This window comes from Bos mutus, chromosome 5 (genome assembly GCF_027580195.1).
Source record: "Bos mutus isolate GX-2022 chromosome 5, NWIPB_WYAK_1.1, whole genome shotgun sequence".
Classification (NCBI taxonomy): domain Eukaryota; kingdom Metazoa; phylum Chordata; class Mammalia; order Artiodactyla; family Bovidae; genus Bos; species Bos mutus.
In genome coordinates, this window is record NC_091621.1 from 41,922,557 (window position 1) to 42,159,014 (window position 236,458).

At 42.2% G+C, this 236,458-nt stretch overlaps 5 protein-coding genes and 2 non-coding genes across 9 annotated transcripts; 5 read left to right on the forward strand and 2 right to left on the reverse strand.

Annotated features, from left to right (window-relative positions):
- Positions 1-3,494: 3,494 nt before the first annotated feature.
- On the forward strand, positions 3,495-7,106 carry PRPH (peripherin). The gene is made up of 9 exons (XM_005896395.2): positions 3,495-4,107; positions 4,476-4,536; positions 4,697-4,792; positions 5,146-5,313; positions 5,435-5,560; positions 5,652-5,872; positions 5,987-6,036; positions 6,321-6,400; positions 6,652-7,106. The coding sequence occupies exons 1-9, from the start codon at positions 3,566-3,568 to the stop codon at positions 6,715-6,717; spliced, it is 1,410 nt and encodes a 469-aa protein (XP_005896457.1). The 5' UTR covers positions 3,495-3,565; the 3' UTR covers positions 6,718-7,106.
- Positions 7,107-30,348: 23,242 nt separating this feature from the next.
- TROAP (trophinin associated protein) lies at positions 30,349-37,088 on the forward strand. The gene is given in 16 exon segments (XM_070370713.1): positions 30,349-30,424; positions 30,667-30,821; positions 30,915-31,101; positions 31,755-31,912; positions 32,002-32,139; positions 32,329-32,411; positions 32,909-32,961; positions 33,419-33,540; positions 34,665-34,781; positions 34,888-34,971; positions 35,073-35,132; positions 35,396-35,530; positions 35,676-36,087; positions 36,090-36,308; positions 36,587-36,780; positions 36,927-37,088. Coding segments are annotated over 15 exon segments (2,154 nt in total). The 5' UTR covers positions 30,349-30,424; positions 30,667-30,677; the 3' UTR covers positions 36,975-37,088.
- Positions 37,089-37,758: 670 nt separating this feature from the next.
- C1QL4 (complement C1q like 4) lies at positions 37,759-41,790 on the reverse strand. The gene is made up of 2 exons (XM_005896397.3): positions 40,583-41,790; positions 37,759-38,555 (listed from the first exon to the last, which is right to left on the reverse strand). The coding sequence occupies exons 1-2, from the start codon at positions 41,117-41,119 to the stop codon at positions 38,376-38,378; spliced, it is 717 nt and encodes a 238-aa protein (XP_005896459.1). The 5' UTR covers positions 41,120-41,790; the 3' UTR covers positions 37,759-38,375.
- A 9,693-nt stretch (positions 41,791-51,483) lies between these two features.
- On the forward strand, positions 51,484-59,611 carry DNAJC22 (DnaJ heat shock protein family (Hsp40) member C22). Of its 2 annotated transcripts, none has more exons than XM_005896398.3 (4): positions 51,484-52,262; positions 52,922-53,879; positions 54,909-55,090; positions 58,046-59,611. In XM_005896398.3, the coding sequence occupies exons 2-4, from the start codon at positions 53,040-53,042 to the stop codon at positions 58,107-58,109; spliced, it is 1,086 nt and encodes a 361-aa protein (XP_005896460.2). In that variant the 5' UTR covers positions 51,484-52,262; positions 52,922-53,039; the 3' UTR covers positions 58,110-59,611. The 2 variants fall into 2 exon arrangements, 1 of the variants encoding a protein (XP_005896460.2); XR_011464113.1 differs by having other exon boundaries at positions 51,486-52,262; positions 54,909-55,366.
- A 133-nt stretch (positions 59,612-59,744) lies between these two features.
- TRNAG-CCC (transfer RNA glycine (anticodon CCC)) lies at positions 59,745-59,818 on the reverse strand. The gene has a single exon. It is a non-coding gene; the product is annotated as a tRNA-Gly (tRNA).
- A 9,400-nt stretch (positions 59,819-69,218) lies between these two features.
- Positions 69,219-227,297, forward strand: SPATS2 (spermatogenesis associated serine rich 2). Of its 2 annotated transcripts, none has more exons than XM_070370715.1 (13): positions 69,219-69,473; positions 147,879-148,135; positions 185,150-185,229; positions 193,216-193,324; positions 194,430-194,479; positions 201,990-202,251; positions 203,452-203,631; positions 206,057-206,192; positions 216,079-216,137; positions 219,254-219,363; positions 222,273-222,375; positions 223,581-223,795; positions 224,859-227,297. In XM_070370715.1, the coding sequence occupies exons 2-13, from the start codon at positions 148,111-148,113 to the stop codon at positions 225,168-225,170; spliced, it is 1,641 nt and encodes a 546-aa protein (XP_070226816.1). In that variant the 5' UTR covers positions 69,219-69,473; positions 147,879-148,110; the 3' UTR covers positions 225,171-227,297. The 2 variants fall into 2 exon arrangements, with proteins under 2 accessions (XP_070226816.1, XP_070226817.1); XM_070370716.1 differs by lacking the exon at positions 69,219-69,473 and adding an exon at positions 130,347-130,470.
- TRNAG-CCC (transfer RNA glycine (anticodon CCC)) lies at positions 73,705-73,777 on the forward strand. Its single transcript has one exon. It is a non-coding gene; the product is annotated as a tRNA-Gly (tRNA).
- Positions 227,298-236,458: the final 9,161 nt, after the last annotated feature.

Below are 236,458 nucleotides of genomic sequence, written 5' to 3' on the forward strand. Positions count from 1 at the left end.
CAATACCTCAATTAGATCTCATGACACCTCTGCGAGAAAGGTATCATCATTCCTGTTTTACAGATGAAAAAAAACGGAAGCTCAGAGAGGACATGTAACTTGCCCAGGGTCACACAGCTAGTAAGTGCCCGGTCTGGTGACCCGATCTCTTCTTCCATAACCTTTCCCTCCATTCCACCTTAGCCTTAGCTGCCCACTCCCTTAGAAACACCCTGAGAATCTTATCCATAAACGTCCCAGCTCCAGAATCTCGAATTCACACATCCTCCTCTCTGAAAACAGCATCCTACCCTCTCAGTGTCTCTTTTGACCCTTTTATATTGTGACTGTTCTTTGATCTCGCCTGAAAGTCCAGCTGTGGACCTCTTTACTCTCCCAATACCCTGCCTTCTCTTGCCTACACGCCCTTCCTTATCCAGCTTTGAGACCATGGCCAGTCATTTAGCAGCTATCTTGCCAGTAACCTAAATTTCATTGCATACCTGCCTTGCAAACCTCTGAATACATCTAATTGTCTGTTCTGAGTCTTCACCAGAGCAGCCAGGGACAGCAGAAGGAGGAGGGGTATTAATAACACTGGCTAATTCTTATACAGCATGTATTACGTGCCAAGCACTAAGTGCTTCACATACTGGAATCCATTTACTTTTCCAACACTGGGGGGTTAAGGTACCATTATTATCATCCCCACTGATGGATAAAGAAAATGGGGTGAACAGAGGTTAAATCACTCAAGCAAACTCAAAGCATACAGCTAATTAGGTTGAGGAGCCACGACCAAACCCATGCAGCCAGTCTGTCCAGTGTCCGTGTCTTAATCAGTGGGTATTTGCCCAGGGCACTGAGGTTACCCTTTCCTCCTTCCATCAGCCAGGAAGTACTGGGCTCCTGCCACCCTTGTCCCCACGCCACTGCTCTTAGTGGAGACAATCCAAAGGAGGTCCAGATCCTTCCTCACTGTATTTGGGGGCTGAGAATATCCCTCTAGAGATTTGTAATAGTAGTACTGGTAGTAGTAAAATTTAGCTTAAAATTTCAGCCTTTATTATATGTGTCCTAAGTATTTTACATGTATTTATGTAACCCTCCTGACAACACTGAGGTGGAAGCCACAATTATCCCCTTTTGGCTGGAGCTCATGAGAGGACATTACAATAATGAGCCTGTATTTGTACAGCAGAGTGTTGGAATCAGACGGGAAGCGTGGCGGCTGGACTAGGGCCCTTGTTCTTAGCTGTGACACTTTCCTTTCTTCTGGCCCCAGACCTCCCAGGCCCCACTCTTTCTGAGTGTGGAAGAGTAGTCTTCTCCGAGGTGCCAGCAGGCCTGGTTCCCAAACCCAGGTCAGACCCTGGCCTAACAGCTCCCAGGCCCTGCCAAGGTGGCTCTGCTTCCCTCTACTCTGAGGCTTCTGGGTGATGAGCTGGGAGCTGAAGCAGGGGAGGAGATGGGAACCTCACCGGTAACTCCTCAGGCCAGCCCCCGGAGTCTGCCAGCAGTTCCCTACAGAGGTAAAGCCTGAGCTGGTCCTCCCCAGGACTTACCCCTCTGCAAGAAGCACCAGCTCAGACTCCCAGTCCCCTCCGAGGACAGCAGACAGGGGCGGGGTGGGGCCTAGGATGGAGTGCACGGGGCTCCAATGGCAGCTGAGGGTCAGGGCTCAGGGCTGCAGCAGAAAGCACCACAGCTTCCCGTCCCCTCCTCATTCTTATCAGGCCCCCCAGCCCTAGCCCAAGCAGGACCCTCCTCCTCCCCACTTTCAAGACCAGCCCTGGTTTATCCATCCCATCCCCTCTCTCCCATCCTCCCTCTTCCCATTCCCCTGGCAACCAAACCAGACTCATCAAGGAGAAGGACCTGGCAGCTGTGCAGGGAGAGACTAATAGCCCGGAAGGAAGGAGGGGCCTGGGGAGGAGCGGAGGCGGCAGGGATGTGAGCGGGAGGGCGTTGGCCCATCTCGGAGGCCATACAAAGGCAGGAGGCTCCTCTGCCCTGCAGTGCAGAGGAGGTGGCCAGCCAGGCAGCCGCCCTTCTTGTCCAGAGATCCAGCCCGGAGTACCAGACCTGATTCCCCAGACGCCCAGCTCTTGTCCTCTGGGCCAGTCTTACGCAGACCTGTCCTTACTGGAGAGCCCTGGAGTCCCGGCGGCAGCAGCCCCATAGCTCCTGGCAAGCCCAACAGGCCTCAGCACCCGGCTCCTGCAGACCACCCACGCTGCCTCTGTCCACTCCTGAGCAGCCTGTGCCTGCGTTCTGGAAGCCATTTGACATGGAAAGGCCAGACATCAGCCTCCCCACTAACTGTGCAGTGGGGAAGGGTATGAAGGGACGCGTGGTTGTGTGTGTCTAACGTGTGCACATAAATATACAGTGCTATTTTGCTTCTGCATCTGTTTGTGTGCACAGGCGTGCAGCTTGTTCTGGGCCTTTTCCCCCTCATCCCTGAACCGGTGGGGATGGGCACCTTCTCTTTTCTCTTCTCTACCCATCCAGCCCCACCCATTGCTGGGTACCTGCAGCTCCTCAGTACTGGACATGGTCCACCTCGCAGGCTTGGCAGCAGCTGCTGCCCCTCAGCCCCCTCCCCTTCCTACCTCAGGAATGGCCCTGGTTCCCGTAAGGCCGTGACTGAGCAGCGGTTGGTTGGGGGGAGGGAGAAGCCAGTAAAGTCAGACAGCACACACTGGCTCACTGAGCTCAGCCTCCTGTGGGACACAGACGTCTGGAGTGGGACCCAGAGCTGGGGACCCTCCGCCTCCTCTGATGTGCCCACCTTGTTAGGGCCTGAGATGGATTTGGGATCTGTGTCTTTAAGGGTGAGACATCAGCAGGCAACCCCCTGGCCAAATGTCCAGGGGAGGGGGAGGGGAAGAAGCCAGTCCATTAGCAGCAGAGCTGGCGCCAGGCAGCAACCCTGCCCAGAGCCCTGGGGATTATGGAGAGACCAGCCCTCCCTCACCCACCTCGGCTGCCTCTGAGCTCCTGTCCCCCAGATCTCCCTGGGTGTGGTGACAGAGGGGTAAGCTGACAGCAGTTGAAAGTGAAGCCTGGCCTTCAGGGGACATGTGGAGTCACAGACTCTGGGGCCTAAGCCAGGCCGATTCTCCATCACCTGGGCCACCTCCTCCCTACTCATGTGAAGCCTGCCCTTTAACCTCCAGTCCTTCTATCTCCCTACCTGGCCAGGTCTTTCAGCCAGGGACCCCCAGTTCAAGTCGGGCCCTCCCATCCTAGGCTCCAGCTCTGGATGCTTGCTAGAAGTCACTGGCCCTCACCCCCCTGCCTGTCTGTGGCCTGTGGTCGCCATTCCTGCTTCCTTCCCCGCCAGCAACAGGGGGAATCAAGTGGGCCAGGCGCCAGCACCAGAGAGGGTGCGGCACTCCCGCTGCTCCGCAGGGGTGGGGCGTCCCCCTCCCCACATAGCCCCACCGTCAGGCCAGTGGGAGGAGCAGCCCAGGCCCCCCCCCGAACCCGCAGGCCTATAAATCCGCCTCGCAGCGGTCTGCGGCTCCTTCCCCGCGCCCTGACCAGCTCTGCCGGCGGTGACTGCCCATCCTCGGCCGCCATGAGCCACCCGTCGGGCCTCCGGTCCAGCGTCAGTTCCACCTCATACCGCCGCACCTTCGGGCCACCGCCCTCACTGTCCCCGGGGGCCTTCTCCTATTCGTCCAGCTCCCGCTTCTCGAGCAGCCGCCTGCTGGGCTCGGCGTCCCCCGGCTCCTCCGTGCGCCTGGGCAGCTTCCGCGGTCCCCGGGCGGGCACGGGCGCCCTCCTGCGCCTGCCCTCGGAGCGCCTCGACTTCTCTATGGCCGAGGCGCTCAACCAGGAGTTCCTGGCCACGCGCAGCAACGAGAAGCAGGAGCTGCAGGAGCTCAACGACCGCTTCGCCAACTTCATCGAGAAGGTGCGCTTCCTGGAGCAGCAGAACGCGGCCCTGCGCGGGGAGCTGAACCAGGCCCGGGGCCAGGAGCCGGCGCGCGCCGACCAGCTGTGCCAGCAGGAGCTCCGTGAGCTGCGGAGGGAGCTGGAGCTGCTGGGCCGGGAGCGCGACCGGGTGCAGGTGGAGCGCGACGGGCTGGCGGAGGACCTGGCAGCGCTCAAGCAGAGGTCAGAGGGCAGGGCCAGGGCTGGGCGGCGACCGTCGAGGCTGCCGCCGGGAGGGAGGAGCCGCCCCTCGCCTGTCCAGCTGTGCGTGTGCAGGCAGCACCCTCGCCGGCGGGCACTCCCCTATCACCACCACTTTGCTGAGTCTCAGGGGAGGTGAGGGAGGGGGAGTTACTGTGTCTCCCCTGTGTACAAAGGGGCCCCACCCCACCTTCCAGCAGTTTACAGAGAAAACGGGGCAAGTCCATCAGGCTGCCTGAAGACCCCTCCCTAGAGGCTGCAGTAGCAGCTCTGACCCAGATCCTGGGGGTCGCGGTCTGCAGGCTGGGCGGTGACCCCGGAGCTCAGTTTCTGCACACTCTTCTCACCAGGTTGGAGGAAGAGACTCGCAAGAGGGAGGATGCGGAGCACAATCTCGTGCTTTTCCGTAAGGTGAGCTCGGTCTTCCCATCCCCACCCCTACCCACCACCTGCATATCCAGGGTGGCATCTGTGGGCAAAGGGAGGTGACCAGAAGCCCCCAGAGACAGACAGGGAGGGCCAGGCTCTCCCTCGACCTAAGCAACCCCTCCCTGCTCTCGAACCCCTGTAGGACGTGGACGACGCCACCCTGTCCCGCCTGGAGCTAGAGCGCAAGATTGAATCTCTGATGGATGAGATTGAGTTCCTCAAGAAGCTGCACGAGGAGGTGGGTGGACCCAGGTGTTAGGTGCGACTTCAGAGGTTGAGGGTGGTCTCTGGAGCTGGGGGAGCGTTGGAAGAGAAACGAGATTCACTGAGTAGACGTGGGCCCTCCCTCCACCCCCTCTACAGGTGGTTAGACTCACACCCCTGCGCCACCTGGTGGCAAGCAGCGGAGATGCACGCCTGAAACCTCGCCGATGACAGTACCCGCGGGGCTCGGGCTGTGCAGGCTAAGCGCGCTGCGCTCCCTGGCGCCCCCTTCTGTTCATTCAAGTGTTTCTTCTCTTTTCTGCGCTCCAACTGTGTGGCCCGCGTGGAATCTGCGCGGTGAACTCGGCATCTTGCCCTGGGCGACAGGAGCTGAGAGACCTGCAGCTGAGCGTGGAGAGCCAGCAAGTGCAGCACGTCGAGGTGGAGGCGACCGTGAAGCCCGAGCTGACAGCGGCGCTGAGGGACATCCGAGCCCAGTACGAGAGCATCGCGGCGAAGAATCTGCAGGAGGCAGAAGAGTGGTACAAGTCCAAGGTGCGAGGGTACGGTGGGGGGGCGCGGGGGTGGGAGGGTTTGGGAGGGCCTGGAAGGGTGGGGCGCTGGGGGGAAGGGCCCATCTGGCCCGCTCACGCCCGAGTTGCCACCCTCGCCGCAGTACGCGGACCTGTCCGACGCCGCCAACCGGAACCACGAGGCCCTGCGCCAGGCCAAGCAGGAGATGAATGAGTCCCGACGCCAGATCCAGAGCCTGACGTGCGAGGTGGACGGGCTTCGCGGCACGGTGAGGACCAGGCTGCGCGCCCCGGCCCCGGGGGTGGAGGACGAAGGCTGGGCTCCCCCTATTGACCCCCCCTCTTCACCCACCTCCCCAGAACGAGGCGCTGCTCAGACAGCTGCGGGAGCTGGAGGAGCAGTTTGCCCTGGAGGCCGGCGGGTACCAGGCGGGCGCCGCGCGGCTTGAGGAGGAGCTACGGCAGCTCAAAGAGGAGATGGCGCGACACCTGCGAGAGTACCAGGAGCTTCTTAACGTCAAGATGGCCCTGGACATCGAGATCGCCACCTACCGGAAGCTGCTGGAGGGCGAGGAGAGCCGGTGAGGGGAGGGTGGGGCGTGGTCGGGATGGGTGGGGGTGGAGGAGAGGCGGGTGGAAGGCCAAGGTCCCCCCCAACCCCACTCCGAGTAGCTGACTACAGGTTTTGTCCCCAGGATTTCCGTGCCAGTCCATTCCTTTGCATCCTTGAGTATAAAGACGACTGGTGAGTCTTCCGCGTTTGAGTTCCAACCTGTCTATCCCCTTGTCCATTTCTACCCTGACTGGACTCTTGCTATGGCTCTGCTCAGGGATTGATTCTTGCCTGAGTCCTAGTCTGTCCTCGCCCCTGATCCTCAGGCCCTACCCCTCCCCACTCCTCTCCTCCCAAAGAGATACTCAGTTCAGTTCAGTCGCTCAGTCGTCTTCAACTGTTTGCACCCCAAAAAGATATAGGGGCTTGGATATCCCAAGACTCCTCCCCTCAACCTCTCATCCTGCCCTTTTCAGTACCTGAGGTGGAACCTCCCCAGGAAACCCACAGCCGGAAGATGGTTCTGATCAGGACCATTGAGACCCGGGATGGGGAGGTGAGATGGGCCACTTGAGCCCAGAACCCCATCACTTCCCATAGTATTTCTGAGCCCCAGCCTGGTGTAAGTAATCTTCGGGTGTTTGTGGGTGAGTGATTCTTGGGGTGAGAGTGAGACAGGGAGATGGAGGTGGATGTTCAGACGGGAGCCTCAACTGGTTGAGAGGGAGGGGGTACACCTTGCCACAAAGGAGCTAGAGGGAGGGTGGTGCTGAGTGGGTTGTGCCCTTCACATGCCTCACCCCCCAGCAGGTGGTGACAGAGTCTCAGAAGGAGCAGCACAGTGAGCTGGACAAGTCTCCTCAGAGCTACTGAACTGATCAGAGCTCCCTGCCCTGCCCCAGGCCTCTAAGGCCAAATCCTAACACCAGTCCGAAATTAGTCTCCTCCCTTCTGCATGTGTCCAGGGGATGGCGCCAGTCACCCCTTACCTGGCCGGTGGCCAAGCCCTACCCAGCACTGTAGCTGGGCCTCTCCCTGCCTGTCCATGCCCACATAGGCATGATCCATATGTTCCCCACTCTAGTCCTGCTAAGAGTCTCTATGGTCCCCATTTCTTGTCCTGATAAAAGTCTGTATGTTCCCCCATTTCTCATTCTGGTAAGAAGCTGACCAACCCCAGGACGAGTCTATTCCTGCCACAGCCCCAAGGTTAGTGGGTGGGTCAGGGTCTGAGTTTCACTTTTAAATCAAATAAAACTGTTATCAAGGGAACCCTCTTCAGTGGTGCTTATTTTGTAATGTATAAATATATGGAATCACTGTGTTATATACCTGAATGTAATATAATACTGTAAGTTAGTTATATTTAGGGTTTTTTTTAATCATGGAATTGTAAAGAGAGAGAGAACTCCCCAGTGCACTTGTGTTTGTGGTATGGGAGCGTCCATGCAAAGGAGGCTCAGCACTATTTTCCCCTTGCCTCAAGTCATTTCTTGTCTGACTCTCACTATCTCGCATCTGTGACTCCTGTCTACCCTCCTGATTTTTCTCCTACCTCTCTGTCCATTCCTTCTCAAGCTCCATCCCCATCTGCAACCCTGAATGACCAAAGCAGAACCCGTCACCTTGCTCTCCACTGTCTGCAGTCATGCTCTTCCTTACGGATTCTCCATCATAGGTGAAGATACCACCAGGGCTTCCATTGCTCAAATTACAGCTCACCTCATTTTATGCCCTTTCTTTTCTTCACATGCTCCAATTCTGTTAATTCTGCTTCATAGCTGTTTCAAGCTTGTCTGGCTCTCCCCGTGCCCACTGCCACCCCACTGGTCCAGGCCACTCTCAGCTCTTGCCTGGGTTACATTTTCTGCCTCAGTAGCCCTTTCCCCTGGTATGGCCCTGCCACCCACACGAACCTGTTCACTGCACTTAAGCAAGCAGATCAGATTCTGCTGCCATCACTCCTCCCCATGCTTGGAAGTATCTGTTTCCATGCTGTCCTCCACTCCATTCCAACCTACCCTTGTCTTGAAGTCAAAATCACTTCTGAATTTAGAATGATTTTCCTCACTCAATTATAGTGCGAGGTACAGAGAGTAAGCCAGAACTCACAGTCTGGGTGGGGGACATAGGCAAATAAGCACACAATTCAACCCTGTGATAAGTGATGTGACTGGGATAAGGAGATAGTGTTGGGGGAACATGAAGAAGAGCACATAATCCAGTCTTGGGGTAGGGATGGCTTCCTAAAGGAGGCACCATCACAATGAGCATGGGAGAAGTAGGAGTTATTCAGGTGAAGCAGGAAGAGGAGGGGGACTTTCTAGGCAGATACATAAGCCATAAGATGAGAGAGAGGGAGTTTGGAAAGTAAAAGTAGTTTTATGTTGCTGAAATGAAGGCTAGAAAGGAAGGAATGGTGTTGGGGTTGGAAGGACAATGAGGGCCAAGTCATTGAGGACCTTATATGACATATTAAGGCACTCAGAATTTATTCTAAGGAAAAAGGAAAGAAAAGGATTTAATGGGTGAAGTATTTAGACCTGTATTTTAGAAAGATCACTCTGGCTGTGGGGTGCAGAAAGAGTTAGAAGGAGATGGAAGACCAGCTCAGATGCTGTTGCAGTGAAACATGCAAGAGATGATTTTGGGCAAAGAGGTGGATAGATTTGAGACCCGTCACCCTAAGGGGTGATTTTCAGTGTAGAGAAAAGGAAATAGCAAAGGTGATCCAAGGTTTTAAAGGGAACAAGCAGACAGATGGTGGGACCTTTCATAGAAACAGGAAAGATTGGTGTAGGGCAATGAGGAGGCCCTAGACAGCAAAAGTAGTTTCGACTCATTCAGGGTGAGATGCTATGAAACCACCAAGGGGAAGGGCTGGCGGGCAGTTGAGTCCACAGGTTTGAAGTTCAAGGGTGATGGAATATTTTGAGATACTGAATCTATCAGGATGCTCTCGGCTACAAGTGACAATAACCTCATTCTTTAAGAAAAAGAAATTAAACATGTATCTCATGTGACCAGAAGCCAGAGGTAGGTGGGCTCTGAGGTTGGTTCAGTAGCTTACTACAGTTAAGTCCCCTACGTATGAACTTTCAAAGATGTGAACGGGCCAGCTGTTGTACTGTACTCTGTACTTTTCCAGGTACTGTACCGTAAGATCTAATGTTTTCTTTATTTGTGTTTTCATGTATTATTTGTGTGAAAAATATTAGAAACCTGTTATACTACAGTACACTACAGCTGATTGTTTTAGTTGGGTGCCTAGGCTAATTTTGTTGGATTTACGAACAAATCAGACTTGGGAATGCATTCTCTGAATGGGACTCCTTGGTATGTATGTAGGAGACTTACTATAAAGTCAAGGACCCAGGCTCTGTCCATGGTTCTGCTCAGCCTTCCTTGGAGGGCACTTTCATCCTTGGGATGGTTCTCTTCATGGTCCAAAGCAGAGTGCCAGCAGCTACTGGGTGATGCTTCTGTTTTCACATCCAGTGAAGGAAAAAGAAAACCTTCCTCCCAGGTATGAGATTTAAGTCCTTTCCTTCAGGCTGTCTGGCAAGGATCATGGGTATGTCTGTTCCTAGAGCAGTAACATTCACCAGGGAAAGCCACTTACTGACTTGGGCTAATCGTCTAATATGGAATGGATGCTGGGGATTAACCACAATATCTACTGCAAATATTGCAACTTCCCACCACTGTCACCCTTCACACACATTCCATATACCCCTTGCCTTCTTTCCTTTTCATTCAGTGGTATTTATAACATCAGAGGAGAAATATCACTGCAGAAAAGCAGACAAAAACTTTAGAGTTTCAAATGTTTAGGTTTTCAAGTGAGCAAAAATTCCAATTTGGAAACATTCACATCAAAGTCTGTGGCCTGGGTTTGTACTGGATAGAAGGAAGGGTTTGTGCTGAGGAGAAGGGCCTCTCAGGTGTTCCATATGAGAGAAAAATGAAACCACTCAAGAACAGTGTATTGGGACTTCCTTGGTGGTCCAGTGGTTAAGAATCCTCCTGCCTATGCAGGGGACCTGGGTTCTATCCCTGGTCCGGGAAAATCCCATGTGCTGTGGGGCAACATGCCCTAGAACCTGTGCTCAGCAACAAGAGAAGATACCACAGTGAGAAACCCAGGCACTGCAAGGAAGAGTAGCCCCCTCTTGTTGCAATTAGAGAAAGCCTGTGCAAAGCAACAAAGACCCAGCACAGCTGAAAATAAAATCTTAAAGAAAAGAATGGTGTATTAAGTGAGAAAAGAGAAGGGCCTTGGAAAGATGCATAGAGGAGCAGAGAAAGTGACTCTTAAGTACTAACTGGCAGAAATGGTAGAAGGCCTTAGGAAGCCAGAGCAAGAGAGAACTTTCACGAGGGAATGGCTAGTCATGTGGGAGGATGCTGGGGACACAGGTTAGCTAATAGCTGGGAAATTCGGGCTTTATCATCAAGGAAGATATTAGACCTCCTGAGGGCAGCTTCAGGCCAGGGTACCATCAGAGACAAAACATTGTCAACTGAAGAGTGAATGAGAGCTGAGGAAGTGAAGAGCAGACCACTCTCTCCCGAGATGTTTGACTGCTAAAAGATGAGAAACAGCTGCAGCCAAGAAAGATCTGTGTTTGAGAAGTGAAATTTTGAAGAAAGGAGAAACTACACCAATAATTCTCAAACTGCAGGTCATGAAATATTATAATAAATATTTTTAGGTCAAGTCAAACATTTTAATAAAGAGAATAGAAAACTTTAGGGTATTGTGAACGTTTTATTTTCAATGTATTTATATATGTATGTTCTAGATTTTCATGCAAAATACATTTTTTATCTTGGATTTTGGGTGAAAAACTGAAAAAGACAAGATTTGAATGTGTTTCAGTGGTGGGGAGAATTAGAAAGAATCAATTTTTCACAGGTGGATCCAGCCACATATTGAAATGGTACAACCTCAGACTTGGCTGTGACTGAAGAATTTGAGGAAAACTCAAAATCCAATTCTAATCAAGGGATCTGATGTTAACCTCAAGAAGACAGGGCTGGGATTTGATTGTAATTAAGAAAGATCATACAGCATTGATTTTATTGTACTCTGCTTGTTGGAGAAGGGAGGTGGTTTTCATGTCAGCTTGTAAGAAGGTCACCTCAAAAGTGAGGATGTGGCCACAGTTACTCAGCAGTTCCTAGAGGGAACTGGTTGTGGCAGGTGTCCTGGAGCCCAGGTAGGTGCCCGTGGTGGTGGTGGAATAATTCCTCAGGGGCCACCTGCTGGGGGTAGGAAAGGGGGCTCAGTTATCTGATTTGGGAAGAATAGAGACTAACCCAAAATCTCAAGTAAAGGGGAGCTCATTGTGATGTTACACATGGGAATAAGGGGGACAAGAATTGCAGCTGCCTGGGGTGGAGTGGGAGTCGCTTCACGGGACCCGAGAAACGTGAGACATGCGCTCTGCAGCCCCATCGGGCCTCACTGAGCATGACAGGTGACCGGAAGCCACCTTGGCGGCAGGAGCACAAGGCTCCCTGACCCGCGGTCCTACTGCTTCTGTTGCTGTTGTCACAAGGAGCCGCACCATCTGCCCTGGCTCTTGCAGACTCAGTCTCTTCTTACTCAGGGCTTCAATTGTCCTACAGCTTCCATGGCCTGACAGCAATGGTGCGCTGACTTCCAGAGCTTTCTCTGGTTCTGTTCTTACCTCCTATCACAGAAGATGTTCACTTCACCAGCCTTGATAGGTTCATTGACGCTCTCCTTGTCCTCTACAAGACACACTGAGAGATACCCAAAAGCCTACGGGCTTCCCTCCTCCTGTGCACTTTCGTTCCCATGGGTAACAAATGTTCAATGCAAAGCAAATGTCAGTTGTATTTGTTCCTAAATCTTTGACAATTATACTTGTCATAGAATCTCAGAGTTTAAGCAGATTTATTTATTTTGTTAAAAAAATTTTTGGTGTGGAATTTTAAAAAGTTGTTGAGCTTCCCAGATGGCTCAGTGGTAAAAGAATCTGCCTGCCAATACAGGAGAGGTTGGTTTGATCCCTGGGTGGGGAAAGATCCCCTGGTGGAGGAAATGGAAACCCACCCCAGTATTCTTGTTTGGAAAATCCGATAGACAGAGGAGCCTAATGGGCTACAGACAGTCCATGGGATTGCAAAGAGTTGGACAGACTGAGCAACTGAACACACACACATTTTAGAAGTCTTTATTGAATTTGTTACAATTTTGTTTCTGTTTTATGTTTTTTTGGCCGAGAGACATGTAGAATCTTAGCTCCCTGACCGGGTATTGAACCTGCACGCACTACAGTGGAAGGTGAAGTCTTAGCCACTGGATCACTAGGGAAGTCCCCAAACAAATATTTTTTAAGCTAATGAAAGAGTGTGAACAGAGCAATTTTTACTTACCAGATGGTACAGTGGCTAAGAATCTGCATTTAAATCTTGTGTCTTCTTACCAGTTCACCTTGGGGAAGATATCTGTTTGCCTCCATTTCCTCATCTGTAAAATGGAGACAACAATCATTTCCTAGGCTTGTCATGAACATTAAACAAGATGATTTGTGCAGAACTGAGTGACCTTGGCCACAGCGTAGGCAGGAGAATGAGGGGACGTGGTTCAGAATATGGCCTCCTGAAACTGCTCGCCCCAGGAGGGACCCGTCATAAATTATAAACCAGGGACCACAGTTCTAGTGATCCTTCAACAGTGTAAATGTCAAACATTTGTTTTTGTTTTCTGTTTCAAGGGGACAGCTTGAGCATGTGTTGCACACTTTTTCATACTGGATTAATTCTTATTACTACTGTAACAAATTACCACAAACTTAGTGACTCAAAACAATAAATTCAGTATCTCACAGTGCTGTAGGTCAGAAGCCTAAAATGGGACGGATCTGTGTTCCTGATAGAAGCTCTAGAGAAGCCTTTTCCAGCTTATAAAGATTGACTGTCCTGTGGCTGTCTTCCATCTTCAAAGCTAGGACTCACACCTCAGTTAGCATATCTTCTCTGATCCTGATCTTCTTATAAAGATCCTTGTTATTACATTGATGTACCCAGACAATCTAGAACCACTCTCCCATCTCAAAATCTTTAACTTGCATCATCAAAGTTCCTTTTGCCATGCCAATATTAAGGCTGGTGCAAAAGTAGTTGCGGTTTTGCATTGTTGCACTTTGCTGTTTGACATTGGAATACATTCTTAAATAAATGCAGTTACATACAGAATTTTAATGCGCATTTCTTGCTTTATGTTTTTTGCCAGTGACACTACTTGTTGTTTATTTTATATTTATTTTAGACTATAGAAATGACGTTGGACAAAAAGCAAATTGGAGCAATTTTTTAATTCGAGTTCAAAATGGATCTTAAAGCAGCAGAGACAATTCGCAACATCAACAATGCATTTAGTCCAGGAATTGCTAATGAACGTACAATGCAGTGGTGGTTCAAGAAGTTCTGCAAAGGAGATGAGAGCCTTGAAGATGAGGAATGCAGTGGCCGGCCATAGGAAGTTGACAACAATCAGTTGAGAGAGGATCATTGAAACTGATTGCTTGGCATTTGAAGCAAATTGAAAAGGTAAAAAAGCTCAATAAGTGGGTGCCTGACCACAATTCAAAAAAAAAAATCATTGTTTTGAAGTGGTGTTTTCTCTTAATCTACGCAACAACAACAAGAAGCCATTTCTCAATTGGATTGTGATGTTCAACGAAAGTTTTCATATGTTTCAAAGTTTTCATATGTTTCAAAGTTTCATATGTTTCAAAGTTTCATATTTTATATGAAAACCAGCGATGACCAGCTCAGTGGTTGGACTGAGAAGAAGCTCCAACGTATTTCCCAAAGCGAGACCTGCACCAAAAAAAAGGTCATGGTCACTGTTTGGTGGTCTGGGGCTTTTCTGATCCACTACAGCTTTCTGAATTCGGTGAAACCACCACATTTGAGAAGTATGCTCAGCAAATGAATGAGATGCACTGAAAACTGCAACATCCGCAGCCAGCACTGGGCAACAGAACGGGCCCAGTTCTTCTCCATGACAACGTCCGACTGCACATCCTACAACCAGTGCTTCAAAAGTTGAATGAGTTGGGCTACGAAGTTTTGCCTTTTCCACCTTATTCACCTGACCTCTTGCCAACCGACTACCACTTCTTCAGGCATCTCGACAACTTTTTGCTGGGAAAACACTTCCGTAACCAGCAGGAGGCAGAAAATGCTTTCCCAGAGTTCATTGAATCCCAAAGCACGGATTTTTATGCTACAGGAATAAACAAACTTATTTCTTGTTGGCAAAATCTGTTGATTGTAATAGTGCCTCTTCTGATGAATAAAGATGTGTTTGAGCCTAGTTATAGTGATTTAAAATTCATGGTCCAAAACCTGCTATGTTTATACCAACCTAATGGCACCCCACTCCAGTACTCTTGCCTGGAAAATCCCATGGACTGAGAAGCCTGGTAGGCTACAGTCCATGGGGTCGCAAAGAATCAGATACAACTGAGCGACTTCACTTCACTTCAATAAAACTGTCACAGGTTCTGGGGATTAGGGTTGGACACCTTTTGAGGAGGGCATTATGCTTAGCATAGTCTGCCCTGAGGCCTCCAAAGATCCATGCTTATCTCACATACAACATATATTTATCCTATTTCAAGATTTTTATCAGTTACAGCAGCAACCAAAGAGCCAAATCCCCTCTAGGTCTTGCTCAGAAGTCCCAAATCTCATCATTTAAATCATCTAAATTAGGTATGGGTGAGGCTCCAGGTATAATCTGTCCTGGGAAGAAATTCCTCTTCATCTGTGGACTTGTGAAACTAGAAAACAAGGCATTTACTCTTAAAATACAATGGTGAGACAGAAATAGGATAACAGTTACAGACATTCTCACTCAAGAAGGGAGAAAATAGGTGGGGGTAGAATTTTCTGAAGCAATTTTGAAATCCAGCCGGGAAAACAGTATTAGGTTTTAAGGCCTGGGAATAATTCTCTGTGGTCCCTGGCTCCACCTTCTGGCCGCACAGCCCTGCCTTTGGAGTCATCTCTCCTTTTCCATGTGTTTTCATCTTCTTGTTTCTTGGTTGTACAGTTTTGGGAGTCTGACAGCTTCCTTCTGTTTTGCCCTCTTTCTGTCCCTTCTATTACAAGCTGTCAGTGACTCTGCTTGTGTGGCATCCTTAAGAACCGTGTGGGTTTCCTGTGTATGTCTCTGGGATTTACCCTATTAGAAAAAGAACGTTCACAAATCTTTTTGGATAATCCCATTTCTATGCTTGGTTTTTGCTCAGATGGCTAAAGAGTTCCATGAGTCACATGGCTAATCTCTCCAAATGGTCCTTTGTGTGACTGAATACCTTGACTTTTGATGCTTCCTAGTTGGTAAAGAATCCATCTGCAATGCAGGAGACCCTGGTGTGATTCCTGGGGTGGGAAGATCCTCTGGAGAAGGGCTAGGCTACCCTAGCTCTTGGGCTTCCCTGGTGGCTCAGCTGGTAAAGGATCCGCCTGCAATGTGGGAGGCCTGGGTTCAATCCCTGGGTTGGGAAGATCCCCTGGAGAAGGGAAAGGCTCCCCACTCCGGTATCCTGGCCTGGAGAATCCCATGGACTGTGCAGTCCATGGGGTCGCAGAGTCGGACACCACTGAGTGACTTTCACTTTCACTTTCAGGCACTAACAAAAGATTGTTCCGTTACATTCTTATATTTCTCCTCAGGGCACACTTTCCAGACAGTAAATGACCTAATTTTACCATCTTTTGCAATATGGGTAGGCCAAGAATTTCCCAAATACCACATTCTGATTCTTTTCTTGCTTAACATTTCTTCCTTCAATTTATCTCTTCTCTTTCAGATTTTGCTGTGAGCAGCAAGAAACCAGGTGCCACCTTCAACACTTAGCAACAAAGCTAAATACCCAAGTTCATTGTTACAAATTCTGCTTTTCACATAAATGTAAGACTCAATTCTGCTAAGTGTTCTCTGCTAAATAAAAAATAGTTCTTCTCTTCTGTTTTCCAGTAACGTGTTCCTCATATACTTCTGAGTCCTCAATGCCAGCAGGACCTTTAATGTTCATATTTCCACCAACAGTCTCTTGGTGATGATTTATACATTTTCTAAAGTAATACAAATATTTTCTACAATGCTCCTTGCTTCTTTCTGAGCCCTCACTAGGAGAGTTAATATTCATATTTCTACTAACAGTCTGTTCAAAGCAAGCTAGGGCTTTTCCCCCTATTTTTAATAAATAGTTTATTTATCTAACAGTTTCAACCTGGTATTGAAGCCTGTTGCAGAGTTTCTCTTATGCTCCTCAAAGTTATTCCAGACTTTCTGCTGCTGCTGCTGCTAAGTCGCTTCAGTCGTGTCCGACTCTGTGCGACCCCACAGATGGCAGCCCACCAGGCTCCGCCGTCCCTGGGATTCTCCAGGCAAGAACACTGGAGTGGGTTCCAGACTTTCTACATCACCAAATTTCAAAGTCACTTTCACAAAATTTTAGGTATTTACATTTAGGTATTGGCTACAGCATCCATTCTGTGGTACCAAAATCTGCATCAGTCAGGGTGCATCCAGAGAGGCATAAACAGTGGGAGGTATATATTGAGAGACTTACTGCAAATAATTAGATTATACAATTACAGGGGCTTGCTAGGCAAGTTCATAATTCACAGGGCAGCTTCCTGGGCTGGCAGCTGGTTTCCTCTCAAGGGTGAGTTTTTCCAAGAGAGAGCACCCAAGACAGAACAACAGTCTTTTTATCCCTCAGCCTTGGAGGTAACATCACATCACTCTGTCATATTCTACATCTAAGTCGCCCTCAAGGCGGGGGGATGACACAAGGGCACGTCCACCAGGTGGCAGGGATAACTGGCCTATCTCAGAGGCTTTCTGCCACAGGCAATGGGAGCTGGAAAAGTATACAGTGCAGAACTCTCAACAGAAGAGCTTTCCTGTGGAGATGAGTAGCACAAGGGATGTTCCATCCCCAAAATGCTAGAAGAAGCAGACCAGGAGGAATAAACAAGATGATTACATTGAAGTATCAAAGGAGCAACAACCATTGCCCTGATCCCTGCAGCAGTGATGGAAGGCATGCCCTACTCCTTCCCTGTCTTCACTGAAAATAGCCCAACAGTGAAATTAGCCTGTGAAGCGACACCCTCCTCACTCTATGTGGGCTCTTTAAAAGAAAAGCAAGACTGGCAGTTCCCTGGTGGTGCAGTGGTTAGGATTCTGAACTTCTACTGCACTGGCATGGGTTCGACCATTCGTGGTTAGGGAATTAAGATCCAGAAAACTGCATAGTATGGCAAAGAGAGAGGAAGAGAGAAACGAAGAGAGTCTAACCAGTAATAACAGTTACAAAAGTGAGCACATAAGTAAGAATCACTAAATATTTCAAGAAAGCCAACTCTGTGAAAGAGAGAAAATAAATTTGACTTTAAAAGTAAAAAGAGGATTTTTTTCAGAAATGGAAAAGCTGATCCTCCAATTTGCATGGAATTGCGAAGGGCCTGAATAGACAAAACAATCTTGAAAAAAAGAAGAACAAGGTTGGAGGACTCACACTTCTAGACTTCAAAACTTATTACAGCTAAAGTAATCAAAATAGTATGATATTGTCATAGGATAGACACACACGCCAATGCAATAGAACTGAGAATCCAGAAATAAACCCATATCTCTATGGTCAATTAATTTTTGACAAAGATGCCAAATCCATTCAAAATATTATGACTGGGTGGCTTAAAACAACAGAAATGAATTTTCTTACAGTTCCGGAGGTGACAAGTCCAAGATTAAGGTACCAGCATGGTCAGCTTCTGGTGAGGGCTCTGTTTCTGGCTGGTAGACAGCTGTCTTCTCACTGTGCCTTCATTTGGGTGGGGGAAAGGAAGAGCAAGTTCTCTGATGTCTTATCTTACAAGGGCACTAATCTCATCATGCGAAATCCACCCTTATGACCCCACATAAACCTAGCTAATCTCCCATGGGCTCCATCTCCAAATACCATCACATGGGGGATTAGGTCTTCAACATATGAATTTGGGGGGATGCAGTTCATTCCTTAGCACTCCCTTTCCCCACAATACAACCTCCACAACTATAACGTATTATAGTATTTTTTTAAGTGAAAGATAAATAAATTTCTCTCTCATTTAAGCTACTGTTACATGGAACTTATCTTTATAATAAACCATTTTACAATCTTTCTTTTTCTGAAGGAGAAATGGACTGATAAAGTATCACTATTGTTACTGGATCAAGGTCTGTCTAGCCCAAGAGATAATTTATACATTTTACAATACAGCCAAATTCTTTTATCTCTTTGCCCAGACTCATACATTTACTACCTTTAAAAGTTTATGTTAGAGAATAGAAAATGCTTGGGTTTTTTTTCTTTCTTTTCCATTGTGGTTTATTACAGGATATTGAATATAGTTCCCTGTGCTATACAGTAAGACTTTTGCAGTTATCTATATTTTGCTAAGTCACTTCAGTTGTGTCCAACTCTGTGTTACCCTGTAGATGGCAGCCCACCAGGCTCCCCCGTCCCTGGGATCCTCCAGGCAAGAACACTGGAGTAGGTTGCCATTTCCTTCTCCAATGCATGTGAAAAGTGAAAAGTGAAAGTGAAGTCACTCAGTCATGTCCGACTCCTAGCGACCCCATGGACTGCAGCCTGCCAGGCTCCTCTGTCCGTGGGATTTTCCAGGCAAGAGTACTGGAGTGGGGTGCCATCGCCTTCTCCTAGTTATCTATATAGCAGTGTGTATATGTTAATCTCACACTCGTAATTTATCCCTCCCCCACCTCCTTTCCCTTTTGACAACCAGAAGTTTGTTTTCTATGTCTGTGAGTCTGTTTCTCTTTTGTAAATAATTCATTTGTATCATATTTTAGATTCCACATATAAGTGATACCATATTTTTCTTTCTCTGACTTACTTAGTATGATAATCTTTAGTTGCACCCTTGCTGTCATAAGTGGCATTATAATGGCTAAGTAGTATCCATTGTATATATGTACCACATCTTTATCCATTCATCTGTTGAAAGACATGTAGGCTCTTTCTATGTCTTGACCGTTGTAAATAGTGCTGCTATGAACACTGGGGTGCATATGTCTTTACAAATTAGAGTTTTTCCAGATATATGTCCAGGGGTGGGATAGCTAGATCCTATGGTATCTCTTTTTATTTATTTATTTTTTAAGGAATCTCCATACTGTTTTCCATAGTGACTGTACCAAGTTACATTGTCACCAACAGTGTACGAGGATTCCTTTTTCTCCACACCCTGTCCAACATTTGTCATTTATAGACTTTAGGAAAATATTTATGTGCCTATTTTTGGTTGCACTGGGCCTTCATTGCCTGTGCACAGGTTTTCTCTAGTTGCAGCGAGCGGGGCTCCTCTCTGGCTGTGGTGTGAGCCTCTCACTGTGGTGGTCTCTGAGGATGTGGAGCCTGGGCTCTAGGCACAGGGGCTTCAGTGGCTGCAGCTCACTGGCTTAGCTGCCAGTGGCATGTGGAATCTTCTCAGACAAAGGACTGAACCAGTGTCCCTGGAATTGCAAGGTGGATTCTTAGCCACTGTACTACCAGGGAAGTCCTGTTATTTGTAGACTTTTTAATGATGGCCATTCTGACTGGTGTGAGGTAGCACCTCATTATAGCTTTGATTTAGAAAATGCTTGCTTCTTAATATCTAAAATGAGGAAAGAAAAGTTGCAAATGATCATCACCACTGTCAGTCAATTCTGTGCTAGTCAAGATTTTAAAGGAGGAATACTAGCACCTTTCTTGTAGGAATGAGCTACCAGGTCAGGCCCATAGAGCTCGACTGTAAGTGAACCTCTTTGCTACCCCTTGTAAGACAAAAAGGAGTCTCAAGTATTTGAAATGAAAGAATAAACCTCTCCAGCAGAGGGCTAAGAAACCACAGTAGGTTATGTCTGTTGGGTATATTATTTTAAAAAATAAATTTAGTTAGTTTTGGCTGTGCTGGGTCTTCATTGCTATGCTGGCTTCTTGTCTAGTTGAGGCGAGCGGGGGCTGCTCTCTAGTTGGGGTGCGTGGTCTTTTCATTGCAGCAGCCTCTCTTGTAGCAGAGCATGGGCTCCAGGGCACGTGGGCTTCAGCAGTTGTGGCACATGGACTCAGTAGTTGTGGCTCCCGGTCTCTAGGGCATGGGCTCAATAGTTGGCACACTGGCTTAGTGGCTCTGCTGAATATGGGATCCTCCCAGATTAGGAATTGAACCCGAGTCTCCTGCATTGGCAGGTGGATTCTTTACCACTGAGCCACCAGGGAAGCCCTTGGGTATATGAATCTTCAAATGAAGCAACTATAGAAAAATCCCTTTTTGGCTGATTTCTTTTTATTGTGAAATTTAAAATCTCAATTCATTAACTGGACTCTGGCAAAGAGAAGAGAGCCTACCTTATTTTGGTAAGTTCCTCAGATATTTGGTAAGGACAGTAAAAACCTTTGAAGTATTTTAGAGCAGGTGAATGACACGGTTTATTAAAGCAAAATGCCAGTCTTGAACTCATGGTTTTCAATACATTTAGATATAGAAATACAGGTGTAAATGTACTGAATTTGTGCATGTGTGTGTGTGTGTATGTGTGTGTGTGTCTGTATAGAATATATGCCTCAGCTCTGTCCACTGAGAGGGCCTGGGGGTTAGAAATACCCTAATAGCTATGAGCACAGCTAGTGTCCAGCTCTTGGTTTTTAAATAACATTCTCCTCTAAAGGAACCAGAGCTCCTTGGAGAAATGGCTGATTCCAGAGCTGATGCAGGGAAAGTATAAATTGAGCCTGAAACATGTTTCTGTGCCAGAAAGGAAAAAAAAAAAAGAGCTAAAAAATGATGAACGCTAAAGAATACAAACACGCTGAAAGGATACAGTGGAAAACTTGAAAGGGCTCCTGCTGACCGAATTAGAAATGACTTGGGGAACAGGATAAGTAATATTAGTAATGGAATAACAGTCCACTGAATATCATAGGAATGTATGATTACATGGTGATATAGTTAAGTAGATAAAGTGAAAGTTTTTATGAGGAATGGAATATTTACATAGTATTAAAGTTGTTGTTGAGTCGCTAAGTCGTGTCTGATTCTTTTTTTGACCCCGTGGACTGTAGCCCGCCAGGTTCTTCTGTCCATGGGATTTCCCAGGCAAGAATATTGAGAGGGTTGCCATTCCCTTCTCTAGGGGATCTTCCCAAGTCCAGGGATCAAACCTAAGTCTCCTGCATTGGCAGGCAGATTCTCTACCACTGAGCCACCTAGGAAGGTGGCTCAAATTCAATATTGAAATACTTCACCCTAAATATTAATTACAAAGGATGAAGAGTGATTTATAGTGAAGAAACCTGGCAGATACCACTTCAATCAAATAATCAGAGTTCCGGGAAAAATGGACACAGGCACCACCTGATAGAATGAAGTAGAAGGAAAACAGCATCATTTCTGTGACAGTCCTGTCAGAGATGCATACCCTGAGTCTAATTACGAGGAAACATCAGGACAAACCCAAATTTAAGGACATTCTGCAAATAACTGGCGTGTCATTCTCAAAAGTGTCAGGTCATGAAAGTAGAGGATGAAGAACTGGGAACTTCCCTGGTAGTGCAGTGGCTAAGACTGAACTCTCAGTGCGGGGGATTGGGCTTTGATCCCCGCTCTGGGAACTAGATCCCACATGCTGGAGCTAAGAGCTTGCATGCCACAACTAAAGATTCTGCATGCTGCAACTAAGACCTGGTGCAGCCCAATAAATAAACTTTTTTTTTAATGAAGAACTGTTCCAGATTGAAGGAGACTAAAGAGACATGACAACTAAATGCAACACGTGACTCTGGACCAAATTCTTTTGCTATAGAGGACATCACTCAGAAAGCTGGCAGAACTTGAATGGGGTCTGAAGGTTAGATGATAGGAATTGTATAGGTGTTCTTTCCCTGATTTTGATGGCTGCACTGCGGTCATGCAGGAGAATGTCCTTGATAGCAGGAAATATGCCCTAAAGTACTGGGGGGAGATAAGGCAACATATTGGCAACTTACTCTGAAATGGCTGAGAAAAAATTTTGTGTGTACTACTCATGCAATTTTTCATAAGTTTCAGATTGTCTCACAAAAAAAGGCCATTCTTTGGAGAAACTTTAGATGGATTCTCACAAGTCAAGGTCAAGGCACTGTTACTGTTTAATATAATGTTGGAAGTTCACTACAGTGATGTAAGAAATAAACCAGTAAAGTCAAATAAAACAAAACAAAAAAATCTCAACAAAGAGTAAGACTGAAAGGGAATTTATAAAACTGTTTTGATTTGCAGAAGACATAATTATGTCTATAGAAAACCCAACAGAATCAATTGACAAACTAGGAAAACCAAGAAGTTCATTAAGGTTACAAGATAGAAAATCAATTATATTTCACTACAGACCTAAAGGAAATATTTGCAATGTCTAAAGTGGACACGGGATTAATATGCAGAATACACAGTGGCATCTTGTAAATCACCAGGAATACAGACAGGAAAACCAATAGGAAAAAATGCACAAAGGAAACAAGGAGGCATTTCACAGAAGGAGAGCTCTGTGGGCTAATAAGAATGTGAAGTAACAGTCAAACTTACTGGTAATTAGAGAAATACAATGTAAAATAACATTGTTCACTTAATGTCCATTGAATTGTAAACATTAGACATTTGTACAATATCAAATGTTGGAAAGGACAGAGGTAATAACTTTCAAGTAACATTGAAAGCATCTATCAACTTTCAATGTGTAACACACTCTTATACATCAAGAGTGTAAACAGCTTCAGACTTTCTGAATAAATGGTCTGGAAGTACTTAGTGAAACTAAGTTTTCATAAATTTCATGATTCAGAAATTCCATTCCTGTATACATGTCCCAGAAAAATTCATGGACAGGTTTGCATGGGGCGACATATGATGATTTTCTAGCACTGTTAGTAGAAGTAGGGAATAAATAAGCAAAGCATGATGGATGCTTAGCATGGAATCCTATGCAGTTGTCAAAAGCAATGAATTAGATTATATACAGCACTAAGGATTGAGCCTAGAAACAGAGTTGACAAACAAAAAAAAAGAGTAAAAATCAAATCATATGGGACTTCCCTGGTGGTCCAGTGGTTAAGACTATGCTTTCAGGCTTCCCTGGTAGCTCAGTGGGAAAAAAAATCCAGCTGCCAATTCAGGAGGCGCAAGTTCAATCCCTGATCCAGAAAGATCCCACGTGCCACAAAGTAACTCAGCTCCTGCACCACAACTATTGAGCGACTGCTCTGGAGCCCAGAAACACAACTACGGAGCCCTCGTGCCACAGCTACTGAAGCCCACTCACCCTGGAGTCCATGCTCTGCAACAAGAGAAGCCATCGCAATGACAAGCCTGCACACCCCAACTAGAGGGTAGCCCCTGCTCGCCGCAACTAGAGAAAAGCCCACACAGCAACAAAGATCCACTGCAGCCATAAATAAATTAAAAAAAATTTTTTTTTTTAAAGACTGTGCTTTCACTGCAAGGGGCACAGGTTTGATCCCTGGTCAGAGGAAGTTCTGCATGCTGCACAGCATGGCAGGAAAAAAAAAAACATAGTTTGCACATACTCAGTCATGTTCTCGGAGAAGGCAATGGCACCCCACTCCAGTACTCTTGCCTGGAAAATCCCATGGACGGAGGAGCCTGGTGGGCTGCAGTCCATGGGGTCGCGAAGAGTCAGACACGACTGAGCGACGTCACTTTCACTTTTCACTTTCATGCATTGGAGAAGGAAATGGCAACCTACTCCAGTGTTCTTGCCTGGAGAATCCCAGGGACAGGGGAGCCTGGTGGGCTGCTGTCTATGGGGTCACACAGAGTCGGACACGACTGAAGCGACTTAGCAGCAGCAGCAGCAGTCATGTTCTACTCTTTTCAACTCTATGGACTGTAGCATGCCCGGCTCCTCTGTCCATGGAATTTTCCAGGCAAGAAATATTGAAGTGGGTTGCCATTTCCTTTTCCACACACACACACACACACACACACACACACACGGCAATGTTGTTTGTGCAAATTAAAAATACATACACTCATTAACCTGTAGTACTTTGAGTAATGAATCCCCAAAGATGTCCACATCTTAATCCTCTGAATCTCTAAGTTATTAACATCATATATGGCAAAAGGGACTTTACAGATGTAGTTAAGGATCTTAATATGGGGAGATTATCCTAGATTATATGGGTCAGATCAATATAATCACAAAGTCTTCATAAGAGGGAGGCAGGAGATCACAGTGTGAAGTAAATGTGACAACAGAACCAAGAAGTTAGAATTGATGGAAGAAGGGGCAACAAGCTAAGAAGTGCTGGCAACCTCTAGCAGCTTAAAAGGGCAAGCAAACAGATTCTCCTCTGAAGCCCCCAGAAGGAATGAATCCAGGCCAAACCTTGATATTAGACTTCTGAACCCCAGGGAATAAATTTGCATTATTTTAAGTTACTAAATTTGTGGTAATTTGTTACGGTAGCAATAGGAAACAAATATACAACCCTACATATTTTATAAATGTATATGCTAAGTCGCTTCAGTCGTGTCCAGCTCTTTGCAACCCTATGGACTGTAGCCCACCAGGCTCATCTGTCCATGGGGATTCTCCAGACAAGAGTACTGGAGTGGGTTGCCATGCCCTCTTCCAGATCTTCCCAATCCAGAGATCGACTGTGTCTCTATGTCTCCTGCACTGACAGGAGGGTTCTTTACCACTAGCTCCACCTGGGAAACCCCATTTTATTCACATGCTTAATTAAAAACATATCAGTCATATTATAGTTCCGTCTATGGGGGAAAACAGGGAGTAAAGGGGGGGTAATAGAATAAAACAAGAGAAGTGGCTTCAGTTCAGTTCAGTCGCTTAGTCGTGTCCGACTCTTTGTAACCCCATGAATTGCAGCACGCCAGGCCTCCCTGTCCATCACCAACTCCTGGAGTTCACTCAAACTCATGTCCATCAAGTTGGTGATGCCATCCAGCCATCTCATTCTCTGTCGTCCCCTTCTCCTCCTGCCCCAATCCCTCCCAGCATCAGAGTCTTTTCCAGTGAGTCAACTCTTCGCATGAGGTGGCCAAAGTACTGGAGTTTCAGCTTTAGCATCATTCCTTCCAAAGAATACCCAGGACTGATCTCCTTTAGGATGGACTGGTTGGATCTCCTTGCGGGCCAAGGGACTCTCAAGAGTCTTCTCCAACACCACAGTTCAAAAGCATCAATTCTTCGGCGCTCAGCTTTCTTCACAGTCCAACTCTCACATCCATACATGACTACTGGAAAACCATAGCCTTGACTAGACGGACCTTTGTTGGCAAAGTAATGTCTCTGCTTTTGAATATGCTATCTAGGTTGGTCATAACTTTCCTTCCAAGGAGTAAGCGTCTTTTAATTTCATGGCTGCAGTCACCATCTGCAGTGATTTTGGAGCCCCCCAAAATAAAGTCTGACACTATTTCCCCAACTCCCCATATTCGAGGTCCAGCAAAGACAAACAGAAGCAGGTCACAGACTGCTCTATAGAAAATAGGTTAGATGCTATTATAAGTGTGGCAGATACTCTGATTATCAGCTCTTTTAAAGGCTTTTATGGTATAAAATCAGTCTCCCTTTTATGTTGATTCTGTGAAGGTAGTGCCCTGAGAAGCAAACATAAATATTTTGGTACCAGAAGGTATGTTGCTCATGGTAAATCACTGAATTTCTCTTACAAATTTGATTAGTGTGACCCCAAGACCGATTCTGGGTAGCCTGACAAACTCAAGTCTCCCGGCGTGTGGACTTGGACCGGCACTGTGCCGACTACCTTAAAATCGTAGAAAGCCCCTGAGCAGCCAGCCTCCAGCTTGGTGTTTCTCTACCCTTCGGACTTCAGCCTTACTCCTCTCTGTGTACTGAACGTCTGGCAAAGGGCTTTACACACAGTAGGCGCACAGTATTTTTCGGCAGCCATCCCTGCTGATCTACTAGTTGGGATCTGGTACATTTGCTGTACCTGTTAGTGGAATGCGGTGACCCCCACCTTCCCTCCAGTCAGACCATCTTTCTAGTTTTATTACCTACTGTCCCATGTTCCATCTACCCCTGAGGACTTACTCTTCTCTGGACACTCTGGAGAAGTGTTCCTAGCCTTTGCAAGGACTGTGCTGAGTGACTAGAGGAGCCTTCCCTGTTGTAAAAAGGAAGCTCAAATATTCTCGGAGGTCTTTGCTATCTCTCCATGTATTCATTTGATCAATTATTCATTCATCTCTTGACTCATTCAACAAATATTGAACACCTCTACTGCCAGGAACAATGCAAGGCACTGAAAACATAATGTAAGCCAAAAATAAAAAGGTCACCACCTTCATGGAGGTCTAGCAGGAGAGCTCAGGTTTATAAATATGACATATTATGTTCACATTGGTGAATATACAATTACCAACTGAGATACAAGCTCTGAGGAAACACAGTTCTTTGAGTGCACATAACTAAGGAAACTTTTATTTTTTAGATTAGGGAGTGTTGTGACTAGAGGGGTTCAAGGAAGACTTCTATAAGAAAGTAATAGTGAACATCAATTTGGAGGCGTGAATTGGCATGCTGGGAAGTGTTCCAGACAGAGAGACTAGAAGAACACGACAAATGTCAAGGATTGGGAGTGGCAATGGAGTTGGAAAGCAGAGAAGAAGGGGAAAGTGATATAAGACGGGGAGTTGGAGTGGGGAAGTCAAGGCACAGTGGCAATATGATCAGATTCGCCTTTTGGAAAGCTTATTCTAGCTGCTAGAATTATTATGGATTATTGTGGACAGCAAGAGAGAACAGGTGGTGGGAGGCTTTTGCAATCCTCTAGGGGAGATTAGGTTGAAGGTAACAAGGAGGAAGCAAGAAAATGAGTTCCAAAGATAATGAAAAGGTGTGAAGAAGAAACTGGAAGGGGAGGGAAAGAGGAATTCAAGAATAACTCCAGGGTCGTGCGATAGGAAACACTGGCATCAGGGAGAGAATGTATGTGTCCTGCACATTTGAAGCCATGGCCCATTCCCCACTAGAGGGTAACCCCTCCCATCCTAACCAGGGTGTTCTAGGTTCTCTCGTTTTCACCCCTCTGCCTGCCAACAGGCAGATGCCACACCTCTCCCCAGTCCTCCAGGCTTGCTGTGCTGAGTTCCAATGATACTGGCCTTTTCTCTTTTTTGGCACTGAACTGTTTTATTTCAACCTTCAAACAATATGAAGAGGTAACAACCTCTGACGCCGAATCATGCAAAGTAACAATAAAGGGACCAAAAAATATCAGCAACAAAAAGACAATCATTTATAGGTGTTTCACAGCAGTGCTTTGGCAGTACTGGCAAGTATTTCTGTCCAACGGTCTTCAACAAGAGGGGTCAGAATGAATCCCTTGACCTCAGCCGAAGAACCCCCACATTTCCCCCCGGATAGTTTACACATTCTGAGTCACCACCACACACCACACCCCTACACTTGCCAGACTTTTGTAGTTCACATATCAGAACAAGTAACTATGCATTGTGTGTAATCACAACAAAACATAAAAATAAAAGTGCGGTAGAAAAGTAAAAGAACTCCCATGTTTCCAGTAAGGCATCAGGGAACTGCTGCTGGCTGGGCCCTTCATTTCACCAGATTCAAAAGAAGTTTGACTTACATATCTCAGCAAACCCAATATTCAGAAGCTTAACCATCAGGCTCAAGTTGAAAGTTTAAAAAACAGTCTTCCTTGTGTGTGTGTGTGTGTGTGTGTGTGTGTGTAAATGTTTCATAGAAAACATGAAATCGAGTTCTACTTTATTTTAAAAACTGAGTATTTTTAATAGTAAAAAAAAAAAAAAATATATATATATATATAAAGGGTTTTACTAGGTGGTAAAGAACCCACTTGCCAATGCAGCAGACATTAGAGACACCAGTTTGATCCCTGGGTCGGGAAGATCCCCTGGAGAAGAAAATAGCAATCCACTCCAGTATTCTTGCCTGGAGAATCCCATGGACAGAGGAGCCTTGTGGGCTACAGTCCATGGGGATTGCAAAGAGTCCAATGGGACTGAAGAGCCTTAGCACATATACATTTATCTCTCTCTTTTTAAAAAAACATGTAATAACAGTGCTTCAGAAGACTGAACTTAACCCTCAACCCCTCACCCTCTCAAGTTGTCCAGCAGGCACAGACGCATTAAGGCAAAGGTTCAGAGAGACGTGGCCGCCTCCGAGGTGGGCTGGGAACACGAGAGAAACACACTACACTCCTGCAAGGCCAGTTCAGAACAGCTTCTCCCTCCTGTTCACCAAGCTGTTCTACATCCCGAAGTAGGGTCTCTCCAATATGTTGATGAACAGGCCCATGTCCAGCATGCCTGGGATCATTTTGATAGCTGTGTTCACTTTACTCCATTTGTCCAGGATAAAGTTCCCATTATCCCTCACCACACAACCTGCCTTGTTGACAGCCAGTGGAAGTTAAATCGCACCCCCAAACTTCTGGGTCCCGGTTCAGCTCACTGCGACATAGGCCATCGGATGACCTCGATGGGAATCCCCTTGTGCCACTGATCCCCGAGGTTCTTTGAATCTTTCCTAAAATCAGAGATCACAATGAAACGGATGGCTTTGCCAGCCACAATTTTCTGGGTGAGGTGGCCTCCACCGCCCTTGTGAGGTTGAGGTCTGCATCTACTTCATCAGCACCATCGATGGTGTGGCGGATCTCTGGTTCACTGAGAGGTAAGTCATACTGTAGGATAAGCTGATGGGCCTGGAAGGAAGTGGGAATACAAACGTGGTTCCGATTCCCTCGTTTCACTCTTTTAGGTATTCCTTGCACTGCGTGGACAATTGTAGAGTCACTACCAGTTCCCAGCACTTGGTTATTCCTCACCTCCTTCTCTGCCGCGGCGCAGCCTGCCAGCTTCTTGGCCTCCTCCCCTTTGACATCGTGGAAGGGCCCAGGCAGAGGTTGTTAACCTCCTTGCCCTGGGTACTTGTGCTGCCAGGGCCGAGCTGCACACCTCTTCACGACTGCCCCAATGATTCTCATTTGAGTCTTTCTTTTCTATGAAATGAAGACCATACCTCACCATTCATACAGCTTGAGTGAAAAAAAGAATTTTCTGACGTTGCCAAAAACCTTGGCTTTTTCTGTCCACTGAAGCTGGAAAGAAAAAATATGGAGGGAATTTGGAGGAAATAGAAAGGTGGCTTTAAATCTCGGCCAGCCTGGAGGGGAGAACATGCCTCAAGAACTGTGGCCCCTTCCCGCCCCCGCCAAAGAATCTGGGGGATCATATAGATGAGGGCTCACAGTCAGGGGTCAGTGATGTAGAACAAATGTGTAAGGATCTTGTATTTTTTTTTCCTCTTGCATTGTTTCAAAAACAGTAACAGACTGGAGTCAGGCTGTTGTTGTCTAGTCACTAAGTCCGATGCGACTCTTAGCAACCCAAAGGACTGTAGCCCACCAGGCTCCTCTGTCCATGGAATTATCCAGGCAGGAATATTGGAGTGGGTTGCCATTTCCTTCTCCACGGTGTAAGGTAACCCAGCAGTTGGGTCCATTGTCTTTCATGAATTGTACTGTGGCCTCCTTTCTGTAGTATAAGAAAAAAAAAGAGAGAGAGAACTACAAGGGGTGCTCTGCAAAGACTGCTGTAAAGGTGAGCACCAAACACAGGATGTGATTAGCATTGAGTTAGAATGTAACTAACAGAAGCTACAGGTGCACAATGTAGCTCACGCAGAGTTTAAAGGAGATACATATGTAGCTTACATATCAAGTTAGCCTTGATTGCCGACTACAGATCCGGAAGTTAAAGTGGAAAAAAAAAAAAAGAGCTCAGAAAAGGGCAAGAGAAAAAGGAAAACTTTTTTTCTTTTTCACTGTAACCTTTCATTTTTGTTATTGTTAGTTCAATTTTCTCCAGACCTCTCCGCTCGTTTGGAGGCAGTTCCTCGACCCAGGCAGACTTTTCCCACAAAGTGTCTGGACAGGGTCCCCAAAGCTTGACGGCCTAACTCTGATCAGAGCTGAGTCAGTGGCTGGGGCCAGCCTCCAACACTGTCAGCTTGCAGGACGCAAGCCCTTCCACAGTGCCGAGACTGGACCTTCCCGCACCAGTCCCGAGACCTCGCGAGAGTTCGCCAGCGCCCGTTGTTGCCCAGACTCAGAGCCGACGCCTTCCTGGACCTCAGAACGGTCTCCTCTTTCCTCTTCCACCCCGCGCTCCACTCTCGGATTGGCTGATTGAGTCGGGTCATTTTTTTTCCTGGCCAGAAAGCGGCTCGGCAACTAGTCCTTCTTTTGGCCCCGCCTCCGAGGCCTGTAGATTGGATAGCTGAATCTTGCGTCACGCGCTCCGCGGGAGCACAGACGAGCCAATCAGGAGCTTGGCGTATTTTACAAACTGGGGAAGTACCTGGAGCAGAGGCCCAGAGAGTCGGGGGAAAAAGCAAAGAAAGTGGGGGAGACCCTGAGGGGTTCAGGGGGAGGTGCGGCACGGAGATCTTGGAGGGAATGAGGGCTGCCGGCGCTCGTAGGGAAGAGAGGCAGTTCGGGGTCCTGGGACGAAAGAGTAGGCTCGGAGTGTCAGGAGATGACCGAAAAGCGCCCTTGCAGGCGCCGGGTCTTCTGGGCGCGTGGATTTGGGCGGAGGTAGGAGTATCTGGAATGTCAGGACCAAAGCCTCGAACTGGCTGACCTTTGATCCCTGATCCTTTTTTCTCCTTTTTAGTTGTAGTCGTCATGACCACCCTCCAAGCCCCGAAGGATCCTCTCCTCCGGGGTGTATCTCCCACTCCTAGCAAGATTCCCGTTCGCTCTCAGAGACGCCCACCTCTCCCCACAGTCAAACCCAGCGCCCTGGACCAGGAGAACCAAGATCCAAAGGTAAGAGGAGCCTGGGGGAACGAAGACAGTAGCTACAAGGAAGCAGCAATGCACCTCAACGCTGAGCTCAGCTTTTTTTCTCCCCTCCCCTAGAGATTGGGGCAGAAGCTCAGTATTCAGCGTCCCCTCGCAGACTCAGCAGGCCCCAGGTTGAAAGCCACACGTCAGACAGAGCAATCTGAGAAATTGGTGGGGAGCACTCAGCTCCGGAACCCCTTGGAGGAGCTCAGGCCTAGCCATGGGGGTCAAAATGTGGGCCCTAGGCCACCTCCCCGGACAGGTATCTGTTGGAGGCTGTAGAACTGGGTGGGAGAATGGGTTGGTGCAGTGGGGTTTGGGGCTTTGTAGTCCTGCCTCTCCTGCTTACTATAATTCCTAGTCTCTGCTCCTAGAAAGCTCTTTGCTCTTAGAGGCCCTTTCTTTTCTTCAACAATGTGTCATCACTTCTAAAGCCTTTTCCGGCTCCTCTAGTCACTATCAATTGCTCTTTGTTCTAATGATTTGCTGCACTTTACTTGTTTGTTTATTCATTCATTTATCCATTCACTCATTCATTCTTTTATTAGATGCAACTTATGGGATCTAGACCTGGGCCAAGGCAGTGAAAGCACCGAGTTCTAACCAGTGTACCGCCCGGGAATTCCCTGCACTTCTCTTATAATATGTCCACACTTTGACTTGAATCTGTTACCTCTCTATAGTTTGATGTTACCTTCCTGAGGATGGGGGCTTTGTCGTATTCTTCTCTGGGTGGCAGTGTCTAGAATAGTGTCTTATGCAGATTAAAGTCCTATGAATGTTTGTTGAGCTGAGTTCAGCTATATGAGTCTCTTTGGCTCATGCACCTCAAGGTGACAATGCTAGGCTCCCCAGCCCCTCAGCCTCCCCTCCTTCCTATCCCTCCTCGCCTTTCCTTCTCTTTTTCCCTTGCAGAGGCTCCAGGGACCATAGAGTTTGTGGCTGACCCTGCAGCCCTGGCCACCATCCTGTCAGGTGAGGGGGTGAAGAGCTGTCGCCTGGGGCGCCAGCCCAGTCTGGCTCAGAGAGTACTGGTTCGAGGGAGCCAGGGAGGCACCATCCGGAGGGGTCAGGTAATGAGCCGGGATAGGAGGAGATCAGGCTGGGGTAGGCTGAGGAGGGAATCCTGAGCCTGTACTGAGAGTCTCTTTTGGGGTCCTAGGATGCCCGGGCGTCTGCATATTTGGCCCCCAGAACCCCTACCCATCGACTGGACCCTGTCAGGGCTTCCTGCTTCTCAAGGCTGGAGGGACCAGGGCCTAGAGGTCGGACCTTGTGTCCCCAGAGGTTGGAGGCTCTGGTGAGTGTTCTTAAGGGGCTGATACTAAGTGTTCCTGGGAACTCCTAAGGACACAGCTGGGCCTTGGGATGGAAGGTAGCTCCTGGTAAGCAGAAGGGTTGTATGGAGGCCGATGGGGTTGGTGGTGAAACCTGAAGGTTTGGAGCCTGCTTCTGACTCTCCTTTTTCTTTTGCTCCTGTGTGGCTCAGATTCCACCTTCAGGATCTTCCTCTCACCCCTCTGCTCTTCCCTGTTTCCAGGAACTAAGAAGAGAGACCAGTGGCAGCAGCAAGTAAGGAGGGGGTCATTTGGAAAAGAATGATTCAGTATCTGATACAGAGTCCCTCAGGGCTGGGCCCTCTGGTAGCTCTAGGACTTCCCACCAGCCTGGAGGCGGGGCGGAGGGGAAAATCTGTGAATTCCCAGGGTGAACCCTTGCAGTGAAGTTCAGGCCTTCATAGTCCGGCCTCAATATGGCATCAGTTTCTTCAGGTTGTGAGGGGCGGAAGGGGAAAGAAATGAGAGGTGCCATCCCTTGTGTAGTGGCTAGAGCACAGACTGTGGGAACAAATGGGGTTTGGGTTTGATTCCTGACTCTCAGCACTTACAAGTTGTTCAAGCTTGCCTTACCTGCCAAGCTTCAGTTTCTTTAATCTGTCAAATGAGGACAATGTTTGTATCATCATTTGAAGTTGTGAGAATTAGATGATGTTTGTAAAGCACTTTGCACAGTGCCCAGCTCATATCTGGTACTCAGTGACTGCTTGCCACTGTCCTTGTTGTCCTCAGGACTTCAGTGAGCCAGGCCTCAGGATCCCTTCCGGAGACGTCTGTGCAGCCTGGTGAGTGTGTCTGGCCATGGGGAGAGAACATCAGCTGGGAGCCTGCTTGTAGGGAGCAAACCGAGAGAAAGCTCAGGAGGGCTGTGGCGGGAAGGCCAGATCAGGAGGAGACAGAGAGGAAGAGATCTTCTTCATAGGCCACAGGTTTGCCCGGTTACACTTGTGTCAGAGGAGGTGGTCCTCATTTGTATCCTCTCTCTGCCACTTCCTGCAAGATTTACCTTCGACTCACTGTCCTACGTCAGCCGCTTAGAGCCATCACCACACCCCTAGCCCACTCAGGGTATTCAGATTAATGAGTGACTTCTGAGTTCAAAGGGGTACTGGATGGGTCCCCAGGCTTGATGGTGCAGTGGTGGCTGTCAAACTGGCATACCCTTTCCGGAGGTTGCAAAACCATGTGCCAGACTTTGATGTGTGTTTCAGACACTACAGCAAATTTCCTGTCTCCTCCTAGCTTCCTCTCTCCCTGAAGGGGAACATGAAGTTGTCACTCAGTCAGATGAAGGAGGAGGTGGCCCCCTCGGCCTGGCCCAGCGGGTACCATTAAAAGAAACCCGAGATAAAACCCACACCAGGGTGAGATGGGACCCTCCTGGGATTGGGGAAGGGGCAGAGGATGTACACGAGGGAGTCCCCAGCAGCACTGAGGATTGTGGGTAGAGCCAAACAGTCCCTGCTTGGATCTCAGCATGTTCATTGGGTCCTTGTTTGTCCCAGATGGACCCAAGCCCTCTCCAGAGTGGCACTGGCCCCTGGAGGTCTCCAGAGGTCACAGTCTGATACGTATTTAGGTCACTGTCAGGTCAGTGCTGAGAGTGAGACAGATCTGACAGCTCGTTCATTTCCTCCACACACAGGGGTTTATTGACCAGCTACTGTGTGCCAAGCACTGTTCTAGGTTCTGGCTATACAATACGAAATAAGTTCACATTCTAGAAGGGGAGATAGAAAATAAATACTCATGTAAAATATATAGTATGTCAGATGGTTATAAGTTATCTGTTAAAAACAAAAGGTACTAAATTGTTAGTTGCTTCAGTCATGTCCACCTGTTTGCAATTCCATGGACTACAACCCGCCAGGGTACTCTGTCCATTGAATTTTCCAGGCAAGAATACTGGAGTAGGTAGCCATGCCCTCCTCCAGGGGATCTTCCCAACCCAGGGATCGAACCTGGGTCTCCTGCATTGCAGGCAGATTTTTTACTGTCTCAGCTACCAGGGAAGCCCCCAAGGTACTATAAGGGAAGGAGAACTGGAGGGAGTGGGTGGTATTGCAGTTGCAGGGGTCAAGGGAGTATCACTGAGGTGTGGCTATGTGAAGAGCAGAAAGAGTTGAGGGAGTGAGCCCCGCAGATATCTGAGGGAAGAACGTTCCAGGACATGAGAACTTCAGATGTACACAGGGGGTCTACCTGGTGTGCTTAAGAATCAGCAAAAAAGCAAGGCTAAAGCAGAATAAGAAGGAGAGGAAGTAAGAAGTTAGAGCAATGACAGAATCGGGCTGGGTAAGGATTTATAAACAAGCATAAGACCTTGGCTATGACTTGGAATGAGTGGAAAGCCAAGGAGAGGGGAATGACCAAGGGAGGGATATGATTTGATTAGCTCTTAAAGAATCACACTGGCTGCTGAAGTGAGAACAAGACAGAGCAGTGCCGAGTGGGAGGGATCACTCTTCCACCTGGTTCTTCTCCACAGGACGGCTGTGACTCCTGCCTGATGCCCTCCCCTGGCCAAGCAGTGCCACCTGCCATCACCCGGCCATCACCCTTTGGACGGGCTCAGCGTGTACCATCCCCTGGCCCCTCAGCTCCAGTTTGTATCTGTAGCTACTGGGGGCTGGGCAAGGGCAGAACAGTCTGGCTGGGATCCCTGCTGGGTCTCGATCTGTCCCTGCTCAGCCACCCCCGTCTCTCCCCAGATCTCATATTCAGTGTTGCGGCGTCTTGCCACCCGCCCCAAAACCCAGTTCACACCGCTCCCATCAGCCTCCAGAGTTCAGCAGGTAAGAGAGGGCAGGGGAGGTCACAGGCCTAGGCCAGGACTGGGGGAGGAAGAGGATGATGGATGGGTACAGGGAGTCATGGCATCTCACTTCTGACCCAGGCCCGAGGGTTGAGTGGCCTCTCCCCTCAACCTTGCCCTGAAGAGCCTGCCCTGCCCTGGGTAAGTATCTGAACTTCCCCATCCTGAGATACCTGATTCTGTCCTGTTGATCTCAGGCCCAGCGTTTTTGAGGCAGGTGGGCTCTTAAGAAAAAGCTGCCTAACCCTCCAACTCTCCCTGCTTCTCTGTTGCCCCTTCTAATCCAAGTCTGGGGACACTCAGTTAAGGACCTGATCCCTTCCTCATGAGGGTTGGACTCAAAGTAGTCCTCTTCTTACCCCAGCCTGGCTTCCTCATGTGACCCCTCTCCTCCCATGTGGCAGGAGCAGATTGCAGTCCGGTTATTTGACCAGGAGAGTGGTATAAGGTTGCAGGAGGGGCCTGGGAAGCCACCCGTGTCGACTTCTTATGGACCCCACCCCAGTCGAACCCCCAACCTCCAGGAGCTGAAGATGCAGGTGGGCTGGTGTGGGTAACAGCTTCAATGGCTGATGGACACTGACAGGGCTGGGACTGAGAAATAGGAGTGGGGAAGGTGGGCATGGGAATAGGACAGAGTGGGTACAGACATGCTGTTGACATCACGCTCTCTCCTGCCTACAGCGCATCAGTATCCTGCAGCAGCTTTTGCGGCAGGAAGTGGAGGGGCTGGCAGAGGGCAAGTGTGCCCCCCTTAATGGAAGCTCCTCTCTGGATATGGTGGAACTTCAGCCCCCGCTGGCTGAGATTTCTAGAACTCTGAATGCCCCTGAAAAAATACCGGGGGCTTTTCACCTTTCTGGACTGTTACAGCACCCTGAGCTGCCAAAACCCTACTTTCCAGAGGAGTGTGGGAAGCCAGAGCCCTGCCCTAGAGCGGAGCCTGAGATTGCCCCGCCCTGCCCTCCAGCTGAGCAAGGCCCCCCAGAGTCCTGCCATGGGAGGGGGCCTGAGAAACCAGAGCCCTCCACCCAGGAGCAGCCTGAGGCATCAGGGCCCAGCCCTCCAGCAGAACCTGGACCCCTTCAGGCCTGCCCCAGGGGCAGATAGGACTCCCAGAGCCCTCCACTAGGGTAGATCCAGGGGTATCAGAAGCCTGCTCCCTGGAACTCAGAAATCCAGAGTCAAGTCCACGGCCCCGCACCAGTCAGTGGACTCCAGCGACCACCAGCCTGACCTTCTCCTCCCAGCGCCCACTTTGTGCCAGTCCCCCTATCCACTCACTGCAGTCTCTGAAGCCCTCACCGGGCCCGGCAGGTAAGGAGTTGCTTGGGTGGGGTTGTGAACAAAGGAGGTTATCATCTCTTGCTGGGAGCAGGGCCTGCCCTGCACCAGATGATCCCATGCTTTCTTTCCCCTGCCTGCCTTGCCCCAGCCTAGCTCTCCCATTGGGGTGGGCGGGGGGGTGGTATGGCACCTTCAGCCCTGTACTCCTAATTGGCTTGGCCCTGGTGGGGGGTGGGAAAGGGCGGTATGTGGTGGGAGTCTTGGACTTCAGAGTCCACCCTGAACTCTCCATGGCCCCTGGCCCTCAGGTGCCAGCCATCCGGCCCCTCGGACCATGGCCCTGAGGCAGCGCCTCAAAGCATGTCTGACTGCCATCCACGGCTTCCACGAGGCCTGCCTGGACGATGAGTGTGCCTTCTACACCAGCCGAGCCCCTCCCTCAGGCCTCACCAGGGTCTGCACCAACCCAGTGGCCATGTTGCTGGAATGGCAGGACGCCCTGGTGAGCCTGCCGTCCACAGCCAGCTGTACCTGCACAGAGGCCTGTGGGAAGTGGGGGCAGGGGGCGGCCTCGGCTTCTTTACAGTGGGAAGAGCTGGGTACAGTTCAAGAATGGCTGGGCTGTGACAAAGTCTTTTTTCTCCTTAGTGTTTTATTCCAGTTGGTGATGCTGCCCCACAGGATTCTCCGTCATGAGGCATCTGCGTCCACTCACCCCTGTCCTGTCTTTCTCCTTCCTTTTAACCTTATTTATTTTCCACACCGTGGATTGGAACTGACACCCTTTTGTCCTTCAATAAAGTTTCTAAAGTGTCCAAGTGTCTTTTCCTGTGGTCCTGCCTAGGCCAGCTACTGCTGTGTTGTTCTTGTCCACATGGTGGCAGTGTTCTCCAACTTAGAGGTCAGCCCTGGGTTCTCCCCCTCCCCCAGACTCCCTCACCTAGGAACTGACCAGGTCACCCCACCTCTGTCCACCCTACCCTACACTCATAGCAGGCTCTATGAGTGAATCTGTTGGGGGTGGAGGTGAATGTAGGACTTTGGGGACCTGCTTTTCTCCTTCCTCCTTGAAATCTTGGCCACTCCCAGGAGCCATCAGCAACTCACTCATCACATAGAGCTCCCTAGAACTCTTCCCCCCTGCATCATCAGCAAAAAGCAGAAGCACCAGACCCATATCTCTGAGATCATCCCTTGTTAGTGTCACTCTGGTTGGTGTCCCCTCTAGTAGAAGGCCTCAAAGCTCTCCTGAAGCTGACACCCTTGCCATATCAGAGTAGAAACCCTGGGCCACTCCCCTCTGCTCCCAGAGGCAGACCTTGCCAGGGATAATTAAACCTTCGCCTCTGACAGAGTGTAATAGGGTAGGGGTCCTTGAGAGGAGTGAGGAAGGGTTCAGCCACTTTCCCCTATTCTGCACCAAGTTAAGAGGCACCCACATTCTCCAACTTTACTTTATTGGAAGAGGCAGCAGCAGCTGTAGCCCCAGGGCCTAACCCAGATGGGGGTGATATGGAGACTGTACAGGATGAGTTTTAAGTGCTAAGAAAGAACCAACTGGTTCCCCCAGTTCACAGGAAGACTGCCAAAGCTAGAGCCTGAAGCCTGAAAATGGAGATGAGGGAAGAAGAGATGGCAGAGAAGTCATGACAGGACCAGCGCCCACCCCGTCTCCTCTCCCCCCACCCAGATGCGTTCTCCCTTCCCCAAAGCCAGCGTTTCCCTTCTGTTTTCTGCTTTCCATGCCTCTGTGCTACAGCCAGTGAAACTTCCCTAGCTCCCGGCTTAAGAGAGGGCCATGACCTGTGACCCGCGCCGCTCTGCTGCCCCGGCTTTCACAGGCATGTGCACGGATGCTGGTGGTCCCTTCCCGAGTTGCTCTGCTCCTCCCACCGGCTTGCTCAGCTCCCCAGCCACGTAGTTACACCCCGGAGCACTAAGAGTCCGCCCATTAAGGCCACCTCCCGTATCCGGAGGGTCCGTCCACCGCCAGGCTCTCAAAGGATGGGGCGGCGCCTTGGGTGGAGCAAGCTGAAGGTGGTAGGGAGGGGAGCAGAGGCGAAGGGCGAGCGAGGGCGTCCGGGAACGGAGCCCGGCTCAGTCTGGGTAGATGATGAAGCCAGAGAAGGTGCTGTACTTGTTGGTGTTACCGCCGTGCACCTTCCCGCCGTCCAGCTTGATGAAGACTTCATCGCCCACATCCAGGTGCAGGATCACGCTGTTGCTGGCGTAGTCGTAGTTCTGGTCGGCATCCTGGGCGATGGCGCTGGCCCGGACCTAGTAGGGAGAACAGGACAACCCACTCACGCTTTCTACGGAGCTAGGGTGAGGAGGGTTCAGTCAGGGAGGTGGAACTGGACCTGTGAAAGCGATACGTTGGTAACAGACTGCAGGGGTCCGGAAAGACAAGGTGCCTCGCAGGCACCGCCATTCATTCGCTCACTGCCGGGAAGTGGGCAAGTTTCACGCTTTCTGTGGTCCTCCATTTGAGCTATAAGGTGGGAGGTAATAATAGAACCTACCTCATCAGGTTGTTTGGATTAAATGAGTTACTACATATGAAGTGTGTTAAAACACTGCTTGGCACAAAGGAAACGCTATATAGATTTTCTATTAGTATTATCATTTAAAAAATAAGAGTTCGATTGTAGAATAATTTCTAAGATTCTGAACCCGCTTTGACCTCCTAAACTCGTGTTCCCATCCCCCGGTGACAAGGCACAGGCATGCCTGTACGTGTGCAAGCAAGGGTGCGGGCTGTGGGAAGGTGCCAGTCTATATATTTGCCCCTTCTAGCCCCCGAGGGTGCCCCGACGTGGGGGTCGCTTTCCGCCCCAACAGGTAGCCCCTCCCCTTTCTGGTCTTGTTGCTGCAGGTCGCCTCGAGCCGCCAGCCCCCTCCCAGCCCCCCTCTTCCTGTCCCGCGGGGGCTGGTTATTAACTCATTAATTATTCATCATTATTCTAATCACTATTTACCGTCCCCAGGGCCGCAGCGCCCGCACCACAGAATACAGAGTGGGAGCCGCGGGGCCCTCCCCCCTCGGGAACTGACACACTCTAGATACACACACCCACCCCCACGGCCCCTCACAGACACCCCACATAGACCAGGCACACCTACTCAGTGCCACAGGCAGGTAGACATCGCTCCACTCTCACCCCGCACCTACACACTTCATCATGCACATACACTCTACAGTCTAATACACACACACTCTCACTCCCTTTCCCTGCGTTCCTGGGGTGGCTCTGCTGGGAGGAGACCCCAGAATAGTGCCTGCAGGTCTTGGAGGCGAAAGGTGCTGCAGCTGTAGCAAGACCTGGGGTTTGGACAGCTGAGAGAAGCTGGCCAGATGCGCCTGGTCAAATGACCCCATGGGACAGCAGGGTGAGGAGGTCACAGCTCAGCCCTAATCTTACACCCCTGGCTTCCAGCAGCCCAGGCACAGTTCCCCACCCCTACCCCAAGGCCTCTCTCCCTCCCTGCTGCGTGTCTGGGGGCGGAGGCCAGACCCTGAGCTGAGTCTTTGGGGCTTTTCTCCCAAGCTAAGGCAGCAGTGACTCCGACTCTGACCACAGGACCCGGCTGGGGTCCGCGGCTTCTGTCCTTTGCCTCCTTCCTTCTCCCAAATTCATTCCTGCAGGCCACCTGGCTGGCTCTTGAGCTGCCACATCTTCTACCTCTGCCTACTGACTCCGTATTAGCTGAGGGTAAAGGCCACTCTAAAACCAGGGACCCCAGGCCTTGGGACTAGCAATAGAGTTGCCTGGGAAATGAGCAAGTGTTTTCTTTCTTTTTTACTTTATCCTAAAAAATCCAAGCTGAATGCCCCCACATGGGAGCAGCTACCAACTGCCCACCACCTGAAACTCAGATTCCATGCTAATTTGAAAGAGCCAGACTCTGGGAACTAGCCCATGGAGCGACTGTGTAACCTGAAGGCCCGCAGAGCTGCAAGAGACAGAATGAGAAAAGAGGCTAGTTGGCAGGGTGAGATACCAGAGAGGTTTGGTGTAAGTTGCCTACAGATGGACTGTGAGGTAGCAGCTGCTTATACAATAAGATTTGCCTTTTAATTCTGACACCATTCCTAACGTCCCTGTGAGACCCTGGGCAGGTCATTTCCTTTCTCTGGCCCCCAATTCCTTTTCGGCTAAGTGAAGCGATTTCTAAGTTCTTGGCAAGCTGTCCTTCTTGGATTTAGTGGCGCTGTTTGGGGAAGAGATTCGGGTTGTGTACTGAAAGCAGGGGGATTTAGAAAGCTTCCCTGTCTTGGGCTGGGTGGGAGAGGGGCATCTCACCTGTCCATTCTTCATCAAGTCGGCCCACATGCTGGTGCCATCACCGCCGCGCATCAGCACATGGTAAGCGAAGAAGTAGACACCCGGCATGGGGCAAGTGAACTTGCCACTGGCCGCCTCATAGGCGTTGCCTACGTTGGTCACCACGTCGTCGAAGCGCAGCACCTCGTAACCCTCATGTGGCCGCCGCAGGCCAGCATAGAAGGCAATTCGAGGCACGTAGCCGGCAGGGGGCGCCACTCCGCCGGGGCCTGGGCCGGGAGGGCCCGGAGGACCCGGCCTGCCCGGCTCTCCTGGAGGCCCTCTAGGACCTGGTGGTCCCGGGGGCCCTCGCAGACCTGCCTTCCCGCGCCGGCCCGCCTCTCCCTTGGCGCCGGGAGGAAAGGGGGGCACGGAGGCGGGTGCGCCGTCGGGTCCTGGGCCTCGCGGCCCGTGCGGGTCGCACACCATGCGGCAGCGACCCAGCATTTCGTAGTGCGCCGGCCCCTGGGAGCTGTGCACTAGCAGCGGAATGGCCACCAGCAGCAGCAGCACCATGGCCACCCCGACGGCCGCGCCCGCCACCCGCTTGCGGCGGCTCAGCCGCGACGCGGCCAGGGCTAGCAGGTCCTCCTCACTCTTGGGCGCAATGGTGCCGGAGGCCTGGGGCTTCCTGCGGGCCCCGGAGGCGGTGGCCGGGCTCGGGCTTGGGTCGGGACCCCCCCGACGGCTGCGCCCGGCACCCCCACCCCTTCGGGCTTCCGCCTCAGCGGTGCCGTTCCCCAAACCTTCCGTCAAGGCGGAGGTTCCCCCGTGGACCAGAGGCAGCTCCAGACGGTTCAGAGTCCGTGGTCCTCTATTACCCTCTCGTTCAATCTAACGTTCCAGGGCGCCTGAAATCGGCGGCTTCTCGGACGGCTGGTTTCTTAACGGATCTAGGATGCCTGCTCTCCGGACAGCTGCTTTCTCGAGGATGGCGGCGCCTAGGTCCCCGGCTACCCAGACGGATCGTTCCAGCTGGAGCTGGGACTGCTCTCCGCGCTCTGGACGTCCCGGGCTCTGCGCTGCGGGTGATGCCCACCGGACGCGACCTCCTCTGCAGGTTTGCGCTCTGGCTCTCGGCGAGCCCTGACCCACCTTTCTACCCTAGCCGCGGCCCCAGCCCCCTGCTGGAGCCCTGGCCCCACGTCTCCCTCCTGCTAGCGCTCTCCCTCTCTGCGTCCCTAACCTTCCTCCCCTCCCTCCCTGGGCGGCAGTGCGGGTGGTGTGAGCCGGCGCGCGGCGGGAGCCGCTATAAGCGGCCGGGGGAGGGGGGGTGCCGAGCGACCCCTGGCGCCCAGAGAGGGAAGCGTGGAGGCGGGGCAGGCCTCGGCCCCAGTCCCGCGTCCCCCCAGCCTCTCGGTTCCTGACCCGCTCTAAGCCAGTTCTGCAGGGATTCACCGCCCCCACCCTATCCTTACTTTCACCCTCTACCCTGAGTTTGGTATTCCCGGAGCTTGAAGGAGGCCACAAATAGCGATGGGATAAAAAGCGGTCGAGATACACATAAGAAGATAGAGGTAGATTCCTGAGCAAAAATGAGCCCTCCCCGGCTCCCCCCACCCCCACCAAAAAAAAAAAAAAAAAGCCCGCAACCAAACAAAAAGGACTAGGAAAGAATCGAAATTTGCCACTCAGTGCCCATGACCAAATAATATATGGTCAAGGGTTCAACGGGTACGTGTTGGCCCGAACTGGAAAAGGCAAATCTGCAGGCACCTCTACTACCCTCGACCCCCAGTGTTGAGGGGCGCAGAGCAAACGAGCGAGCGAGGGAACAGAGTGAGAAAACAGACCAGCCCGGGAAAGCAAGCAGGAAACCTACAGGGAAGCAGAGAAGGAGCTACAGAGAAATCAAAGGGACGGAAAGCCAAATAGAGACGCAGAGACAGAGACAAAGCTTGGAAAAGAGACTCACTGACAGCCCCAGAGGGGGAGAGGGAGAGACAGAGACGGAGAGAGAGAGACGGGAGCCAAGACAGGTTGACAGATCGAGAGAGAAATGTAAATGGCGCGCTGCAGAGAGACACCCAGGTCCGTGTTCGGACTCCAATGTGACATATCAACTGTGGGGAAGACGCGGAGGCGGGGCGCTTCTTGGAGCAGTGTGGTAGGCTCTGGGCCTGTGCATTGTGACAGTGTGCTGGCAAGTGTGGACGTGTCCATGGGACCCTGGCCTTGTGTGTCCCTGGGTGAGTGGGATTGTGGATCGTGTGTTGTCTTTGTGTGTATATATGTGAGGGCTGTTGGAAGGGAGGTTTTATATTTGTCTGTTTCCTAGTCCCTAAATGTGGTACCCCACAAATGTCATCTCTCCTGTCTCAGGACTGAAGTGTTGAGTTTACTGGGGAGAAAGAGTCAGAAGGCCCTGCAGGCCCAGCCCAGCCCCACCACTGCCCTTGTCCTAGACCTTGGCCAGCACCAGGATCTCTGCCCCTTCCCCCTCCCTCAAAGGGCTGTGGTCAGATGGAAACTCAGAGAAGTTGGACCTCACATAACAAATGCTTGGCGGAGGGATTTGAAATTGGTTATGCAAAGTAATAGAGCAAATAATGCAGATTCAGTGCTAGGCATCCTCCTGTGAGAGGTGAGTGGTCATTCCGGTGGCCAAGAGGAAACATCCTTCCTCAGGATCTGGCCCCTCGAGGGGAAATTTCCTACTCACAGGGTCTCCGGGGGCCAGAAGCTTGAAGAAGGAGTCCCAGGACTGGCAAACTGGGATATTTGGAGGCCCTGGAGGTAGACAACTGCAAAGGATCTCTTAGAGACTAGGATAAGCCACTACTGTAATGTATAAAAGTACAATACATAAAATGAGAGTCCAGGATACATCAGGGCATGATTATTGGGTGGAAAGTGATTCCTTCATCTCTTGTTTCCTGTTCCCCTTCTCTGCACCTTCCAGCCCATTATGGTGCAGGAAGAAAGAGGTTGCTGAGGCTTGGCCTGTTGGAGGGAGGCCCCCTACGTGCTTGAAAGGGTTGGGAGAGAAAGGATTGGCAGTCAGTGGGGGAGGGGCCTCCTCCAACCATAAATACAAATTTTATTCAAGGTCTTTGTCGCCATTTGTCTTCCTCGGGGGGCTAAGGGCCATGTCGCCCCGTGCATGTCTAATTCCAAATCTGCTCCCCCAGGCTGGATGATGGATGGATCAGAAAGGAGAGAGCAGGCCAGGGCTCACACTGGCCTCCCTGGCCGATCCTCAAGCCCCATCGACCCCAGGTCCTTCCACCTCTCCCTCCTCCTCCCCCTTCTCCCACCACCCACTCACTAAAGGCCCTCTCTGCTCAGCCCTGCTCCGCACCCCTCTCTCCGACTTACCAAGGCCCTCTTTTTGAGCTCCTCCACCTCAGCCCTTTTCAGGTCCTAGCCCTCTTCTCTCTGGAGCTTGCCTTCTCCTCCTGTCCCCAGCCCAGACTGTGAGCTTCGGTGACCAGCAGGGCTGCAAGGCGGCAGCGGGTGTGTGTGGTGGGGGAAGCAGGCTTGGCTCACAGGAGCCGAGGGGCAGCTCCATGAATTTATTCATGTTCTGTTGCTCTTTCCCCACACTCTGGAATGAAGCTGCCAGCTCACCAGGTCCTTATTGCTTCCCCTGCAGCTGTCACATTCGGCTGAGGAGGGACCTGGGTAGGGTCAAGGCCAGCTAGTACTCCTGGGGCCAGAAGCCAAGTGTCTGGGCTCAAGAGGAACTGCTGGGGCCCAGGCTGGGTCTGGAACAATTTATTCAGAGCTCCTTGGGCAAACTGAACTGGGAGACCCAGGGAGGTGATGTGGTTGGGAATGGGAAATAGGTAGAGAGATGTGCTTCAGGGCACAGAATGGGCAGTGAAGGAGGGGAGAGGGGAGGAAGGCTTTGAGTCCCCTAGGTGCCCCTTATTGAAAAGCACAGCCAAATCTGAATTCTGCCTTACCCTCTGTCCTTGACTCTGCACTAACCCTGACCCTAATCCCAAAGTATCCACTTGACACTTCTCCAATCGTAAAATAAACCCTAACTCCATAACCTGATACAAAATGGAACTCATCCTCACTGTTCTGTCCTGGAACCCAGGGGTCTCCCAAGAATTTTCCCCAGGGCTTACAACCAGGTGTGTGTCAGAGTTCTGAGGACTAGACTTTAGATTAGCATGTGATTAGCATATGATTTGCATGTGCTATATCCCTTCTACTCTGAGGAAGTTTTCTTGTTAAAATTTTATGAAGTCTAGCTGAAAGGTCCTGGCTCCTTGAAGTTTTTCTCTTTTTATTCCTTCTCCCACACTCCTTGTCACAGACCCCTTCAAGGGAAGAAAGAGAGTGAGGAAATGAGCAATAGAAAACTCGTGCTAGGAAAGATCCTGGCAGTGTGATTGCTTCCTGTCACTTGAAGGATAACCTCCACAAGCCTGTTTCCTCACCTTTAAGAGCAGAGGAACCAGCTGGTTGATGTTACATTAAGATAAAAGGAAATGCCTCTCTCCCCCATGCACCCTCTCCTTCCCCACCTTTCGGGGCCATTATACTGTGGTTCCTCTCCACTTTCCTCCATCCCACCCCACATACACACACTCTGGCTTTCAGTCCCTACATGCTAACATCACACAGTTCTGGAAGCAATCTGAGTTGCATGGTACCAGACTCCTGGTATGAAGAGAAAGGAAAATTGCCCACCTGAGAGGACAGGGAATAACACAGATAGGGAAATAGTATGATCGAGTGCTTACAGTATTTTAGAGCTGTTACAAGTAAGGTCTCTCATTGCATCCTCGATGCATCCCTGAGGGGTGGATATATTGTCTCCATTTTACAGATGAGGAAACTGAAGCCCAGAAAGGAGAAATGCTTGCCCTGTATCACCCTGTAAGTGGCAGCCCTAGAACTCGAGTTCTGATCTCCTGGCTTCCTTTTCACTGCCCTGAAAAGGAAAGATGACACCCAAGGCGGTGGAAGGGCAAAAAAGGCAAGACAGGATTGGGGAGAGAGATGTGAATGGGTTTCAGGGAAGACCTATGCGTTTGAGGTCAACGCGGCAGGGCTTTGGCTCAGCGTGTCCCCCATCCTCCACTCCCAGCGCTGACACCCAACTGGTGCTCAGTAGTTAGCTAACGGAGGTTGGCCCAAGTCAGCTGCGGAGATGAGCTAAGTCCGAAGGGAAGAGGGAAGAGAAAAAGGAGGGAGAAGGAAACAAAGACAACCGCAGAAAAATGTGCCCCCGAGGCGGAAGGCAGGAAAGCCGACCGGAGTTGCTGAGGACCGCTCTCCTCGCCGCACCGGTGGGAACACAGTTGCGGCCCAAGACTCTTCGCACACTTTGCCCTCCCGCGCGGAGGGTCGACAGGCCTCAGTGAAGGGCAGGAGGGCAGGTACGCCGCCGGACCTAGGCCCTCCATTCAGCCGCCGCGCAGCTCGGTGCAGCCTTAGGTTTAAAGGGTCCCCGCCAGAGCTCTTGGGGCTGAGAACAGGCTCATGGCTCCACAGGGAGGGGGTAGAGTTGGCTCCCCATCTATATGTCAGGCCAGATCACACTGACTTCCTTCCGCAGCCCTTGACCCCTTTCCAGGTGCGGCTCCTCGCCCTAGCCTCTCTCTCTACCCGCTTCTGCTCCAGTCTCCTCGCCTCTGTCCATCAGCTCCAGCCTCCAGTTAATGAAATCTGGCGAGCGGCCGCACAGACGGCGGTCGGAACCTTTATTTCTCCGCCTGGATAGTGGATCCCGCGGTGGGAGACCGACGGGTGAGCAGAGGATTGGTGGTGCGGTGAACCGAAGGCCAGTCTCCGACTGGTGAGAGCCCGAAGCGCCGGAGGCAGAGCCAAGCTGCAATCTTCGAAGGCTCGGCGAAACGAGGTCGGCCCCTAGGATGCCCTCTGCCCGGGGTCCTTAGTTCTTTCCTATTGTCCAACAAGCAGGAGACTTCGCAAACCCCATACCCATCGCGCCCTGACCCGTGTCAACCTGGGACTCCTGGTTCCGCACTCTAGGCGGATCTGGCTCCCTTGTGCGAAGCGCTTGGCGGCTCTGAGCCGGCGGCCGCGGCCCGGTGCTTCCTCCCACCTCCTTCCATCTCTTCCTTCTTTCTCCCCCTCCTTCCCGCGCTCCCTCCCCGGCGGCCGCGGCCTTTATTAGGGATTCCGCGGCTGTCGGTCCCGCCATCCATCCTGTCCGCCGGCAATTAGGCGGCCAGACAAAGAGCAGCTTCGGATGGATGAGGGTCCCGGCGGATCGGAAATGTGAAGGGTCAGCGCTGCCGCCCGCGGCGCACCCCGCTCCCCCTCCGCATAATCACCGGCCGCCCGTCACTCAGCCGGCCGCCAGGGGAGCTCCAGGGCCGGGGCTGGGGGAGGGCGGGGGTGGGACTGCAGCCTAGGCGCCTAGGGCAGGGCGAAGGCGGACCGACCTGCGACAGGGGCGCCTCCTGCGGGAGAATGGAGGACTGCAGGGGGCCCGAGGCACCTGGAGGAGACAGAAGGCAGGGCATGGTGCCCCGCGATTTCTGAAGGCGGAAGAGAGGACTGCTGCCTGGGGGCATCCTGTACGGAAGCTAGGACTTTGGCTCCGGGGGAGAGGAGAATGGGGGCCTACGCGCCCCCTGCTGGGAGGCTGGGGGACGAAGCCCTAGGGCCTTGGGTCTGCAAAAGTGGAACCGAGCCCAGGACGAATCCCCTTAGGGTCTGTAGCCTGGTGCGCCTCCTATTGGATTAAAGCGATACTGCGCTTCTGTTGCCGGATCTCTTAAGTGAAATCTAACCCAAGCACATCAAATCCAGAAAAGCTCCAAGGCTGGGCGAACCCAAATGGAGCCAGAGGAAGTTCAAGGAGTCCGGGTTTTACTGCGGATTCTTTGGCGCTAGCTCCCAGCTGACAAATCAACATCTCAATCTGACAATTAGTAGTGGAGGTGGGGGGAGAGGGGCTCTCGCCGCCTGGGCCGCTTAGCCCTCCCGGCGGGCGGCAGAGAGGTGGGCGGTGCTGGCAGTGATGAACGACTCCGGGGGGGCCCCGGGCCCCGAGCGCGCATTCATTACTCGACTGACAGGCGGGCGGCAGGCCGGGCGGGCAGCGAGTGGACGTGCCAAGAAAGAGGCAGAGGCAGGAGCGAGAATAAGAGAGGTGTATAGCAGCCCACTGCCGGGTCAGCTCCCGGCTCTTCACCTCGACCCTGGTACTTGACTTCCTTGAGCTCAGCGTTTTTGTTGGAGCTGGCCTTGGTCGCAGAATTTGGGTAGCGGGGACAGAGGTTTAAGCCTTCTGCTTAGGTTAGGCGAATGAAGGTCTAAGATGTCAAGAAAGTGTGTAGACAGGCTTTAAGACTAGGCGCTCCCGCCTGACCTCGGAGGAATTGTGCGTGTCTGCGCACACAGGGGTGGTGTGTTGTGACAGGGATTGATGGGTGTGGGTCGCATGTGGGGGTCGGCGATTGTGTGTGTCAGTGTTAGGGATGCGTCGGCTTGATTTTGTCAGTGGAGGTGTAAGTGCTGCGTGTGTCTGAGCTGCCACCTCTCCCTGCGTGTCTGAGCGCTGCCCCCCCGTCAGCTCGCTGTCTCCACTTCTGTAGGAAACAGCAGTGTGCACAGTGACAGCTGAGGTGTGCTGCTGGGGGTAGGGGCATAATGTTAACTGTGAGGATGCTGGTTCAACAACTGCTTCCTTCCACCATCTCTACCCCAGACATCATCCCTCTCCCCAGCTTCCTGAAAGTACTGGATGCTTTTTCCAAAGTCTGGGGACCCAGTTGCTAAGTTCTGGGGAAGGAAGTGGTGACTACCAGAGTTTTCTACCCTCCACATGCATGTATACATATAGGCAGTCTCCATCTCATATATAGTCGCTAATATAAGATGTGATCCACAACCCTTCTGGCTTCCCCAGGCTGCTGGTGGATAGAGAGGAGGAGGTGGATCTCAGGAAGGGAAAGGTCACACCATCAGACTTCTAAGAGAGCCCACATCTTTGGGGCCTAGGCTAGTCTTCCAGGATCCTTACCTTTTGGGTTTCAGGTCCAATTACTAGTTGACACCTTAGGAGAATGTGCTAATTATATTCTAATTCCTTTCCCTAATAACCCTCTTTTTTCACTTGACTTTGTCTTCACTCTCCTTCCCCCCTCTCAAACACACCAAAAGGTTGACCTTCCCATTCCTGAATCTTCCAGGTCTACAGGGCAGAGAGTTGACCTGATTCTGGGTCTCTGGTCCTCTGTTTTGGTCAATGTGTCTTTGAGCCACTTTCCCTTCTCTTGCTCTTCTTTAAACACAGGTTGTCCCTGGGAACCCTCTATATTTTTGTCTCTGCACCCCTCCTTGTGTCTCCAGGTTTAGGAATCTCTTCCAATTTTTTCCCCCTACATTTAGGGGTCTCTCTTTGTTTTTCTGAGGCTTCACCTCTGGGCATACCCAACGCAACAGTGAGACACATGGGGATGGGAAAGGGAGTAGAACTTCCTTCCTGCCCCCATCCAGAGGCGCCTGCAACCTAAGGATGGGTAGGTAATGCAGGGCCCGGCTATGGCCGGGTCGCTTCTCATTCAGGGCACAGGCACCTGGTCGATGCCCGGCTGTCCGCCCCTCTCCCCACCCCCAAGCCGCCCTCCTCCAAGCTCCCGCCCCCTCCGCCCGCCCGGAAAAGGCAAATTTGACATTTTTAAATCCCGAGCCTTGGAGGGATCGATGCGGCCCAGGGGCCCCGCCCGGGGTCGATATTCCTGATTGGGAAGCGGCCGCTGAGCCGAGCGCGTGTAAATCACCCGGACGGGGGGAGAGAGGGCGGGAGCCGACAGCTTCCCAGACGCTGGGAGCCACCAGAGGTTCCGGCCCGACCCCACCCCAGGGCAATGGAATGAGGAGACAGATAGGCCTCAGACCCGGAGACAAGCCCTCTCTTGGACTCCCGCCTCCCCCGCCCATCTCTAACTCTGTGGGCCGGCTCCGGTCTCGCTTCAGCGGCCGCCACCCTCCGTTGCCCCTGGAGCCGCCGGGGAGGCCGGTGTCGGAGCCAGCCATGCGGCGGCTTCTCTCTGGCCGCTCCCGCGGGGCCTGGGCTTCGGCGGCGGCTGTCACGAAGCCGACAGGCCGGGCCGGCCGGGAAGGGGAGGGTGGCGGGGGAGAGGTGGGGTGACGGCTGGCGCGGATATGGCTCACAGTGGGCGCGCAACAGATGTTTGCGGGATTGAGGGACAGCAAGGCGGCGTGGGCACCGCGCGGCGCTGAGCCGGGGCTGAAGGCGCGGGTGGGGGTTGGGGGCAGCCCAGACCTGTTGGGGGTGAGAATCTGGCCTTCTAGCGGGGGTGAGCAGGCACCCCTGGCGCTCAGGGGAGGCTGAGTTGGATAGACCACCCTCAACCCCGCCACCGGTCAGTGAACCAGGGTAGCAGAGAACAAAAGAGAATGGGGTTGAGAAGGCAAGTTCGGACCCCCCTACAGCCGCCTCCGCAGCTCCTACCCTCCAAGCCTCTCATCTCGCGGTTGGAGAAACCGAGGCAGCGGAGGCTGAGAAGGGTTAGGATGGTTAAAAGTGATGTCAGCCACGAGGCTGGGGGAAGCAACCAGAATTCCCGCGTGGGTCTCTGGATTCACCTACCCGCCCCGGGTCCTCTTGCGGCTAAATACACCGCCACGTTCCCCGTATCCCCACCCCCCGCCACCGCAGCTCAGACCCTTCCCTCCTGCTTCAGCTTGTCAGATCACCCACCCTCCCCGGCGCCAATCCCCACCTCGCGCCAGTTTATAGAACAACAATTTGGGAAAAACAATCCAGGCCGAGTGACGGCCCCGTAATTGTGACAAAGTGAGTGCGGGCGGCTGGAGAGCGCGCTCGGGCGGGAGCGCGGCGGGGCGAGGCGGAGGTAGGGGCGCCTCCAGTTTGCCCCCCACCCTCTCGTTCTCATTCAGGTCATCTCCCATCCCTCTCCTTGACTCTTCTCCAATTTTTCTTCTCTCGGCTCCTCGCGCCTCCCCTCCCTTGTTCCTCCATCGCTCTTTCCCTTTCCTCTCGGTAACTGCTCTTCTCCAGCCTCCCCCCCCCGCCCCGCCCCGCCCCGCCCCGCCGCAGCCCCTCCCCCGGTGCGCTTTTCCCGCTCTCTCGCTTCTCGCTCTCTCCTCCGCCCTCCACTAGTTTCTTCATCTTTTCCTCGTGCCAGTCCCTCTTGGGACCCTGGCCCCAGCCTACAAATCCACTTCTCTCCCTCCCCAGTCCCGGCTTCCTGAGGTCGAGCCCTGAGCTTCCCTCCTGGGTCCCCACCTTCTGGGAGGCCTGCGCAGCCGGGCACACAGGGGGTTCCTCCCGCCCCAAAGCGACGGCCCCCAGGCCCAGGCGGCCTGCCTATCCCCTCCTACTCCCGTCGCTGCCTCTCCCACCCCTGTATCTGCGCCCGGAGCCAGTTTGTTTGTCCAGCGGCGGCCTCCGCCGCTCGAGCTGTTTGCGGAGCTTAGCGCGCCGCCGCGCAGTGCCGGCCCAATTAAGTCTCATTCATTATTCAGCGCCCCAGTGCTCCTGCGCCCAGCAGCTGGCGGCTCCAGCGTCACTTTGATGCCCCTCCCAGCCCTGGCCCCGCCGTGAGTCCTAGGGAGCAGACAGAGAGAGCTGCTTTCCCTCCTCGGACCGGGAAGAGGACTGAAGGGGCTGGGAATGTAGGAGGGAACAGAATCTGTCGACTGTGGGGAGGCAACAGGGGCAAGCCCTCCAGGCCCACCCCACCCCCAAGTCAAAGATGGGGAAACTTGAAGATCCATGCTTTTTCTTTACAGAGGAGGAAACAGGCGCCCCCCTCACCACCCCCCCTGCCCGCCAAAGCCAAGGTCACGTAGCAGGGTTGGAGCCCACGACATTGAAATGAGGGGATCTTGCATCCCACTTCCATCCCAGCATTGAGGCGGGAGGACACCGCAGACTATTCTCCTGGTGGGAAGGCCCTCACCCCCATCTTTTTTTTGCTCCTGGTTCTCTCTCGCGCCAAAGTCAGCGAGATACAGCTGACTTGGGGTTCCTGAGGGATTCTCAGGTCTCCGGCTTGGATCTAGATGTATTGCCCCTGACTGGTTGGCCTGGAGGCGGGGCAGTGAGGCAAACTTGAGGGGAGAGCCTCTCTCTGCAGCCTGTACCCTGGTGTCTCTGCCTTAGGCAAATTGGAAATGAAGCCATCCAAGGCAGTCTTGAACGGCAATGGAGTAGGGAGAGAGGACTGCAGCCTGAGGTAAGGGAGGAGCCACCCTCCCATTTGTGGGGGTGCAAAGCGGTGACCGAGGGCTTCTTTTTGCTTTTATAGGCCCCCCAACCCGCCCCGCCTCGCCCTAGGCTGCTTTGCCCCAGCATCTAGACAAGGTGAATCTGGGGATCCGCCCGACACCTCCCGTCCGCAAGCGGCAGCGCCACCTGGTGGTCGTCCTGTAGTAATGTAGGCGCTCTTGGCCTGGGGTGGGCGCTGCGCCAGCCGGGTTGAGCCTGGGGAGGCGGAATACGCCAGAAAAACCTAAAATGAAGTTTACCGGAGAGGGCAGGCGAGCGAAGCCCCAGCCTGAAAGGTGATCCCTAGGGGCGAGGGAGGGCCTTGAGGAGGAGGGGCCTGGCCAGGACGGCCCAACTTCCGTTGACACAGCAAACGCTGAAAGACAAAGTCCACTTGGATGAATGAGAGGGGCCATTTTGACTGTGGTCAAAGGAAATGTCTGATCTGGGAGCCGAGGTACCCAGGTACAGCTGCTCACCGTGGGACTAGCGGGTACTGGCTGGTGGGCCTGAGCCCCACAATATGGAGGGACTTTACAAGTTTTTCCTGGAAGGCGGTGGTTGAAATGTGAGGTGCCTGGGTCCAGGTCAAAATGTAGCTTTCTAGAGCTGGAGGGAACTCAGGACCTCTTTCAAGTTTGTCTTTTGTCAAGATTTCTTGGTCTGGAGAGATGGGAGGCTGGAGAAGGGCTAAAATCTCCGCCAGGGGTCTGTGGGCAGCCACAGTCCGAGTTGAGGTGGGGAGGGGTTGTATGGTAGGGGACTTTAAAAGTTGTATAGGAACTTTCCAGGGATAGTGTATTCATTTTTATTCACTCACCCCCACCCGCAAACCATGAGTCCTCCAGGAGGTAGGTGGCCTGAGGGGAGGTCTGCCATTTAAGCATACCCTTTTTTTTCCCCTGTGCTGAGTTCTCATTTACTCTACCGAAAGCACTTAAAACTTCTCCTCTAAATTTGGAGTCATTGTGGTTGTAAAGAACAGAGATGAGATTCTAGACCTAAGGATATGGGAGAGCTACCCAGGGACACTCAGGAAGAGCTGGACTTGACTAATACTGGAAGAAGTGTTACTGTGTTGGGGCCTGGACATAATCTTATGACTGCTTTTTCCCATGTCTTAGGGTCTAAGGATAAATCTGGGGCCATGACTGCCATGATTCTCACAGACGACTCCAGATTTCTGCATTCTAGGCAACGGCAGGTGCCACTGGACTTACTGTGAGACCCTTTTCCTAGAGGATGGCCAAGGGCCTCCTAATGACTTACACCCTCTGGGCTGTAGGGGGCCCTGCTGGTCTCCACCACCTATACCTGGGACGAGACAGCCATGCACTGCTCTGGATGCTTACCCTGGGGGGGGGTGGTCTAGGCTGGCTCTGGGAATTCTGGATGCTCCCAAGCTTTGTTGCTCAGGCCAACAGGGCCCAGGAGCAGAGGCAGGGCTCAGGAAGGGGGACACCCCCTCTAAGTCTCATTCGCTTTGTTGCCCAGATGATAGTGGGCATGTATTTTGGCCTTGTGGCTCTCATTAGCCTTTCCTTCATGGCCAGCTTCTATATTGTGGGCCTCCCACTGGCAGTTGGCTTAGGGGTCTTGCTGGTGGCTGCCATTGGCAACCAGACATCAGACCTAAAGAACACTCTAGGGGCAGCATTTCTTACTTCACCTATCTTCTATGGCCGCCCCATAGCCATCCTGCCCATCAGCTTGGCTGCCAGCATCACAGCCCAGAAGCATCGCCGCTACAAACCCTCAGTTGGGTCAGAGACGCTCAGCGTGCGGCTCTACCGCCTGGGCTTGGCTTACCTTGCTTTCACAGGCCCGTTAGTGCACAGTGTCCTCTGCCACACAGCTGTCACCCTCAGCTATGTGGCAGATACTCTTGGCTCCTTCTTGAGTTGGTTCAGCTTCTTCCCCCTCCTTGGGCGCCTTTTGGAGTCTGTCCTCCTTCTGCCTTTCCGAGCCTGGAAGCTGCTGGTAGGAGATCATGGCATCAGCAGCAGCTACTTCCAAGAGTGGGAGAAGCTCTATGAGTTTGTTCACAGTTTTCAGGATGAGAAGCGTCAGCTGGCTCTCCAGGTAAGGTTTCTTCCCTCTCATTGCTGTCTAAGATGGCTCCAGAAGTTAGACTAAGTCTCACTGGAGCTGGTGTGGAGGTACTGTTTTCATGTCTGCTGGGTCAGACCCCAGAAGGGTATCTTGGCTTCTTTGGGCTAATAAGGAGTGGGAAAAGATATATGTATATTATTTTCTTTTTACTGAGGTATAATATGTATATAAAGTACACTAATTTTGTGTAGATACCTATGTAACCACCACTCAGATGAAGGTATGGAATATTTCCACGATTAAGAAGGTTCCTTTGGGACTTCCCTTCCAGTCCAGTCATTAAGACTCTGAGCTCCCTTTGCAGGGGTCATGGGTTTGACCCCTGGTCAGGGAACTAAGATCCTGTATGCTGCACAGTGCAGCCAAAAAAAACAAAACAAAAAAGATTCCTTCATGCCCCTTCCCAATCTATACTCCTTTCCTGGGAAAGAATCTGTATTCAGACATCTATTACCATAGATTAATTTTGCCCATTCTTGGGCTTCATATAAATGGGATCATCCAGGGTGTACTCTTTTGTGTCTGAGTTCTTTCATTCGACATTATGTTTGTGAAATATACTCATACACGGGATTATAAATTGTTTTCATAGTTGTTTGATGTCCCATTGTGTGAATATACCACAATTTATCTATCCATTCTATTGTCAGTGAACATTTGGATTGTTTTCAGTTTGGGGCTATTCAGAATAAAGCTGCTGCAAACCCTCTTGTACATGATATGCTTATTTTGCATATATGTAAGAAGGAGACCTTGTCAAGGATGCCAAGTTCCAGGTTGGAAAATGGGCATCTGTGATTAATAGCAAATCCTGGTTCTTGCCATGAGATCTAGAACTTGTCCATGTTTCAGAAGGTTGGAATTCTAATCTGAGGCTCTCTGCCTTTCCTGCCAGCAAGTGGAAGCCAATTCTAGCCTGGTTTAGGAAGGTAGCAAGGAGAGGCCCAGGAGCCCTGACAACTTATGAGGTTCTAATTTGTTAGCTTCTGTTTCCCTAAGGTTTTTGGTCTCTCAGAGGGGGCAACAAATGAAGAAATACATGGCAGATACCGGGAGCTAGTGAAGACCTGGCACCCTGACCACAATCGGTACCAGATGGAGGAAGCTCAGAGGCGCTTCCTGGAGATCCAGGCTGCGTATGAAGTCCTGAGGCAGCCCAGGAAGCCCAGGGAATCCTGGAGGTGGGAAGAAACTTCCTTCTGAGGCTGGACTAGCAGAGTTGGATCGCTTGTCCCAGCACACTTTGGCCCAGTGAGGCAGCCCATCCCCATCAGTGTAAAAGAAACTGTCATTTGCAGTGTGTGCTCCTCTGTCAGTCATGTCTGATGCTTTGTGACCCTATGGACTGTAGCCCGCCAGGCTTCTCTGTCCATGGGATTTCACAGGCAGGATTATTGGAGTGGGTTGCCATTTCCTTCTCCAATCACTTGCAGTAGAGATGAGAAAACCTTAAAGAGGTGAGAAAACTATTGTGATTTTGAATTTCTGAATTATTGGCTATTGTAGTCCTGACTTTTTTCTTAATCCACATAGTGAAATGAAAGACATTATAAAACCAATAAAATATCTTTTAGAGACTAGACCACTTGATTTCACCTCTGGTATATTGATAGATCATGGAGGAGGTTTACTTAACTTTCTTTTTTTTATGTGCAAACCACCAAGTGAGGTGATTGAAGGAAAATATAAGGGTTCTAATACTTCACAAGATGTCCTGTGGCAAAAGGGATTTGATCTATTCTGTGGACTACCAAGGTGTAAGACTGGGGTTAAGTTTGAAAAGGCTGGAATTCTAATCTTTTCAGGAAAATATTTTAATTCCCCTTATAGGAGAACTTTTTAGAAGCTGTACTTTTTCAAAGAAGGAACAAGCTGCTGTGAGGTAGGGGCTAATCCCCCATCACAGACCCTTCTACTTGGAATATTGTGGTGAACCTTCAAACTTAACACAAGTGGTTGGACTGGCTGAATTGTCAGGTCTGCTTGGAACTTGGGATTTGATTTTGAGCTATACACCCTGCTCCCTAGTCATTTACAGTCTGGTGGGGGATAATAACACAGGTACACCTATCAAAGTCCACCTTATTCTATCTTTTGAACTGTGTCCTAAGAGGTGTAAATAGAATGTGTTAGAAAATTGCAGAAGGGATAGATGATACTGTTTTATGGGGACTCATGGGAAAATTCATGATTTTGTATTTCATATGGAAATGGCACCCCACTCCAGTACTCTTGCCTGGAAAATCCCATGGACCGAGGAGCCTGGTAGGCTACAGTCCATGGGGTCGCAAAGAGTTGGACACGACTGAGCGACTTCACTTTCACGCCTTTGTGGGGACTTTGGGGAAACCCTAGGGAACCAACAGCTTGAACATCTCAAGGGGGCCTTAACTCATTCCCAGTTGTAGAAGGAACAGCCCAGGATGCCTCAGTTTGAAGAGGAAGACTGGAGATCAGGAACATGATAGTAAAATCGTGTACTTTTTCTCCAGCTTTCTTTATTTGTGTGTACCATCCTCACACTTTCCTTTATCTGAAAGTTAACTCTGAGGAGTATATGTGCTTTTAAAAAGCAGAATTACTTTGGCTTGTATTCCCTACTGATTAAAAAAATGGCCCAATCAATTGAGAGGAATGAAATTTATAGATGTTTCTTTTTTCATCCATATATATAAAATACTAGCCAGTGAATTTATGTACTACAATTTTAAGACCAAATTTAACTTTCACACATTTTTCTTTTACTTTTTTGTTTGTTTTTTGAGGTCGGAATTGCTTTTTTTGGGGTGAGTTCGGCAGGCCTACCGTGGTCAGGTTAGTGTTCTTCCCTCGGAGGCAGCCAAAGCTTGCTGCCTCCTCCTGCCACCTACCTGAGTTAGTGGAACATGCAAAGCTCAGAGGAGCCGCCAGGGCCTGGGGCCGATGGAACAAGAGCGGGTGGCACCAGCTGGGCTGCCTCAGTCAGCACGGACCGCCCAGGCGGCATCCTGAGCCCACATGGGGGCTGAGGCTCCCTGGGAGAGGCAGGCAGTCAGGCAGGCAGCACCCCAGAGTTGGGGGCCCACAGGCCTTAGGGGGCGCCGGGCTCACAGTAAGCAGAGGTCTGCAGGATCCCAGCCATACCTGGCCAGCACGCCAGAGAGCTGGGCAGAGCCTTTCACCAGAAGGGTCTGTCTCCTACCCTAGGTCTGGGTCCTTGGGGCCTGAGGGACACAGAAGGCACTTACTAGGTGAGGCTGGAAGGCTGAAGCCAGAGGCCTGGGGTCTTGGGGGCCTGGATGGGGGCCTTCATCTTCCCTGAGGAAGGCGCTTCCTGAGCAGCCTAGGAGATTTGCAGCACGGCCTGCAAATCAGCAGGTTGGTCCTGGAGACCTGAGAGTAGCTAGTCCAGAAGGGCGGGCCGGGCGGGAAGAACCTTTCCCAGAGGGATCCTTGGGTAGATGCGAGGGCTAAATTGTTTAATTTACTCAAATGTTTCATCATATCAAGTTATTTTTCTTTTTTTTGTCATTATTTTTTATTGAAGTGTAGTTAATTTACAATGTCACACTTTTTAAAATTAATTAATTATTTCTTTTTGGCTACACTGTCTTCATTGCCGTGAGAGGGCTTTGTCTAGCTGCGGTGCCTGGGCTTCTCATTGCGGTGGCTTCTCTTGTTGCAGGGCACTGGCTGTAGGCATGTGGGCTCTAGAATTTGGGCTCAGTAGTTGTGACTCACAGGGCTAAGTTGCCCTGAGGCATGTGGAACCTTCACAGACCAAGTATTGAACCCATGTCCTTAACCACTGGACCCCCAGGGAAGTCCTGTCACACCTTTTTAAAGTGGCCAAAAAATTAATGTATGTATTTTCTTTGAAAAACACAATTTCTCAAATTATCACGTGGAATTTTAATAAGCCATTTTCATAAGCTATTGGTAATTTATTAACATGATATGTAGTACTACATCTGTAAAATGTAAATATATTAAAAATAGTCTATAAGGAAAAAGAGACAAAAGAGTGATTGGGGCTTTACTTGATTTGGAAAATTATTTTACTATTCTCAAATTTTCTTATGAGTTTTTGTTACAAAAATATATTTCAGTTTATTTAAATGAGAGCTATTTATGAGCAGTTTGTATTTTTTCCACAGGAGCAATGCTACAATAAATACCTTTAAACGTGTACTGGGACTTCCCTGGTGGTCCAGTGGTTGAGAATCTGCCTGCCAGTGCAGGGCACACGGGTTTGATCCTTGGTCCAGGAAGATCCCACATACCTCAGGGCACCTAAGCCTGTTTGCCACGACTACTGAGTCCATACTTCCTATAGAAGAGAGAAGCCTGTGCACCACAACTAGAGAAGAGTTCCTGCTGGCCACAACTAGAGAAAGCCCAAGCACAGCAAGGAAGACCCAGCTCAGCCAGAATAAATAAATAAACATGTGTGCTGCTGCTTTTTGCTTTTCTGAGGCTAGATTCCAATAAGTGATAAAGTGGGATCAAGCAGAATATATGTTTTAATACCTTGATTGCTATTATATCAGGTTACTTTTGGAAAAGACTAACAATCTACACTTTTACCCGCAGTACAAGTAGTCCTTTCTTTGTTACTGGTATGTACTGTTACCTCTTTGCAATTTTTTGCCAAGATGATGGGTGAGAGATAGTATCTGATGACTTCAATTTGCCTTTCTGTGATTTCTAGTGAAGGTCAGTATCTTCACACATTTTAAACAATTTGTTTTGTTTTGTTTGTTTGTTTTAATTTTGGCTGTGCTGCCACTGCAATGAGCAGCCCTTGCACTGCAACAGAGTAGCCCCTGCCGGCTGCGACTATTAATAGTAGAAAGCCCACCTGCAGCCAAAAATAAATAAGAAGAATCTTTCCCTTTTAGTGGGAAGCACTGTTTGGTTAAACCATCTTTGGATTTCATCTTCGCTCTTGTCCTAGCCTGTGAGCTGGTACTGAAATTGAGTGCTTGCCAGAACCAGGCTACCTACCTACCCCCAGTGGACATTTAGATATTCATGTATCTAATGGTGTAGCCCAGCCATTTTTTGAAAATAAAGAAATGGCACAAGTCACATGAATTTGGAACCTCTGGAAGAAAATTCTGCTTTGCCACCAACCTGGAATTAGAGACCAATTAGTCTCAGCACTAAGACTTTTCTGAGAATGTACTTCCTAAAGACCCTGACATAGTGAAAATCAGCTGAAAATAGAAATTCACTATGAAATAATTATTTTTAAAAAACCAACTAAGATATTAGCAGGTGAGAGATCTTTTTTTCTCTACCTGAGTTGATGTAAATGAAATCCAATGATGTTGTATTCTCCCACTCCTACAAATAAAAGTGTACAGAACCTTTAAAAAGTTGGAAGCAAACTGAGAAAGCCTCTCCCCCAAGTACTCATCTAGTGCAGTGCAAGGTCTAGAGATGACCCAGAGATGACCATCTTCCCAGAGATGACCATTCTGGCTTCTGAATTAATTGGAAATCCCATATGTGTCCCACCTTTTGGGCATCCTTAATTGCTGTTCTTTTTTAAACATTTTATTTATTTTTTAATTGAAGGATAATTGCTTTACAGAATTGTGTTGTTTTCTGCCAAACATCAACATGAATCAGCCATAGGTATTTTGTTGTTCTTTTATTGCACTGAAATTTGCTTCCCTGAAATTTCTTTCTAGATTTCCCAATTCTTGTTACAAAGAATAAAAGCCTTTAAGAAACCTTAAAAAAAAAAAAATATATATATATATATATTTATTTATTTATTCACTTATTTGGCTGTACCAGGTCTTAGTTGCACCATGCAAACACTTAGTTGCAGCATATGGGATCTAGTTCCCCAACCAGGGATCAAACCTGGGGCCCCCTGCATTGGGAGTGAGGAGTCTTAACCACTAGACCACCAGGGAAGTTCCAGAAACTCTTTCTTGATAAGAACTTGCCCTTCCCTTCATGTCCCTCTAAATTTTCCCTTTTCTAGATTAAACATTGTCTTGTTTAAGGATGCACTGTAGTTTGATAGAAAGAGATGGATGAAATGAGAAGATGGGGTTTTCCTTCTGCCTCTTGCATGACCAGCCTGCTGACTTAGAATGAGCCACTTTACCATTATGGGCCTCAGTTTTTTCTCTGTTAGGTGAGGAAGTTGAATTTAGATAACCTTTAAGATTGCTTTCAACACTGGATTCTGGGTTTCCAACTGTTTGGATGAGGCTTGTGTTAAATAGTTTGGTTTCACATCTCTCTGCCCTCTTGTGGACACTGTCGTGGAAAAAAAATAAAATATTTACTTGCTCAAAGAACAATATCATGGCCACCCCCCAATCAAAAATTCACCTGTATCAAACTCTGTTTTCATTTATTCATGTTCTCTTTTAGTCCTCATCCATAAATGTACATATCGTATCAGGGATATAGTCTTATAGTCTTTCCCTTCCCTAAATCATAGGCATTGATATATATTACTAGGAAGATGTCATATGTATGTAAATATTTTTTTACTGAGCTATAATTCACATACCATAAAATTTACCCTTTTAAAGTATACAATTTAGTGATTTTTAGTATATTTATAAGGTTGTAAAGTCATCAACACTGACTCCAGACCATTTTAAACCACCTTAAAACAAAATCCCATACCTATTACAATTCTCTCCTCTCACCAGACCCTGGCAACTACTAATCTACTTTCTGTCTCTATAGGTTTGCCTATTCTGGACCTTTTAAGCAAATAGAATCATACAATGTTTCCTTTTGTGTCTGGCTTATTTCACTTAGTATACTATTTTCAGGATTCATCCATGTTGCAGCATGCATTATTATTATTCTATATTTTTACTTTTTTTTCAAACAGCATAATTATACTTTAATGCTATGTAATATTCCCTTCTTGGGAGACATTTAATATATATATATATATATATATTTATTTGATACATATTTGTTGTTATAAAGAATGCTGCATCAATATTTTCATGTTTCTAATTCATCTATTCTTTTGAATTATTTCAGAATAAATTCCCATGGGTGGGATTACTGGGTCAAAGGGTATGAACATTTTTATGACTGTTGTCAATATTGCTCTTAAATTGTGGTGCCCAGAACTAAATGCAATTCTCAGATGTGTTCAGACAGAACAAGGTACTGTGGAGCTATTAAGTTCTCAAGGTCTGGACAATATATCATCCTTTATATCAAGCAGTCTAAGAATTTATTAGCTTTTTTGGAGGGGGGTGGTTTCTCATGGAGCTTATAGCCAGCTAAGGCCCTTAGGACTTTTCCTAGGCACTGTGTCTTCAAGCTGAGTTTTCATCTACTCTGGGACTTAGGAGGCTTTTGAGGACTCCCTGGCTGGAATTTAGTATTTCTTTGTTTTCTTTTTTTCTCTAACAGTGAGTGTGTGGCCCTAACAAGCCAGCAGGTCTGGGTTTATTGCAGTATTCGATGAGAACTGCAGATGGCGCCTTAAGGCTGTCACAGGGTAAATTATGTCCCTTCACTTTTTTTTTTTTTTTAAGAATCTAGTGGTGGTACCTCCTTCAGTTCAGTTCAGTTCAGTTGCTCAGTTTTGTCCAACTCTTTGCGACTCCATGGACTGAAGCACACCAGGCTTCCCTGTCCTTTACCAACTCCCGGAACTTACTCAAATTCACGTCCATCAAGTCAGTGATGCCATCCAACCATCTCATCCTCTGTCGTCCCCTTCTCCTCCTGCCTTCAGTCTTTCCCAGCATCAGGGTCTTTTCCAATGAGGTGGCCAAAGTATTGGAGTTTCAGCTTCAGCATCAGTCCTTCCAATGAATATTCAGGACTGATTTCCTTTAGGATGGACTGGTTGGATCTCCTTGCAGTCCAAGGGACTCGCAAGAGTCTTCTCCAACACCACAGTTCAAAAGCATCAATTCTTCAGCCTTCAGCTTTCTTTGTAGTCCAACTCTCACATCCATACAGGACTACTGGAAAAACCATAGCTTTGACTAGATGGACCTTTGTTGGCAAAGTAATGTCTCTACTTTTTAATATGTTGTCTAGGTTGGTTATAGCTTTTCTTCCAAGGAGCAAGTGTCTTTTAATTTCATGGCTGCAGTCACCATCTGCAACTAAGTACCTCCTTAGTCGGTTCATTACCGGAGTTCAGTCCCCTCCCTTTGTTGGGAAGGTTAGAGAAACTGAACTTCAAATTAAATGTTTTGTAGATGTCATTTGATCTTTTGAGAAACTCTGGGGGTAATCTCAGAGCTTTGCTTGAACACAAATTTCATGCCCCTGCTTTGGTTTTTGAAGTTCATATCCCAAGAAGCTGATTTTTTGGCTTCTCTTCATATTCCTTGCCATCTCTTCCTCTTAGTGGCAAGGGATTGAAACTCGTTCAGTTAACAGGTTTTGTTTGTTTAGCTCAGGTGGGTTCTAACAACAAATGCAGAAAAATTACCTAGGGTTCCCGCTAAATGAGGTTATATTTCAATAATTTATTGCTTTCTTCATTTTCCTTTCTTCCCAATTCTCTTTTTCTCCACCTTTCCTCCATCTGCTACTTGCAAACTATTATATTAATAATTTTCAGCAAGACCTTGGATTTCCTGGATTTAAACTTCACTGATAAGTTTCAACAGAATAGAGCAGTGCCCTTTGTGGGAAGAGTTGGAAGGGAATGATTTTAAAACCCATTCTGTGCCAGACCTTAATTCCATTTTGGGATAAGAAGGGTTGCAGGGAACATCCTCTGCTGGGCAGTGACTAACTTAGCATGAGAGCCTGGCTTTGCAAGCATCACTTAAAGGGACATTTTTCTGACCATCAATAGGTCAGGCGCCTTTCAAATGAATTACTGTCAGGAAAGGAATGGGAAGCGTATAGAGGAAATCTAGGTGTCGTCTATTCATGTATTTCCCAGTCACAGATCTGAGGGCCACTGAGGCTCATGTTACTCCCCCGCTTCTCCTTCCTACCTATAATTACCAGTTTGAACTTGGCTTCTCTTTTTAAAAAAAAGATTAAATTTTATTTATTTATTTATTTTCGGCCGTGCTTGGTCTGTGTTGCTACACACAGGCTTTCTGAAGTTGCGGATGGTGGGGGTGGGGCTACTTTCTGGTTGGGGTGTGAGGGCTTCTCACTGCAGTTGCTTCTCTTGCGGAGCACAGGCTCTAGAGTGCAGGCTCAGTAGTTGTGGTGCACAGGCTTAATTGCCTTGCAGCATGTGAAATCTTCCTGGACCAGGGACAAGCCTGTGTCCCTGGCAGGTGGGTTCTTAACCAGTGGACTACCAGAGAAGTCCATTGGCTTCTCTTGCTATCTTCCCTTTCATTCCTGGGGTCCACAATAAAGAGTGTATTTACTGCTTTTCTATGTAATTTGAGTTGAAAGCACTTGCTCATTTTATATTGTGTGACTGGGAACTCTTAGCAGTCGACTTTTTTTGTACAGCCAAGAGACTGATCACTTCAGACCCATCTCCCTTCAAACTCTAATTCTCTGCCATCAGTGTGTTTCTTGTTCTCATGTTCATGTCTTTGCTGATGTCAGTCTTCTGTAATTCTTTTTCTCCTCTGCTAATCCAAATCTTTATACTTCTTTTATGATCCAGCTTAAGGTCTATCTCTAAATGATGCCTTCACTGATTAGGTCCATCTCCAGTAATCTTTCCTCTTTGAATTCCTTCAGAATTCGTGTCCACTTTGTACTGTTCTATCAAGCATTTTCTTACATGTTGCCATATAATCATTCTGTATCTCATGTTTTTGAGTCTGGTCTCTTTGACTGTACTGAAGGACTGTTGTTCAGTTGCTAGGTCGTGCCCAACTCTTTGTGACCCCATGGACTGCAGCATGCCAGACTCCCCTGTCCTTTACTGTCTCCTGAAGTTTGCTCAGATACATGTCCATTGAGTTGCTGATGCTATCTAACCATCTCATCCTCTGCCAACCCCTTCTCCTTTTACCTTCAATCTTTCCTAGCATCAGGGTCTTTTCCAATGAATCAGCTGTTCGCATTGGGTGGCCAAAGTATTGGAGCATTAGCATCAGTCCTTCCAATGAATATTCAGGGTTGATTTCCTTTAAGATTGACTGGTTTGATCTCCTTGCTGTCCAGGGGACTTTCAAGCGACTTGTCCAGCACTACAATTTGAAAGCATCTATTCTTCGGCACTCCTCCTTCTTTATGGTCCAACTCTCACATCCGTACATAATTACTCGAAAAATCATAGCTTTGACTATATGGGACTTTGTTGGCAAAGTGATGTCTCTGCTTTTTAATATACTGTCTAGGTTTGTCATAGCATTCCTTCCAAGGAGCAAGCATCTTGTAATTTCATGGCTGTTGTCACCATCTGCAGTCACTATCTGCAGTGATTTTGGAACCCAAGAAATTAAAATCAGTCACTGCTTTCACTTTTTGCCCATCTATTTGCCATGAGGTGATGGGACTGGATGTCATGATCTTAGTTTTTTGAAAGTTGAGTTTTAAGTCAGCTTAAAACTGGCTTCACTCTCCTCATTCACACCCATCAAAAGGCTCTTTAGTTTCTCTTCATTTTCTGCCATTAGAGTGGTATCATATGCATATCTGAGGTTGTTGATATTTCTCTTGGAAATCTTGATTCCAGCTTGTGATTTATTCAGCCTAGCATTTTGCATGATGTACTCTGTATATAAGTTAAATAAGTAGGGTGACAATATACAGTCTTGTTGTACTCCTTTCCCCAAAATTTTCAACCAGTCCATTGTTCCATGTCCAATTCTGTTGCTTCTAGACCCTCATACAGGTTTCTCAGGAGACAGTTAACATGGTCTGGTATTCTTATCTCTTTAAGAATTTTCCACAGTTGGTTGTGATCCACATAGTCAAAGGCTTTAGTGTAATCAATGTAGATGTAGATGTTTTTCTGGAATTCCCTTGTGTTCTCTCTGATCCAGCAAATGTTGGCAATTTGATGTCTGATTCCTCTGCCTCTTCTAAACACAGCCTGTACATCTGGAAGTCCTTGGTTCACACACTGCAGAAGCCTAGCTTGAAGGACAGAAGGACTATCTTCCCTCAATGCAAGTAACAGGACCTTTACTAAATATGCTAAATTTCTGTTTAAGGGAGTTTGGGTTTTTTTGAGCATGAGCCACCCATTCGTTTTGCTTGGCGCTGCAATAGACCTTCCTCTCCTACAAACAAACCCCTGCTATTTAACAATTGAGGCTTGATGTCCTTGTTTGTTAAATGAGGACAGTGATGCTTGCCTCACAGGGATGTTGAGACATTCGGATAAGATGTGTTGAGGGCACTTTATAAACTCTAAAACATTTTACAGAGGGTGGCATTATCACTTTTTAAAAAATGGTGACAGACTGTATAGATGAAAGAACATGCTAAAATTCCATGAATGAACTTACAGTAAAGCAGTATTAGTTATATTTTTCTTACATAGAAACAAATTCACTAGAGATCAATTTCAAATTTTTAATGAACCTGCAACTGTTTCAAATCTGAGTTTTGGTTCTGACATTGTCACTAATTTTGTGATATAAGGATTCAACCTTTGATAATTTAAGGCTCTAAACATCTGATACACAATTGAATTTTGGTATGTTACCCATGTCTTTGAACCTCAGTTTTGTTATATATAAAACAGGAAATTCCAACCTAATCAAATCCTTCTAGTAGAATCTTATAGAGTGGATGTTCAAAGAAACATTAATCCTACACAGAAGTCTCCTGGGTAAAAAAAGTTTCCTTGGGGGAAAGCTGCATACTATATACTGCATTCCCTTCAATATTAAAAAAACACATTACCATATTAAATGCTCCTGGAAGGAAACTAATTTATTTTGAATTTTTCAAAATTAATTTTTATTGGAGTATAGTTGCTTTACAATAAACCAATTTATTTTGATTTTACCAAGCCTTTCCCAAACTCATTTGGACCTGGAATAGTTTTTTTAGATAACATCTATTCAGCATGCACAAAACTACGTTTCTAAGACACACAGTGTGGGCTACCAACATGAATATTCTTAGGGATCAGAGGTAGTCCAAGCAAAGGGAAAAGTACACCCTGATGAGATATTCTCTGCTGGTCTTCATGCTTGTTGTGGTTTGTGGCATCAGCTTTAGTCATCAGAGACTTTAACCTCTTTTTCCCCCCTAATAAAAACATGGAATCTGACAATCAGTCACTTCGGATATAGAATATCGACTCAAAGAAAAACATGCTAAAATTTCTAATCACAAGGGTCTATTGGAAAATATATTAAATTAGGTCATGTTAATTTTTGCAGCATATATCTGCCAAGGTGACGATTGCATCGTGGTTTATCTTTAGTTCTAATTTGCCTCAGTCATTAGGTAACCTGGGATAAATCATTTCCCTTAAGGCTGAACTAAGATATATGGATGTTTTTTCTAAATAGTCTTCTGTTGTAATCCTTAGCAGTTATTCTAATCATTTTAAAAATTTGGTTGTTTTTGTGGTTTCTTCAGAGTAGGTCACAGTATTATATATTGAATTTATTACAGGATTTCCTTTCTTCCAATATAATTAGTAGATTTTAAACAATTTGCCACTGTTTTAAAGCAGGCAATGATCACTTAATTGTGTACCATATAAAGTGAAAACTGTATATGTAGTATAAAGAACAATGATAAAATTAATCTTTATAGCCCAGGTAAAAGGTATTTTTGAAGCATTTGTTCAGTATCCTTTGAGAGAGGTTGAGTGCTGCATGGAAAAAGATGGGCCATGAGTTTCAGTACCCCTCTTGCAAATTCCACTCAGTAAAACAATGCTCTACGTGACCCACACGTCTGGGAGAGCCGTTAGTTTTTGAGTTAAATCCTTGTGAAGAGCCTACACCTCCTGTCACCCCAGGGACTTGGCAAACTATTCCTTTCAAACACACTCAGCACTCTCGCTTAGAGGAGATATGATTCCATCTCATTCAGTGTCCAGTGATGTTTTGACAGCTCTCATAGATCTGGCCTAGGCATGCTCCTCTATCCACCCCCCTTCTAAGTGGGATATCCACATATAAAAACTCTCTTGCATTAGACCACAGGTTCTTTTAGGAAAGGCATCATGTCTCTCCTAACAGACTATGGTTTCCAAGTGATGATTTAATTTTTCTCCCAAGGAAGAAATTATATTTTGCAGCAGCATCAGGCCCTGTAACAAAGGTGTTACCCAAATGACTTTTGGTTGGTGAAATCAGTCATAGAATAAGATCTTGGATCCTATTGGTTTAGGTCTCATTCTTTAGTATGAAGTTTCCTATTAACCAGGGTTATATGAAGAGTTGACTCATTGGAAAAGTCTCTGATGCTGGGAGGGATTGGGGGCAGGAGGAGAAGGGGATGACAGAGGATGAGATGGCTGGATGGCATCACTGAATCGATGGACGTGAGTCTCAGTGAACTCTGGGAGTTGGTGATGGACAGGGAGGCCTGGTGTGCTGCGATTCATGGGGCTGCAAAGACTCGGACACGACTGAGCGACTGAGCTGAACTGAACTGATATCATCCCATTCCTACACTGTATGGGAAGGCAGAATTGTGGAAGAATTACTCACACATTCCTCTTTGTTCCTACTTTGCACTTTTCTGTTTTAGCACTTACCATCAGGTTATAGTTATTTAATAGCTTTCATCCTCCATTACAACTGGATACTCTACTTGAGGATAGTGATCTAGTTTTATTCTGTGTAAGTGGCCCACCCCTAGAACAATGTCTCCTACTCATTGGGTGGTCAGTGAAAAGAGAGCAGATATTTGGATGGTCTGCTTCTATTTGAATCTTTGAAAGTAGATGCAGTAGTAAGCAACACGTTGTGTAGTGCCCTAACTAGTTGGATGACCTAATCTGTTTCTCTAGATCTGTAAATGATGTGGTTGGATTAGCTTAGACACTATTAATCAAGGGTCAGTGGGCTCTAGAGGATTTTTGGCCCTTCCACTCCATCCAAAATTAAAAACCAAAGGACCAGATAGATGACTTTGTAGAGATCTACCTGTACTGCCACTCCAACAACAAACCTGTGGGGACCAAAATTACATTATGCCTGTGGTGTCTATACACTCCCATATACACTCTCTGGCTTGTGGTTGGTGCCTGGCTAGAGCCCCTTATACTTGGCCCTCAAAAGAGAACATGGGGACAGACTCTGATTAACCTTTTCAATGCTGATTCAATGCTCACCCTCTAGCTACTCCTGACCAGTTGGCAGTGGGGTGAGTGCTTCATTCATGGAGGAAACTGGCTAGAAAGGTGCACAAATATTAAGAGATGGTTCTGGCCCTGGGGTGCTTGGGAATCTAACCTCGAATAAGAGTGTTTAACAGATTCGACGGGCAATGTGACTGACCACAGCCGTGTAGAGGGATGCAGACAACCGAGTAGACCAGAAAACCGACACAGAAATGGACTTGGTGTATCTGGTGAACGTGGCAGCGAACCCTCAACTTGCTCCCAAAGCTATCTTGCACCAGGCCAGGGACACGCATCCTCCCGCCACCACCCCACAGCAGCCTCTACGGATTCCCAGGAGGCTGAGCGGCAAAGAAGTCCGGACGTCCGGGCGTTTCCCACAGCTGGTGGTTCTGAAATAGCCTTCTGGAATAAAACTCGGGACGGGAAGGAGGTGAAATGGAAAGTGGTGTTAAGTCGTCGGGGAGAAGTCGTAGCGCCAAAAGGACAGCCGTCTGGGAGACAAGAGTCCCGGCCGGGATCCAGAGAAAAGCCCCTCAAGCGGAGCCCCTTGAGGCGGCCGCCTTCGGCAACCTCCGGGGGAGTTTCGGCTCTTTCCGGCAGTTCCAGCTCGGGCCCTCTACTCCCAGCGCGCGCTGTCCCCCCCACCCAACGCTGCCCGGCTCTTTCTGGGACTCGCCATTCTGCACGCGGCTGCGAGCTCGTGTCCCACACCCGTCCCGACTCCCATCTAGTTTGTTCTCCAACCCACTCTTCCAATCCCTTCCCTGCATCGTTCTTCCCGATTCTCGGCGACGCCCGAGCTTCCTCAACTCGGGCGCGCGATCCACAGGGCGGTGTGAGGCGCGAGGGACCCGGTAGCGGGAGGAGCTGTAACCCGACGGACAGGAGGCCACCCCTCGTCCCGCGCCTTTCCGCGCGCGGGTCTTCGGCTCGCGGGGCCGCCTCGCGCCCGGGCCTCACTCGCGGGCCGGTTGGCTGCAACGGCCTCGAGCTCGGCGCGCCGGGTTCGCGCTGGCGCGAGCACGCGCCCTGTGCGCTGGCTAGCCGGCGCGCACGCGCCCGAGCGGACTGCGGGGCGGGGCGAAGAGCTCGAGCCCCGGCGAGGTCGGTGTGGGTCGGCTGGCACTCAGGCCCCCAGCCGCGGCTGCGATTCCCAGCCCGCCGCCCGGCCGAGGAGGGAAGCAGAGAAAGGGGCGGTGGGGGCGGGGCGGCGTCCGGCTCCGGGAGAGCTGGGGGAGGAGCGCGACGGCTGCAGCTCTAGAAGAGGAGGAGGAGGCGGCAGAGGAGCTCCTTTCGTCTTCTCAGACCCCAGAGCGTCCGGGACGCAGAGCCGGAACTGGGAACGCGGCGACTGCGGGGGCCCGGGATAGGTGAGGCTCTGGGTGCTGGTGGAGGAGTGGAGGAGGGATGAAGCGGGGCACGGAGGTGCAGAGAGCGGGCTTGAGGGAAGGCACACGGGGAGGGAGCAGTTGTTGGGGGTGGGAGTACCGAGAGTAGGGGACGTGAACCCTTTGAGACCTAGAGTGCCCAGATGGTGAAAGGTTTCTGGGGTCAGTGAGGCGGTCCGAAGCACACGGTTCCGAGTTGAGGGGTTTCCAGAGGCATAGGCCGGGGAAACAATGGAGTGAGGGGGGGACTCTGATGTGAGCGTGTGTGGGGTACTGGGTTTTAAGAAACAACGAGAGGTCGAAAGAAATGAAAGAATCGATCATTTGGTGTGAGAAGTACAATGAACTGGAAATTCATCGCAAATGCGTAAGGTCATCTACGTGGGTCTCCGAGGTCCTTAGGATTTGGGGGGCAAAGTGGGATTTGAAAATGAGAGAGAGGAGGGCATTCTTGGAATTGGGGTGGGGTGGGGAGCGGGAAACGGGACGGAAAATATAGCCAAGAGGGGCAGACACATAAAATAGATGTGGTTTGGGTTTGAATTAAAGCAGAAGAATAAGTCCAGTTAGAGAGTATAGGTTAGGTGGACTGGAGTGGCATTTTTCTCCTAATTCATCCAGGATGACTGGGTTCTTTTAGAAGGTGGATTTTTCTCTAGCATGTCCCTCTGCTAAGGAGTACAGGCTGCTCTTTTAATAATTTGGTTATCATTTATAGTTCATTTCATTGATAAAACATGCCTGTAATGTTTATTTCCCTTCCCTAAATTACAGGTATGTAATTTACCTGCGGTTTATGAAGCAGGAGAGGACAGGTCACTAGAAACAGGCATCTTGCTTTGAGTTTGGTTATTGATAATGCAGAGTTTAGGGTGTTTGGAGGAGAACCAAGAATTTGTTCATCGAAAGATGAACAGCCTTGATAAAATCTGAGTTATCTGTACTTTGTTAGAATTACAGTTTCTCACTGAGAAATGATCATGTACCGTCTGCTAGTGGTTTTATGATTATGGGAGAGAGTTTGGTTTTGTCACCAGAAATTCCTGATGCTGATTTCGAATTATCAGGCTATTTTGTACCTTCCAGTTTGAATTCAGGTGATTTGAAAATATTGTGGGGAAGTATTTCGGCAGTTATGTATGATCTTTGCATTTCCTTGATACTTGGATTTCCAGACCAAATTTTGGATGATGCTAGATACAAGATTGCTGATTTTGAAATTGTAATTACCATTATGTGCTCATAAATAAACATATTCATGACATATTAATATGGACATATTAAGCCTTTTATTTTGAGGCATTAAGTTTTGCTGACTCATCTAAGATTTCTGGAAATTTTTCAGTTTATATTTCTCAGCTTGGCCTCAGATAGTAGCATTAGGCTATTTTATAAAGGTCCAAAAAGAATGATCTAAACTGTGACTTTTCTTCTGTTATAAAAACTGAACAAAGCAAGAAATGAGTGCAGTTTCCTTATTAGTGATAATGAAGTGCTAAGATTGCTTTCCACGTATCATCTCATTTAATCCTCATAATCATATCCTGTTTTATAAATTCAGAGATTAAGTAACTATTTAATAAGGTCACAAAACTAGTAGTAAACTGAATTCATACCCATTCTGTTTGGACACTCCTTTAAGTGTTCCATGTTGTTCTACCTGCTTTTTCCTCCTGATCTTGGTTGTAGTATGAACAGCATGAATTGGTTGAAACCTGGTCTGGTACAGTGATCTAGACAAAGATTGGGTTGATGGGCTACATCTGCAGAGTTTATTGAAGGTTTATTGCCCCTGTGATTTAACAGATCTTCTGGGGTCCAGATAATGGGCAAAAACATCCTCTTGCTAAGGATTTGTCCTGTGAGCACACTTAATTTTCCGTTTAGTCTAGTGTACTGCTGAAGTACTCTGCATACGTGGCACTCTTCCTTGTGGAAGTCAAGACAGCCAGTTGTGGAGCCAAAACCAATTAACTCTGGAAAACAATCAAAAACTTCTGAATGCTCAAGTGCCCTCCAAGCACCTGTTGAGTCCACAGTTGGTACTGGCATTATCTCTAAATACAGACAGGATCCTCTTAGAAACCAGGAGTAAAACTTCTAGAACCGAGAGACACAGCTGGGGCCTGAGGGAGGAGCCAGAGGTTAATGGCCGAAACATCAGCATAGCCTGTGGCGGCTGATCCAGGAGCAGGAAAGGCTACAGATACTAGTGAATTGCAGGAGGTGAGGGAATTTTTATTTGTTGAGCAGTTAGGTATTCTAGGGACTGACTGAACTCAGTGTGTTTTATATATGTTACTTTATTAGGTCTTCAAATAATCCTATAAGGTAAGCATCCTCATCTTTCAGATGAGGCTTGGAAAAGGTTAAGTAACTTTGTAATGGTGGTGAAAGAAGTTTATATTTTTATTGTTATATTGCTACTTGCAGTTTCCATTGTAGAGACACCATATTAAGACTGGAAAATTAAAGTCACTCTTTAGGATCCACTATGCTGCTTTGTTAGAAGTAAAACTGATTGTCTTGCTGCTTACATTGGAGACTGGAAGGTAAAGCTTATATTTTTCTGATTTAAATATTGGAAAGGGGAGCCCATTCATTATTTAGCAAATGTCCTCCTATAGAATATAGTTCACCTTCTAATATATCTTTCTATCATATGCCAGTGATATGATACTGATATATAAATCTGTAGTATATGAAAATGCCATGTCCATCCTTCCTGTTCTGAGGTCTTGACTTTCAGGCAGGTTATCTAGGCTCGGAGGATGACAGTGAAGCATGCCTGTTGCAGACTCTTAGCACTTTTTCTTGATGTTTTTGCCTCAAAATTTGATCATCATTCTTGCTTGGTTACTTAAAAAAATTGTAATAAGATATACGTAACATCATTTAAACCACTTTTTCAAGTGTACAGTTCAGTGGCATTAAATCCATTCATACTGCTGTGAAACCATCACCACCATTCAACTCCAGAACATTCTTATCGTCCCAAACCAAAATTCCTGTTAAAGAATGACTCTTCATTCTTCTTTTTCCCCAGCTTCTGGCAATCACTATTGCACTTTTCTGTCTCTAGGAATATGATTATTCTAGGTACCTCACATAAGTGGAATTATATAGTATTTGTCCATTTGTGTCTGGCTTATTTCACTTAGCACATTGTCTTCAAGGTTCATCAGTGTTTTAACCTTGTCAGAAATTCATTCCTTTTTAGAGCTGAGTAATATTCCATCGTATGCATATACCACATTCCCTTTATCCATTCATCTATAAATGGACACAGGTTGTTTCCACTTTTTGGCCATTGTGAGTAACGCTGCTGTGAACATTAGTGTACAAATACCTGTTCAATATCTGTTCATATGATAATCCTATGTTTAAGTTTTTGTGGCAGTTTGGTTACTTTTTTATATATAATTTTACTTATTTATTTTTTGGTGGTACAGGGTCTTCGTTGCTGCATGGGCTTTTCTCTAGTTGCAAGGATCAGGGGCTACACTCTAGCTGCAGTGCTCGGGCTTCTCATTGCAGTGGCTTTTGTTGCAGAACACGGGCTCTAGACATGTGAACTTCAGTTGATGTAGCACCTGGGCTCAGTATTTGTGGCTCCTGAGCTTAAGATCACAGGCTCAGTAGTTGTGGCCGTCGGGCTTTGTTTTCCCTGAGGCATGTGGGATTGTCCCTGACTAGGGGTAGAACCGTACTTCCTGCATTGGCAGGTGGATTTTTTACCTTCCCTGAGCAACCTGGGAAGCCCAAGTTTGTTTACTTTTATTTATTTATTTATTTTGTTTACTTTTAAATGGTGATTTTATTGTGTGTTCACCTGAAGGTAGTACTTGACCTTATGTTTGAGGGCTGCTGTTTCCTCTACTGACTTTTTCTGTCCAATTTGCAGGACACTTGCACAGGAAATGATTTGTCTAGTTTTTATGGCTCTCTCTTAGCTTCTGTCTAATTATATTTCTGTATCAAGACATCTAGCAAGCACCTTAAAATAGAGTTCAAGTTAGCAGTAAAAGTACTTTTGAAAATCTTGTAGGAGCTTTAGTTGATGAAGAAAATAGGAGTTTCTGTTTTAAAGTATGAAACGTATCCAGTGTGGAAGGGACCATTTGTTATACACAAGGTTTTTTAGTCATACCTATAACTGTGGATGATCATCTTAAGAATGTTATTTGTATATATATTTGAAAAATCAGGTACTTCCCTGGTGGTCCAGTGGCTAAGACTCCACACTCCCAATGCTGGGGACCCAGGTTCAACCCCTGGTCAGGGAACTAGATCCTACATGCTGCAGCTAAGAGCTCACATGCCATAACTAAAGATCCCGTGTGCTGCAAGTAAGACCTGGTGCAGCCAAAACATAAATAAATATTAAAAAAGAAAAATGTGTCAGTAGTGTAGATCATCTTCAGTTCACTTTGCTGCCTTTGGTTGAAAATTTTAGGGTACTTTTTTCATTTCAGAATATTTTATATATATGTTGTTGTTGTTCAGTCACTCAGTCGTGTCCAGCTCTTTGTGACCCCATGGACTGCAGCACGCCAGGTTTCCCTGTCCTTCACCATCTCCCGGAGTTTGCTCAAACTCGTGTCCATTGAGTCAGTGATGCCATCTCATCCTCTGTCCCCCGCTTCTCCTCCTGCCCTCAGTCTTTCCCAGCATCAGAATCTTTTCCAGTAAGTTGGCTCTTCGCATCAGGTGGCCAGAGTATAGGAGCTTCATCATCAGTCCTTCCAATGAACATTCAGAATTGATTTCCTTTAGGATTGACTAGTTTGATCTTGCTGTCCAAGGGACATGTATGAGCTGCTAGTTATTGCTTACCTTCTATAGCCTTTATTAATTGAAAAGAGTTTGAGTGCTACTATATGCTTTAAATATTTCAGGAAGGTAACTGTAATACAGGAAATACTGTTTGAGTCGATTTTTTCTCCCTCCCTTCATGTATTTGAGAGAGACAGAGTTGTCACATAGTACCAAATATAGTAGATTGAAATAGCTGCAGGCTGACAATGAACTGTCTCTTAGGATGGGTCTAACCTCCAATTTCATTTTTTCTAATTGTCACAAGGAGGTTAATTATGCCTGCATCTTGCTTCTTGAGATTATTGGGTTACAAAGGGACTTCAGGCTCACATACCATTTTCTGGGAGCCTCTTTCGGAATCTTAGTGAGTTTACACTTACCGTGGATGTGGTGTGTTGGTTCTGAAATATCTCCAAAAGATTTAAAGTTTTGGACATTAACTTTAAATATCCAAACGTTTTAGGTTGCTGGATATAAGGATTGGCCAGAGGCCAGCATTTACTCTTCATGTTCAGATTTACCATGGTGGCTGATTGTGTTGGATTCCTGAAATATACATGCATCTTCTGCACTGACTCTGCAGCAGCCCCAGGCCTTAAAATATTCTGTAGGATCTGAGAACATAGCCACCAGCTTAAGGCCTCTGCAGTCATTGTCCTATGACTAATTTGTGGTTAGGAGTTACACAGCGAGTCTTACTAGTGCAAACCCTAAATGACAACCTTAGATTGTTGGTTAGGATTTTTTTATATTACTTAATTAGCAAAATGACACGATTACTGGTTGTGGAGTATGTGTTTGTGTCTATGTGTTCTTTAGAGTTGGTTAAAGGGTGTTGGGATTGAGGAGAAGGAGGTTTGTGATGAAGCCATTATAGGATTATAGATGGGTCACGTTAGATAAGTGAAGATATCTTTTGTACTTGAAGATGCTGCTAATGATGTTACTTCTTATTGACCTGTATAGAACTGGAAAGGCCTATTTGTAAAACCAACAGTCTTTGCTCTCTTGAGTACTGTGATCTGTCCAGTAGCAAATGATTTGCTTCTGTTTTAAGGTTACCATCAGTAGAGCAATGCATGTGTGCTCAGTCACTGAGTTGTGTCCAACTGTTTGCAACTCCATGTACTGCAGCCCACCAGCCCTCTTTCCATGGGATTTTCCAGGCAAGAACACTGGAGTGGGTTGCCATTTCCTCCTCCAGGGGATCTTCCTGACCCAGGGATTGAAGCCCCGTCTTCTGCATCAGCAGGCAAATTCTTTACCACTGAGCCACCTGGAAAGCCCAGTAGAGCAGTACTTTAAATTATCTACTTAGTCTCTGATTACAACATGCAGTGTGATCAGCCCACTGCTGGCTTTTCTTGGTATTTTCTACTGTTACATTGATTAAAAATGTGCACTAGTGTGTAGTGGAAGTGACTCTTAGCCGACTTTGGTTAATAACCTCTTATATCTTTATATAAAGTAAATTGTCATCATAGCCTACCTGCATGTCCTGCACAAACCTTCAGGATAAGGATCTCATCATTAGAGGCTCCCTCACATTTGATGGGAACAGTGAAGCTTATTTATAACTATGATGGAATGACAGGAAATTAAGGCATTATAGGACCTGAATGGTCCTATAAGGTGGTACTGTGGTACAGAACCACCAAAGACTGAGTCAGCCATTTAGCTCAGATGCAAACTTGATGTTTTGTTACATCTTACCAGTCAGTACACACTTGGTTTCTTGAGAAGACTATCTAATTCTTTGTTAAGTTGACAGTACTTTAAACAAAGCTTTGTTGGGTAATCATTTTCACTTCTTTCACTATTCAAAGCTTGTATTTTATGGAGGTCTTTTTTTGTTTTTAATTTTTTGGCCATGCCACATGGCTTTCAGGATCATAGTTCCCTGACCAGGGCAGTGGTCCTGAACTGACCATAGTTCTCCAGCCCTAGCAGTGAAAGCGCTGAGTCCTGTCTACTGAACTGCCAAGGAATTCCTTGAAGATCTTTTAAAAGTTGTTTGACATTTGTCATTTGTCTGCCAGCCCGTAATGTTATGATGATGCAGTAAGTTAGACTACGCAGTATTGTTATGTGATGTTATTCTCCAGTTGCAGTGAGTGGAGCTTACTCCCTCATTGTGATGCATGTGCTTCTTGTTGCAGTGGCTTCTCCTGTTGTGGAGCACAGGCCCTAAGGCATGTGAACTTCAGTGGTTGTGGTGCACGGGCTTAGTTGCCCCGTGGTGTGTGGAAGCTTCCCAGATCAGAGATCCAACCCATGTCCCCTGCGTTGGCAGGCAGATTCTTAACCACTGGACCACCAGGAAAGTCTCTGGAATAAAATTTTAATTGTTGGGAAGAAGGGCTATAAAGGTCCTACTTGCTATCAACATTAAGAAAAAAAGAGCAAAAATCTGGCTCTGAATCTCTGCTGTTCTGTCTAGTACTCCCTCTGTGAATTTGGTCAAGTAATTTCTCTGAGCCTGTCTGTGTTTCTGAATCTGCACAGAATTGTCAGGACTATTGGATTTTTTTTTTTTCTTCCTGAAATGAAGTCCACAATGCATAAAATTAACTGTTTTAAAGTATACAGTTCAGTGGTATTTAATAAATTCATTGTGTTGTACAATCATCACTCTATATAGTTCCAGAACTGTTACATCAACCCCAGAGGAGGCCGTATACCCATTATGCAGTCTCTCCTCACTCTTCCCTCCAATCCCCTGCACCATCTCTGTTAACCACCAATCTCTGCTAATTTACTTGTTCTGGATATTTCAAGTAAAAGGAATCATGTAATATGTGATTTTTTGTGTGTGGCTTCTTTGATGTAACAGTGTTTTTGAGGTTCATCCATATTGTACCATGTGTCAGTATTTCATTCATTTTTGTAGCTGAATACTATCCCACTATATGGATATATCATATTTTGTTTATCCATTTTTTCTGTTGATTGGCAGTTGTTTCATTTCTGCCTTTTGGCTGTTTTGAGTAATGCTGCTTTGAATATTCATGTACCATTTTTTGTTTGAATACCTGTTTTCAATTCTTTTGGGTTTATTCCTGAGGGTGGAATTGCTGAATCACGTAGATTGCTTTTTGGGGAACTGCCATACTGTTTTCCACAGAGGCTATACTAGTTTACATTCTCACCAGTAGTGCGTGAGGGTTCCAGTTTCTCCACATCTTTGCCAATACTTGTTATTTTCCTTTTTTTCTTTGATTATAGCCATCTTTGTAGGTATGAAATGGTATTGTGGATTTTATTTGCATTTCCTTACTAATGACTGGTGATGTTTAATATCTTTTCTTGTGCTTATTGATCTTTTGTGTATCTTCTTTGGAGAAATGTCTATTTAAGTCCTTTGCCTGGTTTTAAATTAGATTGTCTTTTTGTTGAGTTATGACTGTTGATTTATAATAGTTATGTAACACTTAGATCAGTGAGTGCAGATAGTAGGCACTTAATATTATAATTATTTTTGGTACATGTGACCTGAGTTGGAGGGAAATGTTGCATAGCTTTTCCAAATAGGAGTGGCAGGCAAAAAAAAAAAAAAACTATCATTTGCTGTCAATAAAAGTTAGACTGTGGTAGTATTGATAATTTACTTTGGATCGATGCCCCCAAATCAAGAAATTAGGAAGACATATGCATAAAATCAGTTTATCTTTGGCCGAAATCAGTGTTTCTTTAATGTTTAGTTTATTCGTAAGAACTTCATAAACAACAAAAGAGTCCTAAATGCAGTACTTGGATGCAATCTCAGAAATGACAAAGTGATCTCGGTTCATTTCCAAGGCAAACCATTCAGCCTCACAGTAATCCAAATCTGTGCCCCAACCACTGATGCTGAAGAAGCTGAAGTTAAATGGTTCTATGATGACCTACCAGACCAAAAAATTATGTTGTTTTCATCATTAGGGATTGGAATGCAAAAGTAGGAAGTCAGGAGATACTTAGAGTAACAGGGAAGTTTGGCCTTGGAATACAAAATGAAGCAGGGAAAAGGCTTATAGTTTTGTCAAGAGAATACATTGGTCATAGCAAACACACTCTTCCAACAACACTAGAGATGACTCTATGCATGGCATCACCAGATGGTCAGTACTGAAATCAGATTGATATATCCTTTGCAGCCAAAGATGGAGAAGCTCTATGTAGTCAGCAAAAACAAGCGCTGAAGCTGATTGTGGCTCAGATCATCAACTCCTTTTGCAAAATTCAGGCTTAAATTGAAGAAAGTAGGGAAAACCACTAGACCGTTCAGGTATTGTTGTTGTTGTTCACTCACTCAGTTGTGTCCAACTCTGCTACTCCTGGACTGCAGACCATTCAGGTATGAACTAAATCAAATCCCTTATGATTATACAGTGGAGGTGATGAATTGACTCAAGGGATTAGATCTGGTAGACAGAGTGCCTGAAGAACTATGGATGGGAGTTTGTAACATTGTACAGGAAGTGTTGACCAAAACTATCCTCAAGAGAAAGAAATACAAGAAAGCAAAGTGGTTGTCTGAGAGGGGCTTACAAATAGCTGAGAAAAGAAGAGAAGCTAAAGGCAAAGGAGAAAGGGAAAGATATACCCACCTGAGTACAGAGTTCCAGAGAATAGCAAAGAGAGAGAAGAAAGCCTTCTTAAGGGAACCATGCATGTAAATAGAGGAAAACAATAGAATGGGAAAGACTAGAGATCTCTTCAAGAAAATTGGAGATACCAAGGGAACATTTCATGCAAAGATGAGCAAAATAAATAACAAGGACCTGGCAGAAGCAGGAAAGGTTAAGAAGACATGGCAAGAATATACAGAAGAATATGCAAAAAAGATCTTAATGGTCTGGATAACCATGATGATGTGGTCACTCACCCAGAGCCAGACATCCTGGAGTGTGAAGTCAAGTGAGCCTTAGGAATCATCACTGTGAGCAAAGCTAGTATAGGTGATGGGATTCCAGTTGAGCTATTTCAAATCCTAAAAGATGACGCTGTTAAAGTGCTGCACTCAATATACCAGCAAATATGAAAGCTCAGCAGTGGCCACAGTACTGGGAAAGGTCAGTTTTCATTCCAGTCCCAAAGAAAGGCAATGCCAGAGAATGTTCAAACTACCATACAGTTGTTCTCATTGCACATGATCCTTCAAGGTAGGCTTCAATAATATGTGAACCAAGAACTTCCAGATGTTCAAGCTGGATTTAGAAAAGGCAGAGGAACCAGAGATCAAATTGCCAACATCCACTGGATCATAGAAAAGGCAAGGGAATTCCAAAGAAAAAATCTGCTTCTGATTACACTAAAGGTTTTGACTGTGTAGATCATAACAAACTGTGAAAAATTCTTAAAAGAGATGGGAATACCAGAGCACCTTACTTGTGTCCTCAGAAACCTGTATGTAGAACAAGAAGCAACAATTAGAACCAAACATGGAACAATGGACTGTTCAAAATTGAGAAAGGAGTACCTCAAGGCAGTATATTGTTGCCCTATTTAATTTATATGCAGAACATGCATGTGTGCTAAGTCACTTCAGTTGTGTCCAACTCTTTGCAACCTATGGACTGTAGCTCACCAGGCTCCCTTGTCCATGGGATTCTGTAGGCAAGAATACTGGGATGGGTTGCCATGCCCTCCTCCAGGGGATCTTCCCGACCCAGGTGTTGAACCCGTCTTTCTTCCATCGCTTGCATTGTCAAGCGGGTTCTTTACCACTAGTGCCACCTGGGAAGCCCATATGCAGAGTATAACCTGCAAAATGCCAGGCTAAAAGACTCATAAGCTGGAATGAAGATTACCAGGAGAAATGTCAATAATCTCAGATATGCAGATGACACCACTCTTATGGCAGAAAGCAAAGAGGAACTCAAGAGCCTCCTGATGAAGAAGAAAGAGTGAAAAGCTGGCTTAAAACTCAACATTTAAAACACTAAGATCATGGCATCTAGTCCCATCATTTCATGGTAAATAGCTGGGGTAAAAATAGAAACAGTGACAGATTTTATTATTGGGGGCTCCAAAATCACTGCGGACGGTGACTGCAGCCACGAAATCAAAAGATGCTTGCTCCTTGGAAGAAAAGCTATGACAAACCTAGCCAGCATATTAAAAAGCAGAAACATCACTTTGAGGACAAAGGTTTGTGTAGTCAAAGCTATGTTTTCTCCAGTAGTCATGTAGGGATGTGAGAGTTAGACCATAAAGAAGTATTGGACCAGTGCCGAATTGATGCTTTTGAATTGTGGTGCTGTGGAAGACTCTTGCGAGTCCCTCAAACAGCAAGGAACTCAAACCAGTCAATCCTAAAAGAAATCAATCCTGAATATTCCTTAGAAAGACTGATGCTGAAGCTCCAGTACTTCGGCCAACTGATGCGAAGAGTTGACTCATTGGAAAAGACCCTGATGCTGAAAAGGTTAAGGGCAAGAGGAAAAGAACGACAGAGGATGAGACGGTTGGATGGCATCACTGACTCAATGGACATGAGTTTGAGCAAACTCTGGGAGATAGTGAAGGACCAGGAAGCCTGGTGTGCCACAGGCCATGGGGTTGCAGAGTCAGGTAAGACTTGGTGACTGAACAACAACAATTAATATAAAGCATTGGGCTTCCCAGGTCAATCAGTGGTAAAGAACCTGCCTGCCAATGCAGGAGATTCAAGAGACATGGGTTTGATCTCTGAGCTGGGAAGATCCCCTGTAGTAGGAACAGGCAACCCGCTCCAGTACTCATGCCTGAAAAATTCCATGGACAGAGTAGTCTGGTGGGCTACAGTCCATGGGGCCACAAAGAGTTGGATACGACTGAGTGACTAAACACACACACACAGACATAAAGCATAAATGTCATCTAGTTACAGTGCGTTAGTTGTTCAGTCCTGTCCGATTCTTTGCAACCCCATGGACTGTATGTAGCCCACCAGCCTCTTCTGTCCCTCTGTCCATGGAATTCTCCAAGCAAGAATACTGAAGCGGGTAGCCATTCCTTTTTTCAGGGGATCTTACCAACCCCAGCATCCAACCCTTGTCTCTTGAGTCTCCTGCATTGGCAGGAGGATTTTTTATTGCTGAGCTACCAGGAAAGTTATAGCTGAAATTTAGATCATCTTTCTTCATTCTGCCCTGTGTGAGACATTTGTTGTAAGTGCTGTAAACTGGATCAGGGTATCCTACCTTTTATACTGAATGGTACGCAGTTGGTGTATCATTGTTTTTATGCATATTGCAGCTTGGCTTTATGGGGTGGTCAAAAGAAGAAGATAGAATAGGAGATCAATATAATTTTTAATTTAGAATCTTACCCTATGGTCAGGATTATCCATCTAGAACCGATGAATATATTTGCCAGGTTTGTGGATAGACGTATTCATTTCATTATATCATGATGTGGAGTAGGGGTAGTTGCTTTAGGCAGAACATACTGTGTATAAGTCAAAACTTGATTATTTTCTTGAAAAAGGCAAAAAGAGTGTACACTTTCAGGAAGTGGTGATTATTCAAATCCGTCCTATAGTCCCAAGCTTTATTATTTAGGCCTCATCTCTGAAGCCTCCTATTTTTTGTGATACCTCTGTGTCTTGGCCCGTTACCTGAATTCTGCCTGGAATGCATTGTAGTAAGTCTGTTGGGAGGAAGTCTTGACTTTCTGAAGTCTCTTAGGCAAATCAAACACTTTTCTTTTGGGCTTTTACATCTGTAACATACTTTCAGAATAGCACTTTTATCATGTGTGCTGTGCATAGTCAGTGGTGTCCGACTCTTTGTGACCCCATGGACTGGAGCCTGCTAGGCTCCTCTGTCCATAGGGATTCTCCAGGCAAGAATACTGGAATGGGTTGCCATGCCCTCCTTGAGAGGATCTTCTTGACCCAGAGATCGAACCCAGGTCTCCCACATTGCAGGCAGATTCTTTACCGTCCGGGCCATTAGAGAAGCCCTGTACTTAAAAAATGTACATTAAATTTTTAAAAATCAGTGCATCCACATGGTAAAATCAGTGTATGCACAAAATTAAAGAGTTCAGAAGTAAATGGCAAAAATAGTTTTTCCAGTTTTTTTCCCTGAAGAAAGCTGCGGGTAGTACTTCCTGGAAGTTTGTCCTTCCAGGGTTATTCTTTGCTGATATAAGAATTTTTATAGTGTATGAAAGGCTCATTTTTTCCTTATTTTTTACTGCAAAGTAATTTATAAATATTGAAAACATTCACACACTATAGAAATATGTAGAGTGAAAGATTTCCTTTACCTTGATCCTTAATCCTTGTCCTTCCCAGTAATAACTCACCTCCCCATTTACATTCCTCTCTCCAGAGGTAATCCTGTTATAACCCTATTGTGAATCCTTTCAGATTATTCTGCTTACGTTTACATAGGTATATAAAATATTTTTTGTATGGTTATTTTATGATATTTTATATACTATTCTATAGCTTCCTCTTAACATGTTTTGGAGATTTTTTTTCACATCAATATGTACAGATCCAGTAATCTAGGTTGCTAGATCACTTCTAGCAACCTAGAAAAACACTCATATATGTCCCACAAGCCTATAAAAAAAGTACTTGCTGTGACTTCTCTGGTGGTCCAGTATTAAGAATCTGCCTTCCAGTGCAAGGGACATGTGTTCAATCCCTGGTCAGGGACCTAAGATCCCACATGCCATGGGGCAGCTAAGCCTGTATGCCACAGCTACTGAGTCCACTCGCTCTGGAGACTGTGCCACAGCTAGAGAGAAGCCCCAGCACCACAATGAAAGATCCCTGTGTGCTGTAACCAGGACCTGATGCAGTCAAATACATAAATTTGTTTTTAAAGTATTCACTAAAGCACTGTTAGAAACTACAACAGATAGATGTATACAGGTATCTATATACCTCCATATATAGCTATAGGTATACATATATTTCCATCAAGTGGGAAATGGTTAAAAAAACAGGATGGGGAACATGTGTATACCTGTGGCAGATTCATGTTGATATATGGCAAAACCAGTACAATATTGTAAAGTTAAAAAATAAAATTAAAAAATAAAATTTCAGATATATATGCAAATGAAGACCAAAATATAAATCGGAAAAAACAAAACAAAACAGTAAATCGGAAAAAAAAAAACAGTATATGTATATTATGGAATGAATATCATGCAGAGGTTAAAAGAATAAAAGAAAAGCCTGGCATTTCTCATGATGTACTCTTAAGTAGAGAAATGCTGGGCTGGATGAAGCACAAGCTGAAATCAAGGTTGCCAGAAGAAATATCAGTAACCTCAGATATGCAGATGACACCACCCTTATGGCAGAAAGCAAAGAGGAACTAAAGAGCCTCTTGATGGAAGTGAAAGAGGAGACTGAAAAAGCTGTCTTAAAACTCACCAGTCAAAAAACTAAGATTATGGCATCTGGTCCCATCACTTCATGGCAAATAGCTGGGGAAACAACAGAAACAGTGACAAACTTTATTTTCTTAGGCTCCAAAATCACTGCAGATGTTGACTGCAGCCACAAAATTAAAAGACACTTGCTCCTTGGAAGAAAAGCTATGACCAACCTAGACAGTGTATTAAAAAGCAGAGACATTACTTTGCCAACAAAGGTCCGTCTAGTCAAAGCTATGGTTTTTTCCAGTAATCCTGTATGGATGTGGGAATTGGACTATAAAGAAAGCTGAGTGCCGAAGAATTGATTCTTTTGAACTGTGGTGTTGGAGAAGACTCTTGAGAGTCCCTTGCACTGCAAGGAGATCCAGCCTGTCAATTCTAAAGGAAATCGATCCTGAATATTCATTGGGAGGACTGATGCTGAAGCTGAAACTCCAATACTTTGGCCACCTGATATGAAGAACTGACTCATTGGAAAAGACCCTGATGTTGGGAAAGATTGAAGGGAGGAGATGGGGAGGACAGAGGATGATATGGTTGGATGGCTTCACTGACTCAATGGACATGAGTTTAAGCAAGCTCTGGGAGTTGGTTATGGACAGGGAAGCCTGGCATGCTGCAGTCCATGGGGTCATAAAGAGTCAGACATGACTGAACTACTGAACTGAACTGAACTCTGCATATAAGTTAAATAAGCAGGGTGACAGTATACAGCCTTGACATACTCCTTTCCCAATTTGGAACCAGTCTGTTGTTCCATGTCTGGTTCTAACGGTTGCTTTTTGACCTGCATACAGGTTTCTCAGGAGGCAGGTAAAGTGGTCTGGTGTTCCCATCTGTTTAAGAATTTTCCACAGTTTGTTGTGATACACACAGTCAAATGCTTTAGCATAGTCAATGAATCAGAAGTAGATGTTTTTCTGGAATTCCCTTGGTTTTTCTATGATCCAGTGGATGTTGGCAATTTGATCTCTGGTTCCTCTGCCTTTTCTAAAGCCAGCTTGAACATCAGGAAGTTCTCGTTTCATGTACTGTTGAAGCCTGGCTTGGAAAAGTTTGAGCATTACTTTGATAGCATGTGAAATGAGTGCAGTTGTGCAATAGTTTGAACATTCTTTGGCATTGCCTTTCTTTGGGATTGGAATGAAATCTGACCTTTTCCAGTCCTGTGGCCACTGCTGAGTTTTCCAAATTTGCTGGCATACTGAGTGCAGCACTTTAACAGCATCATCTTTTAGGATTTGAAATAACTCAGCTGGAGTTCCATCACTTACACTAGCTTTGTTTGTAGTAATGTTTCCTAAGGCCCACTTGACTTCATATTCCAGGATGTCTGACTCTAGGTGAGTGATCACACCATCATGGTTATCTGGGTAATTAAGGTCTTTTTTGTATAGTTCTGTGTATTCTTGCCACCTTAATATCTTCTGCTTCTGTTAGGTCCATACCATTTCTGTCCTTTATTGTGCCCATCTTTGCATGAAATGTTCCCTTGGTATCTCTGATTTTCTTGATGATATCTCTAGTCTTTCCCATTCTATTGTTTTCCTCTAATTCTTCGCATTGTTCACTTAGGAAGGCTTTCTTTTCTCTCCTTGCTATTCTTGGAAATCTGCTTTCAGATGGGTATATTTTTCCTTTTCTCCTTTGCCTTTAGCTTCTCTCCTTTTCTCAGCTATTTGTAAGGCCTCCTCAGACAGCCATTTTTCCTTTACTTTTTCTTGGAGATGGTCGTGATCATCTCCTCCTGTACCATGTCATGAACCTCCATCCATAGTTCTTCAGGCACTCTATCAGATCTAATCCTTGAATCTATTTGTCACTTACACTGTATAATCATAAGGGATTTGATTTCGGTCATACCTTAATGGCCTAAAGGTTTTCCCTACTTTCTTCAATTTAAGTCTGAATTTTGGAATAAGGAGTTAATGATCTGAGCCACAGTTAGCTCTCAGTCTTGTTTTTGCTGACTGTATAGAGCTTCTCCATCTTTGGCTGCCAAGATTATAATTAATCTGATTTCTGTATTGACCATCTGGTGATTTCCACGTGTACAGTCATCTCTTGTGTTGTTGGAAGAGGGTGTTTGCTATGACCAGTGTGTTCTCTTGGCAGAACTCTGTTAGCCTTTGCCCTGCTTCATTTTTTATTCCAAGGCCAAATTTACCTGTTACTCCAGGTATCTCTTGACTTCCTACTTTTGCATTCCAGTCCCCCATGAGGAACAGGACGTCTTTTTTGGGTGTTAGTTCTAGAAGGTCGTGTAGGTCTTCATTGAACCGTTCAGCTTCAACTTCTCCAGCATTACTGGTTGGGGCATAGACTTGGATTACTGTGATATTGAATGGCTTGCCTTGGAAATGAACAGAGATCATTTTGTCATTTCTGAGATTGCACCCAAGTACTGCACTTCGGACTCTTTTATTGACTATGAGGGCTACTCCATTTCTTCTAAGGAATTTTTGCCCACGTTGTTAGATATAATGGTCATTTGAATTAAATTCGCCCATTCTGGTCCATTTTAGTTCACTGATTCCTAAAATGTCGACGTTCACTGTTGCCATCTCCTGTTTGACCACTTCTAATTTACCTTGATTTATGGACCTAACATTCCAGGTTCCTATGCAATATTGCTCTTTACAGCATTGGACTTTACTTTCACCACCAGACACATCCACAACTGGGTGTCGTTTCTGCTTTGACTGACCCTCTTCATTACTTCTAGAGCTGTTTCTCTGCTCCTCTCCAGTTGCATGTTGGGCACCTGCCAACCTGGGGGGTTTATCTTTCAGTGTCATGTCTTTTTGCCTTTTCATACTGTTCTTTAGTTTCTCAAGACAAGAATACTGAAGTGCTTTCCCATTCCCTTCTCCAGTGGACCACGTATTGTCAGAACTCTCCACCATGACCCATCCATGTTGATGGCCCTACATGGCATGGCTCATAGTTTCATTGAGTTAGACAAGATTGTGGTCCATGTGAAAAATTTTGGTGAGTCTTGCCAACTTGCTTTTTTTTAGAAAACATTTTTTTTTATTTTGAAATAATTTTATATTTACAGAAGAATAAAGATAGTAGATAGAGTTCTCATAAACCTTTTCTCTAGTTTCTCCTACTGTTAACATCTTCCATAACCATAGTGTATTTATGAAAACTGAGAAATTAACATTAGTATAATAGTATTAAACTGTAGACTTTATTTGGACTCAGTTTTTCTATTTATATTAAAAAGTCCTTGCGTCCAGTCCAGGATCCCACATTGCAATTAGCCATCATTTCTCTAGTGTCCTCCCATCTGTGACAGTACTGTATTGGATACTGGACATTTGCTAATGATTTCAGGCACTCGCATCACCAAAAAAATGGTAGCTATGTGAGAAAATATATTAATTAGCTTTATTATAGTGATCACTTCACCATAATATACCATATATATGCATATCAAAATATCTTGTTGTACAAAACTAATTAAAAATTTAAAAGAATTCCCCTCCCCAGGATCAGGACTCCTTGCCCTACCCTCCCTCCCAACAGCCACACCCTCACCTCCTGGATCTATCTGTCTGCTGTCTACTAGGCCTAACTTCACAGTCCAACTCTCACATCCATACATGACCACTGGAAAAACCATAGCCTTGACTAGACGGACCTTTGTTGGCAAAGTAATGTCTCTGTTTTTCAATATGCTGTCTAGGTTGGTCATAACTTTCCTTCCAAGGAGTAAGCATCTTTTAATTTCATGACTGCAGTCACCATCTGCAGTGATTTTGGAGCCCCCCCCAAAAAATCTGTCAATAGTTGGGTTTAAAAAAGTCAGTCTGACAACACTGTAAATCAACTATCTCCTCCCACTGCAATTTTTTGAAAAGCATATATAAAAAAATCAGTCTGGTAATCTGTCTTTTGATAAGTTTAGTGTTTTCATTTTTAATATGATTACTGATAGTTTGGGCTTCCCTGGTGGCTCAGAAAAGAATCTGCCTGTAATGCGGGAGTCCCAGGTTTGATCCCTGGGTTGGAAAGATCCCTGGAGAAGGAAATGGCAACCCACCCCAGTGTTCTTGCCTGGAGAATTCCATGGACAGAGGAGCCTGGCAGGCTACAGTCCGTGGGGTTACAAAGAGTCAGACACGATTGTGTAACTACACTTTTCACTGATAGTTTAAGATTTATTTATGCCGTTTTAGTTTATACCTTTTTTTAAAGCCATGTTTCTTATTCTCATGTGTGTTCTTTTTTTTCTTCTACTGATTTTTCAAGTTGAACACTTTATGTATTTTTCTTTTTAGGAATTAACCCTTAAATTTTTAACATGCACGTATATTGAACTCTAAAATTAGTTTCTTTGCCTTCCTGAGCAATACAAGAATCTTAGGATGATTTAAATCCCATTCCTTCTCTATACTCCAGTCTTTATTTTATTGTTTGATAGTTTTACCTTAAGTCTTGCATACTGTGAAATATTTCAGATACACAGATAAAAATAGAGAATAATATGACACTTGTGTACTTAGCCACAGTGCTTTGTCTCATCGTAATTATGCCATTTGCTTCATATCTTTTTTTAATTGACTTTTTTTATCGTGGAAATTTTCAACATTCCACACGTGTGGAAAGAATATCATGAATTCCTATGTACCCTGATCTAACTTTAGCAATTACCGACCTTTTTTCAATTCTTAGTTTCATCTGTTTATCTGACTCCTCTTTTGATCAGTGGGTTTGGGTACGGTAAACACAAGCCATCCTTTTCTAAAAAAAAGTTCTCCATGAGCCTTTCATCTAATGGTTTTAACAGTCATTGATGATTGTTGCTTAGATCTGTTCTTTTCTTAAGGCTTGCAAAACCGTGGTTTTTAAATGCTATTATTATTCTGTATTAATTAGCTGGAATCCTTCTATAAAGAATTTTCCTTCTTTAACTCTTTGATTACTGTGAAGCATATGGTTTATGCAGGAGAGGCAGAATAAATGTTTTGGTTTTTTCTCTTCATCAATATTTAGCATAGTCAAATGAATTAGTGCCCTACTAAAGTTCAGTAGTGTGACCAGTGAGGTTTTTTTGTTGGATTATGGAATTAATGGATTTTAATGTATTTAATATGTTTCAGGCACTGTAGACATTATTTGTGTGTTGTAGTTCATATTGTCCTATCTTAGTCTAAGTGGGAACTCACTTAAGTTGACTCCTTATAGTAAGACCCCAATAGTGTTTGATAGCTTTCTTGCTTTTAGGCATAAGAAATATCCTAGGCTCATCTGTTTATTTCCTTCCATTAACATGGCATCAGCCATTTCTCTAAGAAGCCCTGATTTCTCTTATTGTAAATGGTGTTAACAGACCACACTTTAGGCATCAGATTTTTTTTTTTAAGCATGACAATTAGGTCATTCTCCTTTCTTCTCCAGAAGTAGCCAAAATAACATATGCAGTGATATTAGTCCCCTGCATGCTTTAAAAATTTGCACTGTGAATATATACTCAAGCTAGAGAGAAGAGTATTCTGTTGGTTACAGGATGCATATCCCTCTCATTTGATCTCTGAATTTGTGATGTGTTGCTGTGCTGTGCTGTGCTTAGTCGCGTCCGACTCTTTGAGACCCCATGGACTGTAGCCCACCAGGCTCCTCTGTCCATGGGGATTCTCCAGGCAAGAATACTGGAGTGGGTTGCCATGCCCTTCTCCAGGGGATCTTTTGAACCCAGGTCTCCTGCACTGCAGGCAGATTATTTAAATCTGAGCCACCTGGGAAGCCTGAGAATACTGGAGTGGATATTCTGTTCCTTCTCCAGGGGAACTTCCCAAACCAGGAATTGAACTAGGGTCTCCTGCGTTGCAGGTGGATTCTTTACCAGCTGGGCTAGCCAGGAAGCCTGTTTTACAGTTGATTAGAGTTTAATTGGCAAAGTTTTTTCTTAATGGTTTGTAAGATAATGATGTGTCTTAATTGTCACTTCTTAGATTGAAGAAAAACAATATTTTATTTAAGCTTTGTAAAAATAGCAATTTGCCTTTCTTGCTTAGCATGGTTTTTGAGATTTGTCTTTTTTTTTTTACTTTTGCCTGTAATTAGTTATTATTAATTATGCACTAAGCACCTGCAAACTCACCACCCAAAAGAAGTGTGAGGATCTTGACAATATCCTACAACTAACTATATGATCTTTTTTCCTGTATCTCTTGACTCTGTTCCCAAGGTAGCATCACCCTGAAACTGCTTTGATCATTCCATTGTTTACCTTTTGTTTTTTTAACGTTAACCTTTGGTCTTGAGATAATTCTAGATTCACACACAGTTGTAAGAAATAACACACAACGATCCTATCTGTGTCCCTTCTTTAAATGTAACTCTAAGTTTTCTGCAAGTGTTTAGTTTTGTGGCTATACATTTTAAAATTCATTTGCCTGTTAATAAGAAGAAAGTAGGGAAAACCACTAGACCATTCAGGTATGACCTAAATCAAATCCCTTATGATTATACAGTGGAAGTGAGAAATAGATTTAAGGGACTAGATCTGATAGAGTGCCTGATGAACTATGGACTGAGGTTCACGACATTGTACAGGAGACAGGGATCAAGACCATCCCCACGGAAAAGAAATGCAGAAAAGCAAAATGGCTGTTTGAGGAGGCCTTACAAATAGCTGTGAAAAGAAGAGAAGCGAAAAGCAAAGGAGAAAAGGAAAGACATAAGCTTCTGAATGCAGATCCAAAGAATAGTAAGGAGAGATAAGAAAGCCTTCCTCAGCAATCAGTGCAAAGAAATAGAGGAAAACAATAGAATGGGAAAGACTAGAGATCTCTTCAAGAAAATTAGAGATACCTAGGGAACATTTCATGCAAAGATGGGCTCGATAAAGGACAGAAATGGTATGGACCTAACAGAAGCAGAAGATATTAAGAAGAGGTGGCAAGAACACACAGAAGAACTGTACAAAAAAGATCTTCACGACCCAGATAATCACGATGGTGTGATCACTCACCTAGAGCCCGACATCATAGAATGTGAAGTCAAGTGGGCCTTAGAAAGCATCACTACAAACAAAGCTAGTGGAGGTGATGGAATCCCAGTTGAGCTATTTCAAATCCTGAAAGATGATGCTGTGAAAGTGCTGCACTCAATATGCCAGCAAATTTGGAAAACTCAGCAGTGGCCACAGGACTGGACAAGGTCAGTTTTCATTCCAATCCCAAAGAAAGGCAATGCCAAAGAATGCTCAAACTACCGCACAATTGCACTCATCTCACATGCTAGTGAAGTAGTGCTCAAAATTCTCCAAGCCAGGCTTCAGCAATACATGAACTATACACTTCCAGATGTTCAATCTGGTTTTAGAAAAGGCAAAGGATCCAGAGATCAAATTGCCAACATCTGCTGGATCATCGAAAAAGCAAGAGAGTTCCAGAAAAACATCTATTTCTGCTTTCTTGACTATGCCAAAGCCTTTGACTGTGTGGATCACAATAAACTGTAGAAAATTCTGAATGAGATGGGAATACCAGACCACCTGACCTGCCTCTTGAGAAACCTATATGCAGGTCAGGAAGCAACAGTTAGAACTGGACATGGAACAACAGACTGGTTCCAAATAGGAAAAGGAGTACATCAAGGCTGTATATTGTCACCCTGCTTATTTAACTTCTATGCAGAGTACATCATGAGAAACGCTGGGCTGGAAGAAGCACAAGCTGGAATCAAGATTGCCGGAGAAATCTCAATAACCTCAGATATGCAGATGACACCACCCTTATGGCAGAAAGTGAAGAGAAACTAAAAAGCCTCTTGATGAAAGTGAAAGAGGAGAGTGAAAAAGTTGGCTTAAAGCTCAACATTCAGAAAACTAAGATCATGGCATCTGGTCCCATCACTTCATGGGAAATAGATGGGGAAACAGTGTCAGACGTTATTTTTTTGGGCTCCAAAATCACTGCAGATGGTGACTGCAGCCATGAAATTAAAAGATGCTTACTCCTTGGAAGGAAAGTTATGACCAACCTAGACAGCATATTCAAAAGCAGAGACATTACTTTGCCAACAAAGGGCTGTCTAGTCAAGGCTATGGTTTTTCCAGTGGTCATGTATGGATGTGAGAGTTGGATACTGTGAAGAAAGCTGAGCGCTGAAGAATTGATGATTTTGAACTGTGGTGTTGGAGAAGACTCTTGAGAGTCCCTTGGACTGCAAGGAGATCCAGCCAGTCCATTCTAAAGGAGATCAGCCCTGGGTGGTCATTGGAAGGACTGATGCTAAAGCTGAAACTCCAATACTTTGGCCACCTCATGCGAAGGGTTGACTCATTGGAAATGACCCTGATGCTGGGAGAGATTGAGGGCAGGAGGAAAAGGGGATGACAGAGGATGAGATGGCTGGATGGCATCACCGACTCAATGGACGTGAATTTGAGTGAACTCCGGGAGTTGGTGATGGACAGGGAGGCCTGGTGTGCTGTGATTCATGGGGTCGAAAAGAGTTGGACACAACTGAGCGACTGAACTGAACTGGACTGATTGTTAAGCAATTGTTAACATTGCTTGTTGTTAGCAGTGTTTAACTATTACAAACAGTGTTGTAGTGAGTAGAGTTTATGGGTCTCAGGATTGTGCATGTAAGGTAGCATCAAATTTTGCTTTCCAAAGAGGTTGTTCTAATGTATGTACCCTTTACTAGCGTATAAGAATTCCTTCCTCATGCCAATCTATAATTTTATTGGTTTTTTACAACTTTTGCTGATGTTGTGTGTGTCGTACTATTTTATATTTAAAATTGTAGTCTCTCAATTGTTAGTGAGTTTGAGAATATTTTTTAAATATTTATTTATTAATTTGGCTGTGTGTGCTTGATCTTAGTTGTGACATGCAAGATCTTACATTGTCATTGCAGCATGTGGGATCTTTAGTTGCAGCTTGCACATTCTTCGTTGGGGCGTGTGGGATCTAGTTCCCACACCATGTATTGAACCCAGGCCACCTGCATTGCGAGCAGGGAGTCTTAACCAGTAGACCACCAGGGAAGTCCAGAGTTTGTGCATATTTTAATTTGTTTATTGTCATTTAATTTTTCCTCTGTTGTGAATTGTTTGTTCATTACCATGTCTTACTTTTCTATTCAGTTGTTTAGTTTTGTTTTAGATTGAGTTATAGGTTTTCTTAATTGGGACAGATCCTTTGTCAGTATACATTGCAAGTATTCTCCTAATCTGTGGCTCTCCCCACCTTGTTTTTTATTGTTTATTTATTTATTTTGCTTTCCAAAGAGGTTGTTCCAATGCGTGTACCCTTTAATAGTGTATAAGAATTCCTTCCTCAACCAATCCTTAATTTTATTGTGCTTCCCTGGTGGCTCAGTTGGTAAAGAATCCACCTGCAATGCCGGAGACCTGGGTTTGATCCCTAGGTTGGGAAGATCCCTTGGAGAAGGGAACAGCTACCTTCTCCAGTAGTCTGGCCTGGAGGATCCCATGGACTGTAGTCCATGAGGTTGCAAAGAGTCGGACACAACTGAGCAACGACTTCCTCTTCCACTATTTATTTTTGGCTGTGCTGGGTCTTCGTTGCTGTGTTCGAGCTTTCTCTAGTTGTATCGAGCTGGGGCTACTCTTCATTGTGGTGTGAGGGCTTCTCGTTGCGGTGGGTTCTCGTTGCGGTGGGTTCTCGTTGTGGAGCACAGGCTCTAGGGTGTGAGGGCTTCAGTAGTTGCATCACACAGGCTTAGTTGCTGCTCTGATATGCCTCAGACCAGGGGTTGAACTGTGCAGGCAGACATAGAATAAACTATATGTGTTTAAAATGGGCAGCTTGATAAGTGTGACATATAAACTGTCCATTAGTCCCCAAAATTTCCTTGTTTATTTTGTCATGCCCTTCCTCCTCTACTTCCTTCCCTCTACCCCAGGCAACCATTAATCTACTTTCTATCACTAAATTGGTTTGTATTTTCTATTTTATATAAGTGGAATCATACTGTGCATACTAATTTTTTGTGTTGGGCATCTGGCTTTTTTCACTCAGTGTAATTATTTTGAGATTAACCCATGTTTATGGATGGATAGTATGTATTAAATTTTTTTATGCGTTCACTAATGGCCAACAAAGGTCTGTCTAGTCAAAGCTATGGTTTTTCCAGTAGTCATGTATGGATGTGAAAGTTGGACTATAAAGCTTGAGCACCAGAGAATTGATGCTTTTGAACTGTGGAGTTGGAGAAGACTCTTGAGAGTTCCTTGGACAGCAAGAAGATCCAACCGGTCAATACTAAAGGAAATCAGCCCTGAATATTCATTGGAAGGACTGATGCTGAAGCTGAAACTCCAATACTTTGGCCACCGGATGCGAAGAACTGACTCACTGGAAAAGACCCTGATGCTGAGAAGGATTGAAGGCGGGAGGAGAAGGGGACGACAGAGGATGAGATGTTTGGATGGCATCACCGACTCAATGGACGTGAATTTGAGTAAACTCCAGGAGTTGGCGATGGACAGGGAGGCCTGGCGTGCTGCAGTCGATGGGGTCACAGAGAGTCGGACACGACTGAGCAACTGAACTGAACTGAATGGACTTTTGAATTGTTAGCAGTTTTTCACCACTGCATATAAAACTGCTGATTTGTGTGCGTGTCTTTGTATGGACATGTATTTTATTTTCTCTTGGATAAATACCTAGGAGTAGAATGACTAGGTCGAATGCTTTAATTACTTTCACTTTTAAAGAAACTGCCAAACTGCTTTCCAAAGTGGTTGTGCCATGTTTACACCTCTTGAGTTCTAGTTGCTTTACATTGTAGGCAAGACTTGATGTGGTCTTTTAATTGTTAAAAACTTCAGCCTTTCTAGTGGTTCTATAGTGATAAGTGAGGTTTTAATGTGCCTTTCCGTAGTGACTGAGAAAGTTGAACAACTTTTCATGCTCGTCTTTGGTGAAATGTTTTAGAATCATATTCCTGTTTGAAAAATTGAGTTGTTCATTTGCTAATTGTTATGTTGAGAGTTCTTTATTTTGGATACAAGTCTTTCATTAGATATATGATTTGCAAATATTTTCTCTTAATTTGTGCCTTGTCTTTTCAAAGAACAAAAGTTTCATGCTTTTGGAGATATGTCTGAGAAATCTTTGCCTAACCCAAAGTTACAAAGTTTTTTTACTTCTGATTTCTTCTAAAAAATTTAACAGTTTTTAGGTTTTACATTTATACCTGCAATCTCTTTTGAATTAACTGTTGTATATAATACCAAACTATGGTTGAAAGTTCATTTTTTGCTTATGGATATCCAGTTTTTCAGTACTGTTGTTGGAAGACCAAACTGCTTTTTATCTTTGTCAAAAATTAGTTGTCTCTATATGTGTGATGTTTCTGGACCCTCTCTTCTGTTCCATTAATCTATGTGGGAGGACCACGTTGTCTTGATTAGTATAACCTTATAACACATCTTGAAATCAGGTAGTGTTCACCCTCTGACTTCTTTTTCAAAGTTGTTTTGGCCATTTTAGGACCTCAGTATCTTCATATGGATTTTAGAATTAGCTTGTAGTTTCTACAAAATTGTCTGCTGGGATTTGAGTTGAGATTACGTTAACTACATTAAAAAATCAACTTGGGGAGAACTGATATTCTAATATCAAGTCTTCCAATCTAATAACAGATATAAGTGTATATATATCCATTTATCTAGGTCTTTAATTTCTCTCCAAAATGCTGTTTAGTTTTCAGTGTACAAATCTTTCATAACTTTTGTGAGATTTATCCTTTTTTTTTTTTTTTACTGTTGAGTACTTTTTTTTTTTTTGGTAAGTTTTTATTGGAGTATGGAGAAGGCAATGGCATCCCACTCCAGTAGTTTTGCCTGGAAAATCCCATGGATGGAGAGCCTGGTAGGCTGCAGTCCATGGGGTCGCTAAGAGTCGGACACAACTGAGCGACTTCCCTTTCTCTTTTCACTTTCATGCATTGGAGAAGGAAATGGCAACCCACTCCAGTGTTCTTGCCTGGAGAGTCCGAGGGATGGGGGAGCCTGGTGGGTTGCCGTCTCTGGGGTCACACAGAGTTGGACACGACTGAAGTGACTTAGCAGTAGCAGTATTGGAGTGTAGTTGATTTACAATGTTGTGTTAGTTTCAGGTGTACAGCAAAGTGAATCAGTTATAGAAATATCTACTTGGGTTGCTTAGCGACTAAGTCCAGACATGACTTAGCGACTAAACAGTAACAACAACAACAAAAACAAAAGAAATACAATTGATTTTGTATATTGTTCTTGTATTCTGCAACCTTCTTAATTCCACTTAATCTAGTACTTTTTTTTTAAGATTTCATCAGGTTTTCATACAGAAACTGTCTGAGGGTAGGGACTTTGTCTTGCTCATCACTGTATTTCCAGCAGTGACAAGAGTGCTTATATAGGTAGATACACAAAAAATTTTGTTAAATGGATGGATCGATTCACTGAGTAATTTCCTCCTTTAGAGTGTAAGCTTTGAGAGGATAGGGCATTTTATTTTGTTCACTGGAGTATTTCCCAGTGCCTGGAACAGAATCTGGCGTGTTGAAGGTGCTCAATAAATATTTGGTGACTGAATGAATGAGTGAGAAAAATAGTTTTAAATAAGGATGGAGGTCAGAGTAGGGTCATTTAGTAAAGAGTTATATTTGCAAAGCTGAGAAGCTTTCATTTTAGACTCCTTGGGAGGTTTTAAGCAGGAGAGTGACATGAGCAGGCTTACATTCAATCTAGAAGGATCCCTTCAGCAATTATCTGGAGGATAGTTGAAACATTAGAAAGCTATTGCTATAATATAGGAAAGAGATCAAGCCCTGATAGAAGTTAGCTGGAATGGAGAAGATAAAGTCAAGGGAATTTAGAAATACATTTGATTACTATAATAACTGGATTAAGGTAGGGGAAGACGGGAGACAATCTAGCATCACTTCCCAAGTTTCTTATTTGGGGGATTGCCTAGAGTAGATGGGCTTCCCAGGTGACTGAGTAGTAAAGAATCCACCCGCCAGTGCAGGAGATGCAGGTTGATCCCTGGGTTGGGAAGATCCCCTCGAGGAGGAAATGGCAACCCACTCCAGTATTCTTGCCTGGCGAATCCCATGGGCAGAGGAGCGAGAATTACAGTTCATAGGGTTGAAGAGTTGGGACACAGCTGAGCCACTGAGTGTGCACTGGAGTAGGCACTCTAAGAACTAAGAAGTAGGCACTGTAAGGGAGTAGATGAATCCAATTGAGAGAAGTTAATTTTTTTAGCATGGGAAATCTGGATAACTTTATTAATTTTTGGTAGATTTAGCTGGATTATGTATATTCTTTTTTCCCCCCTCACACATTCTTAATACTTTAAATGTACAAAACCTACCCACCTCTTGTTTTTTTAGAAAATGATTCGAGTTAAGCAGTTCTTTTATTAGGGACTTGTTCCATTTGAGTTTTCAAGTGGAGATGTACATAGGTAATGTGGAACTTGGTTGAGAAGGTTGTTTCTGTACAATTCCTTATAATTACAGTTAAAACAACCTGATGATTTCGACTTGTTCTGTCTTAGGCAGTTCAGCATGCTTTGTCTCTAGTCCTTGCAAAACTGTACTAGATTTTTCTTCCTTTCATTTTTGTCCTTCTTTATTCGGCCCTTGCCAGATAGATGTAATAGATTCCTGTCTTCTCACTCCTGCATTTTTCCCATGTCCACATACATTTTCCTCCCCTGTTTTTTTGTCAAAGATCATTTTTTTCTTTTAGTTAGGTTTTCAGTCAGTTCAGTTCAGTTGCTCAGTGCCTTGACTCTTTGTGACCCCATGGACTGCAGCACGCCAGGCCTCCCTGTCCATCACCAACTCCTGGAGCTTGCTCAACTCAAGTCCATTGAGTCAGTGATGCCATTCAAACATCTCATCCTCTGTCATCCCCTTCTTCTGCCTTCAGTCTTTCCCAGCATCAGGGTCTTTTCCAATGAGTCAGTTCTTCACATCAGGTGGCCAAACTATTAGAGCTTCAGCTTCAGCATCAGTCCTTCCAATGAATATTCAGGACTGATTTCCTTTAGGATTGACGGGTTTGATCTCCTTGCAGTCCAAGGGACTCTCAAGAATATTCTCCAACTCCACAGTTCAAAAGCATTAATTCTTTGGCGCTCAGCTTTCTTTATGGTCCAACTCTCATATCCATACATAACTAGTGGAAAAACCATAGCTTTGACTAGACAGACTTTTGTTGGCAAAGTAATGTCTCTGCTTTTTAATATGCTGTCTAGGTTTGTCATGGCTTTTCTTCCAAGGAACAGGCATCTTTTAGTTTCATGACTGCAGTCACCATCTGCAGTCATTTGGGAACCCAAGAAATTTCAGGATTCATTTTTATCAAAGTTACATGTACACATAATTTGTAGAATCAGATAGTTCTGTAGTTTGTTTAAAAACGATAAAGCACCTTTCCCTGTCTTCAGAGTTACTTTTAGTTTTTTTTTAACATTGAAAAATTTTTTTGTTTCTATTTTGGCCATGCCACGAGGCATGGCTGGCTATTAGTTCCCTGACCACAGCTTGAATCTGTGCCCCCTGTTGTGGAAGTGTGTAGTCTAAATCACTGAACCATCAGGGAAGTCCTTTTTTCTGATACCTTTTTTTATTAATAGTTAATACTTTTTGGTATTTGCCTCCACTTCTCTAAATAATATACTTGTATTGCAATTTTGGTATCATCAGTTGTAAAATTCATCATTAATTTGTAGACTGCTAAAAAAGAGAACTAGACCCAAGTTGGGTAATCTGTAAGAGGCCCTGATAAAGCTGGGGAGCTACCTGAGGGTGTAAATGAGAAGCCCACCAGACAGAAAAGGACACTAAGGCAGCTTGCATGTCTCAACCTTGGTGGTGTGTAGGATGGGTAAAAAGTTTCTTTGGAATTTGAACTGGTTTTCAGATTGTATTCACACTACCTATATGGTACCAAAAACTCAAGCAGAGGTTTTTAATTAGAGATTGTTTCAGGTTGGTAGTGTCATAGGTGCTTATAAGAAACAAGTAACAGTTCTGTCATGAATTGTGTCTGGATCTCAGAGACGTTAAAATAGAAAGAAAGAAAAGGCATCTTAGAATCAGTGAAATATGGGGTCCATGTGTCAGGCACTGTTCTTCCTTCTTCTAGGAGTTTTGCTGTCATGGAAAGCAGAGAAAAGGAAACATAGCTGGAGGGGAAACTGCAGATAAGAGTTGTCTTTTAAAATGGGAAAAGTTAATTGTACACCTGAAGATAATATTATCTGTCAGTTATACCTCAATAAAAAACTAAAAATGGGAGAAGTAAGAATGTGTTAATAGAGATGTCAATAGAGTGTCAATAGAGATGATCCAGTAGAGAGGGAAACAGTGGTAATACGAAGTGAGAATGAGGAATGCCAGGGCAGAAGGGTTTGGGATCTGGTGTCCAAGTGGAGGCATTGACTTTAGACAGGAGCAGTCCGTTCATCCTCAGAAAATCACAAGAGGGAAGATAAGGCAGATGGAAACAGATGCTGGTAGTGATGGAGATTGCTTCCTGTTTCACTGAGAAAATGGAAGGAAGGGCAGCATCTGGGAGTGAGGATGGAGAGGTGTTAATGTCTTGAGGAGAAAGGAACATAAAATGGACCTGTAGGGAGGTGGGGGAGAATGAATATCCGAGACAAAAGTTACAGGATTATCATACTGAGCTCCCAGGCCATTTGAAGTTAGTGATTGTGAATTTTAAGTGAGACTGTTTTGTATAGATGTGTGTGTGTGTGTGTGTTTTTCATTTATTTCTTTTCAAAGCCGTGATTATTTGCATGGTACAGGCATAGAGTTGAGAAATGGTTGTATTTTTTATCATGTTATTAGGGAAATTTTTAAATATGCAAAAGAAAGAGAACCCTCATGCAGTCATTACACAGTTCAACAAATATTAACTCATGGCCAGTCTTGCATTATCTGTAGTCTTACCCACTTCCACCCTTATTTTGAAGCTGTCCTAGATATCATATTTTATGCATAAATATTTCATATTATAGCTGTAGAAGATATGTACATTTACCAAAGAATAACTATTACCACATCAAAAAATTTAATAATTCCTTAATATCAAATATCCTGTCAGTTTTCAAATTTCCAATTGTTTCTTTCTCTCTTTTTGCATTTGATTTTTTTTTTATTACTCAAAAAAGCCTCATTTTAAAAATACAGTTTTCTGACTCAGTGTGTGTGCCTTTAACACTTCCAAACGATTTTCTGCTCGTATTTAGTAGGAAAAATGTGCTTGATCTTGCCACAGACACCTGGAAGCATGATAAGCCCTGCTGACCTGTTTTTTCGTTTTAGACAACCTCGCAAGAATTTTAGGTCTCACAGCACAAACTCCTTAAAGTTGGTCTGGGCACACTCCACATTTGGATTTTGCCGCATTCCCAACCTTCTTGGTTTGAAGGTAAACAATTCTATTACCTGGAGTTTGGTCAGCCTAGTTGTGTTAGAGGCCATATTGCAGGACAGTCTAAGACAGAACATCAAATGCTGGACCATCCTGAATGCCTTTAGATATTGTCCCTTGAAGAGGAAAAAGAAAGCTCTCGTGAGTTCAAAAGTCAGGTTTGACTCCAGTTGTCTCTTGAATATCCTGTTTGACAGGGAGTTGTATTTAACAAGGGTAGGTGTTTTCCCAGGCAAGTGTGATGAAGTGTGGGAGGGTGCAGGAGTCTCAAGGTACACGAAAGGGACTGATTGTAATGGTGGACCTTGAGCTCTAAGCTAAGGTCAGAAATGAGGATAGGAGCAGGGTAGGATCAATTGCTTATAAGTTCTGTTGAGATCTTGTTGTAGTTGGGGTGCTAGAAGGAGCAATTGCAAAGATAAGAAGTGGTGATTGGACAGAGGGATGCAGATGAAGTGGAGACCATGGAAGGGCTAGAGTTAATCATATTGACAAGTTCTAGTATGTTGACAGAGGAAGCAAGTGACTAAAGTAGCATAAAGGACAAGATCATTGCATGCAAGAGGTCAAGGAACTGAGGTCAGAGTATCATAGCAGTCATCTAGGTGAACATTTGAAATCACCTGGAATTATGACAGGCCAGTGAGGTAGGAACTAAAAGCTTTGAGGCTCAAGAAGTGACCCACCTTATCTAGATGAATATAACAGAAGGGTGGGGAGGTGGAAGTATGGTCTGAGAGAGGGCTTTTTTAGGGAGGAATAGAAGGGAATAATCTGGAAACAGAAACAAGGTACACGGTGAGTACCTCCTTCTACTCCTCCCCACTACCCCCCCCTCCTCCCCGTCCAGGTACATAGTGTCAGGGGTGTGGGAGAGAAAACAGCCACAGATCAGACTGTAGAGAGAGCAGTGGCCTCAGCTATTAGATTTCCTCTTGAGCAAAAAGGTGAAGGGATCATTCAGACAAGAGGTCAAAATATAGGAGATTTTGTTGATAAGTTCCAGAGGATATGGTGAAAAGATTTCAGGAATTGAGGGATTAGTAGGAAAGGGGGTAGTTCATGAAAGGGGATGTACTTAGCCATATGGGGATGTGAGTGGAGGATTTAGGATGGCTCCAGAATTCTGGAATTCTTGCAGTGAATGATACAAAGGAGGGTTAGAGATCATAATGAGATTAGTCTTGACGTTTCCAAGCAAGTTGTAGTATAAGAAGATGCAGAGTAGAGGTGTGGGAAGAAGCTGCAGAGCAAAGGGGTCCTTTACTGCTGGTGCAGGTGTAGAGGCTGGGGGAGTGCAGAGTTGGAGCTCTGTTACTCCTTTTCTTCTCTTTGGGCCGAAGTGGTTTACCATAAAAAGAGCTGTTAATCCAGCTCTTTAATAACTAGACTTCATTGTTCTGTTTCCTGTTGTTTACCTTTCCTGCTTCTGTTTTCTCCCCTTTCTTACTGAAAAGTAGAATATTTGGATGTTTTCCGTACCCTGCCCTTAAATATCCTGGAAACTGGTAAATGATGCTGTTGCTTGCTTGATGGGGACATAACAGCACAATTACAGTAAGGAAGTGGGGACTCTGCACTTTAGAGTTGGAAAGGGAAGGGAGCAAGGTTTCAGGCAGGATTAGCTTTCAGTCCCTTCAATCTGACTAAGGAAACAGAGGAGTTAGGAGAGGGAAAGAGTTTGACCTGGGTGCTGTGAGGGAAGACGAAAGTACTGTTTGGAAGGAGAGAACCTGCCCAAGGATCTGTCTTCTGACAGGTTCTTGAAAAAGCTGTTGCTGGATGGGAAACTTGACTATTGCTAGATTCATTCATTTTAGCGGGTATTTCCTAGCATCTGCCATGTGCCAGGCACTGAACTAGATGCTTCAGAGATTGTGTGGAGCAGATAGACAGGTTCCTCCTTACAGGTTCCTGTAAACCCTCCTGGGTTTACAGTCTAGCAGGAAAGACAGTTACTATGAACAGAGGTTACAGTTTAATGGGAAAGCTCTGATAGAAGGAGTGAAGGCTTCTTGAAAGCCTGTAGAAAGAGCATCGATCAGTCTCAAATTGGAGTAGGGAGGGGAAGAGTGTAGGTGTTGGAATTGGTGACCTCTGATCCGAGACCTGAAAGGAGAGTGAGAATTAGCCAGGCAAAGAGAATAGGGAGGAAAGTTAATGTCCAGTGACATGTTTGCCTCTTCAGCCTCCAAACCTTACCTTAGCCAGGGGAATAGGGCACAGAATCATCAATTCTGATCAGTCTTTGTTCCCAGTATTCCCATACACCAGATGTTGGCAAACTGCTGCTCAGAGGTATGGCCTGCTGCCTGTTTTTGAATGGTCAGCAAGCTAAGCATAGTTAGCAGCTCAGACTGTAAGCCAGGAATGGTGGTAAAATTCAGATCCAGATGTCTTGATCCCAAGTCTATCTCCATTCCACTGATCACATTGTATCATAATAGTTTATATTTTTCTCTCTCAAGAGCAGACTTGAGCTTGAATGATGGCTTGCTTTTTCTTATCTCTACCATTTATTTCCAGCACAGGGTGAGTCCCAAGTCAGTGTTTATTAAATGACTTTCACTTATGTAATTTCATTTGCTGCCTAACAAATCCTGTGAGAATAACACATAAAATTTTCTAATAATTTATGTTTACTCTTTTATATATCATTTCTTCCATTTTTAGTAGCAGTCGTTTTTAAATATGTCATTTAAAAATAATGTTAAGTGTAGCTAAAGATAATTAGAAATATTTTGTACTATAACATATACATTCAGGAATTACTGACTTACATATTTGTACAGCTGTTTGTTCATAGAGTAAATGTAGTTGGGTTTCCTTATCTTCAGGTTCTGCATGGACAGTTTCAACCAACTATAGATTGGGAAAAAAAAGATTCCAGAAGGTTCTAAAAAGTGTAACTTGAATTTGCCACCGCCTGACAACTGATTACATAGCATTTACAACTATCTATTGTGTGTTTTTTTGAGCATTCTTTGGCATTGCCTTTCTTTGGGATTGGAATGAAAGCTGACCTTTTCCAGTCCTGTGGCCACTGCTGAGTTTTCCAAATTTGCTGGCATATTGAGTGCAGCACTTTCACAGCATCATCTTTTAGGATTTGAAATAGCTCCACTGGAATCCATCACCTCCACTAGCTTTGTTCGTAGTGATGCTTTCTAAGGCCCATTTGACTTCACATTCCATGATGTCGGGCTCTAGGTGAGTGATCACACCATCGTGGTTATCTTGGTTGTGAAGATCTTTTTTGTACAGTTCTTCTGCGTATTCTTGGCACCTCTTCTTAGTATCTTCTGCTTCTGTTAGGTCCATACCTTTTCTGTCCTTTATCGAGCCCATCTTTGCATGAAATGTTCCCTTGGTATCTCTAATTTTCATGAAGAGATCTCTAGTCTTTCCCAGTCTGTTGTTTTCCTCTATTTCTTTGCATTGATCACTGAGGAAGGCTTTCTTATCTCTTCTTGCTCTTCTTTGGAACTCTGCATTCAAATGGGAATATCTTTCCTTTTTTCCTTTGCTTTTCGCTTCTCTTCTTTTCACAGCTATTTGTAAGGCCTCCTCAAACAGCCATTTTGCTTTTTTGCATTTCTTTTCCATGGGGATGGTCTTGATCCCTGTCTCCTATACAATGTCGTGAACCTCAGTCCGTAGTTCATCAGGCACTCTATCTTTCAGATCTAGTCCCTTAAATCTATTTCTCACTTCTACTGTATAATCATAAGGGATTTGATTTAGGTCATACCTGAATGGTCTAGTGGTTTTCCCTACTTTCTTCAATTTAAGTCTGAATTTGGCAATAAGGAGCTCATGATCTGAGCCGCAGTGAGCTCACGGTCTTGTTTTTGCTGACTGTATAGAGCTTCTCCATCTTTGGCTGCAAAGAGTATAATCAGTCTGATTTCGGTGTTGACCATCTGGTGATGTCCATGTGTAGGTCTTCTCTTGTGTTGTTGGAAGAGGGTGTTTGCTATGACCAGTGCGTTCTCTTGGTAAAACTCTATTAACTTCACCCTGCTTCATTCCGTACTCCAAGGCCAAATTTGCCTGTTACTCCAATCCCAAAGAAAGGCAGTGCCAAAGAATGCTCAAACTACCGCACAGTTGCACTCATCTCACACGCTAGTAAAGTAATGCTCAAAATTCTCCAAGCCAGGCTTCAGCAATACGTGAACCGAGAACTTGCAGATGTTCTAGCTGGTTTTACAAAAGGCAGAGGAACCAGAGATCAAATAAACATCCGCTGGATCATCAAAAAAGCAAGAGAGTTCCAGAAAAACATCTATTTCTGCGTTATTGACTATGCCAAAGCCTTTGACTGTGTGGATCACAATAAACTGGAAAATTCTGAAAGAGATGGGAATACCAGACCACCTGACCTGCCTCTTGAGAAACCTATATGCAGGTCAGGAAGCAACAGTTAGAACTGGACATGGAACAACAGACTGGTTCCAAATAGGAAAAGGAGTACATCAAGGCTGTATATTGTCACCCTGCTTATTTCACTTCTATGCAGAGTACATCATGAGAAACGCTGGGCTGGAAGAAGCACAAGCTGGAATCAAGATTGCCGGGAGAAATCTCAATAACCTCAGATATGCAGATGACACCACCCTTATGGCAGAAAGTGAAGAGGAACTAAAAAGCCTCTTGTTGAAAGAGGAGAGTGAAAAAGTTGGCTTAAAGCTCAACATTCAGAAAAGTAAGACCATGGCATTTGGTCCCATCACTTCATGGGAAATAGATGGGGAAACAGTGGAAACAGTGTCAGACGTTATTTTTTTGGGCTCCAAAATCACTGCAGATGGTGACTGCAGCCATGAAATTAAAAGATGCTTACTCCTTGGAAGGAAAGTTATGACCAACCTAGATAGCATTTTAAAAAGCAGAGACATTACTTTGCCAACAAAGGGCTGTTTAGTCAAGGGTATGGCTTTTCCAGTGGTCATGTATGGATGTGAGAGTTGGACTGTGAAGAAAGCTGAGTGCCGAAGAATTGATGCTCTTGAACTGTGGTGTTGGAGAAGACTCCTGAGAGTCTCTTGCACTGCAAGGAGATCCAACCAGTCCATTCTAAAGGAGATCAGCCCTGGGTGTTCATTGGAAGGACTGATGCTAAAGCTGAAACTCCAATACTTTGGCCACCTCATGTGAAGAGTTGACTCATTGGAAAAGACCCTGATGCTGGGAGGGATTGGGGGCAGGAGGAGAAGGGGACGACAGAGGATGAGATGGCTGGATGGCATCACCGACTTGATGGACGTGAGATTGAGTAGACTCTGGGAGTTGGTGATGGACAGGGAGGCCTTGGCGTGCTGCAATTCATGGGGTCGCAGAGTCAGACACGACTGAGCGACTGAACTGAACTGAACTGATAGTGTGTTTTAATTATATTAGATATTATTAATATAAGTAGTAATCTAGAGATGATTTAAAGTATCCAGGAGGATGTCTAGGTTGTATGCAAATACTGTGACATTTTATATAAGGGACTTGAACATCCAAGGATTTTTGTATCTGCAGGCATCTGGAACTCGTTCTCTGAGTGGATACTGAGGGATGAGTGTAATCTTGGAATGCTGATATTTCTAGTTTTTTTCAGCTTTGTTTGATTATATATATTCCTTTGTCAGCTGTCAGCTGTCAGTTATAGCTGCTGTCTTTCACCCCCCAGCACCCCTGTTTACCTGTGAGTAAAGTCAAAGTGAGGTGGTTTCGTTCTTAAGGATTTTATCACCCAGTTTGAGAGATCAAATGTACTGGGGACAATCATAATGTAAAAGTGTGTTAACTCCAAACTTGTCTATCTCATTGCCCACTTAACATCTCTGTATGTGAGTGTCTCATATGCATCTTGAACTTAATATGCTTCCCCCAAGATTTTTCCCACAATCGTCCCCATATCAGGAAATAGAGACTCCTTCTGGTTACTTGATCCGTAAACCTAGTTGATGGTTTTCTCTCTGTAACATTTCACATCTAATCTGTTAGTTTTGCCTTCAAAACACATACTGAATCTGATCAATACCATTTCAGTACTGTTTCTGCTGCTACCACCAAGATTCAGATTGCCATTCTGTTTTTCCTGGATTATTGCATTAGGTCTGACTAATTTCTTTGCCTTTTTCCTTATCTCTGTACCGTCTGTTCTCAACAGACATCCAGAATGATCCTCTGAAAAGAAAGTCAAGTCAAGTTGGGTTGTCCCTCCTTGCTCAAAATTTTCCAGGGGCTTTCCATCTCAGAGTCAAAAACAAAGTTATAGGACTTCCCTGGTGGCCCAGTGATTAAGAATCTGCCCCTCAATGCAGAAGACACAGGTTTGAGCCTTGGTCAGGGAACTAAGGTGCCACATTCCACAGAGCAACTGAGTCTGTGCAGCACAACTAGGAGTGTGTGCCACAACTGAGACCCAACACAGCCAAATAAATAATTAATTAAAATCAAGCAAACCAAAAAAAAACTTAAGTTCTCACAGTGGCCTTAAAAGATGAACCTTGCGTCAGTTTATCTCTGGCTTAATTTCCTGTGACTTTCCTCTGCTCATGTCCCTCTAGCCACAATGACATCCTTGCTGTTTTCCTAAGATGCCAGGTTGTTCCTTCTTTAGAGCGTTTATACTTGCCATTGCCTCTCCCTGAAATGCTTTTTTTGTGGAGGTGGTGTGGCTTTTCTTCTTTCTTTCAATGTCAGGTGCAAATGTCATCTTACTAGTGAAGTCCTAGGCCTCTTTACCCCCATGACCCCACTTTAGTTTTCTTCAAAGACTTATTAGCATCTGTTAGGCTGCTTGTATACATGTATATTTTAATTAATTAAACAATTTTAACTTCTAAAAATTCGCTTCACTGCTGTCTCCCCAGCGGCATAGAACAGCGGTTCACAAGCCAAAAACACCCTGCTACTTGCTTTTGCAAGTGAAGTTTAATTAGAACGTAGTCCTGCTCACGCATTAGTGTATTGTCCGCGGCTGCTTTCACACCACAACAGTGGAGTTGAGTATTGCAGCGGAGATTGTAAGGCCTGTAAAGCCCAGCATATTTGCTGTTTGGCCCTTTACAGAAACAGTTTGCTGACCTCTGGGCTAGAACAATGTCTAGTACCTAGTAGGCAATTGAATGAACATAACGGAAGTGTTCATTGTCAGGGTACAGACTGTAAGTTGCTAGTGAGGATATAGGTTAATATTTCAGAAGTTATTATTAGACTCCAATAATTAAGATAATTTGGGAGTATGTCAATCATAGTAATTTGTTCTAGCTGAAGTTCTTGAATTTATTACACTCATTACTATCTGATCGCTGAGAGGCACCAACTTTGTGAAGGCTACACCTAATTTGAAGAATAGTGTTCCAAAGGCACAAAGTCCTTTTATTTATTTATTTTAATTTTACATTTTCTTTGACCCTGCCCTGTGGTTGCAGGATCTTAGTTGCCTGATGAGGATTAAACCTTAATGGTGAAAGCATGGAGTCCTAACCACTGGACCACCAGGGAATTCCCAAAGGTCCTTTTAAGTGTTACCTTTTATAATAGTACTACAGAAAGGACTCTATAAACAATGAGTAGATGGTAGTTGGTTGTGTGCTGTGAAAAATGTAAACTTAAGGGATATATCTCTCAGTCATTTATGGGCATATGGAATAGATAATAGTAATAGTAATATTTGACTTCTTGGATTAACCTGATTATTTCAGGTACTTCTAATAGAGTTTTAATAAAATCAAACTGGAAAAAAAAAACTCAGAAGAATCTGGAAACTTGTATTACTTCTGGCATCTTGTCTTTGTCCAAATCTTACATTTTTAAAAGCTACATCCAAGGAATACATAGTATCAGTCACAAAAAAACCTGTGTGGAGAGGTGGAGAAGATTTTAAAAGTGTTTTAATTTTAAAAGTCCTTTTTTGGTAACTGAGCTTAAGGTAGAGGAGGAGTCTTAAATTACTGCTTAGTGGACTAAATTACTGCTTATTGGACTAGAGTACTGTATCTTTAGAAAACTAATTCAAAAATGATAAAGAATGATGGAGGAAGAGCTGGAAAAAACTTGGTCCAATAAATATTTGAATGTGCCCAAGCCACTTTGTTAGACATGGGGATACAGAGGTGAATAAGACAGTGTCATTGACCTCATGAGACTTCCTATTTAATTCTCATCCCAGTCACCTCCTCACATCATTTTATGTTGTGTAATGGAAACTAAAGCTTGAGAGATTGGTTCCTTACTAAAGATAATGTGCTGCTGCTAAGTCGCTTCAGTTGTGTCCAACTTTGTGCAACCCCATAGACGGCAGCCCACTGGGCTCCTCTGTCCACAGGATTCTCAAGGCAAGAATACTGGAGTGGGTTGCCGTTTCCTTCTCCAAAAGATTATGTAGCTCATTACTGATAGAACGGAACTAGACACACATTTCTTATAGAACACATGTTTCTTATGTGGGGAATAAAAACAAAATATTCACGTGTGCAGAGTTTGGAGTGCTTGCTAATGTGCTTATCCCTGCACTAGGTGCCGGGGGATGCAGGGGTAAGTATAATAGCCCCATCCCTTTGATGTAGTACTTAAAGAAAAATTTGGGGGGAAACCAGAATTTTTCCCACTATATTGCATTATACTTTTTACAGTCTTTTATTAATATCTTACGAAAAGTTAGGGGCTCTCAGATATTCATTCTTTAATGTGATTTAGTTCATTGAGTTTAGTGTTTTTCTAACATCTGAAGTCAGTTTTATTGAGGGACTTTGAATGAGAAAGGAAGAATTAGGTAGTTGTGGACTCTGTAGGAAGAGTGATCTTCATTTACTAATATTTCAAAATTTGTACAGGGCCTAAACTTCTGCCGTATGAACAAGAGGATATTTTAAATCAGCCGTTTTATTGTTGTTGTTCAGTTATTAAGTTGTGTCTGACTCTTTGTGATCCCATGGACTACAGCACACCAGGCTCCTCTCTCCACTATCTCCCAGAGTTTGCTCAGATTCATGTCCATTCATGTCATCCTCTGCCACTTTCTTATCCCTTTGCCTTCAGTCTTTCCCAGCATCTGGGTCTTTTCCAATGAGTTGGCTCTTTGCTTCAGATAGCCAAAATATTGGAGCTTCAGCTTCAGCATCAATTCTTCCAGTGAATATTCAGGATTGATTTCCTTTAGGATTTAAAATCAACCATATTATGGATTAAATAAATTTTTGCACACTGACCTTCTCTTTCCTTTTAGTTACCCAAACTTGGGTATATGTAATATGTATACAGGTATGTATATGCGTGGGGGTATACGTATTACTCAGTGTTCGAAGAATCATATCTAAAGTAGAACACATATTTTATTCCCAAAGTGATTATGATTATGTTTGATTTTTTTCTTTTCAATGCTTGCTTGCTAAAAAATATATATATATATATATATATATATATATATAAAACAATCTAGGAAAGAGTGAAAAAGGTTAATTTAACTGCTGCTAAATAATTTAGGATGTTTTAGTTACTTGGTTTCATAGAAGATTAAAGCTTTTTTCCTTACAATGTCTAGTTGGAAGTGTTTGTACAATGGAGAAAGTAATTACATTTTCAGAGTAAGTTATCTTAACCTCAGGCCTCCTTACTTTTCCTATTCCACAATACCTTCTGCCATTCTCCTGGGGCCAATTAGTACTTGGCTCAGCTGTTTTAATTTCTGTAAAGAAATTGAGCTTAACCATGTTTATAATCTGTGAACATCATATTCCATTTTTTCTTCTAAGAGCTAGAACATTAAATTATATGCCAGTGATCTAAAAACATTGAATTTTATATCTTCAAGTGCAAAAGATTTATTTTCTCTGAACTTAGACCGTGGCATTTAACAATGAAGAGACATTAGAAAGAGTGGTTCATTGTATACTAGTGATGATTATCTGGTTCTGCTGCAGGTATGTACGTGCCAGGTGTGTGTGTGCATGCTCAGTTGCTCACTTGTGTCTGACTCTTTGTGACCCCATGGAATGTAGTCTACCAGGCTCCTCTGTATGGGATTTCCCAGGCAAGGATACCGGAGTTTCTTCCTCCAAGGGATCTTCCCAACCCAAGGATCAAACCTGATGGCAGGTATAACCACTTTTTAAAGCACTACAAATTAGTGTTATGTTGCAGAGATTATATGACTGCTGCTGCTGCTGAGTCGCTTCAGTCGTGTCCGCCTCTGTGCGACCCCATGGATTGCAGCCTACCAGGCTTCTCCGTCCACGGGATTCTCCAGGCAAGAACACTGGAGTGGGTTGCCACTTCCTTCTCCAATGCATGAAAGTGGAAAGTGAAAGTGAGTCGCTCAGTCGTGTCTGACTCTTAGCCACCCCATGAACTGCAGCCTACCAGGCTCCTCCATCCATGGGATTTTCCGGGCAACAGTACTGGAGTGGGGTGCCATTGCCTTCTCCTTAGTTTCAAATTATTTATTCAATAAAAAAAAAAATTTTGTAAAATAAGTGAAATAATATGCAAGTAAGCAGCAAACCATTAATTCTGTGTGTGTAAATCTAGGTGCTTTCAAATAACATTTAAAGTTAGACTGACATAGTTTGAAACATAATACTTGTCACATTATAATTGTATATATTTAAATCACCCATAAAGATATTTTTTACCGTGGTCAAATCAAATATTTCAACTGTGGAAAGAAAGAGTTGGGGGAGCATAAAGATATTGTTTTATGTCATTTCGTTGGTAATATAAAAAAAGGGGGTTTCCCTGGTGGGTCAGCAGTAAGAATCCACCTGCCAGTTCAGGAGACTCAGGTTCGATCTCCTGGAGAAGGAAATGGCAACCCACTCCAGTATTCTTGCCTGGGAAATCCCGTGGACAGAGGAGCCTGGTGGACTATAATCCATGGGGCTGCAAACATGACAAGTTTGTCCTCCTACCATTTCAGACTAGAGTCTCCAGGCATGTTGTTGCAGTTATGAACAAAACCACTCCAAACTTGGCATAAAACTCTCGTGGTTCTGGGTGTTGACTAGGCTCATGATTTTTTTTAAATTTATTTTTGGCTGTGCTGGGTCTTTGTTACTGCATGGGCTTTTCTCTAGTTGCAGGTAGCAGGGGCTACTCTTCACTGCGTTGCTCAAGCTTCTTATTGCAGGGGATTCTTTCATTGCAGAGTATAGGCTTCAGGGCGCCGAGCCTCAGTAGTTACGGCGTGTGTGTGCTTGCGTGCTAAGTTGCTTCTGCTGTGTCTGACTCTTGGAGACCTCGTGGACTGTAGACCACCAGGCTCCTCTGTCCATGGAATTTTCCAGACAAGAATACTGGAGTGGGTTGCCATTTCCTTCTCCAGGGGATTTTCCCAACTCAGGCATCGAGCCCAGGTGTCCCAAATTGAAGCCGCCAGGGAAGCCCACAGTAGTTGTGGCACAAGGGCTCAATAGTTGTGGTTCCCTGGCTCCAGAGCACAGGCTCAATAGTTATGGCCAGTGTGCTGAGTTGCTCTGCGGCATGTGGGATCTTCCTGGATCAGGGATTGAACTCTAGTCTCCTGCATTGGTGGGTGGATTCCTTACCACTGAACCACCAGAGAAGCCCGCTAAGTGATTCTTATGCAAAAAAGTATTTGTAGTTAGCCTGGCCTGGAGTTATCTTGGGGGCCCACTGGACCCACATGTCTGACACTTGAGCAGGGAAGTCCAAATAGGTGGAAGCTGGAATAGTTGGGGCTCCTTGTTATCTCCCTTGAATTCTGTGTAGTCTTTCCAGCATAGAGGAAAGACTTCATGGTAGCCAGACATCTTACATGGGGGCTTAGGGCTGCTAAAGTACTTGTTCCAAGTAAGAGAGCCAGAAGGGAACTATATTGTCTTTTATGACCTAAATTCAGAATGAGTGTCATTTCCACTGCATTTTATTCATTAGAAGCAACTTAGTAAGGCCAATCCATATTTGAAGGGAAGGGAAGGGAATTAAAGGGAATTAGTTTACCTCTTGCTGGGAGAAGTATCAAGAATGAAGTGAAGTGAAGTGTTAAGTGTTAGTCTCTTAGTCATGTCCTGACTCTTTTCGAGCCCATGGACTATAGCCTGCCAGGCTCCTCTGTCCATGGGATTTCCCAGGCAAAAATACTGGAGTGGGTAGCCATTCCCTTCTCTAGGGGATCTTCCCAACCAGGGAACGAAACCCGGTGTTCTGCATTGCAGGCAGATTCTTTACTGTCTGAGCCCCTAGTGTCAAGAATACACAAAACTTATTTCAAAGCCAGTTTAGTCTTCCCTCAAGCTACAAATTATTTATCTTCTTCCAAATGCAAAACACAAGCACTCAAAGGCAAAACTGAAGCCCTCAAAGTCTTATCTAGTACAGCGTCAGGCTCAGGCTTGAGATCCAAGATCAGTTCAGTTGAGTTGCTTAGTCGTGTCCGACTCTTTGTGGCCCCATGGACTGTAGCACTCCAGGCTTCCCTGTCCATCACCAACTTTCGGAGTTTACTCAAACTCATGTCCATTGAGTTGGTGATGTCATCCAACCATCTCATCCTGTGTCATCCCCTTTTCCCCCTGCCTTCAATCTTTCCCAGCATCAGGATCTTTTCAACCAGTTCTTTGCATCTGGTGGCCAAAGTATTGGAGTTTCAGCTTCAGCATCAGTCCTTTCAATGAATATTCAGGACTGATTCCTTTAGGATGGACTAGTGGGATCTCCTTGCTGTCCAAGGGACTCTTAAGAGTCTTCTCCAACACCACAGTTCAAAAGCATCAATTCTTCGGTGCTCAGCTTTCTTTATAGTCTAACTCTCACATATGGACATGACTACTGAAAAAAACCATAGCTTTGACTAGACGGACTTCCAGGTGGCTCAGATGGTAAAGTGTCTGTCTACAATGCGGGAGACCTGACTTTGATTCCTGGGTCAGGAAGATCCCCTGGAGAAGGAAATGGCAATCCACTCCAGTACTATTACCTGGAAAATCCCATGGACAGAGGAACCTGGTAGGCTACAGTCCATGGGGTCGCAAAGAGTTGGACATGACTGAGTGACTTCACTTTCACTTTGACTAGACGGACCTTTGTTGACAAAGTAATGTCTCTGCTTTTTAATGTGCTGTCTAGGTTGGTCATAACTTTCCTTCCAAGGAGCGAGCATCTTTTAATTTCATGGCTGCAGTCACTATCTGCAGTGATTTTGGAGCCCAAAAAGATAAAGTCTGTCACTGTTTCCATTGTTTCCCCATCTATTTGCCATGAAGTGATGGGACCAGATGCCATGATCTTAGTTTTCTGAATGTTGAGTTTTAACAGTTTTAACAATTTAACATTTAGAGATCCAGGATCTTGTCATCTAATCAGATCCAGTTGGAGATAAGGCTATTTGGATATAGTTCCTTGGGTATAGCTCCTTGAGTACCCTTGCTTTCACTTTGAAGACCTGTGAACTAAAAGTTACATTATCTTCTCTCATACCCAGCCTACCTGATATGCAGTAATGGGCATAAGGTAACAACTGTAGACATTCCTATTCAAAAATAAAGAAGGGTGTAAAGAACAGGACAGTCACTAGTCCACATCAATTCTGAAATCCAACCAGGCACATATTGCTAGTTTTGAGATTAGGGTTAGCTCCTATTGCCCAGGAATCATCCTCAAAGCCTCTGTTCATTGTGTACTGTCTCTGTCCTTTTTAGTCCAAGATGATAATGTTTCTGAATGTAAAATTCTTCTCTGTGAATCTTATTGAAGGGTTCACCCTGTTAGACAAAAGCCACACTTACACACTGATATAAGCCCTTCTCTACCTTAGGCTTTGTAGAGGAGGAACAAGTTTTCCTTGACCCTCCTAGGGTTCCTGGCTGGGTTTGAAAATTAAACTGACAAAGTACACAGATTTAGCTAATGTACGTTTTATGTGAAACAGGAAATATAAATGAGGGCTCAAAGAAATGTTTGAAGCTGAGTATTTTTATGCTAGGTTTAATGAAGAGTGGACAGTGTGGAGAAATGATAGATCAAAGAATATGAAGTCACAGTGCATAAATTGGTGGAAGTTTAGCATGGCCTGCTGTTAGGACTGGAGAAGGAAATGGCAGCTCACTCCAGTATTCTTGCCTGGAGAATCCTGTCAACAGAGGAGCCTGGTGGGCTGCCGTCTGTGGGGTTGCACAGAGTCATACACGACTGAAGCGACTTAGCAGCAGCAGTTAGCAGCACCAGCAGCTGTTAGGACTCCTCTCCTTGTCACTTTGTCTTTGGATATACAGATGCTCTTTTCTTACAGGTATAGGGAGCCCGCTTCTTACAGGAGGGTTTTATGATTTGCCTTAGGGGAGAAGAGTGGGGAGAAGACTTAAGTGACCTTCCTCTTTCTAATCTTCTCTCAGATATTTCAGCTTAAAATATTCAATATGCCAGGGTGCCATATTTTGGTTTTAACATGTCCTAAACCCTCTCAGCTCCCTTAAAGCCTTTTGTGGGACAATACCTTTAATATTCTTAGAAAGCCTTTGGTTTGAAAGAATTTATGAGACTCCACCTTAAATCTCTTTCAAGTCTTAACTAGGGGCAAGAAAACTGGCCAGTGATCTGAGATTTGTTTTTACTTTTTTTTTTGGCCTTGCCATGCAATTTGCTGGATCCCACCACAGATCACACCTGCGCCCCTTGCAGTGGAAGTGTGGATCCTTAACCACTGGACATCCAGGGAATTCCCTGTTTTTTTTGTTTTTAAAGGGATGTTAAAAAATAAAAGAAGAATGTTCAACAGAGACTGTGTAAGGCCCTCAAAGCCTAAAATACTTACCAGGCCCTTTATAGGAAAAGTTTGCCAACTCTTGGTCTGAATAAGAGTTTAATATTTAGGCCATGTTTCCCTGACACTGCCTTGAATTTGATCATTGCTCAGAGGGCATTTCTTCTTTTTTAGAAATAATTTTATTTATTTTTATTTTTGGCTCTGGTGGGTCTTCATTGCCACAGATAATAAATATTTTATTTTGAACTTTATGGTCTCAGGCACACCTATCCAACTCTGCTCCTGTAGTGAGAAAGCAGCCATAGACATATACAGTATGTAAACATGAATGTTGACTGTGTTCCAGTAAAACTTAATTTATGAAAACAGGTAGGCAGGTTGAATTTTGCCAGTAGATTGTAGTTTGGCGATCCCTGTTTTAAATCTTTATATTGACAATTTCCTACCTTAAAGCCCTTCAAGGACTGTCCTAGAGCCACACACCACAACTACTGAGCCCGCATGATGCAGCTGTGAAGCCCGTGCACCTAGAGTCTGTGCTCTGCAACAAGAGAAGCCACTGCAGTGAGATGCCTGTGCACCACAGCAAAGAGTAGCACCCACTCACTACAACTAGAGAAAACTCACAGCCTCAATGCCCTAGTGCAGCTGAAAATATAAATAAATCAAAAAAGTAAGATCCTTCAGGCTTTCACTAACACTTTCAAGGCCCTTCTTGCTTTCTCCTGCCACCCAGTCCCAAAGCTAAACATTTTAATTTTTGTAATGGAAGTAAAGTGAAAAGTGAAGTCGCTCAGTCGTGTCCAACTCTTTGCGACCCCATGGACTGTAGCCTACCAGGCTTCTCAGTCCATAGGATTTTCCAGGCAAGAGTACTAGAGTGGGTTGCCATTGCCTTCTTCAGGGGATCTTCCCAACCCAGGGATCGAACCCAGGTCTCCCGCATTGTAGGCAGACGCTTTTACCCTCTGAGCCATAACCCACTCCCTATACCAAAATCTGTTTTGGCTATCTATTGCTGTATAACACACTTTGCCAAAATTAAGTGATGGAAAATACCACTCACTTTTTCTTCCACAGTTTTTTGATGTTTGGACTCAGGCAGGCAGTTCTTTCTCATGGTTTTTAATGAGGATGCTATCAAATGATAGCTGGGTCTGGAATCAGATCTTAAAAGCATTCCTTACCAGAGTCTCTTACACAGTTAGAGGCAGATAGTAGCTGAGCCTGGGGTCTCCAAGGATTCCTCATTTACAAGTCTGGTGGCTGGACTTGGGAAGACTCAAACAGCTGGCACTCTGAGGTTTCAGTCCATAGACTCTCTAGCATCAGGGATTTAGGGTGACTGGATATCTTACATGGTAATTCAGGACCCCAAGCTTGCCTGAACTGGGAGGTGCCACACGGAGGGTTTATCACCTTTTATGACCTAACTTCCAAGGTTGTTCAGTGTCACTTCGGCTTTGTTCTCTTCATGGGGAGGAGAATTAAAGTACACTTTTTTTTTAGCCATGCCACGTGGCTTTTGGGATCTCAGTTCCCTGACCAGGGATTAAACCTAGGCCTCTAGGAGTAGAAGCGTGGAGTTCTAACCACTGGACTGCCAGGAAAGTCCCAGACTCCTATCTTTTTTTGATAGGAGTAAGATTAGAGAATTTGCAGAGCTGTTTTAAAATGCAAAATGCCCCACCCGTACACTATGAAAAATTTTTGGAAGCTAGCAAATAGTGGGTCATGCTTCATTGGAGCAGGCTTTCTCTTCCCTGTTCGTGGAGATGGTGGAGGTAGGAGAGTACCTCACATGGTTTAATGTTCAAGAATGGATTTGTCAAGAGCTACGGAAGAAGACGTCACCATTACAAACGCTCTCTGCTTCAGTAGAGATAGGGCCTTTGCTCTCTTTTGTATGAGAATAGGTATAATGGTCGGAGAAGGCAATGACACCCCACTCCAGTACTCTTGCCTGGAAAATCCCATGGATGGAGGAGCCTGGTGGGCTACAGTCCATGGGGTCACTAAGAGTCGGACATGACTGAGCGACTTCACTTTCATGCATTGGAGAAGGAAATGGCAACCCACTCCAGTGTTCTTGCCTGGAGAATCCCAGGGACAGGGAAGCCTGGTGGGCTGCCGTCTATGGGGTTGCATAGAGTCGGACACAACTGAAGTGACTTAGCTTAGCAGCAGCACCTGAAAGATTCCTGCTGGTTTCTTAATGCCTGCAGGGATATCTTTAAGGGAGATTTTGAAAAGGGGGCAGGTGATAGAATTTTAAATTTGAGGACTCTAGAGCAGGTGGTAAAGCAGGTTGTAAGAAACTTTGAATAGCATCAGGGAATAGTCTCTCAAACCACTCTACTGTCCGAACCCATCTGAGGAGACTTGACTTGTAAACCTTACTATAGTGATCTGGCTCTGGAGATAAAATATTTGGAAAATTTGGGATATTTTATGATATATATTTGTAGAGGTTATTGTGTTATTTTTTTCTCTCTAGATTATAAGAAGGTAGTAGTAAATATATTTTGCTTTATTGTTTATGGTCCAGTAGGCAATGTGACGGAGAAGGCAGTGGCACTCCACTCCAGTACTCTTGCCTGAAAATCCCATGGATGGAGGAGCCTGGTGGGCTGCAGTCCATGGGGTCGCTAAGAGTCGGACAAGACTGAGCGACTTCATTTTCACTTTTCACTTTCATGCATTGGAGAAGGAAATGACAACCCACTCCAGTGTCCTTGCCTGGAGAATCCCAGGGACGGGGAGCCTGGTGGGCTACTGTCTATGGGGTCACACAGAGTCGGACACAACTGAAGTGACTTAGCAGCAGCAGCAGCAGGCAATGTGAATATTGCATCTTTGTGTTCTATTTGTTTTCTTTTTTTTTTTCCAGTGTTGATTCTTTGTTTACTTTTCTCTCTGGATTTGTGCATCTTGAGGGAATTTACCCTAATTCTCTGATGATGTGAAAAAAGGAAGATGGCTTAGTGGATAGAAAGTTGTTAAATAAATAGCTGCCTACCATATTGCTCCTCCCACTAGGGAAAGAAGAAATGACTGTATTTAATGACTTACCTGGTTTGTTTTTTTCCCCCTTGGTCTCCTGATCTATACATTGTTGAATTGAGGGTAGAGAGAAAAGCCTGTTAACTTTTATTTTAAATAATTCAGTCATTTTTTTTTTTTTTTACTTGGTATTTTAAAAATACCTTTACAAAGCTTTAATAGAATTCTACAAGCACATGCTGTATGGAGGAGTTGGAAGAGAAAGTTTTGGAATGAGTTACATTCCCAAAGAGGAGGACAGTATGTACCTTATTTTGAACTACTGAAAATGGTGAAGACTTCTCACTGTAGTTTAACTTCAGTTGCAGCTTGGAAGAGTAACATCTGTTTTGGGTCATAGCATTCTGTACCTTTTCCAGTTTTGTTTATCCCCATTCTCTTTTCTTCTAATTGACACACATTTCACTTTCCACTTTCATGCATTGGAGAAGAAAATGGCAACCTACTCCAGTGATCTTGCCTGGAGAATCCCAGGGACGGGGAGCCTGGTGGGCTGCCATCTATGGGGTCGCACAGAGTTGGACACGACTGAAGTGACTTAGCAGTGGCAGCAGCACCTGAAAGATTCCTGCTGGTTTAGAGGGAGTCAAGATGGAGGGGGAGAGGAAGAGTTATCTTTTCTTGCTTTTAAATTGGCTAGTATTTAACTAATTTCAGCTAGAGAACTTATCTTTTAGAATATTTAATGCATGATATGCTGCATGTATTATACATTCATATTAAGAATTATAGTAGCATGGATTTATGAATGACATGGGTAGCAAATTATTTCCAATTTAAATTATTCATTTTTGTACAAAATAATTACTTGCTAGAGTAATATTTTTCTTGCGTGTTATAAGCCATGAAAGTGGTTTTGAAGATCTGAATGAATGCTGAGTATAAAGATTTTTGGTACAACTTGATTTTACTCTTTCTTTCCTGAGAGTGTCAGGGGATTAGTTTGATCCTGAGTGAGGATAAAAGCTGCTTTGTGAAACCAGTAATTCCATAGAGACTACACTGGTTTTAGAGCTATTTTAAATTTGGGACTTAGAAAGCCAGAAGATCTGAGAATTAGATATGCCTTTTCCGCCTGTATTATGAATTTAAAATACGTTGTTGATTTAATGTTTGGTTTGTGTATTGATTTCTGGCTTTGGCTTCTTTAGGTTGTTTATTTGAATCAAGTTAGTTAAAAATATTTAATTTTTCTTGTGACATACACCAATAGAAGACAACTATTATTTTGAAACAACAAGTATATTTAATATTTTTATGATTGTACAGTTGTTGACTGGCCAAAAAAAATCTTTTGGATCAGGAAAGCAATTGTCACATGTAGGTTTTTACCTTAATATGAAGATGTACCATCTTTTAAAAAATGAATATAAATTTATTTATTGTATTTTTTAATTTAGTTTTTATTTTATATTAGAATATAGTTGGTTTTCAATGTTGTGTTGGTTTTAGGTATACAGCAAAATGATTCGGTCATACGTATACATATGTCTATTCTTCTTCAGATTCTTTTCCCATAGAGGTTATTACAGATTGAGTAACTTATCTTTTTTTAGTGACTGTAATTAACAAAAGTAGTTCATACAAAACATTCTAAGTGTGTCTGAAATGATGAAACTCTATTCTTGAGACAGTCCTTTGTTTACACTATGCATTAGGAGAAAAAAGCAGCTGCAAATATTATTTTTAAGGAATTCTTTTGTGAATTACAGACTCTTAAGAATGATCAATTTCAACAATGACTGTGCTTCTTAGAACAATGACTGTGCTTCTTAAAGTCTTAAAATTTCAGAACTGGGTAGGGCCTAAGTTTTGTCTGGCCTTCCTTAAGTATATTAGTGTAAAATGATGTTTCTTTCCCTAGAACTTTTGCATTAAAATTTTCATTTTCCATGGTATATAATATGTGTTATATAAAATTCATTGTTAAAGAATAGTTAGACAAAATCTTGATTTTTATATGGATGTAAAATGAACACATGTAAAATATGTTATTTAATTCATTAATTAATGGGAAAAGCAGAAAGATAAAGGAGAATTCAAAGTACTGCATGTGTATAGGATCAGGTATGCTAAAATGAATTTACAGATCTATGCAAAACTGGCTATGCATAGGGATGGGGGGAATGATTCCTCCCTCACTGGACGGAATTTGTTTGTAAGTGTATGGACATGAATCCTTTGTATTGCTGTCATTTAAGTACAGCTTAACAGTTGTAAAACAGCTCAGAGGCCATGAAGAATGCAAACCTTGTAGAATCAGGTAACTAGGAAAGGTGCATGTTACACAGTGCCTAGTTTCCATTGAAGATACCAAGTGATCTTCTTGGTCCATCTCAAAGTCTCTTATAATTTGTCATGAAAGGACAAAATAAATATGGACTTCCCTGATGGCTCAGTGGATAGAGTCTGCCTGAAATGCAGGAGGCATAGGAGACGCAGGTTGGATCCCTGGGTCCGAAAGATCCCAGGAGGAGGAAATAGCAACCTACTGCAGTATTTTTGCCTGAAATGGATAAGGGAGCCTGGTGGGCTACAGTCCAAAGGGTCTCAAAGAATCAGACATGACTGAGCAACTAAGCACACACACAGTTTTCCATTGACCATAGATACCAAGTGATCTTAAGAGGTCTCTCACACTTTGTCATAAAAGGACATAGTACATGGATCTGTATTCTCACTTTTTTATGACAGTCCTATGTCTGTTAGTCTTGGGGACTTAACTCTCATTACTTGTAAATAAAGTCAGTCTTCAATGTTAAAGAACACTAAGCTATTCTTAGATGAATATTTTCTGGTATTTTGATCGACGCTGGAACACTTGTTCAGGTTAGTGTTGAATTTTGGACCAATGACCAGTACTTAAACTGTAGCTTCGAAGGTAGCAAATTCATTGAGACTACCAGTGCCTAATATTTTGTAGATATTCAGTTAGTAAAGAGCAATAGTAGTAATTTGAAGGAAAGTGGAAGTCTCTTGGCCAATTTTATTCTTAAAAGTATATATTATTGCAACTTTAGTAACTTCCCAATGTTAAATACTTTTTAGTTGGGCAGTTGAACCTTGGTGAGAGGACATAGCAATGGCATTATCTACTCCATATTCACGTTGTTTGTAACTGAACCTTTGCTGTTTCATGACCTTTTTATTCCTCTCGTGTTTATTCTCTTTCACTTTCTTGATGTTGATGCAGCAGTGTGCTGTAGTATAGTAGAAAGATAGGTTTGTGGTCTCATAGACCTGGGTTTGAATCATCACCCTAGCATTTACCAGCTGTTAGTTCTTCGGGAATTCTCACACTTTTAAGTTCTTCAGTTAAATAACTAATAAATACTAAAGAGGATTACATGAAATTTGTATATAAATGATGTAATAGTGCATGGTAGGCAGTAAGTATTAGTTTTCTTATCTCTTGCTCTTAGACCTTCAAGCCTTCCTGCCTTCTCTCCTCTAGTTTCCATTATGGAAACAGTTGGAGTCATTTGGTATGACCTCCTTCATCTTCCCTCTTCCATCTCTGTACAGAGGTGTATATTTTCTTATCTTTTTTGTTTAGTATGTTTCTTTTGTTTCACAAGGTTGTTGTGAGGATTAAATAAAATAATGTGTATGAAATTGCTTAGTACTTATCCTAGCACATATTGTGCATCAAAGGAAGATTAATTGTATCTGAAAATAAGGTTAGTATTATCTTTGATATTACCTTTCCTTTAAGTATTACTCTCTTTGTTGTATGTTTGAATTTTCCTTCTTTTTTTAAGCATATACATATTATCAACTCTTGTAAAAAATTCTTTTCTTATATATCTCATTATAGAGCATTGAGAAGAGTTCCACGTGTGGTAGTAAATCCTTATCTCTTTTATATATGGTAGTGTGTATATGTTGATTCCAGTCTCCCAATTCATCCCTCTCCATTCTTCGCCTCCCGCCCCCGGTAATCACACGTTTGTTCTCTACATTTGTGACTCTGTTTCTGTTTTGTAAATAGCTTCGTTTGTACCATCTTTTTTAGATTCTATGCAATATCATATGATGATTGTTTTTCTCTGACTTCATTCTGTATAACAATCTCCATATTCATCGGTGTTGCTGTAGGTGACATTATTTCATTCTTTTTTTATGGCTGAGTAATATTCCACTGTGTATGTGTACCACATCTGCTTTATCCATTCCTCTGTCAGTGGACATTTAAGTTGCTTCTATGTCCTAGCTGTTGCATATGGTGCTGCAGTGAACATTGGGGTGTGTGCATCTTTGATTTATGGTTTTCTCTGGGTATATGACCAGGAGTGGGATTGCAGCATCATGTAGTAGCTCAATTTTTAGTTTTTTAAGGAACCACCATACTGTTCTCCATAACAGTTACACCAGTTTACATTCCTATCAACAATGTATGAGGGTTCTCTCCTCTTCTTTCAAAGAACCTTCCTTTTTAAGGGATAAACTCTTGAGGGGAAACCCCCTTTTGCTTGGCCTTGCTAAAACTCTGGCTGGTACTCTGTTTCTTTCATTCCTTTATTGTCAGACTTCTTGGTTGAATAGGTAAGGAGTTTGCCTGCCACTTTTCCACCACCTACTCTCTCATTAAACCCTTGCATTCTGGTATACCATAATTTCCCCCTGAATCTGAAACAGCACCCTCCCAGTTAAACTCCCACAAGGCTTAGAATGTAACAGGCATTCAGTGGTATTAGTTGAATAATGAATGAAATGATAAGCTTTAAAGTACTATCACTGAGGGCTCTCTAATGCTTTTGATCAATGCTTTTAAAGAATTCTAGTAAGAAGCCATTATGCCTAAATTCAATCTAACTAGATGCTGATGTATAACATGAATATTGTTATTTCACAAATCCCTCGTTTGTATAAGATTCCAGAAAGAAATATTGAATACTTTGTTTTAGAGAAAGTTTAACTCTCAAGGCAAATATATTAGCAAAAGCATGTTTCCTCTTTTTCAGATCAACAGCACTCACACCATGGTTTTTCCAGTTCAGTGATATTCAGACCTTGGTTCTCGAGCCCCAAGTAGTCCTCTCAACATCTGTCTTCTTTGAAACCTTCATTGCAGTAACCAGACTATGCTGGGATAGGCTAACTGTGCTGCCCTTTTGTTAACAATAATAGCCAGTATGGCACCAGAGGCATATTCTTTTTGGGGGGCATATTCTTCTAAATATAGCATCTCAGCTTTGGTGAATTTGATTTCTCATTTGTCATTGTAATAAGTAAATTTTTTTACAGTTAAAGTTTTGTTTTTTCTAGTAGATAATATTAGTTTCCAGATGTTCAAGCTGCTTTTAGAAAAGGCAGAGGAACCAGAGATCAAATTGCCAACACCCGCTGAATCATTGAAAAAGCAAGAGAGTTCCAGAAAAACATCTATTTCTGCTTTATTGACTGTGCCAAAGCCTTTGACTGTGTGGATCACAATAAACTGTGGAAAATTCTGAAAGAGATGGGAATACCAGACCACCTGACCTGCCTCTTGAGAAACCTATATGCAGGTCAGGAAGCAACAGTTAGAACTGGACATGGAACAACAGGCTGGTTCCAAATAGGAAAAGGAGTACGTCAAGGCTGTATATTGTCACCCTGCTTATTTCACTTCTATGCAGAGTACATCATGAGAAACGCTGGGCTGGAAGAAGCACAAGCTGAAATCAAGATTGCCGGGAGAAATCTCAATAACCTCAGATATGCAGATGACACCACCCTTATGGCAGAAAGCAAAGAAGAACTAAAGAGTCTCTTGATGAAAGTGAAAGAGGAGAGTGAAAAAGTTGGCTTAAAGTTCAGCATTCAGAAAACGAAGATCATGGCATCTGGTCCCATCACTTCATGGGAAATAGATGGGGAAACAGTGGAAACTGGCTAACTTTATTTTTCTGGGCTCCAAAATCACTGCAGATGGTGACTGCAGCCATGAAATTAAAAGATGCTTACTCCTTGGAAGGAAAGTTATGACCAACCTAGACAGCATATTAAAAAGCAGAGATATTACTTTGCCAACAAAGGTCTGTCTAGTCAAGGCTATGGTTTTTCCAGTAGTCATGTATGGATGTGAGAGTTGGACTGTGAAGAAAGCTGAGTGCTAAAGAATTGATGCTTTTGAACTGTGGTGTTGGAGAAGACTCTTGAGAGTCCGTTGGACAGCAAGGAGATCCAACCAATCCATCCTAAAGGAGATCAGTCCTGGGTGTTCATTTGAAGGACTGATGTTGAAGCTGGAACTCCAATACTTTGGCCCACCTGATGCAAAGCGCTGACTCATTTGAAAAGACCCTGATGCTGGGAAAGATTGAGGGCAGGAGGAGAAGGGGACAACAGGGGATGAGATGGTTGGATGGCATCACCGACTCAATGGACATGGGTTTGGGTGGACTCTGGGAGTTGGTGATGGACAGGGAGGCCTGGCGTGCTGTGGTTCATGGGGTCGCAAAGAGTCAGACACGACTGAGCAACTGAACTGAACTGAATATTAGTTTGCAAAAAGTAATTAGAGCAAGCTTTCTTTGATTAGAGATAAAGGTATTATCCAATACCATCCAATCTTATATAGTTTACTGTTAATTGAAAAGGTTGGTTAAAGCAAGAAATAAAAATGACACATATGTATCACAAGCATTTTATTTTAGCTTAAAACAAATAAGTGTATATTTATTAGTCAACCTTTTGATATATTATGTATGAGTCTGCTGCTGAGAGTTTTTCATGTATTTGTCATTAATTGCACCCCGTGATGCATTGCTTACAACTTCCAGTTACAGGTTTTCTAAGTGGAGTGAGAACTCTTGAAGACTTGAAGCAATGAGTATAGATTCCTCCTAGATTTCTGATTTTTCCTCAATTTTATTTATGTGTCTCACCCACACTTAAGTTCAGGACAGATTTTCAAATGATTTAATAACATATGGGACTTTAGCTTAGTTCTCAAAGAAAGAGCAACTTTTCTTATATTCGTAGTTTATTAATATATTTAGTATTTCTTTACAATCATGTGCTTGTAATTATAGACACAACTGGCGTTAAGTAGGTTTGAGAACAGATACATCAGACTCAGTGTAGTTTAGTGGGAGCAGAAATGCCCCAGTGTCGGTGTTGCCTGTGAGCTGTCAGTGTTCAGCCAAGGGTATTGGTTTGTGCCTGGTAGAGGGATAGGAGAGTATCAGTTAAATAGTTCTGTTAAGAGGGAAAAAGGTGTCTTTCTTTTCTTTTTTTCTAAAATAAGTTTGAGGTATAATATACATGAGATAAAATGCAGAATCCTTAAGGGTGCAACTGATAAATTTTTGCACAGTGAACACACCTATGTCACACTCAGATCACGATAATATATAGAGAATAGTACCAGGATCCTAGGAGCCCCCCAGTACCCCGACCCAGTTTCTTTCCCACCACTATTCTGACCTCCATCACTATCTATTGGTTTGACTTATTTGTGAACTTCATATGGTTGGAATTATACAACATATACTCCTTTGCATCTGACATTGTTCACTTAGCCCTGGTTTTGAAATTGATCTGTGTTGTGTCAGTAGCTTGTTCTTTTTCACTGCGGTCTATAGTATTCTACTCTGTGAATACACCACAGTTTCTCCATTCTGTCATTGGTAAGTGTTTAGGTTTATTTCTAGTTTAATCTTATAAATACTATTGCTGTAAACATTCTCATACCTGTCTCTGGTATACATAGACATGCATTTTGTTGAGTATACACTTAGGATTGGGATATCTGGTTATAGGGTATGCATATAATGCAGCTTTAGTAGATTTTACTAAATAGATTTTTATAGCCCCACTAGCAATATGTGAGAATCAGTTATTCCATACTCCCCAATGGCCCTTTAAAGGAAAACTTTCCTATGTATTTATTTTTATCATTTTGTTTGTGTATTTGGTTTTTAAAAATATTTTATAGAATATTCATGAACCCACCATTTAACCAGAGTTTAGTGCTGAATATTGACAGTCTTACATGTTCTCCTCTCTAATGTCCTCTTGCCTTTCAAAGTAAATACTATTCTAAATTTTTTTTGGTAATCTTTCCATAGCCTTTTCAAAAAATAGTTTTATCAGGTGTATATGTGTGTCTAAATAATATATTGCCTAGTGTATTTTTTAAAAAAAGAATATCATGCAATCTGAGGATCAGTTTCTTTTTTTTTTTAATGCTTAACATTATATTGCTGAGACTCATCTGTATTGTTGCATACAGTTGTAGTTGACTCATTTTCTCTACCATATAATACTTCATTTAGTGGATATATCACAACTTATTAATTTCCTGTTGATGACATTTGGGTTGTTTCCATTTCTTACTGTTACGAATTCTACATGTTTTCTGGTGTACCATGAGCAAGAATTTCCCTTGATACTTAGGAAAGTAATTTCTGGGTAATAACATTGATAAATATTCTACTTTATGAAATAATGACTATATTCCAGAGAAGTTATACCAATTGTGTATTCCTATCAGCAACAGATCAGAGATGAGATCCTTTTCATTATGAGAAAATTTAAAATTATAACCTTAGTTACTTTTAGCAATGTAAGACTATTTGTATTTTCTATTTTTTACGTGTATTTGGTGATTTGTGTTTTTTTTTTTAATTTTATTTTATTTTTAAACTTTACAATATTTTATTGGTTCTGCCATATATCAAAATGAATCCGCCACAGGCATACACATGTTCCCCATCCTGAACACTCCTCCCTCCTCCTTCCCCATACCATCCCTCTGGGTTGTCCCAGTGCACCAGCCCCATGCATCCAGTATCGAGCATCGAACCTGGACTGGTGACTTGTTTCATATATGATATTATACATATTTCAATGCCATTCTCCCAAATCATCTCACCCTCTCGCTCTCCCACAGAGTCCAAAAGACTGTTCTATACATCAGTGTCTCTTTTGCTGTCTCATATACAGGGTTATTGTTACCATCTTTCTAAATTCCATATGTATGACATGATCCTCTACATAGAAAACCCTAAAGACTCCACCAGAAAATTACTAGAACTAATCAATGATTATAGTAAAGTTGCAGGATATAAAATCAGGACACAGAAATCCCTTGCATTCCTATACACTAATAATGAGAAAACAGAAAGAGAAATTAAGGAAACAATTCCATTCACCATTGCAACGAAAAGAATAAAATACTTAGGAATATATCTACCTAAAGAAACTAAAGACCTATATATAGAAAACTATAAAACACTGGTGAAAGAAATCAAAGAGGACACTAACAGATGGAGAAATATACCATGTTCATGGATTGGAAGAATCAATATAGTGAAAATGATTATACTACCGAAAGCAATTTATAGATTCAATGCAATCCCTATCAAGCTACCAACGGTATTCTTCACAGAGCTAGAACAAATAATTTCACAATTTGTATGGAAATACAAAAAACCTCGAATAGCCAAAGCTATCTTGAGAAAGAAGAATGGAACTGGAGGAATCAACCTGCCTGACTTCGGGCTCTATTACAAAGCCACAGTCATCAAGACAGTATGGTACTGGCACAAAGACAGAAATATAGATCAATAGAACAAAATAGAAAGCCCAGAGATAAATCCACACACATATGGACACCTTATCTTTGACAAAGGAGGCAAGAATATACAATGGATTAAAGACAATCTCTTTAACAAGTGGTGCTGGGAAAACTGGTCAACCACTTGTAAAAGAATGAAACTAGACCACTTTCTAACACCATACACAAAAATAAACTCAAAATGGATTAAAGATCTAAACGTAAGACCAGAAACTATAAAACTCCTAGAGGAGAACATAGGCAAAACACTCTCCGACATACATCACAGCAGGATCCTCTATGACCCACCTCCCAGAATATTGGAAATAAAAGCAAAAATAAACAAATGGGTGGGACCTAATTAAACTTAAAAGCTTCTGCACAACAAAGGAAACTATAAGCAAGGTGAAAAGACAGCCTTCAGAATGGGAGAAAATAATAGCAAATGAAGCAATAGACAAACAACTAATCTCAAAAATATACAAGCAACTCCTACAGCTCAGTTCCAGAAAAATAAATGACCCAATCAAAAAATGGGCCAAAGAACTAAATAGACATTTCTCCAAAGAAGATATACAGATGGCTAACAAACACATGAAAAGATGCTCAACATCACTCATTATCAGAGAAATGCAAATCAAAACCACTATGAGGTACCATTTCACACCAGTCAGAATGGCTGCGATCCAAAAGTCTACAAGTAATAAGTGCTGGAGAGGATGTGGAGAAAAGGGAACCCTCTTACACTGTTGGTGGGAATGCAAACTAGTACAGCCACTATGGAGAACAGTGTGGAGATTCCTTAAAAAACTGGAAATAGAACTTCCTTATGATCCAGCAATCCCACTGCTGGGCATACACACTGAGGAAACCAGAAGGGAAAGAGACACGTGTACCCCAATGTTCATCGCAGCACTGTTTATAATAGCCAGGACATGGAAGCAACCTAGATGTCCATCAGCAGATGAATGGATAAGCAAGCTGTGGTACATATACACAATGGAGTATTACTCAGCCATTAAAAAGAATACATTTGAATCAGTTCTAATGAGGTGGATGAAACTGGAGCCTATTATACAGAGTGAAGTAAGCCAGAATGATTTGTGTTTTTAAGAGATTTGTTACCTAAGTTTTCAAATGTATTGGCATAAGGTTATTTGTATTTTTGTCTTATATTTTAATGTCTGTAAGATCTATAGTTTTCTTTTTTAAATTCCTGATACTGATATTTGTGCTTTTTTTCCTTTTTCTTCTTCTCTTAGGGATTTTTTTGCTGGGTCAAGAAATCAATTTTTCTTTCATAATTTTTTTCTTATTACATTAAAATTTTTAAAAATCACGATAAAATACACATAAAATTGACCACTTTAATCAATTTAAAGTGTGCAGTTCAGTGATGGTAAGTACATTCACGTTATTGTGCAACTATCACCACCATTCATCTCCAAAACTTTTTCATCTCCCCAAATTGAGACTCTGTACCCATTAAACATTAATTCCTGTCTTCTCCCCTACAGCCCCTGGCAACTTTGTCTCTATGAATTTGACTACTCTGTAAGTAGAATCATATAAGTAGATTCTCATGTAAGTAGAATATATTCTTATATAATACCTCATATAATTAGAATCATACAGTATTTGTCTTTTTGTGACTGGTTTATTTCACTAAGCATTACATCCTCAAGGTTTATCCATTGAGGATGGATAAAGGTTTTTTGGTGTGTGTCAAGTATTGGCACATAGTTGTTGTTCAATCACCCAGCTGTCTCTGACTCTTTGAGACCCCATGAACTGCAGCATACCAGGTCTCCCTATCCCTTACCATCTCCCGAAATTTGCCCAAGTTCATGTCCATTGTATCAGTGATGCCATCCAGCCGTCTCATCCTCTGACTCCTTCTCTTTCTGCCCTCAATCTTTCCCAGCATCAGGGACTTTTCCGATGAGTCAGCTGTTCGCATCAGATGAGCAAAATACTGGCGTTTAAGCCTCAGCATCAGTCCTTCCAATAAGTATTTGGGTTTGATTTCCCTAAGACTGACTGGTTTGATCTCCTTCCTGTTTAAGAGACTCTCAGGAGTCTTCTCCAGCACCACATTTTAAAGGCATCAATTCTTTGGCCATCTGCCTTCTTTATGGTCCAGCTCTCACAACTGTACGTGACCACTGGGAAGACTATAGCCTTGACTATATGGACCTTTGACGGCAGAGTAACGTCTCTGCTTTTCAGCACAGTGTCTAGGTTTGTCATAGCTTTCCTGCCAAGAAGCAAACCCCATATGATTTCATGGCTGCAGTCACCATCCCAATGATTTTAGAGCCCAAGAAGAGAAAATCTGTCACTACTTCCATCTTTTCCCCTTCTATTTGCCATGAAGTAATGGAGCCAGTTGCCATGATCTTAGTTTTTTTAATATTTAGTTTTAAGCCAGCTCTTTCACTCTCCTCCTTCAGCCTCATCAAGAGGCTCTTTAGTTCCTCTTCACTTTCTGCCACTAGAGTGGTATCATCTGCATATCTGAGGTTGTTGATGTTTCTCCCACCTATGTTAATTCCAGCTTGGAACTCAACCAAGCCCAGCATTTCTCATGATATGCTCAGCGTATAGGTTAAACAAACAAATCTTGAACTAATCAGTTATTCCCATACAGGGTTCAAACTGTTGCTTCTTGACCCACATACAAGTTTCTCAGGAGACAGGCATGATGTTCTGGTATTCCCATCTCTTTAAGAGCTTCCCACAGTTTATTATGATCCACACAGTCAAAGGCTTTGGCCTAGTCAATGAAACAGAGGCAGATGTTTTTCTGGAATTTCCTGGCTTTCTCTTATGATCCAGCGAATGTTGGCAATTTGATCTCTGGTTCCTCTTCCTTTTCTAAATGCAGGTTGGACATCTGAAAGTTCTTGGTTCGCATAATGCTGAAGCCTCACGTGCAAGATTTTAAGCATGACCTTTCTAGCATGGGAGCTGAGTGCAGTTGTCCAATGGTTAGCACATTCTTTAGTACTACCCTTCTTGGCACATAGTAAGTTATCTTAAGTACTTATTAATTGATTAGTTTTTTAAGTTAGCAGGTGTATTAGAAATCACTTTTTCTATGTGCATGGGATTTCCCTTTATAGAGTAGAATCAGTGAATAAAGCTCTTAATTGCCGTATTTTGTTTTTGCCTCACAGCTGCCTCCATTCCCTTGTGTTGCTTGTGCATCTGTGCTTTGGGGAGATGGAAGGAATGGAGTTTATATGTGTGTGGAGGGGATGAGGATTAAATGATCGGTATTGTTTAAAACCATTATTGAAGAATTTATACAGCTGAGGATGATTTGGCTTGATTAGGCTTGGGTTACAGCCACCTGCGTGAGGAGGAGGAAGCTACAGACAACTCTAACCACCCAGCTAGCAGTGAAATAGGAAGAGACAAACGTGTGTATTGCCTCTCTGCTCCCATGAGCCCCCTCTACTCCCACACTACAGCTGCCACTGATGACTAATGTTTGGCAATTTGGAGGATCTTGTGCCTTTTAATAGTAGTAAGAGGAGTTGTGATATCATGTGGTTTCTGATTTTCCACTTAGAATGTATTCTAAATTTCCAGAAATATTATTTTGTTCCAATTCTGTGTTGTTCCAATTCAATGTTTACATTTAAAAAGAGGAATTTATTGGTTCTTCTAAATGAAAATTACATTTTCCAGAATAAAATTTGTGGTGATCAGCTTTATAATTATGGGAGTTTGGGGGTTAGAATGATACATGGATTGGAAAGTTAGTGCCAATGAATAAAGACATTTGTTGAGAAAACAGACTTACGGGAATGTCAGCTTTTGACCTAAGGACATCGTCTCCTTTGTTGCTAATTATTTTTTAGAGTATATCAGTGCATTACTTTGGGTCTCTCTGCTTTTTCATATTCCTTTATAAGGCTAATGAGAATATTTATTGGCAAACTGATGATACATTGTGGAATAAGAACTCTTGATTGTTTTCTCATAACCAAAACTCTTTAAGTCAGGAAAAATGTTCTTATTTGGAACTCCCCATTTTCTTATTTTGGGTTGTTATTCTGCAGGTCTAGAGAGTTAGTGCTTGTAGGTTCTTAGTGACACATTTCTTGAACCTGTTGGTTGGATTTCTAAGTTGAAATAAACGTTGTTTAGGTTAAACTGAGAGTTTTCAGCTTTGGTTTAATTTGCTGGGAATTAGTCTTTTTAAAAAAGTATTACAATTGTTTTGAAGAGATAATATGCTTATATGTTTCAGTGCAAGAAATATATAAAAGGTTGATTGAAACATATAAAAAGGATGATTGAAAAGTCTTTCTTAACCTTGTTTCCTATTTTTTCAATTTCCATTCTTCAGTGGATCATCACTGTTGGCTACTTTCTTGTTTATCTTTTCAGATACACAATATTTATGTATATATGATAGTATAAATTATTCTTCTCCCCATCATTTACTTAACAGTATATCTTATATCAGTATATAAAAGGATGTTCTCTTTCCTCAAAAATATTTGCGTAGTATCTCATTGTGTGAATAAACCATAATTTATCAAACTAGTGTCCCACTGATAGACGTTAGGCAAATCTATCAGTGCCATTTTTCTACCAGCATTGCTCACTTTGTGCATCTGTGTCACATTTTGGTAATTCTCCCAGTATTTTGAATGTTTTTATTGTTGCTATATTTGTTATGGTGATCTGTAATCAGCGATTTTTGATGTTACTACTGTCATTGTTTTAGAGTGCCACAAACCATGCCCAAATGTGAGGAAAATTTAATTGATTCTGACTGACCCACCAACTGACCATTCCGCTACCTCTCTTCCCTCTCCTTAGGCTTCCCTATTCCCTGAGACACAAGCGTTGAAATTATAGGCAGACTCTTCTTTATTGTGTTTCACTTTATTGTATTTCACAGATATTACTTTTTTTTTTAACATACTGAAGGTTTGTGGCAACCCTGCATTGTCAGATGATGGTTAGCATTCTTTTAGCAATAATGTATTTTTAAACTAAAGAACATACATTTTTTTAGACATAATGCTGTGTGTTAGTCACTCAGTCATGTCTGACTCTTTGCGACCCCACAGACTGTAGCCTGCCAGGCTTCTCTGTCCATGGAATTCTCCAGGCAAGAATACTGGAGTGGATTGCCATTCCCTTCTCCAGAGGAACTTCCCAACCCAGGGATTGAACCCTGGTCTCCTGCCTCACAGGCAGATTCTTTACCATTTGAGCTACAGGGAAGTCTAGACATAATGACATCTAGACATTACAGACATAATGCTATTGCACACTAAATAGACTACACTGTAAACATAACTGTATTTGCACTGGGAAACCAAAAAATTTCTGTGACTTGCTTTACTGTGATGTTCACTTTGTTGCAGTGATCTGGACCTGAACCTGCAATCTCTCCAGGGTGAGCCTGTACCTATAAAATCACAATATTCTATTTCCCTCTCCCTCTAGTCTCTGGCTAACTACCATTCTCCTTTCTGTTTGTGTGGATTTCAGTACTTTAGATAGCCTATGTAAGTGGAATCATACAATATTTTTCTTTTTTATGACTGACACTTCATTTCGCATAATATCCTCAGGGTTCATTTATTTTGTGGCATGTATTAAGATTTCCTTCTTTTTAAAAGCCAAATAATATTCTATTGTGTATATATGCCACATCTTGTTTACCCAGTCATCTGTTGATAGGCATTTGGGTTGTTTCCATCTCTTGTCTATTATAAATAATGCTACAGTGAACATGGATGTGCAAATACTTCTTTGATGTCCTGCTTTAATTTCTTTTGGATATATACCCAGAGGTGGGATTGCTGGATGATATAGTAGTTCTATTTTTAAATTTTGAGAAACCTTCATAGTATTTTCCACAGTGGCCACACCATTTTATATTCCAACCAAGAGTGCACAAGCGTTTCAATTTTTCTACATCTTCAACAACACTTACTTTCTGGTTTTGTGTCTGTGTGTGTTTTGTTTTGTTGCTGTTGTTGTTTTTGTTCGCAGCCATCCTAATCGATATGAGGTGATATCTCACTATGATTTTGATTTGTGTTTCTCTAGCTATGAGTGATGTCAAGCATCTTTTCATATGTTTGTTGACTGTTGGCTTATCTTCTTTGGAGAAACGTCTATTCAAGTTGTTTGTCCATTTTTAACTTGGGTCATTTATTTTTCTGTGTTAAGTTGTAGGCATTCTTTATATATTTTGATTATTTAACGCTTATCAGATATATGATTTGCTAATATTTTCACTCCATTGATTATTTTTGCTGTACAGAAGTTTTTAATTTTCACATGGTCCAGTTTGTCAATTTTTGCTTTTTTTGGCTGCTTTTGGTGTCATATTCAAGAAATCACTGCCAACGTCAGTATCATGAAGCTTTTCCTCTGTGTTTTCTTCCAGGAGTTTTAGATCTTATGTTTAGGTCTTTAATCCATTTTGAGTTGGTTTTTGTATGTGGTGTAAGAGCCCTGTCCTTCACCATCTCCCAGAGTTTGCAGAAACTCATGTCCATTGAGTCGGTGATGCCATTCAACCATCTCATCCTCTGTCGTCCCCTTCTCCTCCAGCTCTCAATCTTTCCCAGCATCAGGGTCTTTTCCAGTGAGTCGGCTCTTTGCATCAGGTGGCCAAAGTATTGGAACTTCAGCATCAGTCCTTCCAACGAATATTCAGGACTGATTTTTTTTAGGATGGACTGGTTTGATCTCCTTGCAGTCCAAGGGACTCTCAAGAAGTCTTCTCCAACTCCACAATTCAAAAGCATCAATTCTTTGGCTCTCAGCATTCTTTATAGTCCAGCTCTTAACATCCCTACATGACTACTGGGAAAACCATAGCTTTGACTAGATGGACCTTTGTCGGTAAAGTAATGTCTCTGCTTTTTAATATGCTGTCTAGGTTAGTCATAGCTTTTCTTCCAGGGAGCAAGCATCTTTTAATTTTATGGCTGCAGTCACCATCTGCAGTGATTTTGGAGTTGAAGAAAATAAAGTCTCTTACCGTTTCCATTGTTGCCCCACCTATTTGCTATGAAGTGATGGGACCAGGTGCTATGATCTTATTTTTTTGAAAGTTGAGTTTTAAGCCAACTTTTTCACTCTCCTCTTTCACTTTCATCAAGAGGGTCTTTAGTTCCTCTTTGCTTTCTGCCATAGGGTGGTATCATCTGCATATCTGAGGTTATTGCTATTTTTCCAGCAGTCTTGATTCCAGCTTGTGCTTCATCCAGCTCGGCATTTCACATGATATACTCTGTGTAGAAGTTAAATAAGCAGAGTGACAATATACAGCCTTGGTGTACTCTTTCCCAATTTTGAACCAGTCTGTTGTTCCATGTCCGGTTCTGTTTTTTTTTTGACCTGCATACAGATTTCTCAGAAGGCAGGTAATGTGATCTGGTATTCCTGTCTCTTGAAGAATTTTCCATAGTTTGTTGTTATCCACACAATTGAAGGCTTTAACGTAGTCAATGAAGGAGAAGTAGATGCTTTTCTGGAATTCTCTTGATTTATCTATGAACCAGGGGATGTTGGCAATTTGATCTCTGATTCCTCTACCTTCATAATCCATTCATATTTAGTATAATTTTTATGTAGTAGCTATATGTTTGTTTTTTATATTATATCTTTTGGTTTAATTGTTCCTCCTTTATTACCTTATTTTGTGTTCTGTTCAGTCACTCAGTCGTGACCGACTCCTTATGACCCCATGGACTGCAGCACGCCAGACCTCCCTGTCCATCACCAACTCCCAGAGTTTACTCAAACTCATGTCCATTGAGTCGGTGATGCCATCCAACCATCTCATCCTCTGTTGTTCCCTTCTCCTCCCGCCTTCAATCTTTCCCAGCATCAGGGTCTTTTCAAATGAATCAGTTCTTTGCATCAGATGGCCGAAGTATTGGAGTTTCAGCTTCAGCATAAGTCCTTCCAATGAATATTCAGAACTGATTTCCTTTAGGATGGACTGGTTGCATCTCCTTGCAGTCCAAGGAACTCTCAAGAGTCTTCTCCAACACCACAGTTCAAAAGCATCAATTCTTCAGTGCTCAACTTTGTTTATAGTCCAGCTCTCACATCTGTACATGACTACTGGAAAAACCAGAGCTTTGACTTGACGGACCTTTGTTGGCAAAGTAATGTTTCTGCTTTTTAATATGCTGTCTAGGTTGGTCATAACTTTTCTTCCAAGGAGCAAGCATCTTTTAATTTCATGGCTGCAGTCACCATCTGCAGTGATTTTGGAGCCCCCAGAAATAAAGTCTGACACTGGTTTCCACTGTTTGCCCATGTGTTTGCCATGAAGTGATGGGACCAGATGCCATGATCTTCATTTTCTGAATGTTGAGCTTTAAGCCAACTTTTTCACTCTCCTCTTTCACTTTCATCAAGAGACTCTTTAGTTTTTCTTCACTTTCTGCCATAAGGGTGGTGTCATCTGCATATCTGAGGTTATTGAGATTTCTCCCAGCAATCTTGATTTCAGCTTGTGCTTCACCAGCCCAGCATTTCTCATGATGTACTCTGCATATAGATTAAATAAGCAGAGTGACAATATACAGCCTTGATGTACTCCTTTCCCGATTTGGAACCAGTCTGTTATTCCATGTCCAATTCTAACTGTTGTTTCTTGGCCTGCATACAGATTTCTCAAGAGGCAGATCAGGTGGTCTGGTATTCCCATCTCTTTAAGAATTTCCCAGTTTGTTGTGATCCACACAGTCAAAGGCTTTGACATAGTCAATAAAGCAGAAGTAGATGTTTTTCTGGCACTCTTGCTTTTTCGATGATCCAACGGATGTTGGTAACTTGAGCTCTGGTTCCTCTGCCTTTTCTAAATCCACCTTGAACATCTGGAAGTTCATGGTTCATGTACAATTGAAGCCTGGCTTGGAGAATTTTGAGCATTACTTTGCTAGTGTGTGAGATGAGTGCAATTGTGCGGTAGTTTGAACATTCTTTGGCATTGTCTTTCTTTGGGATTGGAATGAAAACTGACCTTTCCCAGTCCTGTGGCCACTCCGAGTTTTCCAAATTTGCTGGCATATTGAGTGCAGCACTTTCACAGCATTATCTTTTTTAAAAAATTAATTTGTTTAATTGACAGCTAATTACTTAATAATATTTTAGTGGTTTATGCCATACAGAGACATGAGTCAGCCATGGGTGTACATGTGTCCCCCATCCTGAACCCCCCTCCCACCTCCCTCTCCATCCCAGCCCTCGAGGTTGTCCCAGTGCACCGGCCCTGAGCACCCTGTCTCATGCATCGAACCTGGACTGGCGATCTCTTTCACATATGGTAATATACATGTTTCAATGCTATTCTCTCAAATCATCCCACGCTTGCCTACTCCCACAGAGTCCAAAAGTCTGTTCTTTACATCTGTGTCTCTTTTGCTATCTCACATATAGTGTCATCGTTACGATCTTTCTAAATTCCATATATATGCATTAATATACTGTATTGGTCTTTTTCTTTCTGATTTACTTCACTCTGTATAATAGGCTCCAGTTTCATCCACCTCATTAGAACTGATTCAAATGCATTCTTTTTAATCACAGTATCATCTTTTAGGATTTTAAATAGCTCATAGATTTTTTTAAGTGTATGATTTTAATTATTTTGTTTTGCTGTTGTCTTTTGTTTTTGCTGTCTTTGAGTTATATTCTTTTCCTTTTTTTATTTTCCAACTACAATTTTGTTTTATTTTTAAACTTTACAAAATTGTATTAGTTTTGCCAAATATCAAAATGAATCTGCCACAGGTATACATGTGTTCCCCATCCTGAACCCTCCTCCCTCCTCCCTCCCCATACCATCCCTCTGGGTCGTCCCAGTGCACTAGCCCCAAGCATCCAGTATCATGCATTGAACCTGGACTGGCAACTCATTTCATACATGATATTTTACATGTTTCAATGCCATTCTCCCAAATCTTCCCACCCTCTCCCTCTCCCACAGAGTCCATAAGACTGTTCTATACATCAGTGTCTCTTTTGCTGTCTCGTACACAGGGTTATTGTTACCATCTTTCTAAATTCCATATATATGCGTTAGTATACTGTATTGGTGTTTTTCTTTCTGGCTTACTTCACTCTGTATAATAGGCTCCAGTTTCATCCACCTCATTAGAACTGATTCAAATGCATTCTTTTTAATCACAGTATCATCTTTTAGGATTTTAAATAGCTCATAGATTTTTTTTTAAGTGTATGATTTTAATTATTTTGTTTTGCTGTTGTCTTTTGTTTTTGCTGTCTTTGAGTTATATTCTTTTCCTTTTTTAAATTTTAAATCAGGTGCCCTTTATGTCTCCAAACTTTTGAAATACCACTCTGGATATTATAGTCTTTATGGGTTTGTATTTCTTCTCCAGAAAATAAAAAGAATAGTTATCCCTATCACAACAACTGGAGAAAACCTCAGTAGAAACTCAACACTGTTTTTCAGTGAGAAATACCTGATGTTGTATATTTTGTTTAGTGAAGACAGTTTGCCGTATACTAAGCAAAGTGGAAATCGCTAATGTGGTCAATTTAAAAGAAGCAAATAATTTAAAATACAAAGGCTTCCAGGTGGTGAGTTATTTTCTTAGTGCTTGTTCTAGACGTTCCAAAATGCATTTTAATTTATCACAGTCTACTTTAGATTAATGCTAGTTTAATTCTGTAAGATAGCATTTCTTACTCCCTCCTTTGTACAGTAATTGTCATATATATTATATTTGTTATAAACATAACAATAATGTTATTACTGCTTTATATAATCTTTTAAATAATTTTAGAGAATATATATATATATATATGGCATGTGGAATCTTAGTTTCCCAAACAGGGATCAAATTCACATCCCCGGCATTGGAAGTGCAGAGTCCTAACTACTGGACCACCAGGGAAGTCCCAAGAGAATAAACTTTTTAGAATGTATTCTTTTATATTTACCCGTATATTTCCTTTTCCCAGTACTTTTCTTTGTGTAGATTCAAGTTACCATCTGGTGTCGGTGGATTCTCTTAATTTATTGGGGATGTCTCTGTTTCATGCTCATTTTATAAAATCATTTTACTTTTGTGTTTGGCTGTGCTGGGTTCTCATTGCTGCACAGGCTCTCCTCTAGTTAGGCCAGCAGGGCTACTCTAGCTGTGGTGCACAGGCTTCTCACTGTGGTGGCTTCTCTGGTGGAGCATGAGCTCTAGGACATGCAGGCTGCTGTCGTTGCAACCAGTGTGCTCAGGAGTTGTGGTTCCTGGGCTCTCGAGCACAGGCTCAGTCGTTGTGGCACATGGGTTTAGTTGCTCTGTGGCAAGTAGAATCTTCCCGAATCAGGGATCGAACCCGTGTCTCCTGCATTGGCAGGCGGATTCTTTACTGCTAAGCCACCAGGGAACTCCCATCTTCATTTTTGAAAGACAATTTAGCTATCTGGATACAATATTCCTTTTTTTTTAAATTTATTTTTAGTTGGAGGATGATTAATTTCCAATATTGTGTTGGCCAACACAGCCATAGGTATAGGTATGTCCCCTCCCTCCTGAACCTCCGTCCCACCTTCCTCCCCATCTTGCCCTTCTAGATTATCACACGGCACTGATTTGAGCTCCCTGCGTCATACAGTACATTTCACCAGCTATCTAAATTACATATGGCAGTGTATATGTTTCAGTGCTGTTCTCTCCGTTTGTCCCACCCTGCCCTTCCCTCTCTGTGCCAACAAGTCTTTTCTCCATGCCTGTCTCCACTGCTGCCCTGCAAATAGGTTCATCAGTACCGTTCTTCTAGGTTCCATACATATGCGTTAGAATACAGTATTTATCTTTCTCTTTGTGACTCACTTCACTGTGTATAATAGGTTCTCCGTTCATCCACCTTATTAGAACGGAGTCAAATTTGTTCCTTTTTATGGCTGAGCACAAGCTGGAATCAAGATTGCTGGGAGAAATATCAATAACCTCAGATATGCAGATGATGCACCACCCTTATGGCAGAAAGTGAAGAGGAACTAAAAAGCCTGTTGATGAAAGTGAAAGAGGAGAGTGAAAAAGTTGGCTTAAAGTTCAACATTCAGAAAACGAAGATCATGGCATCTGGTCCCATCCCTTCATGGCAAATAGAGGGGAAACAGTGGAAACATTGTCAGACTTTGTTTTTTTGGGCTCCAAAATCACAGCAGATGGTGATTGCAGCCATGAAATTAAAAGATGCGTACTCCTTGGAAGGAAAGTTATGACCAACCTAGACAGCATATTAAAAAGCAGAGATATTACTTTGCCAACAAAGGTCCATCTAGTCAAGGCTATGGTTTTTCCAGTGGTCATGTATGGATGTGAGAGTTGGACTGTGAAGAAAGCTGAGCGCTGAAGAATTGATGCTTTTGAACTGTGGTGTTGGAGAAGACTCTTGAGAGTCCCTTGGACTGCAAGGAGATCCAGTCAGTCCATTCTAAAGGAGATCAGTCCTGAGTGTTTATTGGAAGGACTGATGCTAAAGCTGAAACTCCAGTACTTCGGCCACCTCATGGGAAGAGTTGACTTATTGGAAAAGACTGTGATGCTGGGAGGGATTGAGGGCAGGAGGAGAAGGGGACGACAGAGGATGAGACGGCTGGATGGCATCACTAACTCGATGCACATGAGTTTGAGTGAACTCCGGGAGTTGGTCATGGACAGGGAGGCCTGGCGTGCTGCGATTCATGGGATCGCAAAGAGTCGAACACGACTGAGTGACTGAACTGAATTGAATCTTCCATTGTATATGTGTACCACAACTTCTTTATCCATTCATCTGTCAGTGGACATCTAGGTTGCTTTCATGTCCTAACTATTGTTAATAGTGCTGCAGTCAACAGTGGGGTGCATGTGTCTTTGTCAGTTATGGTTTCCTCAGAGTATATGTCCAATAGTGGGATTGTTGGGTCATATGGTAGTTTTATTCCTAGTTTTTTAAGGGATCTCCACACTATTCTCCATAGTGGCTGTTATCAATTTGTATTCCCATCAACAGTGCAAGAGGGTTCCCTTTTCTCCATACCCTCTCCAGCATTTATTGTTTGTGGATTGTTTGATGATGGCTCTTCTGACCAGTGTTGGTGATAACCTCATTGTAGTTTTGATTTGCATTTCTCTAATAATGAGCAGTGTTGAGCATCTTTTCATGTGTTTATTAGCCATCTGTGGATACAGAATTCTTACTTGACAGTATTTTCTTTCAGCATTTTGAATATGTTATTTCATTGCCTTCTGGCCTCCCTTGTTTCTGATGAGAAGTTAGCCAGTAGTTAAATCTTTGTGTCCCTGTAAAATGATACTCCCAAGATTTTCTGTTTTGGGCTTTCGTCACTTTTACTATATATCTAGGTATGGATTTCTGTGTTTCTGTTGTCATGGTTCATTTAGCTTCTTAAAGTGTAGATTAATTGTAAAGTCAGTTTGTATAGTTTTTGGTCACTGTTTCTATATCCTTTCCACTTCTGGAATTCGTAATTCATGTATGTTGGTACATTTGACATTGTTCCACAGGTCTTTAAGGCTATGTTTGTTTTTCTTTATTCTTTTCTCTCTTTTCAGATTAGATCATTTCTGTTACTCTTTCTTCAGGTTTATTTTTTATTCTGCTTCAGTGTTCAACTCTGGGGTTTTGTTTGGTCTTTTTTATAATTATTATTTGTTGTTGAGATTTTCTATTTGTTTAAGACATTGTTCTTATAATTTTCCTTAGTCTTTTAAAACACTTTGAAGTCTGTGTTTGCTAAGGCTGGCATTGGGCCTACTCAGAGATATTTTCAATCACATGGGGTCTTTTTTTCCCTTCTCAGTTTGGGTCACACTTTCTTGGCATTTTTACATCTTACAAATTTTTGTTGGAACTGTGGACATTTTGCATAATATATTGTAGCAGTTTTGGATTCTGATTTTTCTCCCTTTTGAGGGTTGTTGTTGCTTTGTTATTATTGTTGTTTTTAAAGTAACTTGCCTGAGCTAAATCTGTGGAATTTTTCTGTGTGGTGTGTGACTGCTGATACCTGCTCAGTTTTTTGTTATTTTAATTTCTGTTTTAATTTTTGTGTTTGGCTTCCTGGAGTGGCACCTGCATCTGCATTGCTTAGTGGTCAGTCAATGATTGGTCGAAGATTGTGCTAGATAGTGTGCTAGCTATTGAGCTAAATACCGAGTAAGACTTCTACTCTCTGCTGATCTTTACCTGTTTGAGGAAGCTCCTTCAAAGTTCAGGCCATTTCAAAGTCTGCCCTAACTTTTACCTTCCACCAGGCCCTTTTGTGTCTTTTCTGCCTGTGTGTGCAGGCTCCTGGTGTGTGAATGTGTAGACATATATCGAGGTCCCTTATAGTTTCTTCTCCAGATTTCCTTTTTTAATTTCTGACTAGTTTGCTGCCCCATTGTTTGCACTATGACGGTGACCTCAGGATATCGGAGCTCTTGGTCTTGCTTTTCTCTTTGCCCCCAGTAATGCAAACTCTTATTGACAATGCAGATAGGATAGGCATGAGCTTTTTCTGTACTTTGCTTTAAGTAAAGTCAGCCTTCTCTGTCAGTGAAGCTGCTGGTTTTTACCACCTTGGTAGAACCAACTTCCCCACTGACCTCTGGGGATGGGAGTACTTTAGCTAGTAATGCCACAGATTCCCTCTGTTCTCGCCCCGAGTTCAGCAGTTTCTTATGAATAACTGCAGAGAAGGAAACATTCGAGAAAAAGCCTAAAGGAGGTGAGGAAGTATTCCATGTAGCTATCTAGGGGAAGGACATTGGTGGCAGAGGCAACACCTTAAGGGCCTTAAGTTGAGAACATATCTGAGTCCAGGTTCGATGCATGATACTGGATGCTTGGGGCTAGTGCACTGGGACGACCCAGAGGGATGGTATGGGGAGGGAGGAGGGAGGAGGGTTCAGGATGGGGAACACATGTATACCTGTGACGGATTCATTTTGATATTTGGCAAAACTAATACAATTTTGTAAAGTTTAAAAATAAAATAAAATTAAAATAAATAAATAAATAAAATGGACAATAAAGAGACCAATGTGGCTGGTATAGTATACTTGAGAGGAAGAGTAGCAGGATGTGAGGTCAAAGAGGAAAAGGGTGCATGCGGACAGGGTGTTAGAGCAGATAAGACCTTTTAGGCCACTCTGAGGGCTCTGGCTTTTACTTTGAATGAAATGAGGAGCTGCTGGAGGGCTTTGAACGGCATAGTTGGGACATAATGTCTTATAATTTTAAAATACCTATGTGAAACAGAAGCTAGAGAGTGGCAGAATAGCAGACTCAGGATGCCAGCTAGGAGACTATTATAGTCTTGATTATAGCAATGCAGGTGAGAAATGATTGTGTCTTGGACAAAAGTGGTTGCAAGTGGAGATGGTCAGAAGTGGGCCAGTTCTAGTATATGTAAAAGGTAGAACAGAGAGGATTTCTTCTGATGGATTGGTAGTGGGGAGGGAATGATACTGATGCTTCTTTCAAAGGAATTTTCCTGTATTTCATCTGTGAATGTTTTTTCTGTTCCCTTTATTGAGTCCTCTGTTTTTGGAGTTTATTATATTGACTCTAATTATCCTTAGATTGGATCATTTTTATCTTCTAATTGCTTTAACTTCTTTTATGTTTTTATTATTATTATTATTATTTTTCTGAAAGCCATCCCATTTCTCCATCCCATTCATTCTGTTTTCATTTGAATCTGTTCTGTTTCTGATACCTTATTAAATCTGTAATTGTGGTATTTTGTTTTTCAGATTTCCTTAGCTTTGCAGTCATCTTTCTTTTCATTCTATTTATCCTTATTCATTCTTTCATTTATTTCCTAGCTCTTATTTTACTTAATCTAAATTCTTATTTAAAGTATTCAAGTAAGTATTTAATGAAAAATCTTTGATTTGGGGGGTTATATTGTTTCCCAGGTTTAGTTCTTCATCTCCTATCTGCTACATGGTAATTTATTTTCTCTCATTGTCTTTATCTTTTGTTACTGGAGATTTGATAGTTGCTGTGTCATTTTTATTGATTGCACATCGCAGGATCTCAGTTCCTCAATCAAGGATCAAACCCAGGCACGTGGCAATGAAAGCTGAGAGTGCTAACCACTGGACTGTCAGGGAATCCCCTAAGAGGCTGTTACTCTGAAGTCTTTATTTTATGTTTATCCTTTTTTTTAAACTTTATTTTATATTGGAGTATAGCCAGTTAACAACGTTGTGATAGTTTCGGGTGCAGAGCAGAGCGACTCTGAGAACAGGCTTTTTACTCTTGATGGATTTTTTTTTTTAACTTGTGACTTATCCCTTTTATTTTCCACACTGAAAAAATATTTCATAAAGTTTACTCTTATTTCCTTCTTGGGTTACATTTTGTAAAGTTTGTTTTTTTTTTTTTCTATAAGGTTTCTAGGTATAAGAGTTCCATGACCCTCCTCATGCTTTCTTTACCCATAAATTTTGGACATGTATGTATTAAATGTTTAGTAATAAGGCAGGAAAAAGGCATTTGTATCTTTGCAATTTATAAAAGCTTTCTGTAGTGTTGACTAATCCACATTCTGATGTTTCAGTTTTCCTTATTAAATTCCCTTTATTCTCTCCTTTTCCCTCTCACCCTCCTCCCAAATGTCTTGCAACTATATTTGAGCTGGGAAACCTGAGGAGGGGTTAGATAAAGGAAATTAATAGAGGAAGAGAAAAGACCCTTGATTTATATAGGAAGAGCAGGTGGTAAGAGAGATCTTAGGGAGTGATAGGAAGTAACTATTTTAGTTTGTGAAGTAGAGGTGGAGATAAGATTTTTGAGATAGACACAAGAAGAATAAGAAAACATGCTTTCCATAGTGGCTGTACTAGTTTGCATTCCCACCAACAGTGTAAGAGGGTTCCCTTTTCTCCACATCCTCTCCAGCATTTATTGCTTGTAGACTTTTGGATCGCAGCCATTCTGACTGGCGTGAAATGGTACCTCATTGTGGTTTTGATTTGCATTTCTCTGATAATGAGTGATGTTGAGCATCTTTTCATGTGTTTGTTAGCCATCTGTATATCTTCTTTGGAGAAATGTCTATTTAGTTCTTTGGCCCATTTTTTGATTGGGTCATTTATTTTTCTGGAACTGAGCTGTAGGAGTTGCTTGTATATTTTTGAGATTAGTTGTTTGTCTATTGCTTCATTTGCTATTATTTTCTCCCATTCTGAAGGCTGTCTTTTCACCTTGCTTATAGTTTCCTTTGTTGTGCAGAAGCTTTTAAGTTTAATTAGGTCCCACCCATTTGTTTATTTTTGCTTTTATTTCTAATATTCTGGGAGGTGGGTCATAGAGGATCCTGCTGTGATGTATGTCGGAGAGTGTTTTGCCTATGTTCTCCTCTAGGAGTTTTATAGTTTCTGGTCTTACGTTTAGATCTTTAATCCATTTTGAGTTTATTTTTGTGTATGGTGTTAGAAAGTGGTCTAGTTTCATTCTTTTACAAGTGGTTGACCAGTTTTCCCAGCACCACTTGTTAAAGAGATTGTCTTTAATCCATTGTATATTCTTGCCTCCTTTGTCAAAGATAAGGTGTCCATATGTGCGTGGATTTATCTCTGGGCTTTCTGGAGATTCCTTAAAAAACTGGAAATAGAACTGCCTTATGATCCAGCAATCCCACTGCGGGGCATACACACTGAGGAAACCAGAAGGGAAAGAGACACGTGTACCCCAATGTTCATAGCAGTACTGTTTATAATAGCTAGGACATGGAAGCAACCTAGATGTCCATCAGCAGATGAATGGATAAGCAAGCTGTGGTACATATACACAATGGAGTATTACTCAGCCATTAAAAAGAATACATTTGAATCAGTTCTAATGAGGTGGATGAAACTGGAGCCTATTATACAGAGTGAAGTAAGCCAGAAAGAAAAACACCAATACAGTATCAGATCAGAGCAGTCACTCAGTTGTGTCCGACTCTTTGCAGCCCCATGAACCACAGCACACCAGGCCTCCCTATCCATCACCAATTCCCGGAGTTCACTCAGACTCATGTCATCGAGTCAGTGATGCCATCCAGCCATCTCATCCTCTGTCGTCCCCTTCTCCTCCTGCCTCCAATCCCTCCCAGCATCAGAGTCTTTTCCAGTGAGTCAACTCTTCGCATGAGGTGGCCAAAGTACTGGAGTTTCAGCTTTAGCATCATTCCTTCCAAAGAAATCCCAGGGCTGATCTCCTTCAAAATGGACTGGTTGGATCTCCTTGCAGTCCAAGGGACTCTCAAGAGTCTTCTCCAACATTACAGTTCAAAAGCATCAATTCTTCGGCGCTCAGCCTTCTTCACAGTCCAACTCTCACATCCATACATGACCACTGGAAAAACCATAGCTTTGACTAGACGAACCTTTTTTGGCAAAGTAATATCTCTGCTTTTGAATATGCTATCTAGGTTGGTCATAACTTTCCTTCCAAGGAGTAAGCGTCTTTTAATTTCATGGCTGCAGTCACCATCTGCAGTGATTTTGGAACCCAGAAAAATAAAGTCTGACACTGTTTCCACTGTTTCCCCATCTATTTCCCATGAAGTGATGGGACTGGATGCCATGATCCTCATTTTCTGAATGTTGAGCTTTAAGCCAACTTTTTCACTCTCCTCTTTCACTTTCATCAAGAGGCTTTTTAGTTCTTCTTCACTTTCTGCCATAAGGGTGGTGTCATCTGCATATCTGAGGTTGTTGATATTTCTCCCGGCAATCTTGATTCCAGCTTGTGTTTCTTCCAGTCCAGTGTTTCTCATGATGTACTCTGCATAGAAGTTAAATAAACAGGGTGACAATATACAGCCTTGATGCACTCCTTTTCCTATTTGGAACCAGTCTGTTGTTCCATGTCCAGTTCCAACTGTTGCTTCCTGACCTGCATACAAATTTCTCAAGAGGCAGATTAGGTGTTCTGGTATTCCCATCTCATTCAGAATTTTCTACAGTTTATTGTGATCCACACAGTCAAAGGCTTTGGCATAGTCTATAAAACAGAAATAGATGTTTTTCTGGAACTCTCTTGCTTTTTCCATGACCCAGCAGATGTTGGCAATTTGATCACTGGTTCCTCTGCCTTTTCTAAAACCAGCTTGAACATCAGGAAGTTCACGGTTCACATATTGCTGAAGCCTGGCTTGGAGAATTTTAAGCATTACTTTACTAGAGTGTGAGATGAGTGCAATTGTGCGGTAGTTTGAGCATTCTTTGGCATTGCCTTTCTTTGGGATTGGAATGAAAAGTTACCTTTTCCAGTATACTAACGCATATTTATGGAATTTAGAAAGATGGTAACAATAACCCTGTATACGAGACAGCAAAAGAAACACTGATGTATAGAACAGTCTTTTGGACTCTGTGGGAGAGGGAGAGGATGGGATGATTTGGGAGAATGGCATTGAAATATGTATAATATCATATATGAAACGAGTCGCCAGTCCAGGTTCGATGCATGATACTGGATGCTTGGGGCTGGTGCACTGGGACGACCCAGAGGGATGGTATGGGGAGGGAGGAGGGAGGAGGGTTCAGGATGGGGAACACATGTATACCTGTGGCAGATTCATTTTGATATATGGCAAATCCAACACAATATTGTAAAGTTAAATAAAATAAAATTTAAAAATAAATAAATAAATAAAATTTAAAAAACAAAACAAAACAAAAATCCAGCTTTTAGTTCTGAAAGAATTTGGCACTAATTAAAAAAAAAAAAAGAAAAGAAAACATGCTTTCTGAACTGAGAAGATAGTTTGATTTATAAGATTAAAATTTTTTAAGGAGCAAATTATTGCTTTTTTAAAAAAAGGTTTACAATGATTTCTTTTTTGAGAAACTTTAAAAAATTGAATTACAGTTGATTTACAATGTTGTATTAATTAAAATATTGCTTCTTACAACTGTATTCTTTCTAGAGTAGTTTTTTTTTAAACAAGTGAATACCCTGTTTTCTCTCTCTCTCTCTTTTTTAAATAATTTGTTTATATTTGATTGCACTGGGTCTTCTTGCTACATGCAAGCTTTCTCTAGTTGTGGAGAGTGGGGGTTGTCTTTGTTGAGGTGCATGGGCTTCTTATTGTAGCTTCTCTTGTTGCGGAGCACAGGCTCTAGGCACACAGGCTCAGTAGTTGCGGCTTGTGGGCTCAGTAGTTGTAGCTCGTGGGCTTTAGTTGCTCTGCAGCACATGGAATCTTCCTGGACCAGAGATTGAACCCATGTACCTGCATTGGCAGGCAAATTGTTACCCACTGTACCAACAGGGAAATCCTCGAGTAGTTTTCTTTTAATAACTAGTTTCATTTAGAAAAAATATAAAATAAAGCATGTGGATATCTGTTAAAAATTTTGTACAGCTGTTACTGTCATAGTGAATACATGTGTATGTTTGTTTTCCCCCTAGAATCTCCCTGGAAAAAGAGACATGAATGTCTGCAATGATATTTCTTGACATGAATTTGATATGAAAGAAGAAAAGGAGATCGACGGCTAGTGAACAGGATTTCAAATAACCAGGATTTTATATTTATCACCTTCGGTCATCTCCTTTTAAATCAAAGACAACTACAGTCAGAACCAAGACAAGGCAAAATAATACTTTTCTTCTGCATTTTTTGAGACTAAAGAAACCTGAAATGTCTAGGAAACAAAACCAGAAGGGTAAGATTCCACGTGGGCATGAATTGTTAAAAGCATAGTTGTAGAGTCATGATCACCATTTCTATCTGTACATAGTTTTAAAAAACGTTCTCTTAATGTGTTTTGAGTGGTGTTATACTTTTGCTCACCTAGTGCAGTACTACTGATGGTTATAACTTATCTTTTAGTCATGACCACAGTTAATTTTAGAAGAGTATGGAACATTTGCAACATTATCTGTTGTCCCTTTAATGAGCTGAATATTAGATTATAGCTTTTTGTGTTACTAGTTTGGGAATTCATGTAACAATTGCTTTTCTACTCTTATAAACTTATTAAATTATAATTTCAGGAAATCCAAACACATCTTGAAAGTGTACTTTTTGGAGGGTGAACATATGTTATAGAGGTAGGATATAACTTACTGCAGGATATTCTATATCATGTGAGTTGATGTTTCTTTGGAGATAGGAAATGAAACGAGTAACTGCTTCTAGTCACTGATTCTTCTTTAGCTTTCCTTCTGGGATTGTGACTCTAGCTTTTTGTGTAAAGTATAAATTGCAGAGAGTCAAGAAATATCAAAAATAGTTATATAAAGGAAAGGACAACAGAGACTACACTTTTTCAGCTTTCCAAGAAGACCTGTGAAAATGTAAAGGGACAAATAGCACTTAAAACTGTCACACATACTGGAATATATTTGTTAAAAGAATGACCATAGCTATCCTAGATTTTTTTCCCCCTCATTTAGTTTAATTTTCAATTTAAAGTTGATGTTCCTTAATTCAAAACAAAGCTATAGATACAGGTCTCACATGCTAAATATGAAGGGAATGCTTAATTTTTTTTTAATTGAAGCATAGTTAGTGTACAATGTCACATTAGTGTCAGGTTCAGCAAAGTGATTCAGATGTGTATGTATACACATATGCACTGTTCTTTTCCATTATAAGTTATTATAAGATATTGAATATCGTTCCCTGTTGTTTACCTATTTTAGATATACTAGTGGGTATATGTTAATCCCAAAGTCCTAATTTATCCCTCCCCACCATTGTCCCCTTTGGTAACCGTAAGTTTTGTTTACTAGGTATGTGAGTCTGTTTCTGTCTTATAAATAAGTTCATTTGTATCATTTTTTTTAGATTCCACATATAAGTGGTATCATATGATATTTGTTTTCCTCTGTTCACTTAATAGGATAATCTCTAGGTCCAAATCTATCCTTGCTGCTGCAAATTTCTTTCTTTTTTCTATGTCTGAGTGGTAGTACAGTGGCGGTGGGTGTGTGTGTGTGTATCACATCTTCTTTATGAGTTCGTTTGTTGATGGACATTTAAATTGAAGGAAGTTCTTTTAAACTTCTTAGTTTTGACTTGGCAAATCAAAAACCTCACTATAAGAAAACAATATACCAGAGCTGCTTGTGGTTTTGAAAGCTATAGTTTCATTGTATAGCAAACCTGTGTAAAGAATATCGGAGCTCTAAAGAATGGTTAGATTACTAAAGAAGCTGAACTCTTCAAGGGAGTGAGATTTATCAACTGAAAAGTTTTAAAAATTTCATCTAAAAAGTTTAGCATTTAATTTTTCCCAAAAAAGTAAACTTTAGCGGATTGCTTTGGCCTTTTAAAAACTAGAGTCTTTATTTCATCTCTGTGTTGTTCCACAGCTATAAAAAAGTATCATTGCTTTCTATAATTGGTGTCCAGTTACTATACAGTAAATGTAGATTTAGATCACATCATAGGCATTAAATGCTAACAAATTTCGACTAAACATAGCCTGTGTATACACTTAATTGAAACAAAAGAAGCTTTTATGTCATTAGAACTTTCTCTGAAACAAATATATACTTATATATAACCTATATATATATTGGTTTTATATATATATATATAAAACTATATATATATATATATATGTTCAGATATTTGAACCAAAAAAATACAAAATACTTATAAAATTCTATCTCATTTAATTCATTTATATATTTAAAATTATATTGTTTTGGGTTTTCAGTTCAGTTCAGCTCAGTCGCTCAGTTGTATCCTACTCTTTGTGACCCCATGCACTGCAGCACACCAGGCCTCCCTGTCCATCACCAGCTCGCTGAGCTTACTCAAACTCGTGTCCATTGAGTCAGTGATGCCATCCAACCATCTCATCCTCTGTCGTCCCCTTCCCCTCCAGCTTTCAATCTTTCCCAGCATCAGGGTCTTTTCAAATGAGTTGGTTCTTTGCATCAGGTGGCCAAAGTATTGGAGTTTCAGCCTCAGCATCAGTCCTTCCAATGAATATTCAGGACTGATTTCCTTTAGGATGGACTGGTTGGATCTCCTTGCAGTGCAAGGGATTCTCAAGAGTCTTCACACCGCAGTTCAAAACTATCAATTCTTCGGTGCTCAACTTTCTTTATAGTCCAACTCTCACATCTGTACATGACTATTGGAAAAACCATAGCTTTGACTAGATAGACTTTTGTTGGCAAAGTAATGTCTCTGCTTTTTAATGTGCTGTCTAGGCTGGTCATAACTTTTCTTCCCAGGAGCAAGCGTCTTTTAATTTTAGTAGTCTAATAGTTATACTGACTTTATCAATTTAGTTATAATACATTAAAAAGATAGATACTATGGTAGTTTTTGTTCTCTAGAGACAACTCATTTATTAAGTGTCATTTTATAATGAGTTATGTTTTTATTCCACAGTAGACCACATTTCTATATTTTCCTGTATCCGTAACACTTGTGAATTTCTTAATGAAATATTTAGTGGAGTTAAACTTGTATGGCTTAAGTTAAGGTGAATTTTAATTACAACTATTGATTGCTCTAAGCCTTTTAGCCCAACACCTAGCAGAAGTAAATAAGATCAGTGCTTCTCAAACTGTGGTCTGTGAACTAAAGAAATACTTTAAAATGGAGAGTGTTTAGAAACTCTTCTATAGTGGTTTGACAGTGCTGTAACATCCAGACACTTTCAAGGCAGTTTTATTGAGGTATAATTTAAATACTATAAAACTCATCTGTTATAAATGTACAGTTTTATTACTTTTAGTAAAAAAAAAATTTTTTTTTTTTTAAATTTTGGCCATGCTGCGCAGCTTGCGGGATCTTAGTTCCCTGACCAGCGATTGATTGAACCCAGGTCCTCGGCAGTGAAAGTGCAGAGTCCTAACCACTGCATTGCTAGGGAATTCCCTGTTTTTAGTAAATGTATACAGTTGTGCAGCCATCACCACAATCCTATTTTAAAACACCTTCCTCAGCCCTAAAGGTATACTTAGTTACCTGTCTACAATCAGTTCCTGCTTTCCCAGGCAAACATGCCTACTTTCTCTGTCTTCAGTTTTGCCTTTTCTAGAGATTTCTAATAAACAGAGTAATCCACTATGGTTTTGTGTCTGGCTTCTTAATGCTGTTTTTGAGGTTCATTATTGTTTTTGAACGTATCCGTAGCTTGCTGCCTTTTACTGCTGAGTAGCGTTAAGGTTATAAAAAGTCGCAGAGTGTTTCTTTTACACTTTGCTACTCATGATACTTGTGTGACCAGAATTGTGGATGTTTCTCCCATATTGACCAATTCTCTGATACCAGCCAAGTGTCCCTACAATCCAATTCTATTCTGATACTATCTTCTTGGAGTTCATGTTAGATCCCACAGGTTAAGGGCTCAGTCCCCCAGACTGCTCCTGCTTCAGACACCAGTCCATGAGGATCAGGTTCCCAAGTTATCCACCCTCAGTCCATCTTGACTACAAATGGGTGGTTTCTACAACCCTCCTTCTCAGGTTCAGTAATTTGCTATAATGCTCACAGAAGTACAGAAGTAAGGGAAACCACTTACCTACTTTTACTGGTTTATATACATAGTTGCTAAATCGCTTCAGTTGTGTCCGACTCTGACCCCGTAGATGGCAGCCCGTGAGGCTCCCTCGTCCCTGGGATTCTCCAGGCAAGAACACTGGAGTGGGTTGCCATTTCCTTCTCCAGTGCATGAAAGTGAAAAGTGAAAGTGAAGTCGCTCAGTTGTGTCTGACTCTTAGTGACCCCATGGACAGTAGCCCACCAGGCTCCTCCATCCATGGGATTTTCCAGGCTAGAGTACTGGAGTGGGGTGCCATTGCCTTCTCCATATATACATAGTAGAGGATGTTATAAAGAATACAGATGAACAGCCAGATGAAGGGATATATAGGGTAAGATCTGGAAGGGTCCTCAGTGCAGGAACTTCCATTTCCATGAAGTTGAGGTGTACTACTCTTCCAGCACACTGATGCATTCACTAACCTGAAAGCTCTCTGAACCCCATACTTCACAGAATTTTTTTTCAAGGTTTTATCACATAAATATGATCAAGTATTAACCCTTACCTCTAATTCCTCTCCTTTCCCTTACCCAACAGATGGGAGTGAGGCTGAACATTCCAAGCCTCCAATCATGGGTTGATCTTTTTGGTGATAAAGCCCCCTTCCTGAAGCTCTCCAGGAGCCCACCAAATTGTTTGTTAGAACTAAAGGTGTTCCTATCAACTAGGAAATTTCAAGGCATTTACAATCTCTATTAGGAACTGGAGTCGAATACCAAATATTAGAACAACGAGATGCTCCTAGCATCTTTATTGCTTAGGGAGTGATGAAGGTTTTAGGAGCATTAGCTGCAGTTAGGGATGAAGACCAAAATATTTATTTCTCATTATATTACAATATCACAGGTTATATCACATTTTGTCTTCCATTTACCAGGTAATTATTCATTTGGATTAGTTCCAGTTGTGGCTATTATGAATAATTATAAATTATGAACATTTGCCTACAAGTCTTTGTGTAGACATATGTTTTTGTTTCTCTTGGGGACATACCTAGCAGCAGAATTGTTTAACTTTCAAAGAAATTACCATGCCAAACTGTTTTCCAAAGTGGCTGACCATTTTATAATCCCACCAGCAATAATGTGTTGGTTTTGAATGCTTCTTGTCCTTGCTGACACTTGGTATGGTATCATTTTCATTATAGCTATTTTTATAAATATAGCTATTTTTAACCTAGGTGTGTAAGGATATTTCATTCTGGTTTTGATTTGTACTTCCTTAATGTGGTTTTGATTGTACTTCCTTAATAGTCAATGATGTTCACTGTTTCTTCATGTGATTATTAGCCATTTGTATCTTCTTGGGTGAAATGTCTATTTAAATTCTTTATTCATTTTTACAAATTGGGTTATAGGTCTTTTCCCCCACACCCTGCAAATTTTTAAAATTGAGGTATAGTTGATTTACAATATTATATAAATTTCAGGTGTACAACATAGTGATTCATGATTTTTAAGGGTTCAGTTCAGTTCAGTTGCTCAGTCGTGTCTGACTCTTTGCAGCCCCATGGACCGCAGCACGCCAGGCCTCCCTGTCAATCACCAACAGCCAGAGTTTACCCAAACTCATGTCCATTGAGTCAGTGATGCCATCCAACCATCTCATCCTCTGTCGTCCCCTTCTCCTCCCGCCTTCAATCTTTCCCAGTATCAGGCTTTTTTAAGCATTTTTTAATTTCATGGCTGCCGTCACCATCTGCAGTGATTTTGGAGCCCCCAAAAATAAAGTCAGCCACTGTTTCCCCATCTATTTGCCATGAAGTGATGGGACCAGATGCCATGATCTTAATTTTCTGAATGTTGAGCTTTAAGCCAACTTTTTCACCCTCCTCTTTCGCTTTCATCAAGAGGCTCTTTAGTTCTTCTTTGCTTTCTGCCATAAGGATGGTGCCATCTGCATATCTGAGGTTATTTATATTTCTCCCGGCAGTCTTGATTCCAGCTTGTGCTTCTTCCAGCCCAGCGTTTCTCATGATATACTCTGCATATAAGTTAAATAATCAGGGTGACAATATACAGCCTTGACGTACTCCTTTTCCTATTTGGAACCAGTCTGTTGTTCCATGTCCAGTTCTAACTGTTGCTTCCTGACCTGCATACAGGTTTCTCAAGGTGCAGGTCAGGTGGTCTAGTATTCCTATCTCTTTCAGAATTTTCCACAGTTTATTGTGATCCACACAGTCAAAGGCTTCAGCATAGTCAATAAAGCAGAAGTAGATGTTTTTCTGGAACTCTCTTGCTTTTTCAATGATCCAGCGGATGTTGGCAATTTGATCTCTGGTTCCTCTGCCTTTTCTAAAACCAGCTTGAACATCTGGAAGTTCACGGTTCGCGTATTGTTGAAGCCTGGCTTGAAGAATTTTGAGCATTACTTTGCTAGTGTGTGAAATGAGTGTAATTATGCAGTAGTTTGAGCATTCTTTGGCATTACCTTTCTTTGGGGTTATACCTTATTTATAGTTATTATAAGAGATTGTAAGTCTTCTTACTGAGTTGTAAACATTTTTTATTCTGAGCATTATCAAGTATATGATTTGCAAATATATTTTCCCAGTCTGGCTTATCTTTTTGTTTTCTTAATGGTTTCTTTTTCTTTTCCCCTGCTGTGCAGCTTTTGGGGTCTTAATTTTCTGATCAGGGATTGAACCTAGTCCCTTAAGAGTCCTAATCAGTGGACCACCAGGAATTCCCAATGGTGTCTTTTTAAAAGTGAAAGTTTTTAACTTTGATAAAACCCACTTTATCTTTTCTTAAAGTGTAGAATAATGAGATGTAGAGTGAATCTGATCTTCCCTGGTGGCTCAGCAATAGAGAACCCGCCTGCCAACGCAGGAGACGCAGGTTTGATCTATGGGTTGGGTATATCCCCTGGAAAAGGAAATGGCAACCCACTCCAGTATTTTTACCTGGGAAATCCCATGGACAGAGGAGCCTGGTGGGCTACAGTCGATGGGGTCACAAGTTGGACACAACTTGGTGACTGAACAATGACAGAGTGAGTCCTCCAATCCTTTCCCACACCAAAGCTTTATTGGCTATCTTCGTTCTTTTATGTTTCCATAGAAATTTAGACTCAGCTTATCAATTCATGCAAAAATATCTGCTTGGAATCTGATAGTGACTGCATTGAATCAATAGATTTGTGGTGAATTGGTTGTCTTTGCAATATTGAGTCTTTCAGTTAATGACTGTAGCATGTCTCTACATTTATTTAGATCTTACTTTCTCTCAGCAATGTTGTACAGATTTAAGTGCACGGACCTTGCAATTTCTTTGTTGAGTTTATTCCTGAGTAATTTATTCTTTTTAATGCTGCTGTGAATGGGACATTTGATTTTTGTTGTTAAACTCACTTGTTATTTCAAGTAGTTTTTGGTAACTAACTTAGAGTTTCAATTTACAATGTCATGTCTTCTATGACTAAAGTTGGTTTTCTTCTTCTCCTCCATTCTAGATGACTATAATTTCTTTTTTCTTGCTTTGTGCATGGGTTTGAACTTCCAGTTCATTATTGCAAAGAAGTATGAGAGCAGACAGCTTTGCCTCGTTCTCACCCTTTGAGAGAAGCATTTCATCTTTTACCGTTGAATATGATGTTCAGTTGGTAAAGAATCCACCTGCAATGCAGGAGACCTCGGTTCAGTTCCTGGGTTGGGAAGATCTGCTGGAGAAGGGCTACCCACTCTAGTATTCTTGAGGTTCCCTTGTGGCTCAGCTGGCAAAGAATCCACCTGCAATGTGGGAGACCTGGGTTTGATCCCTGGGTTGGGAAGATCCCCTGGAGAAGGGAAAGGCTACCCAGTCCAGTACTCTGGCCTGGAGAATTCCATGGACTGTAGAACCCATAGGGTCACAAAGAGTCAGACACGACTGAGCAACTTTCACTTTCAGTTCATGATGTTAGCTGTAGGTTTTTCCTGGAAGCCCTCTATCAGTTTGAAGAAGGTCCTCTTTTTTCCTTAACTTGCTGAGTTTTTACTGAATGTGTTTCTGATTTTGTCATATGTTTTTTTATGCATCTATTCCAGTGGTTCTTAAACGGGGGTGATTTTGCCCCTAGGGGATATTTGGCAATATCTGGAGACATGTTTTATTGGTCACAACTTGGGGCCATGGTGCTACTGGCGTCTAGTGAGTGTGGGCCCAGAATGCTGTAAACATCCTACAGTACACAGGACAGCCCTTCACAACAAAGATTTGTTGGCTTAAAATGTCAATACTGCTGAAGTTGAGAAACTCTGATCTATTGTTATGATCATGTGCTTTTGTCCTTTATTTATATAGAGCATTATATTAACTTTCATGCTGCTGCTGCTGCTAAGTCGCTTTAGTTGTGTCTGACTTTGTGCGACCCCAGAGACGGCAGCCCACCCAGTTCCCCCGTCCCTGGGATTCTCCAGGCAAGAACACTGGAGTGGGTTGCCATTTCCTTCTCCAATGCATGTAAGTGAAAAGTGAAAGTGAAGTCGCTCAGTCACATCCGACTTTGTAGCGACCCCATGAACTGCAGCCCACCAGGCTCCTCCGTCCATGGGATTTTCCAGGCAAGAGTACTAGAGTGGGGTGCCATAGCCTGTTAAACCAATTCTGCATTCCTGGTATAAATCCTACTTGGTCATAGTTGGCTATGTTACTGTTCTCTGTTTTCTAATACTTTGTAATAAATATCTACACCAGTATTCATGAGAGAGGTCTGCAGTTTTCTGTTCTTGTGATGTGTTTGTCTAGTGTACGATTTGTTCTGCAGAATATGCCATGTGTGCTTAAAGAGAATATGTATTGATCTGTTAGGTGGAGTATTCTATATATGTCAGTTAGATCAAGTTGGGTGATCATGATGTTCAAGTCATCTATATCCTTACTCATTTTCTGTTTAGTTCTGTCATTTACTAAGAGAAGAATATTAAAATCTTCAGCTGTAATTGTTGAATTGGTATTGTTCCTTTCTATTCTGTTCTAGTTTTTAATTCACATATTTTAGGACTCTTATTAAATGTATATAGATTTATAATTGGTTATATACTGCTGATAAATTGATTTTCTTATCATTATAGTTTTTTTATCTCTAGTAATATTTTTGTCTTTAAAGTTTTAGTTTTTATGCTGGTAATATAGCTATTCCAGCTCTCTTATAGTTACCATTTGGAGGAAATATTTTTTTCATCCTTTATTTTCAATCTATTTATGTCTTGGAATCTCAGGGATATCTCTTGTAGACACTTTATTGGTAGATCTTGCTTTCTATCCAGTCTAACAACTCTGCATATGTGCATGCTAAATCGCTTCAGTAGCGTCCAGCTCTTTGTGACCCCATGGACTGTAGCCCGCCAGGCTCCTCTGTCCATGGGAATTTTCCAGGCAAGAATACTGGAGTGGGTTGCCATGCCCTCCTCTAGGGGATCTTCCCAACCCAGGGATCAACCCTCTGTTTCTTACATCTCCTGCATTGGCAGGTGGGTTCTTTACCACTAGTGCCACCTTGGAAACCCCTCTAACAACTCTACCTTTTGATTATTTAGTCCTTTACATTTAAAATAATTATCAGTATGGTTCATGCCTGCCGTTTGTTGTTTTCTGTATGTCTCATTTTTATTCCTTTATTACTCCTTTATTGCCTTCTTTTGTGTTAAACATACTTTTTAGTGTGTTTTAATTCTTCTGATTTTTAAAGCCATTTAAAAAAGTTATTTTATTAATGATTGCTCTAGGTTTTTATATGCACCTTTTACTTATCACAAGCTACTTCAGGCTAATATTGACTTAATTCTGGTAAAATATAGTAACTTTGTTCCAGTATAGCCTCATTTCCCCTCTTCCTGTTTTGTACTATTGTTTTCACATACGTTATATCTATATATGATATAACTATATATTTAATTATAACAATATCATGTTATTTATTGCTTTAACAGTCTTATGCTTTTTGGAGAAATTGGAGAAGAGAAAAAATATATATACCTAATCTCTAATATTTACCCAAATATTTTACCATTTTGAGTACCCTTAATTCTTTCCTCTGGATTTGAATTCCTGTCTGGCTTCATTTCCTTTCAGCCTGAAGGGCTTCCTTTAGTTTTTCTTGAAGGGCGTACCTGATGGGAGTGGATTCTTTTAGCCTTTTTAAAATGTTTGTATTTTAACCTTTATTTTTGAAGAATAGTTTTACTGGATATAGAATTCTTCTTTTGACTTTTTTTTTTTCTTTAGCCCTTGGAATATGCCATTCCAGTGAATATGTTATAATATTCTTTGTTTGTGATGAGGCATTTTTCTTCCGTTGCTGGTAAGATTTTCTCCTTGTCTTCTAACAGTTTGACTGTTATACAGCTTGGTATGGCCCTCTTGGGAATTTCATCAAAAGTTGGCCATCATTTCATCAATTTTTTTTTTTCCCCTGCTGCTTTTGCTCTTGCCTCTCCTGCTAGAAATCCTAGTATATGTATTTTGGTAAGTTTAGTGTTATCCCAGAGGTAACTGAGACTGTGTTCATTTTTCTTGCTTTTTTCCCCCACCTGCTTTTCAGATTGCTTACTTTCTATTGATTTCTTGTTTGTTTGTTTGTTTCTGCTGGGTCTTTGTTGCTCTTGGGCTTTTCTCTAGTTGCAGTGAGAGGGTGCAACTCTCCAGTTGTGGTGCATGAGCTTCTCATTGGAATGGTTTCTCTTACTCTGAAGGGCAGGCTTTAGAACTTTGGGGGTTCAGTAGTTGTGGCTCAGTAGTTGTGGTTCATGGGCGTAGTTGTCCTGCAGCATGTGGGATCTTCCTGGACCAGGGATTGAACCTGTGTCTCCTGCCTTGGCAGGTGGATTCTTTACCATTGAGCCACCAGGGAAGCCCTGTTGATTTCTTTTAAAGTTCTCTGATTCCTCTGCCATCTCAGATCTGCTGTTAGGTCTATGTAGTAAACTTTTCATTTGGGTATTGTATTTTCAGTTAGACTTTCTTTTTAGCTCCTTTTTGTCGTTTGTTTCTGTACTGAGATTCTCTGTTTGCTGAGTCAGTGTGACATATTTTCCTTTAATTCTTTGAATATGGTTATATTAACTGTTTTAAAGTCTTTAAGTCTACTAGCTGAGCCTTCTCAGAATGAGTTTCTATTGACTGGTGTTTGGTTTTTTCCTGTATATGAGTGAATCTTTCTTCTTTTAAAACTTTTTTTAAAAAGTAGATAGTTTAGATCATATATTGTATTAACTCTGGGTTTTTATTAATTTTCTGAGGGTATTTTTAAAAATTAGTCTGAGTGTGATGAAGAATCTACTTCCTCCATGTGTACACTCAGTAATCAGCACATTTTTTAATTGTAATTTTTATTTTTTAACTTTTCTTTAGTGGTCTTCAGTGTTTAGTGGTCAGCCAGTGGTTTGGACCGAGGTCGTGCTCAAGACATCTCAAACCTATAGACTTTTATCCTCTGCTGATTGACTTGTATGGAGCACATTGAGTTCAGACAGTTCTCAGTTTTACATTGACTTTTACTTTCCACTGGCCTCTTGGGTCTCCCCAGTGCACATGCATAGTTTCTCATTTAATGTGGAGAGTTTATTTAACTTTTCTTTTTTTTCTGGCTGCACCACACTGCTTGTAGGATCTCAGTTCCCCAAGCAGTGAAAGCATGGAGTTCTAACCACTGGACTGCCAGAGAATTCTCTCTCTAGTTTTACTATGGCTCTTTCATGTATAGGATTTCTCTGATAAATTTCCTGTTTGTTTACCACTCAGTCAACTAAGACTCCAAATTCAGAAAGCAGCAAGTTTTTCATTTCCTACTGAGTTGTGTACTGTAGCTGACAGAGGTTTTTGCCCTCCTCTCCAGATCAAGGCCGCTTTCTTTGGGAATAAAGCTGTTGATTTTCATGGCCTTCCCTGCCCTAATAGAAGCTATTGTTCCCCAGCAGGTGGAAATAGAATGGGAGCAGTCCTAGGCAAGAAGGGTACCGACTCCACTTTTCTAACATAAGGCTCTAGCAGGTTCTCAATAATTTGTTGTGTGCCTTTGGTTGATTTCCATAGCCCTGAAATGGTTGTCCTTGGCAGTTTTATTCAATTTCATTCCTGTGTTTTAAGGAGAGGATTTGCCAGCCTGTTCACCACCTCTTGGGCCTCCCTGGTGGCTCAGCTGGTAAAGAGTCTGCCTCCAGTGCTGAAGACCTGGGTTTGATCCCTGGGTTGGAAAGATCCCCTGGAGAAGGAAATGACTACCCACTCCAGTATTCTTGCCTGGAGAAATCTGTGGGGCAAGAGTCCCCAATCTGTGGGGTCCCAAAGAGTCGGATGCAACTGAAGCGGCTAACAGTTTCACTCCATCTTAGCCCTTCAGCCCAGTTTTTATTGTATTTTATAAAAGCATTGGGGCTCAAAGGATTAGAATTTGAAACAATGATTAGTTATTATGGATTGTTTGACTAGCACTGAGTTAAGTCTACTGACTCATGTGGCTTACTAGTTAACTAGATAAAAAATGTTTCTGCCAGAAATTTCCTGTGGGCCTACCCTTGGTTTTTGTGTACTGCTTTTTGGACATCTAAATGTTGAAAATCATGAGATAAACAAAAGAACCTTTGAGTAGAACCTATGGCAAATATTTGAGACCCTATTAAATTTACAATGTGAATTTATAGTGGGATAGATACGCAAAATTTTTTACCTTTTCCTGACTCATCACTGAATTCAGCGTTGGATGACAGAAAGCCAGCTCTAGGGGTAACCCAAGGTTGGGAATATAGGCTTAGTTGTGATTCTCACAGATTACTAGTGTATCTTATATTATTCCTAATTCTGTCTCAAAGAGCCTTTAGAGACTAGAGAAGGGTGAGACCAAGCATTGTAATTGTATTTTATATTTTAAGAGTACTTATTTGTCAGATGATTTTATCTCCCAAACTTAACTATGTATCAAAATCATCCTAGAGATTAAAACAGTTTTTTTGAATCACCATCTTAAGAATGGTATACTAGACTCTTTTTAACAGGTTTGCGAATACTGACTGCTCTAGATGTGAAAACTGTTTGCCTGTCAGTGTCTTGACTATATCAGATTACAAAGATAAGAGCAAATTCATAAGTAGTGTACTTTTTTGGTTGACTTCATCTCGCATTTATATTTAGTTCTCTCTCTTCCTCTTTTCTCCTTTGTAAAACTATTCAGCTATAAAATACTTCCACATTTGATATTTAAACCTCTAAAACACTAAAATAGCTGACTTGAATTTCATAGTTGATCATATTTGACCATTTCTTTATCCTGTGGTACCATGTGCTATCACTTAATTCCTTTGGTACCTTTTGTCTTATACAGAGCTGCGGATATATTTCTCTCTTCCCCTCCCCACCTCAACTTTTTTTCACCTTGTAAAACTGAAATTCTGTACCCATTGAACAGTGACTCCCTATTCTCCCTTCCCCCAACCCCTAACATCCACCATCCTACTTTTGTCTATGAATTTGACTGCTCTTGATAACTCATACAAGGGGCTTGGATGAAGTTGAGAGAATAGAGTAGCTGAGAAGCTGAATACTGACAAATCCTGGGGCCAGGCAGACTGCAATTGATGAAAAGGGTCTTCTGGGGTGTAAGGGGGCCCTTGTCATCCTCCTTTGCTCTAGGATAGGTTTGAGGTAATATAGGTTCGCAAACAAATCCTCTCTGGAAGAAGATAACCTCACAAATTACTTTTACCATAAATTTTTAAAATTTATGAGTGTTTAGTACACAAAGAAAAATAATTAGAAACATGAGGCAATGAAACAATAACAGTGTGGAACAAGAAGCAATGGAAACAGAAATGACATACAGGAGACCCAAATACTGGACTTATCCCAGACAGACTTAAATATTCTTTAAGTGTTCAAGGAAATAAAGAATACTTGGAGAAATTAACATAGAACTGAAAATCTTGAAAATCTTACGATCTTGAAAGAATAACATGAGCTAAGTTTCTCAACAGAAATAATAGAAGACAGAGGAATGATATCTTGAAAGGGCTGAATAAAAATAGCTACCAGTCTACAATTCTACACACATCATCTGCAGTGAAAATATCCTTCTGGAATAGAGAAAAAATAAATGGCTTAAACAGAAACAAAATCCCCCAAAATAAAACAGAAATCATCACTATCAGAATCCACTGAGGAAAATTCTTTTTTTTTTTTTCCATGTCCTGGCTATTATAAACAGTGCTGCGATGAACATTGGGGTACACGTGTCTCTTTCCCTTCTGGTTTCCTCAGTGTGTATGCCCAGCAGTGGGATTGCTGGATCATAAGGCAGTTCTATTTCCAGTTTTTTAAGGAATCTCCACACTGTTCTCCATAGTGGCTGTACTAGTTTGCAGGAAAATTCTAAAGGTATTCTGAATAGAGAAGAAGGATGACCCAGTTGGAGATGCAGGATGGCATGAACAGCAATGAAAACCACAAATTTATGGGCACATCTAAATGAATATTGGTTGTATAAAAATAATGTCTTCAGTTCAGTTCAGTCGCTCAGTCATGTCCGACTTTGCAACCCCATGAATCGCAGCACGCCAGACCTCCCTATCCATCACCAACTCCCGGAGTTAACTCAAACTCATGTCCATCAGGTCGGGGATGCCATCCAGCCATCTCATCCTCAGTTGTCCCCTTCTCCTCCTGCCCCCAATCCTTCCCAGCATCAGAGTCTTTTCCAATGAGTCATCTCTTCGCATGAAGTGGCCAAAGTATTGGAGTTTCAGCTTTAGCATCAGTCCTTCCAAAGAACACCCAGGGTAAATTACTGTCAAGCAGGGGAAGGCGCCAAGATGGCGGAGGAGTAGGACGGGGAAAACACTTTCTCCCCCACAAATTCATCAAAAGAGCATTTAAACATCGAGTAAATTCCACAAAACAACTTCTGAATGCCGGCAGAGGACATCAGGCACCCAGAAAAGCAACCCAACTCCTCAAAAGGAGGTAGGAAAAAATATTAAAGACAATAAAAGAGACAAAAGAGGGAGGGACGGAGTTCCGTCCCGGGAAGGGAGTCTTAAAAAGAGAGAAGTTTCCAAGCACCAGGAAACCTTCTCACTGCCGAATCCGTGCCGAGCTTTGGAAGCACAGAGGACAACATAACAGGGAGAAAAATAAATAAACAATTAAAACTGCGAGATTGCGAGCCCTACGGTAACTCCTCCAGCGGAGAAGCAGCGCAGACGCCTGCATCCGCCATTAGCAAGCGGGGCTGGGCAGGGAGGCGGCTGGCGCGGGCTGCATCGCTCAGAGTAAGAATCTGGCCTGAATACCCTGAGCGCTATCTGAGCAAAATAATTTGGGCTAGCAAACCAGACTGCGGGATATCTACCTCGCGAAAAGCCAGCCCTAACCTAAGACACCGCCAGCCCGCGCACGGAACAAAGGACTAAACAGAGGTAGCCGGCTGCAAACCTTCCCCCTCCGGTGACAGGCAGCCAGAGCCGGAAGGGGGCAATCTCAGCCCCAGAGAGACATTATCTATAAAACTGGCTTTGCTAACTAAAACTTATTGGGGTCTGGACAGTCAACATCTGCCTGAGAAGGTGCGCCGGTTTTACACCCAGATAACCAAGTGGCGGGGAGGCGATAAGTCGCAGCATTGGCGCTCGCCAAACACCTCATCACCTGAGCTGCTCGGACCTGGGAAGAGCACAAAACACAGCCCCAACTGAGTCTGCGCCTCTGAGGACTACCTGAGTGCCTGAACCTGAGCGGCTTGGACCTGGGAGGTGCATGCAACCCAGGGCCAGCCTCGGATTGTTCCCGGCGGAACAACCTAGAGCCTGAGCAGTGTGGGCAGGGAGGCTACACGCGCCGTGAGCGGGGGCAGACCCAGTGTGGCTGAGGCACTGCGAGCGCACGCCAGTGTCATTTGTTTGCAGCATCCCTCCCCCTCCCTCCCCATAGCGACTGAACAAAGAGAAGAAATACAGCTCCACCCACCAGAACACCGACACAAGCTTCCCTAACCAGGAAACCTTGACAAGCCACCTCTACATACCCACACACAGCGAGGAAACGCCACAGTAAAGAGAACTCCACAAACTGCCAGAATACAGAAAGGACTCCCAAACTCAGCAATTTAAACAAGATGAAGAGACAGAGGAATAGCCAGCAGATAAAGGAACAGGATAAATGCCCACCAAACCAAACAAAAGAGGAAGAGATAGGAATCTACCTGATAAAGAATTCCAAATAATGATAGTGAAATTGATCCAAAATCTTGAAATTAAAATGGAATCACAGATAAATAGCCTGGAGACAAGGATTGAGAAGATGCAAGAAAGGTTTAACAAGGACCTAGAAGAAATAAAAAGAGTCAATATATAATGAATAATGCAATAAATGAAATTAAAAACACTCTGGAGCCAACAAATAGTAGAATAACAGAGGCAGAAGATAGGATTAGTGAATTAGAAGATAGAATGGTAGAAATAAATGAATCAGAGAGGATAAAAGAAAAACGAATTAAAAGAAATGAGGACAATCTCAGAGACCTCCAGGACAATATTAAACGCTACAACATTGAATCATAGGGGTTCCAGAAGAAGAAGACGAAAAAGAAAGACCATGAGAAAATACTTGAGGAGATAATAGTTGAAAACTTCCTAAAATGGGGAAGGAAATAATCACCCAAGTCCAAGAAACCCAGAGAGTCCCAAACAGGATAAACCCAAGGAGAAACACCCCAAGACACATATTAATCAAATTAACAAAGATCAAACACAAAGAACAAATATTAAAAGCAGCAAGGGAAAAACAACAAATAAACACAAGGGAATTCCCATAAGGATAACAGCTGATCTTTCAATAGAAACTCTTCAAGCCAGGAGGGAATGGCAAGACATACTTAAAATGATGAAAGAAAATAACCTATAGCCCAGATTATTGTACCCAGCAAGGATCTCATTCAAGTATGAAGGAGAAATCAAAAGCTTTTCAGACAAGCAAAAGCTGAGAGAATTCTGCACTACCAAACCAGCTCTCCAACAAATACTAAAGGATATTCTCTAGACAGGAAACACAAAAATGGTGTATAAACTCGAACCCAAAACAATAAAGTAAATGGCAACGGATCATACTTATTAGTAATTACCTTTAAACGTAAATGGTTGAATGCCCCAACCAAAAGACAAAGACTGGCTGAATGGATACAAAAACAAGACCCTACATATGTTGTCTACAAGAGACCCACCTCAAAACAGGGGACACATACAGACTGAAAGTGAAGGGCTGGAAAAAGATTTTCCATGCAAATAGGGACCAAAAGAAAGCAGGAGTCACAATACTTGTATCAGATAAATTAGACTTTAAAACAAAGGCTGCTGAAAAGAGATAAAGAAGGTCACTACATAATGATCAAAGGATCAATCCAAGAAGAAGATATAACAATTATAAATATATATCCACCCAACATGGGAGCACCGCAGTATGTAAGACAAATCCTAACAAGTATGAAAGGAGAAATTAACAATAACACAATAATAGTGGGAGACTTTAGTACCCCACTCACACTTATGGATAGATCAACTAAACAGAAAATTAAAATTAACAAGGAAAAAAAAAAAACATGTATCTATAAAGCTCACTAAAGCAAAGCACAGTAAAATGAGGTATGGCAATAAAAGGCATTAAATTTATCAAATAAAAAAATAAATAAAGTGCTGAAAAATTAAAGCTGTCAATTCTGTAATAGATATTCATTGAAAGTATCTTTTGAAATGGGGTGAAAACACCTTCAGAGAAATGAAAGCTAAGGAAGCATGCACGAGCTATAAAAAATGATAAAGTCCTTTATGAATGATGATAATATCAAAACAAAACTGGGAAATACAGGAAGGAGTAAAGAGCACTACTGAACAGTCAATACATGGATAAACATTAGAAACTATTCTCTTTTCTTAATTTCTTCATGGTAAACTATCAACATTATATTGTGAAATTTTTTCAAAAAAAAAAAAAAAGAATATGGTATGACATAGTTCTGTCTTAGATATTATGCAAGTGGGATGAATACTGAAAATAACTAAAGTACCTCATGGTAAAAAAAAATAAAATAAAAATAAAATAAAAAAAAAAAAAATAAAGACAGAGATAAACTATTAAAAGCAACAAGGGAAAATGGCAAATAATATACAAGGAACTCCCATTAGAAAAAAAAAAAAATTTTAAAAACCTAAGATCAGCAAGCACATTTCCCAACACTGCACAATAGAGTCAAGCTGTGCCCAATCCAACAAAAGAAAAAAAAAAAAAAAAATTACTGTCAAGCACAACTTATACAATTCAATTCAGCCTTTCATTTAATTATATTAATTTATTCCAGCAACTTTAAATACCAAACAATGCCAATACCAATGTTCATTTTTAAAATAGAAGTCTAGTTTAGCTTTAAAAAAAAAAAAAAAAAAAAAACAAAGAACACCCAGGACTGATCTCCTTTAGAATGGACTGGTTGGATCTCTTTGCAGTTGAAGGTACTCTCAAGAGTCTTCTCCAACACCACAGTTCAAAAGCATCAATTCTTCGGTGCTCTGCTTTTTTCACAGTCCAACTCTCACATCCATACATGACCACTGGAAAAACCATAGCTTTGACTAGACAGACCTTTGTTGGCAAAGTAATGATTCTGCTTTTCAATATGCTATCTAAGTTGGTCATAACTTTTCTTCCAAGGAGCAAGCGTCTTTTAATTTCATGGCTGCAGTCACCATCTGCAGTGATTTTGGAGCCCAAAAAAATAAAGTCTGACACTGTTTCCACTCTTTCCCCATCTATTTCCCATGAAGTGATGGGACCAGATGCCATGATCTTCATTTGCTGAATGTTGAGCTTTAAGCCAACTTTTCACTCTCCTCTTACTTTCATCAAGAGGCTTTTTTCTTACTAGTATTTAAATATACATAAAGGATAATACAAAATCAATGACTCATAAGTTTGGAAAGACATAAGCTTTCTTGCTTTGTCAAGAAAGAAGATAAAGCTACTAATTAATATTAGGATTGTGCAAGTCAGTAATAGTCAGACACAACTGAGCAACTGAACTGAACAGACATTATGATCTCCAGGGAAACTAGACATACAGATGTACCTTGAAGATATTATGCTAAGTGAAACAAGCCCATCACAAAAACACAAATATTATATGATTCCACCATATGAGGTATCTAGATTAGTTAAATTCAGAAAAATAGAAGAATGGTGGTTGCTAGGGGCTGGGGGATATGGGGTATTGTTCAATAGACTATGAAGTTTTAATTTTGCAAGATGAAAAGACTGCAGGTTGGTTGCACAAAAATGTGAACACACTTAATACAACTGACCATACATTTAGAAATGGTTACGATGGTAAATTTTATGGTATGCATTTTTTTTTTTTTTTAACTGCAGTAGGAAAAAAATAGTGACTAAAAAAAATAAAAATGTTCTGGATGTTGTTGTTCAGTCACTAAGTCATGTTGAACTCTTTGAAACCCTTGTGGACTGCAGCACCCTAGGCTTCCCTGTCCTTCACTAGTTCTCTCGGAGGTTACTCAAATTCATGTCCATTGAGTTGGTTGATATTACTGTACTTTGCAGATAGTGTGTTTTTTTCTTTTTATTGAAGGTTTGTAGCAACCCTGTATCCTCAGATGATGTAATAAAATATTTTTGTAATTAAGATACATTCATTGATTTTTTTAAACATAATTAGACATAAGTCTAATAAGACATATTGCACACTTCACAGACTACAGCATAGTATAAACATAAGTTTTATATGCATTGAGAAACCAAAACACTTGTGTGACTCACTGTATTGCAATATTTACCTTATTGCAGTGGTCTGGAACCGAATCTGCAATACCTCTGAGGTACAGTTTGCAGATCAATGAACTAAGAAGTGAACTTCTTCTATCTTAAGAAGTTAGGAAAAGAAAAAAAATTCAAAAATGTTAAAGGAAATGGGATGATCCATGAATAATAGATTTCTAATATTTATGATATTTATTCTTTTTCTTGCTTTATTGTAATTGCTAAGACCACAAGTTGACCAGAAGTAACAAAGCAAGAAAGTTAACTATATGCTATATGAGATGATGAATGTGTTAATTATCTTGATCTTGTTAATCTTTCCACAGTGTATATACATATCAGATCATTATGCTGTATACTATAAACATATACAACTATATTTGTCAGTTATTCTTCAGTAAAGTTAGAGGAATAAAAAAGAAATAATAAAGCAAACATCTTGTCTTGTTATTTTGACCTCAAAGGAAAAGCTGTCTCAGCATTTCAGCCTGTGTTGATGTTTTCTGTGGGACTTTTTAGATACCTACATAGAAAGCCCAAAAGAATCTAAACTATTAGAATTAGTGATTTTAACAATGTTGCTGAATATAAGATCATTTTACGAAAAACAGTCCCACGTATTTATATCAGCAATAAGTAGTTAGAAAATGAAATTTAAAAAATAGATGCCGTTTACAGTTGTACCAAAAGTATAAAATAGATACTTAATGAAAGATGTGTAAAAACACTATCAGAAAGTGATAAAGCATTATTGAAAAAAAGAACATTTAAGGAGAAGGATATACCACATTCATGGGTTGGAAGACTCAATTTTTTGAAGATGAGTACCATTCAAAATGGATTTATGTCATAGGTTCAATGCAGTTCCCACTGAGGCCTTCCCTCATAGCTCAGTTCATAAATCATCTGCCTGCAATGCAGGAGACCTGGGTTCAATTTCTGAGTTGGGAAGATCCCCTGGAGAAGGAAATGGCAACCCACTCCAGTATTCTTGCCTGGAGAGTCTGATGGACAGAGGAGCCTGGCGGGCTACAGTCCATGGGATCACAAGAGCCACATATGACTTAGTGACTAAACCACCAATTCCCGTTATAAAAAAAAAACAAAAACCACTTTTTTTTAAATGTAGTTGGACAAAATGATTCTGAAATGTATATAACAATGCATAGTGCCAAGAATAGTTAAAGAATTCTTGAAGGACAACAGCAAGGTCTGAGAATTTGTTGTATCAGATATTAAGATACAACAAAGCCACAGTAATTAAGATAATATGGAATAGCCTTAAGTCAGAAGTACAGACAAATGAAGAACAGAGCCTAGAAACAGATCTGTTCATATAAGGAGTTTTATTTATTGAAAAGGTGATACTGAAGAACACTGAGGAAAGGATGGTCTTTTTTCTGTTCTGAGACATTTAGAAATCCATATGGTAAAGATATATCTCTTGTTACTTACTTTACTTGTTTAATCACTCAGTCATGTCCGACTCTGCGACCTCACGGACTGCAGCACGCCAGGCTTCCCTATCCTTCACTATCTCCTGGAGTTTGCTCAGACTCATGTCCATTGAGTCGATGATGCCATCCAACCATCTCATCCTCTCGTCCTCTTCGCATCAGGTGGCCACAATATTTGAGCTTAAGCTTCAGCGTCAGTCCTTCCAATGAATATTCAGGGTTAATTATCCTTAGGATTGACTGGTTTGAGCTCCTTGCTGTCTAAGGGAGTCTCAAATGACTTCTTCTTACTTTACTACATACCTATAAATCAACTCCAGAGTTTGGGCTATAGATCCAAATATAAATGGCAAAACAGCAAAACTTGTAAATGATAATTTAGAAGACTATCTTTCCAGACCTGACAGTAAGAAGGACCATTGGTTTTTTACTGTCATTTTTACTTTTTTCATTAGTAGCATTTTTTAAGACTATTTTAATAGTCTATTTTTAATAGACTATTTTTTAGAGCAGTTATAGATTTACAACAAATTGAGCAGGAAGTGCAGGGATATGGAATTCTCATATGTCTCCTGCCCTTAAACATACAAAGCCTCCCCCATTATCAACAGTTGATGAACCTACGCTGATACATCATCATCACTGAAATTCCATAGTCTACATTAGTGTTCACTCTTGGTGTTGCACATTCTTTGGGTTTGTACAAATGTACAGTCACATATATCTACTGGTATTGTGTCATTCAGAGTAGTTTAACAGACCTACCGTTAAACTTCTGTGTTTTGCTTATTCAGTCTTTTCATTCCCCTCACCTCTGGCAACCACTGATCTTTTTACTGTCTCCATAGTTTTGCCTTCTCCGGAATGTCATATAACTGGAATCATACAGTGTGTAGCCTTTTCAAATTGCCTTCTTTCACTTAGTAATATTCCTTCATGTCTTTTCATGGCTCATTAGCTCATTCCTTTTTAGCACTGGCTAGTATTCCATTGTCTGAATGTATCATGCTGTGCTGCTGTGCTTGGTCTTGGTTATGTCCAACTCTGCGGCACCATGGACTGTAGCCCACCATAGGGATTCTCCAGGCAAGAATCCTGGAGTGGGTTGCCATGCCCTCCTCCTGGCAATCTTCCCAACCCAGGCATCGAACCCAGGTCTCCCACGTTGCAGGCCAATTCTTTACCAGCTGAGCTACCCGGGAAGCCTGAATGTTTGGGTATTTACCTACTGAAGTACATCTTGGTTATTTCCAGTTTTTGGCAGTCATAAGTAAAGTTTCTCTAAACATCCACGTTCAGGTTTTGATGTGGTCAGGTTAAATACCGAACAGTGCAATTGCTGAATCATAGGGTGAGAGGATCCTTAGTTTTATAAGAAAGTACCAGATTGTCTTCCGAAGATGACTACCATTTTGCATTCCCACTACTGATAAGTGAAAGTTCGTATTGCTCCACATCCTTGCCAGCTTTGATGTTAATATTCTCAATTTTAGAAATTCTAAGAGATGTGTAGTGGTAGCTCATTTTAATTTGCATTCCCCTAATGAGATGATGGGAGAAGGCAATGGCACCCCTCTCCAGTACTCTTGCCTGGAAAATCCCATGGACAGAGGAGCCTGGTGGGCTGCGGTCCATGGGGTCGCTAGGAGTCGGACACGACTGAGTGACTTCACTTTCACTTTTCGCTTTCGTGCATTGGAGAAGGAAATGGCAACCCACTCCAGTGTTCTTGCCTGGAGAGTCCCGGGGACGGCGGAGCCAGGTGGGCTGCTGTCTTCTGGGGTCGCACAGAGTTGGACATGACTGAAGTGACTTAGCAGCAGCAATGACATGATGTGGCACATCTTTTCATATGAATACTTGCCATCCATATATTTCCTTTGGTGAGGTGTTTATTAAGGTCCTTGGCCCATTTTTAATTGTATTGTTTCTTATCATTGAGTTTTAGGAGTTCTTCATAAATTTTGAATCTTTTGCAAATATTTTCTCCCAGCCTGTGGCTTGTCTTTCATTCTCTTGACAGTGTCTTTTGCAGAGCAGTTTTTAATTTTAATGAAGTCCAGCTTATCAATCCTTCTTTCATGTATTGTACCTTTGGTGGTGTGTCTAAAAAGTCATTGCCAAACTTGAGGTCATCTAGATGTTCTCCTAAATGATCTTCTAGGAGTTCTACAGTTGTGTATTACATTTGGGTCTGTGATCCATTCTCAGTTAATTTTTGTGAAAGGTGTGAGGTCTGTGTCTAGATTCGTTTTTTGGTATGTGGGTGTCCAGTGGTTCTAGCACTGTTTGTTGAAGAGACAGTCTTTGGTTCATTTTGTATGCCTTTGTTCCTTTGTCAAAGATCAGTTGATTATAATCCACGTGGGTCTATTTCTGAACTCTGTTCTGTTCCATTGATCATTTTGTTTCTTTTTTTCACCAACACTGTACTGTCTGGATTACTGTAGCGTGACAGTGTGTCTTCAGTTGGTGTCAGTTTCTGAACACTGTTCTCTTTCAGTATTGTGCTGGTTATTTTGGGTCTTGCTTCTCCATATAAACTATTTTTTTTAATAAAGCAGATTTATTTATTTACTTAATCTTTCATTTATTTATTTATTTTTGGCTGCACTGGGTCTTCATTATCACGCATGGGCTTTCTCTAGTTGTGGCGAATATAGGCTACTCTCTAGTTTCAGCGCATGGGCTTCTCGTTGCAGTGGCTTCTCTGGCGGCAGAGCATGGGCTCTTGGCACTCGGGCTCCAGTAGTTTGCAACATGAGGGCTCAGTAGTTGCAGCATGTGGGCTCTAGAGTGAAGGTTCAGTAGTTGTGGTACAGATGACTTAGTTGCTCCATGACATGTGGAATCTTCCCAGACCAGGACCTTAGCCTCTGGACCACCAGAGAAGTCCTGCATATAAACTTTAGAATCAGTTTGTCAATATTCACAAATTAAATTGCTAGGATTTTGATTGAGATTGCATTTAATCTGTAGACCAAATTGGGAAGAACTGAAATTTGACAATATTGAATCTTCCTATCCATGAACATAGAATATCTCTCCATTTATTTAGTTCTTTCATTTTTTTCCTCAGAGGTTTGTAGTTTATAGTTTACCTCATATATATCTTATACATACTTTATTAAATTTATACCTTATTTTCTTTGATATGCTAATATATTGTGTTTTTAATTTCAAATTTCACTTGTTCATTGCAGTTATATATTAACCTTGTATCCTGCAACCTTGTTATAATCACTTGAATCCAGGAGTTTTTAATAACATTTTAAAATTTACTATTAAAATTTTTAAATTTTTGTATAAAAAGTAGAGAGAATAATATAGTAAACTCCCATAAACCCATAACACAGGTCCATAATTAACAACACATGTCCAATTTTTTTTCCCCACCCCGCAGTGGATTATTTCAAAGTAGGTTTCTGACATCATCTCAGGGAAGAACTTTTTAAATAGACATAAAAATCACTAATCATAACAGAAAAAAACTCATGTCAATGCATTATTACATTAAAATTAAGAACTTGTATTTATCAAAAGGTACAATCAAGAAATTAAAAAAGACAGGTCACAAGATGGGAAAAGAAAGTTGCAAAGCAGTGTGATATTATATACTAAAGCTGAAGATATGCATACCCTATGACTTTTCTTTTTTTACTTTTTATTTTATTTTGGAGTATAGCCAATTAACAATGTTGTGATAGTTTCAGGTGGAAAACAAAGAGACTCAGCCATACACGTGCATGTATTCATTCTCCCCCAAACTCCCCTTGCATCCAGGATGTCACATGACATTGAACAGAGTTCCCTGTACTGTATAGTAGTGTGTACATGTCAGTCCCAAACTCCCTAACTGTCCTGTCCCCCATCCTTCCCCACCAGCAACCATAAGTTTGTTTTCTAAGTCTGTGAATCTGTTTCTATTTTGTAAATAAGTTCATTTGTATCATTTCCTTTTAGATTCTGCTTATAAGGATGTCATAAAATATTTCTGATATTTCTCTTTCTCTGTCTGACTTAACTTCACTCAGTATGACAATCTCTGGATTCATCCACGTTGCTGCAGATGGCATTATTTCATTCTTTTTAATGGCTGAGTAATATTCTATTGTATATATGTACCACATTTTCTTTATGCCTTCCTCTGTCGATGGGCATTTAGGTTGCTTCCATGTCTTGGCTGTTGTAAACGATGCTGCAGTGAACATTGTGGTGCATGTATCCTTTTGGACCACGTTGTTTTTTTTTTCAGATATACAACCAGATGTGGGATTGTGGGGTCATATGGTAGCTCTAGGTTTAGTTTTTTAAGGAACCTCTATACTGTTCTCCGTAGTGGCTGTACCAATTTAAATTCCTACCAACAGTGTAAGAGGGTTCCCTTCTCTCCACACCCTCTCCCAACATTTATTGTGAGTGGACTTTTTGATGATAGCCATTTTGACTGGTGTGAAGTGATATCTCACTGTAGTTTTGATTTGCATTGCTCTAATAATTAGTGATGTTGAACATTCTTTCATGTACCTCTTGGCTATCTGTATGTCTTCTTTGGAGAAATGCCTATGACTTAACTTCTGTTCCTGAGTATACTCAAGAGAAATCCATTTCCAGGTACACCAAGAGACTGGTACATGAATATTCAAAACAATATTGATTGTACTGGCCAGAAACTATAAGCACCCTTGTTGTCCTTCATTAGCAGATTAGATTTAACAATGGAAAGGTCCGTCTAGTCAAGACTATGGTTTTTCCGGTGGTCATGTGTGAGTGTGAGAGTTGGACTGTAAAGAAAGCTGAGTGCCGAAGAATTGATGCTTTTAAACTGTGGTGTTGGAGAAGACTCTTGAGAGTCCCATGGACTGCAAGGAGATCCAACTAGTCCATTCTGAAGGAGATCAGCCCTGGGATTTCTTTGAAAGTACTGATGCTAAAGCTGAAACTCCAATACTTTGGCCACCTCATGCGAAGAGCTGACTCATTGGAAAAGACTCTGATGCTGGGAGGGATTGGGGGCAGGAGGAGAAGGGGACGACAGAGGATGAGATGGTTGGATGGCATCACCGACTTGATGGACATGAGTTTGAGTGAACTCCAGGAGTTGGTGATAGACAGGGAGGCCTGGCGTGCTGCCATTCATGGGGTCATAGAGAGTTGGACACGACTGAGCGACTGAACTGAACTGAACTGAATCATGCAATAAAATATTATTTAGCAAAGAATAGACTATATTTACTTGTAAGAAGACACATGATCTTACAGGCATTGTAAAGGCATACACACATAAAATATTCAATTCCGTAATTGTAATTTCATATATAATAACTCCATATATTTCACAATAAAAATTTTTTTAAAGAATTTACTAAGACAGATGGACTTAAACAAGTGTGCTATTTAGGTAGTATGTTTCTTACATTCAGAAGTATAATACTAAAATCTAGTGTCCACTTTGTGATAATTGTAACAACTATTTAGAAATAAAAGTGTTTATAATAAAAGTAGATTATTGATCCATAAGTCATTTTAAGAAAGAAAAGCTGACATATTTAATTCTTATTTGCACGAAGGTTAATGAATGAAGAATGACAGATTTTGCAGTGCTGTATATTACGAGAAAAGTTATTATTTTGTTGGAGACCGAAGTATGTAATTAGATTTGTCTTGTTCATTTCTGTAGTTTGAAGTATGGGGATGAGTTGGGATAGAGAAGGAAGACATTCACTATTTTACAGTATTAAAAGGAACATCCACAGCAAAATCTTTTATAATGACAAGTAGGATGTCTCTTAAATCTAAACAGAAATTAGTTCTACCACATAGGAATTCTAAAAAAATTTGCTCCTCCTTACTCTCCTTCAACTTCTCAGGAATTCTGCCAGTTAGTGTGCACTGATCTTAGTAACTGAAGGTTTGTTTTACTTTTAAACATCATAGTTCATAAGTGTTTTAATTTTTTTGACTTATGGAATTGAGTTTCTTTCCTGGATTAGCTGGCAGAATTCTTGAAAATCTGAAGGACCAGGAGGAGCAAAAAGTAGTTTAAAAAACAAAAATAAAAACCTATGCGTTCAACTCACCCAGTTCCTGTCTTAAACCCAGAACTATGACATATATTGTAAGGACATCCAAGAGTGATGATTCCATAAAATAGAAGAGCTATTAACTGAAGAAATGTTAGCAAAACCTATAAAGAGGGTTTGACTTGTAAGAGAGACTAAAAATAGGCCCTTAGTAGGGGAAAGTATGTTTTTCTTTAGACGTAATGTTTTTCTTCAGACTCAGCTCACACAGATGCATATTAGAAGACTTGATTTATTCACAGACTGATTTTCGGGTTTTTGGATTATTTAGTTTCCTTGATTATACACACAAACACACATTCACACACGTTTTTACTGGCTATCCATCTTTTAGACACACCACAGTTTATTTTTTACTTTTACAAAGGGCAGGAAGAGATTAACAAATGGAAAGATGAAACTCAGTCAGTCCTTCTCACTACTTGGAAATAAAGAAAAATTTAGCTAGATATTTTACTTTTTATTCTATTTTAGTGCCACTTTACTTAAAAAAAAAAAAAAACTGAAAGTTGGCTATAAGCAGATATCAAAATAATTGCCATGTGGCTTCATAATTTTCTAAATAGCTATTTGAATTCATGTAATCTGTGGATTTATGTACAAAGTTTTGCAAATAAAATATTAGTTCAGAGATAATGTAGAATCAGCACGTAATGTGTACTGTCATTGAAGATTTAGCTGAGTTCTTTTTTTTTATCATCATTTTTAAATGCTTTAATCTTTTCAACTTATGAAGTTAAGTTTCTTTTTTGAAACAGTTGGCAGGATTCTGAGAATCTGAAGGACAGTATGGAAAAGGAAATAATTTTTTAAATTACGCATTTTATTTCATATATGGGAATACTATTTCCAGACTAAGAGATGGCATTGAGACAGAAGAGGTTGGACATTAAAATCAATATTGTTGCCTCCTGGCTATTCTCTAGAATATATCACTAAGAAAATTTTGACAGGTGGTGGGCTGAATTTCCTATCTTCCATTCAACCAGCAAACCTTTTAAATAATGAGACCATTCAAGAACTTTTGGAACTTAAAATATAGAAGCTTATTCTGTTGTATCTGCCTAAAACCTGGGAAAATCTACTAGTAAGAGTAAAGTAGAATTTAATTTCTTGCTTAATAAAAACCGTGACTTTCCATCAAGCTCTACCTTGAAAAATCAGAACTTATTTTAGATGTTAGGAAATTTCCCAATGTAAATGTCTATAAAAAAGAGGCACAAAATACATCAGAATGTAGTTGAAGAAGCATTCAGAGGAGCAAAGAAAAAAATTAATCAGCTTTTAAGCCTAGATGACTTGCTTAGGAATTCCCTGCTGGTCCAGTGGTTAGAACTTGTGCTCACCGCTGAGGGTGTGGGTTCATTCAGTCCTTGCTTGAGGGGAGCTAAGGTCCCACAAGCCTTACAACAAGGGCAAAAAACAAACAAAACAAAAGACTAGATGATAAATGTCAGCAGAAATAACAGAAAGGTAGAAAGCTGTTTTCTTTCATGAAGGACCCACTTAGCAGATTGGTTGTTAAAGTATGGGTTTTCCTGGACATTTAAGCTACATTAGTTATCTGAAATGGCTAAGAAGACCAGTTGATGAGACCCCTTACAACCTACTAAGAGTATTTTTTATGTTAGGCCATTGTCAACTAGGATGGAGGTTTCTTAAATAACTTTTAACAACTTAATATATTTTTAAAATGTTAGCATTTCAGAAAGCTACAACAGTACACTATAGTAGAAATACTTAAAGCAAACTAGAAATCTTACAGAATGGCACTTTGACATAGTTGCCTTTCTTAATTTCCCATCTCTGATTTGCTTCCCTTCTAAGCCTGATTCCCCTTTATTTATACATAATCCCCCCACCTTTTAAAATTGGTATCTTATTTCTTACACAAAACAGTCATAATTCTTCCAAGCTTAGGTGGTAAGTTGACAGAAGAAAGAATTACCACCTAGGAAGCTAAAGTTAGTGGCATCTTCAATTCTGAAGTTGTGAGTACACTCCTAGGCTTTAGCAGTAGTGCCTGTGACAGTTCTTTTCCTTGCACTCACATTTGTATAATATAACCCCCATCCCTATGTGTGCCATTAGTTCGTGTGAAGAAAGTGAACTCCACCATGTGGATTATTCTCAAAATTGGCATGAGAAAAAGCAATTGCAAGAGACTAATTATTTTCTTTTAGGTGGTTGAATACTAAGGAGAACTTCAGATTCTTTAATTGTTCATGAGATAACACTTCTGGTACGTTGCCTCTGCTTTTGAGTTTGCTTTTTAATTTTTAAGAGGGAGTTGATACAGTTTGAGAAAATATGACAAGTGATTATCACACTTCTTAGGTTGTCTAGGGTTCTTCACCCTTGGTCTTATCTGCATTTAATTGGCTCTTAAATGTATGGTCTGTCTTTGGCCATATGGTGAAATGTGAATAATTTTGTTATCCAGCTTGTTTCATGTATGTATGAGGAATATCAGGGAGTAATAACAAAAATCTGAGATCCTTGGAAGAAACATGATATACCACCTTTTTGTTGAAATAATGCAACTTGAGAACTAGTATATTTGATGAATTACAGCACTAATGGATAGCATAAAACTTGAACTCAGTCTGTCATTCTGCAGTAGGTTTCTTACTGCAGACTTTGGGTACAGAATAGTACCATAACTGATTTTTCTCATCATTGTAAAGTTAAGAGAAGGTATTTTGGAAGAGATCATATTTCCATCTTTCTCTTTGCTTGTCAGATCGGATAATACAGTAATTTACCATCGTGTCAGTGAAAAAATACATAAATAATCTAAAACAATAGGTTTTTAGTTGTTAAATTCAAAGACACACATTCAGTAACCCCTGTGAGAATCCTTAGACTTACTCCATGCCTGGGAAGCTCCTTCTATGATTCTGTCTACTGTAAGCACCAGGAATTTGGGGGGACAAGTTTTTCCATGAAAGAAACAATCTTCTCATTGATAATCAGATTGAATTCACTTAGTACTTTCAGGGAGCCTTACTGTGTCTTCATAATATTAATTCTGCTAAATATTTTTAGGTAGAACACCAAGTAGTAAAGCTTTTAATAAGCCCCTCCTCATTTGTTATGGTGGGGGTCTAGTATGTGCATTTGTTGTTGTTGTTCAGCCTCTTAAGTCGTGTCAGACCCCATGAACTGCAGCACATCAGGCTCCTCTGTTCTTCACTGTCTCCCAGAGTTTGTTCAGATTCATGGTTATGCTGTCTAACATCTCATCATCTGCCACCCCTTCTCCTCCTGCCCTCAGTCTTTCCCAGCATCAGGATCTTTTCCAGTGAGTTGGCTTTTCACATCAGGTGGCCAGAGTATTGGAGCTTTAGCTTCAGCATCAGTCCTTCCAATGAATATTCAGGGTTGATTTCCTTTAGGATTGACTGATTTGATCTCCTGCAGTCCATGGGACTCTCAAGAGTCTTCTCCAACACCACAGTTTGAAAGCATCAATTCTTTGGTGCTCAGCCTTCTTTATGGTCCAATTCTCAAATCTGTAAATGACTGCTAGAAAAACTGTAGTGTTGACTATACAGACCTTTCTTGGCAAAGTGATGCCTCTGCTTTTTAATACACTGTCTAGATTTGTCCTAGCTTTACTTCCAAGGAGCAAGTGTCTTTTAATTTTGTATCTGCAGTCATTGTCTGCAGTGATTTTGGAGTCCAAGAAAATAAAATCAGTCACAGTTTTCACTTTTTCTCCATCTGTTTGCAATGAAGTGATGGGACTGTATGCCATGATCTTAGTTTTTTGAATGTTGAGTTTTAAGCCAGCTTTTTTACTCTCCTCTTTCACTCTCATCAGGAGGCTCTTTAGTTCCTCTTCACTTTCTGCCATTAGAGTGGCATGGAATTGTATCATGATAATTATATCTTCAGTTATTTAAGGAGCCACCATATAGCTTTCCATAGCAGTTGCATCATTTTACATTCCCACCAGCAATGTATGACTGTTCCAATTTCTCCACATCCTCACCAATACTTGTTTTCTCTCTTCCTTTCCTCCCTCCCACTTCCCTCTGTCCCTTCCTGCTTGCCTGCCTTTCTTCCTGCCATCCTCAGAGTTGCAAATATAATCAGAACTTTTAACCAAATTAATTATGAAAATACAGTATGTTCTTCAGGTTAAATTATTAATTAAAAACAATTAGACTGTGTTTCAAAGTTTGTTGAGATATGTGTTCAGTTATAAGGAAGACATAGATGTCCAACAGACACATAAAAAGGTGCTTAACATCACTAATCAGGAAAATGCAGCCCAAACCATAATGTGATACTACCTCACACCTGTAAGAATAGTTACTATTAAAAAGACAAGAAATAACAAGTGTTGGCCAGGAAATATAGAACTATTCATCAGTTTGGCTTCTGGTTATGTATCCAAAGAAAGCAAAAACATTTACTTGAAAAGACACATGCACCCCCATGTTCATTGCAGCATGATTTACAATAGCCAAGATATAGAAACAACCTGAGTGTCTTCATATGATGGAAGAATGGATAAAGAATGTGGTGTGCATTTATACAATGGAATATTATTCGGCCATAAAAAGAAGATCTTGCCATTTGTGGCACTGTAGATGGACCTTGAGAACATTATACTGAGTAAAATGAGTCAGAGAATGACAAACCGTATCATCTCACTTATATGTGGGATCTAAAACTTACAGAGGAAAAGAGCTCGTAGATACAGAGAACAGATTGATAGTTACCAAAGATGTTGGGTGGGAGGAGGGCCAAATGGGTAAAGGGGATCAAAAGGTACAAACTTCCAATTATAAAATAAATAAGTCCTAGGAACATAATGTATAGCTCAGTGACTCTAGGTAATAATACTGTATTGCTAAGAGAGTATATCTTAAAGTTCTTATCACAAGAAAAAAGTTTCCCTTAACTGTGTATGTTGATGGATATTAACTAGACTTTTTGTGATCAATTCACAGTATATACAAATATCAAATCATGCTACATACCTGAAACTACATAATATAATGTGTTATATGTGTGTGTCAATTATACCTCAGTTAAAAAAAAGAAAACCTTTTCAAGTCTGATTTGATACATGTGATAGTCAGACTCAGGTATTTCTATGTTGTCCTCATTGCAACAACTTTTGCCTGATTTTTGAAGCCAGTGAAAACAATATGTTTTCTAATGTTTGCAAATATGTCAGTGATACCGTAAATAGCATACTTTACCCACTAAAACTAGTGTTGGTCACTCAGTCGAGTCTGACTCTTTGCGACTCCTGAATTCTAGCTGGTCAGGCTCCTCTGTCCATGGAATTCTGCAGGCAACAATACTAGAATGGGAGCTATTCCTCCTCCAGGGCATCTTCCCATCCCAAGGATTAAACCCAGGTCTTCTGCGTTGCAGGCAGATTCTTGACCATCTGAGCCATCAGGGAAGCCCACAAAATGTTCCTAAATGTGTGATATTTGAAATAATTCCAAGGAACTTGTGAGATGGTTCCTGATAGAATGAAATAGATGAGAATCTCAAGGGTTCCTCATATCCTTTATGAATCTTGCCTGAGTATAATATTTAACTTCAGTTTTTTTCTTTGAAAATTTATAATCTTCTATCATAGGGTAGGTGCAAAAGAATGAGATCTTACCTCATTTACTAACAGTGGAATTAAGTAAATCTTAGGCTTTATTTGCATGAAAAAAATAGGAGAACTGTTAAATCACTAAATATTGTTGGTGGGAATTAAAGTTTATTTTCCCTATAATATTGAGAGGCACTTAAGCTCCAGTTCATTGAAGCAGGGTTTTTTTAATCTACTTGAGTTTGTTAGTGTAAGTAAAAAGACAGTATTAGCTGGTGAATAGACAAGATGTTAAATTATTGCTTTCCCATTTTGGCAAACTCATGATTTAGAATATAAATACAAAATGGGCATTTGTACCCCGGGAGGCCGACCTGTCCAGACTGCAAGTCAGACTACAGGTTTCTTGCCTTGGGCTTCTGGTTGAGTTTGGCTGTTGGGCAGCATAAGGCAGGAGACCAGAGGCAGGGAGGAGAGTGAGATAGGAGTATCTGTTCCCCTAGTCTTTCCCTGAAGGGTCACTGTGGGCTTACTGTGTCCTCTGATTAAAGGACTGTTATCCTATGGCCATCTCCACACCAGATGAAACAAAGATGAAAGAGGCCTCTGTCTCTGGATTCCAGTAATTGCTGCTCCCTCCTTACCGTCTTTAAAACCTCCAGTAGCAATATACATGGCTATTCTTAGCCAGGGAGTACTGTGCTCTCTCTTGTGGTTTCCCTACTCCCTACCAGCACCTTCAAAAATAGTCCCTTCATTAAACTCTCTTCACATTTCCCAGTCTCAATGTGCTGTTTGTTTCCTGCTGAGATCCTGACTGAAATAGCTTCTGTATGTATTTTTAATCATTATCCCAACTGGTATGCCAGATAAACTCTAATAATACTTAGGCTAATTTGGGGAGGTGATCGCTGAAAGTGTTTGCAGAACTACCCTTTGTTTTCATTGCGCTTCATTTCATCTAGCATGTTGTTAAACGGAAAAAAATAAAAGGTGTTAGATGATGTATAAGAAGTTAGTGATACCAATAGCTTATTTAAATATAGGTCCCAAAATGCTGTTTTAAGTATCCCCTCATGGGATGGGATGGGGAGGGAGGTGGGAGGGGGGTTCAGGATGGGGAATACATGTACACCCATGGCTGATTCATGTCAGTGTATGGCAAAAACCACTACAATATTGTAATTAGCCTCCAATTAAAATAAAAAGAAAAAATAATAAAATTAAGTATCCCCTCTTAAGAATCTGCTGCCAATGCAGGAGATGTAAGAGATATGGGTTTGATCCCTGGGTCAGGAAGATCCCCTGGAGAAGGAAATGGCACCCGACTCCAGTATTCTTGCCTGGGAAATCCCATGGACAGAGGATCCTGGTGGCCTACAGTCCATAGGGTCTCAAAGAGTCAAACACAACTGAGCGTTTAAGCACCTTTCCTTAAAAGAGATTGGTGGTTGGATTCTTTGCTAAGATTACTGATGTTCTTTGTATCATCTTAGTGCTCATTAATGTGTCTTTGAGAGAGAGTACAGTTGACCCTTGGATAATATGGGGGTTAAAGGTGCTGACTGCAGCCATGAAATTAAAAGACGCTTACTCCTTGGAAGAAAAGTTATGACCAACCTAGATAGCATATTGAAAAGCAGAGACATTACTTTGCCAACAAAGGTCCATCTAGTCAAGGCTATGGTTTTTCCAGTGGTCATGTATGGATGTGAGAGTTGGACTGTGAAGAAGGCTGAGCGCTGAAGAATTGATGCTTTTGAACCGTGGTGTTGGAGAAGACTCTTGAGAGTCCCTTGGACTGCAAGGAGATCCAACCAGTCCATTCTGAAGGAGATCAGCCCTGGGATTTCTGTGGAAGGAATGATGCTAAAGCTGAAACTCCAGTACTTTGGCCACCTCATGTGAAGAGTTGACTCACTGGAAAAGATTCTGATGCTGGGAGGGATTGGGGGCAGGAGGAGAAGGGGACGACAGACGATGAGATGGCTGGATGGCATCACTGACTCGATGGACGTGAGTCTGAGTGAACTGCGCGGGAGTTGGTGATGGACAGGGAGGCCTGGCGTGCTGCCATTCATGGGGTCGCAAAGAGTTGGACACGACTGCGCGACTGAACTGAACTGAACTGAAAGGTGCTGACCCCTGAGTGCAGTGGGAGATACTTCCAGTTGGGCCTCAGTGTCCACAGTTCTGCATCCCTGGATTCAACCAACTGCAGGTTGTGTATGCTGTAATACTTACCATTGAAAAATATCTGTGTATAAGTAGACCTGGGCAGTGTTCAAGGTCAGTTGTACTTAACAGCAGTCAAGTTATATCATCTGGATAACCTAAAGCAATTCTGAAAAGGTTGAGCAATAGTATTTTGGCTGTGTAAAATTTTCATCTGTGTATACTATGTTTCTTTGCAGTTAATAAAGATAATTCAGTGTTAACAGTATTAGGTCATTATCTAGAAAATTCAGGCTTTAAGTATTGAGTTTGTGTAAATGTAATCTGATTTTTCCTTGGGGTAACAATGATGAAACTGCCAGTATTACAGAGGTTAAAAGTTAATTCACAATTCAATGGTAATTGGCAAGTGTACTTTCTCTTGGAATGACACAGGCTCTATTCATATCCTCTTTTCTACTTTTAGAAACAAAATACTATTATCATTCTAACGTATAAATTATCAATCTTCTGTAGCACTAGGAGGTATTATATAAAACACAGGATAAAGATTGAGCTATAAAAGAGGCTTTAATTAAAACACATCTGTAATAATACTAAAAGAATTTGGAAAGTGTACTAAAATATTACTGTATTTTTTTTTTAAATTTTATTTTATTTTTAAACTTTACAATATTGTATTAGTTTTGCCAAATATCGAAATGAATCCACCACAGGTATACCTGTGTTCCCCATCCTGAACCCTCCTCCCTCCTCCCTCCCCATACCCTCCCTCTGGGTCCTCCCAGTGCACCAGCGCCAAGCATCCAGTATCATGCATCGAACCTGGACTGGCGACTCGTTTCTACTCCCATCTTACTCTGTTCAGACTGCTCTAACAAAATACCACAGACTGAGTAGCTTATAAACAATAGAAATTTACTTGTTACAGTTCTAGAGGCTGGAAATCTGAGATCAGAGTGCCAACATGGTCTAGCTAGGGCCTTCTGGGTTGCAGACTTCTCGTTGTGTCCTCACGTGGTGGCAGAGGTCTCTATGGAATCTTTTTAATAAGAGCACTGATCCCATTCATGAGAACTCTGCTCTTGAAGGCCTCACCTACTAATACCATCACTTTAGGATTTCAGCGTTGAATTTGGAGGTGAAAATACAAATATTCAGACTATAGCAACCCCTCTTCTCAAATTTTCCCCTTTTTCTTGCTTTGTTGAAATTTGAACCCCCAAAGTACTCTCAACTATGGTAGCTTGGATCTGCAATGTTGATACCATTTGAGAGTAAAAATCTCAGGCCACACATCAGACACTTGAATCAGAACCTGCTATTTAACTTGAGATTCCCCCAATGACAAGTATACACATCAGAATTTGAGAAGCACTCTAGCTATTTCCTAGGATCACATCTCATTAGAGTAAAACAAAGTTATCAAGTGTAAAAGCTGAGGTAATTTGTTGATCACATAGTCATGGGTAAAGAAACTGATTAAATTCACAGATAGCCTTTTCTTTTTAAGTACAAACTCTTTTCTATAATTTCTTACATTGAACTGAGTTTTCCCATTTATGCTATTAATATAAACACTGGTACATTGCTTTATCATATATTGGGAACACAAGCAAATATATTTATGAAATTCATAGTCCTAAGAATGTGATGTGTGTGTGTTGCAGTCTAAAAGATGGAAAGTACTTTTATGTGTTGTTATTATTAATGTTATAGAAGCTCTCATTCTCACATATTCAGATTTGTTAGTGTTAAATTTTACCTTGAGGTATTTACTTACAGTATTTTTAGAGGGCCTTTTATATTAGGATAGTTAAAGATATCAAGGATTACTGTACAGTCTAATATAATTGATTTCAATATTTTTCTTAAGCTGTGATAATTTCTACTAAAATCCAATTTAATTTCACAATTTGAATGCAAAGGTAGTTATCAGTTATATAATAGAATTTGCAAAATAACAACTAAGTTCTATTTAGTTATTAGCTGTTTATGAGAGAAAAGCAGCTAGTATTGGCCCTTAAATTTTGCAGGCTGTTATGTTAGTTTTGGATCCTGAATATATTTTTTCCTTCTCATTCTTTCAGATTCATCAGGATTCATTTTTGATTTGCAGTCCAATACTGTACTGGCCCAAGGAGGAGCTTTTGAAAACATGAAAGAAAAGGTATGTCTAGTTACTGTGGATAGGAAACTTGAATGTCTTGTTAAAATTTAGGTACTAATAAAATCATTGGCTACAAACTCATTAAGAAAGTGAAAATTAAGAACAAAACTGTATGAATGCCACTGTATATCAGGGAGTAACTACCATGAAGGTTTTGAGGAATCAGAGCCTGTAAGTATGAACAATTTTCTTTACATGTATCCATATACATATATTTATTCTAAATTCTCTTGGACATCTTAATTAATACAACAGTATGTATATGGCTAAGTGTATATCTAATTTGCTAACATTCTTTAAGGAATAGTCTTGAGTAGGATCGTCCCATTCACTTGAAGAGGATTTTTAAGACCAGGAGACTTTAGAGCAAGAAGAGTTTTCTAAGTAAGGTATCTTTGGAAGGGAACCCGGTTGTCTTTAATAATATAACCCTTAATGAGCTATATTGAGAAAAAACATAGAACAAAAGCTTTACATGTGTTCTTCATCTCATTTAAAAAGTAAATCATTGATTCTGGAGTCATAGATACATATTGGTTCAATAATATAAACAATGTTGCATTTTCAGTTATGAGAATTTTACCTTTATCATTAAATCTGTAAGTTTTGCCTAAAGCCCATTTTCTAGTGATCATGGTAATTTTTTGCTCATCTCAAAAATGTATATTATAAATTCACGCTCTTTGAATTATAGATTATATACCGTCCCACTTGTATAGTTTTATACTTTATCATTGTTCAATTAAGCCTGAAACAAAAATGTATAGAATGACATGAAAGCAAGTATACTAAAAAACACTTAGGTCCTAATACAGATTCTGCTAATAACTTGAACAAGATACTTTGCTTCTCTTCATCTGTAAAAGGGCTTCCTTTTCAAGCAATATGGCAGACTAGATATCCTGAAAATATTTCTAATGTAAAATGCTTAAAAATACAGAATGAAAATGATATACATCATTTCCAGTGCATAGCCAAGGAATTCCCTGGTGGTCCAGTGGTTAGGACTCCATTTTCATTGCCAAGGGCCCAGATTTAACTCATGATCTGGGAACTAAGAATCCTGTAGGTTACATGGTGTGGCCAAAAAAGAAAAAAAGCATAGCTGAACACAAGAAGGGAAATCCCTAGGGCCAAAAATACAGGAGAAACTAAAAAGCTGAGTGGTAAGCCTGAGCTAGCTAACTCTGATATGTTTTGCCAGTCTCAGTAACAAATGTGTTTTTACCACACAGGCCCCACATTTAGCACAAAGCTTGTCCTGGGTTAAAAATTGGAACTGAGATCTTATATAAGGTTGAGATCCTGAAAATGTTTCATCTTCAGGGAAAGGTAAACTAGAACAAATCTTCCCACTGACTTTGAACACAGTATTAATATTCTTACTGGAAATGTTCAGAGGAATGTAGTGAAAATGAATTCAACTTTTTTCATTTTAGTAATATTATATTCTATAATTATTTTATGAATATTATAGAATAAAGCAAATCAAGAAATATGTTAATGTTTTTAAGAGCTAAAAAACTTTCAGTTTAGAGAAGATAAATACATGTTTAAAAACCATTTTATAAAAAGTCTTTTGGGAATTCTCTAGGTCCACTGGTTAGGACTCCGTGCTTCCACTACAGAAGGCATAGGTTCAGTCCTACATGCTGCATGGTGTGGCAAAAAAAAAAAAAAAAAGTCTTTTAATAGTATATTTAAACTGATGGTGTCAGTATAAACTTATGTTGTAAAAACCAAAATTTCCTAGTTCTGTCCACTGAAAGGACCTAGAAATAATCACATCCTAGTATTAGGTTGGTGCAAATGTAATTGTGGTTTCAGACCATGAATTTTAAATCATTACAACTAGGCTCAAATGCATCTTTAGTCAAAATAGGAACCATTACAATCAACACATTTTTGCCAACAAGAAGTAAGCTTGTTTATTTTTATAATGTAAAAATCCATGATTCAGGAGTCGATGAACTGTTGGAAAGGGTTTTCTGCCTCTTGCTTGTTATGGAAGCATTTTCTCTGCAAAAAGTTGTCAAGATGCTTGAAAAAGTGGTAGTTGTTTGGCAAGAGGTCAAGTGAATATGGCGGATGAGGCAAAACTCCATAGCCCAATTCATTTAACTTTTGAAGCAAATGTCGGTTGTGCGAGGTGCATTCGGGTGTTGTCATGGAGAAGAATTGGGCCCTTTATGTTGACCAATGCAGGCTGCAGGCATTGCAGTTTTCAGTGCATCTCATTGATTTGCTGAGCATACTTCTTATATGAAATGATTTCACCAGGATTCCGAAAGCTGTAGTGAATTAGATGAGCAGCAGATCACCAAACAGTGACTATGACCTTTTTTTGGTGCAAGTTTGGATTTGGTGCAAGTTTGGTCCAAAGCGCTTTGGACCTTCTTGGGGGTTCCTAGGTGATGCTAGTGATAAAGACCTTGCCTGTCAATACAAGAGAAAACGTAAGAGATGCAGGTTCGATCCCGGGGTTCGGAAGATCCCCTGGAGGAGGAAATGGCAACCCACTCCAATATTCTTGCCTGGAGAATCCCATGGACAGAGGAGCCTGGCAGTCTACAGTCCATGGGGTCGCAAAGAGTTGGGCATAACTGAGTGACTAACACTTTCACTTTCACTTTCTTTGACTTTGAGAAGTGCTTTGGAGTTTCTTCACTATCCAGCCACTGAGCTGATCATCGCCGGGAGTTGTATAAAATCCACTTTCTGTCGCACATCACGATCCATTCGAGAAATGGTTTGTTGTTACACAATAAAAGAGGATGACACTTCAACTCAATGGTTTTTTTGATTTGCTATCAGTTCATGAGGTACCCACTTACTGAGCTTCTTCACCTTTCCAGTTTGCTTCTAATGCAAAATGACGATAGAATGGTTGGTATTGAGTTCTTCAGCAACTTCTCGTGTAGTTGAAAGAGAATCGGCTTTGACGATCCTCTCATTTGGTCCTTGTCAATTTGTAGTTGCTGGCCACTGTGCTCCTCATCTTCAAGGCTCTCCTCTCCTTTACAAAACTTCTTGAAGCACCACTGCACTGTACGTTCGTTAGCAGTTTCTGGGCTAATGCATTGATGATGTTCAAATTGTTTCCACTGCTTTATGACCCATTTTGAACTCAAATAAGAAAATTGCTTGAATTTGCTTTTTGTCTAACATAATTTCCCTAGTCTAAAATAAATATAGAATAAACAGCAAGTAATGTCATTAGCAAAAAAAAAAAAAAAGTGAGAAATGTGCATTAAAATGATATATAACATAACCACATTTATTTGAGAACGTATTCCAATATCAAACGGCAAAGCTCAGCAGTGCAAGACCACAATTACTTTTCAGTTCAGTTCAGTCGCTCAGTCATGTCCGACTCTTTGCGACCCCATGAATCTCAGCATGCCAGGCCTCCCTGTCCATCACCAACTCCTGCAGAGTTCACTCAGACTCACGTCCATCGAGTCAGTGATGCCATCCAGCCATCTCATCGTCTGTCATCCCCTTCTCCTCCTGCCCCCAATCCCTCCCAGCATCAGAATCTTTTCCAATGAGTCAACTCTTCGCATGAGGTGGCCAAAGTACTGGAGTTTCAACTTTAGCATCATTCCTTCCAAAGAAATCCCAGGGCTGATCTCCTTCAGAATGGACTGGTTGGATCTCCTTGCAGTCCAAGGGACTCTCAAGAGTCTTCTCCAACACCACGGTTCAAAAGCATCAATTCTTCAGCGCTCAGCCTTCTTCACAGTCCAACTCTCACATCCATACATGACCACTGGAAAAACCATAGCCTTGACTAGATGGACCTTTGTCAGCAAAGTAATGTCTCTGCTTTTCAATATGCTATCTAGGTTGGTCATAACTTTTCTTCCAAGGAGTAAGCATACACCAACCTAATAGCAATAAACACACCTAGCTCTTAGATCTTGGTTTCTAACTACCACTCCCTACCAAAAAAAAAAAAAATGGGTCTTCTTGAAGAAATAACCAATTTCACATTGTCCAGCAAGACAAGAAATGAAGATTATAAAGAATAAAAAGGAAGGGAGAAAAAAACTGCTGTTATTATAGATAATAGAATTGCCTACATAGAATAACCAAGAAAGCAACAAATTATTAGGAATAATGAAGTCATCAAAATAGTTGAATATAAATTGACATACAAAAATGAAAAGAGAATATGCAGTTATTGTAAAGTGTATATTTTTAACCTCAAAAGATACAAAATACCTTAGGAATAACTGACAAAGTTGGCATGCTCGTTTTGAAGGGAAATTTGGCATTTCTAATGAATTTTTAGATTCACTACTGTTCACAGTTTTGCCAAGAGAATGTACTGGTCATAGCAAACACCCTTTTCCAACAACACAAGAGAAGACTCTACACATGGACGTCACCAGATGGTCAGTACTGAAATCAGATTGATTATATTCTTAGCAGCCAAAGATGAAGAAGCTCTATAAAGTCAGCAAAAACAAGTCCGGGAGCTGACTGTGGCTCAGTTCATGAACTCCTTATTGCCAAATTCAGACTTAAATTGAAGAAAATAGGGAAAACCACTAGACCATTCAGGTATGACCTAAATCAAATCCCTTACGATTATACAGCAGAAGTGAGAAATAGATTCAAGGGATTAGATCTGATAGACGGAGGGCTTGAAGAATTATGGATAGAGGTTCGTGATATTGTATAGGAGGCAGTGATCAAGACCATCTCCAAGAAAAAGAAATGCAAAAAGGCAAGATGGTTGTCTGAGGAGGCCTTACAAATAGCTGTGAAAAGAAGAGAAGCGAAATCAAAGGAGAAGAGGAAAGATATATCCATTTGAATGCAGACTGCTAAAGAAAAGCAAGGAGAGAAAAGACAGCCTTCCTCAGTGATCAATGCAAAGAAATAGAGGAAAACCATAGAATCGGAAAGACTAGAGATCTCTTCAAGAAAATGATACCAAGGGAACATTTCTTGCAAAGATGGGCATAATAAAGGACAGAAATGGTATGGATCTAACAGAAGGAGAAAATATTAAGAAGAGGTGGCAAGAATACACTGAAGAACTATATGAAAAAGACTTCATGACCCAGATAATCACGATGGTATAATCACTCACCTAGAGCCAGACATCCTGAAATGCGAAATCAAGTGATCCTTAGGAAGCATCACTACAAACAAAGCTAGTGGAAGTAATGAAATTCCAGTTGAGCTATTTCAAATCTTGAAAGATGATGCTGTGAAAGTGCTGCACTCAATATGCCAGCAACTTTAGAAAACTCAGCAGTGCAGTGGCCACAGGACTGGAAAAGGTCAGTTTTCATTTCAATCCCAAAGAAAGGCAATGCCAAAGAATGCTCAAAGTACCACACAATTGCACTCATCTCACACGCTAGCAAAGTAATGCTCAAAATTCTCCAAGCCAGGCTTCAACAGTACGTGAACCATGAACTTCCAGATGTTCAAGGTGGATTTAGAAAAGGCAGAGGAACCAGAGGTCAAATTGCCAACATCCTTTGGATCATCGAAAAAGCAAGAGAGTTCCAGAAAAACATCTACTTCTGCTTTATTGACTATGCCAAAGCCTTTGACCGTGTGGATCACAACAAATTCTGGAAAATTCTGAAAGAGATAGGAATATCAGACCACCTGACCTGCCTCTTGAGAAAGCTGTGTGCAGGTCAGGAAGCAACAGTTAGAATTGGACATGGAACAACAGACTGGTTCCAGATCGGGGAAAGAGTACGTCAAGACTGTATATTGTCACCCTGCTTATTTAACTTATATGCAGAGTACATCATGAGAAATGCTGGGCTGGAAGAAGCACAAGCTGGAATCAAGATTTCCAGGAGAAGTATCAATAACCTCAGATACATAGATGACACCACCCTTATGGCAGAAAGGGAAGAACTAAAGAGCCTCTTGATGAAAGTGAAAGAGGAGAGTTGAAAAGTTGGCTTTAAACTCAACATTCAGAAAACTAGGATCATGGCATCTGGTCCCATCACTTCATGGCAAATAGATGGGGAAACAATGGAAACAGTGATAGACTTTATTTTGGGGGGGCTCCAAAATCACTGCAGATGGTGACTGAAGCCATGAAATTAAAAGTCGCTTGCTCCTTGGAAGAAAAGCTATGACCAACCTAGATAGCATACTGAAAAAGCAGAGACGTTACTTTGCTGGCAAAGGTCCATCTAGTCAAGGCTGTGGTTTTTCCAGTGTCATGTCTGGATGTGAGCGTTGGACTGTAAAGAAAACTGAGTGCCAAAGAATTGATGCTTTTGAACTGTGGTGTTGGAGAAGACTCTTGAGAGTCCCTTGGACTGCAAGGAGATCCAACCAGTCCATCCTAAAGGAAATCAGTCCTGAATATTCATTGGAAAGACTGATGCTGAAGCTGAAACTCCAATATTTGGCCACCTGATGCGAAGAACTGTCTCATTTGAAAAGACCCTGATTCTGGGAAAGATTGAAGGCGGGAGGAGAAGGGATCGACAGAGGATGAGATGGTTGGATGGCATCACTGACTCAATGGACTTAAGTTTGAGTAAACTCCAGGAGTTGGTGATGGACAGGGAGGCCTGGCGTGCTGCAGTCCATTGGGTTACAAAGAGCTGGATATGACTGAGCAACTGAACTGAACTGAACTGTTCAGAAATTCTACTAGTGATTATATATACAATAGAGACATCCTCTCACTGTTCACTGAAGACTTGTTTTCTTTTTTTTAACAATTTGGTAAGCATTGTCATAAGCATTCAGTAAATAAGCATAAGCGTAGGAATATTTACTATGGTATTTTTCATAGTAGCCAAACACTGGAAAGAATGTAAATGTCTGTCAACAGAAAAATGATTAAATTGGCTATATTCACACAATGGAAATGCTATTTAGCAGTTAAAATAAATTACTGATAAATAATAATGAGATGCATTTATCAACATGAAAAATCTAAAAAACAGTGTTATATGAAAAAGCAAATTAAAAATAGATATGTATGATATGACGTGTAATGCAAACAATAATATGTCTTACCCTTGGATACAGACATACATCATAAAAGTATAAAAACAAATATCAAAATAACACCAAATTCAAGGTAGAAATCTCTGTGGAGAGGAGGGAAAAGGGGTTTATGAAAAGTTTCATGGGCACTTCAATTGCATGTATTTTATTTTATTAAACTGGCTATCATAGTGAGTGTTCATTATGTTTTATACACCTGAAATAATTTATAATAATTTAAATGATATCTGTAGCATTATTACAGAGAAGGCAATGGCACCCCACTCCAGTACTCTTGCCTGGAAAATCCCATGGACGGAGGAGCCTGGTAGGCTCCAGTCCATGGGGTCGCTAAGAGTCGGGCATGACTGAGCAACTTCACTTTCACTTTTCACTTTCTTGCATTGGAGAAGGAAATGGCAACCCACTCCAGTATTCTTGCCTGGAGAATCCCAGGGACAGAGGAGCCTAGTGGGCTGCCGTCTATGGGGTCGCACAGAGTCGGACATGACTGAAGCAACTTAGCAGCAGCAGCAGCAGCAGCAGCATAGCATTATTATACAATTAAATGATATGAAATAAATGTTTAAAAAATGCTATACAAAAATCTAAGTTATTATTGTTTTTTTATTCTGGTGGTTTGTTAAACTTTGCTCCTTTCTCTATAATATGCTAAAAATGAGGAAATGTTGATGCTAAATTAATACCTGATCCCTGAATTTAACCACCCTGAAATAAGATCTGGCACAAATCTTCTGTTTCTGCAAATGTTCTGCTTTTTCTAAGTTTTAAAGTTAATTTTTTATGTGCTGGCATCATTCACCTATTACTCATCCCAGTGAGATGGTTGTATGTACTCTCACTGATACTAAAGTGATGTGATACACCTTGTTAAAGATGAAATGGTACCCTTACTGTTATTCTCTGTAATAGACCTCAGTTTCCAACTGATCTACTCATATTAGAATTAAATGACCTTATCTTCTTTTTCAGATAAATGCAGTGCGTGCAATAGTTCCCAATAAGAGTAACAATGAAATTATCCTGGTTTTGCAACACTTTGATAATTGTGTGGACAAAACAGTACAAGCATTCATGGAAGGTAACCCTAGCTCAATATTTTTATAAGTTCATATTTGTTCAACTAGAAGTTGCTTCAGATTTCTATAACATTTATTCGGCAGTCTGGTATTTTATAGACGATATAGCAGACCCTGTGCGATTTTTAAAGATATCTTTTAAAGCTCCTTATTTCAGCCCTAGAAGTAATTCATTCATAAGCTATATGATACCTGGAATAAGAGATAAGCAGAGAAGATTCCATCATTTTATTCAGAACATTTTCTAATGACAGTTAAGAAATTAGGTAGCCAGTGGTATAAGGGACTTGACTGGAGTTGGGTTGAATAAGAATTTAAGAAGCAATGATAGAGCAGTGGTCTGGTGGCTCAGCTACAGATGGCAGATTTAGGGACTCAGTATTCTTTTTCAGGCTCTGACAAGTGATTTAAATATATGGGTTTGAGTTTCCTTATCTACCATACCAAAAATGGTATGCTTAGTCAAACCTTCTGATTTTACAGAGTTGAGGAGCATTTTACAAAATTCTTTCCACATAACTTGTTTGGGAAAAACTGTCTGAAGTTGTCTCTTTCATTGAACAGTGACAGTGATATCAAAATAGATCTCCCTCTTTCTACTTTTCTGAATTTGCCAGTACACAATAAACAGGTCCAAATACTGTAAGTTGTTTCTTTACCATCATATTTTTGTTTATAATGTTAGTGTTTGGGTTTAGGGTGGCAGACAGTTCTCTGTGAAACAATGTAACCAGATTGTGTGTAATCTGGAGGAGAGGGGACGCCATACTTGGGCTGAAACCAGTACTTGGGCTAAAACCAGTCATCTTTGTATTTGGTCAAAGCTACATAGATAAAAAGAAGCTTCAAAATGGTCAGGCTACATTAGTCTCTTCCTGGAAGAACTTACTGAAGAAATTAAATGGAGAAGGGGGATCTAAATGGGCAGGTATTCTAAAAGGTAAGCATGATATGATTATCTCATTACATTAGCTTAGACACCTGAACCATCACTTTTCCTATTGGGAGAGGGAGACTTTCCAGCAGTTACAAAATTCAGGAACACTAATTTCTGCTTTAGCATACTTGTGCTGGGAGAAAAATATCTGTGATTGGTTTCTCTTACAGGTAGTGCCAGTGAAGTACTCAAAGAATGGACAGTAACAGGCAAGAAAAAGGTAAAAATGAATTAAATTTAAAAGTGTGATATCAGTATTTGTATTATAAAAAAATTAAGCTCTGCAGAAATATTGAAAGATTTACATACGCATCTTCAGTTTACCTGGCTAAGAAAAGTTTTCTTCCAGGACATTGTAACACTGCTGTGTACATACAGTACCACAGTCTCCTCCGTGTGATTTCAGGCAGGAAGCAGAATTACTCTGCCATCGCAGTTTCAGAGAATGTATTAATATTAGGCAGGGATGAAACGAGGTCATGTCAAGGACAGCAGAGCTCCTCTAGAGAAAGTGATCCATTCCAGTGGTTTTCAAATCATTCATATTATACATCAGTTAAAATAGTTCAGATTTTTAAGTCAGACCACTTGTGTTGTAATCTCTGGTATTAATCAGCTTTAGCTTAAAGCCTAAAGAGAGGCTTTGCTACTGTTAGCTATGCAGAGGGGTCTGATGGTCTAGTTCAGGGAGATATTAGAAGATAATAGAAGGCACTTGGACTGTGGAATCAGTCAAAACTGGATTTATATCCTATTCTACTACTTACTGGTTTTATTTCCTGGGAATATTGTTTAACCCCTAGTGAGTCTTAGTTTGCTTGTCTCTAAAATAGGAAAATAATACTGACAACTGAAAGTATTTCAGTTCAGTTTAGTCGCTCAGTTGTGTCCAACTCTTTGCAACCCCATGGGCTGCAACACTCCAGGCTTCCCTGTCCATCACCAACTCCCAGAGCTTACTCAGACTCATATCCGTCAAGTCAGTGATGCCATCCAACTGTCTCATGCTCTGTTGTCCCCTTCTCCTCCCGCCTTTAATCTTTCCCAGCATCAGGGTCTTTTCAAATGAGTCAGTTCTTCGCATCAGGTGGCCAGATATTGGAGTTTCAGCTTCAGCATCAGTCCTTCCAATGAATATTCAGGACTGATTTCCTTCAGGATGGACTGGTTGGATCTCCTTGCAGTCCAAGGGACTCTCAAGAGTCTTTTCCAACACCACAGTTCAAAAGCATCAATTCTTTGCCCTTCAGCTTTCTTTATAGTCTAACTCTCACATCCATACATGGCTACTGAAAAAAACCATAGTTTTGACTAGATGGATCTTTTTGGCAATGTCTCCTCAAGTGTTTAATACAATATCTAACATATCAGTTCTCCTTATGCACTTGAAACCAAAAATGCTTTCCCCAAAGGATACTAGCTAACCTCATCATGCTTCCCATAGCTCTTTACTCTAAATCTGGTTCTTTTAGAAAGTGCTTGAAGTGTGAATTTGAATCAAGTATCTCTATGAAATCTCTTTCGGGTCTATTTAGGTTAGTGCTGGAGTTCTGGAATGCTTTCTTAATGACTCTAAGTCACTTCATTAGGATTTCTGCTAAGTCTTAATTAAACCAGACTTGGGGGGGGGGGGGGAAACGGGCTTGGCTCCATTGACCCTTGAGAACTTTTTCTAAGAACTTAATACTACCACAGATTCCCCTGAAGCTCTCCATACCTGTAGCTTTGAATATTTGCTTAACTTCTTTCCATTGCTTTCACCAAACCTAAGTAACTGTGCATATTCTGATTTATTAATTTACTGGACAAGGATAATAGGTTATTAGTAATGTAATATGTACACAAAGCTGGGGAAGTATGTGTTGGAGATACATCAGTTTCTTAAAATTTGGAGAAAGAAAAATGGCTTCAGTTTGGCAATCCCAAATACCCATATCACATCTAGTTAACTGTTGGGATTAGTTCAATAGGATATGATCATGAACGATTACTGGGGATAGGTATTACATGCATAGGACAGTGACATGAAAACTTAGCCAGCTCACATGGGAGAAAGTAATTAAGAAAAGGAGAAATGAGAATTGTGGAGAGGAAAAATCCCTTACCGGATATATGATTGCAAATAGTTTCTCACATTCTGTGGATTGTCTTCTTTCTCATTAAGTCCAGTTTGTCTGTTTTTCTTTACTGTGGTCTCTAAGAAATCCTTACCAAATCCAATGTCGTGAAGCTTTTGTCCTACATCATTTTCTTCTAAGTTTTGTTGATTTAGGTCTTACATTTAGGTTTGATCCATTTTGAGTTAATTTTTGTGCTATGTTTCAGGTTAAAGTCCAACTTTATTCTTTTATATGTGGAGATTCCAGTTTTTCCAGCATTATTTGTTGAAAAGACTGTCCTTTCCCCATTGAATAGTTTTGGCAAAAATCACTTAAGCCATATATGTGAGAGTTTACTTCTGGGCTCTTTATTCTATTTCATTGTGTCTGTGTTTGTCTTTTATAAGTTTTTTGGTCACTCTCGCATGGCTTGTGGGATCTTAGTTCCCTGACCATGGATCAAACCCTTGCTCTCCACAGTGGAGGCAGAATCTTAACCACTGGGCCACCAGGCAAGTCCCATATACATCTGTCTTTACACTAGTACTACACTGTTTTGATTAGTGTAGCTTTGTAGTAAGTTTTGAAATTAGGTTGTATGAGTCTCCCTGTTTTGTTCCTTTTTTTCTTTAAAATTTTTATTGACATGTTGAGTCACAATGTTGTGTTAATTTCAGGGGTACAGCAAAGTGATTCAGTTACACACACACACACATACATATACAGAAGTTTTTTTAGATTCTTTTCCATTGTACCAGCCAAGCCACAAGGGAAGCCCATTGTAGGTTATTAGAAGATATGATATAGTCCCCAACAGTAGGTCTTTGTTGATTATCTTTTCATATATAATAGTGTGTATATTTTAGTCCCAAACATACAATTTATCCCTCCCCTCCCAGCCCTGTTCCCTTTTGGTGACCATAAACTTCTTTTCTATGTCTGTGAGTCTATTTTTCTTTTGTAAATAAATTAATTTGTGTCCTTTTTTTTTTAGATTGCACGTATAAGTGATATCATATAATATTTGTCCTTCTCTGTCTGACTTATTTCATTTAGTATGACAATCAAGGTTGTTTTGGTCCCTTGAAGGTGCATATGAATTTTAAGATGGGTTTTTCTGTTTCTGCAAAAAATATCATTGGGATTTTGATCAGGATTGCATTGAATCTGTAGATCACTTTGGGTAGTATTGGCATTTTAATATTAAATCTTATAATTCATAAATATATAATGTGTTTCTATTTAGTTATGTTATTATAAATTGAATTATTTTATAATTTACTTTTCAGATTGTTCAGGTATAGAAGTACAACTGGAGAAGGCAATGGCACCCCACTCCAGTACTCTTGCCTGGAAAATCCCATGGGCGGAAGAGCCTGGTGGGCTGCAATCCGTGGGGTTGCGAAGAGTCGGACACGACTGAGTGACTTCACTTCCACTTTTCACTTTCATGCATTGGAGAAGGAAATGGCAACCCTTTCCAGCGTTCTTGCCTGGAGAATCCCAGGGACAGGGGAGCCTGGTGGGCTGCCATCTATGGGGTCTCACAGAGTCGGACACGACTGAAGTGACTTAGTAGCAGCAGAAGTACAACTGATTTTTGTGTGTTGACTGTACCCTGCTGCGTTGCTGAATTGTTCTGTGTGTGTGTGTGTAATCTTTAAAGTTTTCTATATATAAGATCATATCTTTTGCAAACATGTTTTCCTTTTTCGTTTCCTGCTTGGATGCCTTTTATTTCTTTTTCTTTCTTAATTGCACTGGCTACAACTTTCAGTACTGCGTTGAATAGAAATGGCAAAAGTGGGCATCCTTGCCTTGTTCCTGATCTTTGAGGAAAAGCTCTCCTCTTTGACCATTGTTCCCTGTGGGTTTTTCATATATGTCTTTTATTATGTTGAAGTAGTTTCCGTCTAGTCCTAGTTTTTTTTTTTTTTTTTTTAGTGTTTTTATCATGAAAGGATATTTGAATTTTGTCCCATGTTTTTTCTGCATCAATTAAGATGATCATGTGGCTTTTTTCCCCTTCTTTCTGTTAATATGGTGTATTACATTGATCAGTTTTCTTAAGTTGAACCATTCTTGCATTCAGGGAATAAATCCTATTTGGTCATGATATATAATTATTTTCATATATTGCTAAATTTGGTTTGGTACTTTCTGTTGAGAATTTTTGCATCAGTGTTCATAAGGGATATTGCTGTGTAGTTTTCATCTAGTGTCTTTGTCTAAGTATCAGGGTAATGCTGACCTCATAGAGTGAGTTAGATATTGTTCCCTTCTCTTCAGCAGCTTTTTTTTTTTTGAAAAGTTTGGCAAGAGTAAATGTTTGGTAGAATTCACTAGTGAAGCCAGGGCTTTTCTTTGTCAGGAGATTTTTGATTCATGATTCAGTCTCCTAACTAGTTAGATTTTCTATTTCTTCATGACAGTATTGGTAGGTTTTGTGTTTCTAGGAATTTGAACAATTTCATCTAGGTTATACAATTTGTTGGTATATGATTGTTCATAATATTCTCTTATAATCAATAGTAATGTGCCCACTTTCATTTCTTATTTTAATAATTTGAGTCTTCTCACTTTTTTCTTAGTCCATCTAGCTAAACTTTTGTCAACTTTGTTTTTATGAAGAACCAGCTTTTGGTTTTATTGTATTAGTCTTCTAAATCATGTAGAAAACAAAAAGTACAGTCACAAACCAGTGTTATAATAATACTAGCTTTTGTAACTGCACATGTATTTTACCTCTGTCAAGTTCTTTATTTCTCTGTATGCCTTCAGATTACCATCTAGTGTTCCTTCACTTCATGTTACAGGCCTCCTGTGTTTCTGGCGGGGCAGGTCTGGTAGTCATGAACTCTCTCCTCTTTGTTTACCTAGGAATGTCTTAATTTATCCCTCAGTTTTGAAAGACAGTTTTGCTACATAGAGGATTCTTGGTTGATGGGTTGTTTTGTTTTGTTTTGTTTTCCTTTTAGCACTTCGAATATATCTGCCTACTGCCTTCTGGCCTCCTATGTTTCTGATGAGAAATCTGCTAATCTCATTGATGATCTCTTGTGTGTGATAAGTAACTTCTCTCTTGCTGCTTTCTAGATTCTTTATCTTTTGGAAGGTTGATTACAACGTGTTTCATCGTCTCTTGGAGGTTGTTAAGCTTCTTGGATGTTTATAGTCATGTCTTTCATCAAATTTGGGAAGTTTTCAGCCATCATTTCTTTATACATTCCTTCTTCCCTTTCCTCCTCTCCTTCTCCAGTTTATACAACGCATATGTTGGTTTGCTTGATGGAGCCCCACAGGTCCCTTAGGCTCTTCACTTTTCTTCAATCTTTTTTCTCTTCCTCAAACTCAATAATTTCAGTTGTGCTATCTTCAAACCCACTGGTTCTTTCTCCTGACTTCTCAGATCTCCCTTTGAATCCCGTCAGTGATTTAAAAAAAAAAACAAATAAGTTACTGTACTTTTTAGCTCCAAAATTTCATTTTTTTATTTCTTTTTTAGATTTAGTTTCTTTTTCTCTTAATTAATATTTCCATTTTGTTTATACTTTGTTTGCTTGACCTTCCCCACATTTTCCTTTAGTTCTTTGAACATCTTTAAGGCAGCTTTTTTGTTTTCATTTTTTGGGGGGGTGGGGTTTGGTTGTACTGAATCTTCGTTGCTGCATGGGCTTTCCTCTGGTTGCAGAAAGCAGGGACTGCTCTGCTTTGTGCTCTTTTGTACTCTGCAGCTAGCAGGGACTAGCTGCATTGTGCAGGCTTCTCCTTGCAGTGGCTTCTCTTGTTGTCAAATATGGGCTCTAGGCACATGGGCTTCAGTAGTTGCAGCATGTGGGCTCAGTAGTTGGTGGCTCCCAGGCTCTGGAGCACTGGCTCAGTAGTTGGGGTGTACAGGCTTAGTTGCTCCATAGTATGTGAGATCTGCCCAGACCAGAGATCATGTCTCCTATGTTGGCAGGTGAATTCTTTACCACTGAAGCACCAGGGAAGCCCAAAAATGCACTAGGCATTTGAGTAAAAAAAAATCTTACTTATGGAAACGTATTAAGAATCCATGTTTACTTAATTAAAATTAATCTTTGGATGAAAAAAATAAAGTCTTTAATGTATCTCCCAACAAGTCTTTCTCAGGGAAAGTTTCTATTGATTTATTCTTTTCCTTTGTATTGGCCATACTTTCTTATTTTTTTGTGTTCTTTGTGATTTGCTGAAAGCTAGACATTAGAACCTAATAATTTGATAACTCTGGAAACCAGATTCTCCCTCTTTCTCCAGGTTTGCTGTTTTTTGTTATTACTATATTTTAAAATTGTAAGCTGTCTTTGTACCAAGGGTCAGCCTAAGGTGTAGACTTAAGGTCTTCTCAGATCTTGTCTGTGCTTTTCCCTGGGCATGCATGATTACTTTCAATTTTTTTCTGTATATACAGTTGTTTTTGAATGTCCTTGTCTTTTATGTCTGTCTCCAGAAAGGGAATAAAGAAAAATGAAGTGGGAAAGAATGGCACCACCACTTTAATTCCCCTATGCTATGCTAAGTCACTTCAATCGTGTCTGACTCTGTGTGACCCCATAGACGGCAGCCCACCAGGCTCCCCCGTCCCTGGGATTCTCCAGGCAAGAACACTGGAGTGGATTGCCATTTCCTTCTCCAATGCATGAAAGTGAAAAGAGAAAGTGAAGTCGCTCAGTCGTGTCCGACTCTCAGCGACCCCATGAACTGCAGCCCACCAGGCTCCTCTGTCCATGGGATTCTCCAGGCGAGAGTACTGGAGTGGGGTGCCATTGCCCTAAAGGAATTAAACTTCAGCCAGAGCGGGAGGGGCTTGCAACAGTGGGAGGAGGTGCAGCATCAGTGGCTGCGTGCCTCTGTCTATACCTTTGAAGTGAAAGGCAGCAGTCAGTGACCACGACACAGCTCCCAGTTACTTGGAGGACAGGGTTCTTTTTGCCTACCCTGACTCCAGCAAGCTATGTGCTAGCTGCTTCAAGAACAGGTGCACGGCTGCCTGTTCCCTAACTGGGGGTGGGGGGTGAGTATCTGCTACTGTGCTCAGAACTGAAATTGACTGAAATTAACCACAATTTATCATCCAAGTCTTCTCCTGGAAATTATAAGCCTTCAGTAGACTCCAGAGTTCCAAAATAGTTAGACAGATTCTGCCAGTGTAATTGTTGTCTAGGTGAGGAGACAGATTTCTGATGCAAAATCCTCTGCAATGCAGATTTAATTTATCTTATTAAACTGAAGTTTCACTTCATTCCATGTTTATAGCTACACCAGTTTTTCTATTGGATTATTATTTTGTTTGTTTAAGAGCTCTCTCTATTAATTTCTTTGTATGTATTACACATATTTTTCTCACATTTTGTAGTTTATCTTTCAGTTTTTCTTATAGTGGGTTTTGTCATGCTTTGCTGTTTTATTTTTATGTGTTTGAGTTTATCTAAAGTATTTTATATAGTTATTTTAGTCAGTAGATCGACATATACAAAAAGGTATTCAGTTTCTGGAAGAGCAAATGAGAAATTGGTAACATTGGTTGCCTTTGGGTAGCTGGCGTTACCTCTCTGGATTGTCGGGGTCTTCTTTTTCTTTTCCTTTTTTCAAATCTTTAATAACCATTAGAACAAAAAGAAGAAAAGCAAGCCAAAACCTGCAGCAGAACCAAGTAACAGTATCCCAGATTCCAACAAATCGGTTTCCATTCAAGAGGAACAATCTGCGCCCTCCTCAGAGAAAGGTGGTGTTAATGGTTATCATGTCAACGGTGCCATCAATGATACTGAGTCTGTGGACTCACTCAGTGAAGGTATGGAGACACTTTCAATAGAAGCCAGAGAACTGGAGGATCCTGAGTCTGCCCCATCAGAAATGCTGGATAGAACAGGTGAGTATTAACAGGTCCTTGGAAAGTTCCATTCTACTGAAAAATACAGGGGCTCCTTGGCTGAGAAAGCAATCAATAAATTAAATCTAGTTAGTTTTTTAACTTTGTTACTTCTTATGTGAAAGAGTCAATTTGGTAATTATCAAGGGCCTAGAAAAATATAATTCGTATTCCTTTGTTTCATATTTTAATTTTAGTCTAAATCAGCCTTGTGGAAATCTTCTAATTTAATAGTTCTGTAATACTTAGAGAGTACAGAAGGTGACCTTAGATGTTTTTTAACTGCACATTTATTAAAGGAAATGATGATCATGAGTTGATATTGATGTTATTATTCCAAGACTCAACACAATAAGGAATATATAGGCATAACTGTAATCCCATGGCTTTCATTAGAAGTAGACTGTTGGTTTTTATAGTCTCACATTTGTTTTTTAATAAAGAATTAAGATTAGTATTAGTTGTAAATTCAGATAGCTTGTACATTTTTCATTAACCGTTTTGATGAGTACTGGAAAGATATTGGGAATATATTTTTAAAAATAGGCTTTTTAATTACTTGTTTGTTAAACCAGTTCCCCTTGCTCTATTGCTGCTGGCTTTATACATGCAATGCCATTTTTAAAATTACGCTGTGTATTTCAGATGTTTTTATTTATTGATTAGTTTGAGCACACACACACACATATAAAGACTTAGAAAAAAATATAGCACCTCAAACAAACCAAAGATAGTCAGTGGCTTCTATTTTTTTCTGAACTAGCTTTCCTTTATTTCCTAACTCTTTGCTGTTTCCATTTCCTAAAGCTTTTGAAACTCTACTCTCTTTCTCTGGGACAGTGTAGAAATCTTTTTCTCAGCATAACTTAACAGAAGCTTGTCAGAAGGTAGTGATATTGACTCTTCACTTCCTTGTGCCCAGAACTGCAAGGAAGTTAACAAGATACAGGGAATAAGCTAGCCTGTCTGGAGATGGGTTAACAAAGAATCCTCTTCAGTTGGTGTGCCTCCTTGGGCTAAGCCAAGTGATACAGCCTCACTGACTCTGCTCTTTGTCCTGTTTTGTCAGCTGATTCTATTCACAACCTTTTAAGAGGCAATTTTTTGCTGCACTTTTGCCTTTTTACTTCGTGTGTACTTAAAGACTCCTTGATTTACCCCTGAACTCTACTCTAAAATACTGGCCTCTTTATTTGACAGGATCCATGCTGGAGAATGGTGTCTCTGATTTCGAGTCCAGATCTTTGACTATGCACTCTACTCAGAATTCTCAACAAAATAAGAATGCTGCCAAGTCTCTCTCAAGAACTACTGTAGGACCTCAGCTTTCAAATCTAGGCATGGAAGATGTTCCCCTCTCTTCCACCAACAAAAAGCTGGGTAAATCAAAGATCTTCCTTTGAGAGAAAGCAAAAAGAATCTGTGTTTTTAGCTAAAGAGGGCAAATCATCTCTTTGTTCTCATAGATAAGGTTTCAGAAGGGGCAGCAGGTAATACATTTCCAGTCAGTGACTATCCATGACGATCCAGCCTTTCCCCAGTTTTGTGTACACAGTTGGAGTCTGATAGTAGTATAATGCTGTACAGTCTTGAGACAACAATAGTGATCCTTTTTTTGTGAATGAGGGTCAAACTCTGTGGCTAGCATGCTGTCTTTGATAACATTAACCTTTGTTTTATTTGTTTTACTGCAACATGTCTGTGCTATTTCCTTCATTTTTAACTCCTGGTTGATTCAACAGTAAAAAGCTTTGCCATCTCTGAAATGATATTTTGAAGAAATATTTTAATTTCTCTTCTCAACTTCATGCTTTTACTAATACCTATCAGACTGTAGCTTTAAACAAGATCATTTTCTCTTAAGTAAATACTTAGCATTGATTGATGGTAGTGATTTGCTGGGTTTTTTTTTTAACTTATAATACTTATTTAAATAATCAGCCAATAATTAGATAGAGATAATAGCCCTTCTATCGTCCATTTAAGGATGGCAGTCCACTTACCTGAACAAATGAAACAGAGAAATGTAAAATACACTTGTAACCTGTAGCTCTGTATTGAATTATGTATACCGCATGAGCCAAATTTAATTATTGAGGCTCTCCTTTTTCATCTTTCTAACAGAGCCCTCAACTTGTCCAGAAAGGCAAGTCTGAAAATATTTATTCAAGCAAAAATAAAGAAACAGTGCTTGAAAGCTTTTAGGTAGATTTTAAAAGAAATAAGGTTGAGATGAGGAAAGATTTAAAGATTGAAAATCTGTGTCTTGGCACTTTATAAATTTGTTAGATCAGTTATTCTAACTATAAGTTATAATAACTGACACTGGTGAATATAGAAAGGTTATAATAGAATTCTCAGAAACTGGTTAAAATATGTTAGGTAGGTAAATATGCTTCATCTTTATCTACAGTGTTGACTTACCCACTTACAATGATTCAAAGTGTACTATCAAGAGAGAACTTTATCAGTTTTGTTATATCTACGTGGTGAATTGTGTTCTACTAAATCCTGTTATGTAGGGAGTTTTGAAAATTTGGTACCTACTCAAATAGTTTTTCATTTTGGATTCTTTTTTTTAGTCTTTTTCTCTCTGTGTTTAATTTCATTATGGATAGTTTCTAAAATTGCTGTCTACAAATTTATTAATCTTTTTTCTCTAAGTTTTTAATCTGCTGTTAATCCAATTCAGTGTATTTTTCATCTCTGATTTTTTTTTTCATCTCCAGAGGTTCTGTTGGAATCTTTTTAAATATCTTCCATGTCTGTCCTTAATAGATTATACTATTCCTCCACCTTCTTGAACATGTGATATTTGATTATATTAGCTGTTTTGATGTTCTTACCAACTTTATTCTACATCTTTGTCATTTCTGCACTTGTTTCTGTTAATTGATTTTTCCTTTCATTATAGATCAGTCATATTTTTCTGCCTCTAGTAGTTTTTTAATTGGATGCCAGACATTGTGAATTTTGCTTTGTTGATTGCTAGATATTTTTGTATTTCTTTAAATATTCTTGTGATTTGTTCTGGAACTGTTATTTGGAAACAGTCTGCTTGCTTACTTAAGCTTTGTTAGTAGAAATAGAGCAGCCTTTAGTCTCAGGCTAATTACTGAGGCAGTGCCCTCTAAGTACTCTGCCTGGCGCCCCACTATGCTGGTGTGAGCATAGACTATTCCTGGCCTGGGCGAGCTCTCAGGATTATCCCACCTGCTCCTTTCCAGTGGTTCCTTCCCCGTTTGGGGCGGTTCTACATTCGCATGCACTCAGAATCCTCTGTGGGTCTTTGTACGGTTTCTTCATTGCTGTGTAGCTTTCTCCTCTTTACTGTTCTGCCCTGAGAATTCTAGCCATCTTGGCCTCTTTGAACTCTCAGCTCTGTCCCCTCAATTCAAGGAGACTTTCAGACTCAACTAAGGATTTCTCCTCCTTGCATTGCAGCCTGGAAACTCTCTTATGGCAGCAAGTTGGGGCAATCTTAGGCCTCACTTCTTTTGTTTCTGTGTTCTTATGGAGGGTGGTAAGAAGTACTGCATATTGTTCATTGTCTGAAAACCATTGTTTCATATATTTTGTGTATGTGTGAAGTTTTTTAAGACAGGAAGGTAAATCCAATTCCTATTACTCCATCTTGGCCAGGATACTTAAAAAAAAAAATCTATGAAAAATTCAGTTTTTTGTTGACGGTGGCCATTTAGGAAGCATTCTTAGTTATGAGATGTTAGTTACGTTACATGCTTAGGTATTCAGATCCAGTTTTCAAGTTACCTATGTTGTTTTATTTATTGGGGTTCTTTCCAAGGTTCTAATATTGAAAAATCTGTGAAAGACCTCCAGCGCTGCACAGTGTCTCTTGCACGATATCGAGTTGTAGTTAAAGAAGAGATGGATGCTTCTATTAAGAAAATGAAACAAGCTTTTGCCGAATTGCAGAGCTGGTAAGTTAAGTTGCATTTTGTACCAGTAGCACGAAAATGGTAAAGATGGTTAGCCATTTACCAAGTTCTTTAATTCCTAACTCTTAACTACTGTACATAATGGAGGAAGACTTAAAAATCCTATGCCATATTTTGCTTTCTGCACCAAGTTCTTTAATTCCTAACTCTTAACTACTCTACATAATGGAGGAAGACTTAAAAATCCTATGCTATATTTTGCTTTCTGCTTCATTCTGTTTGTGGTCACAGTGTGAGAATGAATGGTAGAAGAAACTCATGCTTTAGGAATGGACCTAAGGTTAATATTGTTTGGAAAGGGACAAATAATTATAGCGTAGGTCATGCTCCTTTACATTAGGATCTGTCTTTTAAACCAGGAACCTGTAACCCATGGCATGATGTTTTTGAACAAATCAATATGCCAGAAAATTTGGAAAACTCAGCAGTGGCCACAGGACTGGAAAAAGTCAGTTTTCATTCCAATCCCAAAGAAAGGCAATGCCAAAGAATGTTCAAACTATGGCACAGTTGCACTCATTTCACATGCTAGCAAAGTAATGTTCAAAATTCTCCAGGCTAGGCTTCAATAGTACGTGAACTGAGAACTTCCAGATGTTCAAGCTGGATTTAGAAAAGGCAGAGGAACCAGTAATCAAATTGCCAACATCCGTTGGATCATAGTATACCTGTGATGGATTCGTTTTGATATTTGGCAAAACTAATACAATTATGTAAAGTTTAAAAATAAAATAAAAATTAAAAAAAAAAAAAAAAGAGAAGAAAATGCAAGAGAATTCCAGAAAAACATCTACTTCTGCTTCATTGACTAGGCTAAAGCCTTTGATTGTGTGGATCACAACAAACTGGAAACTTCTTAAACAGATGGGAATCTCACCAGCCTGCCTCTCACCTGTCTCCTGAGAAACTTGTATGCAGGTCAAGAAGCAACAGTTAGAACCAGACATAGAACAACGGACTGGTTCCAAATTGGGAAAGGAGTACATCAAGGCTGTATACTGTCACCCTGCTTATTTAACTTTTATGCAGAGTACATCATGTGAAATGCCAGGCTGGATGAAGCACAAACTGGAATCAAGATTGCTGGGAGAAATATCAATAACTTCAGCTATGCAAATGATACCACCCTTATGGCAGGAAGTGAAGAGGAGCTAAAGAGCCTCTTGATGAAAGTGAAAGAGGAGAGTGAAAAAGTTGGCTTAAAGCTCAACATTCAGAAAACTAAGATCATGGCATCTGGTCCCATCACTTCATGGCAAATAAATGGGGTAACAGTGGAAACAGCATCAGACTTTATTTTTGGGGCTCCAAAATCACTGCAGATGGTGACTGCAGCCATGAAATTAAAAGATGCTTGCTCCTTGGAAGAAAAGCCATGACAGACCGAGACAGCATATTAAAAAGCAGAGACATTACTTTGCCAACAAAGGTCTGTATAGTCAAAGCTATGATGTTCCTTGTAGTCGTGTATGGATATGAGAGCTAGACCATAAAGAAGGCTGAGCACCAAAGAATCCATGCTTTTGAACTGTGATGTTGGAGAAGACTCTTTGAGAGTTCCTTGGACTGTATGGAGATCCAACCAGTCAATCCTAAAGGAAATCAGTCCTGAATATTCATTGGAAGGACTGATGCTGAAGCTCCAATACTTTGGCCTCCTGATGTAAAGAGCCGACTCATTGGAAAAGACTCTGATGCTGGGAAAGATTGAAGGCAGGAGGAGAAGGGGATGACAGAGGATGAGATGGTTGGATGGCATCACTGACTCAATGGACATGACTTTGACCAAACTTTGGGAGTTGGTGATGGACAGGGAAGCCTGATGTGCTGCAGTCCATGGGGTCACAAAGAGTCGAACATGACTGAGTGATTGAACAACAGCAACAACAACAACATTAAAAAAGTAGAAAAGATGTCTTTGTTTTCCTGCCTCCTTTCATCCTTCCTGATGCACCCCACTCTAATGGTCCCTTCTGTGCCCTATTATTAATCATTGATTTATTTTGATTTTGTGTTTTTTAAACTTGCTTTAAAAATTTCTCATATCTTAAAATGTATTAATATGTGAAATAGGGTTTAGTAGTTAAAGAGGTTTGAAAATACTTAAATTTTCTTTACTAGAGGACTTCTTGATGCCTTAATGCTAATATGCATTGTGAATTTACAAGAGGGAGCTATACTATGCTGTTTCTCAAATATATTTGATTATAGAATCTTTGGGAGAAGAAATATATTCTAATTTTCTTCTAGAACATCGAAGCTATTTTAACTATTAAAGTGGTAACTAACTTTTAAACCATAACTCCTTTGGGGAGGTATTTTCATTTAATAATGGACTTTAAAAAAAAAGACCAAATTAAGTAAAATGACAGGAAGATAAGCAGCTAGGTTGGTATTTAGGGATATGAGACTGTCCATACTGCCTATTTGTAAGACTTTCAAGAACCTGAAAGATGAGAGGAAATTTTCATAAATATAGAGAACCTACACCACTCTTCCTCCCAACCATCCATCCGTTTTCTTGCTTGTCTAGGAGCTGTTCCCAGGGGTCATATTCAGCCGTGTCTCTCTTCACAAACTTAGTCTGGTACTTCATGCCACAGTGAACAAAAGACAGAGGGAGAGTGGGTAGCCTCAGTCCTCCTGTTGTGTGGAATTGAAGAAGGGAGTGAATTAACAGAGAGGTAGAATAAAGCCTCCAGGAATGTTGCTGACCTCTGCTTTTACCAAAGTGTAGAATGATCCATGAAACAAAAAGTACTTTAGAATAGATCATTCATCTGCTCATCTACCCATGCTGTCATGAATCCCAGGTTTCTCCTTTCAGGTTTTATAGCTAGAAATTTAATGTCAAATCTTCTGTTTTCTTATATACATTTTTACTCCAGCCAGATTACTTGTCTCAGAATTTAACATACACATTTCCTCTTTCATACACTCCTTGATGCTACTTTTCCAACCTAGTAATGCTCTCTTGTATTTTTGTAGTTATCTAAATCCAACCAGTTCTCCCAAATTCACGTTAAGTAAACTCTGACTTCCCCTGGAAGTTTTCCTAGGTAACTGATTTCTCCTCTTTCTGACCCTCTGGGAGAAAGCCCCATGCCCTTTACCCTGGATTATTATCACATCAGATATTATTGGCTTAAGAATAAAGAACTAAATAGAACATCACAACTTTGCCTTGACAAGCCTCCGGTCTCCATGATTGTTTAGTTTACTGATTACTTTAGCCACAGGATCTGATTCCATTCAGAACCAGCCTGAACCAGGAAATACAGTTCCGGGAGAGAGACTTATGAGTTCTTGTTGACTTGGAACCTAGCCAGGGGGAGCCTCCTTTAATAAATGACAAATGAAGCGGTTTCCTGCCTAGAAACTGTGTATTTAGGATTGATTAGCAGGTGTAGCAAACCAGGTCAATTTAACTTGAGGAAAGAGATTACCTGCACTTTCCTGCTGGTATAAAGCCTTCTCTCTGGCTGACTGGGTTTTTAAACTGGCTTATTTCCATGCCCCTTGTAGTTGCTACTTCAAGATATAATTGGCAGGTGAGCTAACTCCCTTTGGCACTGAACCAGAGCTTGGAGTTAATGTCACTTAGGAAGCCATTTTTGTGTTGGTTATAGTATAGAAGAAAAGAAAAGAAATTCTAACAAATTTGCAACAGTAAGATTACATTACACCTGACTGGGCACTAGGGGAATTATACGGATAAGTGCTTTCACACTGGGGCCAGATGAAAGCTGACATTTACCTGTGGGGAGGTAAAAGCAGCGGCTTTCCAGGATGTAAAACGTCACGTCTGTCCTTATTGGTGATCCAGTAATAATCATCACTAGACCCAGGTTTACTTTTCTCTTTAATTAATAAAATCTGTCTGACACATTGTTGGAGCTCCTAGTTGACTTAAAGTTTAAGTCTGTTAGGGAACAGGATACGAAGTGGAACATGAAGCTAGAGTGTGTAAACTATTTTGAACAGTTGTCATAGTATGTGTCAGGGCAAAGGATACACACTCAGCCTGCCTTTAAAATAAAGGTTCTGTTTTATTGAAAGTCAAAAGGTACTTATTAAAAGGAGAAAAGTGGTAAGAAATTTGAGATTCTGAAACACATGAAGTCAATATAAGCCTGTGCTTAAGACTGAAATCTTTCCTGGCTGATTCTTCATTCACCTTAGAAAAGTTACTTCCTTTTGTTTGAGCTTCTCTTTTCTTCTTAAACTATCACTAGTCTTAACAAATGCTTTTAGATCCTTAAATTTAAAGTTCATCTATAGAGATGCTGAAAATTCAGAAAATCATTTTATGAACAAAAGCACTTTCAAAAATGTCTAAAAACCATAGAAATAAAGGAATAGGCTACTGTTATAATGTGTTATCAGAAAGGTACCTAGCACTCTTTAGTTTTAAATTATTCTTAAGTTTTTGCGTGTACATTAGCATCTTATTTCTACTAGTATTTGGCCTCCATGGTTCTTGATAGTCTTTGACTTAAAATTCTAATGAGTTTGAGTCCATTGTAGTGAAGTGGACGAACCTAGAGCCTGTTACACAGGGTAAAGTAAGGAAAAGAAAAATGTCATATATTAACATATATATGGAATCTAGAGAAATGGTACTGATGAACCTATTTGCAGGGCAGGAATAGAAACGCAGATGTACAGTACGGACTGTGGACAGCAGGGGAAGGAGAGGGTGGGATGAATTGAGAGAGTAGTATTGACATGTATACTCTGTCATGTGTAAACTAGATCATCAGTGGGAGGCTGCTGTATAGCAGAGGGAGCTCAGCTCTGTGCTCTGTGATGACCTGCAGGGGTGGAATGGGGGTGGCGGGGAGGGAGGCTCAAGAAGGAGGAGATACATGTGTACATACAGCTGATTCACACTGTTGTACAGTGGAAACTAACACAACATTGTAAAGCAATTATCCTCCAATCAAAAATAAATAAATTTAAAAGAATTCTAACTCTTTAACCATCTGAGAAAATAACTAAGTAACATATAAAACAAACAGGTTCCTTTCCAAACATGTTCAGTCATACTATCTGATTTCTCATACTGATTTCTGTCCTGTGAAGAGGGAGCCTTAATTTTTACTTTACTCTTAAAAGGAATTTGAGTCTTAGGTTAAGCTGTTTGCCTAACATGACATCATATTTAAGTCACAGAGACAATATTTGAATCTATGTATTCTGCCTCCCAGTAACCTATGATCTTCATCCCACCCATCATCATTGATGGCTCACTTTTGCACTAAAGCTGGAAGAGAGACTCTTGGTGCATGTGTCACGCACAGGTTTGATTCCTAGTTTCCAGACCGGCAATCTAACTGTGCCCCCCTGCAAATTGCTGCTATTTCTTTTTCCCTAAACATATTGTAAGATATCATTGAGTCATATGGTCCCTGGTATTACTTTAGAATTGAGATGCTCTTTGAGCTCAAATGTGTGTACCATACTCATAAAACCAGTGTTGGGAATACAGAGTTTTAAGAAACAAATGAAGTGTCATTAATTCTCTGCTAACAAAAACTACTAAAATTTTTCTTTTTTTGGTTGTTTTATATGAAAAGGAGGAAGTGTCTTAAGAAAAATAAAGGTGTTTGCATTGGCTGGGCTTTGCTTCGATTTCTGCTTTAGTGGAATTAGAATAAATAGGTTTTAGGTTTTCAGCAAATAAAATCAAGTATAAATGTTTTGTAAGAATATTATTGAGTGGTTTAGAGTATAAACCCTTGAAATAATTAGTTGGCTCAACAGTTGCTAGAATTGTTTCTGTTATAACATTGTTTTCTAATGCAGCTGCGCCTTCCCAGGTGACACTAGTGGTAAAGAACCCGCCCACTAATGCAGGAGACATAAGAGACATGGGTTCCATCCCTGGGTCGGGAAGATCCCCTGGAGGAGGAAATGGCAACCCACTCCAGTATTCTAGCCTGGAGAATCCCATGGACAGAGGAGCCTGGCAGGCTGCAGTCCATGGGGTCTCAGAGTCGGACACAAAGAAAGTGACTGAACACGTACTAATGCAACAATCATAAACAAATGATAGTTAATAGTTTTTTGGAACCAAGAAATTACTGAAGGTAATAGTATAATCAGTAAGCTACATGTTAAAAATAGTGATTGAAGGGCCTGCTTTAAATGATGGACATATAGTGTATCTTAGAGATATGAGTGGTGATGCTACAGGGACAACTGTTTTGACCAAGTAAATTACACAAAAAGCTTTAGAGTAAGTTGAGGAAATGGGAAGATGGTAAAAAAGTCTTGGTAAGGAGGGAAGGAAATACAGAACATTCAGACATTCACCAGTCTTTTTCCTTAACAGTGACAGGACATCTAAAACCATCCTTTGTGGTCAAAGACAGGATATGGAAATTCTGTGTGCTGTATAAGGCCCAGGCTTAATAAGACCTGTGTCTTTCTAAACAGAGTCCCAACAATATTTAGCAGAATTCATTAGCAGTTTCTGAGTCTAGTGTATCAGATGCTCATAATGGTGTGTTTCCATTCAGGAAATTGACAGAGCAGTTGCAAGCTTAGTACCCTCATGTACTGAGTGAGCAAGGTAACAACAGAAAGTCTGGTGGTGTGAATGAGCCTCTCATCGCTCTGAAAGGCCTCATTGCTCATAGTTATGGCATCTAAAAAACTGTTACCTCAAACCACAGGTACTTTTGAATCTCTCGGCTACAGATTCCTACTGGCACCACCACAGCTTAGGAACAGATGGAAAACTTTAGCTAAAGTTTCTTCATTGTCAGAAAGTTGTATTACATTAAATTACTACTTTTAATTGTGAAAATTGCCTCTGCTCTTTATCTTATGCTTAGCCACTTTCCACTTCTGAACTCTTCTCACTTTTTCTGTTTATTTTGTGATGCACATATTTCCACAACTTAAACTTTCAGAATACAGAAGTACAGTGATCAGTGTCTTTGTTTTGTGTGTGTGTTTTGGTAGAACCATTTGGAAGTTGCAGGCATCATAATGTGTCATCCCTAATTTAGCATTAATTACCTAAAACATAGTCATTCATCTATACAACTGTAATACATTATGTGATATACTTTTAAGAAAGTTCTTACAGTGTTTGTGTTGGTCTCAGCTTACTTCGGTGATGCCATCAGCTAGCAGTGCCTAAGGGCACTCACCTGGGCCCTGTACTGCTTGTGGCCCCCACCCCATGATTCAGTGTTGTGGCAGACAGGCCCTTGTGGCTCTAATGATTGCTACATGCACCTTGGCAACAAAAACAAGGTTTATTACTCACAAGTCCTGGAGGGTACATGGCATGCCTAGACCCACACAGTGAAGTGTGTTTAAGGAGAGCATGAACCTTGAGTCATGCCTTTATTGGGGTCCAGGATGGGGTGCCTTGAGTTTTGTGGGTTCATTGTTTATTAGTGAATTTAAAACATAAAAGCAAGAATTAAAGCATAGGAAGGAAAAGTTCCGGTCACTCAAGTGGTCAATTATGTAGCTCACCCAGGACCTTCTAAGAGGATGGCCTGGCATCGCCCTTTCTCTTGTTGTGTAGCTTATTTATTTGAGATGATTATCTTTGAAGGGAATGTCGGCAACCAAAAGCTTAATGTCAGGCACTTAAATTATTAGCAGAAAAACTAATTGTCAGGTGCTTACACTACATGTAATTTAAGATTTATTCATTTTTCTATTTTAAAGACTTGTGAAAAATTTAATGAAAAATTGCAGAGATTCATCAGACTTCTCTCTGAGAAAATATCCCAACAGTTAGTCCATAGATTCCTCTGTTTAATGCTTGGCCAACATCACAGAATCTTTGAGTAAATGTTATCAATAGATAGTAACATGACAGACAACAAACAAAAAGAAATAAAAGTCCTTATTGCTTTTCAGTGTTTTTTGGCATGGAAAGGTAAGCTTATTTTTTTATTGGAATGGTCATATGACCCCTGGCAGAGGAAGTGACAACCCACTGCCGTATTCTTGCCTGTAAACTCCCCTGGACAGAGGAGCCTGGCAGGCTACAGTCCATAGGGTTGCTAAGAGTCAAGACACGACTGACCACTCATGCCGTCATATGATTCCCCACACACTGCACTGTGGATTTCTTATGATCACCAGTGAGTGATTCAAGAAACAAAGCTTGTGTAAAGGGATGCTAACCATTCTTACAGGAAATAGAAGTGCCATCCTAATGTGCTAGCTCATAGTAACACTAAAAAGTCTAATGATTATGGTACTGTTTTTCCTTGCTGAGAGTGTCCTGTGGCGCTCTGCTGTCTCATAATAAAGATTGTAAGCTGCAGAAAGCTTACTTGTTTGCTAAGCTCTTTTAATAAATATTTTACAAGCTTCGTCAGTTAAATTTGTCATCTGACGGACAGTGTCTGAATCTTAAGGTGATTCAGCAGCAGAGGAGAGGTGATAATACTGAACTCAAGGCCTGGCAGCTCCTGTCTCAGATGTGCTTTTGTTTTGCCTTTTAGGTATTCCAAATGCTGCTAGAGTTCTTGGAGCAAAATGTTTGCCAAGGTTTGGGAAATGCTTTCTTAGCAAAAGTGTTGCTACCCCACAATAGTTGTATCTTCTCTCTAGTCTGGCACTTTGGAATTAATATGCCGACCAAATTTGTTACAAATCTGTGTATTAACATCATGCATAATGATTATCAAACCTGTTCTTTATCACTTCACTATAAAGGATTTTACTCCTTGAGAAAATGTCCCTGCCTTATACTTTTTTGAATATCTCACTCTGTAGTCTCCATATTAACTACTTTGTGCTAACATAACTACATATAGAGCTAAACTGAGTTGAGTTTTTTTTTTCCTATGTGTGTGTGTGTATATGTATATATATGCATATGTGTGTGATTAGTTTTACAACCAGAAACAAGAGAACTTTTATTAACCCTGTAGTTATACACGAGTTCAAAAGGAGAAATTAGAACGAATTTCAACTATGAAGAGAGTTGGAACATTTTATGTTTGTACAGATAGTAAAGCTTTAGTTTTTTTTGTTTGTTTGTTTTGTTTTTTGCCACTACTAAGCAAAACTGATGTGGTAAGGAAAATTATTTGTATCCAGAGGTTTAATACTAGGGCAGCGTATTATCTCATGTTCATTGAAGATGGTGGGCTCTCTTATAAGGACATGGAAAAGCTTTCCCATGCTTACAAACCATTTACATTTATAGTGGAGAAAATTCTAATTGCCTGTTTAATATTCTTTTTCGATAAAAAAGCCTTCCAGAAACCTTTGATTCCATCTTTTCTGGATTATTATTAAACATTTATCCAAAATTAGCACCAGTATATGTGTCTTTTGACTGCTCTGCATTCTAAAGACTTAAAGTGCTAGTGGACTTGATAAGCAACTGTGCTAAAATGTTGAAGATCTATAAATCCTAATTGTGGTTAAATGTATTGGGCCCTCGCAGGGGTATTGCTTGGTAAAAATTCATTAGAAGCATAACTGACCAGTTTTATAGACCAGAATATAAAATAAAATATATGTACATATGTAGAAATATGTAATTTTCTTGAGGACTTATGCTTTAGCACAACTTACCAAAAAGTGTTTTGTAGTTTGCTACTGCCATCTACTGGTTCTCAACTCTTAAATGTCTAGCTACTGATTTACTGTAATATGTCATCAGTAGAAATAAAAGGGAATTAGATTCCTGTATTGAGATCTTTAAAATAGTCTTTGCTGAGGGCGAGATAGGATTTTCATGTGGTGTATACAGTGCTTATTTTGTAGTATGCTTTTAGGGAACAAACGCATAAGTCTTTCTCCACTGTTAACACTGTGCCATTTTTGTGTTTGAGTTTCTGATCCAACATTCTTTCCCTTTGTCATCCCTTCCTAGTTTAATGGATCGGGAAGTGGCGTTGCTTGCTGAAATGGACAAAGTGAAAGCTGAAGCAAGTAAGATTGATCTTTATTAAAACTATTAACAGTTAATAAGTACCTGCCTCTCAATCCCCATAACAAAAGCTGAATGTAAATGCCACACTAAGAGTTTGTATATTTAGTTAAACAGTCTTGAGCAATTGTACTGTGCTGGCATAGGAATGCTTTCAGGTGAAACAACTTTATAATAGCCTGTTTATCAACATTTCCAAATTTTAATATTTTGAATATAGATTTCAATGTCTACATCATGGTATCTGCCACCTCAGCATCAGCTAAGGAAAATCGGTTATCTTGCAGGTGCCTGGGTTTTATTTTGTTTTTTCCTTCAGTGACTGAATAATTCCTTTGGGTTTTTTCCTACTTGGGAAAAAGCCTTTGGCATAATCAGAGACTTTACCAGGTTGCTTACAATATATCCCTGTCATTACCTCTTGCAGAACTTTGTTTTCTCAGTTTGTTGAAACTTCACTCAGTGTCTGTTATCCTTGGCTAGGGAAAAAGTCAATTAATTGAGGGTTCAGGATACCCATGACTAGGACTCTTTGAAAGATTACTAAAATAGATTCTGGAAGAACAGTCTAAGTCGAATAATTTGTGGGATTTTGTACAGAAGAACCCAGATAGCTGTTTTGGTCATTTCCGTTAAGGATTAGGTTAAAGATAGACAGCTATATGAAAAGAAGAGAATGTCAACTGCACTTTGTACAGTGGCATTGATTTAGGGCTTTTCAGCAGTTTTTACCTTCGTGCATTGAATGCCAGATTTGTAATTAGGAAGGTTGTTTCTTTTAACCTGCTCTCAAACTGTTGAGAATGGATATAGGTTGAGATGACTCACAGTTAAATCATTTGTGTCTGTGGTCTTGGGCCAGAGGAGGCAGCTTTGAAGCACTGAATTGAGTTCAGTTTTGATCCATTTTAACCCACTCCAGTGTTCTTGCCTGGAGAATCCCAGGGACGGGGGAGCCTGGTGGGCTGCCGTCTATGGGGTCGCACAGAGTCGGACACGACTGAAGTGACTTAGCAGCAGAAGCAGCAACAAAGTGTTGGATACATAGCAGAGGTGCTATCCATTGTTTTTCAGAGATGAGATATCACTTAAATTGAGTGGTATATCCTGAAATTTCTAGTGACAGTTTCGGTCCATTCTTGTACCGATGTATTCTCTTTTTGAAGGTGAAGTTTCAGAGAGGAAAAAAGTCCTTACTGTTGAGAAGAAGGTGCTTTTTAAAATACATCTTTTATAGAAAAATTTTAACATATTTCAAATAGAGAGGCTGATATAATTACCACCCCCCCAGCACCCAGCCTTAACCAATTATCAATTCATGGCCAATCTTTTAGTATCAAATTAAGAGCTACAGAGTTTTGCTCAAATTCGTCAATTTTATATCAGTATCTCCTTGCTCCCATACTAAAAATCCTAGTTCTCAATGACACTAATGTAATTACTCTTTTACCAATAATATCAAGTTTCTTTTTTCTTTTTTATGTGTTATAGTTTTATTAATTATATATTCATAGTACTTCACAGTTTAGGGTTTTACACACTCATTCATATCTGATCTTAGCATCAACCTTATGGGAGATTTAGGTTTTCTGACTTTTTAATTTTTTTCATTTCATAAATGAAAACACTAGTTCCTTGGAAAAATGTGACTTGTTCAAGATCATATACTTAGGCTCTCTGAATTATATGCTGTGTGTAGAAATCTGTACTTGACACATTTCTCCATCTTGATATTTGTAATTTTATCTTAGAATCCTAGAATGCTGAAGCTGAGAGAAAGTGAATTTGATACAGATGACTAGTAGATTTTATCTTGGGATCCAGACCAATGAATCGTTTGTGCCTTTGTGTTGAGAAACTTTCGTATGCATGTTCCTAATTTATTGCAAAAATTGCTTAACCTGACGGGTATGAGCAGCCCATCCACATTTGTGGCAAATCAGACTGAGAAAACCTGCTAAAGACATTCCAGCTCTCTGTAACACTGGATGTAGCTCTTCAAAAATTCTTTTTTTTCTAACATAAATTTGGCTAATTTCTCAGTAGGTTACAGGATTCTGTGCACAACAGTTAGGAATTGAGTTTAACTGCATGCCACGGAATGGCCTAAATAAATGTGAGGTTCTTTTTCTCTCATGAAATGAAACGTCCAGAGGTAAGCAGTCCAGGGCTGTAGGGCATCTCCAAAATGATATGAGGGACCCAGGCTTCGCCATCGTTCTCCCCAGCCAGCCTTACAGGGCGTCTGTCCTCTGTAGTCCCTGGCTCTTTATTCTGAGAGACTTTTTAATTGTCTGTTATCCTTTGTGGCCATACCTGATTTATGCACCTCGGAGCAAACTGAAGATGATGCTTTTTTAAAAGCAGTAAAACAGACTTCCCTGGCGGTCCAGTGGTTAAGACTTCAAGCTTCCACTGCAGGGGGCTCAGGTTCCATCCCTGGTCAGGTAACTAAGATCCACAGTGTGGCCGAAAAAATTTGTTTCTAATTAAAAAGTTTAAAAAGTTATTCTATGAAAAAAGGGTGTAAACAATCTAAATATGCATCATTAGGGAACTTGAGTATTGTGGTATTCCATATAGGCAGAGAGTATATTAGGAAATATACATGAAAAATTGTTGTCAGTGGTTGCTTCCGGGGAGGGGAACACAGAGTCAAATGGAAGTTTTGATTTATTTATTTGGCTGCACCAGGTCTTAGTTACAGCATGCAGGGTCTGTAGTTGCAGTATGTAAACTCTTGGTTGAAGCTTGTGGGATCTCGTCCCTGACCAGGGACCATACCCATGCCCTCTGCATTGCAGAGTCTTAACCACTGGACCACCAGGAAAGCCCCAGTGTACATGCTTCTTAATACATTTTTTTTAACTGGGAAGAGGAGAAAGAAAAATGATAAATGATTTATGAGTCTTTATGAGTCATAAAAAGTGTTTACCATATAAACTGCCTTCAGAGTTCCTCAAGAAGGTGGAAACTAGACCTTTGGTATTTTCACTTTCTGGGTAGGTGGGCAGCTAAGCCTTTGGCTGTGCAAGTACACACTGCAAGGCCTATATATCCAGTCCTTCTTTGTCCTATTTAGCAGACCATAAGAGTCATGCTCCCTTTCCCTCTACAGTGGAAATTTTGCTTAGCCGTCAAAAGAAAGCCGAACTTCTAAAGAAAATGACTGATGTGGCTGTTCGGATGTCAGAAGAGCAGTTGGTCGAGCTCAGAGCTGATATCAAGGTAAAACTTCCTTCTCTTTTCTGCCTTTCTTCTTACCCTCGGGGACTAAAGTAGCAAATCTCCATAATTCATGGCGATATTTAATATATTGAACTCATGACCCCTTCTTCCCAAACCTGGCCCTTTTCCAAGTTCTCTTGCTCTGTAAATGGTACTGTCATCCGCCCAGTGTCTAAAGTGGAAACCTTAGGAAGTTTCTCCTTTTCCCACAATTAAATCTATCAGCAGACCCTGTCCATTTGACCTTCTGCACAATCTCCGATCTGACCTTTTCTCTTTGTCTCCACCACTACCATCATGATCAAGCTACTGTGATCTCTTGCTTTGAATTCTGTAGTAGCCTCTTAACTAATTCCAGTTTTCCACTTGGCCACCACCTTGCTGTCCTCACCTGTTCATATCTGTTCCTCACACTACAGACCCTGCTTCAGACTTCCCATTGCTTTCAGAATAGTCTCTAATCCTTAACGGCCTGTAGGGCTCCATACAGTCTGGCCCTACTGCCATCCTTTGCACATTGTCCCCCTTGGTCCCAGTGCTTCGGCTGTGCTAGCTCTCCTTTCCACAGGCATACCTGTTCCCTCCTGTCAGGGTTGTTGCACATGCTTTCCCATCTGCCCAGAACATTCTTTTCCCTCCTTTCTCCCCGACTCCCCCCCAACCCCCTACCCGCGCCATTCCAGCTCACATCTCATTCCTGATCTCCTCAGCCTTTCTGGCTTTCCTGTCACATCCCCTGTTTGTGCCTTCCTAGCACGCTTATAATTGTATGTGTAGTTGAGTAACCTGTCTTCCTCACTCGATAGGCACTACTGTGTCTGCAGAGCCCTGGCATAGTGCCTTGACACCTAGTAGGTATTCAGTAGACATTTAAATAGTTGGTTGGTCAGTTCTGATTTTATAAGAGAAAAATGAGCAGTTTGAAATATTGGTTATATTGTAAATCTGTCTATAAAGATTACTTGGATTCAATACTCAGACGTTTTAAATTCTTATGTAAAGAATAGTATTTCTGAGACTAAGATGGGAACCCGAGAGAGGCTGGGTTAATCATGGGTAGTTGTAGACACTGGCATTCTAATTAATTGTTTCTCAACTGTGAGCTGTATGAACCATGGGAGTTGGCTTTCTCTACTCCCAAGACCTAACTCTGCTCTTTCTGAAGTGTGAAATTTACTGCCATATTTAAGAGGAATACTTGCTGGGGAGATTTTATAACAGCCTTTGGGAAATAAAAGCACAGACAGAAGGTCATCTGAGACCTTACAGGCATCCCAGTTACCATCCTGACCTGGTCTTTCATGCAAACCTATATTGTGTTATCCCCTTGCTCCTTCCCCTTAGACTATACTGGGGAGAAATAGTGAAGCCAGCAATGTAAGTTTTAAAGTACCATTTTCTGGTTAACTAAGGCTATTTTGCTAAATTTTATAGAGAGTCTTCCTCGTATTGATGCCAGTCAGTCTCATTCAACTATCTGGGAGAAGCCGGAAACCCCTTTGGAATTAGATAAGAATTCTGGCTCTCATAGGCTTCATCTGTTCCCCTTCCCACGTGGTTGAAGAGCTGCTAGAAATATTTCTGCAGGCTGACTAAGGATCTGTTTCTCCACGTTTTCAGTGTACTGAAGTGGGTGCTGTGCAATTTAAATGTCTTATTTCCAGATCATTTTATTTCCGTCATTCCTGTTATGTCTTTGGCTCAGCAAACCCTAGAATTTGCTTCAGAATTAATCTCAGACTGATATTACATGTCTGAAGGCTTTGTTACAGAGATTCATGAGCTTTCCTGAGCCACAATATGCCCTGAAGCTTTAGGACTTCAAGGCCCAAAGCTAATTGTTACTCCTTCTCTCCCATTTATTGCTTCTAGGTGCATCCCAAGGATTGTGATGCATTTGATTCTACCCCTTGAAAATCCAAAGTGGAATTAGGACACCCCCAGACAGAGGACTGCTTTGAGGAGTTCAGTTCTTCTAAATTATATCTAGGCCTTAACTTTTCTTTCTTATTCTCTTTTTCATCTGAAAAAATGATTCCAGGCTACCTTAGAAATTGTTTATTGAAATAGACCGCAGAAGCATTTTATTCCTGACATTTTTCTAGTCCCACTATTTCTATAGTATGGTTAGTTTTTGACCCAAGAGGTTGGTTACTTCTCGGCTCAGTCTGCTTAAAAGGATTAAATTACTTGCAGCACAAACTCTTCTGATTTGCAAAGCTGACTTTTCACATGAATGATTTTCCAACTCAAGAAATTGTTCCTATTTCAAGGACTAACAAATCCTACTTTGTATAAAGAGGTGCAGTGGGTTTCCTAAGGAAGTTTCTATTAAAGAACACCAAACCATTTATTTAAATGGAATCATTGTAACTATGGACATTTTTGCTGCCTCTGCCTGTGTATATAATGGAGCAGTGTGAAGAGTAGCCAACAGTGGAGAGAAAGATGGCCCTCCATCGTGAGTTCCTTCTCCTTCCTTCAGTTTCTCTTAATTTACACCTAATGACCATCATACAGCATTTCATAAAGCTCCCAAATAAACTTATCTTTAGACTCTTAAAGAAAATGGCTGGATTTTGTCAGCTACCCAGCATTGGTAATATATGGCCACTTAGTGAAATTTGAAGCACAAAAAGAAATCAGTTGAAAGTAATCCTGTTTATCTGTTTATAGTTGGTTTAGTCGCTAAGTCGTGTCTGACTCTTGTGACCCCGTGGACTGTAGCCTGCCAGGCTCCTCTGTCCATGGCATTCTCCAGGCAGGAATACTGGAGTGGGTTGCCATTTCCTTTTCCAGGGGATCTTCCTGACCCAGGAATTGAAGCCAGCTCTCCTGCATTGCATAGCAAGCTAGAAATCCGTACATTGTTCGTCTCATCTGGAGGTTTGTCTTTGTCTTTTCTCCAGCACTTTGTTAGTGAACGTAAATATGATGAGGATCTGGGACGAGTGGCCCGATTCACCTGTGATGTAGAGACCCTGAAGAAGAACATTGATTCATTTGGACAAGGTGAGATGGTGAGAGATTCAGGGTGCCGGAGACGGTGAGGAGAAGACCACCCTCTCCTAACTAGAGACTGAAGTGCCAATTGGCTTCTTCCTGACTCTCGCTCCCTCTTGGGTTTTGGTTTGCTTGCTTGCTTACTTTTATGAAAAGGGACTCAGACACTTAACAAGTCAGTGAACACAGATGCTTTGAGCTCTGAGGATGGGCATTTCCCAGCTCCCTAAATTTGTGGTGGTTTTTTCATCATTTTCTGCTGAGCTGAGAGGTGGTTGGCTGCAGTGTAAAGAGCATGTGCACTGGAGTCAGACCAGGTTTGAATCCCCGTGTCTATATGCTGCCCTCAGTTTACTCCTCTCCAAAATGGAGGTAACACTACCTGCTTTGCCTGGCACATAACGGCGGGGGGGCAAGGGGGGGGCGGGGGCTGAGGAGGCGGGAACAGAGATACCTCTAAGATGAGCGCTGGTAAGTGATGCATCAGTCAGACCCAGAGACCCTAAGCTCAGCTCTTCTGTTCTTTAAGTCTCGGCGTAAAAGTGAGATAAATGTTGGACTTAGGGCAGTGATTGTGAACTCAACATTAGCCCAGGCTTAAAACCAAGGAAATAAAATCTAGGGACTACTTTTAAACCATTGAATTCTGACAAAATTTGAAAATGTTAATATTTTTCAACTAGATTGATATTTTGAATTTGGAGTTACATTTGCAGAAAGAACCTTAGGAAGGAAGATAGATATTTGTTGTGAAGACTAGTTCTGTTCGTACGTAACTCATCTTGCATGATTCAAATGTTTAAAAAAGAATTTAGCTTTTCATTTAACTTCTTCTTTCTTTGCGAGGTTGGTACTTTAGAAATGTTCCTTGCATAGGAAACTGAACATATGGCCCATACTATTGTTCCTAGGCTTAGTCAGCCACTGGAGCCAAAGCCAGGCGTTGAGGTGGTAGGAACGCCAAGAAATCGTTAGTTGGTGGGGGGATGGGCCACTCTGACGGATTGTTACAAAGCCCTGGGGATTTGGAAGGCGTGGAGGAAGAGGGCAGAAGGGAGGTTTTCCTTCCTGTTACCTCCTTAAAAGCTTAGCTTTACAAATACTCAGACAGTTCTTTATCCTAGATTGCTCATTGTGAAATGGAGAAACAGGGAGAAATTACCAGTCATGCTCTTCTATCACGTGACCACATCTTTCTCATGTTGCTGTCTCAGTGTCCCATCCAAAGAACAGCTATTCGACCCGGTCTCGATGTAGCTTGGTTGCATCTGTGTCTTTGAGTAACCGGTGCGACGCCTCTGCTGCTGCTGCTTCCACCTGCGCCTCTGCTCCCAGCCTTACAAGCGCTAACAAGAAGAACTTGGCACCGGGAGAGACGCCTGCAACCACAGCAAACTCCGGTGGCCGATCCTACCAGCCTCACCGAGAGGTAACCTAGCTTCCACTGAGCGTGTTAGGCAGAAAAGCTTTTAAACCAGGTTGTCACAGTTTAAATGCTGACAGCTCAGTACATGACCCGCTTCTGTTTATGCCCCTTCCACATCTATCTTGAATCCCTCCAGCCTCAGTTAGTTCCAAAGAAAGGGTTTGGTGTGTATGTTCCAGTTCACCAGCCAGTTTAGATTTCCCGTTGCCAGGACTACTGACTTTCTGATGTTGGCAGTGATCCTCGCTGTCGTAGGCAGTAGTCTTGCCTGGTAATTGGTCACACTGGGAGTCGTGCACCCATCTGGAGGTGGAAAGCACCACAGTGGCAGGTTCGCCAGAATGCGTCTGAAGCAGCAGCTCCCTGGAAGCACAGGGAGAGCATACCCAGGAGAGAGAGAGAGCATGAACCAGGTAGGGCAGGGAGCAGACACTAGGAAGTTGAAGCAGAATCCATAGTTGCTTTTCCTTGATTTGAAGGAGATACCATAAGAGCCATCCAAGGCAGTGCTGTGAATTAGCCTGAAGTAAGTAATTCTTCAGACTGGTATTACATTGGAATTGGAGGACAAAAATAAAATCCTGTGCCATGAGCTCTCCGGGTTGTACTGTGAATGTGTTAAATGTCACAGCAGCGTGATTTAATCTGTGGTTCATGATATATAGCAAAGTAGAGCATAGTGAGGCGTATATTATTATTCAAATGTTCATTATCTTTACAAATAGTTTATGATCTACAAAATTCAGACATGTGATAAGACACTTACCCAGTTGAGGGCTTATAATAGCCCCAGAGAATGCTCTTTCTTCCTCAGCCCAGCTAAAGAAAAGCTCTTCAGGGGCGAGGACCCTGAGGTGAAAGGCAGAGGGGAGATAGCGAAAGATTTATGAGTTCTCATTAGGTCTAGGTTGGATCGGCTGACCAAATTCTGTGAGTATTGAGAGAACCGAGTCCCAAGCATGGGATACCACTGCTAGGCTTTCAGAATATTCCTGTGCACGGAACTGGCACACCTGGGGTGCCCTTATACCACTGTGCTCTGAACATTGTATTCTTTTATCCTTAGGCATTGCCGGGAAACAGACGAGGAGGACAAGGCTACAGGCCACAAGGCCCAAAGTCCAGTGACCCCACGAACCAAGGGCGACATGACAGCGTGGGTCGTTACAGAAATAGCTCGTGGTATTCATCTGGTTCCAGGTACCAGAGTGCTCCACCCCAGGCACCAGGAAACACTAGTGAACGGGGCCAGGCTCACTCTGCAGGGACCAATGGGACTGGAGCCAGCATGGAGCCCGGCCCACCCAAGCCCTCATTCAGGAAGGGGCTCCCCCAGCGCAAACCTAGGACCTCTCAGCCTGACGTTGTGAACTCCTGAGGAAGATTCCAGCCGGTCTCTCTCTTCTTTCCCACACAATTCAACTTGGTAACTGGACTTTAGGAAACTTACAGTTAGATTTAATAACAAAAAGAAGTTTACGCATATCACTTTTTATGCCATTCTAAATATTTTGCCATTCTAAATATTTTGGTTTCTTCTCTCCTCGTTTCCTCTTTACCGTTTTTTGGAAGGGAAGCGTTTTTTTTTTTTTCTTTCCCTTGACCTTTCCCGGTGAGATGGATTGATTCTGATTGGTCATTTCCACCAGAAATCACAGGCAACTGTTGCCAGGTTTCCCAAGGGTAAGCAGTGTTCTTCCCGGGGCTCCGGGCCTTCCGGAGGCCTGAAGAAGCCATCCTCAGCCAGCCCAACTGTCCAGGCGTTCAGGAGGAGATGGATCACGGCTGCTCTTGCTACCTTTCTGTCACAGCGGGAGCCGCACGTGCCTGTTGGGTTCCCTGTAAACAACAGTGTGAGCAGGAGAGGCAGCGAGGGGGTTGTGTACAGCCCTGAATTGGCCAGAAAAGGGGGGATTGAATAGGTGAAAATGGAAGAACCCTGGGACGCATTTGAGAATCTGCCTGTGCTCCTAAGCTGTGCCTGAGACTGACACTCAGATCGCGGTTTTAGTCTCTCGCTTGGCACCATGGCTTAACCTGCGGTTTCTTCCATATGCCCAAGCCTTGTTTTCTATGACCTTAGGCTGCAAACCAGTCTAGGGAAGTCTATGGGAAAGTAGCATTAATTCAAGGGAAAAAAGTATTTCTTCATTACAGTGTTTGAAGATTTTTGTTGCTATTGTTCTTCCTCTTTCCTGATTCCCATTCTGACCCTGAACCAAATTTATAGCAATATAATTAGTGTTAATCTAAGGTGTCAACCATCCAAAAATTGCTGCAGTCAATCTTTAGAGTTGAATAAATAAAAACAATTGCATAAATGTTCCCACGTTTGTTTCACCGCAGGAAGCGACTTCATTTCATTACTGTTTTTCTCTGGGCCTCATGGGATAGAAGTCACTCAGACAGCTTGTTTGGGGCTTCAGTGAGGGTATCCAGTTCCTCAGTCATTTGTCCACTGCTTTAGCTTCAGAACCAAGTTAAATACAAAAGTCAGGGTGAGCAGATGCAGCTGTTTCTTTTGGGAAGAGGTCTATAGGAGACGGAAGGGTAACTTTCCAAAGGAGAACCTACCAGCTCTGAAAAATCAACTGCCAGTAGCTCCACCAGGCAGCCAGAGGCTCTGTCTACACCCCTGTTCTCCACCCTGCCCTTCACAGGAATAGCGGACGTCACTACGTAACTGGGTTCCTGCACGTACCAGGTGGTGCTGGTGTCAGACTCCCACCCGTGGCCGCCCCAGCCTCTATGATTTAATAACACAGAGCTTTTTCTTCTCAGGGTTTGTTCTCCCAAGTCTGCCGCCCAGGCTGTAAGTGGCAGTGGTGCAGAACCTAGCTGCCTCGGGGCTTCCCCTGGCCCTTTGGCTGAAGCTGAACTGCCAGGGTTCAGGTTGGTTGCACAGACTGAGTGAGAAAGAGTGTGTGTGTGTCTTTCAGGAAAGAAAACAGTAGTCAAGGAATACTGGGAAGCCATTTTCTAAGGGGCTGGCTACCTCATTTGGGGGAATTTACCCAACAACACCATCCGCCTGCTGTTATTTAGGGAAAAAGTCCTGCTTCTTTGATTAATTGGTCACCTACACTTTATAGGAAATCCAGAGATTGAAGTGGCCTTGAAGGATTATGAGGTCTATCCCTGTATCCAGGCAAGAATGTATTTAACCACCTAAACAGATGGGCAGCCACATGTTTGTCAAAACTGCCTTGAAGTTGAAATTAAAATCTCCTTATAGAAAAACATTTGAAGATTTTTTTCTAGGACCACAAAAAGTTTGAAAATTATGAAGCTTTTTTTTTTTACACATTGTTTTTAATTATAAAAGTGGCATTTAAAATATCAAATAGGGACTTCCCTGGTGTCTGGTGGTCGAGACTTCACCTTCCAGTGCAGGGGGTGCGGGTTTGATCCCTGGTCTCATGGCCAAAAAACCGAAACATAAAAGCAGTATTGTAACAGATTTAATACAGACTTTAAAAATTGTCCACATTTAAAAAAAATTTTTTTAATAAAATATCAAATAATGCAGAAATGTAAAAGGAAAAAAAGTTTTCCATGTTCCCATTCTCTTCCTCGGGGGTAATGACTGTTAATAATTTGGCATATATCCTTACAACGCTTTTTCAAAGCATATATATACATATACACATACATACATAGGCTTTTAATTTTTGGTTTTGTTTTTTATTAAAGGAGCCTACTATATGCATTCCACCATTCTTTTTTTAGATAACATGTCTATACCATAATTAATTTAGGATCTCATGTTGTAAATATTTGGAGAAGGCAATGGCACCCCACTCCAGCACTCTTGCCTGGAAAATCCCATGGAGAGGAGCCTGGTGGACCGCAGTCCATGGGGTCGCTAAGAGTCGGACACAACTGAGTGACTTCACTTTCACTTTTCACTTTCATGCATTGGAGAAGGAAATGGCAACCCACTCCAGTGTTCTTGCCTGGAGAATCCCAGGGACGGGGGAGCCTGGTGGGCTGCCGTCTATGGGGTCGCACAGACGTCTATGGGGTCGGACACGACTGAAGCGACTTAGCAGCAGCAGTAGCAGTTGTAAATATTCTGCTCCTAAATTTGCCAGTTTGACTTTCTTCAGTGAAGACAAGTTAGGTTTATCTTAAGTTTGAACTGTGCAGCTCATCCTTTGCTACCCATGACAGCTCTTCTTCCAAGAGAAGGGAGGCTCTGCACCCTGGGCAGTTCCTGCTGTGTGTGCAGAAACATTCTACCTAATCATCATGTTTCCTTCCCTTTCTGTTTTGTCCTACAGATCAATCTCGTGTCCTTTCCCAGACTACGAGATAGGACTGAAACTTGAGGTTTAGCTTTGTCAATTACGTGCCACTTGAGAGAGAAAATTTGAATTAACATGGCTTCTTTAGGTACATCAAATATCTAATGGGCCCCTTATTTACAGCAGTTTTTTTTAATTCACTTTAAAAAAACCTAATATAGGCTCATTTTTTTCAAGGTACGAAAGGATACATTATGTGAAAGTAAAAAAATTCTTGGCTACCTTGTCCCACTCCCCAGAAGAAATTACTGAAAAGTTTCTTATATAACTTACCACAAACTTTGTAAATCCAAACATGCAAATATATATTTTCTGTCTTTTACATAAATGTAAATCATATTATGCATATTCCTAAACAACTTGCTTTCTTTTCTTAATTTGTTCTTGCTTTTTATAACTAGCTTCTGTTTGGCTTTAAGAACAATCAATATATGTGAATAGTTTTTTGAAAAAAATAAACCTAAGCAGTTCAAATGGATATATGATGAAAATAAGCTTCCATCCCACTCTAGACTATGGATTCCCTCTCCAGAGGCAACCGCTGTTAAGTTTTTGTCTCCCTTCAGAGATTTGCTATATTGATACACATATATCAGAAGAATGTGCACTGCTTAGGCCTCTTAACATTAGTATACATAAATATACCTGGTCTTTTTATGGTTGCATTGTATCCCATTGTATAAATTCATCATAATTAGTTCAACCAGTCCCTAATGATGATTTTCAGTTTTTTACTATTACAAGTATTGCTCAAATGCTCTCTTAATACATATATCACTCATAACATGAGAGTATATCTTTAGGATAAATTCCTAGGAGTGGAATTGTTAGACCATACAGTTACTGATAAAGTACTCTTAAAAGATGCATGAGTTTACACTCTTAGCAACAATGTTTGGGAGTGCTTTTTATAGTTGCTGAGCTGGAAGCTAAGGAGATAACTAAAACACAGCCTCTCGTGGGGCTGATAAACTACTTGGGACAACTGACATATACAGATAAAGCAATACAAGGTAATAAATAGTATTGCATTGAAGAGCCTTGCTGTCACCTGTGAGAGAAATGGAGCAGCACTACTCACAGGGCCTGTGCTTCAACTGATCTATCCCAGTGGGTGATCAGGCACTTGTTCAGTGGTTCAGAATCCTAAACCAAGGGTATAGTCTTGTGAGTATGAAGGTATGTATGGAGTACAACAGGATGAACTATTTTGGGTTGGGAGTGGCCTGGAAAAGCCACGACACATGGTTATCAATCTGTGAGCCTCTGCTTTTGGAGAAGGTCTTTAGAGTAATGGCTTGTTGTCCTGGAATTCCTGCCATCTGACTGAACAAAGTGAGGGTTTGTCTTGCCTAATACACAGGTTTCATCCCACCTTATCCCATCTGAGGAGAATTATATCCACAGGGAAGCGCACTTCATGGAAGAAACAGGTATCCAAAATGGTACATGTTTGGAGGTCAGGAACTAATTCAAGGAAATATTTTGTCAGTATTTTAACCAGTTCAGAGTACCAGACCATAACGCTAGTAGCCAGAGCAACATACTATAAAACTAGCCCAGCTAGACTTCCGGTAGCTTTAGCCACCTGAACGTATTCTTTCCTTTAAACATTGAGGTACCTTCTGGATTCTAGGCACTCTGCTGAGTTCTGAGGCCAAGAGGTCCCAGCTGTTTGCTCACTCACTTTGCAGGTAAAGGAATGAGAGCTCTTATCTGCTCCTTAAACAGAAGCAGTGTCTGGTGGCCAGGCAGTGCGATAGAGTGGAAAGACCCTGGAATTTTGATACATATGCATATGTGCTAAGTCGCTTCTGTCATTTCCAACTCTGCAACCCCATGGACTGCAGCCCACGAGTCTTCTCTGTCCATGGGATTCTCTAGGCAAGAATACTGGAGTGGGTTGCCATGCCCTCCTCTGCAGGATCTTCCCCACCCAGGGATTGAACGCACACCTCTTCTGTGTCTCCTGCATTGCAGGCGGATTCTTTACCACTTGAGCCACCTGGGAAGCCCTTTGAGACATACATTTGGATTTTAATTCTGGCTTTATAACTTGGTAGCTATGTGGTCTGCTAACCTTGGACAAATAGCATCTCTGAACCTCTTCCTGAACTGGGAAGTGAAGACAATGGTCACTGCTTCACAGAGGGGTAAGGGAGGTATCAAGCAGGTGCTGGAGAGCAGGATTCTCATGTCCAGGCTAACCTGTGACAAGTTAAACATTCACTAACTCTTTACTTTTCTGTCTCTCCTGCCCTGTTAAAAATCGCATGAAAGACTTCCCCAATCTCCAGCCATACAGACCTAATTAACCAAAAGAAAAAATAAATAATACTTGAGTCATCCTATTCCTTGCAGAGCTTTTCTCCTCTGAGTGTATACCCCTCCAGCACATCCGTCCTGACAGCTGTCAGGAAAGCACCGCCCCCCTCAGATGCCCTCCTGTTCCCTGCCCCCCTGTTTCTGAACTACTCAGGGTGACAGCCCAGATGCTGATGGTACCAACCAGGACAAACAGGGAGCGAGGCTGTGGCAGCATCTCCCTGGGGACAGCCAGGGACTGTCATTTCCCCACGGGTGCCGAGGGAGTTTCCTTACCTACACTGTGACTCCCTACCAGGGGAAACGCTAGCTGAAGATTTTTCTGGGTGAGGAAACTCACCCACCATCACCACCAGCAGCACAACTGTTCTCCAGCCCACCCGCCCCTTCACAGCCGTCAAAACAGCAGGAACAAATACCACCCACTCTGATTCCCCAGGGAAAAGTCAGGTCTCCTTTTTATGTCTCTCTTCAACTTAACCCAGTTAGGCTTTCTCTGTAACTAGATTTCAAACAAACCCATTTTCTGGTGTTGCTCAAACTCGCAGGTGAGATTGAGAGCATTTCGCAGACTCTCCCTTGGGAATCAAAGTGGGTGGGGCTTGTGGTCCACTGCAGTGTCTCCCCCACGGCCTGAAGTCCAGGTGGCTGTTCACAGTAGGTAACATCCAAAATGCCTGTGTGTGTGTGTGTGTGGTTCAATCATGTCTGATTCTGTGGCCCCATGGACTGTAGCCCACCAGGCTCCTCTGTCCATGGAATTCTCCAGGCAAAAATAATGGAGTGGGTTGCCAGTTTCTTCTCCAGGACATCTTCTGACCCAGGGATCGAACCCAGGTCTCCCACATTGCAGGCAGATTCTTTACCATCTGAGCCGCCAGGGAAGCCCTAAAAATGACCTAAAATAACCATTGTGTCACCTTTTAATAGGCTGTTTCTCAAAGGACAGGACAAGGCCCCCCCAGCAGCGTGGCATGATAGCAAACTGCCAGCTCCTTCACCAACTCCTGGTTCAGATCTGGTTCCCCCAGTTAACTAGCCATGTTAATTAGCCACTTAACTTTCCTTTTTAGAAAGTTTGTCATGGTTTCTTCATACTAGCTGGAACCCTCCACTAAAAGAAAAGGAATGGTCTAGAATGAGACAGACACGGGGTGGCCAAGTACTGGAGGCCTCAGAGTATTCCAGAATGTTTTGGTGGGGGTGGGGAGCCTCTGTCGAGGCTGCATCTTGAGCTCATTTCAGTGGTCCCAGCACCCAGGGCCAGGGCAAGCGTAGGGGGACTTTAAGTAAGAATCATAACCACTTAACTAAGTTCATCTCATTCTCTCCACAATCCTCTGAGAAAGGTTCATTTCACAAATGAAGGAACTGATGCTGTTCGAGATTAGCACCTGTCCTCCGTCCCCACCCCAAGGTCACTCGGTGACAGAGCTAGAATTCAAACCCGGGCTAGTTTGACTTGAAAGCCTGAGATTTCCCCACCTCACAACACAGCCTGAGAAGGAGAGACCTGGGGACCTCCAGAAACGAGGTGGAGAGAGTGGGAAGCGGGGAGGGGAGGAGCCCCTGGACTCTGATCCGACAGCCACCTGTTCTCAACCCTGGCACACAGCAACCGACTCCGCCTGCACTTGGGGGTGGGGTGGGGGCTTTCTCCATCTTTTGTGTCTTGAGCAATTTTTTCCTTGCTTTGCTCTTCCCTTCTCTTTCTCCCTGTTCCTTTTGTAGATAATACTCCCACAGGCCTCCCACGGCAGCTCCAAAACTCAGCCTCCTGAGTTTCTTGTTGTTGACAATGCCTCTGAGCTATCTCTGAACAGGGCTCCCCCACCCAACCTTAACCTCCCTTCCCTGTGACTCCCCACGGTGGCCAGTGAGTCAGGAGCTGGGGAAAGTGGAGAGGGAAAGATGACTAGGAGGAGCCCAGTGCTACCTGACCCACCCCACCCCATGCCCTGCCCTGTTTACTTTTCAACTCCTCCCCACCCCCACCATGCTGGCTCCTAAGTGTGGGCCCCTGCTCTGTGTGTGTGTGTGTGTGTGTGTTGTTTATTCTAGGTGGGAGGGTAGATGCAGGGAAGGAGGTGGAAGGAGGAGGCAAGGAATTCATCACTGCAGCCTCTATAAGGCAGATCTGGCAGGGAGACCTGAGGGACTAGGTGACATGAAAGGGAGTCAAGTGGGTTGAGACCCTATGCCTGAACACACTCATCTAGATGGAAAGGACACCTTCAATCAAGCCAGGCTAAAGGTCTTAATGACCTGGATAACCACCATGGTGTGATCACTAACCTAGAGTCAGACATCCTGGGGTGCAAAGCCAGGTGGGCCTTAGGAAGCATCACTACAAACAAAGCTAGTGGAGGTGATGGAATTCCAGCTGACCTATTTCAAAACCTAAAAGATGATGCTGTGAAAGTGTTGCACTCAATATGCCAGCAAATTTGGAAAACTTAACAGTGGCCAAAGGACTGGAAAAGATCAGTTTTCATTCCAATGCCAAAGAAAGGCAATGCCAAAGAATGCTCAAACTACGGCACAGTTGCACTCATTTCACACACTAGTAAGGTCATGCTCAAAATCCTTCAAACTCGGCTTCAACAGTACTTGAACCAAGAACTTCCAGATGTTCAAGCTGGCTTGAGAAAAGGCAGAGGAACCAGAGATCAAATTGCCAACATCCATTGGATCATAGAGAAAGCAAGGGAATTCCAGAAAAACAGTTACTTCTGCTTCATTGACTATGCTAAATAAAGCCTTTGGCTGTGTGGATCACAACAAACTGTGGAAATTTCTTCAAGAGATTGGAATAACAGACCACCTTACCTGCCTCCTGAGAAACCTGTATGCAGGTAAAGAAGCAACAGTTAGAACCAGACGTAGAACAATGGACTGGGAAAATTGGGAAAGGAGTACATCAAGGCTGCATATTGTCACCCTGCTTATTTAACTTATATGCAGAATACATTGAGCAAAATGCTGGACTGGATGATACAAGAGCTGGAATCAAGATTGCTGGGAGAAATATCAATAACCTCAGATAAGCAGATGATACCACCCTTATGGCAGAAAGTGAAGAGGAACTAAAGAGCCTCTTGATGAAAGTGAAAGAGGAGAGTGAAAAAGTTGGCTTAAAGCTCAACATTCAGAAAACTAAGATCATGGCATCCAGTCCCATCACTTCAAGGCAAATAGATGGGGAAATAATGGAAACAGTGACAGACTTTATTTTCTTGGGCTCCAAAATACTGCAGATGGTGAGTGCAGCCATAAAATTAAAAGATGCTTGCTCCTTGGAAGAAAAGCTATGACAAAACTAGACAGTGTATTAAAAAGCAGAGACCTCACTTTGCCAACAAAGGTCCATCTAGTCAAAGCTATGGTTTTTCCAATAGTCATATATGGATGTGAGAGTTGTACCATAAAGAAGGCTGAGTGCTGAAGAATCGATGCTTTTGAACTGTGGTGTTGGAGAAGACTTTTGAGAGTCCCTTGGACTGCAAGAAGATCAAACCAGTCAATCACAAAGGAAATCAACCCTGAATATTCATTGGAAGGGTTGATGATGAAGCTGAAGTTCCAATACTTTGGCCGCCTGATGCGAAGAGGCGACTCATTGGAAAAGATCCTGATGCTGGGAAAGATTGACGGCAGGAGGAAAAGGGGACAAGAGAGGATGAGATGTTTGGATGGCATCACTAACTCAGTGGACACAGTTTGAGCAAGCTCCAGGAGATGGTGAAGGACAGGGAAGCCTGATGTGCTACAGTCCATGGGGTTGCTGAACACAAATGGAAAGGGTTGGTGGCCACATCTCTATCCCATACATGTCCACACAAATTCTATGATGGGCAATGGCGGAAGCAGTTTAAAGCTCCAAACATGGCTGTTTCATTCTGAGATAAGAGTGATCATATGTTCAATTTATGTTAGTATGTTTTCCTCTGGAAATTGGGACCAACCAGGGCACCAAAGCGATATCAGAGGCATTGTGCCTGGAGCTGCTGGAGGAGACAGTGCATCTGAGACAAAATATTTAACCACTTTGCCTTAATGCTTTCCATCTGTAAATTGTCAATTATAACTGCAACTATTTCACAGAATTATGATAAAGATTAACAGGATAATCCAAGTAAATCACTCAGCACAGTGCTTTGGCACAAAGTTGATGTCAGGCGCTGTAATAGTACACACAGGTACTGTGTGGAGCGCCCACACGTTCCATCTACCGCCGACTTGCCCTGACCCACAGAGTCTGGTTTGGCTTCATTTTAAAATCAGCCCAGGATTATGAGCTTGAAGACTGAATGTCGTGAACACCTGGGCTCACACAGGTGACTCAAGGGCCATCTGGATCTGATGCACAACCCCAGATGACCAGTCCTTGTGAGTGCCACACAGCTAGCCTGGGGCTGTTTCTGGGTCCTCAGAGTGGGAGACGGCTATACTGGAGTGAGGTGGACTCTGCACCTCGGGTTAGGAGAGTGTCAGGGTTGGAACCTTAGCAGTAAACCAAACCAAAGCAAGTCTCTATCGCTGCCTCTTTACTCATCTGTGAGATGGAGTGTGAGTATCATCTATTCTGCATAAGTCACACGGCTCCTATAAGATTCAAAATCAGATAATACTTACATGATGCAACTGTCACCCACAACTGTCTGGATCCTTTACTCTCTTAATTTTCCTAACAACTCTCTGCGGTAGTTACTGTCCCCACTTCACAGAGGAGAAAATTGAGTCACGCAAGGAAAATCACAACAGCAAGTGGCAGCACTATATTCAAACCTAGGTAAGTAGCCTGGCTCTCAAGTTAGGTGCTATCAACCATACTCCTCATCCTTTCAAAGTGAGACAGTTGGTAAATTGCACCCCCTCCTTAGCAGTACAGCTTGAACAGGCCCGGAGGGGCAAAGATGAGCCACGGGGGAGGAATTACTGTGCAATCCTGGACACAGGTGAGAGGGTGGGAGGGCGGGAGTCAGGAGCAAGATCTGCAGACTCCTTAGGGTCGCTCTTCCTGGGAGCAGGATTCCAGAATTCAGAGGACTAGGGGAGACAAATTCCTCCTGTTCCTCCCCTAGCACCAGCTCATTTTAATACAGGTGCCAGGGGCTTCGGCCCTTGTCGCAGATGAGGGGTGGGTGGAGCGGGAGACACTGTCTTTCCGATGCTGATGACTCTGGTTGTGTCTCCTTGGCGGGGCGGCGGGGGGTTGGGGGGGGGTGCTAAGCCTTCCGCATCACTCGTTCGGGAACAAATTGCTGTTTTGGCCCCGGCGGTTCCTCTGGGCGCGGGCGGTAGCCGCGCTCGCTGGCAAATCGTGGGAGGGAGGAGGAGCGGCGCTGGCAGCGCAAGCCTGGGGGGACCGACGCAGCGCGGGAGGCCGGCGAGAGACTGCGGCCCGGGGCCGGGCTGCGCACCGCCCATGGTCGGCCTCTCCTCCCACCCCCTCGCTGGATGGGAGGGTCCCTCAACCACCGGCACCCGCTTCAGCGCAGAGCCTAGGGCTCTAGGACTGAAGGCTCTGGGGCAGAGGAGACACGGTTCTCTCACTCCCCGCTCGCAAAGACCACTAACACAGGACTAGGAAGTTTCCCCCAGCTTCTGACGGCTACCGTACCTGTATTTGCAACCTGGCCCTTCATCGCAGCCTGGAAGCGACAAAGGGTGACCGAAAGAAATGTAGGGGCAAGACAAAGGTTCTGGGGCGCCCCCATTCCCACACACCTGTTTTCCACTCCCTACCACCTCCACCTCCCGATCACACACTAAAAGCGTCTAAATCTTATTTCCAGGACTGCCCACCCTCCAATTCCCTGACAGCTCCAGTCAGCCGCCGCTTCAGGCTGAGATGCACTTAGTGAAGGATTGATCCATTCCCCGGAGGGTAAAGTAGAGGCTAAGAAAGACTCGGATGCCCAGAAGCTGTGTTTAGACCCCCTCCACCAAATCTCCTTTCAGACTTCCCCTGCCCCACAGCTTCCGCCAACCACCGGTCTTCACCACCTCCGCCTGCTGGCCCAGCCCCCTT

Excerpts from the sequence above, each read along its gene's own strand:
- C1QL4 (XM_005896397.3), bottom strand. The coding sequence starts at position 41,119 with ATGGTGCTGCTGCTGCTGGTGGCCATTCCGCTGCTAGTGCACAGCTCC. Across the intron at positions 38,556-40,582 it reads ACTTGATGAAGAATGGACAG|GTCCGGGCCAGCGCCATCGC; the intron begins GTGAGATGCCCC and ends TCTCCCTACTAG.
- PRPH (XM_005896395.2), top strand. The coding sequence starts at position 3,566 with ATGAGCCACCCGTCGGGCCTCCGGTCCAGCGTCAGTTCCACCTCATAC. Across the intron at positions 4,108-4,475 it reads CTGGCAGCGCTCAAGCAGAG|GTTGGAGGAAGAGACTCGCA; the intron begins GTCAGAGGGCAG and ends TCTTCTCACCAG. Across the intron at positions 4,537-4,696 it reads ATCTCGTGCTTTTCCGTAAG|GACGTGGACGACGCCACCCT; the intron begins GTGAGCTCGGTC and ends GAACCCCTGTAG.
- SPATS2 (XM_070370715.1), top strand. The coding sequence starts at position 148,111 with ATGTCTAGGAAACAAAACCAGAAGG. Across the intron at positions 216,138-219,253 it reads CAAAGTGAAAGCTGAAGCAA|TGGAAATTTTGCTTAGCCGT; the intron begins GTAAGATTGATC and ends TTCCCTCTACAG. Across the intron at positions 222,376-223,580 it reads CATTGATTCATTTGGACAAG|TGTCCCATCCAAAGAACAGC; the intron begins GTGAGATGGTGA and ends TTGCTGTCTCAG.
- DNAJC22 (XM_005896398.3), top strand. The coding sequence starts at position 53,040 with ATGGCCAAGGGCCTCCTAATGACTTACACCCTCTGGGCTGTAGGGGGC. Across the intron at positions 53,880-54,908 it reads AGCGTCAGCTGGCTCTCCAG|GTTTTTGGTCTCTCAGAGGG; the intron begins GTAAGGTTTCTT and ends TGTTTCCCTAAG. Across the intron at positions 55,091-58,045 it reads AAGCCCAGGGAATCCTGGAG|GAGCAATGCTACAATAAATA; the intron begins GTGGGAAGAAAC and ends TTTTTTCCACAG.